Raw genomic sequence first — 243,793 nt, 5'->3', positions numbered from 1 at the left:
TTGAGGAGGTGGGATTTAAAAGTATGTTCATTGAAAAACATCAATATTAAACTCACAGTTGTGTCCAAAATGTTGCAAAAGGGCAATATTAACATGGTACTTATCTGATATCATATTATAGTAGTAATTATTATAGACATTTGGTAAGTTCTTTTTTAAAAAATATTTTATTTATTTATTCATGAGAGATACAGAGAGAGAGCCCAAGACATAGGCAGAAGGAGAAGCAGGCTCCCCATGGGGAGCCTGATGTGGGACTTGATCCAAGGACCCCAGGATCATGCCCTGAGCTAAAGGCAGATGTACCCAGGCATCCCCGGTACATTCTTTCTTAAAAAAAAAAAATAAAAAAAAGATATATTTATTTGAAAGAGAAAGAGAGAGACCGGGGGGGGGGGGGGAGAAGTAGAGGGAGAGGAAAAAATTTAATTATACTCTTGCTGAGTCTGCAAGTCTCTATCTCACAACCCTAAGATGACCACCCAAGCTGAAACCAAGAGTCGGTCACTTAACTGACTGTAACCCAGACCCCTAGACATTTGGTAAGTTCTATAGTAGGTAGTATAGGTTGCAAGCAAATTAGATAGAGTCATTGACTTTTAGAGCCTTAATTCATGTGGCAGATAAATAAAAAGACAAACTTTTAAAGCCAGGGTTTCCTAATCTTGAGGAATATGTGGAGTCATTGGAAGGAAAAGAAGACAGTCACTTTTGTCTTACATTATTTTTATTACAATATTTCTCTTTTTTTTTTTTAAAGATTTATTTATTTATTTGAGAGAGAGTGAGGGAGGGGCAAAGGAGAGGGAGAGAGAGAATCTTTAGCAGTCTCCCTGCCGAGCATGGAATACAATACAGGGCTCAATCCCATTACACTGAGATAGTGAGCTGAGCCTAAGTCACAAGTCTGATGCTCAACTGACCGAAACACCCAGCTGCCCCTATTATAATATTTCTTAAATTAACCAACATAAAGCTAGTAATAAAGTCCTCATGTTTTTAGCACTTATAAAAATTTAAAGCCAGAGGAGATTTATAAAATAAACACAGAAAGGCCAAGAAACCTAATAAAATTCAAGTTGGCATTTTGGATATGCTGCTGTTCTGCTGAGCTCACACTTCGACTTGCAGTGCGGATATGCTCTGACTGTCTCTACTGCAGGCTCTGTTACTGTATGTGACATGATGACTCCATTTTCCCGCCACTGGTCTTTATCAAACTACTGTGAAACCTCCTCTTATAGAGGTCGCTTTGACAGTCATTTGGTCTTGATGTGGAAGAAGGCATCATTTGATATTCATGGTAATCTCCCAGTTCTTGTCTAATTATTGGAGACACTTAATTTCTGGCACCAACACATCCATAAACACAAGTAGACACAGTCACTCAAATCCCATTGGCTAATAGGACATCATTCAAATAATCATGAATTAGTCAAGAATATAGCTATATGTTTTTAAAGAAGATTAATAATGGAAATGAAAGCATAAAATTAACACATTTTCACAGAGCATTCATGGACATCCAAATATAAATTTAAGGAATATAAGGCTGGGAGTCTAGTGTAAGAAACATTGGTTATTTTTTGATGCATTAGAAAAAATGTATTGGTCTCTTTTATATTTAGACACTAAGGGTTGGACATTCAAAGGGGAAGATATACTGGGCTGGGGGGGGCAGCACCACACCAGCCAGTTCAATGTGTGCATGCAGCACTAGAGGCACGGTGCTCTGGAGACTAGAGGGAGGGTTTACCCAGTAGATGACATCAGTGCTGAGCCTTAATGAATGAGAAAGAATTCTCTAGGTGGAGAATAAGAGAGGAAAATGCAGGGTAGAGGGATCAATATCCCTGGAATGAGTGTTTGCATGTGTTTGCAATTCTATGTTATTATAGTAAGTCCAGTAAGCAATAGTGAGTATCTACTTTGTGTTTATTTCAGAGGGAACACAATAAAGTTCATGTCCTTCCTTTGGGAAGCTGAGAATCTAATTGGAGATTCTAACTACACAGTGAACTTACAAGGCAATATAGGATTGCTAAGGATGTGATTCAGAGTCTAGATGCAATAGGAGTGCCAAGCAGCCTGAGTGGCCCAGGAGTGTAGTGGTGAGAGCCAATTTCATGGGAGGGACAGCTGAACAAGACCTAGGAGGAAGGAAGAGAACAGCAAACCCTGCAGTGACATGCCTCCCAAAGGGCAGTCAATGAAGTATGCGGGGAGCTGAGGACATCCCTAAACTGAAAGGGAAACCTCACACATGAGAAGAGCTGGTATGGCCAGTAGAGTAATGGTGCCAAGCCTCTGTTCAGTTTTGATCATGGATGTCAACATGCTTTTTTTTTTGAAGATTTTATTTATTTATTCATGAAAGATACAGAGAAAGAGAGAGAGAGAGAGAGAGAGAGAGAGAGAGAGAGAGAGAGAGAGAGAGATGCAGAGACACAGGCAGAGGGAGAAACAGGCTCCCTGCAGGGAGCCTGACATGGGACTTGATACTGGGTCTCCAGGATCAGGCCCTGGGCTGAAGGTGGCGCTAAACCGCTGAGCCACTGGGCTGCCCTCAACATGCTTTACCCAATTAAATCAATGACTTTCCTTCATCCCTTCTTCTCTTTACCCCCAGTGAATCAACAACTGTATAGCAATCAGAATTCCCTACAGGTTGTTTGGTCAACTGGAGCCCACAGACCACATTCGATTAATATTCCACCTACCATAATCAGGTTCCTGGAAAGAGTAACCATGACTGTACTTTAGGAATGTGCAGTTTCCTTAGGAATTCCATGTAGTGAGTTAGCTAGGAAAAGCTTTGACTGGATATGCTGGTTGAGGTCTTAGGTACCAAAGGCTTGCCAATGACATTAAGGTGAGGACTTGGTGAATGCCTGCTAAAGATGACTTTCAGGTGATCCTGATTGACTTTTTAATTTTAATTTAATTTAATTCAAATTATTTTTTAATTTAATTTAATTTAATTTAATTTTTTGAATAGGCTACACATTTTCTTGGTATATAAATCAAAAGACAGAAAACAATGTTCAGTGAAAAAATCCTTCTGCCTATGTTCCAAACCACTCATCTCCCCTCCCTGAGGGGCAACCAATATTACAATCTTGAGTCTCCTTCCAGAGGTAGGGCACAGACAAGAAATCATATATATATACATTCTTACAGAAAAGAATTGATTAGTGTTAGGTTTTCATATCGTAAATAACATTAAGGATGTATTTTCCTTCACTTAAGGGGCAATGGTTATTAGTTTCTCCAATTACAAAATAATGCACATTTATTATAAAAAACCTAAAAACTACAAAAAGAAAAGGAAGAAAGCTGCACAAATTACAAAATAATGCACATTTATTATAAAAAACCTAAAAACTACAAAAAGGAAAAGGAAGAAAACTGCATGTTATCATACCATTTGGAGGTAACCTCTGGGGACCTACAATTATTTATATTCCCTTTTAGTACAAGTACACTACACACAGAATACTACACTGGAGTCTTTTTGTTTTTACTTACTATAGTGTTTCAACCTTTGCAAGGTCTGCTATACATCGTTTTTAATGGCTTGTTTATATATACCATAATTTATTTAACCAAGGCCTCTTCTTTGAAACTCAAGTTGATTACAATTTTGTACCATTATAGACCTTTACTTGATATATATTTAGTCTTTATTTATTGATGACTTTGTAATTTAGGTGCAAATTTCCTAAGGGAAAAGACTGTGCTTGTCTTGATTACTTGTAGCCCTATAGCACCATGCCTGGCTATAAGGTTTAACTATTAGAAGACCATATGTGCAAAACAAACAAAAAAAAACAAATTTTAAGTGGAATTCAACCTCAACAATTTACTTCAATGAAATTAAATCTGAGAATGGGTTGTGTTTCTGATTTCTCATATAAGTTGCTTTTTGGTTTGGAAGATAGGACAGGATCCTTTCACCTATAGTTGCAAATCCCATGGAGGACACACAAAGGGTTTGTTTATATTCTGTCATAAAAAGAAGATCTGTGAGAAGGGGCCTTAAATACAAGAATGAGGTCACAAACGGGCCTTCATTTCTAGTAAGCAGCACCTCTACAGTTCCTAGTATAGTAGGACAAAAGAGTACTGGAATTAACAAGCTGTAGGGCACCCTTCCCAGCTGAAACACATCAGATAAAACTTTCCCTTCACAAATGACTGTCAGAGAATGCCACTTGACACTACAAAAAGCTACTTCCTCAAAACAATCCCTTGTTCCTTAGGGAAGGTCTATTTTAAAAGATGACGGTCACTAGACAATTGTAGTCTTATTATTCTTCTAAACGAGGCAACAGAATCCCTTCAGTTTATTCAGTCTGCAAAGAAATCTTTCCCTATCCCTAACTTCGAGTCTTCACAGTGGAAACAAAGATGCTTCCAGGGTAAAGGACAGACTAGCAAAGAAGGAGGGCAGATAGGGCAGGGCTTTTTAGAGTTCCACTCATAACACAGCTGAAGGTTAACATTTCAAGTCACAAAGAATGTCTATAGATGGCCCTGCATTGACAGAGTCCTGATGCCTGGCATAAAGGTGTCCAAGGAGATCAGAAACACTGAGTGCCCTGGTGGAGCAAGATGAATGGGGCGATTGTGCATTTGGGCACCCCATGGCATTGTTTCTGTCAAAAGAAACTTGCATAGCAGGCCCATGTTTGAGTTTAGGTGTGTGTAGGTGAAAAGAAATCTGCAAAGGTTTGACTTTGAAAACATTTGCAGAGAGAAGAGAAACAATCGAGGCTTTTTCTTCACAGGAAACTAGACTGTTGACTATTATGTGCCGAAGGAACCTCTTTCTTGGGTCTGCTCTTTTCCAAAGGTATAAAAAGCACTTCTACTTCTTGCTGATTTTTTTATAATGATCCTTAAGATGCTGATGGCAAAAGTTCCAACGCCTTCAGAATGGTACTTTTAACATTAACTTGGTCCACATTTACCTCCAATGCATTGGACTTTGCAATGGACCCAACACCTCAAAGAAATTTTAGCTCTGTCTCTGTCGAGAACAAGATATAACCAACAAAGTTCATAAAGTCAACTATATAAACTGAAACATATGCCCCCTTTAGGAAAAAAACTTTTATTTTAAACTAATTATAGACTCAGAGGTATTTGTAAAAATAGTACAGAGAGTTCCCTATTCTCTTCCTGAGCTTCCAATGGTAACATGTTGCATAACTGCAGCACATTATCAAAACCAGGCAATTGACACTGACATTGGTGTTATTGCCATTATTCATTTTGACATTTGACAGTCTAAAAATAAAAACCTAAAGTCCTAAAATCTAAGAAAAAGAATGAATTCTGTCTTCTGCTAAGATCTACTACTGCCTGGTTCAAGTTCTCCACACTCCAGCCCGCTCAAGCTATTTTGGTTTTGCAACATCCATGTCTTCTTTGAGCGAAGAAATGCTGTTTCCTGTAAGACTTGCTAACCCCCCAGGAATACACAGATCAGGACTCCTTATCCCCCCTCCCTGTGCCTAACAGACAACCTCCCTTCTACCAGAAGGGGAAGGTGGGATTTCTGGGGGTCTCTCCTGGTGTTGTTCTTAAATGTTTTTTTTTTTAACTTTTTATTTCGAAATAACTATATATTCACAGGAAGCTGCAAAAATAGTACAGAGAAGTCTTGTATACCCTTCACCCAGTTTCTCCAGTGGTTATTTAAGGCTCAGTTTACTACATTTGTAAAAGATAATGAAGTCCTGCTGTTTTGTTTTGTCTTTTTGTTAAAGTTGGAAACACCAAAATTTTTTTCTTTTTACTCTTTTTGTCCATTGAAAGAAAATATATTATACCTGAAACTGTCTTATTCAAGAGATTGGGACTAATTGCTAACCAGTTAATTGAAAATGTAAGAATGATAAAAAAAATGACAGATTCTACATACCTTACTTTAATTCAGCTCATGTAAAGGTGTTCGTTCTCCAATCTTTTGACATAGGGTTGTAGAAAAAAAAAATCTGTGCTTCAGTAGAAAACAATGCATCATCTGTAGTTTACCCTTCTGCCTTATCAGATCAATTTTATGGAAGCTATTTTGTAAATCTGCAATGTGGGTAACTGATACACATGCAAATTATGTCCTATCTGGTAGAAATGGACTTCCCTCCCCACTGTGGAAAAGCCAGTCTGTGTCCTTTTGCACATTTAATTCAACATTATTTTATCCATATAAAATTAAAAAAAAACTTTGCCTTTGAATTGGTTATAGTATCTTCCTGGTTTCTTCATTTGATGAGTTTAATAGAATTTTAACACATGTTCATTGTTATATCTGAACAAGAGTCATGATTTTATCTTTTTCTGAAACATCAGCATTCTTTTTTAAAAATTTAAATTCAATTTGCCAACATATATTATAATACCCAGTGCTCATCTCATCGTGTGCCCTCCTTAAGATCCATCACCCAGTTACCCTATTTCCCCACCCACCTCTCCTTCTGCAACCCTTTGTTTGTTTCCCAGAGTTAGAAGTCTCTTGTGTTTTCCTCTCTCATTTTAGCCAATGGAATTTAAGTGAAAGGGAGGAAAGCCTCTTCTAGGTCTGGCCCACAGAAACCTCCCCACCGCCACTCCCTAGTTCTCTTTCCCCTTCTGCTGGTTTGCGATAGACCACACCTTGTAGGTCAGTGATAAAGACAGTGGAATCAGAAGACATCAGGAAACTGGGTCCTTGGATCACTGCTTGGAGGAGTTGCTGATCAGGAACATCACATTTGGTCTTTTTTTAATTTTTTTTTTTATTTATTTATGACAGTCACAGAGAGAGAGAGAGAGAGAGAGAGAGAGAGGCAGAGACACAAGCAGGCTCCATGCACCGGGAGCCCGACGTGGGATTCGATCCCGGGTCTCCAGGATTGCGCCCTGGGCCAAAGGCAGGCGCCAAACCGCTGCGCCACCCAGGGATCCCACATTTGGTCTTTAAGTGAGAAAGATCTCGACTTCTGTAGGGTTTGAGCCAGTGTGTATTTTTGGCTTTGCTTGTTACAGCAGCTTAGCATCATTGTAACTGATCTAGAGTTTCTACCTGATGGCCACAGAGGAATATTAAGTCTTTCAGTGTGGATTGCCTAGTTAAGGTAATCAATTAGCTTCATTATTCTGATGAAGTCGTTACCCTACAGAAATACCCTTAAAAAAAAAAGTAGCAGGACTTAAGTTCCTCGTATCTTTATTCATTCTACAAAGCTGCATGGAGGACTTATTGCTTGTCAGGCACCACTCTGGTCTCTACAAATATGCAGAAAACTAAACAGATAAAAATCTCTATTCTCTAAGAGCTCAGGGGAGAGACATATATGCAAAATTAATGTCAGAGAAGTTGGACAGTGACCTATGCTATGAAGGAAAGTCAAGGAAGGCAGAGAGTATGGGAAAAAGAGAGTGTTGCCTGTGGTTTTCAGCGCCCCAGTCAAGGAAGACCTTGGTGAGAAGGTGACATTTGAGCAAAGACTTGAGGGTAGTGAGAGTAAATCACATGGTATCTGGAGGAAGAATACAGATTAAAGTTCTACTTCCATTACCCAGTTTCAAAAGTCAAGTCTATGTTGGGATGGGGGAGCATCCCCTCAGTGTGCCTGCCTGTGATGCTTGCTTCTTCTCTTGCTCTTTGGACCAGCATCTTGGGTAGGTCCAAGGGCGCAAAAGACCTGGCCCCTGCACAAGGGGATTCTGAGCTGCTGGGAGTGTGCCACCCAGGGCATCCGTGCACAGGTGTCTTGTTCAGCCCTCACTGCTGGCACCCATCAATGTGGCTTCCTGTGGCCATCGACCCTTTCGTGTGTTTGCATTCTACCCTTCTGGTCCAAAGCCAGGCTCCTTCCTTCTCTGTTCCATGTCTGTCCTGGCAGCTTGATCAGAGAGTGTAAATAACTTGACTAAGGTTGCAGAGTTAGTAAGAGTCTTTATTCAGTGCATAGGCCCATTGGCCCCTTGTCCCTGATTCCTACGCCCTTTATATCCTATCCCCTCTTTCTACACTTTGGATAGAATAGGTATGGCCCAGGGACAGAATTATTGCCTGTTGGTTTCATGAGGTTTGGCATATAAGCCCCCAAATTCTATTTAAAACAAAGGGCCACCTTATTACAATAATCAAGTGTGCAGTCACTGAGACACCCATGTATACCAAAACAGATAAGGGAATAAAGATGGATATGCCCTATGTACCTGACTCTTAATTTTATACAGCCAATTAATGGATACATCTCATTGGAAGGAGGTTACTTTTTGCTTCTCTTATTTAGATGAATTTATTCTTTTACAGAATGGCTCTATGGGATTTCTGTTTCACATTAGTCATAATCTACTCCTTGTCCTGTTCTTTCAGGAAATGCAGTTTGGATCTTAAAGACTGAGGCTTGCAGCTTTGCAAGGGATTTGAGCTTGGCATTCACCATGATGTTAGAAAAGTTCTCCACCAAGGGAAGAAGCCTACTAATTATGTATTCTCTTAAAATCATCCTTTAAGGAATAAAGGGGAAAGGAGAAAAAATGAGTGGGAAATATCAGGGAGGGAGACAGAACATGAGAGACTCCTAACTCTGGGAAACGAACTAGGGGTAGTGGAAGGGGAGGTGGGCGGGGGTGGGCGTGACTGGGTGACGGGCACCGAGAGGGGCACTTGATGGGATGAGCACTGGGTGTTATGCTATATGTTGGCAAATTGAACACCAATAGAAAATAAATTTATAAAAAAATCATCCTTTAAGTTAAAGAGGACTTCAAAAGACAAAAGGGGGCATTTATATAATGACTTTCTGGGAATTTTGCTTCAGCTTTTACTATAGCTAAAAATCAACAATCTCTCCATTATCTGTTAATGATTCCAGAACAGGGCTAATTCCTTGGTTAGGAAGAAGGACACGTGTGAAGCTGAGCTAAAAGGCTGGGTTTTGGGGTTTGGAGGGTGGAGACAAATTCCTGCCACCTTGAGACAGGAGGTGGCATTGGCGGCTCTAGGTGAGTGAGGCCTTGGGGGCTTTGCTTGCCCTTTGGAAGCTTTAGCCACGGAATGATCTTTGATCCTTCACCTTCCAGAAGGTGGAGAGCTGGGAGAGGAAGCCTTAAGTAAATAAGAGGGCAGAGCCCCTTTCACCCCAAGTTTCTGAGCCCTGAAATATGTGAGATCATTGGCCCATTGCCAGAGGTGGAGTGGTCTCTGTGTCCCCACCTTTTCCAGCAACTCCTCAAAACCACACCATCTTTGGAGGACACAAAGACACCTCCATTTCTGTTTGAGGTTTTATTTATGCCCTATTCTTTTCTTGAAAGGCACAGAGCTACACTTAATAGCCCGTCCCTTATGCACCCACAAAAAACTTAAGACCAGAGTAGAATAATTCTGATTGAGAGCTGAAAGAGATGGGGGAGGCCGAGGGTTTCAGAGAGATACTCTGGGTGAGTTCAAGGCATAATAAAAACCAAAACCAAAACCAAAAAAGCACCCACTCAACAAAGGTAACATTTCCATAGCCCTTAACTCCCAGAGAAACACAGGGCATTTGAAAGCTGATTTACAATAACATAATGGTATCTTCAATAGGTACTTGAGGAATATGTAGAGATAATCTTCACATGATCATTTCTTAATATTTTACAAAAGCCCTTGGCATATAATATTATAAACCCAATCTTTGTAACAACATTTCTTTTTTTGTGTGTATTTTTTATTGGAGTTTGATTTGCCAACATATAGTATAACACCCAGTGCTCATCCCATCAAGTGCCCTCCTCAGTGCCCATCACCCAGTCACCCCATCCCCCTGCCCAGCTCCTCTTCCAATACCCACCATTTGCTTCAACGTGGATGGAACTGGAAGGTAGTATGCTGAGTGAAGTAAGTCAATTGGAGAAGGATAAACATTATGTGGTTTCACTCATATGGGGAGTATAAAAAATAGTGAAAGGGATTATAGTGGAAAAGAGAGAAAATGAGTGGGAAAAATCAGAGAGGGTGATAAAACACGGGAGACTCCTAACTCCGTAACAACATTTCTATCTGAGCAAGAAAATGTCAGCATAGTTGGTCCTCGAAAGTAGGGTCAGGGATGCTGACACGAGCAGTCGATTAACACATATTTTGTATGCTATATATATTATATACTATGTTCTTTTTTAATACTATATACTTTCAATGAAATAAACTAGAAAAAGAAAGTTATTAAGAAAATCATAAGGAAAATACATTTATGCTACTGTACTATGTTTATCGAAAAAAATTCATGTAAAAGTGAGCTTGCACAGCGCAAGCCCGTGTTGTCAAGCATCAACTATATATAGTTTTAGATGAAGCTAGACTAACGTGCCTGTATGTATTTTTCTCCAGCTCTCTATATATTCTGCATGCCCTTGCTACCACATTCCTCCAGGCAGCTTGTTCTCTACCTCATTTCCTTAGGTGATGTATATAGCACAGTGGAAAGCAGAGTGCCTGCAACTCTTTCTGGCAGTTGTTTGCCAAAGGTTAAACCTTGGCTGATATGGCAAAGAGAAATTCCCAGTGCCCAGGGATTATGCTGTCCTACCCATATTTTCCATCCTCTAGCAATTAGGTGCGTCATGTGACTTGCTCTGGCCAATGGGTTATGAGTGGAAGCAAACATGAATGCATCAATACAATTGTGTGTGCGTATGTGTATGTTTTTAACACAAAATGCCCTATACCTCATGTATTTGTTTTGCAATTTGATTAAAAAAAATCTCAACAGTATACCTTGGAACTTTTCTATATTGTCACAAAAAAACTTATTTTTAACTGCCATCATATCACAATGAGAATATACCATAATTTCAACTACTCCCTTATTGATGGACATGGAGATGATTTCCATTATTTTGCTATTTTGCGTTATAAAAATACTTCTGTATGTTCTCAAGGAAACCTAGTAGGGGAATTGCTTGGCAGAAAGGTGTGTACTTTCACACTTTTAAACCAATGATTAAAAAAAGTCTATTACATTCAATTTACTACTATTTTACCTAGGATTTTTACAATTAAATTCATCAGTGAGAATGCTCTAACTCTTCTAATGTCATCTGTCTCCTCTCTTTCCTCTCTACCTTCATTTCTTAAGAAATAGGAGTATTGATCTAATCGGATCAGATTCCAGGTTGTTGATGGTGCCAAGTTTACGAATGTGAAGTTATCCACCGGGTGTGTTTCTCTCTCTGGCACTTTGCTCTTTCCCCAAGGGGAAGAAAGGGAAGCTATACCAGCTATATCTTCCTGTGGGCAGGTCCTCTTTTCTTTCTTCCTCCCACATAAGCAGTGCCACATATTTGCCTGCCAGGCATGGTAAGGAGCTGGTAGAAAGACCTGAGCTTAGAAGGGGAAAGGCTGAGCAGCCCCGGTGGCCCAGCAGTTTGGTGCCGCCTTTAGTCCTTTAGTCCGGGGTGTGATCCTGGAGACCCGGGATCGAGTCCCACGTTGGGCTCCCTGCATGGAGCCTCCTTCCTCTGCCTGTGTCTCTGCCTCTCTCTCTTTCTCTGTCATGAATAAATAAATAAAATTTAAAAATAGGATTTTTTTTCTTTTTTTTTAAAGAAGGGGAAAGGCCTTAGCTCTGAGTCCAAGTCCTGAACCCCCACAGGGCTGCCCGGTCAATTTGTCCTTGGGTTAGAGGGACCAAAAACAGGAAACACCTATTGCCCATTGCCATTGGCCTATGTGTGCACTTTTCTCCTCAGGAAGAGGATGACCCAGCTAAGGCAAGATTCAGGCCCATCCCTGAATAACATTTCCATATAATCAAAATCTTATCCAGCAGTATTGTCTTCACCAGGTTTTAGGATAAGTATCTATTTTGAAGAGTGATTTTAAATTTCCAAGTGTTTGGAAATTTTTTGTTTAGATAAGATATTGCTCAACTCTTAATTTACTAATCAGGATGGAGTAATAGACTAACAGGCATCCAGTTTATTTAAAACAATGGCACATTGCAAAGTTAACAGGAAGTGTGGGAGGGAGGGGTAATTAGAAAACAGACTTGCTTTATGCCATTCAATGTTGAGATGTGTGCTGTTAAAAACCCACTCAAATCCAGTGAGGTTTCCATTGTGGCATTAATATCCAGTTCTAAATGAATACTGTATAACTGGGATGATGGGAAATTTCTTTTGGAGGAAATGAGGGCCAATAATTGATCAACACAGCATATAATGAGGGCAGCGTACTGAGACAGGTTGCTTGGGTTCAAATTCTGGGTGCTCAATTCGCTAGTTGAGGGCCTTGGAGGAGTTGCTTTATCTTATGTCTTAGTTTACTTGTCAGTAAAATGGGGATAATTATGGTATTTTTCCTCCTGGAACTTTTGTAAGGATTTAAAGATGCAGTATATTTAAATTGCTTGGAACACTGTCTGGCATTCAATAAATACTAGCTATTGTTTTAAAAGTTGGCTAACCCTGAAGATAGTAATTATCAAGAGTAGAACAGTTATGCACAACAGCTCTATTCCTTACAAAAGATGTTAGATGGAGAGTCACAGGTCTGCAATCACTCCCCCAGTAGTGAACCATGAACTGCTGAACCTTCCCCTGCTCCCACACACTGATCTCCCTCAAGGCAGCCCCTGATAGCACCTTAGACCAACTGCCCAGCAAGGCAGTGGTGACTGAAATCTGACTTCGTTGCTCTATTTCCAACCCCCCTTCCCCTGCCTTCCTCTTCCAAGGGAGTGCTTTTGTGCTAAGTTTATCTCACACATATCTATTGTTCCCTTTATTCAATATTCTACTGTTCTTTCTGGTTCCAGTTCTCGCAGTGGGTTAGAAAAACTGGAGTCCCAGGATCGAGTCCCGCATCAGGCTCCCTGCATGGAACCTGCTTCTCCCTCTGCCTGTGTCTCTGCCTCTCTCTCTGTCTCTTTCTCTGTGTCTCTAATGAATAAATAAATAAAGTCTTAAAAAAAAAAAAAGAAAAACTGTTTCTCCTCCCTTAGTTTCATGGGACTCTGCCCTCCTCCAAAGATTCTAATTATGATCGTAAGCATATGGAGCGCCACTAATAGACTTGTTTAAAGGAAAAGAAAAACCATTCAACCTGAAAAAACAGCACAAAGGTCAAATAACAATCGAAGGGCTGTCACAAGCAGCACACCACTGCCAAGAGGGCTGACTGCCAACTGATGCTCGGTGTCTGGATAGGTGGGGAAAAATGATTGGCGCTGGAGTTCCACGGAAGGCTTTGTGAAGAGAGAAGAGCTTGAACTGACCCTGAATAGACCTGCGGCTCTGGGACTCCCAAGCTGGTGCAATCCAGGTGAAGGGGGTGGTTTGAGTAAAGATATCTGTGGTCAGAGGCAGGCACCAGACTAGTACCTCTGCTGGAGCATTTATGTTGTGGGCAGTGGCAAAGAGTCTGAGGTAAGGATGGGAGTGACACAATAAATACCACTTATTAAGGTTGAGAGTAGGATACAAATGATCTGTGAAATGCAAATTCAAAACAAATTTGTTAAAGTTCAGAACAATGGTATATCACAACCGTGCTAAAAGTATTCTTACTCTAGACCACTCAACACGCAAAAATGAAGTGAGCCAACCTGTGGCTAGCTGATCTGAAGTCAGGAACAATTATACAATACTTCAAAAGGACCTAAGCTTCCGCTTACTTATCTATCTACAATTTAAGTAATTAATGTTTAACACTTTCATATGAGCTAATGCATGAAGGCATATACACATAATTAACAAAAGCATAGAATCATTTACAATAACTTGCATATAAGTGGCAAGTGTCCCAGGGAAGGGAAAATGCAAGGGGTGAAGGTGGGGACAGGAGTGCCTGGTGTGACCTTGTAAGGCAATGGGTTTGGCTGTGTGAATGAGGCACTCTCTCTAACTCATGAGACCCAATAATATTAGGCTGGCAGGGTGTGGATGGCAGGGATTACTGTGGCATTGGCAAATGTGGGCGTGGCTGCTACTACTTCCCTTCTGAGCACAATCATTTAGTATTGTTGAGTTTTTGTTCTCTGGTGGTGTGATTGCAGGTGTCATTTGTAAGGCTAATGCTATACAATCTAACAATTTTATGGAATGATTTGTGACCTGAGATCAAACCTGTTAGTACCTTTAAAGTTATAAAGGCATTAAAAGAATGTAGGAAAAATAACCCCCATGTGGATAAAGTAGACTTTTTTTTTGGGGGGGGGGAAGTGGCGGACAGAATTGTTCAGTTCTACTATTAACCATGTTTTATTAGATCTTTGATTCAAAAACCTACAAATGACCTGGTTACTTTTTGAGTTTTAAAATCTAAAACATAGTTTAATATCCCAACGTTGTAAAACAGTACTTGCCTGTGGGATCTTAAATTAAGGCTTTAAAGACGCTTTTCATTAAGCACAAATTTATTTCCAAGGGCCTGAAAAATCAAAGGCTTATATTTTGAGCTCTTTGCCTGATATGGTCAAAACAAGGGTTAAAAATAAAGCTGAATGGAGAAAATAATGCCTTAGGAATACTCATATCTGATAGATAAGGGTATTTTTGGTAACTGCAGCCGCTCCTCCAAAATTGCAGCTCCATCTCACCTGTCTTTCCTTCACTCACAGCCGCCCCACCTCTTTAAGCTTCTTTCCCTCAATTGTAAAATGAAAAACAATAGCTCTTCACAGCGTTCTGGTGAAAAAAAAATTTTTTTTAAGATTTTATTTATTGATTGATGAGAGACACAGAGAGAGAGAAAGAGGCAGAGTCACAGGCAGAGGGAGAAGCAGGCTCCGTGCAGGGAGCCCGATGTGGGACTCGATCCTGGGTCTCCAGGATCACGCCCCTGGCGCTAAACCTCTGAGCCACCGGGGCTGCCCCGTTCTGGTGAAAATTAAGCAAAATGACGCAGGGGTAAGTGCTCTGCAGGCTGAAAAGTAGGCACAAAAGTTAGCTAACGTTTCCTGCGGTGCACTGGCCTCCCTCCCGTTCTTGGGCGCCTTCGCCCCTTACGCGGGCTCTGCGGTGTGTTATCTGCTTGTTAACTTAATTAATAAATATTCACCACCGTTGTTAATTTTCCTAGTAACAGTGTTCATGGGTCGGTCCGCCCTGTTCCCTGGCGTGGGGCTCTTGCTTTGCGTCCCAAAGGAGCCTTTGGGGGCGGGAGCCAGCCCGGGTGGCTCAGCGGTTTAGCGCCGCCTTCAGCCCAGGTGTGATCCTAGAGACCCGGGATCGAGTCCCGCGTCCGGCTCCCTGCACGGAGCCTGCTTCTCCCTTTGCCTGTGTCTCTGCATCTCTCTCTCTCTCTCTCTGTGTCTCTCATGAAAAAATAAAATCTTAAGAAAAAAAAAAAAAAGGAGCCTTGGGGACCCGGACACCTTTCCCTACCTCACCCTCAAACTCGCTTCGAAGCCCCGCCCCTTCGGGCCGCTGGCCCCGCCCCCGCCGGGCGCCCGCTCTGTGGGCGGGGCCAGCTCAGGGAGCCGCTCCGTGATTGGCCGCGTCCAAGCAACCGCGGCGACGCCGTGGTCAACACGCCTGCGCTTTGCGCTGGGGTCACAGAGAGATCGAACGTCTGGAATCCTTCGCGCCTAGCGGCGACCCTTCGCCGGCGGGAGTCGCCGCTTTATCAACCAGCAGGATGCGCACCTCGCCCGCCCTCTGGGGTCACGTGGCCCTCAGGGGAGGGGAGCGCGGCTGCTGAACAGGAACCTTCTTGGCTCTCCTCCGACGGATTGCCTAGTAAGTGGGATGCCATCCCTTCCATGCCAGAACCTTCGAGGTGCCGAGGTGCCCCGCAGGCTGTGGAGGGAAAGCTTGGAATTCGGCAGTTTCCGACCGCCCTCCACGAGAGTTCAGCCACTTTCTCAGGTTCCCCTTTGGCAGTAGGGCCGGCTGAGGCACAGGCACAGGTACGGGACCCTTCCTGCTGAGCAGCCGTCCCACCCACCCCGCTCCCCGCGGAGCTCAGTCGCGCTGCTGGAGGCCCAGCCCTCCTGGTTTCTGTCTCACCATGGGCCAACAGAAATAAGAAGTGAAGTGCACGTGGGCTTTGGAGTTAACACAAGAACCAAGACACATTTATTTTTAAGAAGTAGTGATAACCTGAGTAGTCTAAAACAAAGGGATCTGCTTGGAGTCCAGCTTTCTGCAACTTTCCGGGTCTGGATTATCCTCTGGCGCTCTTCCATTCTTCCACGCTTAACGTGGTTTTCACAGTCACGTCACTAGAACGAGCCCCATTTTCTTTTCCTCTTTTTATGTGGGCATAAACCTTCCTTAGGTTTAGTTTCCACTTGGGGGAGTTTTCCTTTGGTCTTTTTGGGAGCTCTTGGTTTCTTTCTTCTCAGAAGTGACCTTCCTAGAGCAGCCCAATTATTCTTAGATTTTCTTTTCTTGGCCCCCGTTTTCCCAACTGTGGGCCAATCCATTTCAGTCTCCTTGCCTCTACCCACATGATTGGAGCAGATGATCAAGAAGGCATGGCTAGCCTTGCTCCTCAAGGCAGGAGAATAGAGGGAGGAGTAGATTAAGGGTTTCTGGGGAAGAGTTGCAGCAGGATACCCACTGGGGCTTTATTCCAGCTTCCTTTCCCCCTGGAACAATTGTAATTCAACATCCACATTAATCACAAGATAGATCAACATAATCTAGACTTCATTTTCAGCAAGGACTAACAAGGATATAGGACATTTTGGGTGTTGATAATAGAACTATACCAGATGTTTGAGCTGAATAATGGACTTGAATTTGTGTACTGTGCCTCCATCTCTGACCTTATAGGACCTACTCTCTTAAGCCATGACAACTTCAAGGTGCTCACCTCAGGACAACCTTGGGGCATCTCTTGGCTGCCCCCTATGGTCAGACTTCAGCAGCACAGGCTGGCTGCACTTGGAGCCCCTGGTTCCTTTGATTGGGGCCTTTGGCTTGTGCCCACTTAACCTTTCTATTTTTCCCCCCCCAGGCTCTGCCAGTCTGCTCCTGCCTTCAGCTCAGACTTTCAGTGCTTCTTATTCTTTTATTTTTTTTTTTCTGTTTATACTTCTTCATTCTACTTTGGAAATCCCTTCCTATTTTCCCCAAACATTAGCTCTTGGGATAGATTTTAAAACTTAGGGCAGTGTTCAACTGGATTTGTTGTTTCTTACTTCTGGATTCCTCTGTTCCTCAATTTGCAATAACCTCGGGTAAAGAAATCTTGAAAAATCACACTAATAATAAAAGAACATAGTAATATCTGGAAAACAATATGTCTCCGTTAAAGAGACAGCTATTTCCTGATACTGGCCTTGTTCGACCTAAAAAAAAAAATCACTGCCTTGTTTGAAAATCAGTATTCTCAGTAATTCTGAGTGATCAATTTAATTCAACTCAACACCATTACAAAGTGCCAGCTGTATTTAAGGCATGGTGCTGAGGACATTCATATAGTTTGTCCCTGTAGTCACTGAACCTTCTTTTAGTCTAGAGAACACATATCTGAAGTGCCCAAACTCATACTGGGGAAGTGTCAATGTGAAAGTTGGAACTTTGCTGGAGAGACGCTACAGAAGGTTGGTGAGGGGTCTGGAGAGGCTTAATGGAGGAAATAGAGTCTGAAATGGGCCTTGAAGGTTAAGATTTCACATAGGACAACCACCTGAGACCAGCTTGGAGGTGTGAAAGCAGGTGGGTGATGTGTGGAGGGGTTGCTTTGTCAGGTCATTTGGCATCATTGCTCTGGTAGGCTTCCTTGCTCTGCCAGAGTATCTCTAACCTAGTCTGAGCAGAGTGATCTTTTCTTTTGGAAGATGCCCTTTCTTTCCTTTCCTGTTTTCTTGGAATATTTACATTTTCCGGTTGCTTTCATTTCCGACAATATGGGTATTCTCAGGCTAAAAATCCCTAAGAATCGAGATCTGAATAAGAGTGACTCATACAGGTTCTCAAATTCAGTAGAGCCAACCAGACCTTTAAAAAATATTTACTTAAGTCTTTTTTAAAGCCATGTGAGTGCAGGAGGCACTGGGGCATGCACCTTAGCTGGAGGATTCAGTTGCCTTTTGCTTAAAATCAAAACGGGTCCATTTGGCCTTAAAACATATGACTTTTCTGAAACCTTTAAGTTTCCAAAATCCAGTTTAGGAGTCTTTTAAGGACAATTTACATAGCTGTGCTACCTTTTGAACCTATGACATGTAGTTCCCTCTAGTATGAAGAACATAGGAGGTGGGTGAATGTGTGTCAGGGAGAAGAAAGATTAATTGGACATGATGAAATAATAAAAAATCTTTATTCTGAGCTTCCTTTTCTTGTTTCCATGGAAACTGCTAGCCAAATTTAAAAGTCCTTCCGCTGGCAGTGTTTTTGGACAGATCTCAAATAGAAAGTTGAAGTCTGTTCTTATTTTCATATTCTGTGAATCTAAAGGAGGAGGAGAAGCCCAAACTTAATAGCCCATATGACTGGGAACTTGGGTGTAAAAAGGTACTTGGAGTAAAAGTGGGTATAAAAACAAGGTACAATTACTAAAGGATAATGACTTTTAAATAATTTATTTGGACATAGCTCTTTCCAGTCCATCAAGTGCTTTTCCATGCATTACTCATTCATTGCTAATAATAATATTCCTAATATCTTTTTATGAAACCTCCCTAGCTTCTGTCCAGTTGGCTTCTTTATTTGACTGATTTTCTTTTTTAAAGATTTTATTTATTTATTCATGAGAGACACTGAGAGAGAGAGAGAGGCAGAGACATAGGCAGAGGGAGAAGCAGGCTCCCTGCAGGAGCCCAATGTGGGACTTGATCCCAGAGCCTGGGATCATGCCCTGAGTGGAAGGCAGACGCTCAACCCCTGAGCCACCCAAGCGTCCCTTGACTGATTTTTATATCATAACAGAGACCTTCAGGGAATGTGGTTGGAGTTTTAGAAATGGGAAAAAAGAGCATTTCTGTTGTTGCAAAGTTTGACAGTCCAGGGAACAAACTTAAATGTGTTTCATGCTCTGGGTACAGAGGTTAAACAGACCTTTCTTTTTCTCCCAAGTTAATCACGCCCTGCCTGAAGTTGTGGTGAGTGGGTTAAGATTGCATGACAGTCTGGGCCACTCCTTTCCTCTTGTGTACACTAGCTATATTTAGGCAGGTCTAGATAAGTTTAATATGTAGCATATTGCCTTGAGTCTAGTTGGTCCCAGAACAGCTGGCCACATGATTCAGGATGTTTAAGTCCAACTTTAATTTATTTTATTTTTTTTAAGTCCAACTTTAAAATAAGACATTTGGAGGGACGCCTGGGTGGCTCAGCGGTTGAGTGTCTGCCTTTTGCCCAGGGTGTGATCCTGGAGTCCTGAGATCAAGTCCCGCATCGGGCTCCCTGCATGGAGCTTGCTTCTCCCTCTGCCTGTGTCTCTCATGAATAAATAAATAAAATCTTAAAAAAAAAAAAAAGACATTTGGAAAGTGAATCCATGTATTCTAGCTGGGCTGAGCCGTGATCTTGTTCCCACTCTGTTATTAGTTCCCTGTTACACATTCCACCTGTAGAACAGGTGTGTTTTCTCTCAGAGTTTTACCCTGTGTATCCTTTTTGGAAGTAAAAGGTTAGATGCAATTATAATTGGAATATTGATGTGTAATGAAGGTTCAGGAGCAAATGTTTATTTTCCAAAATGGAAGAGCTTTGCATTTTTCTGGTTATAAAAGTAAATCCTCTTTCAGAAATGTTTTAATAATGTAAAAATTTAAACAATACAAGAAAGGCAAAAACTACACTTACATCCACCACACAGATAAAACTACTATAAACTGTTAACAGTTACCTTTCTCGATGTTTTTCTCCTTGTATATAGGGATATATGGATAGATATTGAATTTTGTGGATACATTTTAGCAATGTATGTGGATATCTTGTCAGCAAATATGCATCTATGTTAACATTTTTAACATGGTAGATGGAAATCCACTTAATGGTTGTACTGTAATTAATATGAAACCAATCCTCTGTTGATGTTAGATTGTTTCTAAGTCCTCAGGAATACTGATTTTTGACAATTGCCCTTATAGGAGGTCTCTGTGACTTACTTAGATCCCAATTCAGAGATGGCACTATCAGTCTTATCTTCTACCATCTCTGAGCAGCCGCTGCCGGGGCAGGAGGGACAAAGCAACACCAAAACAGACTTGGCTGGGCAGAGTCTCATCTCATCGGAGGAATGGCTTCAACTGCATGGGCTTAAGAACAACAAATTGACCTTGAAACAAATTCTGTCACAGATTGGATTCCCACACTGTGAAGGTAGAGTACTCAGAAAGCAACACTGGTTGGAAAACACAACCAGAATGCCGTCCTTTAGCCTTTGAGGTGGCTGCATCAACTCCAAACCTCCTCAAACCACAGACCTCTGAGCTTTTTTGATCTCCCATCCTTCTTGGCAAAAAACGTGCATGGACCCCCAATGCATGTGTGTTACATAGAAGTATGATTGTCAGTCCACTCATTAAATATTAGTGATGCTTAATTTCATTCCTAGTACTTTTCAAGATGAAATAAAAAATAAATAGAAGTTGTACATACTCTAATGGATGTCTTCTTCATCCCTTGGAATGTATAAACCCCTTTAGGAAGCTGTTGATTAAGACAATGGCTGTGTGTGGTTTCGGGGAGAATGTGCTGTTTTCCTGTTGTGGCCTCTCTTATGTGACAGGCTAGCTTTTCTAAACACGTTTAGAAATTTGGTTCTGAATTTTCAAGTAGTACTGCCCTCCAACAGGTAGTATGAAATGGATGAGGATGTGTTTTATTTTTGTTTTTATTTTCTGATGACATACTGATTTGGGTTGCTACTGAAATATAGGGCCTGAGGACCAGGAATACGGAATGTCTTACAGAGTGTGAGATAGCCCACCCAGTAGGTGTATCCTATCCAACATGTCAGTAACACCCCAGTTGAGGAGCACTCCTCCAGTCAGGCAATTTCCAGTACTTGGAGTTTACTCAGTAATTCTGGATTAGCCAATTAATAAATTAAACACATATTTATTGAGTGGCCAATAATAACTATGTTTTTGAGATTCTTTCACTTGTTCCCTTGGCAGCGTTGTTCCATATTGGTCATAAGGAAGGTCTAGGGGATGCGGCTTTGGACTGATCTGGAGGTCCATTCTAATGACAAGGCCTTGCTTTTCAGAGCTCAGGCTGTGTGTTCCCATTTATCCTTTCACAAGGGGTGGTACAGCCCCGCATCTTTGAAATACCTTTGGAATGGGGTTCTGCCAGAGTTGGGGTGTATGGGATTTTTTTCCCTTCTCTATAAGGAAACAAAGCAGGAAAAGTTTGACGAGAAATTCTGTTCTGTATGGGTGCATGGGTGTCTCAGTTAGTTAAACATCTGCCTTTGGCTGAGGTCATGAGCTCAGGGGCTTGATCCCAAGACCCCCTGTCAGTCTCCCTGCTCAATGGGGAGTCTGCTTTTCCCTTCCCCTCTGCATCTCCCCCTGCAGGTGCTTGCTCTCCCTCTCTCTCTGAAATAAATAAATAAATAAAATCTTAAAAAAAAGAAAATGAAATTCTGTTCTGTAACAGGCATAGAGATTTTCTGTTTCATCATGCCAGTGATGAAAGTTGGAAAGTTGTGTTTTTCAAGGTATTTGTCCTTTTCATCAATGTTTTCTAATATATTATATAATATTCCCTTATTATTTTTTTAGTGCCTGCAGAATCTATAGTGATGTTCCTTCTTTCAGATATAATCTGTGGGTTTTTTTTCTCACTTCTTTCTTGATAAGTCTTGTTCAGGGTATATCATAACTGTTTTCAAAAAACCAGATTTGGGGTTTGTTATTGTTGTTGTTGTTGTTTTCCCTGTTTGTTTTCTCTTTCATTGACATCTGCTTTGAACTTTATTATTTATTTTCTTTGACTTTGAGTTTAATTTGCATTTCTTTTTCTAGCTTAAGGTGGAAACTTAGATAATTGCTCTTAAGCCTTTCTTCTCTTATAGTCATTTAAAATTTCTCTAAGCATTCCTTTAACTGAATCCAAATCTTGATAGGTAATATCTTCATTGTTACTGAGTTCAGAATATTTTTTTTCTCTGGTAGCTTTTTTCTTTGATTCATTTTTAAAAGAAATGTTTAATTTGTAAATATTTCAGGATTTTAAAAGATACCTTGTTATCTAATTTACTACAATTTATGTCAGAAAACATAGCCTGTAACAGTTTCATCTTTTGAAATGTACTGAGATTTGTTTTATGGCCCAGCATGTATCTTGGTGCACATTTCATGCACACTTGAAAAGAATGTGTATTCTGCAGTTGTTAGGTGGTATTTGTAAATGTTCATTAGTTCAAGATGGTTGGTTTTATTCTGTTATAGAGATGTGCAATGTCTTCAGAGATTTTTTTGCCTAGCGGTTTTGTCCATTTCTCCCTTTAGTTCTCTCAGTTTTTTTTTCTTTCAGTTTTATTCATGTAGTTTGAAGCTCTAAATATATACACATTTAAGGTTGTCATATCTTTTTGATGAATCGACAGATTTTCAAATGTCTGTCTTTATCTCAGTTGGTAGGCCTCATTTTGATGTTTACTTTGTCAGATATTGATACGACTGTAGCTTTCATATGCTTCATTTGCATGTGGCATATATGTTTACAGTTTTTTTCCTTTTAAACTATCTGTAGTCTGTCTACTTAAGGAGTGCCTCTTTAATACATTCTCATAATCTCTTTTAATTATAGTGTTTGATTCTCTACATTTAATAATTGATGCAGTTAGATTTAGGTATGCCATTCTATTTGTTTTCTATTTGTCTTTTTCTTTCCTCTGTTTCCCATTTCCTGCCTTCTTTTGGGGAAATTGAATATTTTTTAATATTTCATTTAAATTTTTCCATTTAAATTTCAATGGGCTTTTTACATATGCCTTTTTACATTATATTTTCAGTGGTTGTTCTAGTGATTATATCCTTGTCACAGTCTGCTAAAAGTTAACTTTGTACTATATCATGTAAGGTGTAAGAATTTTGCAACAGTGTAACTCCACTTAGCCTCACTCTGGTCCTTAGTATTATTGTTTTAATATATTTTATTTTTATATACATCAAAAATCTCATAAGCCAATGTTATAATTACTGCTTTAAAAAGTCATTTGTCTTTTAAGGGAACTGAGAGGGAAAAAATAACATTTTACAATCTATATGTTTATTATTTATAGTATTCTTCCTTCCTGTAAGACTTGTAGTACCATCTGGTATTTGTTCCTGAAGAATTTCTTTTAACCATTGCTTATAGTGCAGGTCCTGCTACTGACAGATTTTCATAGTTTTTTTTTTATCTAATATTGTTTTTATTTCACCTCTTTTTTTGGGGGGGATGATTGGTTGGTTGATACTTTTTTTTTTTTTTGAGAGAAAGAGAACACGTGCACTCACACTTATGTGTGCTACAAGAGGGGGAGAGGGGCAAAGGAAGAGGGAAATAGAGAATCCTAAGCAGGCTGTACACCGAGCACAGAGCACAAGGTAGGGCTTGATCCCACAACCCTGAGATCATGACCTTAACCAAAATCAAGAGTTGAATACCTAACCTACTGAGCCACCCAGATGCCTCATTGGTTGATAGTTTTTATCCTGAAGTGATAGCTTTACAGGAAGTTGCAAAGATAATATAGAAAGATCCCAAATACCCTTCACTGTGTTTCTCCTAATGGTTACATCTTATAAAGTTATAGTATAATATCAAATTCCCGGATTTTGATATTGGTGCAGTGTATGTGAATAATTCTGTGTAAGTTTACCACTTGTGTAGATTTGTGTAGTCACTACCACAATCAAGATTCAGAATGTTTATCACCACAAAAATCTCCCATGTGTTACAGTCTCCCTTGTGTTACATCATTATGGTCGTACAGACACCCTACCCCCCAATATCCTTAGCTTCTGGCAACCATCAGTCTGTTTTCTATTTCTAATTTTCTCATGTAGAGAATGTTTATATAAATGGAATCTTGTAGTATGTGACCTTTTGAGATTGGCATTTTTTCATTTGGTATTATTTCTTTGAGGTTCATCCAAGTTGTTGCATGTAGCAATGGTTTCTTTCTTTTTATTGCAGTAGTTTTCCAGAATATGGATGTACCACTGTTTGTTTAGCCAGTCATCTTTAAAGACATCTGGATACTTTCTTTTTTTTAAGATTTTATTTATTTAATCATGAGAGACACATGGGGGTGGGGGTGGGCAGAGACACAGACAGAGGGAGAAGCAGACTCCATGCAGGGAGCCTGATGTGGGACTTGATCCCGGGACTCCAGGATCACGTCTTGGGCTGAAGGCAGGCACTAAACCACTGAGCCACCCAGGGATCCCTATCTGGGTACTTTCCAGTTTGGGCCCATTACAAATAAGTCTATTATGAGCAGTTGTTTATAGGTTTTTGTGTAACCATAAGTTTTCATTTCTCTAGGGTAAATGCCTAGGAATGGAATTGCTATGTAGTATGTTAAGTGTGTGTTTATTTATTTATTTTTTGTTTAGTTTTATTTTATTTTGTTAAGATACTGCCACACTTTTCCAGGGTGACTATACTATTCACTTCAGTAATATATGAGAGAAACAGTTTCTCCGCATCATAAGCAGCATTTGGTTTTGTCACCATTTAAAAGTTTTAGCTATTTTAATAGTTGTGTAGTGATATTTCATTGTGGTATTAAGCCTGTATTTCCCTAATGTCTAGTTTTGTTGAACATATTTTCATGTGCTATTGTCTTTGGCAAAATGAATGTTTCTTCATGTCTTCTGATCATTTTCTAATTAAATTTTTTAATGTTTAGTTTTGAGAGCTCATTATATATTCTAGATATGAACATGGCTTGCAGATATATTTTCCTAGTCTGTAGCTTATGTTTTCATCCTCTTAAGAGTTTCTCAGAGAAAAAGTTTTAAATTTTGGTGACTTTATTGATTTATTGATTTTTTTGCTTATATGGATCTTGCTAATTCTTAAAGACTTTCTCCTATTTTTTAAACAAAATTTTATAGTTTTACATCTCGTATTTAGCCCATGATCAATTTGAGTTACTTCCTGTATAAATTTCATTTTTGGACTATGGATATCCAGTTACTCCAGCCCCTTTATTTAAAATAAAAATATTTTAAAAGCTTTTGCACACTGAAGAAAGCCATCAACAAAAAGACAACCTACTGAATGGGAGAAGACATTTGCAAGTAATATATCCAGTAAGGGGTTAATATCCAAATTATATAAAGAACTTATACAACTCAACTAAAAAAACAACCTGATTTAAAAATGGGCCGAAGAGCTGAATAGACGTTTTTTCCAAAGAAGATATCCAGATGGCCAACAGATACATGAAAAGTTGCTCAACATCACTCATCATCAGGGAAATGCAAATCAAAACCAAATGAGATATTATCTCACACCTGTCAGGATGGCTAAAATAAAAAATACAAGAAATAGCAAGTGTTGATGAGGGTGTGGAGAAAAAGGAACCCGTATACACTGGTGGTGGGAATGTAAACTGGTGCAGCCACTGTGGAAAACACTGTGGACATTCCTCAAAAAATTAAAAATAGAAACACCATATGATCTAGTAATTCCACTACTGTGTATTTACTCAAAGAAAAGGAAAACACTCATTTAAAGGATTTGCACCCCTATGTTTATTGAAGCATTATTTACAATAGCCAAGATGTGGAAGCAACCTAAGTGTCCACTGATAGACTAATGGATAAGGAAGATGTGGTATATATCTACAATGGACCATTATGAATCCATAAAAAGGGATGAGATCTTACCACTTACAACAATAAGAATAGACCTAGAGGGTATTATGATAAGTAAAATAAGTCAGACTGAGGGGGATAAATATTATATGATTTTATTCATGTGGAATCTAAAAAACAAAATGAGTAAACAAATGAAAAGCAGAGTCAGACCTATGCAGGGGACCTTTGATTGGGTTGTCTGAGTTGGTGGCATGGAGAACACAGGATTCCAGGTATGGAATGAGTAAGTCACAAGAATAAAAGGCACAGCAAAGGGAATATAGCCAGTAATATTGTAATAGTGTTATATAGTGACATATTGTAGCTACACTTATAGTGAGCGTATAACATAGTAATTGGAGAAGTTGAATCACTGTGTAGTGCACCTGAAACCAATATAACATTGTATATCAATATAGGAAAATAAAAAATGAAATGACAAAAGACTGTCCTTTCTCTTTTGTTTTACTTTTGCATCTTTGTTAAAAATTAGGTGGTTGTACTTGTATAGGATTATTTTTGGGTTCTCTGTTTTATTTGTCCATGTGTCTGTGTCTCTACTAATAGATCTAGATTAATATAATTGTGTAATGTCTTGAAATGGGCATACGGATTCCTCCACTTTAATCTTTTTTTAAATAATTCTTCCTCCACTTTAATCTTTTTCAAAATTGTTTTAGCTACTCTAGTGTCTTTGCCTTTTCACATTTTAGAATAACCATGTCTGTGTTTACAAAAATATTGCTGGCATTTTGATAGAAATCGCATTAAACCTGTGTGGCAATTTAAGAATTGACATCTTTACTATGTTGAGTTTTCCAGTCCATGAATATGGAATATTTTTTCTATCTATTTATGTTTTTGATTCATTTCATCAGTTGTTGTAATTTTCAGTATACAAGTCTTGGACATGTTTTGTATTTTGTTTTTCTAATCAATTGTAAATGCTGTTGTGTTTTTAATTTTGGTTTCCACATGTTCATTGCTAATATATAGAAATATGACTAATTTTTTAAGGTTGACCTTCTATCCTGTGACCTCATGTACTGGTTCTAAGAATTTTTTTGTTACTCTTGATTCCTTGAGATTTCTAGGTAGACCATCATGTCCTCTCCAGATAAAGTTTTCACTCTTCCTTTGTGATCTATATACCTTGTATTTCCTTGTCTTACAATGTGCTGGCTAGAGCTTTCAGTACTGTGCTGCAGCAGTGAGAGTGGACATTCTTACCTCATATTAGATCTTTGAGGAAAGCTTTCAATCTTTTACCACTAAGTATAATGTTAGCTGTAAGTTTTTGTAGAATTAAAAAAATCAGGTTGAGGAAGGTCTCTTATGTGTCTTATGTGTCTCTAATGTGCTGAAAATTTTTATTATGAATGGGTATTGAATTTTGTCAAATGATTTCTCTATGTCAGTTGAAAAGATCATGTGATTTTTCTTTCTTCCCTAGCCTATTAATTTGGTTGATTATATTGATTGGTTTTTTAATATTGAGCCAATATAGCTAATGCATTTTTGATATGTAATCATGAAGGATATTAGTTTGTAGTTTTTTTCTTTTTTTTTATGCTTCCTTTGTCTGGTTTTGGTATGAAGGTAATATTGGCTTCATAGAATGAGTAGGGAAATGTTCCCTTGTATTCTATTTTCTGGAAAATATTGTGTAGAATTTTAATTATTTCTTACATGTTTAGTAGAGTTCTCCAGAGGCCTGGAGATTTCTGTTTGAAAAGTTTTTAATTATAAATTCATTTCCTTATTAGGTAGGATCTATTTCATATTAAGAAAGTTGTGGCAGTTTGTGGTTTTTGTGGAATTCATTCATTTCATCTGATATGTGTTTGTGTGGAGTTGGTTACAGTATTCCATTATTCTTTTGATTTCTGAAGGGTGTTTTTTTTCTGTGCCATTCCTGGTATCAGTAATTCATGTCTTTTTTCCTTTTACTTTTGTCAGTTTTATTAACCTTATTAAAATATCAGCTTTTTATTTAATTGATTTTCTCTATTGCTTTCCTGTGTTCAATTTTCTTGATTTCTGCTTTGGTCTTTATTAATATTTCCTTCTGTTTACTTTAGATTTGTTTTGCTATTCTTTTTTAGTTTCTTAAGATGAGAGCTTAGATTATTGATTTGAGGCTTTTCATCTCTTCTTATATAAGCATTTAGTGCTATAAATTTCCCTCCTGGCAGTTCTTACGCTGTGTTCCTCACATTTTTATATGTTGTATTATCATTTTCATTCAGTTTAAAGTATTTTTAAAAATTTCTGTTATATTTCCTCTTTGACGCATGGAATTTTTAGAAGCATGTTATTTAGTTTCCAAGAGTTTGGACATTTTCTTGTTATCTTTTTGTTACTGATTTCTAGTTTGTTTCCATTGTGGACAGAGAACATACTCTGTTGTTTTTAGTTCTTTTAAATTTTTTGAGGGTTTTTTTTTTATAGCCATGGATATGATTTGTCTTGGTATATATATTCTGCACTTGAAAAATAATGTGTATTCTTTTGTTGTTGTGTAGGTTTTTCTTTTCTTTCTTTTAAAAATATGTTGTTTATTTATTTGACAGAGGGAGTGAGAGACAAGCAGAGGGAGTCACTGGCAGGCAGAGGGAGAAGCAGGTCCCCCAAGGAGCAGGGAGCCTGATGTGGGGCTTGATCCCAGGACCTTCGGTAATGACCTGATTTGAGGGCAGATGCTTAACAGACTAAGCTACCCAAGCACCCCTGGATTTTTCTATAAATGCCAATTAGATCCTGTTTGTTGATGGTATTGTTGAGTATCCTTGATGGTTTTCTGTCTTGCTATTCTATCAACTATTGAAAGGAGCAGTATTGAAATTTTCAATTATAATTCTGCATTTGTCTTTTTTGCCTTTCAGTTCCATCAGTTTTTGCTTAAGATATTTGCAGTCTTTTGTTTGGTGCATACACATTTAGGATTGCTATGCTTCCTGGTGGGTGACACTTAAATTTATATAATGTTCTGCTCTATCCCTAGCAATATTCTTTGCTTTAGTTTACTTTTCTTATATTAATAAAGTCAGTTTGCTTTCTTTTTATTAATATTTAAATGATGCCTCTTTTCATTTTTATACTTTTAACTTATATATGTCTTTATGTTTGAGGTAAGTTTCTTGTAGATACCCTATGCTTGGGTCATTTTAAAAAATCTTCTTTGCCAATCACTAGCTTATTTTCTCTTTTTAAATTTACTTATTACATTTTGATTTTAATTCCAGTAAATATACAATATTATATTAGTTTCAGGTGTACAATATAGCAATTTGACAATTCTATCCATCACCTGGTATTCATTTTGACAAGTACATTCCTTAATCCCCATCAATCACCTATTTCACCCATTCCCCCACCCACCTACTCTCTGATAATCACCAGTTTGTTCGCTGTGGTTAAGAGTCTGTTTCTTGGTTTGTCTCTCTCTCTGCTTTTTTTTTCTTTGCTCATTTGTTTCTTAAATTCCACGAGTGAAATCATATGACATTCAGCTGTAAAAAACAAAAATGAAATCTTGCCATTTGCAATGACACGGATGGAGCTAGAAAATATAATGCTAAGTGAAATAAGTCAGAAAAAGCCAATCACTATCTTTTAATTGTTCTACTCAGGCCATTTACATCTAATATGATTATTAATTTGCTAGAGCTTAGACTGTGTATTGCCTTTTTGACCTCTGTCCTAATCATTCTGGACAAAAGAACTGGGCAACCAAGAAACAAACTTTGGTTTTCTTCTCCATTCATTCGTATTAAAGGATTATGCATGTCATAAATAGTTAACATATATCATAGCACCTAGAAACACTTCATTATTTATGACAGAATACCAAGCATCACAAATTTTTGGTGTCACTAGAGTTATAATTTGAGTGGTGTCAGGGAAAACATTTTGAAATAAAAATAAGAAACGTTTGATAATGCACCATTTTGACTGCTTTTCGTTATAAAAATGCAGATTATGTGACTTCTCTGGGGAGACTTGTGGCATCCCGGTATGCTGATGGCCTGTTCCCACAGTTCTGCAGACCTGAAGATGGCAGAGTATACAATGTAAGTCAGCATTCCCTTCTCTATGTCCTGCTTCTGAGGTCTGGGAGTGGCCTATGTGAAGAGGCTTACACTGCTTCCTATTGATGCAGTGGAGCCAAGGCCTTATCAGGACTGGAGGCTTTCTTGTGGCAGCGTGGAGCATGCTGAAAGTTATGGCTTAGTTAGGACCTGGGAAGGGAAACACTTGACCTCTTAGAGATGAATGCATAAAGCTGTTGACCAGAAAGTGAAAATGTTTGCATGCATATCAATACTTTGTTTTCCCTTGAAAATAAAGGCGAAAGAATAGTATGACCAAAGTTAGCTGACAGGCAAGAGCAGCTACTGACCTGACAAATGCCATGGAGATAGAGGGCCACTTTTACAGGTAGTAGTGGACAGAGCAAGCAGCACCTCTTACCGAGGTCCTTAATTCTCGCAGTTCAACACATGACTTGTGTATACCCGTAAGTGTCTGCCCCTATGCACACCCTGGCCCACCACAGGAAGTTCAGAAAGACACATGTCCTATCACATCACTTTATGGATATTTTTTTCATGTCACTGTACATCTGTGTACCACCTGGATGGTAATTTCTTAATATTTAAAAAATTTAGGGGTGCCTGGTTGGCTCAGTTGGTAGAGCATGCGACTCTTGATCTCAGGGTTGTCAGTTTCAGCCCCACATTGGGTGTAGAGATTACTTAAAAATAAAAATCTTAAAAAAAAGTTTAAATTACATTTTGAACTTAGCCTGGTCATAAGCAATAATATCCAAATATTTCTGAGTTCGGTGTGCTAAGTATATTTTTTTATCTGAACTACATGGAAATCAGTAGAACTATTGTAATATCCATCTTTGTCATCTCATCACCGCCATAGCCACTGTGACATGGTGTCATCCTTGCTTCTGTACTGTGGTAGGAAGTTTAAAAAGTGCTGTGAATATTGATGAGAGATTTAGGAATTTTGCCATAAGCAGCCAAGGAGAGCAACAGGAAGTGGTGCTGGAGCTTGAGGGATAAGCTGGAGAGACGTAGGAGATAGAGAAGGAAAGCAGTTTAAGGCAGAGGGAACGACATGAGCCAAGGCATGAGAATGTGGAATTATGTGGTGTGTTCAGAAAACACATTTTGCTTAACAATTTAGGTTATTTATACAGGGGTACTCTGAGTGTTGTTAAAGGTAAAAATAAGTGCCAGGTCCTTCAAAATTTGATTCTTCACAGAATAGGGCACATTTTTTTCTTATTCCTTTTTTGTGTTCTTCTGCCTCCTTACACCCTAAGAGGCTTGTGCAGTTGTGACTGATCTGTGTGGACTGATGGTTTGTGTATACAAGAAATTGCCTGCAAGCCTCTGTCTCCTTTCAGGAATCTCTAAGTCATCAAGTGATCCAGGTACTGGGAAGCTTGGCCTCAGAGACAGAGGATACAGGGCACAGGTTGTGAGCAGGAGGATGAGTCACTGGGCGGCATCCCTACAGGAAGCCAGGCAGATGTGCTGGCACGTCTAGAAGCATTTTCAGAAATATATTTTTGGCATGTTGTCCTTAGGAAAACTTTTTAGTGAGACTTATTTTTCCATCTGCCTTTGCTGATTTCTCTTTTCTTGATCTCCGATTCCTTGAAAGTTCTTTTCTTCTACCTAATTCCTGAAAATGTCCCCTGGACATCTTCTGGTAAAGATAATTCTATAATTATAAAGATGTAATTTAGAAACAGGTTTTTTCCTTTTAAGTGTTTTGCTTTGAATAGATCACATCATCATCATTTCTTCTGTGAGGAATCATCCAAAGGGTTTTTTCTAGTTAAAAGATTGGAATACTTCCCCCTGGATTATATGGGGTTTGGAGGATCATCTACAAAATTGTTATTAATGTCCTGTTCTTGCTGGCAGAGGCCATGACTCAGTGGGTCCTGTTGTTTTGACTGCATGATAGTTCAGATGACATATGCTGGTGTTTTTTTTCCTCTGTTTCTTCTCCCTTTTTTAATCTGTTTTGATTTTCTTTAAGTTGACAGCTAAATCAGAACTGATCTATCAGTTTGTGGAACATCTAACACGAGCTGTGGAGAGTTACAAGCAGCGGATGGACTGGCTCACCAGCAGAAGCCGGCAAATTTTTGGTGTCATCTTGGAACAGTGCATCACCATAGTGCTGGATTTTGGTGGCATGCTGGAGGAGGAGCTTAATCTGTGTCAAGATGCTCTAATAATGGTCCTCCGGGAACAGGTGGCTCACATAGCCAAGTTTAATATCATATGGTGAGTTCCCATTGGAAGGGGATATTTCAGTAAAACTTCATAAGTAGTTTTCTTTTATTTGGAGTTAGGTAACATAATTAACATAGTTCTTTGGGGAGGGAGGAGGTATCACCTTGTCATTTCCTAGAATATGTGATTCCAGGATAAGACCTACAGTAAAAACTTTTTATCTGCTTTGCATGTAGCATCTTCGTTTTTAAATTAGGAGAGATTTACAAACATACTTTTCTTCAATGCATGGTAAAGTCAAAATATGAGAATAAGAATTACATTGAATATATATTTAAGGCCATAAAAATCCTGTCATTTTAGATTTTAGCCTGAATAATGAACTCAGCCTTGTCACAGATATCACTGTTTTCAGACTGAGCTTGTGACTTCCCTTGTAAGTTGATCCCCTTAATACAACAGCAGGTGGCCGGTTTTATAGAATTTCCCGTATTTCAGAGTTTTCACAATCAATTATTTATGGATTCTTGAATTCAAGAGAATTTGGGCTGGAAGGCCAACTTTTCATGTGGAACAGTGGTTTTACCTCCCTGACAGGAAAAATCTGGATGAAGCGGGCATCTCTCTGAGTTTTTCTTCTGAAGAAAATATTTTCAGCTAAACAAATGATGTCTTTGGGGATGACACCTAATTGTGTTCTATCACAGATTCCTATTTCTGTCACAGATATATTACTGAAGGAATAACGTCTTAAGTCTGGAATGCCTTAGCTTTTTGGGAACCTATGCTATCGTATTTAGGCCACTCAGCCTGATTTCTACCCAGAGGGGCCACATAGAGGTGACCCCTCTATGTGTGAGGCAGCTTCTGTCTCAAGGTGGGTTATGATGAACAGCCCAGGCTGGCTCATTAGTCCATGATTCATGTAGTTCTTATAATTATGAATATATAAATGATTCATATAATTTGTTTGATTATAAACACAGAGATAAATAAATTCAAATGGCTTTTTTCTTTTTTTTTAATAAAAGATTTTATTTATTCATGAGAGACACAGAGAGAGAGAGGCAGAGACATAGGCAGAGGGAGAAGCAGGCTTCATGCAGGGAGCCCGACGTGGGACTCCATCCTGGGTATCCAGGATTACACCCTGGACTGAAGGCGGTGCTAAACCCCTGAGCCACCCGAGCTGCCCATGGCTTTTCTTTCTTGAGGGGAATTCCATTATTCCTTTCTATGTCCAAACTACATGATTTAAACATATATTCCCAGGATTTAAAAACTAGTGCTTTGCTGAACTCAATACTATTTTTGATCCAGAGGGGTAACTGATTGGAATTCAGAACAATGAAAACAGTGTTTTAAAAGAATTAGAAATGAAATTTTAGAGAAATAAAATTGCTGCTGATTTATAAATCTTAATGCTGTGAATCTTTATACATTTACTATTAATGGAAGATAGTTGTATATAAACTGGCTGTTTATGAAAATAACTCCCTCAATAATTTTAATGCAGCTGTTAATGTCTGCATTTTCGAGATTTTTAAATTCTCCTTTATGCATTGTCTTTCCTAGTCAGTACAGCTTATGGAAGATAATGGTGCTTTGGAAGGCAATCTTAAACAGCTCACCTGATATGTGGGTGACTTTTAGAGGGCCAAGAGCTGCATTTTCTTTCCTTCAGCTCTGGTGATGTTAAGTGGTTTGTTGTTCTCAGTTCTGAGACTGAGGGCTAACAGCTGTGTTGCCCACTGTCCCATGACGGCTATGTGATTGCTTTCAGGATTTCTCAGCAACCTGTGAAATGGCAGGAAAATGCTGCTCCTGTGACAGAACAGTCCATAGCTGCTGCCATCAGTTGGGTTGAGAAACTGCCTTTTGAGCTGGCTGTGAGCCAGGCTAGCCGCCTAGATGTTCTGTTGGAAGCTGGGAAAGACAAAACGGTAAGTGTGCATCCATGGTGAGCCCCAGGTCACATAGGTGGCATCAAGTTTGTCTCTTCACACCCAGTATCCTCATACTGTCTTTCAGCTGACCTGGGTCCTCCCAGCAGCATCCCACAGAGATCCTATAGCTGGCATTGAGGAGCCCTATAAGTCTTAATCCTGTTCACCTCTGAATTTTGAACCAGTTGAGAAATAGGTGATGGGCCCCAGGTGGGAATCAAAATAGCAGCTTTGGTGATGGCAGAGCCAGACCAACCAAAATGAGAATCTCTAACCCTGCCTTCTGAGCCTGGCAGGGCTCCCTCTGGGTGATTAGGGCATAGGGTAGACCCTCATTTAGCCAGTCCCAGCAGAGCCACATGCTGCTCACAGCCACTGAGCATTGAGAAAGGACAGGAAATTAGGCATAGTTGTTCATATCTCATAATTTATTTTATTTTTAATAAATTAATTTTTTATTGGTGTTCAATTTACCAACATACAGAATAACACCCAGTGCTCATCCTGTCAAGTGTCCCCCTCAGTGCCCATCACCCACTCACCCCCACCCCCCACCCTCCTCCCCTTCCACCACCCCTAGTTCATTTCCCAGAGTTAGGAGTCTTTATGTTCTGTCTCCCTTTCTGATCTTTCCCACACATTTCTTCTCCCTTCCCTTATATTCCCTTTCACTATTATTTATATTCCCCAATTGAATGAGAACATACACTGTCCTTCTCCGATTGACATATCTCATATTTTAATTCTGCTCTTTTTCTCCTGACAATTAGATAAATCAGTCTATCTCTTATGGGGGAGAGAGATTGGGAAGACTCTTCATAGAACCCTGAGTTTAAGGATATAGGGGTTCCCCACATCTATGTTCTGAATCTCTCCCAGTTCCTCTTCTTCACAAATGGGTCTGTCATGTGCTTTCCAAGGTAAAGTATATTTATGCAGATGAATCACCCATTTTTTTAATATTACTGCATTCACATGTGCTTTTTGATAGAACCTTTTGAATATGAAGCTTTACTTGGAAGAAGTGTTGAAATGACAATGGTTTATGTTCTTTTAGCCACAAGGGTGTTTGTTTTTGTGAGTGATTCTAAGGATGGGACTTGAAAGGAGTGGCAAGCTAGTGGGGAAGGACTCTGGGCAGTTGGGGTCTTTTGGCAGCCTCAGCTTCCCTGGGGAACAGATCTGCTTTCCTTTGGGATATAAATACTTAATTAGTGCTTATTGATTGATATTAATTAATACTTAATTGCTTCCTCTGCTCTGGACTCTTGGTGATTCTGTGGATTTCATGCTTTATTCTGCTACATTAAGAGGTCCTTTCTTGGGCAAGGAGGCCATGTGCTAGCACCTTGAAAGGATAGCCCCCAGTGGTCACCAGACTGTTTATTGATACTGAGGATGATAGTTTAAAATTGGAAATGCATTGTTTATCCTTTCGAAGCCAGAGGAACAAATGGTTCCCATTAAAGAACAAAATAGAAGCTACTTTGTTCTTTGGCCTTTCAAGTTTGTTTTAACATCTGTAAAATTTCAATTGTCTGGACACTATAATAAGCATTCACAAATGGAACATTATACAGGCTCTTAGATCCGTGTGCGTGCGTGTGTGTATGTCCGTGTGAGCATGCCTGTATGTACATACACGCACACACACGCACACACGCACGGGTGTTCTGTTTCTTTGTTCACCTGGCAACCTCCGTCATAGCTGACTCTGGTGACCTGCCATGACTTGAAGATTTCCTGGTAACCTTTGATTTTCTATTTTACTTCTCTCTGGTTTGTGCTTCTCCTTTTTTGGGTTCATCTCCAGCCCAGGAAATATGGAACAATTTAGTGAGTTCCAGGGAAGTTTTATAGAAGAGGAAGAACCCAGAGAGAGGTTAACAGGCACTGATTATCAAATGTCACTTAAAAACTCTTGAGAAGAGACTGTGGAGTATGGCAAATATACAACATGTTCAGACCACTGTATCCTTCTTCCTAGAGCTTATATCTGATGTGGTTCCCTAGGAAAATTCTAGTAACTGCAACTGCTTCCTATATAAAAATGCCATGCCCTATGTTGGTGAGGTGTGTAGAGTGGGAAGAAGAACTGGTTCCCCTGAGGGGCTGCTCCTCTGCCCTGTGCCCTCATGCCCACCCCACTGAGTTTCCAATTGATCCACATAGCTGGAGTTTTCTATAAATAGAAAAGATATAAGATTTAAGAAACTTTTGAATAGCAAATCTCAATACCCAGACTTTTGCTAACAAGGATAATCTGCTTGGGTTAGCATCTCCCATGAGTGAGTCCTGAGAAGAATCCAGAGAGTGAATATAATCTTGATTAGGTTAACATGGAAGTTGGGTTTTTGTACCTGATCCACATGAAGAGGAAGGGCCTACTGATGCACTGGGTAAGGGTGAAGGAGGATGCTCAGAGGCTGCTGGCCTCCTGTAGAAGTGGGCTTTGTACCCCTAGTTGGGTAAGAAGACTGATGAGGCAGGAATGACTGAGGGTGAGCCTTCAAATCCAGAGGCACCAGGCAGTGTGGGGTCTGCTTGAATCCCAGGTCTGATGGCAGCATGTAGAAAGCACTACTGATGGACGAAGTATCCTGTTGTGTCCTGTGTCAAAGGGCCTGGCTTATGGGGAAGGCAGCCTGTGGGGTACCGAGGAAACATCTGGCAGTTTAGAGGGGCTGCATTGTCCTCAGAGCCCAGGTATGCTGTCCAGTGCAGGGTGTCTGCTCTGCAGTGTCTCATGGTCCCAGGATGCATCTTTGAGAGGTTAGTAGCTTTCTTGGCCTTAATGAGGAGGGAGGGGTATTGTTCTGGGAGGCCCTGGAAGGCCTGCTAATTCAGGTTATGAGGAATTTTTGGGAAAGAAAGGGCTGGCTATCCAAAGCCCTGATTCCCAACTACCTAAGAAGGCTAACTGAGGGGGCTTTGCTCCTACTTTCAGCAGAAGGCTACCTGCCCAAAGGGTCCCTGTGTTTCTTGTGTGTTGTCTCAGCCTCTCTTCCATCCAGCTGATAGGCACACATTTGTTTATTTAAAACAAAAATCCTCTTCACTGGTAGGGTAATTGGGTGAATTAGAGACAGACCCATATGTTTCTATAAGGAACCTTCACCACTAGACAGTAAACTAAGGGCTGGCCTTACCAGTCACAAGCTTGACAGTCAGTCAGCCAGGCATCAGATCTTTTCACCTTGTCCCTAAAAATGACAGTGCCTGGCAACGGCTTGATAAATGTTTGTTGGACATTGAAGGAATGGAAAATAAACATTGTTGAGATTCTTGAGGTTGGGTCTAGATGTGAGTCCAAGAAATTCCCATTCCCCAAATAATACAGATTTGAGTTTTTGGAATTGAAGGGTGAGAGTCTGCATGTAGGACCAGCAGATGAATTTGCTGAGCTTTGGATGATTCTGCTGGGGATAGTGGGTGGAGACAGGGACCCTGAAGCCTGGCAGGCCAGAAAGTTTGTGGTAGTCAGGGGTGTTAGGAAGGATTAGAGAACTGAGCCAGATTGACATCAAGAGGACAGTCACCACTATGAGGGTATCAGAAAATCAAAATGGGCTGAATAAGGAAAGGGCTACCCCAGGTATAGGGAAAATCTGAAAGTCAGATCCAAGGTCTGGAGTTGGTCAAAACTGTTGAAACAGCCAAAGTTTGATGAAGAACAAGACAGAATTTTGCTAGGCTTTTCATTGCTGTTCTGGTTGACTTTCATTCTTGGAGAGTGGAGTTTTTTACAGCCAGAGGCTTCTGACAGGCTATAGCAGAGGACAGTCAGGTAGAAGCAGCTGCTGCCAGTCTGGTTCTCTTTTCCTACAAACCTATGTCTGAGAAGATGTCAAGGCCTCTTTAGCTGGGCTAAATGCAGGTTGCTGTGGACAGCTGCAGAGCAAATGACTGAGGCAGAGTAAGACATTTCAAGTGGAAACAGAAATGCTCTACCCTATTTTATGTTGTGTAAAATGACAAGAGTTTTTGACTCACAGTAAAATAACTGAATGGAACCCAAAATACTTCCTATATCTTGTGCTATCCAATTCAGTACAAATTAGCATTTAGGGAAATGCTGGTCAGTGAGAAAGCTGCTCCCGGTCCTGGCTGCTGCTGCTAATCCTCAAGACTGACCCTTGCCCTGAGATGCTCAGAAGCACTGGGTCAGGGGAGAGGATTCCACTGAGGACACTTCCCTTGAACCATATAACCTCACCCTGTTTTTGGTCAGTGATGTTGATATCAGGGGTGGGAGCCTTGGATGGTGTGGGAGCCAAGGAAGTGAAAACAGTGCCTGTCTCTGGCCACCTTCCTCTCTCATAATCTTGCTTGCACAGTTCTGGGATTCACGTCCGTCTCTAAGAGGTGACTAGCCTTGCCATGATGAGCCAACAGAATCAACTGCAAAGGCAGAAGCTCGTGGGGTTAGGCAGCTGAAAGACCAGGTCAATTAATCTGCCCAGACCTCAGTTTCTTCATCTGTAAACTGAGTGTGGTAATAAGAATTCATTTTTCCATGGGACTCTTGTGAGCGTTGAATAAAATAATTCATGTTGGCTTATCATCCCAAAGAGCAGATGACCCCAAAGCCAGGTCACTTTAAAAGGCATTTTGCCAGTTTGTGGGGGATGGGACTAGGTAAGCATATTTGCCTTCCTCTTCTTTTTTTCTCAGTGTCATTATGTGAGTGGAAACGAGAGGCAGGAAGGCAGTGTACAGGAGTGGATTGGGGGTGGGATAGGTGGTCTCATTAGAGAGCATGTCCCAGGAAATCCATAGCATGGATAACTGAAAACATAGGCAATTAAGAAGCTGAGAAGTGAACTTAATAGTGAATAACCCCATAGACTGAGTAAAGATTCACTCCTGACTCACTGCTGGCTACTGCAATTTTTAGCTTGATGAAATCTCAAGGGAAAAACATTTCTGCACAAGGATTTCAGACTTTTAGGTCATCGCCAGAGCAGAGCAGCTGAGTTTGCATGATGTGCGACAGAGATGTAGCATGTCAGAAGCCTTTGACGGACCACCTAGATATGTTTGTCCTCACTCACTCCCTTGTTGAACTAACAAATCTTAGAAAATACTCCCTGTGTCTGTTCTCCTCCCTTGGGCCACATGTGACTGTAGATCCTTCTGTGAGGTGGAACCTGTCGCCAGGGTAAGCTTGGGCCTGGACTCAGCCAGAGCACTAATAACAGTGTGGCGAAGGGGAGCCTGTTTAACACATCTCAGCGAGATAACGAGTGACACATGGGGAGAAGGGAAAGAAAATGCATTTGTTGGGAGAAGAATATTAGTTGCCTCACATGGAATGTGGAGAACTCCATTTCTTCCTTCTTTCTGTGTTTTTTCTGCCTCTCGGTAAATGGCTGAAAGAGAGAAACATCGTAGCTCAGTCTTTACTTCCCATTAGGTCCTTTTTTTTTTTTAAGACATAAATTTTTTTAAACAATTTTTTTATTTATTTAGAGAGAGTGAGAGACAGAGGCAGAGGAAGAAGCAGGCTCCACGCAGGGAGCCTGATGTGGGACTCGATCCCAGGTCTCTAGGGTCACGCCCTGGGCTGAAGGCGGCGCTAAACCATTGAGCCACCGGGGCTGCCCCCCATTAGGTCCTTTTTTAAAATCAGGGAGTGGGTTTGAAAGGCCCGAGAGAGAGTCATGGGGTGAGGTGGGCTTTTCTGGTTGTCGCTGGAGTAGGCTGCTCTCATCTCCACCCCTGGCCGTGGCCTCACTCCCAGGCAGGGCCCCTGGCCACCCTCCTCCCACTGCCTCTTGGGCACAGTCGGCCCCAGCTGCTACAGCCAGGGTGGCCCAACCAGCTGGGAGGCTGACCATGAGTCCTCTTATCTCTGGGCCATGTGTGTTTCAGCCCCAGGTTTGAAGTCAAACTAAGGTACCTGACTGTGTACCATCAGCTAACAGGGGCTTGTGGTTAGAATAGAGAAAGGCTCATGAGTCCCAAGAGAGTGGTGACATCTATTCCTTCAAAACCAGTGCATTTTCTGGAGTTTCTCCCCCAGGTATCTGTGGAAACAATCAATTGGGATGTTTTAAGGGACAGGTGTAGATGATATGTACTCTTAGATCTCTCTGGGTTTTAACTTTCTGAGATATATGCATACATATGTGGAGGTCTTCTTGTTTAAACTCAGTCACGAGGTACACTGCATTACCTCCCTTTTTATAAGTGAAAAACTGAAGCTATATCACTTCCCCAAGTTCACAAAACTCGTTGGTGGTAGGGATATGAAACACCATAGAAGGAAGAATCCTTGGGAAGAGCAAGAACAGCGGGTTGAGGCTGGGGTGGGACCCTGGTCACGGGCCCCCTTGGGTCGATTTTGTGTCTCTAAGTTAAGCAGAGAGTACTTTGGGATTGTCTCCTGCCTGGGTGAGGTGTGCATCTCCCAGGTCCCTGGTGGAAGGTTGGGGTGTGTGTATGGTGGGGCTCCTGACATGGATTTGTTCATTCTTCTGTTCTCCTCGTGGCCTGGCATGGTGGCAAGAGTCAAGGCCCAGTGTGTATAGACTTGGTTCCTGACATGGTCCATGAAGTCAGGACAGCCTCATCTTCCCAGGCATGTGTTTCCCTGTGACAGGAGAGCAGAGCATGAACCAAGTGGGAATATGACCTCTTAACCCCCTACTCTGCCTCAGACTGAGGATAGATGAGTTTGTATTATAGAATTCTGGCATCACCATGGGAAATGGTTAATAAGCTTCCTGCCCACAGTGGCTGTGCCGCTCCTGACCTGTCTTATGTATCAATGGACTTGGTGGAAGGTGTTTTCCATGTTGGCCAATCATATCCTTTCCATATAATACCTGAGACTGTGACCATTGGCAATAGACCATCTTGACATCAGGCCTTGAATATCTCATATCCTGACTTTGGCCCCCAAATGTCCTCACAAAACTTGGAGCAGTGCTGCTATCCTTGCTGTCCTCTACACCCAAAGGCCATTTTGTAGAAAGTATATTGCCAGTGAATCCAGTACAAGGCTAGGGCACGTCAGGCAGATAAACTGTCAGTATTACTCTCTTACAGATTGAATCCATTTACTACTTTGTGGTGGGAGATGTTCCTGAGCAAACCAAGGGGCTTCTGCTTCAGAGGGCTTTGGAGATCCCATGCCCTGTCTGCACGGTGTCCTTCAATGCCAGAGGAGAAGGCACTATAGCTTTCTTGAAGGATCTGAGTGCCAAGACCCACAGCAGGTAGGCAGAAAATGTGCTCTTGAGTGACAGTGGGTGAGCTGCCTGCTTCTGCAAATCAGCAGTAGTTTTCCTAACCAATTTGTTCCTGTGTTATCCTCTTTCCTGTTGCCTTTCATCTCCATGGCTTTTTCTTCTCTTCCTTGTATTAATCTTGCCTTATTCTTTTCTGTAAGTCTGATGCTTTGACTTTAGGGGTCCTTGCTGACCTGGAGGAGACTGCTCCCTCCAAAGCTAGCTACTTCCCAGAGAGCTTAGATGACTCACCCAGGAGTGCACCTGTCATATGTGAGCTAACTGATCCAGAGCCTGCTCTGGTGCCTGCAGGCATTCACACTCCGGACTGCTATTCCCCTGCACTAATCATGCTAGGGCCAGGTACCAGACAACTTGGGGCAGCTCCTACACCCCAGAACCCACTGAAATTCTTCAGTTAGCCAATTCTGAACCTGCCTGCTCTGCCTCACCCATTTTATCCTGCAGAATCCACAATAAAGGCTCTTGCTCCTGTTTTTGCCGTGTTCCCTCATGCCTGCTGACTGGCCCTGTGCTTCCCTGTGTGGTGTGGTGTGGTGTGCCCCCTTATCTTGGGAACTATATTAGTAGTCATTTTGGGTCACCATAATAAATACCACAGACTGGGTGGCTTAAACAAGAGAAATTTATTTCTCACACTTCTGGAGGCTGTAAAGTCCAGGATCAGAGTACTGGCTGATTCAGTTTCTGGTGAGAGCTCCCTTCCTGGCTTGTAGACAGCTGCCTTCTTAACTCTAACCTCTCATGGGAGGGAGGGAAGGACGGATGAATGGGGAAAGGAGAGAGAGCGAGGGAGCGCACAAGCATGCCTGTAAGCTCTCAGGTGTATCTTCTTAAAAAGATACTAATCTTGGGGCACCTGGGTGGCTCAGTCAGTTGAGCATCTGACTCTTGATTTCAGCTCAGGTCATGATCTCAGGGTCCTGAGATTGAGTCCCATGGGGCTCTATGCTCAATAGGGAGTCTGTTTGAGATTCTATCCCTCTCCTGCCCCAACCCCATTCCTGCTCCTTCTCTTACATATGTTGTCTTTCAAATAAATTAATAAATAAATCTTAAAAAAAAAAACCCAAAGGATACTAATTGCATTGAATCAGGGCCCTACCTTTATGACCTCATTTAACATTAATTACCTCCTAAAGGCTGTATCTCCAAATATGGTCAAATATAGTTGCATTGGGGCTTAAGTCTTCAACATATGAATTTGGGGGGTGGGAGATACACTATGGTCTACAGCAGCAGCTGTGAGTAGCAAACTGTATTTTCAGTGGCAGTTAAACTGATTCAGTGGCCTCATCATAGCTGAGTAATAACTGAATCTACATTTTTAAAACGTTCCCACCCTCGTCTGTGTGTATAGGTTTAGGTCTCTTGTGGAAAGAGATCAGCTACTTAAAGTAGTTGTAAGGAGAATCCTTACAACTTGCCTCAGGTATCCTGTCTGAAGTGGGTACAATTTCTGCCATTGAGCATTTGTTCCCAAATTTAATTGCTCATCATATTTGCCTGGGGAGCTTGTTAATAATTCAGAGGTCCAGGGCTTCACCTTACTTGCTGATTCTACATAATAGAGGGGATCCTGGGAATATGCATATAGTCATTCATTTTGCATAAGAGCTGCCTAGAGAGTTTGTTTAAAATGCAAACATGTTGGCCACAGCCCCAGAGATTGTGATTTTTGGGCTCTAGGGGAGGGCCAAGAATATTCATTCTTAACAGGACTCCTGGTGATTCTGAAGACCACTGCTCTGGCTCCCATGAAATATTTTGAAAAATTTTTAACATTAGATGTTTGGCTTTAATTCTGGGTTCCCAAATCCCAAATACAAGGGGTTTCCCTGTCCTACTTTTGCTAGTGGAGAGAGTAAAAGGCAACTGGCAGGACCACCTGTCTTGCCAGTCTCCTGCTTAATTCACATGGGGCACTTTCTCTGGGCTGGGGAGAGGTTGGGGGATAATTTAACATGGGAGAAGCTGCCATTCAGCTCCTGATTTCTAGGCTGCGTACAATTGAGTGTGAGTTTTGCAGAAATGACGACATGTATACTATGTGCTTTCCTGTCCCTGCTCTGGCCCTTGCAAGTGCGTCCAGCTCACAACCGGTGGTGCTCTGGCCTGCTGCACCCCCTGACAGACCCCATGTCTCTTGGTCGGCATCTGCACACCTTTGGCTGTTGAAGTGCAGTTACTATGGAACTATAAAGGGTGTGCCCTGAGCTCCTCAGCTTGCAGGGAGGCTGGACTCTTGCTTCCCCAATGCCTGGGTCCGTGTCTGAACAGAGCCACCAGCCTACAAAGCAGGTTTTGCTTTCTGCATAGATGAGGGTGTATTAGCCAGAGGAAATGCCTGCCCTGTTCTCTTTTCTAATCCAGAGAATAGATCAGAGAGTAGGAAGTCCTGGGCACCAAAGGCCTTGGCTCTCAGGGTGTGGGACCTGGTGGGACAAACCTCAGCCATCCCCCCTCTGCCTTGTAAGAGGGTCACAGGACAAAGTAAACTGGCCATTTCTGCTCTGGTGGAAGGACCTGTGGGAGGCAGGCACGGCCAGGTTAAGGGTCCATTGTTGGCATGAGGGGCTGTTGGAACAAGGCTGGCTTATTGATTTCCTTGAAGTCCTCATTCTAGTCCCACCTGAAACCCTTTAGAAATAGACCTGAGTCTTTCCATGGCCCAGATGAAGCCCCCACACCTCTCCTACCATTTGTGCATCCATCTCTCCATCCCAGCCCCTGCTTGAGGATTTTCTTCATGCTGAGGAACAGGCAGAGGAGGAACTCTTAAGGGGCTGGAGGAGCATTACCCAGAGATCTCCTATTAATCTGAAAGAAATTTCCTGCCATCACCATCTTTTTGGATTCCAGATAATTGGTGTCAAGGGTGTACTTAGCCCATCATTTTGTAGACTACTCTAGGGCTTTTTGAGCTTTAAGGTGCCCATGAACTCCCCAGGGGGATCTCGTTAAAATGCTTATTCAGCCTCAGCAGATCCAGGTAGGGCCCAGGAATGTGCATCCCTGACCAGCTCCCAGGTGCTGCTGCTGCTCATGGGACCACATTTTGAGGAATCAGGCCCTAAAAACTTGTCCACACAAGAATTCTTTTCATTAGTGCTTCCACTTAGGTTTTGGGGAGGTGCGTGTTTGCCGAGTTAAAGTTGACTGAAGCCTATCAACAATTGGCAGATGAGCTAATGGTGCCTGTTGTCGTCAGCTTTCAACACTGAACCCACAGGGCCAAGGGCACTGTTGGGGCCTCATTAGACTGTTGGCTTGTCAACATGGTATTGACATGATTGAAGCCTGGGAACAGAAGGATAAATATAAAGCAGAGGGTATCATTTTTCCAGGGTCAATAAATACCATTTGCTTGGGCTAATTACCCTCTAATGAAGAGAAGAGTCATCCGTTAAAATCCTAACACATTTACAGTTCTCTCTTCTCTTGCCTGCCTGCCTTTTGTTTGGGGGATTTGACCAGGTACAGAGAAAAGCCGTGAAACATCTAAGATGGTTGGCACCACAGCAGAGCAAGTTCACAGTCCTGGGAGAATGAATAGATGTGTGCACTAGTAGCCTAATGTTGCAAATCTCTTCATGTTTCAGATTCCATGCATTTGCAGAGAGAACAGAGTGTGTGGAGTTTCCCGCATTTGCCATAAAGGATGGTGACAATGTAATTCCTTGGAATTTAAGGAAACTGAAGGGAAAACCCACTCCAGGTATCTGGGATCAAAAACCCCCCACGCAACAACACAGTGTGGTTTGTATCTTAGTAACTTCAGATCTTCTGTATCTTTGGGAAATAAAGCACTAGGTAGGGACTCACAGTATCTTATTTTATTATTTATATGGTCCAGGGCAGTTCATGATATTAATGCTGAATTTGTCAACCTAGCAACCAGGCATAAGTTAATTACCACCAAGGAAAGTGGCCTAAGTAATAGGTGTTGAGCTACTGGAGAACCTTCTGGAGATGTGGTCCTGATGTGTCAGTACTGGACTTAGTGCCTGGGAAGGCAGGGCTGCTCTGCTGTCAAGGTGAGCTGGCTGCTGTAGTGAGGACACCCACAGTTCTTGTGGGTTCTCTGTAGCTCTGCCCAGTGACAGTAGTGCTTGTAGATTCATGTGTGGGATTTACCTGCCTCTTGCAAAGGCCAGGGCCCCACAGAAACCTGTGGAGGCAGAGTGAACCTCCCCCTTTCATTCAGAGAGGATGATCAGAGAGTTTAACAGGCATAGAGAGTGAGGTCACAAAATCAGAACTAGGTTCAGAAAAAAACAGTGCCAGAAGGTTACTCAGAAAACCAAGTGGTGAGAGTTTCTTTGGGGCTGATGAAATTGCAAAGTGACAAAGACACCAAGTGAACTCCACCAAGAAAAGCAGGGAAGGAAGCTTGTGTTTGAGTGTGAGATGATGTGGTATGATGGCAGGTAGTGGTCTGAGAGGACCCATCCCCACCTCCACCCTCCTGCTCATTTTAAGTCATTGACAGAAATCTTTAGCTTCAATATAAGGCAAGAACTACTCTTGGGAGGAGCGAAGAAGCTACAGGATCTGTGTGACCCTGTCATCTGCTTGACAGGGTCCTCTGTTTACAGGATGGTAGGGAGAGGCTCCCCAGAGAAGGGCACTGGGCCTGAGGAGGACACAGTTGCATTAAGGGGTGAGGTGGTCAGGTGGAGGCCAAGGCCAGGGGTTGAGTCACAAAGCCTGTCCCCTACACACACTTTGTGCCTCCAAGTAAGTAGGGGAGAGCCTCCTCTACAGCTCAGTGGTGCTTATTGGTGGTACTGTTTCAGGTACCTTATGCCTTTATTGTGATGGTGAAGTGGCTATCTCCAGAGAATTTGAAAAAATGTCAATTGTTAAGCAAGGTTACTGCTAAATTGAACAGAAAAAAATTAATTCAGGATATATACCATGCCTAGGGAAAGTAATTTGCCAGATTAAACCTCATGGGCAATGTTTCAATCAGGGTAAAGAGTGTGAGGTGGGACCCGTTCCCCAAGACATGCCAGTTTTTGTAAAGGGGTTCAGTTCTGGGTTATGTGTTCCTTGGCAACTTAGTTATAAAGGGAAACCTATCTGGCCATGTAGCTTTACATTTTCAGCATCTACCATCTTCCCAACCCTGTGACTCATACAAATTAAATTATAGATTAAAACATTTTCTGAGGCTGAAGTGCTCAGAGTGTGGCCTGCCATTCTAGTGCCTTTTCAGTGAACCCACGTTCTGAATTTGAGGAGAGAACCCAAATCCTAAATATACAGTCTTGTCTCCTCTATCCATCACAGTGTCCCAGAAATGCCAACATTGCATTTCTCCCACTCAGAAACCGCCCAGAAATCCCTGACAGGCTTTTCTGGTTTGGAAAATGTGTGGTTTCCAACCTGATCCACGGCCTCAGAGGTAGACGATCAATCCCTCTTGCTCAGTGCCCTTTCCCTATTTCTCACCCTTGGAAAGCAAGCATTTGCCAGTGTGAGTTCGCTTGGGCCCCTCTCTGGGCTGGGGAGGGAGGACACCCCCTCAGGAAAGCCTGCTCAGGGGTTCTTTGTGGCTCCTGTTGCATGGAAAGGAGAGACTGTCAAGTGAGGGGTTGGAGGAACACTGCTCAGACAGCTGACCTGGCAACAGGAAGAAATTCCCTGCTATTACTGACTTTCTGGACTCCAGATAATTGTCTTTCAGGGTACAATTTCCCATTACCCCATGCACTACCCCTGTGCAGAAAAGCTGTAGTCAAGATAAATAAACATTTAAAAAACTGTAGTGAAATATATGTAACGTAAAGTTTACCATCTTAACTGTTTTAGTGCACAGTGCAGTAGTGCTAAGAATGTTCGCATTGCTGTGCACCCCGTCTCCAGAATTCTTCTCGTATACAAACCTGAAACTCTGTACGGGTTAAAATGACAAATCCCCATTCTCCCCTCCCCCAGCTCTGGCATTTACTACTTTCTGTCTCTGAATTTGACTACTTAGGTACCCCTGTCTGGTGTATTGGTCATTTTGTGTCTGGCTCCTTTTACTCAGCTTGTGTCCTCCAGGTTCATCCATATTGTAACAGGTGTCAGAATCATCTCGTCTATGTATAGACCATATTTCTTTGTCCATTTATCCATCAGTGGACGCTTGAGTTGCTTCCACCTTTTGGCTACTGTGCGGAATGCTGCCGTAAACACACACATATATGAATATCTCCTGGAGACTGCTTTGAGTTCTTGGCATATATACCCTTAAGTGGAATATCTGGATCACGTATGGTTGTTCTGTTTTTAACTTTTGAGGAACGTCTGCATTGTTTTCCATAGCGGCTGCTCTGTTTTTCATTCTCACGGACAGTGGGTACTCCACATCTTCTCCAGCATTTTTTTTTGGTTTTTGGTTTGTTTTCTTTTTGGTTTTGGTCAGTAGCCATCCTCCTGGGTGGAAAGTGGTATCTCATTGTGGTTTTGATTTGCATTTTCCTAATGATTAGTGATTCTGGGCGTCTTTTCATGTGCTTGTTTAGATAATATTACAGTGCAGTGTTTTAAAAGTTCAAATTTGATGCTAAAAAAGCCATGGTGATCAGAATGTCACAATTTTAAATAAAGACAGGCTCCGCAATGATGTGTTAAGTCATACTGGAGCCTGGGGTAAAGGGAAAAATGTATGCCTCTGTATACATGTTTTAATTTATTATTATTTTTTAAAATACTTATTTATTTGAGACACACACACACACACACACACACACACACACACACAGACAGGCAGAGGGAGAAGCAGGCTCCATGCAGAGAGCCTGACACGGGACTTGATTCCGGGTCTCCAGGATCATGCCCTGGGCTGAAACCAGCGCTAAACCGCTGAGCCACCCGGGCTGCCCTAATTTATTATTTTTAATTATTGTGTCTGGGTTATTAAAATAGTTGAAAAGTATTGAAGAATTAAGATACAGGTGTATTGAAATGATCGTATTTTAAATTTAAATACTTTGGGAGTACACTTATAGCTCTTGCTGAAGTTTTTTTTTTTTATCAATCAAGCATGGTTACTGCTTGCTCAATCCTGTCCCACCATGTAACCTCACTTTTGCATTGGGCCCCTACTTTCTAGCCCTGTCTTGATGTTTGCTGCCTCTGTAGAGCAACACATATTCACTCTAAATTGAGCTCTCAAAGATGCCTCTCCCACTGCCTTTACTTGGGTTTTTTCATCCCCTCTGCACATATATTACCTTTCCGAGGACTCTTTCCTGACCCTCCTCTGCCCTCTCCCCTCTCAGGCTGCTTGTGAGGCATCTGCTTGTGGCTAATGAGTCACCACCAACAGGACAGCATCTCTTAGTGATGGTTTGGGAAGGGTCCAGAAACCAGGGCAGCCAAGAATCTCTTTATAAACTCTGGTATGCAAGATAGAGCTGTTAAAAATTTCATAGTCTTATTTTTGTCACTGCCTCATTCCCATTTTCTCACACATTAGGGAGAATTGTGCAGACTGTTTTTCCCCTGCTGTGGACATCCCCTGAATCCTGCAATCACAGAGTAACGTAATGACAGTAATGACAAAGGGAAAGGTGTGTGTGTGTGTGTGTGTGTGTGTGTGTGTGTGTGTGTGTGTGTAGGGTGCAGTAGTGATATTGGAGAGGTCATGGCATGGTCTCAGCCATCTACATTTCTGAAGCAAATCTCCACCTTTCAAAAAAGGAATGGTTTGCCACCTGCAAGAAGATAGGGCTAGGTCACTGAATGGCCCTGGGCTCTCTGCCATTGGCAGCGCTGGGATGGCCAGGTCATAATATGCGGGGCTCCCAGGAGTTGGATGTGGGAACCTGGGCGCTGGGTGGGCTCCTTACCTTTCACTTCTGGAGATGACTTCCTGCCTTAGAGAGTCTGCCTTCTCCCAGCGCAGGCTCCATCACCACCAGATGGGCCCTCCTCACTGTGGAGAACAGGAGTTTTGGTTTAGATATAGGAATTGTGGGAGATTAATTCTGGCAGATGACGCCTACTTGAAGCTGTGGTTCTGTGCTTTCCATCCTCACAGCCATCTTTCCCCTCAGCTTTCTGCCTGGAGCTGACTGGGTCCCTGCCTGCGTTCACACTCACGGGGCAGTGAGCAACAGCACTCTCCTCCCGTGCTTCTCTCCATGTAGGTGTCCTGCCTCTTTCTCTTTTTTCTCTGGGCTTGACTATCTGTTGGAGAGGAGGAGGGGTACCAACAGAGCCTAATTACTGTGGGACCAGTGTGGTGCTGCTTCCCGGAGCTCTTCTGAGCCATCCGGCCCCCCTGCGGCAGGACTGCCCTTCTAGTCAATGAGGATGGGTTCTCTTCATGGTCTTTATATATCATGAAATATTCATCTCATCCATAAGCAAAATAAAACAGAGCCATTTGAGCTTCCCTGAATTCTAAGCACTTTTTTTTTTTTTTTTTAAAGAAAAGATTCCTCTCCAGGACTGGGTAGTACTTTCACTGTTCTTGCCTGGGCCAGGCTTCCCCCTCCCCCGTAGTCTCCTGGCATGTGTCCCAGGTCACCTCTTTGATGGCAGGTTAAGATGTGAGTCAGATGGGCAGGTAGCAGGCTCTCCTTGTGTTGATAGCTGGCTCCTGAAGAATCTGTGGACTTTAGCTTCCTAATCCTCTACACAGATTCTATGATTCTGTGATTCTGGAGGTAATCCCATCAGTCAAGGGAATAGACAGAGGTGTGTACCTGTGGAAACCAGTCTATAATCACAGAATCACAGAATCCCCACTGAGCAGGGAGCCTGATGCGGGACTTGATCCCATGACCCCAATATCATGACCTAAGCCAAAGGCAGATGATCAACCACTGATCCACTCAGGTACCCCAAATTATATCTTTAAATATTTGTTCTGTTCCATTGGTTTTTATTATTTTAAAATATAAATTATTATTTTCAAATTTAAGAAAAACTTAGACATTGCTTGGTATGTGCCAAGTACTATTCCAGTCTCTTATCAAATTTTAAGTCATTGGGTTCCCTGGGTGGCTCAGTGGTTTGGCGCCTGCCTTTGGCCCAGGGCGTGGTCCTGGAGTCCCAGGATCGAGTCCCACATCAGGCTCCCTGCATGGAGCCTGCTTCTCCCTCTGCCTTTGTCTCTGCCTCTCTCTCTCTCTCTCTCTCTCTGTGTGTCTCTCATGAATAAATAAATAAATAAATAATTAAAAACCCAAATTTTAAGTCAATTAATCTTTATAATGACCCTGTGGAGTAGATACTATTATTATCTTCATTTTAGTGATGGAGAAACTAAGACAAAGTGGTTATGAAGCTTCTGCAAATTCATATGGCAGAAAGGACTAAGATTCAGACTCAGTTTATTCTCTTAACCTTTGCATCATGCTGGTTTTCTTCTTCAGGGACTCATTTTTTGTGTAAAGTATGATAGGTTTCCATGGACTATCATATCTATCATTTTCCCTCTAATATTTTATTTTATTTTTGAATTTTATGTATTTAATCTCTAATATTTTAAAAATACTTATGTTCATGTTCACCTTCTCTGATTTCTTACAGTGAGTTCCATAGTATATTTTCTTCACTGAATTTCTACCAATTTCATCTGTGATTTGGTTTCTTCTTTCCTGAATATTTCATCTCTTCCTGTTTATTGCCATCTTACTCTTGAGTTCTTGTATTTCTGTATTTCTGCTTCATTTTCTTCCTTCTTTGAGATGATGGCTTCATATATATTTTTTAACTTATGGTGAAATATTGATCATAATTTTCATGTGTTTCTTTTTTTTTTTTTAATTTTTTTTTATTTATTTATGCTAGTCACAGAGAGAGAGAGAGAGCGGCAGAGACATAGGCAGAGGGAGAAGCAGGCTCCGTGCACTGGGAGCCTGACGTGGGATTCGATCCCGGGTCTCCAGGATCACGCCCTGGGCCAAAGGCAGGCGCTAAACCGCTGCGCCACCCAGGGATCCCTCATGTGTTTCTTGATAACATTTTTAGTGAATATTACTCATCTCTTGATAGTTTTGCTGTTCTTTTTTTCATTATAGTAGCCTTGTTTGGATGCTGTGTGCATCCTTTTTATTATTCATAACTAAAGAGAGATAAGATAGATATCTGTATGGAGGTTGTATGGGAGGTAGTGAGGCAGGGGTCTGTGCTTCACTGCTCAAAGGCTTGCTTCTCTGCTGCTCAGAGAGGTTCCTACAAATAAATCTGTGCTGGGTGACACTTTGTGAAGCCTTACCTCTTCTGCTTTTCTCTAACAAATAGACTTTTGCTACTAGCCCTTATCATTGAGGTTCAAGTATCCAGTGTTGCCAACCAGGCTCACCCTTGACTTTGGGTGGGTCCTCCACTTTCTAATACCTGCCCTAGCTGTCTGGACCATTCCAGGTGCACTTTCTCTGTGCTTACTTCTGCACAGCTTCTGCCTATTTCAGCTGCTCTTGACAACCCTTAGCTGGATGTTTGGTGGAAGAAGGCAAATGTGTTTTCTTTTTTAATTCTCATACTCACCCCCCATAATCTTTAGGAAAAAGAAAAGATACTGAGTTGTGTTTATCCTGGAAGTAAAGACTAAGTCTGGAATGTTCAGAGATGTATTAAAGTGAGCTCTAAAACCAACGTGAAACCTGATGTCTTCATCTTTTGTATGGGGTGGACAGTATCTTTCACTTTTTCTTGTCACCCATTTATGTGTCATGTATTATGTTACCACTCACTTTATTTATGTAAAATTAATAAAGTATCATTTGAACACTTAGCACATCTTTTATCAACGTCTCAAATTCCAAAATATCTTCCAATAGGTTGGCATAAAATTCTGGTGTTTTAAAGAGTACAATTTGTAAATTTTAAAAAAGTAACACTTTAGGTCATTTTTTCCCCTTCCCACTATTTCTTAGAAACCATGATATATCACTTCTAATTATTGGATGAGAGTGATAAAGTGTACTGACCTGCTCAGTGTTTAACTCTTGTTACTTTAAAGGGTTTTTTCCCAAAATGATTAAAACTGGTGTGTGTGTGTGTGTGTGTGTGTGTGTGTGTTGTTAGGTGCATTATATACATTACCTCATTTAATCCTCAAAACAAGTATGTGAAGTGAGTGGTGGTATTATTCCAATTTTTCAAAAGAAAAACAGCCTTCGAATTCTTTTTTAAAGTTACATGACTGGTAAAGAGACAGAGCAGAAGGTCTGAGCCTAGGCTGTCATAAACATGCTTTCCTGCACTGTGTAGGACATTGTACTGCATAGTGTAGACAATTTAGAAAATACAGAGAAAAAGGAAGATAAATATTGTTGCCACCCAGAAATTTTTACTATTGAACAGACTGGTGTGTTTCCTTCCAGTGTTCTTTATTGTATACTTTTTAAAAGAAAATTAAAGCATCAGCATCATATTATGTGCCACTTTAGCATTTTCCTTAATATCATAGCAAGTATTTTTCCATGTTCTTATAAAACTTCTGTAAGTGATAATGAAAGATACACAATTTGACCTTTGACCAACACAAGGGTTAAGAGCATCAAACCCTAAGCAGTAAAAAATCCACATGTAACTTCTGACTCCCTGAAAACTTAACTACTAATAGCCTATTGTTGACCAGAAGCCTTATGATAACAAAAACAGTTGATTCACATATTTATTTTTATGTTATATGTGTTAAATATTGTGTTCTTATAATAAAGTAAGCTAGAATAAAGAAAATGTTTTAAGAAAATCATAAGAGAAAATGTTTATAGTACTGTGCTGTATTGAAAAAAAATCTATGTATAAGTGGTCCCACATAATTCAAACCCATGTTGTTTAAGGGTCATTTGTACTTCATTAAAGTGGTATACTATGATTTTATAAATCACTTCTTGTTGGGCATTTGGGTAAGTTTGAATTTTTTTTTGCTATTAGAGATAGTAAAGCACTTATCTTTTTTCTGTGGTGTATTTCTTCCTGTATTTTAGACTTTTGGGGGAATAGATTTCCTAGTAGTGAAGATACTGGATCAACATGTTTGAACATTTTGATTAGTCTCTTACATAGACTTGCTTTCCAAAAACTGTTTTAAGTTGGTATAACTCAAGTCAACAGTGTATGGGGAATCTCCATTTCATGGAAACTGAATTTGCATAAAAATAGTTATCTCATTTCTATCTGAATTTCTTCCATGAAGAAACTAATGTCATTAGTAGTAAATACTAGTGGAATTGGACATTTTTGTATTTAACTTCCTTTATGAAGTACCTGCTTGTCTTTTGCCCATTTATTTATTGAAGTCTTGTATTTCTTATCATATCACGTGAACTCTTTGTATATTAATGACATTAACTCACTAGTACTATTACTTATTGATAGTTTATTCTAGTTATTGTTTTCCTTTTCATTTTGGCCATCATTTATATGCACCCTTAAAATTTGCATGGCAAGTCCAGTCTGTCAATTCTGTAACTTCTTTGTGATTCCGTATCTTTTCCTTTTGGTCTTTTATGGCCTGAATTGAAAATGAAAACAAAGATCTTTTTGGTCCCTCTAGATTTGTTTTTGAGGTGTGGTGTAATGTAAGGATTGTAAACAGATTTTCCTTAAATAGCTAACAGTTGAATTCACATCATTCATACTCATGAACCTTTATTTTTCTTCACTGATGTCTGTGGCTTCCTTTGTAATATATTGCATCCCTGGGTGTAGGCTTGCTCCTGGGCCATCTGCCCTGCTCCATTGCCCTTTCCTGTTCTTGGCTTTCCTTTCTGGTGGTGACCTTTTGACATTAATTGGTCTTTCATCCTGCCCTGGATATTTATTGTAGATGTGAAAAACAAATCTGCTATTATCCAAATAAATCTTCATTTTGGGTGTTACCGGACTGAATCTTCTGAGGGGAGAGCACGTGTGCTTGGTTTCTGTGCTTCAGTAAACACTTACTTGTTTTCTCACAATATCAATGGACATTTTAAGGTTTTTATTTTTTGTACATGATACCTTTTTCTTTCCCTCCTTTCTCTTTTTTTCTTTTCTCCAGTCCTCTTCCCACACTATTTATTAGTATAGTTTTGGGGAGGTCCAGTGGTACAACTTGAAAGCAAAACAAAAGATTGAGCTGTGTCAGTGGTTTGCTTACTACAGCTTGTCAGTGTATGACATCCTTAAAAAACATTTGGGAGAATAACGTTGGCATTTTTACTTATCATCAAGTAGAGATGGCTGTAATTATTCTCTAAAGTTTCCAAAGTCATTTAGAATGCTCCACCATAAACTAACAGAGACTGGGTAAACTAGATACATTGCTACAAATTCTGATTTCATTTTATTTTGACATTTGATACTTATTGGCAAGTAGATATTTATAGGAGTCTGCCTTTCTCATAATGGGTTTAATAAAGAAATTGTAGTAGTATCTGCAAATAAATTAGTTATGCATGAATTATTACCAACTTTTAGGCTTTGTATTTTGGGGTAATTCCTTACATCAGCCTCTTCCTTTAAGAAAGTAAAAACTAGTTGTAGGCTGAGAGCAATTTTGTCTTGTTTCTTATTTCATTGCAAAGACAACAATTGATATATCATGTATAGTCTTTTATTACGTGCTTGCTTTGGGTTCTTGTATGTATATTAATTCCCTAGAAGAATTTCCCTCCACATTGAAGTTTTTCCTGTTTATTTTTCTAGGATGTTCTTTTCAGGTGATGGAAAGCTTTTCCATTGTTTTGACAGAGACTGCTTAGGATGGTACATTAAATAGCACATGACATTTTAAGTTGTTCTTACATTACCTCCCAAGTGTTTAAGGTCAATCTTCTTTGACTGTCAAGAATGTTTAGAGAGAGGATAGGAAGGGGACTAGGGTTTGTGGCACGTCCTGTGTTAGCCCTCTTGAGCAGTTGTGCAGATGGTGGTGGCTACCACCTCGGGGATCAAGAGGAGATTGCCTCTAACCCTGATTCTGTGGCCAGGTGCTGTCTAAAGACCTTCCTCCTGGACTTCTTTTATGGGAGAACTTTTATGGGACGAGGCATAGCCTTTTGTTCTCCTTGCCCTCTGGGATCCTCTGACTGCCAGCACTGTGTCTGGTTTTCCCCAATCAGCCTGGATGAAAATTCAGCTCTTCTGTTATTTCCTTCTACTGCCCTTCTCTCACACTTTTCATTAGGAGTGACTTTAAATGCTACTGACCCTCTGGAAGTTGAGAAAAATCTGACATACATCCTCCTTGGCTCTTCCCTTCTATTTTCTCCTTTTGGGTTTCTGAAGCCTCTCACCATTCCTTTTTAATCCTAATGATGTATATCTTGTAGTTGGGGTTTTTGAGCTTCTTGGACCTGCTGGTTTATAGTTTCCATCAAATTTAGAAAGATTCAGCCATTATTTCTTAATCACAGGTCTATAGGTCAACTGTAGTTTGGTAAATCTAGGATGGACTTATCCTTTCTTAACTGGTACTATCCAGGATATATTCTTATTGTCATGAATAGCATGAGCACAAGAGCCAGGCCAAACCATGCAGCCATACGTAAGGCCGCTGCTCATGTCATGTCCACTAACATTCCATTGGCCAAAGCCAATTACATAACTAAGTCCAACATCAGTGGAATGGGGAGGGAAGTAAATTTTTGATAACAGCAATGGAAGCTTTCACAATCTTTTGTTCTTGTGTGGTTCTTTTTTTTGGTTCTGGAAAACACTGCTGCTGGAAAGTGAATCAACTTTAGAATTAGACCTAGATTCAAACCCTAGTTTTGCCACTAACTATTTGTGTGACCTTAGCAAGTTACCTAACCTTTCTAAACTATGTTCCCTCAGTTGTAAAAATGGTAATAACAGCATTTACCTCATACGGTTTTTGGGAAAATTAAAACGTAACACACATGGAAATGTTTAGTGCAAAGTTGGCATTCAGTTAATGTTAGTTTCCTTTTGGGATTCCAAGTGGGCTTTTATTGCAGATACTGGTTCTAGAAAGTAAAACAATTTGACATGATACAGAAGTCTCTGTCATAAAGAATATTTTTAGAATAGTCATGATATTAACCAGTTTATTTTCATTCACAATGATGGATGAGAATTGGCATTTGGATCCAGGAAGTAATACAGTATTGTTCAACTATGTCCTGATAGGATGAAAGTCCATTTTTAAGGTTGATAATAGGGGTAGGCCTCCTTCAGGAGTACTCATTCTTCTGGTAGAAGTAGTAAGTAGGACTGGACTATGGGGCCTTTTCTCCATGACTTTGTCCTACTTTCCTGTTGTCAGACTGGGCTTAGGGAGAAGCTCGAATGGTGCAAGAATAGTTTTAAATTGGATGTGGTAGTTTTCAATTCTCAGAAGCTTTTGTGTAGATTGTTCTGGATGGGGTCTGAGTTATTGCTGTTTGGGGAAGTAGCTGAAACTTTCCAGTGACTATCTTAATTTTTAAGGGATATGGTCCTAATCCTATGGGGAGCTGGCCACTCCTTAGGTTGTGAAAGCCCTATGAGCCTCAAGTGAGGGGTCTATTTGGTGGCTTGGGATCTCCCTTTTAGGAGGGAAAAAGACTTCTGTTCTCTTGAGTTTGGAGCAGGCCTCATATTTTATATTGGTTCTCTTTTCTTGTTTTATCCTTGAAAAATTTAATTAAACTAAAATGGTAAATATGCAATCAGAAAATCATGTTAGGGCTGCCTGGGTGGCTCAGTGGTTGGGCAGCTGCCTTAGCCTCAGGTCGTGATCCCAAGATCTGGGATCCAGTCCCTCATCGGGTTCCTGTGAAGAGCCTGTTTCTCCCTCTGCTTATGTCTCTGCCTCTCTCTTTCTGCCTGGTCTCTCATGAATAAATAAATAAATCTTTAAAAAAAAAAAGAAAATCATGTTAGAGTAAAAATGTCCACTTAAGGGCATCAGGCTAAAAAAAGGAAAGAATTTTGGCATTGATGTAGCTCTCCTGGGATCTAGACTGATTGATGACACTGAAAGTGGACTTAATTTAGATGGTCTATGATGTCAGGCTCTTCAGAATTGGAAATTCAAGACACTCCTATGGTAGAATGAGCATCCAGGCTGACAGCCAGGGTCAGAGCTCAGAGCTCCTACTTCAACCCAGAGCATCACACTTTATCCCTGAGGAGCAGATGGAGGAGGAGTGGGGTGGGGGGGGGGGAGGAGGAGAAGAAGGAGGAGAAAAATGAAGAGGAAGAGGAGGCAAACTAGACAATTGGGGCAAAGTTGTAACTTCAACATGGTTTCATATATACAACCAAAAGAGCTATGAGCTCAGGACCCTCTCATGGTTCCAGGAGGTCAGAGTTGGGCAGCACAGCACCTTTCACTTATATCTGTACCCATGTCAAGCATTAGTAATGAATTCTTCATCGTGCTTGCCACTGAGCAGCACTGCCCTAGGCCTCTGTATTGCTCACTGGCCAGCCCCTAAGTGAGTGGAACTACAAACAGTTCACTGTACTCACCACCATATTGGCTCTTGTCTCCAAGAAAACACTTTTCAATGAATAAATAAAAAGGAGTATCAGGTAATAGGAAAAGGCACTGTTTTTTCTGAGAGTGTTTTTGTTTGTGTCTGGTATTCTTGGCAAAATGGAGTCAAAAAAGCTGCTCAGATCAGCTAGTTTTATTCTGAAGTCAAAAAATGGTATAGCTGTAAAAATTTGGCTGATTCTACCTTTGGAAACTGTACTTTTCTGTGTGTGTTGGTGGAGATAAATGCATGAACTAAAACTAAATATTATGAAACCAAACTTTATTTACTTTAAGATATGTTCAGGCTGTTAGGCTTGGAGAGAAAAAATAACCAAGTTGTGTTCTTGGAAGGCACTTCCGATCTTTAATTAGATATTTAAAGTTTACTGGCCCATCACTCAGGCTTGGCATTGCCTCTTTGTTTCTAATCTCTGATTTAATTTAGAAGCACTGATTGTAACTTACTGACAGCAGGAGGCTCTCTCAGAGGTCTTCTTTCTCCCTAGAACTCAGTTTAATTCAATGGATGATGCTGGAGCAGCTGCACTTCCAAAATTGTTGTCACATTACAGTTTTCAAGGCTGAGAGGCTTTAATTATCTCTGGAGTCCTGCTCCTTTCAATAACGGTTAGCCTTGAATTTCTGTGAGACAGTGCTCTGGTTAGTTAACAAGCATTTGTTCAACACCTTCTGTGTCTTTAGAGGCTCACAAAGGCTGAGGAGGAGATTCTGAAGGAATAAAAGACAAAGTTCCTATTCAGGGAACCCCAAACTCGTAGAATATTGGTTATACTTCTGCTTGTTGATTTAAAAGTTGTTCTTTCCCATCATAACTCCAGGAGCCCAGTTTAGGATTTAAGAATTTCCCACCTCCACCTCTACCTTCTTTTTCCCTACCTCTGGTAGGTGTAAAGGCCTAGTTTTCTTAACCAGAGAGTAAGACACTTTCAGGGCAGGGAACCCCTGTATCCCTCCCCCTATAGTGAGTTTGTATTTCAGGTTCCTTTATTATTCTCAGCTCCTGGCTGCGGTATAGCCTGTCAGCAGGATGCCTCCACTGTTCACTGTAGTCCTTTCTTGGCACCAGGCAGTGGTGGGCACAGCCCAGTTTTCTGGTCACCAACACAATCAACCTTTTAGAATCCCACTGAAATAATTGAGTGGATCCAGACATCTTGCATCACCTAACAAAATATATGGCATAGAGAAATCCCTCAAGAATCTCTTTTTTTTTTCCTCAAGAATCTCTTAAAAATTAAAATGAATTACTAGGTAAAAGAACTAGTGTCAATTTCTGATTACCTTTGAATAAACTTGCCCTGATTTGAGGGCACATTTGCTTTTGAAAGTCAAATACCAGGCTGAGCTCTGGGGATACAATGTTGAAAAAGAAAGTCCCTCTCCTTAGGAAGTTTATGTTCTGGAACAGCCTATTTGGAAGTGTCTACCAGCTGTCAGGGATGTATCAGGGAGAGTGGTTATAGAAGCAGATAAACATAGTTCTGTCTTCAAGGAAATCACAGTTGGACAAGGGAGACAAACATGCAGATAGCAGAAATCCAACACTTGAGAGCTCTCAGAGTTAATAACCCATGAGGCTGTCTTGTGGGTGACTGCTAATCCCAGTGCAGGCAGATACCAGCTAAACCAGCAGGTGTGTGTTGCTACTTGTCAGAATCTCACATTAGGTCCTGGGCTCAGAGACACAGCTCACCAACCATCATCACCTACATATCTGAATTATAGACCAGGTGCTTTTCATCCCAGAAAGAGATGAGTCTATAAGCCCCTTGAAGGAAACTAAGAACAACCAGCACATAACAAATAAGATTTGCTTACATAGATCTTGTATTGTGATCATTTATGAGGATACACAAGGACAGTGTTCAGTTGGAAAGAGAATGGGGAACTTTGGAGACAGACAGACCTGAGTTGAATCCTGACTGCACTACTTATTAGCTGTGTGGCCTTGGTTAAGTTTCTTAATTTCTCTGAACCACACTTTGCTCATCTGTAAAATGAGGGTGATGATTCTTACTTATGTGATCATTGTGAGAATAAATGAGGCAATATGTTTCAGTGTCCAGCACAGTGGTTGGGACATAGTAAGCACATAGTAAATTTTAGTTTTCCCCCTTTTCTCCTCTTTTATGCATTATAAAGGAGGCAATATAAAAGACATCTAATCTAAAATTAACAGCACTATTAGAAATTGTGGCATGTAATGAACCATATCGTGAGAATGGCTTGGAGTGAGTATCTAGAAGACAGTATGTCAGAGATTCTCCAGCACTCTGAAGGGAAAAAGAGCTCTAACTTCTTTGGAGAACACTTCTTTAGGGAAGGAATAGGGACATCAGGGTATTAGAATCTTGTTCCCAGAAATCACTTAACTTTTTTTCCCCAAGCCTATTTTGTATAGAAATAATTTGTTTGCATGCATCTTGCCTTTAAGACTAAGACTTTGCAAATTTCATCGCAAAAGAATCACTGGAATGCTTTTAAGAGTACAATTTCCTGGAGATCCCCCCCCTCCAACCTAGAATGTGTCTTGGGTATGGCCTAGGAGTTTACACTTTGATAAGCACATTGGGGGTTCTGACACAGGTACTGAGGATCACACTTTGGGAAGACCACACTGGAGTAAGAGCACCTCAAAAGCTTGGACTGTTTCCTATTCATTCTGTATTTCCAGTGCCCAGATATAATAGATATTGATTGAGTTTGGTTGAATAACTGAGTGAATGATGATTCTCTGAGAAGATGTCCTACTGAGAAGAGGATCTTTTACAATAATTGGCTCCTTGGGTCCTAGGTCAGTGTCTTGTGAGTTTGAAGAAAATAATTAGTCTGCTAAAACTTCTGAGTAAGACCCAGTCCCTGGTAGCCCACATGACCTATTTCACAAAAATGGGCTTTTGTTGAGGACAGGTGGCTGAGCAGATGCAAGCCTGGGGTTGCTCCCTCAAACAGTAGCTCTCACCTTACTATTTCTCTGTTGATTCAGGGTTAGAATTGAGGGTTAGAGATGAGGGAGCAGCTCTGTGACCGTAATGCATTCCTTTTATGTACTGTAGGTCCCTTAGGACCAAGAGAGGTTCAGACCTTTCTTTGATGGAAAAGATGAAGAACAAGAGTTTTAACAAATTTTCTTTAAAGGAAACTCATAAAGTTCTCCTGAATTTCACTGTTTCATTAAAACACCTCTTGATTTGGTGCCTTTGAAAGGGTATTGCCTATTCTAAATTGAATAGATTTATTCAGCTAAACCTTATCCATGGGCATTTGGGCATTGTTTCTTTAGATATTGCTTCTCTATCCCTGTGCCCATGTCTTTATCCCTGCTTGCCCAGTAGCACCCAGAGCCTGGGGTCAACCTTCCTCTTGAGTTTGGTGGAGAATAATGATGGCTTATATTCACGTTTTCTAGGTGAATATTGGATGTGAGACTGCATTACATTTGTACTTTACAATGTTCCACTTAGAAGAGAGAGGCCTCAGGAGATAGTATCACACCCACTTATTAAGAGTTGCCCATACTTGGTATTTGAAATTACTTTTAAGACATCGTGGCCCTTGTGAGACATATATATTCATTGTTCCAGGGAAATGCTAGATGTTTATCCAGATGGTGAAATGACTCTATTTTCTTTAAATAAATTAGTGGTTAATTTCCATAGAGTGACTGAGTGCAGCTGCCCACACATCTCAGTGGTTGGGCGGTGGGGCCAGATCAAGCCAGAAACTATTCAATGACCTCTCAACACCAAAACATCTTAATCTGGAATTTAACTCAAGTAACTGGGGATTTTCCATTGCAACAAAAACTACTGATTTCACCACTTGCATTACCTTCATAGATGTCACTTTCCCCTTTCACTGGGCCCTTATTATAATTTTAGATCTCTGGGGATTTTATTCACCTCCTAGTTTATTATGGTTAAAAAAAGACATTGCATTGCTTTCTGTAAATAGAAGCACGTGCTGCCTCTCCCTGAAAGTACTGCCTTTTGATAGTTCAGTTCTTTTAGAGTCTCACAGCTGAATAAGGAGAGAGCTGCAGCAGACAGCGGTCTCTACCCACGTAGGTCAGATCTTCACCGAGGAGTCCTGGGCAGTGGGGAGGGATCACAGACAGATGAGCTGCACTGGGACTAGGGAGTGGTCTGGGATTCAAGGTTGCTGATGGGGCTTTTAGTTTCTGGATTGCCCTCTCCCTGTGGTACATTAAATTGTCCTGGGAGCAGTGTCACATCTAGCTGCTTTTTGAATTGCCTTTCCCCTCCTGCCCTTGGAGTGCTAGTGTTTCAGATATGTGGGGAGGAGCCTTGTGTAGCTGTGGCAGGGAAGATCTAAAAAGGAAGGGACGTATTGTTTGAGGGCACAACATGTTAATATCTGGAATACCTAGGGCACAGTCATGCTTAAATGATGTGAGTCTGTTACATACTACTCAGAAGAATTTCTTGCAATATTGGGACCTAAGGCAGGTCAATCCTGAGGCAGGGCAATTCCCTGAGGAAAGAATGTATTAGGTACTCAGTCATTGATTGTTTCTTTGTAATAAGGACAATAAAAACAAGGAAGGATAAGAATTCTTGCTGAATCCTGGATCCTGTGCTAAGTGCTGTGGAAGATACAAAGAAAGAAAAGACATTGTCCCTATATTTAAGATGTTTACCATCCAGTGAGTGAAGTCAGCCCATGTGAACACAGGCAGTAATCCAAGCCAGTGTGCTCACACCATAGGAAAGCTTTAGACCATAGCTCTTGACAGCAGGATGACTGGGGACATACTGCTGAGTGGTGAGCTATGTTGTAAGCAGCTGCATACTAAAAATAAAGTGTCATGTTTATGAAGGATTGACTTAAATTAGACTGGATTCAAGGTCATGCAAATACTCTTTCACCATCACTGGCTGATACTTCTTTGTCTTCCTTGGAATTGAAGGTGGGGGTGACAGGCAGCCAGGAATTACATATACTATGAGCCTATTTAATGGTGGGGTGGGGGGCGGACCTAAGAGTGTCTCAGCAAAAATGGCAGCAAAAATGACTGAGAACAGTGGTCCTGACTAATTCCTTCCGCAGGACTGAGAAGGAGCTGGAGGCAGGTCACAGTCTGGGATGGCTGGGCCAAGCTTGATGGTGGAGACTGAACAGTGCCTGAATGAAGGGTAGGGTGAGTGCAGTGGAGGGCTCTGAGGTTCCTGGTGGTGAAGATAGTGGCGTACAGGAATCCTAGAGGGCTGGGAGGACAGCGCTATGTGGTAGAGCATTAGAGGGAATGTTGTAGGGCCTTGAACCCTGGACTCGATTGCAAACAGGGCCCTCAGCACTGGCAATGCCCATCCACCACATAGTAAGTGCTCGACAAATATTTGCCAAATGAATAATTAATGAATTGGACTCTGACAACTGGACTTTATCCTGTAGGTGAGACATGGAAGATTTGACAAGGAGGTGGTGTTCCCCTGACATATCAAAATATATTTGACCTGGGGCTCATTTCATTTGTTAAACCAGCCAGTCTGAGAAATCAATACCAGGTGCTAATGAAAAACAGCAGCTTAATGCGACCTCTCTCTCCCAGCTAGTGTCAGAATGCTGTCAGCCTTCAAATTGCTACCTCATGGCACATGGGAGATATCAGGGCTTGGGGTGGGAGGGGGATGTTTGGGTTGGAAGATTTTGTAGTTTGTCTGGATGTCTCTTTGAGGAACCATATCCTTCTTCTGTGCACAGCAGATCTTGACTGGCTTGTATCTTGATGATCAAAATCCGTATGGCTTTATTGTGGTTTTGTCCCCTCTCTGGTTTAGCCTGTGGCATCTCAAATTTATAGAGCTCTCTGAATACTGGGATTTCCTGTGCCTTGTCCTCCATCCTCTTGGTCTTCAGTAGGGCTATCTCCCTGGGATGCAACTGTCTGTCATCCCAGCTAAGTCCCTTAGAAGTGACCCTGATAAAAATGGCAGCCCTTGCTCACTGCCTGTGGAATAATGAAATAGAACTTCTATGTCCTAAGATTTGCTTCTTATTGCTCTGGTGTTTTTCTTGATTGATTTATTTATTTATTTATTTATTTATTTATTTATTTATTTATTAAATAAATAAATAAATAATAAATTTATTTTTTATTGGTGTTCAATTTGCCAACATACAGAATAACACCCCGTGCTCATCCTGTCAAGTGCCCCCCTCAGTGCCCACCACCCAGTCACCCCCACCCCCCGCCCTCCTCCCCTTCCAACCACCCCTAGTTCATTTCCCAGAGTTAGGAGTCTTCCATGTTCTGTCTCCCTTTCTGATATTTCCTACTCATTTTTTCTCCCCTCCCTTCTATTCCCTTTCACTATTATCTATATTCCCCAAATGAATGAGACCGTATAATGTTTGTCCTCCGATTGACTTATTTCACTTGTTTTATTGTTAAAGCAAGCCCAGTTAAATGGACAGTTTTGAGTTGCTTTGTTTTCTGATCACTAGTGTGAGAATTTGTAGGTGCATAATTATAATGACTAAACCAGTGTATCGATAATTTGATTACTACCACCTGCACAGGGAACATGCTGTCCATTGCTGACCCTTAAATACACTGTCCTGTATCATCAAGACCAGTTCTGTTTCTTTGAATTTTCCCTTCGTTGCTAACCTTTTAAGACATTATTGGCAAGTCTGGGGAAAATGGAAAGCCTTGACTCATTCGAAACTTTTAAAGAAAGGATTCTGCTACATAACACCTCTGTGCTACAATAAGTAGCTGGAAGTCAGTTTTGCTTTTACAGCAGTCAGAAAGTCCTGTGGGCTTATGATTTGCATTTGGCAGCAGTTTGTGATATTTTTGGAGTTCCAGCATGGAACTGGGTACATATCACGTTTCACCCCTTGGGCTGTCAATGGCCATAGAGCCACAGTGACCCTCCATCTCTGTCAGGGCTTGTCACTTGCTTCTTATGAATATAGCTTTTAATACTCTCACACGATCTGGCCAACTTTGGGAGAGCCAAATCCCTGGTATCCCTTTACTTTTGCCCTGCCCTTCTTGATTACTTTTGAAAGTTAGAAACATCGACCCTGGTCTGCCCTGGTCTGTCCTGGTTATTTAAAGTTAGTCCTTTCACCCTGGGTAGGTGAGTTTCCTGGGGGCAGCCCCTAGAGGTCTGGGGGTGGTAGTCTCTCATTCTCTGTGGGTATAGGATATCAGACATCTGTGGACTGTTATGTAGACAGATTTGGTAAGTGGGATCTTATTAGCAGCTGGGAGGAGGGGGCTTCAGGGACCTTCTATAACTATCCATCCCTTTTCTATGGCAACTATTCAGGGTGGCAGAGTTGGTATAGTCATGCCAACTTGGCTTTGACTCCTTACTCTGACATTCATTGACAGTGTGACCTTGAACAATGCATATTGCCTCAGTTTATATGCAGCTGTAGAATGAGGACAAGATTAGAATTGGCCTGCAGAGCTGTGGTAGAGACAGAGACAATGTTTAGAAAAGCCCAAGCACAAAGCAGGTACCCTCAAAGGTATTTATCATTAAAGGGTTTGGACTAGCTTACTTTAATAACATCGTCAGAGTTCTCTCAACTGACTGTATACAGTCAGTGAATTGAGTTAGTTGGTTTTTTAAGCTGTTTTTTAATTGGAATGAAGTTTTTAAAACTAGAGAATACATCTGCTAGATTCTTGTCTCTGCAACCATATTAGAACTCCCTGGTAGCCCCTGAGCTGCCTTGAGTAGTACCAGGCCAGTAGCTGGGCCCAGGGATGCCACTGAAAATAGATGATTCTCTTGTGGCCTCTTGGAGTCACCACTGGCCTCATGTGCACAGCAGGCTCTAGTCAAGAGGTATGTGGAGATGATGGTAGGTTCACACAGAGTTTTAAGAACTAATAGAGATACTCAGGTGCTCTTTACCCAGTTTCCCCTGTCATAACATCTTGCAAAACTATAGAACATTACCATAGCCAGCACATTGATATTGATGTTGTCAAGATACCACCACAGGATCCCTCATGTTGCACTTCTATGGTCATATCCCTTTCCCTCTTGCTCCTACACCCTCCGGAATCTCTGGAAACTACTCATCTGTTATAGCCTGGACCTCTTACTCATGGAATAAAATATTATTGATTGTGAGAATGAGATTAATATCTATATTAAGAAGCCATATAATTTTGAAAGAAATGTCACACAGCCAAGCCTAATCCTTAATTGAGACAGTAGAGATCCAGAAAAGGAGGCGAAGAATCATTTCTTACATTAGGGGAAAATAAAGACTGTGAGGTGGTTTTCAGAGAAGTGGAAAATCTCAGCTTAAGAAAGGTTAGGAATTATTACTTTCACATGCCATTGAATTTACCTTCCTCACCCTGGCTTTTATTAGGTGCTTTTGAATAATTTTATTCTTTATCTTACTTAGGTATTCTCAAGAATTCATCTTAAAATATGGCTGGTACACATATTTACAAAGCTTTATTGGATCCTAAAGTCAACATTTATGATTTCTTGAGATGACAGTACTTCCTTAGGGATTTTAGTTACGATTCTCAGATTAGTGGGGAAAGTGGAATTTGATGTTCAGAAATGTTCTAGAAACTTGGCTGGGGTGCGGCAGGCTTCTGGGACTGCTAGAGAGTTCTTGGGCCTGCCAGAGCCGCCCACTCATGTTGTGTTTCTCTTCTCAGGAGCTGGAGTCAGAGAGGACGTGTTTCTCATTTGGAGGGAGATGGAGGAAGCCTGCAACACTCTGACCCAGATCCAGAGGCTGGTCACTGAACTACCCAAGTCTAATGTGGCCACAATAGACTGCGGTGGGTGCTATTCATGTTTGTGAATAGAGGCCTAATTCTAGTTAGTGTAAGAGGCCTAATTGTTACTAGTTGGGGATGAAGGGCTGTTTCATGAGGAGTTCTTTCAGAGTTGTGCTGTGGTTTGTGTGCGTGTGTGTATGTGAGTGAGAGTGTATGTGTCTGTGTGATTGTCCAAAAAAACCCCAGCTGGACTGGAAAGTGGTGACTCTTGCTAGGGGAAAGAGGCCTCAGTGTCGAGCTGGGCTCAGTGATGACTGCAGCATGGACAAGTGGGGATTCGTAGCCAAGGAGCAGGGTGAGGTTGGTGGATAGGAAATTCCTAAGAGGAAACATCAGGAGTAAAGGGGGATTCTGGCTAAACCCACTTGACAGGATTCTTGCTGAAGGCAGGTTGGTGACCAGACATCACCTGGGGGTGGTAGGCTATGAGGAGTTTTATCAGATACAAAGGGTGGGGGATTCTGGCTAAACTGACTTAGGATTTTTGCTAATATTGGCTGATGAAAAGACAGACATGGAAGTCCAAAGGTAGAGACCTAGTTGAGAAGAGAATTCAGAGGAACCTGAGTTTTGAGTGAGAAAGTCCTGGTTACAAATCCCAACTTTATCATTAAGCAATAACCTGAATTAATCTCTTTAAGTTTTACTTTATTTTTCTGTTAAATAATTATATCTGCCTTGAGGGATTATTTTAAAGATTAAGTAAAATGATGTATCCTTTGCACCAAGCAGGTATTTGATAAACATTAGCTTACTTTTTTCCCTTTCACAGTTAGAGAGTTAATATATTGATTCTCCTTTCTGAATTCTTGAGTTAGTAAAGGATTTCCTCTGTAGGGCACTGATTTCCATTAGGGCACCTCTGGTAATAATGGTAGTTACACTTAAAGCACATCCCTTGCATGGCAAGCCCTGTGCTAGGCTCTTCACAGTATTAACTCATTTAACTCTTCCTATAATCTTATAAGATAGGTGTTACCATTAGCTCTATTTAGGTTGAGTAACGTACCCAAGGCCACAGAACTAGAAGTGATGAAACCAGGACTCAAACCTAGTTACTACTTTTACTTTTATTAGTAAAAGTACCAAAGTCTGGCTTTCCCCCGAGACATTCCAGTTGAATCCATAAAGTATGTGATCTGGACATTGAGGGTTTTGAAAGCTCCCAGGTGATTTTAATATTCAGCAAAGTTTGGGAACCTTTGCCAGTCTATATTGCCTTCTAGTACCCTGCCTATATTACAGAGGTGTTAATGTGAAAGGAGAGCAAGGAGCCAGATCAGCTGGGGCAGAGATGCAGTTGAAGAGAAGTGGGGAAGGGACATGTGTAGAGGAAGAGGTTAAAAGCATGGGCAGACTTGCCCTGTGCAACCTGATAAATTCCTGGGGACAGTGTGTTTTTAGTGTGGCTAGGTGTCCAGTTATGGGTCCGGGGCAGCCCAGCTGCAGTTTCTTTGCCAGTGCCAGCTCTCCGGAGTCCCCAAGGAGGGACCTAATCAGGCTTATCCAGAGGGGCTGCTCATTTGTAGTGACATCATACACAGGATGAACCCAAAAAGTCCTCTGTCATCCCTGAGAGAATGAAAATGGGCTAAAGTCAGCATCCATGCTATAAAAGGAGAATGATCCTGCTGCTCAGGTGTTTGGTAGAGTACAGTGGACTGAATTGTTCCCACAAAGTTCATGTATGAAAACTTTAACTGCCAATGTGATTGTATGAAGAGATAGGGCCTTTAAGAGAGGTAATTAAGGTTAAATGCGATCATAAGGCTGGGACCCTAATCCAGTATGCCTGATGTCCTTATATAAGAAGAGGAAGAGATGCCAGAGACTTCTCTCTTTCCACACGTGCACAGAGGAAAAGCTATGTGAGGATGACAGTCTACAAGCCAGAAAGAGATGCTTCACCAGAAACCAAACCTGAGGGCACTTTGATCTTGGACTTTCAGTCTCCAAAACTGTGAGAAAATGAATTTATGTTGCTTAAGCCCCAAGTCTATGGTATTTTGTTGTGGTAGCACAGGTGGGATAAAATAGGGAGTATTTAAACTTGGGGTAGTTAGGTTTGAGGATTAACAGAAGATTTTTAGATACTATTCCTAAAGGAAACAGAAAAGAAAAACTTTTGGCCTCAGTAACTGATAGAAGGATAAATCATTGTCCCTTTATTTCAGTCTAACACAGACACATAGCTAAACACTAAACATTTTCAAAAAAATGCTACAAGTATATCATTTCTATTTAAAAAGCAAAAGTTGTTCAGGACCTTTCCACTGTTGGGTACTCATTGAAACTTTTATAACCTTGCTTTGGCCCCAGAGGCCACATTTGGGGTATCTGACCTGTTCCTTTTGCCACCACAGCAGTGGTTTTGAGGCACAGGAGGGTCTGCTTAATGTGAAAGCATAGCCATTCCCTATGTTTGGCTGCCCAAGGCCTGCAAGGCCAAAGCAGATAGCATAGCCATCTGAAGGGGATGAGTTAGGAGTTAGGATGGAGGGCAGTTATATGGGCTTCCATTCATGTGAAACCTTCATGTGAATTAGACAAAGTCTACCTTCCTGGGCGTAACACCCCTTCGGCCAGGTGTACTGGTTCAGGGATCAGCTGGTGTATTGTTATACCAAAGGCCAGGAGGGTGATATATGGTAGGGATGACTCATCAGCTTGATGCCTAGGATAAGAAGATGGTGAGACTAGATACTTGTTACTAGTAATTTTGACCTCTTTAAATTGCCAAGAGTAGGACATGAGAACTCTCTGGAGGAAAAAACTGACAAAAATATAAGAAATTTTTTTTTAACAAACTGAGCCGCCCAGGTGCCCCTAAAATAATGGCTTTAAAGACACTAGACCCTAAGCAATAAAGGCCAGTGATCCCTGATATACCAAATATCCAAATTGAGCTCTGTGATTATCTCAACTTAATGTTTTAAGAGAGTTTCCAGGCCATGATGTAGGGAGAAGGATCCCAGGTGTAGCACAATAAACTTATGATTCTGGGAGACAGAGATAAGAGTCCAGGGAGACCAAGAAATCTAGATTTCTTAGGATGAATGACCAGAAAGGAGAGAGGTACACAGAGAGAGAATTCAGGAAATCTGCAGAGCCCCCCTTGAGAATTTCAGTTCAGTATGGATGAACTCTTTCATCTGGGGAGATTACCTGAGGCTGGGAAAGATCCATTGGGAAGAATTAGAAAGAAAAGGCTTAGAGCTCACACACAGCCAGGAACAGTACCTGTTCTTAACAGCCCGAAGTGGAATAATTCATAACTCATGGGGCACCAGGTGGACTACTTGGGAAAGTCTAGCCTCAGTAATAGGGAATGAGCATTCAGTGGAGCTCTGGGCCCTCCTAGGAAATCATCAAAGCAAGATATGTAAGGAAAGAACTCTTTATAGGTAATGAAACTTCATCTCAGAACAAGGTTCTGGAAGATTTAAAAGAACACAAAAACAAGCAGTAGCCAACAAGGTAAAGTTCACAATTGGCTTCCAATCAGAGATTACTAGGAGTGAAAAGAAGCAGGAAATGTTTCTCTTAATAATCTATCAATCCAAATTCACTGGGAACTGATACATTAGAATTGTCAGAAAAAGAAATTCAGTTATTATAACTGTATTCTATGTGTTTAAAATTTTAAGTAGGAATAGGGATGGATATTTTTTAAAAAGGCATATATTAAACTTTTAGAGATGAAAAACTTTTAGGGAAGAAAATATCTTTGATGAAAACATGCTGAATGAGATCAATGGCAGATTATTAGACATTGCAGGAAAAAAAGATTAGTGAACTTGAAGACATAGCAATAGAAACTATACAAAAAGACAATCAGAGAAAAAGAATAATAATAAGTAAAAACCAAACAAATAACAAACAAAAGAGCATCATTGAGCTTCAGTTGGCCAAAATATACATATAGATGGAATTTCCAAAGAGAGGAAGAAGGGGGAACTGAAAAATATTGGAAGAAATAAAGATTGAAAAATGTCCAAGTTTGATGAAAACTATACCTCAGAGAACTAAGAAGTTCAATGGATGTCAAGTACAAGAAAATGAGGGAAAGTCTACCAATGGACATCATAATCAGTTTGCTCAAAACCGGTAATACAGAGGAAATCTTAAAAGCAACTAGAGGAAAAAGAAGAAATGTTGTATACAAAGGAACAAAAATAACCATGACAGCAGAAATCTTGTTGCAAGTAAAAAGATAGGGAAGCAACATCTTTTTTTTTCCTTTCAGTACTTTAAAATTTCAGCCTAAAATTATATAGTCCATGAAAATATCTTTCAAAAAAAAAAAAGGCAAAATACAGATCTTCTTAGACACATGAAAGCTGAAAGAGAGTATTATCAGCACATCTGCCCTTCAGGAAATGTTAAAGGGCTTCCAACAGGAGGACAATGATACTTTTAAATGGAAAAATGAATGGAAATCATGGAGCTACAAAAAAGAAATAGAGAACACAGAAAATAACTACATGGACAAAGATACCATATTTTTCTCTGGTGTGCGTAAGTTCCGAAGATGTCCAAATGTCTACTGATAGATGACTGGATAAATAATGGTGTGTGCATACAATGGAACATTATTCAGTCTTTAAAAGGAAAGAAATTCTGACACAGGCTACAACATGGATAAGTCTTGAAGGTGTTACACTAAGTGAAATAAGACACAAAATAACAAGTATTATATGAGCCCACCTATATGAGATACCTGGAATAGTCAAATTTATAAAGACAGAAAGTAGAATAGTGGTTCCCAAGAATTGGAGGGAATGGAGAATGGAGAGTTATTATTTAATGGGTGAACAGTTTCTGTGATACTGAAAAAGTTGTGGAGATGGATAGTGGTCATGGTTGCACAACAATATGAATTCTTAATGCCACTTAATTGCAATCTTGAAGATGGCTGAAGTGATAAATTCTATGTTATATATATTTTACTTCAATTAAAACAATAACAACAACAACAAACCAGTGCATTACAAAAACAAACTCAGGAGAGGAGAAATGGAAGTATGCTATTATAAGGTTCTTATAGTGTGCATGAAGTCATATAATATCAATTGAAATTAGGGCATGATATATTGAGGTGTTTGCTATATCTAAAATAACTACTAAGTAACAAGCCAACAAAGGAGATAAAATGGAATTAAAAATACTTGATCCAAGATCTGTCAGGAGGAAAAAAAAGAGAGCCAAGGACAGATAGGGCCAATAGAAGACAAATGGCAAGATGATAGACATAAACTTCAAAATGTATCAATTTGTACATTTAAATGTGGTTTATTGTATGTCAGTTATACCTTAATACAGATGTTAATAAAGTAAAAGAGGAGGATGTGGATCACTCTTGAGATGCTGAGCTGTTCAGAGATATTGGTGCTAATGCATCTGAGCATTCTGTGTGTGTGTGTGTGTGTGTGTGTGTGTGTGTGTGTGTGTTTGAGTGTGCCAGGTATGACTCTCAAATAAGAAGATGGTTTTTCTCACAAAATGCTCAAGAAATTGTCCATGTTAGGGAGACTTGACTCTTCTTTGGATGATTCTGCAGCTTAAAACATTTCAGGAGCTCTTCATTTGTAGTAACCTTCACAACCATTTTATTACTCACTGGAGATAAGTCTAATCATGTTATATAGTTACGCCAAGATTGGACTCCCAATACTTGATTGGTTCAAAATATCAAACTCAATGTCAAATGACAAGAAAGAGGCTAGAGGCACACTGAAGCCCTACAGTCAGTTCCAACCAAAAGCTCTATAGGAGTTTTGAGCACTTTTTTTTTTAAACACACGGATGGGTGGGGGCAATGTTTGTTTTTATTATCACTGTATTAAACCACCAGTTAGATGTCTCTGTTGTTATAAGTTGTGATGAAGTACACAGATTTGGAATTAGAAAGATATTTCTAATCATGGCTCTGCCCACTCCTGTGTGACACTTGGCAAGACATTTAGTATCTGTGCTTCAGTTTCCTTATTTGCAAACTTGGTATGATAATGATAATACCTACTACACAGGGGGATCCCTGGGTGGCGCAGTGGTTTGGCGCCTGCCTTTGGCCCAGGGCGCGATCCTGGAGACCCGGGATTGAATCCCACGTCAGGCTCCCGGTGCATGGAGCCTGCTTCTCCCTCTGCCTATGTCTCTGCCTCTCTCTCTCTCTGTATGACTATCATAAATAAATAATAATAAAAAAAAACCTACTACACAGGGCTATTATGAGGATTAAATGAAAAAATACATGTAAAAGATTTATAACTATCTTATCACATAATTAAAAGTAATGAAGTCTAAGAAAAGGTTAATGCATTTTTTCTTTCATTTATTGAGTGCTTACTATATGTAGTTCTGTGCTAAATGATGAATATCATGATAAGTAAAACGGACATGGGATAGGTGCTAATAAAGCAGCACCTTGTACCATTTCTTGCTTGGTGAGAGCAAAAAATCAGATGCACATGCAAATATAATTACCAGCTGGAATAGTGTGACTAAGGAAAAGTGTGAGTTCTTGAGCTATTGATTTTCTGGGGTCAAGGAAAGCTTTACTGAGGAAATATTATTGGAACGGATATCTGGAGATTGAGGAGTCAAGATAATGAGGTAAGGAGGTGGGAGTTAGGGAAGAGTATATGCTAGGCAACAGAATGACTCATGCAAAGGTCCTGAGTCAGGAAGAAGTATGGCACTTTAGAAGAATTTGGGCAAGATAATTGTGGGTAGATCTCAGAGATCAAGTTAGCAGTTGGCCCTTGATGAGGCTAGAACTGTGGGCAAGGACCAGATCATGGTGGGGCTATAGACCATCATATGAGATATCAGTCCTTAATTTAAGACCAGTGGGAAACCACTCGAAGATTTTAAGCAAGGGAATGATGAAATCAGATTTGCATTTAGAAAACAAAATCACTTTGGCTACTAGGTGAGAAAAAGATTAGAAGAAGGAGGCCAAGTGAGGATGAGGAAGAGAGTTAAGGTGTATAAGTGAGAGGTGATAAGTAGGCAGATCTGAGGGAATATTCAGATATTGAACTTGGCTGGCAGGACTTGGGGGTGAGGAAGTTATAGGTGTCAAAGCCAAGTTCCTAGATGGATACCGTACTAGAGGATAACCGGGTTTGCAGGTAAACGTGATGAGGCTAGTTTGGATTTATTAAGACTGGAGCACTCTGGAGAGACCAAACAGAGAAACAGGAGAGGGAATTGACTCTAAAAGTCTGGAGTTCACATAGCTGTGAGTGATACACTGTTGGATGAATTGAGCATTCTTGATGTAAAGACATGGCCCCATCAAGTGGGAATGTCATGTTTCTGAATCTTTTACTCCAAGATCTTTGGATTCTGATACATATGTAGAAGAACATATGTAAGTTCTCTATCCTGTACCAGTGATGCCCAATTAATGTAATAGATAAAGACTATTTTACCAAGATGATGACTTAAGATCTGAAAGCAAAACAGACTGATTTACAGAGCCCTTGTACATATTTATTTTCTCAAGAATATATTTCCCTTTTGTTCAAATAGGACTTGCAGGATGAGATCTAGGGCAGGGCACAGCTGGTTTCTTATGTAACCAAAAGCAAATCTAACACTTGGCAAAGTGCTCACACTTCCGGCAAGGCAAAAGAGAAAATAATATTTCTTCCCAGAACTGAATTTTTTCCAACATTCTTTTACACCTTTAAAACTCTTTATAGTTAAATGAATGTTGACAGGGCTGATTAATAAGCAGCAAGGATACTGCTAAAAGGGCCAGGATTTTGTTGAACTCAAATGCATTTTCATACAGTAGCCTTGTATTTTCTAGATTAAAAAAAGAAACAGAAAAACATCTGTGTAAGAATATCATATAATGATTCTGCAAGTCAGAGTTTAAGCTGTCACTGTCATTCCTCCTAAATGTGGGAGAATAATTAGTTCATTAGAATCCTGTAGATGTGATGCATTACATTTAGGAAGAATATTGGAATGTAACACAAACTATGATGCAATGTCAGAGCTAGAATCATTTTATTACAAAGTGACTGTGGTAAATAAAAATGAAAGTTCAACTTATCAAGATTTGTAGGATGCAGTGAAAGCAATGCTTAGAGGGAAATTTATAACATTGAATGCATAAATTAGAAAAGAAGATAGCTCTAAAATCAGTAAGCTTCTACCTTAGGAAACTAGCGAAAGAAGAACAAATTGAACCTACTGTACCCAGAAGAAAAAAATAACAATAAAAATTAAAGCAGAAATCAATGAAGTTGAAAACAAGAAATTAGAAAAAAATCCAACAAAATCAAAAGCTGGTTCTTTGAAAGGATAATAAAATCAATATGCCTCTAGCCAGGCTAAAAAAAAAAAAAAGACAAATTACAAATACCAAAAATTAAAGAGGAGACACATCACTAGAGATCCCATGGGTATTAAAAGAATAATAAAGGAATATTATGAAAATTCTATACCCACAAATTTGAATGGGTCAATGGATAAAATGGATCAATTCTGTGAAAGACACAATTTGTCAAAACTTCCACAAGAAGAAACAGACTATCTGAATAGGCCTAAACCTACTAAAGAAATTGAATCAATAATTAATAACCTTTCATAACAGAAAGTACGTGACTCAAAAAAGGAATTGTGAAAGAAGCTAAGACAGAAGTGACTCGCCATATGCAAGAAATCTTCAGTAAAATGAACAGCTGATTTCTAATTAAACACCATGCAGGTCAGAAGCAATGGGATGAAATATACAAATTGGTAAAAGAGACTGTCAACCAAGAATGGCATATCTGGCAAAACTGCCCACCAAAAAGAAGGAGAAATTAAGACATTCAAGATGAACAAAAACAGATGTCATTGTTAGCAAACCTACCCTACCAGAAAAATATTAAAGGAAGTCCTTCAGGATGAAATGAAAGGATATTAGAGAGTAACTTGAATCCACATGAGTAGAGGGCACCAATAACTACATAGGTAAATTATAAAAAAAAAAAGCATAAATGTAGTTTTTGTTTACTATCACTTTTTTTTCTCTTATGTGATTTAAAAGACAACTGCATATATCAATAGAGGAACACCTTGGAGATATTATGGGTTTGGTTCCAGATCCCTGCAATAAAGCAAATATAACAGTAAATCAATTCAAGCTAATTGTTTGGTTTCCCAGTGCATAAAAAATTATATTTACACTATACTGTAGTCTATTAAGTGTGTAATAACATTGTCTAAAAAAACACAAAGTACATACCTTATTCAAAAATTATTTTATTGCTAAAAAATGCTAACCATCACCAGAGCTTTTGGCAAGTCGTACTGATCACAGATCATCATAACAAATGTAATAATAAAGAAAAATAAATATTATGAAAATTCCAAAATGTGACACAGAGACATGATGTGAGCAAATGCTGTTAAAGGAGTGGTTCTGATAAACTTGCTCAATGCGAAGTAGCCACATACCTTCAATTTGTAAAGCAACACAGTATTTGAGAAATATGATAAAACAGGGTATGCCTGTACTAGGGATGTAGTGTACAACATGATGATGATAGCTAATGCTGCTATATGATATATAGAAAAGCTGTTAAGACAGTAAATCCTGAGAGTTCTCCTCACAAGAAGAAAAATTTTTCCTTTTTTTTCTTTCTTTTTGTTGTGTTTGAATGAGAATCTATTAATTGTATTAGTTGAAACTATTATGATTATCACTTCACAATATATAAAAATCAAATCATCATGCTGTATGCCTTAAACTTAGTGATGTATTTAATTCTCAATAAAACTGGAAAATATGAAAAGACAACCCATAGTATAGGAGGAAATATTTGCAGATCACATGTTTGATAAGGATCTAGTGTCCAGAAGATATAAAGAACTTTTACAATTCAACAGAAAAAAGACCAACAGCCCAACTGAAAAATAGACAAAGAATTTGAACAGACATTTCCCCAAAAAAAGATAAATGGCCAAGAAGCACATGAAAAGATGTTGTGAGAGATATATAAGTGAAAACCACAGTGAGATAACACTTAACACCCACAGGATGGCTATAATAGAAGAGATAGACAATAGCAAGTGTTGGCAAGATATGGAGAAAATGGAACCCTTATACGTTGCTGGTGGGAATGTAAAATGGTGCACCCACTTTGAAAAGTCTGGCAAGTCTTCAAATGTTAAGATAGAGTTAGCTTATGTCCCAGCAATTCCACTCCTAGGTAAATACTCAAGGGAACTGAGAATATATGTTCATAGCATTTTCCAGAATAGATCACATGTTAGGCCACAAAATAATTGATAAATTCAAGAAGACTGAAATCATATCATGCATATTTTCCAACTACAGTGGTTTGAAAATAGAAATGAATCTCAAAAAAATAAAAGCTGCAAAGAACACAAATACATGTAGGCTAAATAACATGCTACTAAACAATAAATGGGGCAACCAAGAAATCAAAGGGGAAAGAAGATACATGGAGACAAATGAAAACACAATGGCTCAAAATTGTTGGGATACAGCAAAAGCTATTCTAAGAGGGAAGATTATAGCAATAGAGGCCTACCTCAAGAAGAGGAAACATCTCAAACAAGCTAACCTGACACCTAAAGGTATTGGGAAAAGAAGAACAAAGCCCAATGCCAAGAGAAATAAGGACATGATAAGATTAGAGCAGAAATAAATGAATTAGAGTCTTAAAAAACAATAAAACAGAGAAACCAACTGGTTCTTTGAAAAGATCAACAAATTGATTAACCTTTAGCTAAACTCATCAAAAAGAGAGAATTCAAATAAAATCAGGAATGAAAGGGGAGAGATTATAACCAACACCACAAAAATACAAAGGGTTACCATAGAATATTATGAAAAATCATATGCCAACAAATTGGGCAACATAGAAGAAATGAATAAATTCCTAGGAACATATATCTTCCCAGAACTGAACCAGGAAAAATAGAAAATTTGAACAGATCAATTACCAGCAGCAAAATTGAATCAGTAATCAAGAAACTCCCAACAAACGAAAACCTGGGACCAGGTGGCTTCACAGGTGAATACTACCAAACATTTAAAGAAAAGTTGATATCTTTTCTTCTCAAACTATCTAAAAAATAGGAGAGGAAGGCAAGTTTCCAAATTGATTATCCAAGGCCAGCATTACTCTGATACCAAAACCAGATAAAGACACCACAAGAAAAGAAAACCACAGGCCAATATTTCTGATGAACATAGATTCAGAAATCCTCAGCCAGATATTAATAAACTAGATCCAGCAATCCATTAAAAAATAATTCACCATGTTCAAGTGGGATTCATTCCAGGGATGCAACAGTGGTTCAATATTCACAAATTGATCAATGTAATACATCACATTGACAAGAGAAAGGATAAACACCATATAATTATCTCCATAGATGAAGGAAAAACATTTGACATAGTACAACATCCATTTATAATAAAAACTCTCAACAGAGGATCGTACCTCAACATAATAAAGGCTATATATGAAAAACCCATAGATAATGTTGTCAATGGTGAAAAATTGAGAGCTTTTCCTCTAAGATCAGGAACAAGACAAAGATGTCCACTCTCACCACTTTTATTCAACATAGTACTGGAAGTCCCAGCCACAGCAGTCAGACAAGGAAAAAAAAGTATCCAAATTGGTGAAGAAGAAGTAAAACTTTCACTGTTTGCAAATGACATGACACTATATAGAGAAAATCCTAAAGACTCCATCAAAAGACTGCTACAACTGATAAATGAATTTAGTGAAGTTGCAGCATGCAAAATTAACATACAGAAATCTGTTGCATTTATATACACTAATAATGAAGTAGCAGAAGAGAAATTGATAAAAGAAATTGAAGACAACACAGAATGATAGTGTGCTCATGGATTACAAAAACCAATATTGTTAAAATGTCCATCCTAAAAGCAATCTAGAGATTTAATTCAATCCCTATGAAAATACATGTTTCACAGAACAAATAATCCTAAAATTTGTGTGGAATCACAAAGACCTCAAATAGCCAAAGTGGTCTTGAAAAAGAATAAACGTAGAGCTACTACAATCCCAGATTTCAAGACATACTACAAAGCTATTCTGATCAAAACAATATGGTACTGGTCCAAAAACAGACATAATGATCAATGGAACAGAATAGAAAGTCTAAAAATAAACCCAAGCTTTTATGGTCAGTTAATTTATAACAAAGGAAGCAAGAATATACAGTGAGAAAAAGACAACCTCTTCAACAAATGGTGTTGGGAAAGCTGGACAGCTACGTGCAAAAGAATGAAAATGCATCAGTGTCTTACACTACATAAATAAAATAGATTAAGAACCAAATATGATTAGCCACTCTGCACTGAGCAAAATGACTAGAAAGAACTCACCACAAAAGAAAGAATCAGAAACAGTACTCTCTGCCACAGAGTTACAGAATTTGTATTATAATTTGATGTCAGAAAGCCCATTCAGAAGCACAATTATAAAGCTCCTGGTGGCTCTGGAAAAAAGCATAAAGGATTCAAGAGACTTCATGACTGCATAATTTAGATCTAATCAGGTTGAAATTAAAAATCAATTAAATGAGATGCAATCCAAACTGGAGGTCCTAACGATGAGGGTTAATGAGGTAGAAGAAAGAGTGAGACAGAGAAGATAAATTGATGGCAAGGAAGGAAGCTGAGGAAAAAAGAGAAAAACAATTAAAAGACTATGAGGAAAGGTTAAGGGAAATAGCCTCAGAAGGAAAAGTCTTTGTTTAATTGGGGTTCCAGAGAGCGCTGAAAGGGACAGAGGACCAGAAAGCATATTTGAACAAATGATAGCTGAGAACTTCCCTAATTTGGGAGGGAAACAGGCATTCAGATCCAAGAGATAGAGAGGTCCCCCCCCCCAAAATCAATAAAAACCATTCAACACCTCGACATTTAATAGTAAAACTTGCAAATTCCAAAGATAAAGAGAAAATCCTTAAAGCAGCAAGAGACAAGAGATCCCTAACTTAAATGGGAAGAAATATTAGATTAACAGCAGACCTCTCCACAGAGACCTGGCAGGCCGGAAAGGGCTGGCAGGATATATTCAGGGTCCTAAATGAGAAGAACATACAGCCAAGAATAATTTATCCAGCAAGGCTCTCATTCCAAATAGAAGGAGAGATAAAGAGCTTCCAAGATAGGCAGAAACTGAAAGAATATGTGATCACCAAACCAGCTCTGCAAGAAATATTAAGGGGGACTCTGTAAAAGAAAGAGGATGCCCAAAGAAATAATCCACAAAAACAGGGACTGAATAGGTATTATGATGACACTAAATTCGTATCTTTCAATAGTAACCCTGAACATAAATGGGCTTAATGATCCCATCAAAAGACACAGGGTTTCAGACTGGATAAAAAAGCAAGACCCATCTATTTGCTGTCTACAAGAGACTCATTTTAGACCTAAGGACACCTACAGCCTGAAAATGAAAGGTTGGAGAACCATTTATCATTCAAATGGTCCCCCAAAGAAAGCAGGGGTAACAATCCTCATATCAGATAAATTAAAGTTTATCCCAAAGACTGTAGTAAGAGATGAAGAGGGACACTATATCCAACAAGAGGACCTAACAATCATGAATATTTATGCCCCTAATGTGGGAGCTGACAAGTATATCAATCAATTAATAACCAAAGTAAAGACATACTTAGATAATAATACACTAATACTGGGAGACTTCGACACTTTCTACAAAATGATGCTTTCTACAAATGACAGATCTTCTAAGCACACATCTCCAAAGAAACAAGATCTTTAAATGATACACTGGACCAGATGGATTTCACAGATATTATAGAACCTTACATCCAAACGCAACTGAATACACATTCTTCTCAAGTGCACATGGAACTTTCTCCAGAATAGACCACATACTGGGTCACAAATCAGATCTTAACCGATACCCAAAGATTGGGATTGTCCCCTGCATATTTTCAGACCATAATGCTTTGAAACGACAACTAACTCACAAGAATAAATTTGGAAGAAATTCAAACAATGTGGAGGTTAAAGACCATCCTGCTAAAAGTTGAAAGGATCAACCAGGAAATTAGAGAAGAATTGAAAAGATTCATGGAAACTAGTGAGAATGAAGATACAACTGCTCAAAATCTTTGGGATACAACAAAAGCAGTCCTAAGAGGGAAATACATCGCAATACAAGCATCCTTCAAAAAACTGGAAAAAACTCAAATACAAAAGTTAACCTTGCACCTAAAGGAACCGGAGAAAGAACAGCAAATAAAACCTACACCCAGCAGAAGAAGAGAGTTACTAAAGATTTGAGCAGAACTCAACGAAATAAAGACCAGAAGAACTGTGGAACAGATCAACAAAACCAAGAGTTGGTTCTTTGAAAGAATTAATAAGATAGGTAAACCATTAGCCAGACTTATTAAAAACAAAAGAGAAAAGACTCAATAAAATCATGAATGAAAAAGGAGAGATCGTCACCAATACCAAGGAAATACAATTTTAAAAACATATTATGAGCAGCTATATGCCTATAAATTAGGCAATCTAGAAGAAATGGATGCATTTCTGGAAAACCACAAACTACCAAAACTGGAACAGGAAGAAATAGAAAACCCAAGCAGGCCAATAACCAGGGAAGAAATTGAAGCAGTCATCAAAAACCTTCCAAGACACAAAAGTCCAGGGCCAGATGGCTTCCCAGGGGAATTCTATCAAACGTTTAAAGAAGAAACAATACCTATTCTATGAAAGCTGTTCCAAAAGATATAAAGGGATGGAATACTTCCAAACTCGTTCTATGAGGCCAGCATCACCTTAATTCCAAAACCAGACAAAGACCCCACCAAAAAGGAGAATTATAGACCAATATCCCTGATGAGCATAGATGGCAAAAATTCTCAACAAGATACTAGCCAATGGGATCCAACACTACATTAAGATTCTTCACGATGACCAAGTGGGATTTATCCCTGGGATGCAAGGCTGGTTCAACACTCATAAAGCAATCAACGTGATAGATCATATCAACAAGAGAAAAAGCAAGAACCATATGATCCTCTCAATAGATGCAGAGAAAGTATTTGACAAAATACAGCATCCATTCCTGATCAAAACTCTTCACAGTGTAGGGATAGAGGGAACATTCCTCACTATCTTAAAAGCCATCTATGAAAAGCCCACAGCAAATATCATTCTCAATGGGGAAATACTGGGAGCCTTTCCCCTAACATCAGGAACATGACAGGGATGTCCACTCTCACTACTGCTATTCAACATAGTACTAGAAGTCCTAGCCTCAGCAATCAGGCAACAAAAAGAAATAAAAGGCATTTAAATTGGCAAAGAAGAAGTCAAACTCTCCCTCTTCACTGATACTGTACATAGAAAACCCAAAAGACTCCACCTCAAGATTGCTAGAACTCATACAGCAATTTGGCAGTGTGACAGGATACAAAATCAATGCCCAGAAATCAGTGGCATTTCTATACATTAATCATGAAACTGAGGAAAGAGAAATTGAGGAGTCAATCCCATTTACAATTGCACCCCAAAGCATAAGATACCTAGGAATAAACCTAACCAAAGAAGTAAAAGATCTATACCCTAAAAACTACAGAACACTTCTGAAAGAAATCAAGGAAGACACAAAGAGATGGAAAAATATTTCATGCTCATGGATTGGAAGAAGTAATATTGTGAAAATGTCAATGTTACCCAGGGCAATGTATATATTTAATGCAATCTCTATCAAAATACCATGGACTTTCTTCAGAGAGTTGGAACAAATCATCTTAAGATTTGTGTGGAATCAGAAAAGACCCCAAATAGCCAGGGGAATATTGAGAAAGAAAACCAGAGCCGGGGGCATCACAATGCCGGATTTCAGGTTGTACTACAAAACTGTGATCATTAAGACAGTGTGGTACTGGCACAAAAACAGACACATAGATCAATGGAACAGAATAGAGAGCCCAGAAATGGGCCCTCAACTCTATGGTCAACTAGTAATTGACAAAGATGGAAAGGCTCTCCAGTGGAAAAGGATAGTCTATTCAATAAATGATGCTGGGAAAATTGGACAGCCACATGCAGAAGAATGAAACTAGACCATTCTCTTACACCAGACACAAAGATTAACTCAAAATGGATGAAAGATCTAAATGTAAGACAAGATTCCATCAAAATCCTAGAGGAGAACACAGGCAACACCCTTTGTGAACTTGGCCACAGCAACTTCTTGCAAGATACATCCATGAAGGCAAGGGAAACAAAAGCAAAAATGAATTATTGGGACTTCATCAAGATAAAAAGCTTCTGCACAGCAAAAGAAACAGTCAACAAAACTAAAAGACAACATACAGAATGGGAGAAGATATTTGCAAATGACATATCAGATAATGGGCTATATCCAAGATCTATAAAGAACTTATTAAACTCAACAGCAAAGAAACAAACAATCCAATCATGAAATGGGCAAAAGACATGAACAGAAATCTCACAGAGGAAGACATAGACATGGGCAAAAAGCACATGAGAAAATGCTCCACAGCACTTGGCATCAGGGAAATACAAATCAAAACCACAATGAGATACCACCTTACACCAGTGAGAAAGGTGGAAATTAACAAGACAGGAAACAAAATTTGGAGAGGATGTGGAGAAAGGGGAACCCTCTTGCACTGTTGGTAGGAATGTGAACTGGTGTAGCCACTCTGGAAAACTGTGTGGAGGTTCCTCAAAGAGTTAAAAATAGATCTGCCCTATGACCTAGCAATTGCACTGCTGGGGATTTACCCCAAACATACAGATGCAGTGAAACGGCAGGACACCTGCACCCCAATGTTTATAGCAGCAATGTCCACAATAGCCAAACTGTGGAAGGAGCCTCAGTGTCCATTGAAAGATGAATGGATAAAGAAGATGTGGTCTATATATACAATGGAATATTACTCAGCCATTAGAAACTACAAATACCCACCATTTGCTTCAATGTGGATGGAACTGGAGGGTATTATGCTGAGTGAAACAAGTCATTCGGAGAAGGACAAACATTATATGGTCTCATTCATTTGGGGAATATAAAAATTAGTTAAAGGGAAGAAAGGAGAGAGAAAATGAGTGGGAAATATCAGAGAGGATGACGGAACATGAGAGACACCTAACTCTTGGAAACGAACAAGGGCTGGTGGAAAGGGAGGTGGGTGGGGGGATGGGGTGACTGGGTGATGGGCACTGAGGGGGGGCACTTGATGGGATGAGCACTGGGTGTTATGCTATATGTTGGTATATAGAACTCAATAAAAAAATATATATATAAAAAGAAAAAAATTATATATATAAAAAGAACCAAATATGAGCCCTTACTCCGTAAAACTCCTGGAAGGAAACATAGGCAGTAATTCTTTCACTTCAACTATAGAAACATTTTTCTAGATATGTCTTTTTCTGGCAAGGGAAGGGAAGCAAAAGCAGAATTAAACTATTAAACTGTACTAAAATAAAAAGCTTTTGCGTAGTGAAGGAAACCATCAACAAAACAACAAGGTAACCTACTGAGTGATTTCAAATGATATATCTGATAAGGAGCTAATGTCAAAAATATATAAAGAACTTATAGAACTCAACACACAAAAAAGCAAATAATCCAATTTTAAAATACGCAGAGGACCTGAACATTTTTCTAAAGAAGATGTATAAAGGGCCCACAGACATGTGAAAAGATGCTCAACACTACTAATAAGGGAAATGTAGAATAAAACCACAGTGAAATATTACTTTGCACTTGTCAGAATGGCCAGAATAAAAAAGACAAGAAATAATAAGTATTGGTGAGGATGTGGAGAAAAATGAACTTTTGTGCACTGTTGGTGGGAATGCAGATTGGTGCAGCCGCTGTGGAAAACAGTATGGAATTTCCTCAAAAAATTAAAAATAGAATTAACAAATAACCCAGTAATTCCACTACTGTGCATTTACCCAAGAAAGTGAAAATACTAATTCAAAAAGATATATGCACCCCTATGTTTATGTATTTTTAATAGTCAGGATATGGAAGTGACCCAAATGTCCATCAGTAGATGAAAGGATAAAGAAGATGTGGTGTATATACACAATGGAATGTTACTTAGCCATAAAAAATAGTGAAATATTGCTATTTGTAACAACATGAGTCAACCTAGAGAGTTTAATGATGAGTGAAATGTCAGAGAAAGACAAATATCATATGATTTTACTTATATGTGAGACTTAAATAAAACAAAGAGAAAAAGAGACAAATGGAAAGCTGACTCTTGTATACAGGAAGCAAACTGGTAATTGCCAGAAAGGAGGTCAGGGGTGGGAGTTGGGAGGGGTGAAACAGATTAAGGGGGACTGAGAGTACAGTTATCTTGATGGAGCACTGAGAAATATATAAAGCTGTTGAATCCTATTGTACACCTGAAACTCACATAATACCATATATGTTATATACACTTCAATTTTAAAAAGTCCTTAAAAAGACATGTTCACAAAAAAACTTGTACATGAATGTTCCTAGCATCATAATAGCCAAAAACCCAAAAAATGAAAACAACTTATATGTCTAGTAACTGATTAATAGAAAAGCAAATGTGGCATATCCCTACAGTGGAATATTATGCAGCCATAATAAGTTATGTGGTACTGATACATGCTGCAGCACAGATTAACTTTGAAAGCATTATGTTCATTGAAACGAGCCAGACTTTATAAAAGGCCACAGTTTGTATGATCCCATTTACACGAAGTGTCCAGAATAGACAAATCCATAGAGGGAGAGGAGAAGGGAAATGAGACGTGATTTGTAATGAGTATAGGGTTTTTTTGTGGGGTGACGAAGATGTGCTTGAATTAAGTAGTGATGATGGTTGCACAACCATGTAAATAAACTAGAACCCAATGAACTGTATACTTTAAAAAGGTTAGTTTCATAGTATATGAATTATATCTCAACAAACAAGTTTTGAGAGAATTCATGAAATAAATAGGCTGGCTAACAATAAAAAACAAAACCAAAACCAAACCCTGGCAGTGCTAATGCAGGATCAAAAAAGTGGCACTATTTTAATTTCCCAAGGGAAGCAGATTCTAATTTCCCTGTTGGTTTCATCCCAGTATCCCCACTCTGCTTTATGGTTTCCATTCTCACTACCACATGACTCTCATGTTCTCAATCTAAAGTTCCCAAACTCCATCAATCCTCTTCTCATTTCTTAATCTTGATTATTTCCACTTTATAGCAAGCATCGTGAATTGGTTTGTCTTGCCACATCACTCTATTTTCAAAGAAATCATTGCCAGAGGTATAATTTGTTGCCTATGCCACTGATCCTCAAGTATTTTGAGTGTATTTTAAATGTTATTGCAGACATAGAGACATTCAAATGTGGCTTTTGCAGTTCTTCCCTTGGAGTGTATGCTCTGCAAGAGGTTTCTTCTCAGCCTCCATGCAGGTCTGTCACTGACTGCTGCTCCTTATTTCTCAATAGCCAGTTGTAGGCCTTGAGTTTAATTAAACTTTTGTCCTGCAGCTGCATCATTCATAGCCCACTTGGAAAGCAAATTTTTTTTTCAGTTTCCTTCTTTCAGAATTGGGCAGAAGAGAAAGGAAGTGGCATTAGCTCCTCTCCCACCTCCTGTCCACTGTTAGTACTTTTTGGTCTTTATCTTTATGTCTGCTTCTTTCTTGCCTGTTTGTTCAGTTGCCTTTCCCTCCGACTTTCCCCTGCTGAGGAGGATAGGAATTAGAGACACTTGGGGCTGCAATCAGTTTTCCACTGGTTTACAAACAAGTTGACTAAGCCATGGAACCCTTTTCCACAGAGGTTTTGCTTTGACTTTTACAAGTATTAAAGGAAGAAGTAAAGATCATTTCATGGTAATCCAGGGGAGAAAGGGCCTAGATTTCATCTGAATTTTTTCCCATTGTATGCTAGTCCACACAGGACTATCTCTACAACTGCCCATTTGACTCAGTGCCATATTAGAGCTGAGACTTCTGGCACATCTCTGCATCTCCTTATTCCTCAGCCCTCGTGTATATAACCCTGGGGCATTCCAGAGAACAGTTACCCAAATCTGCCTAGCAAGTCAGTTCTGCAGAATATTGGCAGGTTACCATTCTCTTCCCCTGCCTCCCCTCCTCCCCTTTCTTGGCTCCTGTGCAGTGCCAGGCAAATATGCTCAACACATGGTACTTTCACAACTGTAGATAAAAAGAAAATATCAGTCAGCAAGTATGGTGAACAAAGTGTATGACTACCCAGAGATAGGCTGCTCTCTTGAGCCATGCTGTCAACACGTTTCCTGGGTCCCCACCCCGGCAGTATTCATTGTTTTACCTGCAGACAACCCTTGGCCCCACAGCTGGTGTCTGCTGGGCTTACTCACATGTCTGACAGGCAAGCGGCTGGATTTCTTGTCCTAACAGTTGCCACCTTTCTCTCTCCCTCTCAGCTGTCCTTAATTCATTCCTACCTTCCCTCCTTCCCCCCTTACCTCCCTCTCCCCCATCCTTTCTTCCTTCTCTGTCCCCCACCTTTTCCTTCTTTCCATTGGACGTCTCTTTCAGCTTCTTCTGAACCTTTCCTTTTCAACTAATTCACAGCATCCTATGACATGCCACTTCCCACCAAGTGTTGGCTTAGTGTCTCATGCTACTCATGAGAACAGAGATGTTGGAAAGTGTGTACCAAACTGTGTTCTAGTTTATTCATTAGCTGATGGTTCCCTTGAAAGGCATGTGACTCTAACATGGCAGGAATACGGTGCTGGACAAGGAATCTTTAGTGGAAGAGGATGAGCATATGAATCAAAGTTCTTCAGAGAAACAGAACCAAGAAGATGGGTGTGTGCGTGTGTGTGTGCACGCATGCGCACGGGTATACAAAGAGGTTGAGACAGAGATTGAGATATTTTAGGACTTGGCTCACATGAGTGTGAAAGCTACCAAATCCCAACTCAACCTTCATGAGCTGGTGTTGCATTTCAGGTCCCAAGGCAGTCTGCTGTCAGAATTCCCTATTCCTCAGAGGACTTCAGGCTTTTTCCCTGTTAAAGGTCTTCAGCTGAATAGAGGATGCCCTCTCATGATATAGAGGGTAATCTGTTTTACCCAAAGTCTGCCCATTTAAGTGTTAATCTCAACTAAAAATACCTTCACAGAAATATCTAGAATAATCTTTGACCAAATATCTGGGTGCTGCAGCCCAGCCAGTCTCACAGATTAACTATTGCCACAGCGAGGGCAGTTATGGTGATAAATCCTTGGTGGCCATGAGCCACTAGGGAACTGTATCTTGAGGGGAGGAGTGGGCACAGATAAACAGTGCCCAAATTACCTTTTTGCTGTGGCCCTGGCTGTAGCAGTGATATTTAAAAAGCTTTGGCCAGTAGATGTTGCTCATTAAAACGTGTTTTGAGATCGACAAGTAGGATAGAGATAACCAGGCACATTAATTCTGTGGCATCGATGTGATCTGCTATGTGCTTCTCCTGCAGTAACTCCTTAATAATCTCACACATGGTATAGGATGCACTGTGAGCTCTCACCTCTGTCTAAATGAAAGTATTAACGCAAGGCTCTGTGGGTGAAGATTTATGTAACACTTTTAATTAAGATAACTGTAGGGGATTGGAAAGAACTCCTTCGTAAGGAACTCTAATGAGTGGAGCACTCCCTTCCCCTCCCAACCTGGGAAAGATGAGGCTCAGCCGCTAATTGGTGTAATTAGCACTGAAAGTGGGGAGACTTCCCCCCTTCCTCTCTTCCCTTCAGCTTTGAGCACCTAGGCCTTTGTTTTTACATGCTTGGCTGCCCCTTCTTTCCTTTATGAAGTTCAAGTTGCTTTGAGGTTATCCTTGAGTCTCCTTTTCAGAGAGTAATTGGGAGCCTCAATCATGCCCTCAGGATGACTGTACTGCCTGGTCCAGGGTGAAGCCAGGAATCAAAAGTTAGTCTCTGGTTTTTCAGAATCCCTTGTTAGAATTGGTTTGATGTGTTTTTAGGAAGTCCTTTTGTGGTAAGCTTGAAGTTATCATTGAGAAAAGACTCTTTTTAAAAGAAGGCAACCCCCAGACAGAGTAGAAACATCCTAATTTGTGTGTTGCTATGGACATAAGTGAGTGAAAATTTTATTTCCCACTATACCTGTTAATCAGAAAGAAGGGAGGAGAATAAAGTAGGAAGAAAGCGGAGACAAAGCCTCAGAATGTAATTACCAATAATGGAGGAAAAATAGTCACTCAAAGGATTTCTCCAAGGAGGCTGGTCCCACTGACAAAAATGACTCTATTCTCTTTGCTGTTTCCCTGTGATGCAGGAGAACATGCAGGAGAATCTCAGGGATCAGAAGCTTTGGGGGAGCCTCTGATTTGAGCTACCTGTACAGGGTAAGAAGATGCTTTGTGAATCATATAGAAACCGACTGCTGGTAACTGAGGACCGTGTGCAAAGGGGCTTTTGATGCCAGACTGGTTTAAAGTTCAAAAGCCAAAACCAGGCTTCTTTGAGAAGTCCTAGCTCTAGTAGGTGTGAGTGCATTATTTGAAAGGTGTTCTATTAAAATCTGAGGACATAGCTCACATGTAGCATTACTTGGCAGATCCTTTACATACTATTGAGAAACGGTTAACTCTGAAGTGTTTTATTTCTTCAAATCCTATTCTGATTTTATATCCCTTTAAGCATAATAATGGGCAAGTATAGGTGATGTTTTTGTTTCACTAATATTGAGTACTTCTTTTTCATTAAAAGTATAATTGAAGTTGAATCTGTCTGTGGTAGAAGCATAACTGATGGGATCACTAAACCATAACATAGAAGTCACTTTCCATATGACCTTAGTTGCAAAGCTTAGTTGCACAGTATAATCACCCAGGGAGCTTTGAAAAATCTCAATATCTAGACCAATTAAAGCAGAATCTAATGGATAGGGCCTATGCATCAGTATTTTTAAAAACTCAGAGAATTTCCAGTATGCAGGGCAGAGAACTGCTTGTCTAAGTGGAAATAAACTTTATAGGGCTGGTAGACCTAATTTGCAGTAGTACATGTTATAAAAAAAAACAAAAACAAAACACACCTCATTTCCAGCCTACCCTGCTGGTCCTCCTAGAGCTCTGCTGGTTTCAGTAGGGCAAAAACGCTCAGAGTCCTTTCTGCCTTCCTTCCAGTGGATTGAGATAAATGTTTGCCAGTCCACTCACTGGAATAAAAAAGTTCTGATTTCCAGATTCTGTAAATACTCCCAGCATGGTCAATTTTACCCTACCAGTGTGCTACCACACACTGTGCCACCAGGGAACATGGAGTTGGGAGGAAAATTATACTGTTAGCTCCCATGGGCCAGTGCCAGCCCACTTCACGTACCAGTGCCTCCTTCTCAGCTTCAGATTTGCTCACCCCAGTTGTCTATGCTCCCCCGCCCGCCCCTGATACTTCTGTCTTCTCTAGGTAGCACTAGTGGTTTGAGCACCTAGGGGAATACTTTTCTGTGTATGGTGATCTGCTCAGCTAACATAGCACCTCCTCCCACTTAAAGAGAGTATAGATTACCTTTGGAACATGCCAAGGGAGTGTGCTGAGGGCTGGGAAGATTTGGGCAATTAGGTTTCTGGGTTGTACTTTAACCTGCGAGCCAGACTAAGGTGAGTTATAGATGCAGCTCTAGGTTCTTAAGCTGACTATAGGAGGTTTCTGAGCCTGCTGAGTTGAGTGAGGGTCAGGCTCTGAATCAGAATAAATTCACCAAAGCTAACAGAGTTCTGGGGAGGCAGCCTGCCAGCCTTCTCTGGTTCACTGACTTCTACCTCAACACAGATTCCATGCCTGTAATTCTCGTCCCCACTCCCCACAAAGCACTTTCACATGACTTCTCTCGTTGAATCACTTCAACACACTTAGGAAGGCCAAGCAGATGCTATCTTCGATCTGCAGGTAAAGAGTTCTGCTGAAGCTCAGAGGTTAAGTGCTGTGACTCACCCAAGTTTGAGCAACTTAGCCAAGCCATAAGTGGTAAAGCCATGACTTGAACCCAAAGCTCCTGACCATAAATTTAATGCTCTCCTGGCACATGGCCTTGGTCTGTCAGCCATCTCAATAGACACATGGGGTAGGCAACTTAGATAGAAGAGGAAGTGAGATGAAAAGCAGTAGATTCCTGCCTTCCAGTCCTTGTGAACTAAGTCTTTGCCAGTCCTGGTTTGGAAAGCATGCTTCCTGAAATGAATGTGATCTGGCAAAGAACATGTTCCAGCTCAGTAAATATTGAGGGTGCAGTACAAATGGCTTATAGAATATGAATGGTACTGATGAACTGTAATTCCAAAAATAGAATCAGGAGCAACCTCTGTCAAGAATGAGTCAAACCCAGAGGATGCCTGGGACTCCAAGAAGTGGCTTCAGAAATATGGCTTGAAGGCCCAGAAGCTATCTTTTTTTGACATCCTTGCTGACTGCTCCTTTCGCCATGCTGATGGGGTCATTGATGTAAGAGCCAAACCAGAGAATGAATCCGTGCAGACCAGTGCGGTAAGTGAAGTGAACACCTGGGTAGGGCAGTGGCTTCCCTTGATGCCATGGGAGGCCTCCCTCAGATCAGAACCCAGATCAGGACTAAGTTTGAAAGGCAGTGGGGAGGAAAACCAGCTTGGGTTTCCCTGAAGGAAGATACCCTTGTGTTTCCCATCCTGCACTTCTCTGAATGGTACTTGTGGGAGTAGATTCTGAGTATAAGTGGATTATACAATAATCATACATAAGCCAGGAGCTGAGTTTGTAGAAATGCAGGCATTATGAGTCTCAGAATTACTCAGTCTTGTCAAAAGAGAAACTCTTTGTTTCCCAATATTGAATGGAAGAGAGAAACTGCTGGTGAAGATGCCCCAAGCAGACATTTCTATAGTCCTCTTGTATTGTCACTCTCTTAAAGATGCGTTAATCTAGCGACTACCAGCTAGCATCTAGTGGATCCCCAATAAATATGAAATCAAATTCTCTAAAGGATTATAGCACTGGAAGGGTGTATATTGAAAAATTTCCAAAGGTTGAGTTCCATTGTGTCAGTGGGGTCTGGAAGGAATACAGCTTGCCAAAGTGCCTGACTCTGGGTCATGACTGAAGGATAATGAATGAGTGGCTCCTAAACTTTAGCATCTGTGAGGCAGTGGTTTTGAGGTGGGCCCAGGTGATGCTGAAGCTGCTGGCCCAGAGGCCATACTCTAAGAAACACTGATGTGTAGATGGTACTCCAAAGGTTATCAAGAGTTTAGAATTATGGAAAGACTAAAAAGTATCACAATATGAAACAAAACCAGGATAAAATGAATGTTCTAAATTTATAAAACCAAAGGAAAGCTCTTTTTTCTTTTTTCTTTTTTTTTTTAGGAAAGCTCTTTTAGAAAGTACTAAAGGCCCAGGTATATACTGTGAAGTGAAAACCAAAATGTGATCAGCAGAGTACATGTGCCAGTCAGGGCAGCCCAGCAGAGACTACTGGAGAGGCAATCAGGATTCTCTGATATACTGTCACTGTGTTCTCTAAGTCTCCAATTCAATGTCTCTATCACCACTGAGATTTCAGTCCATCCTGCAGAGGTGAAACTCCAGTCTCTTTGCCATTCCTTAGGCTGGCTGGCCACTGGACTCAGCAGGTCCTCCTGAGAAAGGGCTCCTTCCTTGGGGGCTACGTTAGCCACACGATGTGGTGTTTTAGTCCTCTTATTGCCATGTGTTTGCAATGAACTACAAGGAGGAAGACTTAAAAATTGGATGGAAAAAATGCAGAATTGAGGCACCTGGGTGGCTCAGTTGGTTAAATATCTGACTCGATTTCAGCTCAGGGGTCATGATCTCTGGGTTGTAAGATCGAGCCCTGCATTGGGCTCCATGTCGAGTATGGAGCCTGCTTGAGATTCTTTCTCTCCCTCTCTGCTCATATTCTTTTTCTCTCTCAAAAAAATAGTAATAATAAAAAAGAAGAAGAAGAAAAGTGCAGAATTAACAAAGACTTGTTTCCTGGCTTATGTACTAGGATGCAGAGTAATTGCCACGTTGCAGGGAAATCTCATTTGTGGGTTTCCTCCCCCAGCACAGTTTTCTGATTTTGTAGTCATTATTCAGTAATGTTATTAGTTCAGGAAATCACAGGTAAATAGATTTTCATTTTTAAAATACATCAGGCCCTGAATATTTAAAAACATCGATCCCTGTCAATTTAAACATAGCTTACTGTGAGCTGGTGACAATGTGGTAGATTCAAGTCCATCTCTAAAACTGATTTCTCCTTACTCTTTCTTGACAGTTTTGAGTGAAATCTTACAGGGACAGTTTGAAGAGTCTGGCTCATACATGGGGAATTTTACCTCAAATTTCTGTTGCTAAAAAATAGCATAGTAGAAGTTGAAAAGTGTACAATACAACTGTCTTTGTTCACAAATATTGATGAAAAAGGGACAATTTTATTTTCAGCATTTGGGACTACATAGCTGAAGTTGGATTTACACCTAAAATTGTGATGTGTGTGTGTGAGAGAGAGTAACTGAAGCTGTGATATAAGTTGATTATTTAGGGCTCCCCTCAGACTCCCACTGGGCAGGACCCCCTAAATGTTTACCTATAAAAACTGATTTGTAGGGATGGATCCAGGAAACTTGTTTACACTGAGAAATAAGTAACTAAAAAGGCTTTCCTGTGTGGTACTTCTAAGATAGATAAGCAGGTATGAGGAGGACACAAAAATGTATTTCAGGCAAAGTCTAGTAACTTGATATTTGGGGGCATCCATTAAATCACATTGCATTCATAAGTGCTTATGCTGCTTGTGCACAAAGCTAGCCTTGATGTTTACAAACCCACTCTAGTCTCACCATTTATTCCCCTAACCAATATTAATTGAGCTTAGGTGCCAGGCCATGTGGTCTGGAGTTGGAGTAAGAAGACCTGGCTATAAATGCTACTTCTCCAGTTACTAATTATGAGATGTTGAGCAAATAATTTAACTTTTGAGTCTTTCTTTCTACATCTGTAAAATGAGTGGTATAACATGCAAATTTAAAAATGCATGTCTGAGCACAGTGTCTGGCACTTGGGAGATACCCAGTAGATGTTATCTTCCTTCTTTTTTTAATTGCAAACATTGTGAATCCGAAATGAGATTCATGGAATGCCTTTGTACTTTATACATAAGGTGAATATATGTGCTTTCCTAGCACGCACAAGAAGACAAAGTCGCCGGGCCTCCGAGAAGTTAGGCTATGAGATTGAAGCGTTTGAACTCCTATCTGCTGGGCCCTCATGCTGTGCTTTTCCCATTCTGACACTCTGCTGTCTGACACCTGTATTCACGTAACACGTGGTCTGGTGTGTTTCCATTTGAGAGTGCATAAAGCACAGTTGACAAAGGCCATGTGACAGGATTGAGAATAGGGAAAACTCTCATGTGACAAGAACATGGTGAGAACAAAAGAGAGGACATCTTCCTCCTTCCATCCTTGTGTTGTGCTTGAAATGTGGTTCTCCTGGAGCCTGTCTTGGGAACATCAGGACTGATCTCATCATGCCCTTCAACCCTGTTCACATCAGTCACCACCAGACTTCTCAATTCTTATCTCTGTGTGGCTCTGACATCCCTTCTCTGAGCCTTCTCTATTCTTCCTTGCTTCCTAAATTCCCTTCATTGTGCCCTCTGGCACTAGAAGTTGTCACTACACTCATTATAGCATCACGTGCCAGCAGAGTTCCCTTTGCCTGCTTGTCTGGGTTTTCTCTTGAGGACCTGGTTTCTCTCCCATTCGTTTAGACCTGTGGGTGGGAAAGGCAGATGGCAGCCTCCTTATTCCTCATTGCTGTTTCTTGATCATTCTCCCTCCCTCTTCCCATGTCATCAGGATGTACCACCCACAACACCTCCTGTGACTGATGTCTTTTGAGCCCCAGGTTGAAGATTATAGCTTCTGGCTGGCAGCCATTTTTAATGTCAATCTCATGAAAATGGCCCTTCCCACACCCTGACCTTTCATTTTTCTAACCTCTTCTTCTCCAGTGACTTCCTCCTACACCTCATCTCTAACACTCCTGCCATGGGCATCCCCTTGACCTTGTCATTACAAATAACACTGCCATTATAATCCACATAATCAATTACAAAGGTCCCACTTTTCAACTTCTTTTAAGGTCATTTCCTCTACTACCCTAATGCCAGTCTTTCAGCCCCACTGGAATTAAACATTTTGTTCTTTCTACTCCTTGTACTCTGCTCTCTCTATCCTTTTGTTCCTCTCATACATGCTCAACTACTTTTCCTCTCTTACATTATCGTGCTCATCTGGTAAAACCCCAATCCTAGTTAAATTCAACTCTCAGCCTTTTCTACCTTCTAGCCATGCAGATGACTGCATCAGAAGAAACTGGAGAAAAGCACACAGCCACAGTGCCTGGCTTCCCTTTAAATTCCTGACCTCTGACTTCACATCGATCTCTTGTGCTGCCCACTGGTCCTCCTGTGCTTTTCCAATCCACTCAGATGCTCATTCTCCAAGATACCTGCTCTTTTCTCTTCAAACTTCAAATATCTTCTCCTCTTTGCTCACTCTCAGCAAGTGACCCTTGTTTCCATTTCATTGAACATTGGAGTGAACAGCTATGAATATCCACTTCATATCTACAAATTCCCTAGCATTTGTGCCTATATGTTCTACCCTCATTTGTTCTAGAATGACTGAATTGTCCCCACTTCTGCCTAAGGCCAATCCCTCAATATGTGCACTGATTCCTATTCCCCATTTATTCATTCTCCCCCTTTCTATTCTGTATCATCAATATTGTCCCCATTTCTGGTTCTTTCCCATCAGCATCAAACATGGCATTCTTCCTCACATCTTGAAAGTACAGTTTTTGCGGACACCTGGGTGGCTCAGTTGGTTAAATGTCCAACTCTTGTTTTTAGCTGAAGTCATGACCTCAGGGTCATGAGATGGAGCCCTGCATTAGGCTCCATGCTCAGAACTAGAGATTCTCTCTTTCTCCCTCTGCCCCTACCCACTTCCTGCTTGCTCTCTCTCTCCCAAAAAACACCCCCCCAAAAAAGTTTTTTGATCCCCATATTTACCTCTGCTTCTGCTTCATTTGCCTCATTCCTCTGCTCCTTTTTAAAATTCAGCTTCTCAATAGTTTTATATATTCCCTTTCTCCAGTCTTGCAGTTCACCCATGCCATCATGAGTGCATCGAATTAGGCAAGGCCCCCTCTCCACCAAAGCCTGCTCTTTCCAGGGATACCTGAATTGCTAATTCTGGGGGTCAGTTCTCAGTCTTGCTCTTACTTGACCTACTGTCAACAGTTGGTTACTTCCTTGAACTTCTTTTGCTTACAGAGAACACACTGCCCTGTTTTTCTCCCATTTGCTCTTGTCAGTGTTCTTTGTTTCTTCTTTCCCATATCCCTGGTCTCTAAATGCCTCTCTGTACCCGTTCTCTACGTGATCTCATTCAGTCCTGTGGCTTTTACTACTGTGTACATGCTGATGACTTTGACATTTGAATCTCTAGCCCTGAGTCCTTCCCTCATTTCCACCTGACTACTCCATGTCACTGGGATGTCTGATAGGTACCTTGAACCTAGCACATCAGACACAGATCAGATCTTCCCCTTCTGGGCTACTCTTCCATAATCTTATTCCTGTCAATTCATTGCAACTCCATTTTTATAGCTCTCTGGGCTGAAAACTGCAGTCATTCCTAAGTCCTCTCTTTTGTCTTTTCTCAGCTGACCTTTGAGTAAAGGCTGTCAGTCCTGTCTTCATAACATGACCTTAATTTGAAATAACATGTCTAGAATCCAGCCACTTCTCACTATTGTCAGTACTACGCCTGGTCCATGCCACCTAACTGATCTCCTGACTCCCTGCTTCTGTCCTTGACTCTCTACAGTCTACTCGGAACAGATTAACCACAGTATTCTTTGTTTGTTTTTTAAAGTCAGCCCCATACCTAACATGCGGGGCTTGAACTCACAACCCTGAGATCAAGACCTGAGCTAAAATTGAGAATTAGACACTTAGTCAGCTGAGCCACCTAAGCGCCCTACCACAGTATCCCTTAAAGTGACATTTTTATAAATTTTAAGATTTTAAGTAAAACTTAAAACTATAAATTGTGTCACTTGTCTAAGAGGGTAGATCTTAGATCATCACAAGAAAATAATTTGTAACTGTGTGGTAATAAGTGTTACCTAAATTTATTGTGGTAATCATTTTGTACTATGTGCATATATCAAATTATATTGTTTTGTTTTTAAAGATTTTATTTACTTATTTGTTCATGAGAGACACACACAGAGAGAGGCAGAGACAGGCAGAGGGAGAAGCAGGCTCCATGCAGGGAGCCTGATGCGGAACTGGATCCCAGGTCTCCAGGATCAGGCCCTGGACTGAAGGTGGCGCTAAACCACCGAGCCACCTGGGCTGCCCATATATCGAATCATATTGTATGTGTAATGCAATTTTATTTGTCAGTTATATCTTTTTTTTTTTAATGTGTCACTTCTCATGGTAAAGCCCTTACGTAGTTCCTTTTTCACTTGGAGGAAAAGCCAGAGTCACTTCCATTGGCTAGCAGACTATGGAGTCTGCTTCTGACTCCCCTCCTTATACTGCCCTGGCTTCATCTTATTCCTTCCCCTTGCATACTCTGTTTTGACTACGTCAGCCTTCCTAAAATTCTACAGACATGCTAGGCAGACTCTTACTCTTACCTCAGGGCTTCTATACTTACTGGGCCCTTAGACCCCTCACCAGACCTCTATATAGCCACACTATTTGTTCCTGCTGATTTCTGCTCATATTTCACGTTCTCTTTATGGCTTTTTTCAGGTTTTAACTTCATCCTTCCATCTCCTGTTCTCTGTTCTCCTCCATAGCTCTTGTCATAATCTGACCTGTTGTGTGTTTATTATCTGACTCTTCCTCTGTAATCTCAGCTCCAGAAAGGCAGGAATTTTGGTCTTTGTTTATGGATTATATTGCTGGTACCTAGAAGATTGTATTGCTGATGTCATGGAGTTGTGCTTGATAAAATCATAAATCGGCTGGGTGAGCTCTCCATGTGGGAAGCCAGTGTCCTCAGATGAGTTTTGGAGGCACCAGTATGGGGTGCTAGGTGTGGAATGGGTGTTCTTGGCTACTTTTCTTCATTTGAGGCTGGGAGTAACAATGGAAAGATGTTCTTTGTGACTTGCAAGGCCCACTTCCTCTATATAGTCCTCCTGAATCTCTAGTCCACGAGGGCTCTTTCTTCTTTGCCAGATTGCCCAGTTATTATTGTCTCAAACCAGCACTGCATGCTGGGTGTCTAGTACTCTGCCTTGCTAACTTTCTGTGTGTGTGCGTGTGTGCGCATGCACACACACACACATGCAGTGTCTCCCTTTGGGAAACATTATCTTCTCTGGAGCACAGATGGGATTGCACATATCTTTCTGACCATCATTCATGACATCTGGCACAGGGCTCCATATAGAGCAGACCCAGTACATGTTTTGTTGAAACAAGAGTTGAATGATTTTACCATGGGAGTGAGTGCCAAGAGCTGTATAATAAGGCAGAGATGGGGTACTATCCAGAGACTTCTTTGAATGGTCTAAGTGACTTCTGTCCTTTGCCTTTTCCTTAGGAGACCAACAAGAAGACAATCCATGCAAAATACTGCAGTAGATTTGTCCATGCTCCCTGGAAGGATGGGAGCTTGGTCCATGTCTGCATTACCAAGGAGAAATGTACATGGTACAGTGAGAGAATCCACACAGTCCTTGCCCAGATTCAGAAGAGGTTGGTATATTTGCAGGACAGTACAAGTTGTTTAGTATCTCTTGGAATTCAAATCTGCTTGACCTCCTCATAAAAGCTTCACCACGAGAAATAGCCAATTAACATTGTTAAATGAGGGTTGCCATCTGATGGCTTGCTGGTGGCCTTGTTAATCATAAAGGGAAGTGTTTGGATCTGATTCCAAGCTGCCTTGATGCCAGTGCAGACTCTTAAAAACAGCAAACAAAAGTGTAGTTATGTTGTTTGCACATTAGTATCAAAAGCTAAGAAATGCTTTTGCTCATGTCTTGCATTTTTTGTGGGCCACAAGTATACTGAAGATTGTATTACACCTGTCCTCTGTACTCTTGGATATTACATTTCAACGCAACTGTTAACAATGTTGTGAAGTATTTGAATACAATGCAATAATATATATGTAGCTAAAAATAACTTCACAGGATCCCTCTCAACCCTGCTGGTTCTTAAAATCTTCCAATGCTAATGCATTTGGTGTGCTAATGCTGTGACCTCAGCATCAGCCCCATGAGGATGATCTACCTTAATGCTTTTCACTTCCCTGATGCCAGGGGACAGCTTTAGACCACAAAGACCAAATCCATTTAGGTGCATGGTCTGTGAGGTCAGATAGAGTACCAGCTCTGCCACTTGCTGTGTGACCCTGGACAAGTTAATGTCTTTGTGCATCAGTTTTTCCTTTATAAAATGAGAATAATAATGCCATTTATAAATGTGTATGGATTGATTAGATACTAAATCTAATAAGTATAGGCTAGTACCCAACATGGGGTAGCCACTTGAAAATGAGAGTTCCCTCCATCCTTCCATGTTTTCTGTTATAAAATCACAAACCGCAGATCCCTGTCTGCCCTTATATTAACTCTTCAGAGCCCCGGTTTCTCAAAACCCTACTGGTGATGGGTAACTCAGAACAAGTAATCCTGGTGTCTGGAGTTTTTTCTGCTAATGGTTTTGGGGCTGACTTTTGGGGAGAGTAGTTTGTATTTCCAGTGTGGGAAAAAGAATACTGTTTAAAAGACATTCCACTTGGTACCTGTCAGGTCTATTTGTCCCTCTCCACCCCTACCCCAAGTGATAGGAGTTGTTGGGAATTCTCTCCCTTCTTCTGTTTTCCAGAAGTCTTTATCTTTATGGAGAGTTTTACCATCTCTTTATTAAATGTTTATAGAATTCATCACTGAAGCTATCTAGGTCTGATTTTTTTTTTTTTGTGGGGAGGTTTTTGTATTTAAAAGATTTTATTTATTCATGAGAGAGACAGACTGAGAGAGAGAGACAGAGACACAGGCAGAGTGAGAAGCAGGCTCCATGCAGGGAGCCCGACACGGGACTCAATCCTGGGACTCTAGGATCATGCCCTGGGCTGAAGGCAGGCGCTAAACCGCTGAGCCACCCAGGCTGCCCAAGGTTTTTAACTATGAATTCAATTTCTTCACATGTACATAGAACTGATGTTAGTAACTGATGTCATCTTTATTTTCAGTGTGCTGGAGGTTATCCATTTTATTGATCTTTTCAAAGAACTAGCTTTTGGTTTCAGTGGGTATGGTTTTCTCCTTTGTGTGCCATTGATTTCTACTTTTTATTATTTCCTTCTTTTTCATTACTTTGGGTTTAAGTTTCTTAAGATGGATACTTAGATCACTGATTTGAGACATTTATTTCTAATACAAGTATTTACATTTTCTTCTGATATTGCTATAGTTGCTTCTCTCAAATTATGTTGTATTTCATCCCATTCACTTAAAAATATGCCACTGATTTCTGGGCATTGATTGTGTATCCTGTCACACTGCCAAATTGCTGTATGAGTTCTAGCAATCTTGGGGTGGAGTCTTGGGTTTTCTGTGTACAGTATCATGTCATCTGCTAAGAGGGAGAGTTTAACTTCTTCTTTGCCAATTTGAATGCCTTTTATTTCTTTTTGTTGTCTGATTGCTGAGGCTAGGACTTCTAGTACTATGTTGAATAGCAGTGGTAAGAGTGGACATCCCTGTCATGTTCCTGATGTTAGGGGAAAGGCTCCCAGTGTTTCCCCATTGAGAATGATATTTACTGTGGGCTTTTCATAGATGGCTTTTAAGATGCTGAGGAATGCCCCCTCTATCCCTACACTCTTCAGAGTTTCAATCAGGAATGGATACGGAGAGGGGCATTTGACAGTATGAGCACTGGGTGATACACTATATGTTGGCAAATTGAATTCCAATTAAAAAAATCAAAAAATATTTTTGAATTTCCCTTATAATTTCTTCTTTGAGCAAAGGTTATTGGGAAATATGTTGTTTATTTCTCAAATATTTGTGGATTTTCCTGATAGCTTTTAATTTCACTTTGGACAGAGAGATACTATATGATTTCAGTTCTTATAGAGACATGTTTTGTGGCCCAGAATATGAAGAAAAGCTACACATTTTGCTTTTGTTGGGTAGAGTGTATTATAAATATCTCAATTCAGGTTGGTCTGATAGTATTGTTTTGGTCTTGTATATTATTACTGATTTTTTGTTGCATTGTTCTATAAATTGTTGAGAGATAGAAGATCCTAAAAGCTACCATTTATCCCCTTCCCAATGCCTGGTTGGGTTTTTTTTTGGGGGGGGGGGTTTGTTTCTTCTTATCTTTTGGTCCCCTTCACCCATTTTCCCCACCTTGCCTCTTGCAACCACCCATCTGTTTGTTCTTTGTATCTATGAATTTATTTTTTATTTTTATTTGTTTTAGATTCCACATATAAGAGAAGTGACAATCATATTTCTCTTCCTCTGACTCACCTCCTTTAGTATATTGCCTTCAAGATCCATCCATGATGTTGAAGATAGCAAGATTTCACTCTTTTTTATGGCTGAATGATATTCCCCTGCATATATATATGCATATATGTGTGTGTGTGTGTGTGTGTATACACACACACACACATGCATGTATACCACATCTTCTTTAACCATTCATCTGTCAATGGACACTTAGATTGTTTCTGTATCTTGGCTATTGTAAATAATGCTGAAATGAACATAAGAGTGACTTTATCTTTTCACGTTAGTGTTTTCTTTTTTGGATAAATACCCAGAAGCAGAATTGTTGAATTGTGGGGTATTTCAATTTTTTAAAGAGTTATTTATGTATTTGTTTTAGAGAGAGAGTGTGTGCAAAAGCATAAGGGACAGAGGGAGAAGGAGAGAGAATCTAAAGCAGACTCCATGCTGAGCATGGAGCCTGAGATAGGGCTTGATCTCATGATCCTGAGATCAGAACCTGAGCCAAAATCAAGTGTTGAATGCTTAACCAGCTGTGCCACCCAATCACCCCTGGTATTTTTATTTTAAGATTCTATTTATTTATTTGACAGGGCAAGTGAGCACAAGGGGGGTGAGAGACAGAGGGAGAGGGTGAAGTAGTCTCTCTGCTGAGCAGGAAGCCTGATGTGGGGGCCTGATCCCAGGACCCTGGGATAATGATCTAAGACAAAGGTAGATACTTAACCAACTGAGCCACCCAGGTGCCCCTATTTTTTATTTTTGAGGAACCTCCATATACTGTTTTCCAGTGGCTGCACCAATTTACATTCCCACCAATAGTGCATGAGGGCTCCCTTTTCTCCACATCCTGGCCCACACTCGTTATCTCTTGTCATTTGATAATAGCCATTTCTAATCTCTGTCTTTTAATTGGAGTATTAAGATCATTTCCATTTAATGTGATTATTTGGTTGGATTTAAATCTAAGATCTTGTTTTTGTTTTCTTGTCTCTCCTGTTCTTTGTTCCCTTTTTACTCTTCTACCTTCTTTTTTTGGAGTATTTTTTTATTCCATTTTATCTCTACTATTGGCTTATAAACTTTCTCTCTTTATTTTGTTTTGTTGTATATATGACAGTTTTAGCATTTATAGTTTATATCTTTACCACAGTCTACCTTCAAATAATATTTCACTGCATTAATATCATAAAAATTTTACAGCTTTCATTCCTCCTCCTGTCTTTTGTTGTACTACACTTTATTTCCATATGCTTTAAGCCCACAATACATGATAATCAATTGTCATATAAATAGTATTAAAATGAGAATTAATGTATTTTGCATTTATCCACCTATTTGATATTTCTGTGGCTCTTTATTCTTTTGTATAGATCCTAATGCAGGTCTGTTGGTACGAATTACCTCAGCTATTTTAGTCTGAAAGACTAATTTCCTTTTAGTTTGGAAGATTTTTTTGTTTTGCTTTATATAGAATTGTAGGCTTACAACTTTATATTTCAGCACTTTAAAAATATTTCTCCATTGTACTTTGGCTTGCTTGATTTATGATGAAAAGTCTTCTATTATTTTTATGTTGTCTCTGGGTGCTTTTTTCTCTTTGTCATTGGATTTCAAATTATATTATGATGTGTGTTGGTGGGTTTTTTTTTCACACTTCTGTTTAGGTTCTTTGAGCTGCCTGTATATATGGATATATTGTTTTATCAAAATTGGAATCATTTGGCCATCCTTCTCCAAATATTTTTTTCTGTTTCCAAATATATTTCCAGATATCTCCAAATCTTTTTCTTTTCTTAGTCTTTTTCTTGGATCTTTTTCTTAGTCTCTGCACAAGTGTTAGACTCCTTGATGTTGCTCCAGGGGTTGTTTATTCTCTATTAGTTTTTTTTTTCTCCCTGTGTTTCATTTTTTTCCCTCTGTGTTTCATTTTAAAAAGGATTTTATTTATTTATTCATGAGAGGATGCAGAGGGAGAAACAGGCTCCATGCAGGAAGCCCAACATGGAACTCAATCTTGGAACTCCAGGATCACACCCTGAGCCAAATGCAGACGCTCAATCGCTGAGCCACCCAGGCATCCCTGGTTTCATTTTAAATTGCTTTCTATTGCAGTGTCTTTCTTGAGGTTCCCTGATCTTTTTTCTGCTAGTGTCTAATGTCTGTTAATATCATGTAGTATATTTTTCATTTGATTATCATACATCTCTGTAAGTTTCTTCTTTTCCATTTCTGTCTTTGTTCTGCTTATACTTTACCTTGTTGGACATATGGATTATGTTTATAATAGTTATGTAACATCCTTTTCTACTAATTCCACCATTTGTGTTTTTTTAGGGTCTGTTTCTGTTGATCTGTTTTTCTTCTGGTTTTGGGTCATATTCTGCTTCTTTGCATGGCTAGTAATTTTTTTACTGGAATGTAGACATTTGAATTTTACATTCTTGGGTACTGGATTTTACTGTATTTTTTTTTTGGATTTTACTGTATTTTTAAGATACATGTTCTGTGATGCAGTTATGTTCCTTGTAATCACTTTGATCATCTGTGGCTTGCTTTTAAGTTATGTTAACATAGGTCTAAGGCAGCCTTTAGTCCAGAGCTAATTTGGTCCCACTGCTAAGGCAATACCCTTATGAGGACTCTCCTTGATGTCCCATGTATTAAGGAGGCTTTCCCATTCTGATTGTTTGGAAGATGAAGTAGCCTGGGTAAGCTCAGATGTTGATCTATTTACTCCTTAATGGTAATTCATTCCTTAGCTTTAATAGTTTCTTTACATGCATGCCCAGCCCATTACTTAGCTAAAATCTTTAGGATATTCTCTGCAGATGGCCAAAGCACATTCTCTCTCCTCCCCACCCCCCATCCCTCCCTACCCTTTCAGCTTCTGTGCAGCAATTTCTTCTTTAGTATTTTGCCATACAAATTCTAGTTGTCTAGCCTTGGTGAACTCTCAACTCAGTTTCAAGTATTTTTTTCCATTTGCCCAGCCCCTCTCCAGGTCTCAGCTGTGGCTATGAACTTAATTTATATCCTGTTATGGGAGCCTGAGTCCCAGTCACAGAAGCAGTGCTGCTCATACAACTGTCTGATGCTTAGTTATTATAGGGATCTGGGGTTGCTTGATACTGTCCATAAGCTTCACTGATGCTTCAGGAATGTGCTGGCATTACTAACTTGACTGTAGTCAGCAGAGTTAAAAGAACAAATGGTCTGAAGTCATAGCTGAGGGATTCAGACTATCAGATAACAGGAAGTAATTTACTTTTGGCTTTGGAACCCAGTATTGGATTTATTTTTCTGTCCTATTGATTTTCCTAGTTCTGTTGTACTTGGACTGATGATGGAGAAGTGGAGAGGGTAGTGACAAGGGAGTCAGCCTCAATGTAGGATTTTCCACAGAAAACCCACCAAGTGAGTAATCCACTCACAGAAGATTGTACATAACCAATACAGCACAGCTTGGCCTCTGTAAATGTATTATTAAGTGCTTAGGAAGATGCTGACGTTGCCCACAGGCTCTAAAAATTCACTTTCAACCTATTTCCTGCCTAGGATTAAGTGGCTACAGGATAGAAGTCAAATCCTCTTTGGAAAAGTACATGATGATTGCATCTACATCCTCATTGATACATCTCACTCAATGAAGAGCAAACTGGACTTGGTGAAGGATAAGATCATCCAGTTTATACAGGTTAGACGGAACTGTCAGATGCATGGATTTAGGGGCCTTTGTATCATGAATGCATCTGTGGCAGCCTTCACCTGCACTGGTTATGAGAGGTGCACAGGCAGGGTTCGCACTCAGGTAAAAGCTCCCTTTTGCCAGTTAGAAGAATCATCAGTTCTCCTTTGCAAGCAGACCCTTCCTTTCTGTGACACATGGATTGCTAAGGGAGTTTCAGTGTCCACTGCTTCAGGTTTTCTCTGTCCTGAAATCTGTGGAGATGTGTGCACACATCTCCATTGTTTTCCAGATGCTTTTCAGCTCAGCATTTTAATTTCCAGTATTTATTAACAGTGTTGCATGCACTGGCAACAGAACTGATGTGTGGGAGGGGTGTAGGCTGATGGTTAGAAGCTTCCAGTTCCTACTCCACCTGTGCTGCCTCTGAGTTGTGTGACCTGAAGCAGATTGCTTCCTAATTCCTAGTCCCCACACCTACAGATGGGTGTCCTGGTACTGTCACTAATTAGTGTATTGATGTGTGTGTTACCACAGAAGATAGTGGTAGGGAGTGTTCGCAAATACAAAATACAGGTTTTAATTTTATAAACCTCTGTTGGAGAAATATAGGCTGGTAGAAGGCAAGTGAATAGATGTGTAACCAAATAATAGCCTTCACAAAAACATGATTACTGAAATCATGATGCCATTTTGGATTTCTCTTCCTTAAGCAGATTGCATTTACTGTGCATATGTACTATACCATCAATGCTAGTATTAAAGACATTTACTATCATATTATATATAAAAATTTATGCAAACATGTGGTATATATTCACACATAAATACATTTATAAAAGTGTGATCTCCGAACTGTAAATTTTATTTAAATATTTTTTGTACTAGAAAAGATTTTCTCTTTTGAAGGTAATTTTTAGCTTCCAACACTGAAAATAGATATTAGTGATTAAATAGTGATTAAAATTTATCAAACTATGACCTTTACATTTTCTTCCATCTGAGTGGTATTATGGTTAGATAATAATTCTCTTACAGGAACAGCTGAAATATAAAAGGAAATTCAATTTTGTGCAGTTTGACGCTCAAGCAGTTGCTTGGCAAGAAAAACTTGTTGAAATCAATGAAGATAATTTGAGAGGCGCTCAGTCCTGGATTAGAGACATTCAGGTAAGAAAGATGGAGGCTGGATCTGGGGGAAGAAGCCTGACTTGATCATGTGCTGAGTTAATTCATGCCATGGAAAGTCTTGAGAAAGGATTCTGAGCCCCAAGATGGCAGGGGTTTCACACACTTATTTTGTTTACAATGGTCACATTAATCTAAGCAGTTTAGTCACTACCTTAACATTTAGTTGAGCCTTTGTTCACACACACCATTTCCAGATCTGCCCTTGGCTCAGATCTCAGCCCCTCTATGAAGATAAATTTCAAAATTTGATTTTTTGTATTCAAACCTTCATATTTGATTTTTTTGGAAACCTCATTTTTTCAGATAATATATTGCTGCTATTTGTAAAGTAGTACACTGGTGGAAACACACAGTACAGTGTGAATGGCAAGGCCAAAAGCAAGGAGAGAGGGCAGCGGCAGGATGCAGTGAGAAAGTGAAATTATTTCTTCAGGCCTGCCTTGTACTTGGAGAAATTTAAAGCTGCCCCTTTTGGCATTTACACAGACTACTAGGAAGGAATTTCCTTTCCTTAAATTTTCTCTTGTCTTGAACTTATCTTAATTTTTTTAAAAGATTTTATTTATTCATGAGAGACACACAGAGAGAGAGAGGCAGAGACACAGGCAGAGGGAGAAGCAGGCTCCATGCAGGGAGCCCGATGTGGGACTGGATCCGATCAGGGTCTCCAGGATCAGGCCCTCGGCTGAAGGGGGTGCTAAACCCCTGAGCCACCTGGGCTGCCCTTATCTTAATTTTTTAAAGAGTCCAGAGCCACATAGCATTCCAGATATTTGAGAAATGCTCAAACTCAAATTAAGGGCTCTTCTTAATAAGTCAGATACAGATCACAAACCTCTTCAAAATAGTTTGGTGCTTGGGTTTTGAGTCCCAGATTTGCCAAAAAGCCACAAATGGATGCTAGAGAAGCTCCTTGAATATTTCTTGTGCTATCATTAGGATATAGTTCCCTTGGGATTGAATTTTTTTTTAATGGGGAAAGGAAGAAATATGTTCTATAGAAAATAATGATGCCTCTAAGTAATCTTGATCTAACTGGCCACCTTATCCTGGGAAAGAATATTCAATTCATACCCAACTTGATAAATTTCTAGGATTAACCAGTGAAATTACTTGAGATATGTGCTCCTTCTTTATATAGACCATAGGTAATTGTTCATTCAGAACCCACTAATTTAGAGTTTGTCATGACAAGATATTATAAATGTAATATCATTAGATAAAAACATTAATGGATACTGCTTTATACAAAAAATCACTAATGGAATAGAACCAGCCATTTAAATGGCTAAAAATATAACTCAAATCATTCTTTGTAAAGTATGATTCTGTTCTCTTCAAAAATCTTCATTGAAGCTCTCTTGCTTGCTTGAATGTGCAAAATGTATTTTCAAGATGACCAGATTTCTCTATATTCTTCTGACTGGTTTGGCTCAGGAATCAATACAGTGAATTCAGGACTACCACTCAGGCGTTCAGAAACTGCCACGTGCTGGTGTTGGAGCAGTAGTTCCCCAAGGAGGCATAGCCAGTCCTGAGGTCAGAGGAGCACAAGCTGGGGCAGAGTCTCCCCACTGGTTGAGGGTAGGGTCTGGCCCAAGGCTTCTGGGGAGCAGGGAGGGAGCAGGTGCAAAAGAGGCACCAACTCCTGACCATCTTTCCTGTGATTCTCTCAGTTTGGCTTTCTCCTAGCTTTTCAGCATTCCCTGAACAGTGAGCTTATCAACAAGACTATTGAGATGGGGCTCAGAGAGGAGAGTTATGCTGTTTACCATCTGAGCTACATTTCTGGTGCCCAAATGCTGAAGGAGTTTATCTGTGTGTGTGTTTTTTAACTTTTTTTTTTAAGATTTTATTTATTTATTCATGAGAGACACAGAAAGAGAGAGAGGCAGAGACACAGGCAGAGGGAGAAGCAGGCTCCACACAGGGTGCCCAACATGGGACTAGATCCTGGGTCTCCAGGATCACGCCCTGGGCTGAAGTCGGCGCTAAACCACTGAGCCATCTGGGCTGCCCCTTTTTTTAACTTTTTAATTTGAAATCATTTTAATCTTACAAAAGAGTTGCAGAGATAACACAGAGGGTGCCTGTATTGCCCTTCAGCCAGCTTCCCTAAAGTTAACATTTGACATAACCATAATTCATTTGTCAAAGCTAAGAAAATCACAGGGGGCACCTTGCTGGCTCAGTTGATAGAGCACGTGATTCTTGATCCTGGGATCCTGAATTCGAGCCCCATGCTTAGAGCCTACTTAAAAATTTTTTTTTTAAATGAAGTTTGTTTAAAACAAAACAAAAACAAACTAAGAAAATCACATTGCTTCATTCACAGACTTTAGAGTTCATTAGTTTTTCTACTAATGTTCCTGTTCTGTTCCAAGATTAAATCCAGGGTCCCACACTGCATTTATTTTTTTTAATTTTATTTATTTATAGTTAAAATATTTTATATTAGTTTCAGGTATACAACATAGTGTTTGACAATCCTATACATTACTCAGTGCTCCCCACAGTAAGTTCAGTCACTGTCTGTCACCATATGATGACATTACAATGTTATTGACTGTATTCCATCTGCTGTACTTCTCATCCCCATGACTTATTATTTGGTAACTGTAAGTTTCTACCTCTTAATCCCCTTCACCTCTTTTCATCATCCCCCCACATTACATTTAGTGGCAGAGTCTCCTCAGTCTCTTCCAGTCTGTAACATGTCCTCAAGTGATTCCTCGTCTTTCATGACCTTGACACTCTTTTGAAGAGTATTGATCAAGTGTTTTGTAGAATGTCCTTCAATTTGATTTTTTTCTGATGTTTTCCCATGGCTAGTTTGGGGTTACCACAGAAGTGATGCGTCCTTCTCAGTGCATCATGTCAAATAGTACATGATGTTGATATGCCTTAATACTGGTGATATTAACTTTGATCTCTTGGGTAAGGTGGCATCTGCCAGGTTACTCCCCTGTAAAGTTACTATTTTATCTTCTTATAGATAATATATATTTTGGATAAGATTCTTTGAGGCTATGCACATATCCTTTGCTTTTGTTTTGTTTTTAAAGATCTTATTTATTATTCATGAGAGACACAGAGAGAGGCAGAGACATAGGCAGAGGGAGAAGCAGGCTCCCTGCGGGGACCCTGATGCAGAACTTGATCCCAGGACCTCAGGATCATGATCTGAGCCAAAGGCAGATGCTCAATTGCTGAGTCACCCAGGTGCTCCATATCCTTTGTTTCTTAAACATTTACCCACCAATTTTAGCATTCAGTGGTGGATCTTCTCAACAGTTACTGTGCTGTTCTAATGGTGACTTTCTAGTTCCTCTATTCCTTTCATATTTATGTGTTAGAATTCTTCTGTAATGAAGAGTTTTCCCTTTCCCCCTCTTTTTTTTTAATTTTTATTTTATTTATGATAGTCACAGAGAGAGAGAGAGAGAGAGAGAGGCAGAGACACAGGCAGAGGGAGAAGCAGGCTCCATGCACTGGGAGCCCGACGTGGGATTCGATCCCGGGTCTCCAGGATCGCGCCCTGGGCCAAAGGCAGGCGCCAAACCGCTGCGCCACCCAGGGATCCCTCCCCCTCTTTTTTTATTCATCAATCATATATTTATTTCATTATGGATTCATGAATATTGATTTATTCTTTCAATAATAATTCAATACTATTGTTATTTATTTTGTTACTAAGCTTGTTCCCACTTTGGCCTTTGAGAACTCTTTCAGGTTGCCTTGTGTGTCCTTCACATTTGCATATATCTTTTTTTTTTTCTTTGAATACTTCCTTATTTTCTGGCACTGTGAGGTTTCATGATCATCTTCTATTTTCCCAGCCTCAACCCTCGAGTTTACCACTTTTCCAAGGAACCTTTATTTCTTTTATTAGAGAATGGTGTTTATAAGCCAAAATCTGGGCACTTGGATATGCTTATTGCTGCTACTGGACTCACTGGTTCTAGGTCCTGTCAGTGGAGAGAGATGGGAAATATATGTATAATAGCCCATCTATATTCCTATAACTATTTATTTGTATTTTCATTAAAAGAGAAAAATAAAACCATGAGTTCCTACTGATACCTTTTACACCAATCCAGAGCCACAGGATTTAATTTTTTTCTTTTCTTTTTTTTAAAAGATTTTATTTATTTATTCATGAGAATGCACAGAGAGGAGAGAGAGAGAGGCAGAGACACAGGCAGAGGGAGAAGCAGGCTCCATGCAGGGAGCCTGATGTGGGACTCGATCCTGGGTCTCCAGGATCACGCCCTGAGCTGTAGGCGGCGCTAAACCGCTAAGCCACCAGGGCTGCCCCTGTTTTTTTTTTTTTTTTTCAACTAGAGAGTCCTTTTATTTTTTCAACTCTAATCTTTATATATATATATATATATTTTTTTATTGGAGTTTTATTTGCCAACATATAGCATTACACCCAGTGCTCATCCTGTCAAGTGCCCCCCCAGTGCCCATCACCCAGTCACCCATCCCCCCACCTCCCCTTCCACTACTTCTTGTTCGTTTCCCAGAGTTAAGAGTCTCTCATGTTCTGTCACCCTCACTAATATTTCCTACTTATTTTCTCTCCTTTCTCCTTTATTCCCTTTCACTATTTTTTGTATTCCCCGAATGAATGAGACCATATAATGTTTGTCCTCCGATTGACTTACTTCACTCAGCATAATACCCTCCAGTTCTATCCACGTTGAAGCAAATGGTGGGTATTTATCATTTCTAATGGCTGAGTAATATTCCATTGTATACATAGACCACATCTTCTTTATCCATTCATCTTTCGATGGACACTGAAGCTCCTTCCACAGTGTGGCTATTGTGGACATTGCTGCTAGAAACATTGGGGTGCAGGTGTCCTGCCATTTCACTGCATCTGTATGTTTGGGGTAAATCCCAGCAGGCAATTGCTGGGTCGTAGGATAGTTCTATTTTTAACTCTTTGAGGAACCTCCACACAGTTTTCCAGAGTGGCTGTACCAGTTCAAGTCACAGGATTTATTTGTAATGGAAGTATTTGCTTATTTGTAACTTCTTTGCCTGCGAAAAACCTGATTCTCATTACATGTATTTACTCATTTTTAAACTCTAGTTTCAGAATTTCTAACCCATTCTCTGAGAAACAAATTTATGAGCTGGAGTGCACTGTTTACACATTGTTCCTTCTCTATTTAACCTTACAGTATCTAGCCAAAAAATTATTTTCTAAAGATAGTAAGTCAGATACTCTTTTACCCAACTACTTCAGTGTGGTTATGTCATTCATTAGTATGTTGGTTTCCCCCACCCCCATATCCTAGCTGAATTGTATTTTAATTTGTACACGGCACTTTTTTGTGTACAGACCTGTGGATTTTTAACAAATGAATAGAGTCATGTATATACACCTCTCTGACCAAAGATCCTGGGAAAAGGTAGACCCCACAGAAATCTAGTGAGAATCCTCAAACTCCATTCCACAATGCAGGCCCTGGCACATAGTCCAGTTCATTGGAAGCAGTAACAGTAGGAAAGTCATGGCTATCCTAGTCCCTGTTCTTCACCTCAGATCCTATAAAGTGGTCTGTCTGCTGGTAGCTACAAAATTCCAGCTGCCCAGTTGCCATTTCACAACCCAAGTCTTGTGGGCAGTCTGATCCACTAGAAACAATGGCACCAGTAAGGTCCTTGGCCAACCATGCCCCCATGCCACAGCACTGTATGAGTGATCTGATGTGTTGGCAGCAGCAACAGTAGCAACATCCCAGGCTGTCTCAGACTGCACTCCATGCCTGGGGTATGGACAGGTGGTCCCATACAACTATAGCAGTGGCAGCAGCAGAGCCCGCGGCACTTCTAAAACCAGGTCACCTGTAGATAAAGTGACCTGCCAGCAACAGCAAAGTCCCTGACTGTCCCAGCTTCACAACTGGGGCACCAATGGGAAGTCCAGTACTGCAACAACAACAAAGGCAAAGCTTTGTGTCTTCTTGCTCTCAACTCAGTGGTATAAATAGAGTCAGGCTCAGCAGCTTCTGCTCATATACCCCAGGAGGTCACCTAGCACCATTAGACAGCCTAGAGATGTGCTTTTCCTGGGCTTCCTACAGACAGCACCAAATAGGAACTGAGTAGGAGCCCCAGCAGCACAAGAAGAACAAAGCAGACCAGAATAGGATTGCATGGGGTAGAAAATTTAATCGTCATTGGAACTAAAGCCCACAAACATAGGCTAAAATAAACATGCTAAACCTGAACAGGGTGAGTGCCCGCTAAATGACATTTAAATGGAAATAGTCTCCTAACATAGTAACCAAATTGTCTAGGACATAAAAACATCACTCAGCATACCAAGATCCAAGAAATCTATGTTTGAATGAGAAGAACAATCAATTGATACCAATACCAACAGAGCCTTAGAGGTCTATGGGACAGTAAAAAGGATGTAATATTCATACCATCAGAATTCTAGAAAAGAGTGTGGGGCTTAAAAAATATTCAAAGAAGTAATGGCTAATGCTCCCCAGATTTGGTGAAAAGGCAAAAACTATAATTCAAGAACCTAAGGAAACTCCAAACAAGGTAAAATCAAAGAAATCCATACCATGACACATTATATTTAATCTTCTGAAAACTAAAGACAAAGAAAAATCCTAAAAATAGCCAAAGAGAAATAACACATAAACTATAAAGGAATACCAATTCAAATGTCAACAGTTTCTCATCTGAAACCATGAGAACAGAAGAAAGTATACAACATTTTTCAAGTGCTCAAAGAAAAGAACTGTAAGCCATGAATCATCTTTCTGGTGAAAATATCCTCAGGGTTGAAGGAAAAGGAAAATGAAGAAAATTTGATGCTGGGAGATATATCCTTAGAGAATAGTTAATGGAAGCTCTCCAAATAGGAAGAAAACTTGGATCTTCAGAAATAAAAGAAGAGCAGGTGGAACAGGTGGATATAGAAGTAAACATGGTAGAGAATCTGTCCTCATGAATTGCTTTATTCATGTTTTATGGTTCAAGCAAAAGTTTAACACCATCTAATACAGTGTATAATAAATATAGAGGAAGTGTTTCAGACAAGGAACTAAATGGAAAGGATAGTTTTTACACTTAACTCGAAGTGTTAAACCATCAGTATCAGTATGCTGTGATAAGCTACACATATGCATAAGAAAATACCTAGAGCAACCATGAAGAGCACTACATAAGGTAACACACTCAAAACATTACAAATAAATCAGGATAGAACACTAAAAAATGTTCAAATAATCCTTATGAAGGCAAGGAAAAATAAGATATAGGAGAAACAGAGGAGATACACAAAAAACAAAAATAGGAAACTTAATTAAATGTCTATAATTATATGCAAATGGCCTAAATATGCCAATTACACAACGGAGGTTGGAGAGTAGACAAAAACATGACCCAACTGTATGTGGTCTGTAAGAAACTCCCTTCAAAAATAATACAGGTTGAAAGTAAAAGGATGGCAAAGATATATAAACACTAACTTTTAAAAATCTGGAGTAACCATGTTAATATCACATAAAGTAGAGGTTAAAGCAAAGAGAACTACAAGAGACATAACAATAATAAAAAGATCAGTCCAACAAGAGGATAACAATCCTAGCTACACTCTTGGTGAACACAGCATAACATATAAACTTGTACAATCATGGTGTTGTACATCTAAAACTAATGTACCATTATGTGTCAGCTATACTTTAATTTAGAAAAAAGAAGACAATAACCCTAAATATGTATGCACCAAATAAGAAAGCTTCAAAATACATGGGACAAAACCTGATGGAGTCAAAAGAAATGATAAATATAGCAATTCTAGTTGGGGCCTTCAGTACCCTACTCTTAGCAGTTGATAGCCCTACTAAAGAGTCGGGAAGGATTTGGAAGAACTGAACACCACTATCAACTAACTGTATCTAATTAACATTTATGGAATGCTCCATCCACCAATAGTATACATATTCCTTTCTAACAACATTGAACAGTCTCGTTAATAAACCATATCTTGAGTCATAAAACAACCCTTAACAAAATTTTAAAAATTGAAATCATATAATATTGAGTCACACAGATGTTTTCTGACTGTAGTGAGATCAAACTAGAAATCAATAACAGATACCACGAAAATCTCAGAACACTTGAAAATTAAAGAACAGGCTTTGAATAGTTCACTGATCAGAAAGGAAATCACCAAGTTTAAAATTTCATAGAATTTAATGAAAATTAAGCAAAACATGAAAATTTGTGGAATGCAGATAATACTGTACTGAGAAGGAATTTAATGCACTAAAAGCCTACATTAAGAAAGAGGAAATGATTTCAAATCAATAATCTGTGTCCTTATGTCAAGAATTTCTGGTCTTTCTTTTCATGGATGTCTATATAGCAAACAGCCTTGGAAAGTAGCAAAAGGTGGCATGCTTAATATCCAGTATAAAGATAATATCTTATTCCAGAGCAAAGAACAAGCATGCTTACAGTCCATTATAGAATATTCAAGGTCCCTCCACTTTAACATAACCTACTGTGTGTACAAGTGTCACTTAACCCTCTTCCCATAACCCTTTGGGAATCGAGGCTCAGGAAACTGGTGCAAAAAAAAAAAAAAAACCCAAAAAACAAAAACAACAAAACCCTGATGTTCTGGCCACTGCTATTGCTGTGAGTGGTAAAGTCCTTTCTCAGTGCCCCAGGAGGCTTGGATCATCTGCCAGCACCCACGTTAATTTGCAAGTAGGGTAAAATCTCAGGCCCTTCACAGCTTTTGATGTATATTCATGCAAAAACTTGTAACCAAATGTTTGTAACAGCTTTATTATAAATGCTCAAAATGGGAAATGACACAGATATCCTTCAGTAGGGAATGGATAAACAATTTTACGTCTATACAATGATGGGTGCTACCCATCAATAGAAAGGAACAAACTTTCAATTCATGAAATAACTTAGGTAAACCTTAAATGCATTTGAAAGAGTCTTGACCCAAAAGGCTGCATACTGTGAGGAAGACGTGGAGGTTAAGTCCAGTTTCCTTATTTGGACTCTGAGGGGTAGAGTACCTCATTACTGCTGGGTAGGAGTGGATACTGTTGGGCAGGGGGGACTTGTTACTTCTGGTGAAGATGAGAGTCTTGGCTCACTACTTCACCTTCTCTGCCACCACCCTGGTAGGAGTGTCAGGGCATTTTATTTTATTGATCCTACTTGACCTTCTGGGGTCCATGGGTTTATATCTGTTACTGTTTTTGGAAAATTCTCAGCCATTCCTTTTTTTTAGTTATTTCTTCTATCCTGTTTTCTTTGTTGTGTTCCCAATTATGCACATGTCAGACCATCTGATATCATCCCACAGCCCTTTGATGCTTGTTTCTATTTTGATTTACTCTTTGTATTTATCTGCATTACTGTGTTTTTTATTTTTACTGTTTCCATTCAATTATTTCTTAAGGTTTCCATCCCTCTGAAATTTCCCATCTGGCCTTCAGTGTTGTTCAACTTTGCCATTAGAATTTTTCGTGTATTAATCACATTTTTTTAAAAAGCCATTAGAAACGACAAATACCCACCATTTGCTTTGACATGGACGGAACTGGAGGGTATTAGGCTGAGTGAAATAAGTCAGTTGGAGAAGGACTAACATTATATGGTCTCATTCATTTGGGGAATATAAAAAATAGTGAAAGGGGGATCCCTGGGTGGCGCAGCGGTTTGGCGCCTGCCTTTGGCCCAGGGCGCGATCCTGGAGACCCGGGGTCGAATCCCACGTCGGGCTCCCGGTGCATGGAGCCTGCTTCTCCCTCTGCCTGTGTCTCTGCCTCTCTCTCCTTCTCTCTCTGTGACTGTCATAAATAAAAAAATAAAAAAAAAATTAAAAAAAATAGTGAAAGGGAATAAAGGGGAAAGGAGAAGAAATGAGTGGGAAATATCAGAAAGGGAGACAGAACATGAGAGACTCCTAACTCTGGGAAATGAACAAGGGGTGGTGGAAAGGGAGGTGGGCGGGGGGTGGGGGTGACTGGGTGATGGGCACTGAGGGGGGCCCTTGATGGGTTGAGCACTGGGTGTTATTCTGTATGTTGGCAAATTGAAGTCCAATAAAAAATAAATAAAAAATAAAAAATCTTTCAAAAATGTTCAGCCTCCGTTTCCTATCTGAATTTGTTTCTGATGAGTGCTTTTGTATCATAGGAATATGTTGGGTTTTTGTCTTTTTAGTATGCTTTGTTGTTGTTGTTGTTGTTAGAAGTTGGACATCATGTATAGTATATAGAGACTGAGGTAAATATTATTTATGTCTGGAAATGAGCATACCTTTCTTTTGGAGGGTAGAGGGGTATAGTTAATCTAATCCAGAGTTGGGCTAGATTTGAGGTTGGTCTGTTACCATTACCTTTTGCGCACTGTGCCGATCATATTCCTGTGGTGGTACTTGGGGTTACGGTGGGAGATGATGTGCTAGAGACCCATTCTTCAGTGTCTGCTCCACCCTCAGATTGTCATTTTCAACTCACATTGGGCTGCCAGGAGAGTCTGTCTCTTATAAGTTTCCTGCCACTCAGTGTTCATAGGGGAGTGCAGGAGTGGGTGTTCTCTGAATGAGCCTTCATCTTAGATGGCCTGGTCTCCCAGAGGCTTCAGAGTGTGTCCCTCCCAGGAGTTCGGACCCTGATACCTAGGCCGGCTTCTTCTCCAGGAGTGGATGGTTTAGTTTTTTCCCCTTCCCTTCCCTCTGCTGTCCTGGATTTTCACCATTCCCCTAAGGGTGACTGTGTTACCCTCCTCTCCCCCCACTACACACATTCACACATAAGGGCTTTTGTTCTGAGGGTGAGGTAGAGGATGAGGTTCCCTTGTGTCCTTGTTCCTCTCCCCCAGTTCTGCACCATGAAGACTTTTTTGGGCCAGTCTTTTCTGTGAGCACCCTGTGGCCTTTGTGGCAATAAGCCTTCAAGAGGGTGCAGATTTTCTTAGATCTGTGGCCCATGGACCTTTACCTTCTCACCAGTATATACCTGGCTAGCCTCTACCACTTCCTCAACCACCCCAGCCCAACTCTTCTTACTAGTATCTATCTGCTGCATCTCATCCCAGAAGCCAGGGCTTGCATCTCACTGGTCTCTGCAGGTGTCTGTCTCTCACAATTTGGGGCAGGTGAATTGCCCTGTGATCTGAGCATTCTGATGAGCGAAACAAAAGGCATTTACTTGTTGATCGTCTGGCTTCTTCTTGTTACAAGTTTGGCAGTAACACTCTTGACAGTGCTCCATATCCTTGGGCAGAAACTGCAGGAGTTTGAAAAACTTAGAGTTTCTTTGCTCTACCCCAGATTGCTGATGTTACCATGCTTATGTTTGAATAAATCCTGGTGTGCCCTGCCAGGCTTGTAATCAGACTCTATGTTTAAGCCGTGTTGACAGCCGAATGAACAGTAACTGAGTTAGTGCCTCACACATAAACACACAAAGATAAAGTTGCATTAAGAGCTGTGTCGTCATGACAGGAAATCCATAGTCCTGGCTTCTAGCAATCCTGGAATTGTCTGGATAGAGGTTTTTATGGCACACCCAGGGATTTGGCTCCTGGGAATTACTGAGTTTAGATTATTACCCCAATATTATTTTATCTTTTATTTCACAAGTATTTTTCTTTCTTTCATTGGAAGCAGAAAATAAATAGCACTTATTTGTGAGATCTTTTTTGAGATTCAGGATGTGCTTAGTATCTCTCTCTCTCTCCTTTGTAGATCGGAAGTTCCACAAACACCCTGCATGCCTTGCAAATTGCTTTTGCTGATAAAGAAACACAAGTAATCTACCTTTTGACAGATGGGAGACCTGATCAGGTACTTACCAAAGTTGGGAAGAAAGAGGGATTCACCAATATCCTGAAAGTAAATGCCGAGAATGGGTTTGAGAGACCTTTTTCAGCTGCTTGAAACAGCTTGAAAAGCTTTTGAGGGATGTTTCCTTGGCTTAGGGACCCAGAACTAAGGTGACAAAATACAATGAGGAGTTCCTTTGTCTGCCAAAATGCAGAGAAAAATTTATGTGACAGCCAAGTGTTGTCTGGTTCATATGCCACACACCCACAGGCCTGGAGACCAACCCCATGAAAGGAGATATCCACTTTCCATTGAGGTCTGGTTTATATTTTATTACAAACTAAGAGTGAGGAGATTCTTTTTGATTTTTTTCCTTTGGGGACTCCAAATCTAAACATGTCACTGCACAATGTCCTTGGTTTTACCCCTAATTTTAACTTAGTAATCATTTAAACAAAAGCATGCCTTTCTAGTGAAATGTTCTTTGTTTTGCTTAGCCTGACTGGAAAATATTTGAAAAGTTTTAGCGGAGTCTGTTCATCTTCTTTTGAGCTTTGTGAATGAAAGACTAATGCTCTGGGCATTAAATAAACATACGGATTTGCAGGCCAGTACAATGTAAATTAACCGCTAAAGTGAATTAGTATCAACTTGCATCCTTCATTGTGAAGTGTTTGCACGTGAAGAGTGCTAGGCAAATATTGTAAAATATCCTGCGTCAAATGGGCCAGGGCTTAAATAGTAAAGCAACTGGATTTTATTATGGCATTATATCTATGACAAAGAAATTATATGTAAAGTGAAATTTTATTTGGATTTTTTTTTATCAACTTCACTGTGCTTTCTATTCAAAAACAGTTTATTGTGTCTTGCTTATGTTCCATGTGTGGTGCCAAGGTTTGAGGCTACAAACGTGAATAGTATTTTACCCCTGCCTTAGGGACACTTACACTTTGGAAGATATGCTTAGACATATGTGGTTAATTCTGATCTGACACAGGGTGCGGGGTTGTTATGCTGTGAGATGTCTGGGAGCAGAAAGATGAATTCTGCTGTACAAGATGGAGAGAAGGCTGGGGAAGGTTCCACTGAGGAGGAGAAATTTGAGCTGGAAAGAGGAGAAGGAATTTTCTAGACAGAGGAGATTACTGATATTCTGGGCAGAAGGAACAGAGGTGTGGAACTCTGTGGACTGCCCAGAGAAACAATCTGAGAGCAAGGGCAGTGTTGGAAGAGTGTCAGGGCTGAGGCTGGAAAGTTTGGTTGGGGGAGATTGTCCTTGACGGCCACCTGGAAAAAGTGGGTGGGCTTTACCACAGAGGGTGGGTGGGGGGGCTCAGCAGGTCAGGTGGTCCCATTCACTTATATTTTAGGAATGTGCCTCAGCAGTGCAAGGGAAAGACTAAATCTTGATGGGAGCTGGTGAGGGCCCACCTCAGGTAGGAAACAGAAATGTAGGAGAGGATTCTACTCAGAGATGAGATAATAGAGTAGCATCAAAGGACTTGGTGACCAGTTTGAGAGCAGAGGAGGACAGAATGAGGAAAAGATGGGAGCAAGAGAGAAAGGAATCATGGTGACTCATTTTCTGGTTTATAATAATTATGTTAGTAACTGACTTAAATTTAAATTTAAAGAAGGAACAAGCTTGGGAATTGCTGGTGGAGGAAGTCAAGTTTGAGCACCTGTGATCTAGGAATGACCGGAAGGCCCTAGAAATGTGGGGCCAGTGTTTGGGGAAGATGGGAGCTAGAGATTCCAATCTGAAAGCCATCTGGACAAGCAGTCTTTTCCTTTTTAATAAACTTACAGATTTTACTGTTTGCACTATAGGCAATTTAGAAAATATAGATAAGCATATAAGCATAAAAAAAGAAGAAAGTTTAACTTAGTCATAATTCAATTTTGTGTTATGCCTTGTTTCATCTAATATATGTATTTTTTTGCAAGTCATGAGAAATTCTTCCAAAACATCATTCTCAATGACTGCATCATATTCCATTACATAGATTTAATATAATGTCTAATATAATGTCTTGGAAATTAATTTTGTTTATTTTATTTTTGAAGAGTAATATATTCACATGATTTAAATTAGGGAAGTACAAAAGGGTATGCAGAGAAAATTCTCCCTCCAACCTCCTGTTTACTAGCTAAGAGGCAATGTATGCTACCAGTTTCTTGTATCTTCTTTCAGAGATTGTTATGCAAGCAGAAATGTATTTACATATACTCCCTTTTATAAATATATCAATGGTAGTGTATTATACACATGATTCTGCACCTTTATTAATAAAACAATATGCCTTGGAAATTGCTTAATATATAAAGAGCTTCCTCATTTTTTTTTTTTACAACTGTCTAGTATTCCTGGAGATGGATGTTGAGGTTGTTTTCAGTCTTTCTGTTTTACACTGTGTTGCAAAAGTAACTGTGCACACATGTTTTGCATATGTATATCTGTAGTATAAATTCTGAGAAGTAGATAGTCCAAAGGTATACATTTTGATAGATACTGCCAAATAGTCCCCAGAAGGGATGGACCAAGTAACACTCCTGTTAGGGGTGTATTGGGAAGGATTCTTGATCCACTTCCACCATGTACTTCTAAGGGTCTAGAATTTCCCCAGAGTGTGTACAAAATGTACTTGTACATTTCTCTGGGGGAGCCCTCCCTAGCTTTCACTGGAAGGTCTGTCCACTTAAAGATCAAGAACTATGGATACAGATGATAATTGGAATCGGAACTATGCAGGCCACCTGAACAGTAATTTCTAAATCCTACATAGGCATTTTGTGTTCATAGCTGCCTTTTCTCACATGCAGTCCATTGCTTCTGCATTGTCTCTCAGATTCTCTCCAAAAAGCAAAAGAATATTTGATGTTCATGTTCTGTGTGGAGGACATTAAGATGTATCACTAGATCTACATTTCTTTTTGAATTTTCACTGACTTTGTAGGACCTGAATATGTTAAGGCCAGTGCTATTGTTCCCAGTACTCAGCAGAATTTTCTGCTTGATAGGACACACAGAGATGATTGTTCCGGATTTAATTCCATAGATAGCAGCTTACTGCTTGTTTATTAAATGTCCAGGGAAGAATAATATAGCAAGACAAGTCTTAAATTAATCAAGTTAAAAGAATTCTAATAAAGAATAATAATTCTTTATTAAAGTAGAATTGCTATGTGTCCTTTGGTGGGCATCTCCAGGTATGAATGGACAAAACCCAGTGCAGTCTTTGGCTGCAGTCATTTTGAGGCTTCTTTGAAGTTAGGAACTTACCCTGGCAGATATCAAGAACATGGGAGTGAGAAAAGTTTCTTGCACCATTCTAAACAAAAATGAATGGGTAAAACCTGATAATGAGGTGTGCAAGGGGTGGGTACTGGGTGAGCCACCTGCAGAAACAGGCCTTCATCAGGCAGTTAGGGGGACCATCCTTGCCTTTCTTGCCACCCCAAGTTGACATTATTGGTGAAAGGGTCCTCTGGCTGCACATCTGTTTAGATTCCGAGAAGCGGGACTGACAAGAGTCTCTCTGGTATGCTGCTTGGCCTCATTTCGGTATTGAAGGGACTTTTATGGGGGAACATATGAAGGAGTCCAGAGCTGAGAAATGTTTCCTCTATGTGATACAGGACTCACACAAGAAGGCCCACTACACTCTATAGCGGAGCTAATAGAGTAAGTGGCTGGGAGGAGTCAGGGTCCATGAGACTGCTGTGGTAAAAGGTTTGCTTCCATATTCTGAGTCTCATCTTAAAGCAGTGACGGGATAAACCAGGGAGAGGAATCCTTGGGTGGGGTCCAGGCAGGAGGTCAATGGCTATTTTCCACTGCAGGGATAGAGCTCTTTCTGGAGTCAAGGTGCACCCCAACCCTCTGCCTAGCTCTCTAACACCACACCTGGTACTAGAACATCATACCAGATTAGCAAATATTACCTGAGGCTGAGTGCAGGTGGGGAGCTCACCACATTATACTAACAGACTTTCTCCTGCCTGTACCCTCTTTAGCTCTATGCAATGATGGAAATGGCTTTGGAGCCAGAGACCTGGGTTGGAAGCTCACCCCCAGCACTGCCCATCAGAACGACCTTGGGCAAGTCCTCTACTGTGAATTTCCTCATCTGTGGCTTAAAGCTAATACTCCCTACTCACAGGGTTGCTTTGAGTAAATGAGATGATGCTCCCATGAATGCATTCTGCAGTTACTGAGCATCTTTTATAGGCCAGGCACTATCAGTCTGGAATACAGTGGTAAGCAAGATGAACAAGGTACCTGTCTTTAGCAAAGCCTATGTTTTATAGGGAGATAGGCATGTTCAAATGAATAAATGAAATAATGTCAGGTAGCATTTGAAAAGATGAAAATGCTGCCCACAGTACCTGGCACCCACAGTCATTACTAAATCAGTGTTAATTTCTTTCCCTTCCCAAATATCTTAGCTGTAAGTCAGTATAGGAATAGTTCCTAGCTAAAACACTATAAAATTAACAGAATTTAGAGCTAGCATCTCCAGTCTGGTATCAGGGGCAGTGGCCACGATTCCCTGGTAAGAAATGAGGACAACAACAGTACCCACCACAGAGGGTCATAGGGAGGGTGCAGGCAGAGAGCAGAGGCAGAGCTCTTAGTGCTTGATACATAATAGGTACTCAGAAACGGAAGCCAGGCTGAAGGAAGGGGAGGCAGCAGAGAGGGCTTTGCTCTGTGTTTGCTTTTGTCAAGAGGGATGTGGTCAGCTTGGTTAGGTTACTGTTTGATTAGAAACCAGCTGATGGCCAGAGGGGAGAGGAGAGAAAAAAAATGAGAGGTGGAGGTGGACTTAATGGGCAAGGGGCAGGCTCAGTGCTGGAGCCAGACACAGAGACTGAGGCTGTATGTAAGCAGTGGCTAGAATGAGATCAGACCACTTAACCAACCACCTTACTGGGCAATGTATGAGCTGCCCAAGGCCAGCCAGTGGTGTGTCCAGAGTCCTCTCTCCCTTTTCACTCTGCCTTCCCAGAGCGCATAAGACAAATACAGGGAAGGGTTAAAGGCCAAATGTAGAAACTGGAGGTGGAGAATGCAAATTGGCTGAAGGAGCCAGCAAGTTGGGTCAATCAAAGAGGGACTCCTAGCACTGAGAAATGCAGAGGAAGTGGGGGCAGGACCATCGGAGGCCGTTTCTGAAGGTTCTCAGCAGGGCTGTGCTGTAGTACTGTGGTGGAGAGATGGCAGGAGAATTCATCAGTTCATCTTTCCTGAGGGTCTGATAATGGAACATAACCTGAGAGTCAGTCCTTACCAAGAGACCAAATGGGAGGAATGAACAGTCTGGCATTGCTTCTAATACTAAAAGTTGGCTTTGAATTCCAGTGTTACCACTTAAGAGCTTGATGGCCCTAGGACACTGAATTCTTCTGAATCTCAATTTCTCCTTCTGTCTGTGGGGCCACGTTGGATTTGCATATTACTGGGAAGAAAAGCAGAAGAGCAAATGATGGCTGAAACATGGAAAGATTTATATTTCTATGGATAAGAATCCCAGCAGTGGTTAGTCTAGCTTCTAGAGCTATTCAAGGATGTCTCCAAAAAACAGCTTTTTTTGTGTGTGTTCATTCTCCACCATCTTTATTTATAATTTCTGCCCTCCTGGCTGCAAGGTGGCTGTTCCACATCTAGGCAGTGTCCATTTTCTAAGGGTGAGTGGGAATGGAAAGGGGAAGGACATTAGGTTTTGTTGTTGTTGTTAAATATTTGTCTTTTTAGTAGAGAAAAGGAATATCTGACCTGGGACTTCTGCCTGTATCTCAACAGACAGAACTGGGTCACATGGCTAACTCTAGCTGCAAGAGAGTGTCAGAAGATGAGTTTTTATGTCTATGTTTGTTGTTTTAAACTGGGCACATTGCTGTCATGAAAAGAAAACCAGGTTGCTGCCAGTAAAAAAGGATGAAAGGAATTTATATTAGTAGGCAATAACCTAACACTACCTCACAGGGTGGTTGTGAGGATTAACTGCCATGTTAAACTCCCAACAGAGCGTCTAGCACATGGAGCCCTCATAACTATCTCTTCTTTCACTCTGTGGGAGACACATTGATCGTGGCCTGTATGAAGCTGGAAAATCCTCTTTTCAAGTAGATGCTTTGGAAGCCACATTGAGATCCAGTAGCCTCACCCTGTAGAATTCCAATAGCCAGGATGTTCTACCCTGATACTTTCAGTGCTCTAAAGTATATCCCAGCACTTTAAAAGCATGAACTCTAGGTTTGGGTGCACCTAAAATTGAATGATTTTGTTAGTCATATCTCTCTTCCAGATTCTTTTCTACATCAAATTGTGAGCCCTCAGAGGCAAGGGCTGAGTCATTGATCTTTATCATACTCTCACCATCTGGCAGTGTTTGCTTTGTTTATTGAATTGAATTGACACCTTACCAAGAAGCCACTCATCAATGTATAAGGAATTACTAGTTGAGAATCTCACTATTTCTAGCAAATACTAAGGATTTTCACATCTTATTTTTTCTTTCTCTTCCTCTCTCTCTTTCCATCTGCCTTTTACCCCCCTCAAAATGTATCATTTCAGCCACCTGAAATGGTTATAGAGCAAGTCAAAGTTTTTCAGAAAATTCCTATTTACACCATCTCCTTCAATTACAATGATGAGATTGCAAATGGCTTTTTGAAAGAGCTTGCTTCTTTGACTGGGGGAGAGTTCCACTTTTATAATTTTGGCTGCAAGGATCTGTGTCCTCCAGAGACTGTTCAGGTAAGAGCTTAATGAATTGAGAAGAGAGTGTTCATTTATTTGAGCATTACAGACTGGAGGCTATTGGAAGCCTTATTTGAGAAAATTGCAACCATAAAGACAATTAAGTTGACCAAATGAAATCACTTCACCATGTACTGCAAAATATGGTCCAAGGACCATCTGAAGTAAAGGATTTGTGAAAATGCAGATTCCTGGGTCACACTTCAGAGCTGCTAAATTAGGCTCTAGGCATAGAAGCCCAGGAATCTTAATATACTTTGCTTTTCTTCTAGGCTTTTTATTATAGAGAGTTTCAAATACACAAAAGTAGAAGAATATATGGACCCTTGCCCCACATACCCATCAGTCAGATTCTATAATTATCAAATTTTGCCAAACTTTAGGAATCTGTATCTTTAACAAGCATCCCAGAGGGTCCCTACCTGAAGTTTGTTAACCACTGCTATTTGCAGACATTTATGGGAAACTTAAGAAAAATTCAGATCCTAGGTAATTGTCTCCTTACTTCTCAGACTATATATCCATGGGACCATCTGATAAAGAATTCATTCTAATGAGCTGATAGGAGAAAGTAAATAAAATTCTATTCTCCAGTCCTCTAGTGTTGGCCTGAAGATATGCATTTTAAGAATGTCTTTCTAGAGAATATTTTTTGTCTTACTCTCTGTCCTCTGGAGTCACTTTAAATCCAGGACAAGCCAGAGTACCAATCAGTGTGTACATTTGAAGAAACTACCAGAGTCTGGGGGATTAATCATCTGAAAGGATTGGAGGGAAGAATGACCTTTCTGAGCTTACACAGAACAGGGAATAGTGACTACCCCCCTCAGCTAGACTGGAAAACATCATAATACTGTGGGTATTGGGTAGAGTATAAAGAAGGATCTTGCCTCAGGAGTATGAGCAACCAAATGCTGCTCCAGTTCTGCCTTGAAACTCTTAAATTCAAGACCCAAAAGGATAAATCTATTTCTAAGGAACTTAACTACATCTCTGAACAAACCCCAAGAATAATTATAAAAAAGCAAAAATATCTATCACCTAAAAAAATAAAATTGACAATTTCTACATCCAATCAAATAGGACCAGGTACATAAATAAAGAAGCAGGAAAATACAGGTCCATAACAAGAAAAAGTGAACAGAAAAATTAAAACATATGCATAGCTGACTCAATATTAAAGCATTAAAATAGTTATTGTAGCTGTGTTTGATATGTTCAAAAAGGGAGAGACATGCAAGATTCAAGTAAGACACAAAATTTTTAGAGATGAAAACTACAATGCATGAGATGAAAAATACATGGAATAGGAACAACAGCAGGTAAAACACTCCAGAACAAAAGACTAGTAAACTGTAAAGCAGCAATAGAAACTATCCAAAATGTAGCACAGAGAAGAAAGAGAATTAAAACAACAAACAAGCCCCCAGAAAATAAGGCATAAGTGAGCTGTGGACAAATTCAGGTAGCCTAATAAATGTGAAATTGAAACAATAATGTCATAAATTCTCCGAATTGGTTGAAAACTGTAAACCCACAAATCCAAACACAATGAGGGCCAACCACAAGAAACATGAAGAAAATCATACCAAGTCATATCAGAATTAAATTTCTTGGAAGTATTGACAAAGAGAAAATCTTTAAAGAATAGGGTGAAAAAAGACAAATTATGTATGGAATGCAGATAAGGATGACAGCATATTTCTCATCAGAAACAAGGCTTGTGAAGAAACAGTAGAATGATATTTTTAAAGTACTGAAAGGGAAAAAAAAGCTCAGTGTAGAATCTATACACTGAAAATATCTTTCAAAAAGGGAAGTGGAATGAAGACTTCAAAGATATACAAAAACTAAATTCATCACCAATAAATCTGCTGTACAAGAAATGTTGAAGGAAGTACATCAGGCAGAAAAAAAATCATACCAGATGGAAATACATATCTACACTAAGGAATGACAAGCAAGGAATAACGGCACATGGATAGCTGCATGGTAATTGCATGGGTAGATATGTAAGGCTTTTCCCCCCTATTTAAATCTAATTATAAGATAAATTACTTTTTAAATCTAATTATAAGATAAATTACTGGAGGGACTTCCAGTTCCTGCAATAATGGTGTAGTCTCATTTCTCCTAGGTTCTATATCTTAATCTAAAAAAATCCTGGATTTAACACAACAAATAAGCATAGGAATGCTCTGAAAGGTGAAAAGAAGGTAGAATTCCTAGGGACCTCCAAACTTACGAAGAGCTATGGCAATAAGTCTTGTGGGATGTGTTAATGCCTTCCACATATTCCAGATAGGGCACTGCTGAACTCTGCAACTTGAAATCTCTAACAGACAAAGACCACCCACAACCCCTGCCAAAAAAAAAAAAAAAAAAAAGCCCATGAAAAGTTTATTCTCCAAAGGACTGAGAAGAAGGTGCCCTAACAACAGAAACTTTTTTTGCAGTACTTGCATAATTCAGCCATACAATAATGGAAAAACTGCCCTCCTTTCCCTGCGATTTGAGTGGAGCTGAACAAAGAGCTGGTCTTCCACACTTCCATGGAAGCAAGCAATGGTGCTCTGATCCCTCTGCCAGGTGGTATCAGTAGAGCTGACCAGACAACTAATCTTCCATCCCTCACTGCTGGAGTAGTGTGAGGAGGGATGAATGGAAAGCTGATCCTCCAAACCCCACTAGACAGAGTAGGTGGTACTCTAAATTCTGTGCTAGGATAGTATCAGAGAATGAGAGGGAAGTTTATTGTCCATTCCCTCTCCAATAGATGGTAGAAGTGCTCTGATTTTCCCATCATGGAGTCCAGTGGCAAACTGGGCCTTTATCCCACCGGAAAGCTCTAAGACTTAGCAAGGCAATATGAAGACAGTCTAGACAGTGCTGTGCTTCACCACATCCCTTATTTCAACAGGATTCAGCGAGGAGATGAACTTCTACAAACACTCAGCATCAGTGAAAATGATAAAGGAGGTGTGAGCTGCAGATAGGCAACACTCCACAGTACCCCCATCCCTGATGGCAGTGAGGGTTGATGGGGAGCTGAGCCTCCATTAACACCCCATATAATAAAAATAAATCAAGTGTGAAAGGGAAGTAACCCCCACTGTAGTCCTCTCTGAGTGGAGAGCTAATCTTCCACCCCTGTCCAGCATCTATAAGACCAAAGGGGCAGTGCTTTCTGGGGCTACTCAGTACTCTTACTCCCTACCCTTAAGAACTCCCTCTGTGAACAAAGTAGACATTACTGTCCCACAAAAAGAGAGCTGAACTCCTAATTCTTGAACTCTTGACACTGTAGCAGCTTGCCTTGATGAAAATAACTGGAAAAAAAGCACTACACACACAGTTGTGCCCAAATGAAAGTGAAATTTAACTATGAGAGTCTCCAAACATATAAAAAGTATACTAGAAAAATAGGTTCACCGGGGTAGGTGGGTAGGACAGGCCAAAGAGACACAGCCACAAGTGGCCCAGCCTGGGAAGCCTCTTTTCCCCCCACAGACCTGAGACTTTTCTCTGCACAGAGACACCAAAGAATAGGCAAGAGGGACCCAGTCAAAGCTAATTGTCCATTCCAGGAAAACTCTATTCCAATGTAGGACAGAGATCATCCTACACCACCTAGTGACATAGGACACCCAGAAGACAGCAGTAGAGGCACCAAGAAACATCTGGCAGTCTGACTAGGGAAACTCCTTCTGCCTGCTCAGACAACACCAGCAGGGGCCAGTGGGAGCTCCAGTAACACCAGATTAATAAAGAAGACCAAAATAATATCAAAAGGGCTCTGAAAATTAAACTGCCTATTGGAGTAACAGCCCACAAAAGTAGGACAAAGTCCCACATGCTAAATTTAAACAGGGTTACTGCAAGCTAAAATAAAAGTTTTAAAATAGGACCCAAGTCTTATAACACAATATAGCCAGAATATTCAGTATACAGTGAAAAATTACTCACCATACCAAGAACCAAGAAAATCACAACTTGAATAAGAAAAGACCATCACATGACTCAAATACTGAGATAGATGCATCAGATGCTGGAATTACCTGACAAAGATTTTAACCTATAATAAAAATGCTTCAGCAATCAATTATAAGTTACCTGGAGATAAAGGAGCAAATCGAAAATCTCAGCAAAGGTCATAAAAATTTCCAAGTCATAAAAATTCATAAAGTCATAAAAATTTCCAAGTAGATATTAAAGAACTCAAAGCTATAATAGCAAGTAAACTCAGTGGGTGGGCTCAGTAGTGATAGTGGAGATGACTGGATTTTTATCATTGAACTTGAGGCCAGATGATAGAATTCAGCGAAACTGAACAACAGAGAGAAAAATTGATTAAAAAAAAAAAAAGGTAGAACCATGGGAACCTATAGGACAATAATGAAAGATCCAACATCAGTATCATCGAAGTTCCCCAAAGAGAGAAGAAAGAGAGGGGAGCTGAAAGACTACATGGAAAAATAGTAACTGAAAACTCCTCATATTTGGTGAAAGATACAAACATACAAATTGAAGAAGCTGAGTAAACTCCAAAGAAAATAAACCCAAAGAAATCCATGCCAAGACACACCATGTTAAACATTTGAAAATCAAAGAGAAAAAAGTCTTAACAGCCTGTAAGAAATGACACCAAATTGATAATGGATTTGACTGAGGAGCCCAGGAAAGAAATGGCACAATATTTTTCAAGTGTGGGAAGAAAAAGAATCATCGACCACAAATTTTATATTGGACAAAACTATCCTTCAGAAATAAATAAAAATATCCTCAGACAAATAAAAATTAAAAGAATTTGTTGCTAGAAGCCCTACTCTTATATTGGCTATAGGAAGTCCTTCAGGCAAAAGGAAATGATAAAATAAGAAATCTTGGAGCATTATGAAGGAAGGTTGAGAAAGAGTGAAAATATAAGTAGATGTAATAGAGCATCCTTTTCCTTGTGAGACTTAAAAATCATATTCAATTATTAAAATAAAAACTATACCACTATCTATACTCAAGACAGTGATATTTAAAAGTAAGGAAGGTAAAGCAACCTAAGTGAAAGTGAGGTTTCCATATTTTTCTTGAAGTAGTAAAATGTTAATGCCAGTAGACTGTTATAAGACACATACATATGCTGTGTATACCCAGAGAAGCCATTATGAAAATAATAAAAAGAGATATCCTCAAAAACAGTACAAATAAACCAAGATAGAATTATTTTTTAAAAATTCAAGTAAGCTGAAGGAAGACAAACAGAGGAACAAAACCATTTAAACAAGTAGAAAACAAAGTAACAGTAGTGTTAACATACCAAATACTACTTTAGATGTAAATGGTCTAATTACATCAGTCAAAAGATAGATATTGGCAGAGTGGATAAAAGAACATGACTGAAAAAAAATGACTGAGTTATATGCTAAATACAAGAACTCATATCAAGTACAGTGACATAGGTAAGTTTAAAAGAAAAAGACACACCATATAAATATTAATAAAAATCTGGATTGGCTGTATTAATAACTAATGAAGTAAATTTCACAGCAAATAAAATTTACATATTAATAAGAGAATCAATCCACCAGGAATATATAAGGGTCCTAAATGTGTATGTACAAACCAATACAGTTTTAAAATATTTGAAGCAAAAATTGATAGAGCTGAAAGGAGAAATAAACAAATACAAAATTATAGTTGGAGACGACCTCAGCACTTTCCTCCCAGCAACTGATAGAAACTACTAGATTCAAAATCAAGAAGGACTAAGCACTGTAGTCAACTAACAAGATCTAATTGTCACAGGTAGAACACTCCCCACCACAACAGCTGAATATAAATTTTTTTCTAGTTCTCAGAGTATATTAAGATGGGCTGTACAATGGGCTACAAAACAGACCACAGCTAATTTAAAAGCACTGACTACAATAGCTGAATTATGGAAACAACTCAAGTGTCCAACTGATGAATGGATAAGGAAGATGTGATATGTATACACAAATATTACTCAGCCATTGAAAAGAATGAAATCTTTCCATTTGCAATGACATGGATGGAGCTAGAGAGTGTTGTTATGCTAAGTGAAATAAGTCAGAGAAAAATAAGATTTCACTCATATGTAGAATTTAAGAAACAAAACAAATGAACAAAGGAGGATAAAAGAGAGGGAGGCAAACCAAGAAACAGACTCTTAACTATAGAGAACAAACCAATGGTGACCCAAGGCGGGGGTGGGTGGTGGTGGTGAAATAAGAGATGGGGATTAAGGAATGCACATATTGTGATGAGCACCAGGTGATGTATGGAAGTATTGAATTCACTATATTGTACACCTGAAGCTAACATGGCACTGTATGTTAACTAACTGGAATTTAAATAAAAACTTAAAAGGGAGACAGAACATGGAAGACTCCTAACTCTGGGAAATGAACTAGGAGTGGTGGAAGGGGAGGAGGGCGGGGGGTGGGGGTGACTGGGTGGAGGGCACTGTGGGGGACACTTAACAGGATGAGCACTGGGTGTTATTCTGTATGTTGGTAAATTGAACACCAATAAAAAATAAATTTATTATTTAAAAAAAAGTTTTCCTAGTTAACAAAAAGAAAAATAATCTTACAGAGAAAAATAAAATAAAATAAAAGCATTTAAATCATGGAGTCTGTTTTCTGACCGTAGTCGAATCAAATGAGAAATTAATAATAGAAGGACAGTATGAAAATGTCTAAACACATGGAATTTAAACAACAGTCCTAAACAATCTATAGGTCAAAGAGAAAGTCTCAAAGGAAATTAAAAATACTTAGAACCAAATGAAAACAAAAACACCGTGTATCAAACTATGTGGAATACAGCTAACACAGTGTTGGGGGTGAAATTTATAGCAAATGTTTGTTGGGAACAAGGAAAGTTATTGAATCAACAATCTGAGTTCTTAACTCGAGAAACTAGAACAAGAGAGGCAAAATAAACCCAAAGCAAGAAGGAAGGAAACAATACAGATTGCAGTACGAATCAATAAAATTGAAAATCGGAAAATAGAGAAAATCAATGAGATGAAAAGCTGTTTCTTTGAAAAAAAAACCTCAACTGATAACACATCTTGGAAGGCTGACAAAGACAAAAAGAGCAGACACAAAGAACTAATATTAGAAATAGGGGATATCATATTAGATCTTATAGCCATCGAAAGAATTATAAAAGGAATATAACAAACAACTTTGCATTCATAAATCTGACAGCTTGGGAAAAAATGGGCCACTTCCACACAAAACAAAAACTACCAGAAATCAACCAAGATAAAATGGACAATGTGAATCACACTAAAATAAATATTTTTTCAATAGAAATGAAAGCAAATGTCCATACAAAGACCTATACCCAAGTGTTTATAGCTTTGTTCATAAGCAGCCCAAGTATGTCCCTCAACAGGTGACTGAATTTTGGTATTCACTATACAATCTAATACTACTTAGCAATAAGGATGAATGAACTCGTGATTCATGCTGGAACATGGGTGAATCTCAAAACAATTATACAAGTGAAGGAAGCTGGACAAAGAATATATACTGGATTATTATTCCATTTATATAAAATTCTAGAAAATTGAAACTATAATGACAGAAGGAAGATGAGAGTTGCTTAGGAATGGGAGAGGGGCTTGGGGGTATGGAGGATAGCAAATTTACAAGGGGGTCTGAGGAAACTTTTGGGGTTGATGGATATGTCTGTTATCTTGATTGCAATGAAGATTTTACAGGTATGAATGTCGAAACTATTCAAATGGTACGCTTTATATGCATTCAGTTTATTTTATATGAGTTATACTTCAATAAAGCTGTTTATTAAAATGCAATAATATGAGAAATACATGAAATTCTTCAGATTCTTCTTTTCCCGATACAGTTGGTTTTCTATTAGAAATGTTTGAAATTTGAACTCTTTTATACAATATCACAATATATTTACTTCTCATTCTGGCAGAATGAAGATCTGACTCTTTTAATTAAGGAAATGGAGCAGGGACAAAGTGACCTGGAGAAGGTGAAAGACCTTTATTCGGAGTCCTTGATCATGGATTGGTGGTACAATGGAGAAAAGGAAGGGAACAATAAGTGAGCATGCCAAAGTCCCTGTTTTCCCCATCACTGGAGTCCTCTCAGATACTCTGTTCATTCTCCTTGACATTTAATCTTTCTACAGTACTTTTGGGATTTCTCTTAGTGAAAAGAATCACATAGCTTGATTATGTTAGAATTTTTTTTAAGGAAAAAGAATTCATAATCTAATAATTTAACAATCTAATATATGACTTAGGGAGGCCACATATTTGACCTTTATGTGTAAGTTCTGAAATCGTTTAGTGGCACCTAAGAGCAGTGTTAAGGGTTCATCTCTATCCAGCGTGGGTTGGTCCCCCAACTCCAGCAGTGACAGAGCACAGCAGGAGTGCTGTGTAGTGCAGGAGATTTGACTCAGGGAACAGGAGGCCCAAGGGTCTGGACTCCACTCTGTGTTGATCTTAGAGAATCCCTGACTTCTTTCCAGACCTGTCCATTGCTGTTTGAGTCTTGGTTTCCTCATTAAAATGGTGGCTGTGGTGGTAGGATTTGGGATAGATAATGCTTCAGGTCTTTTTCTACCCTATATTCTAATATGTCTCTAATTAGTAATTTGTAAACAAAAATCAAAACCACCCCAACACTCAGGGAAGGTGTCAAATCTTATGAAAACAATTTAACACTGCACAGATTTTCAAATATCCCAGCTTCATATACATACTCATTTAGGAGGATGTCTTTTTATTTTAAAAAAGTGATAGCAAGTAGAAAGAAGTTGAAAAGAAATTTATCAATCAGGATTCCATCTTCATCAAAATTCACTGTCTTCCTGTTAGCAAATTAAGCATTAATATGGGTAGGCGACAGGGCATGAGTATGGGATCAGTAAAAAGAATAAATGAATACTGGGCCATCTTATAATGAAATTTTACATTATTTTTGGAGTATTTACTTGGAAAAGCTTAGATACATCTTCTAAATTCAGAGAATTTGAACAAAAAACTTAGAGTCAAATAAATGGACAGCACCTCAGTGTAAATTACTCTCTATACTTTAACTGTCTTCTTTCCCTTGTTTAATCAAACTAAAAATCTCAGGACAAAATCACCAGCAATTACTTGGAAGTTGGCTTAGTCACTTTTTATATCTGCTATTGCTTGAGTAGTGGATACACTCTTGTTTTTTATATTTCTTTTTTAGAGGCTGGATAGGGCAGGTTCTGGAGTCATGCAGAAATGTGTTTTAATCCAGGCTTCCCACCATTACTTGTTGGGTAAATTTGGGCAAGTTACTTAACCTTGCCAAGCCTCAGTTTCCTTATCTACAACATGGGAATAATGGTAGTTATAGGGTTGTTGGGAGATTAAATGAGGATATGCCTGTCATGTAATAAGAGCTCTAAATTAATATACGGGAAAGACTAAAACTCAGTGCCTCATTCCTCAGGTAGCATGCTTCTATTCTACCGTATAACAGCACATTAGGAAAAGTTAACTCACTGACCTGGCTATAGTCAAAACCAAATTGCCTTTTCTAGCTTTCTACCAGGTGAAAAAATGTTTCGGCCCCCAAATCTCCTCTCACCTTCCTTTTTTTTTCAAACATTTGTGGAGTACACATCATGTGCCAGGTAATCTGGGATGCACAGATGAATATAAACCCAGTCCCTTCCATCACAAGATGCACAGTGTAGTAAGGGATACAAACACACACAAGATTGTGAAACGCTGTGGGGGTCATCTATGAAGCAGGCATTCAGGTGGGGGATAAAAGGGAGAGGCTGTGCTTTACAGTATTGGAACTAGAGATTGCTCTGGAAACTTTTCTTTCTGTGGCTACTATGTTCAGAACTTCAGAAAAGATGCATCTGGGAATATTCTCAGGTATTTCTCGGGTCCCTCCTGGCCCCAGATCTTCACTAGCATGATTTGCTATTGTCTGGTACTTGCACAGGGGTCTAAGGCAAGGATTTCCCTTCTCTGGCTTTTTTAAGGGCTAGGTGTTCAACCCTTTGGTTGGAGAAATGGTTTTCTGTTAGGCTTTCTGGTTTACAGCTGGCTCTCCCTCGTGTTAATTCTCATATCAGTCCCATAGAGTCAGTGCACACCTGAATTTCCTGTAGTTTATAGAGGAGGAAAATTATGATGTTCAGGGAAGATTGAGGGACTTCACAGAGTCACACAGCCAGGAAGGAACAAAGCTGTGATATGAGCCATATATAATGACACCACATCTGGGCCCCTGTCCACTCTTCTGCTTTGGGTGGGTGGGCATAAGGATTGTCCTTAAATTAACCTGTTTTGTTCCAAACAAGAGGAGACTCACTTCTTTGTTTGTAATATCGTATTGATCTAACTCTGCCTTATTGTTGGAAATCTTGTGTCTTCCCCCTCCTCTTTTTCTTCTTTCTTTCTTTGTTTTTCATCTAAATCAATACAGGCATCAAAAAGAAATCTCTTCTATGGTTTCAACCCCAGATAAGTGTGCGAAACCTCACTCTGACATCGAGTCAACACAAATATCATCCCTAAATCTGTTCCAAGTACCAGAGAATCTTTCAAATCAAAAGATTCAGAAAAAGAAAGTCCTCCATGCAGGTACCAGTGAACAAAATGGTTTGATTCTTATTACTGGTTTTTCCTCAATGCAAGAAGGTAGAATAAAACAAAAATCCATATATTTTTTTAAAGATTTTATTTATTTGAGAGAGAGAGCTCACACATGTTCAAGTATGTGCATGTGCACAGGGGAGGGGGGGGGCAGAGGGACAGTCCTGGTAGAGCCGATCTGGTGCTCCATCTCACCACCCCGCAATCACCATCTGAGCCAAAATTAAGAGTCAGATGCTTAACCGACTGAGCCACCCAGCTAACCCACATAATATTTTATAAGAAGCCTAACCCTGTGGGGATTATGGTTTTGTTTTTGCTTTATTGACATATAATTGACAGAACATGAGAGACTTCTGATTCTGGGAAACAAACAAGGGGTATTGGAAGGGGAGGTGAGTGGGGGGATGGGGTGAGTAGGTGACGGGCACTGAGGAGGGCACTTGACAGGATGAGCACTACTATATGTTGGCAAATCAAACTCTGATAAAAATATACAAAAAATAATATTATATTGGTTTTAGGAGTACGACATAATGACTTGATATTTGTATATATTGAAAGATGATCACCACAGTAAATCTAGTTACCATCCATCACCACACATAGTTACAAAAACTTTTTTTTTTTTTTTTGATGAGGACTTTTAAGATCTATGCTCTTAGATTTTGTTTTTGTGTTTGGTTTTGTTTTTAGATTCCATGTATAAATGAAATCATATAATATTTGTCTTTTTCTGTCTGATTCACTTCACTTAGCATAATGCCCTCAAGGTTTATCTATAAATGATGTGACAAATGACAAGATTTCTTTTTATGGCTGAATCATAATCATGTGTGTGTGCATGTGTATATATAATGTTTATATATTACCTCTTATTTATCCATTCATCCATCAATGAAAACAGGTTGCTTCCGTATCTTCACTATTATAAATAATGCTGCAATGAACATGGAGGTGCATATATCTTTTTGATTAGTGTTTTTTTCTTTTCTTTTCCTGAATACCCAGACCCAGATGTGGAATTGCTGAATCATATTGTAGTTCCAGTTTTTTGAGGAACCTCTATACTGTTTTCCATCATGGCTGCATCAATTTGCATTCATTCCTACCAACAGTGCACAAGGGTTCCCTTTCTCCACATCCTCACCAATACTCATTGTCCTTTTGATTTTAGCCATTATAACAGGTGTGAGGTGATGTCTGCTTCTGATTTTGATTTGCATTTCCCTGATGATTAGGGATGTTGAGCATCTTTTCATGTATCTGTTGGAGATCTGTATGTCTTCTTTGGCAAAAACTTTATTCAGGTTCTTTGCCCATTTATTAATTGAATTATTTAGGTTTTCTGGTGTTAAGTTATAAAAATTCTTAATATTTTTTGTTATTAACCCCTATTGGACATATCATTTGCAAATATCTTCTCCCATTCAGATTGCCTTTTCGTTTGTTCGTCGTTTCCTTCATTGTGCAGAAGCTTTTTATTTTGATGCAGTTCCAATAGTTTAATTTTGCTTTTGTTTCCCTTGCCAGAGGAAATATACCTTAAAAAATATCTCTGTGGACAATGTCAAAAAATTACTGCTTATGTTTTCTTCCAGGAATTTTATGGTTTCAGGTCTCACATTTAGGTCTGTAAACCATTTTGAGTTTATTTCAGTGTATAATGTAAGAAAGTCGACCAGTTTCATTCTCTTGCATGTAGCTAGCTATCCAGTTTTCCCAGCACCATTTGTCAAAGAGACTTTCCCCACTGTATATTCTTGCCTCCTGTGTCATGTATTAATTGACCATGAAAGTACAGGGTTTTTTCTAGATGCTCTATTCTGTTCCATTGATTTGTGTCTGTTTTTGTGCCAGTAGCTTACTTTTTTGGGATCTGTATAGATTTGTAGTATGTCTAGAAATCTGGGATTGTGATACCTCCAGCTTTGTTCTTTTTCAAGATTGCTTTGGTTATTCAGTGCCTTTTGTGGTTACATACAAACATCAATATTCTTTGTCCTAGTTCTGAGAAAAAATGTTGTTGGTATTTTTAATAGGGATTACATTAAATCTGTAAATTGCTTTGGGTAGTATGGACATTTTAACAATGTTTGTTCTTCCAGGAGAAAGGAATGTTTTCTTATTTGTGTCATCTTCAGTTGCTTTCATCATTGTTTTATAGTTTTCAGAGTACAGGTCTTTCACCTCCTTGGTGATAAGATTATTCCTAGGGATTTCATTCTTTCTGGTGTAGTTGTAAATGGGATTGTTTTCTTAATTTCTCTTTTAGCTACTTCATTATTAGTGTAGAGAAATGCAATAGATTTCCGTATATTAATTTTGTATCCTATAACTTTACTGAATTCATTGATCAGTTCTAGTAGTTTTTTGGTGGAGTCTTTTGCGTTTTCTATATATATCATGTCATCTGCAAATACTGAAAGTTTCATGTCTTACCAATTTGGATGCCTTTTATTTCTTTTTCTTGTCTGATTGCTGTGTCTAGGACTTCTACTCTGTTGAATATTTTTTTAATTTATTTATTTATGATAGTCACAGAGAGAGAGAGAGAGAGAGAGAGAGAGAGAGAGAGGCAGAGACATAGGCAGAGGGAGAAGCAGGCTCCATGCACCAGGAGCCCGATATGGGATTCGATCCCGGGTCTCCAGGATCACGCCCTGAGCCAAAGGCAGGCGCCAAACCGCTGCGCCACCCAGGGATCCCTACTCTGTTGAATAAAAGTGGTGAGAGTGGACACCTTTGTTTTGTTCCTGATGTTAAAGGAAAAGTTCTCAATTTTTCACCATTGAGTATGATATTAGCTGTGGGCTTTTCATATTATGGCCTTTATTATGTTGAGGTGGGTTCCCTCTATCCATATTTTGTTGAGAGTTTTGATTATGAGTGGAGTTTTTATCATTTGCACTTTGTCAGATGCTTTTTCTGCATCTATTGAGATGATCCATATGGTTTTGATCCTTTCTTTTGATATATTACATTGATTTGTGAATATTGAACCATCCTTGCATCCTTGGAATAAATCCCTTGATTGTGGTGAATGATTTTTTAAATGTATTGTTGGATTATCTTTGCTAATATTTTGTTGAAGACTTTTGCATCTATGTTCATCAGAGATATTGACCTGTAGTTCGTCCGTCCGTCCTTCCTTCCTTCCTTCCTTCCTTCTCTCTCTTTTTCTTTTCTTTTCTTTTCTTTTCTCTTTTCTTTCTTTCTTTCTTTCTTTCTTTCTTTCTTTCTTTCTTTCGTGTGTGTCTTTATCTGGTTTTGGTATGAGTATAATGCTGGCCTTAAAGAGTGAATTTGGAAGCTTTCCTTCCTCTTCTATGTTTTGGAATGGCTTAAAAAGAATAGGTATAACTTCTCTTTAAATGTTTGGTAGAATTCACTTATAAGCCACCTGGTCCTGAACTTTTGTTTGTTGGGAGTTTTTGGTTACTGATTCAATATGATTGCTAGTAATTGATCTGTTCAAATCCTATTTCTTCCTGATTCAGTTTTGGAAGGTTATATGTTTCTAGGAAGGTATCCATTTCTTCTAGGTTGTCCAATTAGTTGGCATGTACTTTTTCATAATATTATAAACCTTTGTGTTTTTTGGCATTGGTTATTATTTCTCCTCCTTCAATTTCTGCTTTTATTTAATGAGTTCTCTTCCCTTTTTTGTGGGTTTAGCTAAAGGTTTATCAATTTTGTTGATCTTTTCAAATAGCCAGCTCCTGGTTTCATTGATCTGTTCTGTTTTTGGTCTGTATCATTTATTTTTGCTGTAATTTTTATTATTTCCTTCTACTGGCTTTGGGCTTTGTTCTCCTCTTTCTAGCTCCTTTAGTCATACAGTTAGGTTGGTTTTTTGTTTTTTGTTTTTGTATAAAGTATGAACTTTACATTTTTTCCTATAGATGTTGCTTCAGCACCATTTGTTGAAAAGGCTACACTTATACTTACTCCAATGAATTAATTTTGTATCTTTGCCAAAAATCAGCTGGCTCTATCTGTGTAGGTTAAATCTAGGTTTTATACTTCTGTTCCACCGTTCTTTGTATCTCTCTCCTCCAATACCACAATGTCTTTTTTTTTTTAAGATTTTATCTATTTATTCATGAGAGACACACAGAGGCAGAGACAGAGGCAGAGGGAAAGGCAGGCTTCCTGCTGAGAGCCTGATGCAGGACCCTGGGATCATGACCTGACCCAAAGGCAGACACTCAATCACTGAGCCACCCAGCTGCCCCACAATGTCTTGATTAATGTTGCTAGATGCCTTACTATCAGGTGCCATGATTCCTCCAACTTTATTTTTCTCTTGTTATTTTAGTTATTCAGGGGGGCCTGAAAGTTTGTTTCAATTTTAGAGTATGATTATTTAAAGAAAACCTTTTTGGGATTTTGATAGGAATTACATTGAATTACATTACAACACATCTTTATAATGTTGATTCATCCAATCTGTGAACATGACTCATGAATATGACCATATATTTAGATCTTCTTTAATGTCTTACAGTAGCATTCTGTAACTTTCAGCTTAGAGATCTTATACATTTTATATTAAGTATATACCTAATTATTTCATTGTATTTAGAGTGATTGTAAATAGTATTTGTTTTTGAATATAGGTTTCCATATTTTTTTTTATGATAGTCACACAGAGAGAGAGAGAGAGAGAAGCAGAGACATAGGCAGAGGGAGAAGCAGGCTCCATGCACCGGGAGCCCGACGTGGGACTCGATCCCGGGTCTCCAGGATCGCGCCCTAGGCCAAAGGCAGGCGCCAAACCGCTGCGCCACCCAGGGATCCCAGGTTTCCATATGTTTTTAGTTAATTATGATCATTGTCTATCAAAATGCAATTCATTTTGTGTATTGATCTTGTAACTGGCAACTCTACTGAACTCAGTAGTTCTAGGATTTTTTTTTTTTTTTGGTGTTTGTGTATGCTTGTGGATTTCTTGCCATTTTTCATATAGACAATATGTCATCTACAAATAGGGACAGTTTTATCTTCCTTTCCAGTCTCTCTGGCTTTATTTCTTTTTCTTGCCTTGTTGCAGAAGTTAGAACTTTCAGGACTATGTTGAATAAGAGTGATGAGTGTTCATTCTGGCCTTTTTCCCAGTCTTAAGGGAAAAGATATTCAGTCTTTCACCATTGTGAAGGATACTAACTGTAGACTTCCTGTATATATTCTTTATCAATTTAAGGATGGTTCCCCTCATTTTAATTTTCTGAGAGTTTTTATCACAAGTGGGTGCCAAATTTTGTCAAGTGCTTTTGCTGCATCAATTGATATAGACTGTTGCATCAATAGTCTGTTGCATCAATAGACTTCTTTACTCTATTGGTGTGTGGATTACTGATTGATTTTCAAATGTTAAGCAACCTTGTATATCTGAATATTTTCCACTTCTGTTTTCTCAGCATATAATTCTTTAAGGACCTTGCTGGATTTGGTTTGCTAATACTCTATTGTGAATTTTTATATCTAAGTATATGAAGGATATTGGTCTATAGTTTTTCTTTTATCTTCTGTTTTTTTTCACATTTTTTAATTGATATGCAGTTGATTTATAATACCACATTAGCCTTAGGTGTACACCATACTGGTTTAACATTTATAGAAATCATAAAATCGCCATCACGAAGTGACCACAATAAATCTAGCTACTATCTCACTATACAAAGTTGTTACATGTTACATATTCTCTATGTTGCTTAAAGCTTTCTCTTTAACCCATGGATTATTTATAAATGTGTTGTTTAATTCCACATGTTTAGAGTTTTTCCTGTTGACTTTCTGTAATCACTTTCTAGTTTGATTCCTCTATGGTCAGATAACACACTCTGTATGATTTAAATTCTTTTAAATTAGTTGGGATCTGTTTTAGTGACTAATAGTCTATCTTGGTAAATGTTTTGTGGGCACTAGAAAAACACATGTATTCTGCTGTTACTGGGTGGAGTGTTCTATGTCAGACCCTATTGGTTTATTGTGTTGTTCTCTGTCCCTGCTGATTTTGTGACTAGTAGTTCTTTAAGTTTCTGAGGGGAAGTTATTAAGTTTTTAACTATATTTGTTGCTTTGTCTATTTTTTCTTTTGAACTCTATCAATTTTATTTAGCTTCATATATTTTAAGACTGTTTGGTTTACATGTACCCATTTAGGATCTGTATGTTTTCCTGGTGGATTGATCCTTTTATTATGTAAATTTTCTTTGCTGTAAATTCTATTTTAGCAGATATTAATATTAGTCCCTCCAGGTTTTTATTAATATTTTCATGGTCTGTCTTATTCCATCGTTTTACTTTCAATCTACCAGTGTTGTACTTAAGGTAGGTAAGCCACCTGGGTGGCACAGTCAGTAGAGCCTCCAGCTCTTGGTTTTGGTTCAGGTTGTGATCTCAGGGTCATGAGATCGAGCCCTGTTAGGCTTTGTGCTCAATGTGGAGTCTGCTTAAGACTTTCTCTCCCTCTTTCTCTGCCCTGCCTCCTATGCTTGTGCATACACATACACAGTCTGCCTCTAAAATAAATAAATCTGAAAAAAAATCAAATAAATAAATCTGGGCAGCCGGGGTGGCTCAGCGGTTTAGCGCCACCTTCGGTCTGGGGCATGATCCTGGGGACCCGGGATCCAGTCCCACGTTGGGCTCCCTGCGTGGAGCCTGCTTCTCCCTCTGCCTGTGTCTCTGCTTCTCTCTCTTTCTCTGTGCGTGTCTCTCATTAATAAATAAATAAAAATCTTAAAAATAAATAAAATAAATCTTTTTTTAACAAAAAGTAAATTTCTTGTAAGTAGCATATAGTTTAATAGTGTTCTCTTATCTACTCTGCCATTATATACTTTTTGATTAATAGTGTTAGACTATTTCTATTTAAAGTAATAGTTGATATGTTAGTACTTCTGTTATTTTATTATTTTTTACTTATTTTCATTGGTCTTGTTCCTCTGTTTCTTTTTTCTTGCCTTCCTTCAGTTTACTTGAACATTTTTTAAATTATGTGTTCTTTTACTTGGAGTTTTAAAAAACTTACCTCTTTGTATGATTTTTGTAATTGTTTCTTTGAGTATGACACATATAAGGGCTTATAAAAGTCTACTAGTGTCAACATTTAGCCACTTTGTATAAGTGTGGAAATCTTACTTCAATTTAGGAAATTTCGAATTTCTTTATATTTCCCATGTTTAAATAGCATTGTCTTAAGTATCGGGTAGTGTTATAATTTCTGTTTCAGTCATTTAAGGGTTGGTCTGCTAGCTACAGTGTTTTTTATTTTTATCTTTCAACTTCGTAGGAATGGTTTTATCTTCTCTTAATTCCTGAAGGACAACAGGACAATTTTACCACATTTAGAATTTGCAGTTGTTTGTTCTTTCCTTTTTGTAGTTGAAAAATCGTGAGTCTTCTCTCTGGGACCCCCTACATTTTAAATGTGAAATTATCAGTCATTCAAACTGGTGTTCCCTTAGGTAATGTGTCCTTTCTCTCTGGCTACTTTCAAGATTTTTTTTCTTTGTCTCTAATATTCAGATGTTTAACTGTAATGCATCGTGGCATGGATTTCTTTGGGTTTATTCTGCTTGGTGTTTGTTCAGCTTATTGAATCTGTACATTGTGTCTTTCACCAAATTTGGACAGTTTTCATCTACTATTTCTTCAAAAAGTCTCTCTGTTCTACTTTCTGTCTCCCTGTCCTTTTGAGACTCTGATGATATAAATGTTGGATATTTTGTTATTATCCTACAGGTGTCTGAGTCTCTGCTTATCTTTTGTCACTGTTTTTTTTTTTTCTTGTTGTTTAAATTGACTGAATTCTATTGTTCTGTCTGTCTGCAAGTTCTCTGATACTATCCTCTGTCATCTCTGCTCCACTACTAAGCCCATCCAACAACTTTTTTTATTTATTTTATTTTTTAGTTCTACAATTTCCACTTGGAAATTTTTATAACTTCTGTTTCTTAGTTGAGATTTTCTATTTGTTCATTTGTTTCAAGAGAATGTATAATTAATTGTTGAAACATTTTTATGACAGCTCCATTGAAATCCTTATCAGATAATTCCAACTTCTGATTCATCATTCATTCTGCTGGCATCACTTGATTATCTTTCTCATTTAAGGTGTGATTTTCATGGTTCTTGCTATGATGGGTAATTTTTATATTGTCCTGAACATTTTGTCTATTATGTAAGGGACTCTGGATCCTATTTAAATCTTTTATTTTAGGAAGTAGTTTCCCTATTTAAAGTTAGCACATAGACCTTAGCCTGCTTCTGTGATCTGTGGTTCCAAAAGTAATATAATTTTCACAGCCTCTGTGGTATTATTTTGGTGCTTGGTTTGCTGGTCTCAAGCTACTGCTGGTCCCCGCTGGTACTACCGAAGGGAGCATCAGGAGTTTCTTCAGGGCAGGAGGCTTGATGTCTCTCAGTGGGGAAAAACTGTAGTAGCTTCCCCACGACTATCTTTTTTCTTTTTTTTAAGATTTTATTTATTTATTCATGACAGACAGAGAGAGAAAGAGAGGAAGAGACACAGGCAGAGGGAGAAGTAGGCTCCATGCAGGGAGCCCGACATACCCCGGCTAAAGGCAGCGCCAAACCACTGGGCCATCGGGGCTGCCCCCCACGACTATCTTTTGAGTGCATTCTTGTCTCTGGGCAGGAAAGGAAAGCCTTCAACATATACAGGCCAAGGGACTTCCTGGTATGGGCCACCTGCCATAGATGGATCAGTCTTACATGATCTGTCCACTTGTTGTGGTATCTCTGTACAAGGGAGGAATATCTTAGGCTCATGTGAACATAAAGGCTTCCTATATCAGGCCACTTGTGTAGCCTCTCTGCCTATTCCAGTAAACCTGAGTTTTGCTAGAAATGCTACTTGCTACTTGTCCTAAACATTTTTAAAATAAATTTATTTTTTATTGGTGTTCAATTTACCAACATACAGAATAACACCCAGTGCTCATCCCGTCATGTGCCCCCCTCAGTGCCTGTCACCCATTCACCCTCACCCCTCACCCTCCTCCCCGTCCACCACCCCTAGTTCATTTCCCAGAGTTAGGAGTCTTTATGTTCTGTCTCCCTTTCTGATATTTCCCACACATTTCTTCTCCCTTCCCTTATATTCCCTTTCACTATTATTTATTATCCCCAAATGAATGAGAACATATAATGTTTGTCCTTCTCCAATTGACTTACTTCACTCAGCATAATACCCTCCAGTTCCATCCATGTTGAAGCAAATGGTGGGTATTTGTCATTTCTAAAGGCTGAGTAATATTCCATTGTATACATAAACCACATCTTCTTTATCCATTCATCTTTCGATGGACACCGAGGCTCCTTCCACACTTTAGCTATTGTGGACATTGCTGCTATAAACATTGGGGTGCAGGTGTCCCAGCGTTTCATTGCATCTGTATCTTTGGGGTAAATCCCCAGCAGTGCAATTGCTGGGTCGTAGGGCAGATCTATTTTTAACTCTTTGAGGAACCTCCACACAGTTTTCCAGAGTGGTTGCACCAGTTCACATTCCCACCAACAGTGTAAGAGGGTTCCCTTTTCTCCGCATCCTCTCCAACATTTGTGGTTTCCTGCCTTGTTAATTTTCCCCATTCTCACTGGTGTGAGGTGGTTTTTTTTATAATTTAATGATATTTAATATTTTTATTTTTACTTTTATTTTTTTATTTATAAATTAATTTTTATTGGTGTTCAATTTACCAACATACAGGGTAATACCCAGTGCTCATCCCATCAAGTGTCCCCCTCAGTGCCCGTCACCCATTCACCCCCACCCCCCACCCTCCTCCCCTTCCACCACCCCTAGTTCGTTTCCCAGAGTTAGGAGTCTTTATGTTCTGTCTCCCTTTCTGATATTTCCCACACATTTCTTCTCCCTTCCCTTATATTCCCTTTCACTATTATTCATATTCCCCAAATGAATGAGAACATACACTGTTTGTCCTTCTCCGATTGACTTGTTTCACTCATCATAATACCCTCCAGTTCCATCCACGTTGAAGCAAATGGTGGGTATTTGTCGTTTCTAATGGCTGAGTAATATTCCATTGTACACATAAACCACATCTTCTTTATCCATTCATCTTTCGATGGACACCGAGGCTCCTTCCACAGTTTGGCTACTGTGGACATTGCTGCTAGAAACATCAGGGTGCAGGTGTCCCGGCGTTTCATTGCATCTGAATCTTTGGGGTAAATCCCTAACAGTGCAATTGCTGGGTCGAAGGGCAGGTCTATTTTTAACTCTTTGAGGAACCTGCACACAGTTTTCCAGAGTGGCTGCACCAGTTCACATTCCCACCAACAGTGTAAGAGTGTTCCCTTTTCTCCGCATCCTCTCCAACATTTGTTGTTTCCTGCCTTGTTAATTTTCCCCATTCTCACTGGGGTGAGGTGGTATCTCATTGTGGTTTTGATTTGTATTTCTCTGATGGCAAGTGATGCTGAGCATTTTCTCCTGTGCATGTTGGCCATGTCTATGTCTTCCTCTGTGAGATTTCTCTTCATGTCTTTTGCCCATTTCATGATTGGATTGTTTGTTTCTTTGCTGTAGAGTTTAAGAAGTTCTTTATAGATTTTGGAAACTAGCCCTTTATCTGATATGTTATTTGCAAATATCTTCTCCCATTCTGTAGGTTGTTTTTTAGTTCTGTTGACTGTATCCTTTGCTGTGCAAAAGCTTCTTATCTTGATGAAGTCCCAATAGTTCATTTTTGCTTTTGTTTCTTTTGCCTTCGTGGATGTATCTTGCAAGAAGTTACTGTGGCCAAGTTCAAAAAGGGTGTTGCCTGTGTTCTCCTCTAGGATTTTGATGGAATCTTGTCTCACATTTAGATCTTTCATCCATTTTGAGTTTATCTTTGTGTATGGTGCAAGAGAGTGGTCTAGTTTCATTCTTCTGCATGTGGATGTCCAATTTTCCCAGCACCATTTATTGAAGAGACTGTCTTTCTTCCAGTGGATCGTCTTTCCTCCTTTATCGAATATTAGTTGACCATAAAGTTCAGGGTCCACTTCTGGGTTCTCTATTCTGTTCCATTGATCTATGTATCTGTTTTTGTGCCAGTACCACACTGTCTTGATGACCACAGCTTTGTAGTACAACCTGAAATCTGGCATTGTGATGCCCCCAGATATGGTTTTCTTTTTTAAAATTCCCCTGGCTCTTCGGGGTCTTTTCTGATTCCACACAAATCTTAAAATAATTTGTTCTAACTCTCTGAAGAAAGTCCATGGTATTTTGATAGGGATTGCATTAAATGTGTGAATTGCCCTGGGTAACATTGACATTTTCACAATATTAATTCTGCCAATCCATGAGCATGGAATATTTTTCCATCTCTGTGTCTTCCTCAGTTTCTTTCAGAAGTGTTCTATAGTTTTTAGGGTATAGATCCTTTACCTCTTTGGTTAGGTTTATTCCTAGGTATCTTATGCTTTTGGGTGCAATTGTAAATGGGATTGACTCTTTAATTTCTCTTTCCTCAGTCTCATTGTTAGTGTATAGAAATGCCACTGATTTCTGGGTATTGATTTTGTATCCTGTCACACTGCCAAATTGCTGTATGAGTCCTAGCAATCTTGGGGTGGAGGCTTTTGGGTTTTCTATGTAGAGTATCATGTCATAGGCGAAGAGGGAGAGTTTGACTTCTTCTTTGCCAATTTGAATGCCTTTAATGTCTTTTTGTTGTCTGATTGCTGAGGCTAGGACTTCCAGTACTATGTTGAATAGCAGTGGTGAGAGTGGACATCCCTGTCTTGTTCCTGATCTTAGGGGAAAGGCTCCCAGTGCTTCCCCATTGAGAATGATATTTGCTGTGGGCTTTTCGTAGATGGCTTTTAAGATACTGAGGAATGTTCCCTCTATCCCTACACTCTGAAGAGTTTTGATCAGGAATGGATGCTGTATTTTGTCAAATGCTTTCTCTGCATCTAATGAGAGGATCATATGGTTCTTGGCTTTTCTCTTGCTGATATGATGGATCACATTGATTGTTTTACGAGTGTTGAACCAGACTTGTGTCCCGGGGATAAATCCTACTTGGTCATGGTGAATAATTTTCTTAATGTGTTGTTGGATCCGATTGACTAGTATCTTGTTGAGAATTTTTGCATCCATGTTCATCAGGGATATTGGTCTGTAATTCTCCTTTTTGGTGGGGTCTTTGTCTGGTTTTGGAATTAAGGTGATGCTGGCCTCATAGAACGAATTTGGAAGTACTCCATCTCTTTCTATCTTTCCAAACAGCTTCAGTAGAATAGGTATGGTTTCTTCTTTAAACGTTTGATAGAATTCCCCTGGGAAGCCATCTGGCCCTGGACTCTTGTGTCTTGGGAGGTTTTTGATGACTTCTTCAATTTCCTCCCTGGTTATTGGCCTGTTCAGGTTTTCTATTTCTTTCTGCTCCAGTTTTGGTAGTTTGTGGCTTTCCAGGAATGCGTCCATTTCTTCTAGATTGCCTAATTTATTGGCGTAGAGCTGTTCATAATATGTTTTTAAAATCATTTGTATTTCCTTGGTGTTGGTAGTGATCTCTCCTTTCTCATTCATGATTTTATTAATTTGAGTCTTCTCTCTCTTCTTTTTAATAAGGCTGGCTAATGGTTTATCTATCTTATTAATTCTTTCAAAGAACCAACTCCTGGTTCTGTTGATCTGTTCCACAGTTCTTCTGGTCTCAATTTCGTTGAGTTCTGCTCGAATCTTTATTAACTCTCTTCTTCTGTAGGGTGTAGGATCTATTTGCTGTTTTTTCTCTAGCTCCTTTAGGTGTAAGGTTAGCTTCTGTATTTGAGTTCTTTCCAGTTTTTGAATGGATGCTTGTATTGCGATGTATTTCCCGCTGAGGACTGCTTTTGCTGCATCCCAAAGATTTTGAACGGTTGTATCTTCATTCTCATTAGTTTCCATGAATCTTTTTAATTCTTCCTTAATTTCCTGGTTGACCTTTTCATCTTTTAGCAGGATGGTCCTTAACCTCCACGTGTTTGAAGTCCTTCCAAACTTCTTGTTGTGATTTAGTTCTAATTTCAAGGCATTATGGTCTGAGAATACGCAGGGGACGATCCCAATCTTTTGGTATCGGTTCAGACCTGATTTGTGACCCAGTATGTGGTCTATTCTGGAGAAAGTTCCATGTGCATTTGAGAAGAATGTGTATTCAGTTGAGTTTGGATGTAAAGTTCTGTAGATATCTGTGAAATCCATCTGGTCGAGTGTATCATTTAAAGCTCTCATTTCTTTAGAGATGTTGTGCTTAGAAGATCTATCGAGTATAGAAAGAGCTAGATTGAAGTCACCAAGTATAAGTGTATTATTATCTAAGTATTTCTTCACTTTGGTTATTAATTGGTTTAAATATTTGGCAGCTCCCACATTCGGGGCATATATATTGAGGATTGTTAAGTCCTCTTGTTGGATAGATCCTTTAAGTATCATATCCTTAAGTATGATCCTTTAAGTCCCTCTTCATCTCTTACTACAGTCTTCGGGGTAAATTTTAGTTTATCTGATATAAGGATGGCTACCCCTGCTTTCTTTTGAGGACCATTTGAATGGTAAATGGTTCTCCAACCTTTTATTTTCAGGCTGTAGGTGTCCTTCTGTCTAAAATGAGTCTCTTGTAGACAGCAAATAGATGGGTCCTGCTTTTTTATCCAGTCTGAAACCCTGCGCCTTTTGATGGGGTCATTAAGCCCGTTCACGTTCAGAGTTACTATTGACAGATATGAGTTTAGTGTCACCATGATATCTATTCAGTCCTTGTTTTTGTGGATTGTTCCACTGAACTTCTTAAAGGGGAATTTTAAGAGTCCCCCTTAAAATTTCTTGCAGAGCTAGTTTGGAGATCACATATTCTTTCAGTTCCTGCCTGTCTTGGAAGCTCTTTATCTCTCCTTCCATTTTGGATGAGAGCCTTGCTGGATAAAGTATTCTTGGTTGCATGTTCTTCTCATTTAGGACCCTGAATATATCCTGCCAGCCCTTTCTGGCCTGCCAGGTCTCTGCGGAGAGGTCTGCTGTTACCCTAATACTCTTCCCCATAAAAGTCAGGGATTTCTTGTCTCTTGCTGTTTTAAGGATCTTCTCTTTATCTTTGGAATTTGTAAGCTTAACTATTAAATGTCGAGGTGTTGAATGGTTTTTATTGATTTTAGGGGGGGGAATCTCTCTATTTCCTGGATCTGAATGCCTGTTTCCCTTCCCAGATTAGGAAAGTTTTCAGCTAGGATTTGTTCAAATACATATTCTGGCCCTCTGTCCCTTTCGGCGCCCTCGGGAACCCCAATTAAACGTAGGTTTTTCTTCCTCAGGCTGTCGTTTATTTCCCTTAATCTATTTTCATTGTCTTTTAATTGTTTGTCTCTTTTTTCCTGTTTCCCTCTTTGCCGTCAACTTGTATTCTATGTCACTCACTCGTTCTTCCACCTCGTTAACCCTCGTCGTTAGGACTTCTAGTTTGGATTGCATCTCATTCAATTGATTTTTAATTTCTGCCTGATTGGATCTAAATTCTGCAGTCATGAAGTCTCTTGAGTCCTTTATGCTTTTTTCTAGAGCCACCAGTAGCTGTAGAATAGTGCTTCTGAATTGGCTTTGTGACATTGAATTGTAATCCAGATTTTGTAACTCTGTGGGAGAGAAGACTGTTTCTGATTCTTTCTTTTGAGGTGAGGTTTTCCTTCTAGTCATTTTGCTCAGTGCAGAGTGGCCAAAACCAAGTTGTATTGGGAAAAGGAGAAAAAGAGAGGAAAAAAAGGAAAGAAAAGAGAAAAAGAAAAAAGAAAAAAGAAAGAAAAAAAGGAAAAAAGAAAAAAAAGGGGGTGGGGGAAGCAAACAAATCAAAAAGCAAAACAAAACAAAACAAAACAAAACAAAAAACAACAACAAAAAAACAAACAAAAAACCACAGGGGGTATCTTCTGATTCTGTATACTTTAAGTCCCTTGACTTCCCCTGGAACTTGTGTGTCCAGCTGGTCTTCTGGGGGAGGGGCCTGTTGTGCTGATTTTCGGGTGTTAGCACTTGGGGGAGCTGCTCTGCCCCTGCCTGCTGCAGGGCTCAGTGGGGGTTGTTTACCCCGTGAGGCCCCTGGAGGAACAACCTCGAGGCCAGCTCTGGAGCCCTGGCTTCAGCTCCCGCAGTCTGCAGGGCCTGGAGGCTCCTGGGCGGGGCCGCTGGCAGGAGCGTCCTTGCTGTCCTGGGCCCTCCCGGCCTCTGCCTGTCCCGGAGGGAGGCCGGATCCTGCGCTATGTCGCGGCGCCCTGTGCTCTGGGGCCTGCACTGCTGGATTCGCACTCCGGCCACGCAGCCCCCTCCGCGGAGCCGCCGCCCGAGCCCCTCGGAGCTGCTCCCGTGTCCAGCCGTGTGCCCTGCAGCCCTTCAGGGAGCTCGGGCACTCTCCCCGGGGGCGCAATTGCTCTGTTAGTGTCCCAGGGAGCCCGAGGGCATCCCCGCCCTCCTGGGTCCTGCTCTAACTCCCTGCGAGCCCCTTTCCCCCGGGAAGGATGGTGCAGCTCCTGCTCCTCCGGGACGGGGCTCTCTTGTCCTGGGGACACTCGCCCCGGCCTCAGCCCGGCTCCTCGCGGGGCCCCTCCCCCTCGGAGGCCTTTTGTTTCTTTATTTCTTTTTCCCCGTCTTCCTACCTTGATAGAAGCGCGAACTCTTCTCACTGTAGCGTTCCAGCTGGTCTCTCTTACATCTCAGGCCGAATTCGTAGATTTTCAGGATGGTTTGAAGGTTATCTAGGTAATTTGGTGGGGACAGGTGATTTGGGGACCCTACTCTTCCGCCATCTTGCCCCTCCTCTGGCCTAAACATTTTAATGGCCTTGGTCACTTCCACCATTTCACTTAGATTTGGGATTGTTGCTATTGATAGATGTCCCTGTCCTGAATTTTTGTTCTTTTTCCATTCTTAACATAGAAGAGTAATGAAATATAGTGACTGACTGCAGAGCTTGGGGAGTAGTTAAGTGCTTGAATCCACTGCCACATAAATATTTTTTATTTGTTTTTTTCAGGGTTTGGGAATAGTACAGTTGTTTGTTTATTTTTTATGTTTGGAGACTTTGGGAGCTAAATTTGTTTTCATTTTGTCATACCTATTATTTTGCCTAACAATTTTGGTCAACGTGGCCTTGCCAGAGTTCAGCTTCCTATGTGGATCGTAAAATTTATGCCTTTTATTCACAGACATAGCTCCCAATGAAATTTACCCATCTTAATTCCTGGTTACAGAGCAACCAAGACAGGCATCACCCTGTTGTTGCCTAGAAAAATAATGAATAATAAATAGCACAGTCCTGTCTCTATGTACAGAGACCACTGATGTTAACTTTCTGTGCAAAAGGGAGACAATTTATAGATTACTAGCTCATCTTCCACCTAATTATCTAGTTTCTTATAGGAGAGGTTAAGTGCCTTTTGTTGAAAACAAGGACACATTCCATTGATGAGTACTACATAAACCCTTGGTACTTGTGCCTCCAAATTGTGAAATACAGAACACACAATTAATGTGGCTTCTGTAATCACATATGAAAAATAATCAAGATGTCTTGGTACAAGCTCATTACCTTCTGTATAACACTCAGATTATATGTTAATATTTGATGAGTATCTATTTGCTAGTTAAAGGGCTGTAGTCTATGAACATGGTGATTTCTATCACTCCTAGGGTTATGTTATGTTGCCCTTAAGCCACACATATCTAGGAGAGCCCAGTACACTTACATGAGCTCTTAAAAGGAGGGGCTTTTTCCAGCCCATGACAGAAAAGAAAGTCAAAGAAACTTGAAGCATGAGGGGAATCCAGTGTGCCATTGCTGGCTTGAAGGTGAAGGGGCTACCTGAGTAGTAACATAGGTGCTTAGGGAGCTGAGAGCCTCCCCACCCCCCACCCCAGCAGCCAGCAAGGACTCACAGCAGTCTCACAACTGCAAGGAAAAAAGTTCTGCCAACGACTTGAATGAGCTAGGAAGTATATCTGTCCCAAAGAGGGCAGAGCTTGAGCTCAGATAAGTGGAACAAGCCTTTACTGCAGTGTTTGGTTGGTAGCAGAACTGTCCTCTGAGGTTTGGAAACTATACTCTTTTTTTAAGGATCCAAGGAAATAGGTACATCTAATAAAGTCTCTCCTTTGTCCCAAATTCCTTTAACCCCTTTCCTTTTGATACCAACAGAATCCACAAAAACTAGCCTGCTCAGAAGCCAGATGTCCACCCTCAAGAGCTCAGCTTGCAGTGAGAGGACAGATGGCCTTTCTGCTTCCAGCAACTGGAACACTTCAAGTGACAGAGGCAAGCCAGAGAGGGTCTCTATGTCAGGAAGCCCAGGATGGCCTCCCTTTGCCCAGTGTGTCTGCTCCTAAAAGAACTGGGTGTAGAAACACTTGGGGGGGAGACAAATCTTTTTTTTTTTTTTTGGAAACAAATAATTTTTAAGTGGGTTGGGATTGCTTCCTGTTCAGGAACTCCTTGTAAATCAGGTCTGCTTACTATAGTGAACTGTATTTTCTTAGACTGAAATTTGCAATTACTGTGCCTGGATGCTTAATATACAAGTGGTTCACATAACTCTGGTGCTAGTATAGTGCTTGCTGCCACTCCAGGGTTTGAACTTGAAAATCTAATATTTCGCAGCTGGTTTATTTTCTTCCCTTCATTCCCAGGTGGCACATCTGAAGAGCCCCTCTCTGGTCCATATAGTCAGCATTTGGGGGGCTAAATGTGAGGAAAATAAGACTTTTCCACTCAGATTTTATTACTATTGATAAAATCCTTATTCTTAAAGTAGTAAATTTCTAGAGTTTAAGTCCTGTAGTACTTTTTGCTATATTTCAAATAGTTGATAACTAATAAATCCCAGCTAACCACACAGATACATACAATCTATCCTCGAGGTAGGAGGAAGTAACTGAGTGACAAGTATACACTCCATCATAGCTGAATCTAACCTTGTGTTCTCTAGTGCTGATCATTGTGATGTCTTTTCCTCTGTTTCAATTAACCTGTCATAGTTCCTAGGTCTGCTACATGCATGATTCTTAAAGGGCTTATATGATAAAGAGAGTATGATTTCTTAGACATTTAATTAGCTCATTCCCAAACACCCTTCCTTCTAGATGCCACCAATTCAACTAATATTTCTTTTCATTTAGAAGTCCAAGTTTATATAAGGATTATATTAAAAATTCCAAATATTAATTTGAAAATGTGTACCTACAACTAAACAGGATTTAATAGGGATTTTGGTTTTCCATACAGAATGGAGGAACCACAAATCAAACTATCAGAAACTAAAATATTGATCAAGATTCTTTTGTATAATTTGGAGGAAGTCTACTGAGAGCAATATTGAACAATCATTGGTTAATGACATTCTCATTTAACATTTTAAAAATGTGTTTTCTGAGGAATGAGAGAATGAGTGTTTCATTCTTCTATGGAGAGGGATCTCAAATGGATATAGGATGAAGTTGATAAGCAAAACAATGATAGGTTCATATTTACCTATGCATTGGTTTTTAGTGTAATTGCAAATGAATCTTGGCCTGAGAACCCACCAGGACAAATCAGTATTCTCTGAAATATGATCCATTTGTTAGCCCTCAGCCATGACCGAACTGAGAGAGAAGTGTGACCCTTTTGCATTTTGATTTAAAAAACCCATATATTAGGAAATTATACAACTGTCATTTCTCCTTCCACAGAAATAAGCATCCTACTGACAAATGAGTATCTAGATGGCAAATCATTAGAAATATTGAGTCAAGAAGGAAGTCAACTTCACGACCAAGAGTGAGTACTTTCATTTTACCAGGGCAGTTTAGTTATGTTTTTGTTTATTACAAGTTTTAAAGCATCACAGTTTGTGTTCTTATTTCTTCAAGTATGTCTTCAGAAAACTGGCTCAAGACCCATGGCTTGGTTGCCAAGAAACTCACCATCATGGATGCCTTATCAGTGACAGCAGTCCCTCACATCCCCACCTATGTTCCCATTCTGGACAAGCTTGTTGTTTCCAAGGTTTTTGATGAGGTAAGACTGATTTTCTATATATCCTGCTTGATGTATTTTTCATTACTGGTTCAAAAAAATGTATTCCACTTTGGTCTTGTACAGTTGTAACAGAAATATATTTCAGCCATTGAAAATAAAATTATTTGTAAAGATATTTAAAAAGGAGAGAGGAAAGCTCTTAGGCAGTTTTGTTTTTAAGCTGAGAAGAAATTGGCCTTTTTTGGGTTGGCAGTTCATGGCTGGTTGCTGGCGGAAGGTAGCGTGGAGCTGCAAAAATGTTTGAAAAGCCTCTCATAGTCATGAGTCATGAGTCATGAGTAAATATCATCCAGTATCAAAGGACCAGGGGAGAATTTGTAAGAGATTATGTCCTTCCTTTGCTTACCGTCTCTTCTTAAATATAGTGGCATTTTTTCTTTTTCTTTTTTTTTAAAGATTTCTTTATTGAAAGAGAGAGAATGTGCACTCCTGCACAACTAGGGAGAGGGGCAGAGGGAGAGAATCTTAAGCAGACTCCCTGCTGAGCATGGACCCCCCCAAAACAGGGCTCCATTTCAGAACCCATGAGATTAGGACCTGAGATGAAATCAAGAGTTGGCCCCTTAACCAACTGAGCCACCTAGGTGCCTCCAGTGGCATCTTTTCCATCATAAAAGTCTCTAAAGGAAAAAAGTCAGAAAGAGAAAGAGAGAGGGGAGGGAAAGAGAGGCAGAGAGAGAGAGAATGAGAGAGAGAGAGAGAGAGAGAGAGAGAAAGAGAGAGAGAGAGAGAGAGACTGAGAATGAACCAGAGCAAAAGAAGCGTAAGAGACCGACAGTCATGTCCTGGAAGGGGAAAAAGCAGTGGGAGGGTATGGTAGGGTTAAATGTGGAGGAAAGCCAAATAAATACTGAACTGAAGAGTTTCTCTTGAACTAGGAGACTAGAAGGTCCTTACCCTTAGCAAGAATAGATTCAGTGGAGCAGCCAGACTGTTCAAGGATGAGGAACACACAAAAAACAAGGATCTGAGGATCAAACCCCAGTGCTTCTGGACAAATATGGTGGCAGCTAGTGATTTAAATAGAAACATATCAGGCTTTATAGGTGCTAAATGGAAATAGTATCCTTAAAAGCACTTATCTCATAATAAAATAGTTACAGGAGAAATGTAGGGTGTTTGGGACTTGCTTCCAAATCATTGGGGTAATAGGAGTTGTTGGGGGAGGAGAGGAATAGATAAAACAAGATTAGCCATGAGTTGATAACTGTTAAGTTTACATAATAAGAATATTGAGTCAGAGGAAGCTCATTCTACTATTCTGTCTGCCTCTTCCCATAGTTTCCATTTTCCATAATAAAAAATTGAAAAAATCAAAGGCAAGAAATCTTTTTTTAAAAAAAGGCTTTAACTAACTGGTCTTGATGTATTTGGAAGAAGCAAAGGAATTGGTGAATTTTTTCTATTAGTCACATTGAAGACATTACATGAATGGAGTTCAACATGCATCCGGGTTTGGCATAACCAGTGATTTTTGCTCTGGAGGTTGCGTGATTGATGCTATATTCCTGATGACTGTGCCTCATGATGAGTGGTTCTGTCTCTAACGGAGACCTTGGGAGTGGCAAGTTCTATTTGTATCTCCAATGAACTCTAGCCTGATTAATTGGATGGCAGTGTATCATTTGAACTTGACTTCTTCCAGAAGGACCAGAGAGAAGCTGAACACTGATTGATTTCTTCCTGGATGTTTGGTGGCAACTTCTATTCTTTACATTTATTTTATTAGTATTCCTCAGTTTTATTCAGAATAAGATATATTTAGTGAATTCTACTGAGAAGTAGAATTTTCTTGTGCTTATCATGTCTCCTTCTAAGCCTTCCAATAACCTAAAATGTGGAAAAGTAAATTTCTCATAAAATAAATATGATAGGGTAGGGATGTACAAACATAAAAATCAAAGTAAGAAAAATTTATAGATTGAATACGGAAAAATGTTGAATTGTGTAAAAACAAATAAAATGAAGGCAAAGCTCAGAAAAATATTTGTAATATATACAACAAAGAATTACAGGAGCAGTGTCTTAAATATGTTTTTGTGTGTGCATCTGTATAAGTCAATGTGTGTATGTGAGTATATGTGTATAAATCAGCGTTCTGTTGTTCTGTTTACACATACACACACACACATATCCATACCATGAAAGAATTTTAAAGATGGTGAATACTTCAGTGGAAAATCTAGGGGAAAAAATGAAAAAAAAATCAAAACCCTATACAAAAATGTCTTACCTGGTAACCAAATATGTGCATTTATAAAAAATTCATATTGAAAAATCAATTAGATAACTCCCCCAACCATTAAATTTGTAAAGTTAAAAAATACTAATAAACAAATAAAATAAAATAAACAAAGATACTAATGAACACTGATGGCAAAGATAGGTCATATCCTGCTGGTGGGAGTATAAATTGGTATAGCCTTGGCAGTACACTCAGAGCTGTTAAGAGCATACAGCCTTTCCTCCAGTGAATCCATATGTAAATATTTTATAATCAGAAATACTGATACAGGGCAGCCTGGGTGGCTCAGCGGCTTAGTGCCGCCTTCAGCCCAGGGCCTGATCTTGGAGACCCAAGATGAAGTCCCATGTCGGGCTCCCTGCATGGAGCCTGCTTCTCCCTCTGCCTGTGTCTCTGCCCCCCCCCTCTCTCTGTGTGTCTCTATGAATAAATAAATTAAATCTTTAAAAAAAAGAAATATTGATACATAAATTCAAAGAATAGTTAGTACTGCCTTATATCTAACAATGAAAATGCTGAAAACATTGAAATGAAATGTCTAGTGGGTATATCCATATCATGGAATGTCATATTTCCGTTAAATGTCATGTTTCTGAAGGATAAGGAATGACATAGGGAAAAGTTCTCAATATAATTAATGCTAAATAGGGGCACCTGGTGTCTCACTGGCTGAGCGTCTGCCTTCGGCTCAGGTCATGATCCCAGGGTCCTGGAATTGAGTCCTGTCAGGCTCCCCGGAGGGAGCCTGCTTCTCCCTAGGCCTGTATCTCTGCCTCTCTCTCTGTGTCTCTCATGGATAAATAAGTAAAATCTTTAAGAAAAAAAAATTAATGCTAAATGAAAAAAATCAGGTACAAAGTTCCACATATAGTACATAAATTTGGTTACATGTATGTATGATGTAGACATAGCACTCTTTCTCCCTCCTTTTCTCTTTTACCAAAATATTAATAGTGTTTATCAGAGTCATGAGATTATTGGAGATTTTGGGGTTTTATCTATGTACTTGCTAGTTTTTGTTGTAGTACTTTTAGCTCTAAATATATATTATACACAACTTTTATATACATTATAAGTGTTGAGTAAAACAGACCTATAACAAATGATAAAACTGTGAAATATAAAGGGACCTTAATTTTTAATTAATTTATTGGTTTATTTTTATTTGCTAAGTAATGTATGAATATACTCTCAGTATGGAATGACCATTTAGAAGTCTTTAAAGGAAAACATGGAAGCTTCTCTCTCAGCCATTCTCATCTACAAAGGAAACTCTGAGTAGTTTGGTGACTATCTTTCCAGTTGTTTTTCTATACACACACATTCTTATGTATATATATACACACACACATATATATACACATAACAGGGATCCCTGGGTGGCGCAGCGGTTTAGCACCTGCCTTTGGCCCAGGGCACGATCCTGGAGACCCGGGATCGAATCCCACGTCAGGCTCCCGGTGCATGGAGCCTGCTTCTCCCTCTGCCTATGTCTCTGCCTCTCTCTCTCTCTCTGTTTCTGTCACTATCATAAAAAAAAATTATATACACATAACATGTATTTATACACATATGCATAATGATTTTAAACAAATAAGGCAATATGGATTTGCTATTTTATCTTTTATAAATTATTTTTTATTTTATAAAAATTATCTTAAAAATTAAGGTCTTAGGGGGCCCCTGGGTGGCTCAGTTGGTTAAGTTGGCCCAGATCTGACTTTTGATCTCAGCTCAGGTCTCAATCTTGGAGTCATGAGTCCAGGCCCCACATTTCTCCGTGCTGGGCATGGAGCCTACTTAAAACAAAAATTAAGGTGTTAGAAACCTTTACATATGTGTAGATATGTGACTTAATCTTATAAGTTTCAAGGTTCTTCCTCATTATTTTATCTAATTGAAGTATGGTTGATACAGAATGTTACATTAGCTTCATGTGTACAGCACAGTGATTCAATAACTCTATAAAATATGCTGTGCTAACCGCAAGTGTAATACCCTCTGTCACCATCAAATGCTATTTAATAGTGCTGTTCACTATATTTCCTGTGCTGTACCTTTCATCCCCAGTACATTTCTTTCCCAGTACATTTACATTGTGTCCTTATTTTCCATATCACAAACAATTCTGTAACAGATTTCCTTGCACACAAATTTTGGGGCATGTGTACGAGTCCGTTTTGGGGATAGATTCTGCAAAGTGGTATTGCTAGATCCAAAGGATGTATACATTTAAAATTTTGACAGAGGAAATAAAATCAACTTTCAAATAAATTTTACATTTCTACTAGTGATAGTCTCACAGATAGCCTATTTCCTAAGAGGAACTCTATATAATATTTGTAGATAAGCGTTTGTTCTTATGAGTATAGAAATGCTTTGGAACCCTGAAAATAGTATGCAGACATAAAATCTTATTCAACCTGTCCTCTCTTCACTGGTTCATATTCTGAAGAAGTAAACATAGTAATTCATGTAAAAATAATATACCTACTCAGATTGTTATGGGATTAAAAGAAGTAATGCATATAACAGACTGTACTCAGCAGGCACTAAATAAATTTTGGCTTTTATTATAAAAATATTCAACAAATATTACATGCCTACTGTATGCAGGCCCTGAGCTGGTCTCTAGGGTACTGCCAAACAAAACAGCCAGTGTTTGTTCCTACCCAAACACAGTTTGCCATCTCATGGAGGAAATAGCAAGTAAAATAAGTCCTAGTTAAATGTAACAAATGGGAGGTGTGTAGTGAAGATGCTGGAGAGGCCCCTAACCCAGTTTCAGTTATCAAAGAAGGCTTCACACTTGGTTGTGAGAGTTCAAACTCAGGGGCAGAAAAGGAGTTATGAGGTGAGGAGGTAGGGAAGGATGTCCTAAGCAGTGGGGGAGCTAGTCTAAGGATCAAAGAAAGTTTGGTGTGACTGGAGGAAGGTGTTAGCACTAGTAAAGAAAGGGCCTTGATTACTTAAAAAAAATTCAGTGTCATCCTGAGGACAATCTTCTTTTAGAAGAAGATCAAGTTTGGGCTTCAGCTACAAGGTACAAGAATAGTTGGAGAAGTTTGAGGCTAGGAAGGTGAGGGTCAATCAGGAGGCGAGGCCTGGGCGACTGTGGCCCAGGTGGTAACAGTGCGGGTGGAACCCAAGGCTAAGATAGAACTTTAGATAGGACTAAAACATGTGGGGGTGTGAGAGAGAAAAATATGGAGTGATTCCCAAGAAGGAAAAACTGGAAGAGTGGTGAGGGTCCTGTTCTTTAGAACATTCTTGTCTTAGCCAAGGGATGAGGATCAACATTTTTCAACTGCATTTCACCATTGGCATTGTACTTGGTACCTTTTGTGGCAATGTAAATTCTCATCACAGACCTTGGATGGTAGCACACCATCCAGCTTGCTTACCTTCCTCTGTTATTGAGAGTAAGAACAACAATCATGATGGTGATGGAAATATACTGCAGCAAATACCAATTTCACTCTCAAAGCACACTTAACATCTCTTATTCCTTAACGTTTACTCTGACTGGAAGAGACCTTCACTTGGAAATAGAAAGACTAGGAAGACAATAACCTAAAAATATATACTCCTTAGTGAGATGTATAGCTTTTTGGACTATAATGGAGATTTGGACCTAATGTTTTATGAAAAAAGTAGACAAAAAAGTAGAATGGAGCTGAAAAGGAAAACTGAATCTTAACCCACTTCACTGAGAATTTTAATTGACTCTAACTCCTGTGTTCTGTGTACGGCCACATCTGTGGGGGCCAAATTATAAAGCAGTGTTTGGCTTTGTCCCCGGGTCTTTGTTTCATTCATGACTTATGTATGGGTTCTTTCTTCTTCTGGAACACAGTGATGTTTTGGTTTTTCAATGTTTCCCAGACCAGCATCAAATCTGTCACCTTGGAAATGAAATATTGAGCAGAGAGGTTGCCCTAGCAACTCTTCATTACAAGATGCGAACTGGCACTTTTGGTTTCTAGTGGACCAGATAATTTTACCTTAGCTTATTCAAAAAGATTAATTCATCACCAAGTCATATACAGAATAAAATTGTTTTAGTTATTTGATGAATCTGGAATTCAGAGCTCTTTATTGCCAGTTGCTTCAAAAAGATAAAATAATTTGGGAATATTAATCTGTATCATTGGAAAGTTTACATCATCATCAACATCATGATGTTCTTTAACAGTATGCCTTCAAGGCCTCCCGCTTTGCCATAATCAGAGTTCATTAGGATATAACTGTGGTCAGATACCCTGGGCCTGCACTCTAGCTCTGTCATTTTCTCCTGAGAGGCCATGGCACAATCCCATTAATATAGTACATGATGAGCCCTCATATTAGGTTCAGAGCAAACCATTTGATATCATCAAAGTATTGTATCTGAAAGTTAGAGCAACTTAGGTAAGTTGCTATTCATCTCATCATTTAGCTGATAAAGAAGTTAGGTACAAAAAGGTTAGGGATGCTGTCAAGGACATTTTGTTGCTGTCATATATAGTAGCATTGAACATAACAAAATTATGTATTGATAGACATCTTAATTAAAAATTTAAAAAGACAATTATTACAAAAGCTATATATGTTCACTGGGTGAACATCTCATATAGATTAGAAAATACAGGTAAGTGAAAAAGAGTAAGTCATAATTCCACCACTGATGAATCATTTGATGGTTGTTTGACCAGACCTTTTTTGCCCTATATGTATCCTTTATTCTTTGTTTTGTTTTACCAAAACTGAAGTAAAACTGAATATATAGTTTTTTTTAAAATTTTTATTTATTTATGATAGTCACACAGAGAGAGAGAGGCAGAGACACAGGCAGAGGGAGAAGCAGGCTCCATGCACTGGGAGCCCGACGTGGGATTCGATCCCGGGTCTCCAGGATCGCGCCCTGGGCCAAAGGCAGGCGCCAAACTGCTGCGCCACCCAGGGATCCCCCTGAATATATAGTTTTGTGCCTTCATTTTTACTCAGCAGTCTACAGTGGACACTGTTCCAGGTCAACACATGCTTATCTACTATGCCAATTAAAATGCTCACTAAGTTGAAAAGAACAACCTTTTATTTTCTAAAAGCTTGTATGAAAAATGTGGGACATAATCTACCCTGTAGTAAGTAACATATTTTCATGGGTTTATGAATGATCTTGTCAACACACTCCTCCTTCACCAGGTAATTCTGTGGCCCTGCTTTCATTTGTTCTTTGGAGACTGGAGATGTTCCAGTTTGAAAGCAGATATTTAAGCTTACGCACTCCGAAGCCTGTGCAACTGTACCGTCTATAAAGCCACCGCATCTGTGTTCAGAATTATCCATGCAGGATTTGCTCAGCTTTTGTATTTTTTTTTTTTACACGTATCCCATCAGACTTCTCCTTGGGCAATCTGGCAACAAGCTCTGGGATATTTGTTGGAAGAGCTTATTTAGTTTAAAAAAGTGAAGCTGGTGAATTCAGCCAGGGTTAAACAATAAAAATATAAACACCAGTTTCATACTGCTTTCCCATTTTCCAAATCTAGAGTTGCTGATAAACACAGGAGGAACTCTATCTGTAGTATGACCTTAACTACTAATACCTGTGCATACAGTTCTCTATTCTGCTTCCTTCATTTCGCATACATTATGAACATAGTCCCTTGTAATGACCATATTTGGATGGATTTTTAATTTTGCACTAATAATAATATGAATTACTGCGACTTATTTAATTATTCCCCCATTATTGTACAATTTACTTGGAATTTTAACAATGTCAATCTTTGTTATCACTTAAGAGCAGTACATTAAAAGAAACTGCCAATTGCTATGTTAAAGTGTACTTCATTTTAATTTTCTATTCTTTCATTATTTCAGTATAATTTTACTTACATAAGCTAAATTTCTGAAAACCTTATCACTTTATCCATATTTCTAGCAAATACCTCTTTAAAAATAGCAAAGTTATATTCATCCCATGCTTTAATGACCAAGAATTCAAATTTGGTGGAATCCAGATTTCATTATGTTTTACAATATAGATAAACAGGGATCCCTGGGTGGCTTGGCGGTTTGGCGCCTGCCTTTGGCCCAGGGCATGATCCTGGAGTCATGGGATGGAGTCCCACATCAGTCTCCCTGCAGGGAGCCTGCTTCTCCCTTTGCCTGTGTCTCTGCCTCTCTCTCTCTGTGTGTTTCTCACGAATAAATAAATAAAATCTTTTTAAAAAAAAGATAAACATTATTTTGAGCCTTGAGCATTACTTTAATTTACATATAGTTTTAGTCTTTCAAGTATTCAATAAATGGTTACTTTGTACCTGTATCAGGCTAGAAAACTAGTAGTTTTTTTTAAAGGAATAAAGAACAGCAGAGTTTAATAGAGTAAAAAGCCATATAACAAAATCTGCAGTTCAGTGTATATATCTATATAGGGACCGAATGAGAAAATATGTAGAGAGTGCTTAGTGATTGGCAGAGAGTAAAGGAAAAACACTGTTACCATTATTGACAAAACTATTCTTGAGTCTGGCTCCTTAGACCACTTGGCCATTCTGACACCGCCAAAACTATTCTTAAATATAGTGGTTGCTTATGGGCCTAACATTAGGAAAAATTCTAACAGAATCAACCCAAATTAGCTATTAACTTATTACCTCTTATAATGAAAATCAAGAGACCTCTTGGGCAATATTTGGCAACAAAAGAGAGCCTCAAGATATTACCTACTTTAATTCTCTTGAGATTAACTTAAGAGAGGCCTTACCAAATGGTTAACCATTTTCAGAGGAGAGGTGATCAGGTTTTATTTCCTTCCAAACAGAGCTGTCAGCTTCTTCATAACTGCACTCTCCTCCCCAAGTGCTTCCTTGCAAAAGCTGGGCAGACCTGCTTCTGACCTCTCAAGTCCTATGAGAATGCCCCTTATGACCTCATAGTCACACTGCATCTGACATCATAAAGAGAATATCCCATGGGACCTCCATATGACCACCATGTTGTAAAAGCTAAGACCGCAGACTGAAGGTGTGGAGTATGACTTTGTCTTTCCCTAAATCTGCATGCAGAAAGGAATGAGAGTGGATGCACAAAACCAAATTTGAACTACTACCACACTGAAGTACATGATGGCCATGCAAGGCATGAAATCCAAAACCACAAAAGAGGGAAGTAGAACATTAATTTAAATGTTATGGTGTTGACTTCCATCTGGGCCATATGCTGGCAAACCTGGAGAGCTATTTATAGACTTCTAAGGGGGTATTTTTTCCAGGGGTGATAAAACTGTAAAGGTCTTTCGTTTTGTGAAGATTGATTTCTTTTTCCTCTGAAAGTTTTTGTGATATGTAGCTCTATTTTGAGAGTTGTGGATTTTTTTTTTCCCATTACTGCAAGCTTCAATCAGTGTTCAAAGCCCAGTCGACTCACCTTTTAACCTACTGTTCTGGCCTCTTCCCTTTGACAAAAGTTGTTCTAGAAGCCACATGCTGAATTTCTGTATCTGACAAGTAGTGAGGTTTGATTTCACAGCCTCCTCATTTCTTTCACTTAAGTTTTCTGAATCTTTGCCTATTTTCTTGTTTTGGTCTTGATGTTTAAATTACAAAATTAATAATGTAGTCTTCTACTTCAATGTCCTTTTATTCCAAGATAGGTTTTATTTTATTACTTAAAATACTCTTTTTCCTGCCTATTTCTTATGGCACTTCTGTATGTTTTTGTACTTTTACATAACTGTTACTTCTTTGAACAACCTAATCATAATTAATTTTAATTGTAACTACCGGAAAGTCGTTGTTAGATGGCTCATAAGATTAATTTCTTCTCAAGTGAAGTGACATTCTCATTGTTGATTTTCTCAGCCATTATTTTTGCCCTTTTTCATCATATATTTTGGAATTTTAGGATAGTGGATCATTTTAACAAGATTTTTAAAATGTATTTTTCTTTCTCCTTCTGTTTTGCAGTTGTCTAAATCCATCCCCCTAAACCTCCCTCACTGGCATTTAGAGCTCTTGTTCCACGGTGGTATTGGAATGTGATAGATATAGAGGGCTGTTCTTGGTGGTGAGGCTACATCAATGTCCTCTCTCACTTGGCAGAGTTTTCTTCAAGGAATGAGAGATCCTCATACCACACGGGCTTCAGGCCCTGAGCCTGACTTGGGCCCTCTCTTACAAAACACTCAGTCCTACTTGCTCTCCAGGGGTTGTGCTCTCACTCCCCTGCTCTCTTTAGACACAGAGCCAGAATGTCCACAGTTTTAGCCCTGCTCACTTGTTCACAGTTCCATTCAGCTTTGTATCTAGAAATTTAGCAACCATGCATCTGACATTTTTTTTCTTTCCTTTCTCCTTTCCATTCTCTTGCATTTTTTCTTAAGCAATAACAATACAATTTTTGTATAATTTTTAATGTAAGGGAACACAAAAGCATGAACCGTATCATCTTGATTGAAAGTAAAAATTGACTTCTCAACAGCTATTCTCCACATTTTCAAAATGCCTACATGCTGCTTACAGTTGGAATCATATTTAATTTTGAAATAATATTATAGCTTGGTATTCTGTTAGACTTTTCTTTTTTGTTTAAATATTAAGATATGGAATATGCCTTTATGAATATGTATTTATTCATTTACCAACAAATATTTGTTGAGGGCACGCTATGTGCCAGCCAGTGTTCTAGGTAATGGGAATACAGTAGTAAGTAAAATGAAGTTTCTGCTCTGATGGAGCTTACATTCTACTAGGGAGAGAGAAGTAATAGACAAAGAGGTAAATAAATAACATTATAGGTATTATTAAGATGGCTTGGAATCATAGGCATCCCCAAACCTGAAAGTAGGCACCAAATGCAGACAGAAAGAATAAAAAAGGAGCTTTCTCTGGCTCCTCTGCTATGCTTATAAAATGTGATCATTAAGGCTTCTCTATATGTCATTTATAAGAATCTCTTATAAATTGACAAGAAGATAGTCTAAAGATGTCAAATATAATCGGATATTTTCAAGAGAAAACAAAATGTAAAATATATGAAAAAGATGTTTAACTCAAGTAGCAATTTACAAGGTAGGCAATCCGTTTTCTTAGAAATTGCTCACTTTCGGGATCCCTGGGTGGCGCAGCGGTTTGGCGCCTGCCTTTGGCCCAGGACGCGATCCTGGAGACCCGGGATCGAGTCCCACGTCGGGCTCCCGGTGCATGGAGCCTGCTTCTCTCTCTCTCTCTCTTTGTGACTATCATAAATAAATTTAAAAAAAAAAAGAAATTGCTCACTCTCATCAATTTGACAAGGGCTTATGAAGATGATATTTGAGTCAGATGAGAGTTCCTGAAGCTATTGTTTTGTGTGTGTGGTGGTGGTGGTGATTTTAAAAATATATAGTTTTAAAACTGGAAGAAAAGGATTAGTGAAGATACCTCGGATTCTTTTTTTCTTTGTGATATTCTGTATTCTCTAATTTTTCTGTAATTATATTGATTTTGTAGTTAGAAAAACATGCTGTATGGCCATGTATATCTATTTTTGAAGGCACATGTTAACCTATCAAATGACACCTTCCTTTGGTATCGATGTGTAGGTGTTCCCTCTGGCACATGTGTCCAACGACACCAATAAGATGACATTAATTAACCCCCAAGGAGTCAAGCTCAATATCTACAAGCAAAAAGTGGAACAGGCAATTAAGAGCTATGAAAAGTGAGTATTATTCCTGGCAACTCTGTAATGGCTGTGGAATTTATTTGTTTGGGCTTGTTTTCTTTTGTTTTAGCTTAGATTTTTCTCCTTTACCTGGAGCAGCTATTTAGTGATTTCCCAGAAGGCATATTAGCAGTAGCAGCCACAAACAGAGGTGCTTCCTCTGTGCCAGGTACTACATGAAGTATATGACCTGAAAAAGTCCAACAAGAGTTTTAAAGGAACCACCTTCCCTCTCCAAAATCTAGAAATCTCATGTTTTCCCTGAAATCCTTAAAGTTTTCCTATTAGCAGTGTGAATTTGATCATTTCAGCACCTCAGATGTTGTAAAGTGATTAATGAAACTCCACAATAAGGAGATAATGGAGATAATGTGAATGTCTCCTACTACGTAAACCATTTTTTTCCCCAAGATCAGGAAGACAAGTTGACTACAGTGAAAGTTATAGTCTTAGTCCCCATGTTAATGCTGAGAAGCGGTCTCTTCTCACAAGGGTAGATGCCCAGTCTCACACTTGGCCTAGCTCTGTGGTCACTGCCCCATCCCACTCCCAGCACTTTATTAATCCCTTGTGCCCAGCACCTAAACTTTGAGCATGCCCTCTGTCTCCAGGCAGGCCTTTCCTTGGTTCTGGAAGCTGTGCAACTGGATTTTCACCTCCCACCACATAGGGGGGAGAAATGAAATAAAGTACACAAAAGTTAATGACATATCCTAGCCAGCATATGCTATTCTGTTGTCATTTTGCAATGTGTGTCATGTGTGTTCCCCTCCTGCCACATGAGGTGCACAATCTGGTCCAGACACTGGCCTTTCCCCACCAGGCCCATCACAGGCTTCTGCAAGTCTCCTTCCACGGGAGCCTTCTCCTGCCCTCACAGAAGAATGGAGACTCTTACATGAGCTCCTTCAGCTGCCTCCAGGCTCCTTAGGACTCCTCTGAGTCTTTGTCTGCCCTTCATGTCTCTTGCAGACACAATGAACTATGCCAAGGCTTACTCTTCTCCATGGGCCCGACCTTCTGCTCTGTTGGTTTCTCCTGCATCCCCGGCACACAGGCCCCTCTGCTCTGCCTCTCCTCCTGCACCAGGCAGGCCTTCTCTGGCCTCCCAGCAATGACAACCCTCTTCCTGTACTGCAGTTGGTCTGTTTTCACTCCCACCTTGCCTCAGCTCCAGTGGGCTTCCTCAGAGAGGCCCATCCCTAGTGATCCACCACCCACCCTGCATGTGGCCCTCAGAGGGCTCACAGCTTCTGCATAGGCTCCTCCCTCCCTTGCAAGGAGATCAACTTCCAAGGGCCAGTGCTCGGCATCCTTGCTTTCCCCCTTATTGCCTCTCCCTCACAGGTGTTGCTACGTATGTATTTGACTACTGGAATTTAATTTGATCTAGTTAATGTTAATTACTTTCCCCTTTCATTCCTTGAATCTGCTGATCATAAAATAACCATAAATACATTGAATATAGTTGTCATGCAGCTCTTCCCCCTGTGTTCTTTCTCTGAAAGACAAGGATTCTTCCTTCCCAAATAGCAAAACCAAAATACAGACATAGTGAGTTGTCCCACTTCCTACTTCCAGTGAGTGAATCTGGAAAAGCCTTTTAGGATTCTTAGATAAATGATATACTAAATTGTTATTAATAGTAACATTAATTTTAATATTAATATTATTTAAAATTCAATATCATTGAATTAATATGTGGTAATGTGATGTTTGTATTAAATGTTATTTAATATTGTTTAATAATATTAACATTAATATTATACAGAACAAAACTTCCTGATCTTTTGCATTCAGTAGTATTTAAGAATTTTGTTGGCATGTCACTTCCCTTTCCCATCTTGCTCTCTAGCTTTCTAAAGATTACACATACCATGAAAAGTAATTAATGAAACTTGGTTTACTCCCACTCTGTCCGCAATATGGCATCTCTAAGGAGTTTACCATCACAAACCAGATACAACTTTGAATTTGTATGGTTAGCGATGACCACACAATTGGGAAGCTCACAGCCCTTTAGCCAAAATAGTGATGTAACTAGCTATGTTAGTCAACTTAGTGGCTGTGTGTTGGGAGTTCTTTTATTTCAATATTTTAAGAATTGAGATAGCAATTTTGGCTTTCTGTGTCTGGGTATAAACTTTGAGTGAGGATTGCCAGGGCTGGCTGGCTTCTGGGGTCACTTTTCAGCAGTGTATTTCGATTTTAAGTGTAAGGTCAAGGCTGCAGCCCTCAGTTCCACAGGAGAAGCATCAGATCTAATCTGGCTGTGGGGCCATGCCTAGTAACCTCTGCCTATGACCTCCTATATGCTCTGCTTGCTGGTTAGATTTCTGAAAGGTCATTAGTTACAAGTTGCTTTGCAAAGTCTGGCAATTCTTGGCACAAGTAGATTTGTCAGTTAGAGATATAGAGAGCTAGTAAATGCAACCCCCCAACCAAATTTCACTCTCCTAAAACAAAAAAAGAGGAAAACTGTGGTTAGTAAAATCTGTGAATCAAGGGATGGACCAGCCTCAGAGAAGCCCTCATGTCCCGTGCCCTCTCAGCATCCCGCAGGGATGACCTCATCCCACACCTCTTGTGGCTTTCCCACCATCACCTGGCCAATTAGGAGCCAGGATCAACGCTCTCAGCTGCCCTCACTTCACATGCACCCACTTTTTCTGCTCTTTGTGCTCTGAAGTATTTCAGTGTAGATGGAAAATAGGGGGATTACAGGGTTATGTAAGTGTGCTTTTAGAAGAGTATTTTCTAAAGGATTGAATTAAAATTAGTGGTATGTGCTAGCTAATTGGACCCACATTCACTCAGCTCAGTTTCCAAGCCTCGCCCATCCTCAGAACCTGGAGGGAATAAACACTGAGTTATTCCTGGTCACTTTGTATGTACATCTCAATCCTCCCAGCACCAAGGTAGGTGGTGTTATCCTTGTTTCAGATAAGAAAACAGAGTTTCAAAAAGTTATGTAACACAGGATCATACAACAGCAATGTAGAAGCACTGGGATTTGAACCCAGAGCCATGTAGCTCTAAATCCTGTGTCCTCACTCCCAGCCTCCCTACTATACTGCATCCACTTTCAAGGTTTAGATTTTAGGGGATTTTTTTTAATTTTTATTTATTTATGATAGTCAGACACACACACACACAGAGAGAGAGAGAGAGAGAGAGAGAGAGGCAGAGACACAGGCAGAGGGAGAAGCAGGCTCCATGCTCCGGGAGCCCGACGTGGGATTCGATCCCGGGTCTCCAGGATCGCGCCCTGGGCCAAAGGCAGGCGCTAAACCGCTGCGCCACCCAGGGATCCCATTAGGGGATTTTTAAATGAAGTTGTATTTTTCGTTTTGTTTTCAGAGAAGCATGCACACACAAGCCAAAAATGCGTCCCATGAATCATTTAAACAAGTCTTAGAAGCCCTGCTTATTGATACATGAACTCATAATTTAAAAAACCTAATTTCCAAATAGGCCCCAAGGAACCCAAAACATCCAGGTAAGACAGAAACACTGAGATGGCTTCTTTCCTGCTTCCTGACAGCTGATATCACAGAGCATTTACCCGTGTCAGACAGGTTCTGTGTGCTGTGCCCACACTGGCTCACTGAGCCCTCATGGCAACTCTAGGAGGGAGATGCCATTATTATCCACATTCTACAGAGTTGACTGCTGGCCTAAAGTCTCACAGCTCATAAGAGGAGAAGCCAGCTGAGCTTGGACCCAGGCCGTCTGGCTCTTCACCAGAGCCTGTGCTCTTCACCACATGCCAGACCCCCTTCCTGTGGTCTCACCAGGCTCACAAAGGGAGGGCAGGCAGGGTAGTACCACTCGAAGTGTTCTCAGCACTGTGTGCTGCTGCTGCTGGGTCCAGGGGTTAGAGACCTGGGTCCAGGTCTGCCTCCTGGAGACAGACAGTATTCTCCTACCAAATTTTATGGAAGCTTGGTGGTTTTTGTTTTTGTTTTTATGGAACACCAGCTCACAGCACCCCCCGGGGCCAGTGTTCTGTGCTCTGTACTCTAGGAAACCTGCTTTGGATAGTGATATAGTGGTACAGGAAGGGGGAACAGACTGGGGTTGGCACCCCTGAAAGAAGCATCACTGATTTGTAACAAGGAAAGGAGCTGTGTTTGCCCCATAGAAATCACTGGCTCCAGCCTCCTCCTCTCCTCACTCCACAAACATGTTCAGTGATAAGCTTCAGAACGTCTCAGCACTGCCACTAGCAACAAGCAGTGACGAAGGAGCAGGGCACTTCATGTGCTTGCCCCTCTCAATGACCTTGCTTAGACAACAAGGAGGTCAGCCTGATTGATCTCTAAAATGTGTCCCGATCCTATTATTTATGACCCCCCCCAACCGCTTTTGCTCTGAAAATCCAGGTAGAAGAATGTCTATAGAAGGTAAACTAAGGGCACAGTTGTACTTTTCCATAGGAAGAAAAACAGGGGGTGTTTAGCAACTTCATGCAGAGAAAATGACAACAATTTTGCTTACTGCCATTTCTTTACTCGGGTTTTTCCTGACTGAGCTGAGAGCCATGCCCTCCTTTAATATTGAACACGATTGCCACAAAGCTAGGAGGTTTCTGCGGTGATGCCAAGGGAGGCAGATAGATACTCCTATTCAATATCTGTAAGCACCCAGCAGTGACATGGTCCAGTGCATGTGTCCCTTGGCTTGGGCTCTGCCTGCAATGTCCTTCAGAGCCTGGGACCAGCCTTTTGCCATGAAATGAAGTACTACTACCAAATAATTATTGTTTTTTCTTTTTAAACAGACGTTTGAATAAAATTGTTTGGAGAGCATTATCTCAAGAAGAAAAAGAAAAGTAAGCCAGCATCTCTCCACTTTCTTTTTTATTTTGGTGAAATTCACATAACCTCCAATTAACTGTTTTAAAGCTTACAGTTCTATGGTTTTTATTCAAAATGTCGTGTAAACCACTACCTCCCTTGAGTTTCAAAACTTTATCTACCTCAGAAGAAACACCATGTACCGGTTAAGTAATCCTCCATACCTCTCTCCCTGTCTGGTAACCACTAGTCTGTTTTCTAATTTCTATTTGCCTCTTCTGGATCTATCATAGGAAAGGAATCCCACAACATGTGACATTTTTGTGTCTGTCTTCTTTTCCTTACTTTTGTAAAAACTTTATGTTTCTAAGTTGTAGCATACGTAGTATCCTTTATATGCCTTAGTATGGATTCATTGTATGTATATACCAGTTTGTTTCTCCATTCTTTCATTGGTGGATATTTGAGTTGTTTCCATCTTGGGGCTGTTAAGAACAATGCTGCCATATACATTCATGTAAAAGTTTCTGTGTGGACATATGTTTTCATTTTTCTTGAGAACATTTCTAGGAGTGATTTGCTGAACCACGGGGTAATTCTATGTTTAACTTTTTGAGGAACCATCAGACATTTTCATAGCAACTGTACCATTTTACATTCCTACCAGCAAAATATGAAGGTCCTTGTTTCTTGACGTCCTTGCCGACACTTCTTATTTCACTTTTTTTTTTTAAAAATAACTAAAGCCATCCTGGTGGCCTGGTGGTTGTGAAATGGTATCTCCTTGTGGTTTTCATTTGCATTTTTCTTAATGATCAATAATGTTAAGTATCCTTTTCTATGCTTGTTGACCATGAGTATATTTTCTTTGGAGAAATGTTTATTCACGTTCTTTACTCACTTTTTAACTCGGTTATTTTGTTGTTGTTGTTGTTGTTGTTGTTGAGGTAGAGGAGTTCTTTATGTATTTTGGATTTTAACCGCTTATCAGATAGATGATTTTCAAATACTTTCTCTAACTCTGAAGGTTGCCTTGACACCATCTTGATGGTTTCCTTTGTTGCGTAGTTGTTAAGTTTGATGTCATTCCATTTGTCTGTTTGCATTTGTGTCTGTGCTTCTGCTGTCATATCCAAGAAAGCATTGCCAAATCCAATGAAGCTTTCCTCCTCTAGTTTCTTTTAGGAGTTTTATTGTTTTTGGTCTTCTGTTTAGGTCTTTAATCCATTGTTTTGACTTAATTTTTATATATAGTATTAGTTAAGGGTTCAACTTCATTCTTTTGCCTGTGGATATCCAGTTTTCCCAGAACCATTTGTTGAAGAGACTGTCCTTTCCTCTAGAATGAGGTTTTGTCACCTTTGATGAAGATCATTTGACCATATACATACAAAAGAATTTATTTCTGGGCTCTTTATTCTGTTCCACTGATCATGTTTGTCTTTATATCAATACCACAGCCTTTTGATTATTGTAGCTTTGTGTAAGATGTTCTGGAATCAGGAAATGTGAGGCCTCCAACTTCGTTCTTTATCAAGATTGTTTTGGCTATCTGGAATCCCCTGAGGTTTCATGAATTAGGATGTTTTTTTTCTATTTCTGCAAAAAATGCCATTGAGATTTTTACAGGTTGAATTGAATCTGTAGGTTACTTTGGATAGTATGGATATTTTAACAATATTAAGCCTTCTAATCCAGGAACACAGGATGTCTTTCCCATTTATTTATATCTTTTAAAATTATTTTCAGCAACATTTTATAGTTTACAGTATACAAGTCTTTTACACCCTTGGTTAATTTTATTCCTTAGTACTTTATTCTTTTTGTTGCTATTGTAAATGGGATTGTTGTCTTAATTTCCTTTTTGGAGTGTGCATTATTAGTGTATAGAAATGCAACTGATTTTTCTGTGTTGATATTTTATCCTGCTACTTTGTTGAATTTATTTATTAGTTCTAACAGTATTTTTTATGGAATCCTTAGGATTTTCTACATATAAAATCATGCCATCTGTGAACAGATGTAATTTTACTTCTTTCCAGTTTAGATGTATTTTATTTTTCTTGCCCAATCTCTCTGGATAGTACTTTCAGTACTTTGTTGAATAAAAGTGATGAGAATGGACATTGCCTTGTTCCTAACCTGGGAAGAAACCAGTTTTTCACTGTTGAGGATGATGCCAGCTATGGGCTCCTCATATGAGGCCTTTCTTTCATTTTGTTTTTAAATATTTTATTTATTTATTCATGAGAGACAGAGAGAGAGAGAGAGAGAGAGGCAGAGAAAGAGGCAGAGGGAGGCTCCCTGCATGGAGCCTGCTGTGGAACTCGATCCCAGGGCTCCAGGGCCAAAGGCAGGTGCTAAACCACTGAGCCACCCAGGTGTCCCATATGAGGCCTTTCTTATGTTGAGGTAGTTTCCTTCTCTTTCCGGCTTGTTGAGTGTGTGTGTGTGTGTGTGTGTGTGTGTGTGTGTGTGTATTTATTTATTTATTTTTCATGAAAGGGTGTTGAATTTTTTGAAATGATTTTTCTGCATCACTTGAGGTAACCAAGAGGGTTTCCCCCCCTTTCATTCTGTTAATGTGATGTATCTCATCAATTTTTATATGTTGAACCATCCTTGAATTCCAGGAATAAATCTCACTTTTAATCGTGTGTAATCCTTTTAATGTGCTGTTGAATTTGGTTTGCTAGTATGTTGTTGAAGATTTTTGTATCAATGTTCATAAAGGATATTGGTCTGTAGTTTTCTTTTCTTGTAGTATTTTTGTCTGGCTTTGGTATGGGGAAATGCTGGCTTCATAGAATGAGCCTGGAAATGTACCCTCCTCTGCACATTTTGGAAGTATTTGAGGAGGATTGGTTCTTTGAATGCTTGCTAGAATTCTCCCTTGAAGCCATTTGGTTCTGGGCTTATCTTTGTTGTATTTGCTTACTGATTCCATGTCCTTTCTAGCTATAGGTCTGTTCAGAATTTTTTTATTTCCTTGTGATTCCGTCTTAGCAGATTGTATGTTTCTAGAAATGTATCCATTCCTTCTAGGTTAACCAATTTGTTGGTGTATAACTCATCATAGTAGTCTCTCATAATCCATTTTACTTCTGTAACATGAGTTATAATGTCCCTTTTTTCCTTTCTGATTCTGATTGTGTGAGTCTTCTCTTTTTCAGTTAATCTAGCTGAGCATTTATCAGTTTTGTTGTTCTTTCCAAAAGTCAATTCTTAGTTTCACTGATTTTTTTCTATTGTTTTTCTATACAGCATTTTATTTATTTATGCTTTAAACTTTATTATTTCCTTCCTTTACTAACTTTGGATTTAGTTCTTTTTTCCAGTTCCTTTAGGTATGAAGTTAGGTTATTTATTTGAGATCTTTCTTCTTTTTTTTTTTAAAGAGAATTTTTTTTTAATTTTTATTTATTTATGAGAGAGAGAGACATAGGCAGAGGAGAAGCAGGCTCCATGCACGGGGAGCCTGACGTGGGATTCAATCCCGGGTCTCCAGGATTGTGCCCTGGGCCAAAGGCAGGCGCCAAACCGCTGCACCACCCAGGGATCCCTCTTTCTTCTTTTTTGATGTAAGCATTTAGCACAATAAATTTTTCTCTTAGTACTGCTTTTACAGTATTTCATACATTTTGTTATTTTGTGTTTTCATTTTTAGGTATCCCAAGATATTTTCTAATCTCCCTTGTAATTTCTTCTTTGACCCACTGGCTATGTAAGAGTGTGGTATTTAATTTCCACATGTTCCTGGATTTTCCAGTTTTCCATAGTCTATTTATTTCTAATTTTGTCCCATTGTGATGAGAAGATTTTTTTTTAACTTTTTTTTTTTTTAAATTTACGATAGTCATAGAGAGAGAGAGAGAGGCAGAGACACAGGCGGAGGGAGAAGCAGGCTCCATGCACCGGGAGCCCGATGTGGGATTTGATCCCGGGTCTCCAGGATCGTGCCCTGGGCCAAAGGCAGGCGCCAAACCGCTGCGCCACCCAGGGATCCGAGAAGATTTTTTTAAATGATTGCGATTTTGAAAACTTTTAGCACTTGTTTTGTGGCCTAACATGTGGCCTGTCCCAGGGAATGTCTCATGCCTAAATATAAGACTATGTATCCTGCTGTTGGCTGGTGACATGTTCTGCATATATCTGTTAGGTCCAATTAGCTTATGGTATTGTTCAAGTACTCTTTCCTTATTGACCATCTGTTTGGTTGTTACATCAGTAGTTAAAAATGTGGATTGAAATCTCCTACTTTTATTATTTCTCCTCCCTTCAATTCTGTCAATGTGGCATATTTTTAGGAGTTCTGGGTTCATTGGGTGCCTATATATTTATAATTATATCTTCCCGGTGGACTGACCCTTTTATCATTATATAATGTCCTTCTTTGTCTCTTGTAACAGTTTATGACTTAAAGTAGCAATAATTTGCTGATTTTTTTCTTCTGCTTGATCAAGACTTTTAAAACTCTCTGATGAATTTTTCATTTCATAGTTATTCTTCAGATCCAGAATTTTCTTGGTTCTTTTTTATAGTTTCTGTCTGTATTTTTGTTGATATTCTTTTTGTTCATGCATCATTTTCCTGATTTTATGTAGTTGTCTGTGTTCTCTTTGAGCTCATTGAACATCCTTAGGACAGTTATTTTGAGTTCTTTGTCGGGTCGTTCAGAGAGCTCCCATTTCTTTAGGAGAGATTTCTGGAGACTTATTTTGTTGCTTTGACTGAGCCACCTTTCCCTGTTTCTTTGTATGCCTCAGAATCTTCAGTGGAGATTTGAGTATTTGAAAAAACCAGATACCTCTCCCAGTCTAGTCTATACAGAATAGCTTCTTACAAGGAAGAAGGATTCTTCACCAATCCTCTGGGCTAGAGATTCTGGGAATCTTTCAAACCTTTTCTGAAGTGTGCCTTATCCAGGCTTGTGTGTTTACTCATTTTTTTTTTTTTTTTAAAGAGGTTTGCCCCCTTTCCTCTCAGGAGCCCATAATCTCTTGCTCCCCCTGGTGCCTATTTTTGGCATTGCAGTGTCTGGTGCTGTAACAAGCCATGGAACACCCCTTTTTATTAGCTACCCCTAACAAGGTATCCAGAGGATACTGTGTGCTCTGAGTCACATGAAATGGAAACCAGTCTCTTGGGAAGTCCCCCAGAAAGCCAGAATGTTGGATGTATGTTTCCTCTCTTCTGTCTCTTCCAAGGGGGAAGCCACAACTTATGAGTTTTCTCCTAATTACACTGCACTGTGCCAGGGAAGCAGGGGGACTAGCCTAGGCAAAATGCAACAATCTTTTCTATCCACTTTAATATACTATTCTTCTTGGCTTTGTGTTCATCTTGAGTGCTGCGACCTCCTACCTGGTTTCTGGAATTCTCATAGAGGGAATTTGGTCCATATATTGATGAGTCCATATCTCTTAGGGGAGAATGGGGGCCTTGGGTTTCTTAGTCCACCATCTTGCTGACATCACTCCAATTTAGATTTTTTAATAAGAATTTTTGCTGTTATCTGACAGGTTTACTTGTGGATTGAGTCCTTTGTTTGTACTGGGTTTGCAATGTACTCTTCCAACACCCCAAATCTAAAGAAAGTCACCCTTTAAGCAGTAAGAAAATAATTAAGAAATGCCCTCCCTTTCCCTCCCTCTATATCTCTCTTCCTCCTGGGTTCCTGCTTCCTCCTCCTTCCTTTTCTTTCTCTCCCTCCATGGGAGTGTCAAATGTAGCAGTAGCTGGACTGGAAGTAGTATGCAGGACCTGGGCCATCACACCACACTGGCTTCCCCTGGAGTCACGCTTTGGTTCATCAGCTCATAGAAAGTTTGCCTTCTGTTCTTTGTATACCAAAACAACGAAGCCAGAAAGTTTAGCCCTATGTAGGCCTATAAAAGGAGAAGAGGAGATCCAAATAGCTAGAATGAGCTGCTAAAGAATTACTGCACTGAGGCAAATATTTGGCTTTTGTTTTATTTCCCTTCCCTTTGCTTTGCTCTGTTTCCCAGAGTTATTCCTGGGCACAGTGTGTGAAATCTCTTCAAAGCTCGATTTTGGTCCTGCCGAATGGTAGGCCTAGGCAGAAAGGAATGGGCTCCAAATATGCCCAAAAAATTTGGAGAAAAAAAAAAAGCTATATATATCAAACTTCTTCAAGATCAGATCATCAGATTAGGTAGTAGGGAAGAATGCCTACCATAATTCACAGAAATGGTTATTTTTAACTCATGTAAGCTACCACAGTCTTGATGGACTGTCGGGTGTGCCTGTGGTTCTGTCAGCTGATAACCTGACATCTGTCTGAGAGATGGTTCTCAGGGGAGGTTTTGCTGGAAAATCATCTTTCCATGTGTTTTCTATTATGATCACTTTCTTTGTCTTTTTTCCTCCCCCTTTTTTTTTTGATTTTTAGATTAGATGCATATAAGCCCATGCGGTACTTAGAGAACAAGGCAGCTTTAAACAGAGCATTAGAACGGTTGAATTGGCCCATTTCATTGAAGGAGCTGTCGATGCTGGAAAATGAAATCCTCGCTGGGAAAATGTACATCCAACAGGCTATGGAACTCCAGGAGGCTGCCAAGAAGGAGAATCATGCAAACAAGTCACAAGGAGAGGTAGGTGCCCTGGAGGCGTCTATATGTCCTCCCTCCTTCCTGTGCCAAATCATTGCCATCCCTGTGTTGGCCTTCCTTTCCCTCTCACCTTCCTCCACACTGATTTCTATGAGTTAAAGCCAACTCAGTTAAAGTGTGTGAGGACTTCTTTTCAACAGAAAGGAAATGCCATTTGATTTTACTATGACCTTCTTTTTTAAACAACACTCCTCTTAATTAAAAAACAAAACTAAGGGGGATCCCTGGGTGGCTCAGCAGTTTAGCACCTGCCTTCAGCCCAGGGTGTGATCCTAGAGTCCTGGGATTGAGTCCCACGTTGGGCTCCCTGCGTGGAGGCTACCCTCCCTCTGCCTGTGTCTCTGCCTCTCTCTCTCTCTCTCTCTCTCTCTCTCCCTCTCTCTCTTTCTCTGTGTGTCTAATGAGTAAATAAATAAAATCTTTAAAAAAAAAAAACTAAGCAGAAGTATAATATGGAGACCAAAGGCCTGAACCTTGCTATGAGCCAGACCAGGGTCCAGCCTCAGATCTGCACCTAATCCTTATGTTATCTTAGCTAGTTACTCCAGCTCTCTAGATTTAAGATTTTTTTTTGTTTTGTTTAGATTTTAAGTTTTTTATCTGTAAAATAATAATATTACTAGTATCTGCCTCATAGGGCTATTATGAGAGTAAAATGACTTTTTAAAATACTTCATGTTGAAAGCCATCCCCCATAAATGTTAGTAATTATTATTAATAAAACATACCTTTCAAAAAGAAAAAATATCTGACTGCCTTGTTATTACCACTGTGGATCACTTACTGTTAGCTTTCTTGTCCTCAAGTTTTTTCACATAGAAACAGGGTTTTCATAATCATTTCATATTCGGCTCTTTTCCTTAATTGCAGTATAGGTGATACGTGATGTTAATTAGTCTCAAGTGTACCAACATAGTACTCTAACAATTTAATATGTTCTGCCGTGCACCACAGTGTAGCTACCCTCTGTCAGCACACAATGCTATTATAGTGCCATTACAGTGTGTTACAGTGCCATGTATTCCCTGTCTGTATGAAGCTGTATGTTTCATCCCCAGGACTCACTCATTCCATAACTAGAAGCCTGTAGCTCCCACTTCCCTTCACCTATTCTGCTCATCCCCCCACTCCGTCCTCTCTTGCAACCATCAGTTCTCTGTATTTATGGATCTGATTCTGCTTCTTTTTATTTGTTTATTTGTTTTGTTTTTTAGATTCCACATACAAGTAAAACCATATGGTTTTTATTCTTTCTCTGTCTGACTTATTTCACTTAGCACAGTACCCTCTGGGTCCATCCTTTTTGTCACAGACGGCAAGATCTCATTCTTTTTTATGGTTTAGTGATGTTTCACTGGGTATATGTATGTATACACACACACACACATGCACACACACACACCTTCTTTATCCATTCATCTATCAGTGGATACTTGGGTTGCTTCCATATCTTGGCTATTGTAAATGATGCTGCAGTAAACAATGGGGTGTCTGTTTCTTTTTGAATGAGTGTTTTCATTTTCTTTGGGTAAATCCCCAGTAGTGACATTAATGGATCATATGGTAATTCTTTTTTTTTTAATTTTTTAAATTTATTTATTTATGATAGTCAGAGAGAGAGAGAGAGAGAGAGAGAGAGAGGCAGAGACATAGGCAGAGGGAGAAGCAGGCTCCATGCACCGGGAACCCGATATGGGATTCGATCCTGGGTCTCCAGGATCGCGCCCTGAGCCAAAGGCAGGCGCCAAACCGCTGCGCCACCCAGGGATCCCTCATATGGTAATTCTATTTTTAATTTTTTTGAGGAATTTCCATGCTGTTTTTCCACAGTACCTTGTCAATTTACATTTCCACTAACAGTTCATAAGAGATCCTTTTTCTCCAGATCCTTGCCAACACTTGTTTTTTTTTCTTCTTGATACTAGCTATTTTCACTGGTGTGAGATGGTATCTCCTTGTGGTTTTGGTTTGCATTTCCCTCATGATTAGTGATACTGAACGTCTTTCTATGTGTCTGTTGGCCATCTGTATGTCTTCTTTAGAAAAATGTCATATTCTGCTTTTTTATTTGGCATTGTCTCATATGCTTTCTCAGATTTTTTCTGAATATTCAGATTAATTTTTTGGTGGTTATATAATACTTCATGGCATGTATTTTACCCTGATTTACTTAATTCTTCACTGAGTATTAGACATTTGGAATATTTTCAGTTTTCTTTCACTTGTATTAATGACTTCTGTGGTGCATTTGGTTTATTCTGTTAGGTCAGATTCTCAGGAGTGGAATCCTTGGTTCAAAGACATGAATATTTTGGGGCTTTAAATACTTGTTGCCAATATAATACTCCCTTTCTGACTGTGTGTGGGTGTGTGTAGACCTGGAATAAATCATTTGAAATCTTACTGAATTCTGTGTAATTTTGGTATATTCACTATATATTCCCAAAAAAAAATATACCCAAAGAACTGACCTTTGAGTTTCATCATTTCGGTTTCAGTCATTGCTAAGTGATACTGGCTTTGCTTGATTTTAAATTCTGTATTTGCTGCTCTGGATTCTGTGATTCTCTTTGTTTTTTTTTTTTTTTTTTTGTGATTCTGTTTTGACTGTGTTTTTCTTTAGTTTTTTTCTCCAACAAATCTCACTTTTCCCCCCTCCATTGTAGAAAACTATGTCTTTTGTGCAGAATGCAAATATTTTATCACAAAACATCTCATGGCTATTAATGTTATTCAAACAAAATGACTTCCCCAAAGAATTGTTTAGTATTCCCTTAGGAGGCACCATCTGATGCCTCCAAATATCTGGCTATCTGTTGGCCCTCACTGGATGCCCTGTGGGCACCCAAAAGTCAAGAAGACAAGTGAATTAACTCCCTGTCCCTGAAAATCTGCTCGTCTTTTCATCATGCCTCTTCTCTCTTCTTTTATTTTTTCACTGACATACTTATGAGTTCCTGCAAGCACTATTCTAGGTACTAGAAGTACCTAAACAGACAACCATATCCCTCCTATATTCTAGTCAGGGAGAAAGACCAATACAAGTCCCAAATGAGGGACTTGCCCAAACTGAACTATAGAGACAGTGCCTAACAGCAGATTTTGCTAGCATTATTTTTTTTCTATACTTTATATTAAATTTAAAAATGGGAAGTGTTGCTGATGGAGTAAAAAAAAAACGGCTCTTGTAATTCAGAATAACAATAGTGTGTTCTACTTGATTTGTCTGGAATCCTGGGAATCAAAAGCTCATTGTTCATGAGATATGAATTAATTGTTCTATTTTTTTATTATCTTAACCACAAAGTGGGAATAAAAATACTTTATATCATTTCTTTATCCAAAAATACTTGTTCATTTCTTATCACAGGTCAGATTCTATGCTTGGCACAGGTGACCTCAGGCAGTGAAGAGCCTGTCTCAATCTTTTCTCTCTACTTGGGGGCCCCCCAAGGTGATAATATACATTGGACACAATATGGGGTTTATTAACTGCATTGAAGACATGGGTCCAGCTTGGTGAAGATGTATTGGAACAGAATGTAACATCCATGAGAGCTGAGACCTTGTTTGGCCTTTTTTTTTTTTTAAGATTTTATTTATTTATTCATGAGAGACACAGAGAAAGGCAAAGACATAGGCAGAGGGAGAAGCAGGCTCCATGCAGGGAGCCCAATATGGGACTTGACCCCAGGACTCCAGGATCACACCCTGAGCTGAAGGCAGACACTCAACTGCTGAGCCACCCAGGCATCCCTTGTTTGGCATTTTTTATAGCCAACTGAGAATGGCACCTGGCACATGGTGGACACTTGACAACCATTTATTGAATAAATGAAACCCAGATCCTTATAGCAGAGGATTATAAATGTGAAAACAGAGGCATACACATAGACCAATTGGAAGGTGGGGAAAAGTGAACTGGGTAGTTGGAGGAGGCTCCACAGAAGGGATAGTTAAGTTTGATCTGGAATGATGTATAGGGTTTAAGGGTTTGGGTGTGCAAAATGTTCTGAGTGAAAGAAATGGCCTATGCAAAGGCAGGGAGGTGGGATGAGCATGGCATGTTCATCAGGGATATAGCAGAACATAAGATAGGAAAGGGAAGATGGCACCAGAATACAAGGGATGTGGAATTCTCTTAGGAAATGGAAACCCAGGGAAGAGTTTTCAGCAAGTGGAAGACATTAACAGATTTGTATTTTGACAGCAGGATGAGGCCCAGTGTAGGAGGGAAAGACCCAGACTGGGTGTAAAACTCTGTTGAGCAGTGTTGAGTCCTTGAGCCAAGCCAGAACAGTGAGGAGGAAATAGAGAAAAGAGACATGAGCTCGTAGAAAGTGAATATGCGGGCTGAACCACAAAGCAAAGCTGAGGATGCCCAAAAACTTTCTGTCTTGGACATGGGAGAAACAAGCACTATTAACTCTTCACCTCTGCTCCTCAGAGACAGATGTTCCCTGGCCAGCCCAATCTAATCACCTTGTCATTCTCTAACTCCTGGCCACATTTTTGTTGTTTTCACAGCACAATTCACTTGACATTATGTACTTGTTTGTTTATGATCTATCTTCTCTACTAGAATGAAGGTGGCCTTGGTCCATTGTATTCTAGGCATTCCCAGTGCCTAGAAAGTGTTTGGTACCTTGTAGACACGCATAAGTATTCAAATGACTGAATGAAAGAATGAATAAGAGGAAGAATATATTTTCTAGGAAAGGTAATTCACTTTGAGTCCTCTTGATTCTTAGGTGTCCCAGGGGTATCCAGGTGAGAAAGGCCACATGTTTGGAGCTTAGAAGAGAAGTCTGAGTTGAGATAGTTTGAAGGTCATCTGAGGTAGTGAGAGAAAAATAGACAGTGGAAAGGATGGAGACAAGAAAGTTTGAGGAGCCGGAGGGTTCAGGGTAGAGTGCATGATGTGAGAGCCCAAGCAGAGATGAAGAAAACCCTGGATTTGGAGTCACAGGCCTGGGTGCAGTTTCAGCGCTGCAAGTTTCTAGCTCTGTGGCCTTACTTAGGCCCCTAAGCCTAGTTTCCTCATCTTTAAAATAGAAAAAGCACCTACCTTAAGGTGGTTGCTAGATAATGCACATAGTATGCTTAGGGCAGCATGCAGCCCCAAGAGCTCAACAGTAAATGCACTCAACATGTATGACCCACTACTGCTACATCCATTGTTCAAGTTTTTATGGAGGAGTTTTGAAAAGTCATACAGAAGGATGTCTCCAAGCCATTTGATTTGGCAAGAAGATCATTAGTGATCTTAGAATAATTTCATAGAATTCTGAGAGCAGAAGCCAGTTTGCAGTGGGTGAAGGAGTGGATAGAACTGAAGAAAGCAGGTATAAGAAGTGAAGCTTTTGTTTCAAGATCTTCAGAGAGGAGAGAAGGAGAAGTAGATAAGGAACTATTGGCATGAACTTGAAACATGAGCTTGAGGAACTTGAGGATGAGCCAGAGTGAGACAAGACATTTAGTGTGTGTAATGGTATTGATGGATCCCACTGCTGCCCCCTTCTTGGTCAGGGGTTAAGGTTTCCCCTTCACTGCCCTTTGCACAGGGTGTGCAAAGCTCCCAAAGTCTGTTCTGGGAAGCGTCCATATGCCCAGCACAGTTATCCACAGGTAATGAATTGAGGTGGGGGGATGGCTTTCATACTTGGCATCTTATCTTCAGAGTCCTTTCCACTCTTAACATAACCCTTAGCAGTGAGATATCTTGTATATTATTTTCTTAAAATGATACTTCTCACCATGTGTGATCATTATGAGATATTTTAATTCTATATCTGCCATACCCCACTGGCTTGACTTCATGACCCACTAACAGGTCTTGCTCTCCTGTTGTGAAAAAATATTGGTTGGGACCAAAGCTCAAGATTGCAAGGGCTTGTATGACCTAGGGTGAAAATTCATCACAGATAAAAGTCATTTTTATATTTATATTTTTGATTCATATATAAATATAGTCTGATTATAAATTCTTTTAGCAAAGGCCAAAGATTCTGATGAATGATTGTAAATTGGAGAGCAAGAAACCGTCAGTTATTTATTAAGGTCCTCTGGAATTTATTGATAACATGTGACAAAAGGTGATCAAAGTTTGTTAGGAATGGAGATCCAATTGGAAATGCCCACACAGAGAAGTGGCCAGTGGTCACTTTGCTCTACTTAATCCACACCAGGGCATGTCATGCAGTCTGGATGTCTTTGGTTCTCTGATATGTAGTCATTCCACTGGTTCCTGAGTTTGGGACAGCTTTGTGATTTTTCTGTTGGTGAGGATCAGATGTGGTGAGAAGTGGCTGCATATGATGATGTTAGGGTCACCTGTACCTTGCTTTTTCCACTCAGGCTTTGACTGACAGTCCTATGTTGCCCCCAGGATCAAACCTGAGGGGAGAACTATCATCCCACCTGCTCTGCCCACCATGGTCACAGTTGTGCATGACTGAAGAATTGCTTACCCTACTTCCATAACCCACTAGTTTCGTGGTGTCCCTAGAGACAGGTGCTTGGTTCAATGACCACGTAATGAAAGGAAAATTCTGAAGTCTGAAATTTTAAATTCCCCTTGAAAACTCCCTCCGTTCACACCCTTCTTATTGTCATGATTGCAAATTTCACCATCATTTGCCAGTCAGAATTGTACTAAGGTGGAAATCACCTCTGGGCATCTGAATTATAATTAACCTTCCATAGTTTTCCCCGGGAATCTGGTATAGGCAGCCCAGCCATTCTATCCTACAACATATCCTTACTAAATAAGGTTTATTCTCCAGAGCAAATCCCATAGAACTCAGGCCCAGAAAGACCCGGCAAGCTCTTCACACTTATAACCCTGACTTCCTTGGAAAATTTGGAGGCAGAAAATCCTGTGAAGCATCTGTAAACAACCCTAAAAGAGTTCTTGGGAATGGATCTACACAGGTGGCCACACATGTTTATTTCTCCAAGTTGTGACCAGCAAAGAGTCTGGAATGCATGGTCTTTAGGGATGGTGCATTGAGTGCTCCACTCCATGAAAAACTAATCCAGGAGAGTACTGGTGAGGATACAAGTGAGGCTAGGTGAGGTGGGACTAGAAGAATGAGAGAAGGAGAGAGACCTTTGGGGCTGGAAAACATCGTCAGGAAAACAGTGACTTTGTATAAGAGAAAGTTGGTTGGCAAGATTTAGAGAGAGATTTAAATTTTGAGTTGTATAAAATGGAGTCAGAATGAGTAGAACTGTTATCTTTGCTCCTAAATAATGGTTGGACCGATTGTCATTCTTGCATTTTACAATTCTTAATATTTCCTCTTTAAGGTCAGCAAATGCTCCAGGCTGGCCTTGTCCTTTAGAGGGAGAAGGGAGACCTCCCACCATTACCCTTTACAACTAGGCAGCCTTCCTCATTTACTGGGAAAACTTGAGTCTGTTCTCCTGATCCCCGAGTCTGGTAGGAAGCTGACTCTCTGGTGACTGTGAATTGTTCTTAGCAGCACATAAGATCACCTGGTGGGAGGGCAGAGAATTAACAAGTCTGGGTTGTGCATCTGTGATGTTGCCATCACAGAAGGAATGACACATGCACATTCAGACGAGCACCTTGGAGGTGAGTTAACACCTGGAGACCTCAAATAGGCTCTTGAGGGGTGATGGTGGGAGGTGTAGCCGGGTGGAGCTGAAGTCTCAGAGACAACAAGGTGCACTGATTGGACAGGACAGAGTGCTAAAGGGAGAGTGCCACCAGCCTCGTGACTGTGCCAGTTAGCTGGAGTCTTAGAATCTTACCCTAGAGTACCAATCACTGGAGGAAATTGAAAGAAGGGGGAAAAAAACTCACACAAAATTTAAATATTATCTCAAAAATTTTATGTCTAGGATCCTGATGTTCAGGCATGGGAAGAAGGGTGTCAGCTCTAGGGAATCCCCGAGGTGACGAAAATAACAGCCAGATTGTCTCTTCATTCTTCTAAAGCTAAAGCCTCTTTGCTGGAGGCTTTAGCTGAGCAGACCTCAACATTGTCCTGCCACTAGGTTTTTTCTCTACCCTTAAGGTTTAGGGGTGGTTATTGACTTCCCCATCTGGAGGAGAACAGAGTGTGGAGAGCTTATCAGTAGGGTCCAGGCAGGAAACAGAATCCCATTCAGTCAGTTCAAGTGAAGAAAACATTAATGAAGTGGGCTGCTCATAAAGGTGGATATAGGTCTAAGGCAGCCAATGGGATTTGGGGCCCCCAGTCACAGCAATAGCAGGAAGTTGTCATCACCCCTAGACTGAAAGGGTAGAAGGAAATGGTGCTCCTGGAGCCCTCTGAGAGCTAAGTTCACTAGCAGGAGTAGGAGGTCATTCTAGAGAGACAAAGGTCAGAGAAGGAGCATGGAACCAACACCCCAGTCTTTCCTCCTCCTGCTGCCATCTGACCACCTGCTGCCATTGGCTCACCATGTCCAGAAGCCAGCCAGCAAGGGAAATAAATCAGATAATCCATGGAGGTCAGCTTCCTGGGGCATGGAGCAGGGCAGGGCAGAATGGATTTAGGAGCAGGTGGGTGGACCAGAGCAGCCAGCCACAAAGATGTCTTGAGAAGTTTTCTTAAAGGCCCAGCATTTATTTTTATATTATAGCCTTGTGTGAGATACATACTTGTATATAGAAGATAGCTGGTTATGGTCCACACTTCAGGCAGGGATACAAAAGTAACTCCAGTATATGTCTTTTGTTTCTCTCTGGAGCAGCAACATATGGATAATTGAATCAGCAGCATCCGAATTACAGATGACAAGGCTGTGGTGATTTTCAGATTTAAATATTTAAAACATTTCACATTTTTGTCTTTGATTTTTCCCAGAAAGAGCAATGAAGAAATATTCCTTGAGATGATGTTACAGGTTTGCTCTTCACTAGGGAAATAATTTTATGCAGCGTCTGACACATATATATTAGGTTCCTTGCCACTACCAAAGAAAGAAGTAGGGGGAGAGGGAGGAGAAGGAGGAGGAGAAGAAGAAGAAAATAAAATTCTTTTTTTTTTCCACAAAAGCCCTTTGAGTTGCAATTGATCAAGGTTTGTTGGAGATTTTACTTTCAGAGTGGTTAGCTCCATAGCCCAGCACTGCATGGTGTTAGGGAGCAGAAGATGGTTTTGTGGTTCAGAGCTCCATCCTGTGATTGGTTTCCTGTGCTTCCTGAGGAGCCACACACAGCAAAGAACCACAAACTAGAGGGAGTGCTAAAGCCAGGCAATCCGTGATCTGCTCAGGAAGCAGGCCTCAGGAGAAGAAAGTGAAAATTGCATCTAATTTCTGGAGATGTGTGTTTCTTGTGTTGTGTTTTCTAAAGTTATACTATTCCCCAAGGAAGATAGAGGAAAACAACTCCAGGAAAGCACTCCCCAACCCCCTGTTTGGATTTTAAAGCAAGGCTAGGTGTCCAAGACTCCTTCCAGGGGGTGATAATCCTCTCTGCATGTCTGCCTGGCCACAGCGTTCACCTTAAGCTGTGGATTCATATGCAGTATCCTTAGTGTCCCTGTGGGCCCCAGTGCTGACCTGCTATGCTCCTGAGAGGTCTTACAAGAAGACTTAACTTCCTTTTCAGAAGGGCAGGGCCAAGGCAGAGCTTCACTCCTTTGGCATGATGGTTTGCCTCCTGTTAAAATGCAAATGCCCTGGGAAGGGAAGCACATGAAGCTCTCAGACTCATTTACTTGGGTGATCACTCCATGACCAAGAGGGGCTGGGCAGGAGTTGGCCACTTGTGATGCACATTTTCCTATAAGGCCTCCTCATTCTCTTTCCAGAACCTGTTTTGAAAAGGGATGCAGATCCCAGATAATCCCAGGGTCAAGGAAACTTCTAAATCTGAATGAGAACAGAGACAGTGAAGGTCAGCAAATGCCCAGGCTGGCCTTGTCCTTTTCACCAAGATTTTTATTTATTTATTTATTTTCTAAAATTTATTTATTTATTTATTTATTTATTTATTTATTTATTTATTTATGATAGTCACAGAGAGAGAGAGAGAGAGAGAGAGGCAGAGACACAGGCAGAGGGAGAAGCAGGCTACATGCACCGGGAGCCCGACGTGGGATTCGATCCCGGGTCTCCAGGATCGCGCCCTGGGCCAAAGGCAGGCGCCAAACCGCTGTGCCACCCAGGGATCCCTTCACCAAGATTTTAAAGGGAGTTTAATTATTTACAGAGACGGTTTGCAAATGTTCTGGTCTTATATTTAGGTATCCTAGAGAGAGGAAAGGTCAAAACCTTTGATGATACTCATAATAATGAGTATTATTTTGATTACAGCAGTTACAGACTTTAATTGGTCTTAAAGAGAAAACATGGAGAGAGAAGCATGCTGGAGCTGCTGGGTGTCAGCAGTTCCTTGATTTGGGGCAAAAAAAAATCTAGTAGTGGTTTCAAAACAAGATTTGGAACCAAAGACTAATTCTAGTTAAGTTGTAGAAATGCTCTCTATACCTAATGTGGAAGCACATTGTCAAGTGGAAAATTTTAAAGCATCAAACATTTAGTAACTTCACTGTCCCACTAATGCAAACCTGAGAGCATGACCTCGAAATTAAATAATAAATGAAAGGAGGGTGGCTCCATTTTTGATCCTGCTCTACATCACCTGGTAATTGAATCTGACAAAGAAATGAATTGGATTCTCTAAATTTTGGAAACAAGGCAAAATCAAATTATTCAGTGGCCAGCATCATTGCCCATCTGACCTCCACACTGAGACTAGCATGCAACTGTTGTCATGCACCTAAGCCTAGATATATGTTGCCTTATTTGTTGGTAGCATTTTTGTTTTCACTCTCTACCCCCTTCTGACTTGTCTTCCGTAGATTTCTTTGTGAAATAAGTCAGTCAAGAAGGACAAATATCATGTGATTTCAGTCATATGTGGAATTTAAGTAACAAAACATATGAACATAGGGGAAGGGAAAGAAAAATAAGAGGAAAATTGAGAGGGAGGCAAACCATAAGAAATGGTGAAGTCTAGGAAATATACTGAGGGTTGCTGGAGGGGGAGTGGGAGGGGGAATTAGGTAAGTAGGCATTAAAGAGGGCACTTGATGTAATGAGCACTGGATGTTATATGCAACTGATGAATCACTAAATTCTGTCTCTGAAACTAATTTTTTAAAAAAGGAATAAAAACCCAAAAAACTCAATGACATGTTTGTATTTTATGTGTGCATAGATGAAGCATGCCAGGAAAAGACACGGCTGTATAGTGTCTCTAAAATCTTTGGCAAGATTCAAAAATTGTGGCACATCATCTTTCTGGAAAGGTGCTTTCAACATCATGGCTGAAGAGATGATGGTGTGTCTAGCTGCCCTTATTGTTGTCTTTCCATCTTGGCAAACCAATGTCATGTTTCTGTGGAATGAACCATTGTACTTATGTTGGCCATATAAGTTTGCTTTCCCATGGCTATTCTACTTAACCTGTGGTGTAGCTGAATTGATTTTGTAAGGATATGAATGAATCATTGAGGGTACAGTGAATAGTTCCTTCCATAAAGCTACATGTTGTAGAAACAACCAGAAATGAATTATCGCCAATAGTAGTAACAGTTGGACTCAAAAGCATAGTAAATGTGTTGCGTGTACAAAGCTCTTTAGTTCTATAATGGTCCTTTCAGGTGAACCCATAGGTATATGAGTAATTTGAAGTAGTTGATATTTTTCAGCCAGGCATTTTCTCAGGTGGCTGTTTTTAAGGTGTGAAAAATGAACATGATAGCACTCTGTGTTGCTGTTAATTTTGTTGCCCATCCAGGGAAGGTCTTCACAGAGTAAATGATGATTCTATATTAGTTGAATTGGGAAGTGAGTGACAACTATAGAGAGAAAAAAAAAGCTCTCTGATGATTTCAGGCCATTGACTTCACAGGTTTGTACCTATGAAAATATAGAAAGCATTTTTATCAGTACTCCAAAATCAGTATTTGGAATCTAGAGATAAAGGGGGCTAGTTACATGATATGATTATACTCATTTAGAACTTTTAAATATATTTAGGCATAGATTCTAGTAAGTGGCTTGTCTCTTATGTTGATGAAATCTGAAGGGGGGAAGTTGCCTCTCTGGGATCAACATGGACATCTTTTTGGAGATCAGGATGTTATCCATCTGGAGGTGGAGAGGCTGTCTGGTGACCTCCATGGTTGCTTGGTCTGTGATGTGGACAGTGTGATATGAAGCAAGATGGGTTTATAAGTAAACTGTATGTAGAGGTGGTGTTTTTAAACAACAGCTGATTTAACTTGGCATGTTTCAGATTCCCAAGATTCTAACTTCCATCAGTAATGAGAATATTTTACCTGGAGATTTCCACTGAGGAAATGATTATAGGAAACTGGTATGGGCATCTCTTTGGAGTATTATGATGGAATATCGTGCTACTCATGTTCATGGTTCTGGTTATTGCATTGCCCTTAGGTTAAAAAAACTGCAAAAAAAGATATCATGCTAGTGTCCTAGTCTTTGTATATACATGGTCTCACAGTTTCTCCAGTAGTGCAGAAAAAGGTCTAGTAAGGCCTAGATTATTCTGGACAGAAATATGAATTAGGAGATATTAGAAGTCATTTAGTTTGTACCATCTCTTATGCAGAAATTAAAGCCCAAAAAATGTTAAAAGATTGCAAAGTCACACAGCCAACTAGCCAGCAGTTGGTCCTATTTCTCCTGTCTCTTGGTCCAGCTTCTGCCCTTTAAGGGCATCTCCGACTGCAGTAGGTCATTCTGAAGCTCCCGTGGGAAGGATTACTTAGGTTTCTCATCTGAGTGAAAGCCCAGAAACAAATAGGTAATATTCATTATATGCCCCAGTGATGTTGGGGCATTCTCTTTGACATAATAACTGTATCAGTAAAAATAGACATTCCATGAGGATGGAGGAACTCCAGCAAAATCAGGTGAAAATGGAGCATCATAAATACAAGAGTGGTATTCAGCTTACATTTGTATCCATGGCTGCATAGGCCACAACCTGCACAGGTGTGAAGTCTTGTTAATATCCCACAGTTCCTTCAAGAGCCCTTAACTCCTTTGGTTCATTATTTCATTACTTCTGAGGCCCTGGCTCTATGTTTTCATCTCCCCAGATAAACCATACTCCCACTTCTTTTGATGAACCTAAAAAGCAAACAGATCCAAACGTTAGATGGCTGCAACAAAATCGGTAACATCAGGGCACCAGGGAAATGAGCCTACTTATTTCCAGAGCCCAAATTGTACTGAACATGAATAGTGACCCAAGAGCAAATTGTGTTCAGAGTTTCTGAAGTTATTTAAATGTTTATAGTCAATTGTTTTCATAAATTAGAGTCTTCCTTAACTGAAGACCAGTATATGGATGCATAAAATATGCATTGAAGGCTTTATTTGAAATATAGCTACACCATTGCAAAAAAGTGACATCAAAAAGCATGTAGAAGCACTTTATATCGTGGAGGAGAGGGACATTTGATGATCTGTGAAAAGAAGAAACTAGAGAATGATGTCATGGGGGCACTCCGATTAGGATGGAGGACTCATTTCATTGAGAAAACCAAGTATTAGTAAGTTAATGGTCAGGAAATTTCTTTTTAATGAAACAAATCTAAGGAAAAATCCCCCATTTCACACTGTAGTAATCTGAAGAAAATAGACCTTTTGGTTTATCTTTTAAGAGTAAGTTCAGAAGGTTGTGTGCTCATTCATTCATTCAGCCCACTGTATGCAAAACTCCATGAACAGCTCATAGAACAAACCAGAAATAAATGATTGTCTATTTTTACCTTTTTTAAAAAACACAGATTTATGGAAATTTGATTTTCATATTGTAAAATTTACCTACTTCAGGTAGGCAAATTTCAGTAAAACTGACAAAGCTGTCAACACCCACCAAATCCAGTTTCAGAATATTTCCATCATCCCAGAAAGATCCCTCATGCCCATTTGCAGTCATCTCTGCACGCCCAATCCCAGATAACAATTAATTTCTATTTCTATAAATTTGCCTTTTCTATGCATTCTTCATATAAGTGGTTGAATAATATTTCATTGTATGGATATATGACATTTTGCTTATCCTTTTTCCCCAGTTAATGGACATTTGGATTATTTCTACTTTTTCATTATTGTGAATAATACTGATATGAATACATACAAGTCTCTGTGTGGTATAAGTTTTCATTTTTCTTGACTAGATATCTAATAATGGTATTTCTGGGGCATATAGTAAGTTCATGTTTAATTTTAAAAGAAATTACAAAAAAATTCCCAAAAGTATTGAAAATCAATTGACCATAAATGTAGAGATTTGTTTCTGGACTCTGACTACTATTCCAGTGACGATAAGACTATCCTAATGTCAGTACTGCACTTTCTTGATAACAAGTTTTGAAATCAAGAAATATAAATCCCATAAATATATGTTCTTTTTCCACATTGTTTTGGCACTTTTATTTATTTTTAAAAAGATTTTATTTGACAGAGACCATGCATAAGTGGAGGGAACAGCAGGTGGAGGGAACGTCAGGCAGAGAGAGAGGGAGAAGCAGGCTCCCCACTGAGCAAGGAGCCCAATGTGTGGCTTGATCCCAGAACCCTGGGATCATGACCTGGGCCAAAGGCAGACACTTAATCAACAGAGCCACCCAGGTGCCCCCTTTTTGGCACTTATAATTTTAGTATCTCAATTTCTACAAAAAACTTACTGAGATCTTGATATGAATTATATTGGATCTATAGGTCTGTTTGGGAAAAAAGACTATTAACAATATCAAGGTTTCCAATCCATTAACATGATATGTCACTCATTAGACCTTTAGTTTCTCTTAGCAATGTTTTTTTTTTAATTGAAGTTCAATTTGCCAACATATAGCATAACACTGAGTGCATCCCGCCAAGTGCCCCCCCTCAGTGCCCATCACCCAGTCACCCCAACCCCCCGCCCACTTCCCTTTCCACTACCCATTGTTCGTTTCCCAGAGTTAGGTGTCTCTCATGTTTTGTCACCGTCACTGATATTTTTACTCATTTTCTCTTCTTTCCCTTTATTCATTTTCACTAATTTTTATATTCCCCAAATGAATGAGACCATATAATGTTTGTCCTTCTCTGATTGACTTATTTCACTCAGCCTTATACCCTCCAGTTCTATCCACATTGAAGCAAATGGTGGGTATTTGTCATTTCTAATGGCTGAGTAATATTCCTTTGTATACATAGACCAAATATTCTTTATCCATTCATCTTTCGATGGACACCAAGGCTCCTTCCACAGTTTGGCTATTGTGGACTTTGCTGCTATAAACATTGAGGTGCAGGTGTTCTGGCATTTCACTGCATCTGTGTCTTTGGGGTAAATCCCCAGCAGTGCAATTGCTGGGATGGATTGGAAGAATTAATATTGTGAAAATGTCAATGTTACCCAGGGCAATTTACACATTTAATGCAATCCCTATCAAAACACCATGGACTTTCTTCAGAGAGTTGGAACAAATCATCTTAAGATTTGTGTGGAATCAGAAAAGACCCTGAATAGCCAGGGGAATATTAAAAAAGAAAACCATAGCTGGGGGCATCACAATGCCAGATTTCAGGTTGTACTACAAAGCTGTGGTCCTCAAGACAGTGTGGTACTGGCACAAAAACAGACACAGATCAATGGAACAGAATAGAGAATCCAGAAGTGGACCCTCAACTTTATGGTCAACTAATATTTGACAAAGCAGGAAAGACTATCCACTGGAAAAAAGACAGTCTCTTAGCAATGTTTCATAGTTTTCAGTGTATAGGTCTTTCACTTAAATTTAATCCTAAGTATTCTACTCTTTTTGATGCTGTTATAAATGGAATTATTTTCTTTATTTTCAGATTGTTCAGAGCTGGTACATAGAAATACAATTGATTTTTTTTGCATATTTGTCTCATAACATGACATCCTACTGAACTTGTTAATTAATTCTAGTAGTTGTTGGGTGGATTCCTTAGAGTTTTCTACATAGAAGATCATATCATTCCTAGATAAAGACAGTTTATTTATTTTTTCCAGTCTGGATGCCTTTATTTTTTTCTTGCCTGATTGCACTGGCTGGAACCTCAAAAACAATGTATAGGAGTGGCTGAGTTCTTTGCCTCCTTTCTGGTCTTAAGGGGAAATCATTCATTCTTTCACCATTAAGGATCATGTTTACTGTCGGCTTTTCATAGATGCTTTTCACCAAGGTGAGGAAGTTCCCTCCTATTCCCACCTTATTGAAAGTCTTTTCATGAAAAGGTGTTGGATTTTGTCAAATGCTCTTTCTCCATACATTAAAATAATACAGCTTTTGTCCTTTATTCTAGTAATGTAGTGTATCACTTTGATTTGTGGATGTTAAATCAGCTTTGTATTCTTGGGATACTTGGTTGTTGTGTACCATCCTTCTTGTATGTCACTAGAGTTACTTGCAAATAGATTTTTGCATCTATATTCATGAGGGATATAGGTCTATACTTTCCTTTTCTTGTATCTTTGTCTGGTTTGGTATTGGGATAATACTTGGCCTTTCCTTATCCTCTGTGTTTCCTGGAGTGCCTCTCTCCAATCCTCCAGCAATGGTCCTCACATTTATTGGGAATTAAAAATATTGACTGTTCTAGATGATGTAATGGAGGCTTTGGAGTTTTAGGGGGAGTGGAGGGTGGCAGGAATTGGGTCTTTCTATTAATGATCAGTTTAACAAGCATAGAAAATAGGATTTTAGGGGATCTCTGGGTGGCTCAGCGGTTTAGTGCCTGCCTTTGGCCCAGGGCGTGGTCCTGGAGTCCTGAGATTGGGTCCTGCGTTGGGCTCCCGGCATGGAGCCTGCTTCTCCCTCCTCCTGTCTCTCTCTCTCTCTCTCTCTCTCTCTCTCTCTCTCTGTGTGTGTGTGTGTGTGTGTGTATCGTAAATAAATAAATAAATTTTTTAAAAAATATTTAAAAAAGAAAATAGTAAAAAAAAAATAGTGGGTATTTGTCATTTCTAATGGCTAATATTCCATTGTATACATACCCACGATTTGCTTCAACGTGGATGGAACTGGAGGGTATTATGCTGAGTGAAATGAGTCAATTGGAGAAGGACAAACATTATATGTTCTCATTCATTTGGGGAATATAAATAATAGTAAAAGGGAATAGAAGGGAAGGGAGAAGAAATGGGTAGGAAATATCAGAAAGGGAGACAGAACATAAAGACTCCTAACTATGGGAAACGAGCTGGGGGTGGTGGAAAGGGAGGAGGGCGGGGGATGGGGGTGGATGGGTGACGGGCACTGAGGGGGGCACTTGATGGGATGAGCACTGGGTGTTATTCTGTATGTTGGCAAATTGAACACCAATAAAAAATAAATTTATTATTATAAAAAAAAGAAAATAGGATTTTAGAGTTAGACTCTACAAATCGAAATAATGCTACCGATTTCTTCATGTAGTGAACACAGCATGACATTCACTTCAAGCCTTGACTCATACAGTACTGTTTGGAAATTAGAGAGTGGTCCTTTCATTTGCTTTTACTGAAATTGCCTGTGGGTAAAATCTTCTGGAGAGATTATAACTGAGCTGGGCTTTGGACAGATTATTTGAACAGGAAGGACCTCACTCATTTTTAAACATATTTTTCCTCTGTATTTTTCAGTGGATCATTTCTGTTGATTTGTTTTCGGCTTTTTTCTTCTGTCATATCAGTTCTGCTACTGAGCCCTTCCAGACATTGTGTTTCTTACTTCTAAGACTTTCATTTTTTTTTTATACTTTATATTTCTCTGCTGAAAACAACTACCTTACCATTCATCTCAAGAGTATTCAACCACATGACCATGGTTATAAATGCTGATTTAAAGTCTTTATCTGATCTCAGTGTTATGATCTACTGATCACTTTTTTTAATTAATTTTATTGGTGTTCAATTTACCAACATACAGAATAACACCCAGTGCTCATCCCGTCAAGTGTACCCCTCAGTGCCCGTCACCCATTCACCCCCACCCCCCGCCCTCCTCCCCCTCCACCACCCCTAGTTCATTTCCCAGAGTTAGAAGTCTTTATGTTCTGACTCCCTTTCTGATATTTCTCACACATTTCTTCTCCCTTCCCTTATATTCCCTTTCACTATTATTCATATTCCCCAAATGAATGAGAACATACACTGTTTGTCCTTCTCCGGTTACTGTGGCCAAGTTCAAAAAGGGTGTTGCCTGAGTTCTCCTCTGGGATTTTGATGGGATCTTGTCTCACATTTAGATCTTTCATCTGTTTTGAGTTTATCTTTGTGTATGGTGCAAGAGAGTGGTCCAGTTTCATTCTTCTGCATGTGGATGTCCAATTTTCCCAGCACCATTTATTGAAGAGGCTGCTGTCTTTCTTCCAGTGGATCGTCTTTCCTCCTTTATCGTATATTAGTTGACCATAAAGTTCAGGGTCCACTTCTGGGTTCTCTGTTCTGTTCCATTGATCTATATGTCTGTTTTTGTGCCAGTACCACACTGTCTTGATGAACACAGCTTTGTAGTACAACCTGAAATCTGGCATTGTGATGCCCCCAGATATGGTTTTCTTTTTTAAAATTCCCCTGGCTGTTCGGGGTCTTTTCTGATTCCACACAAATCTTAAAATAATTTGTTCTAACTCTCTGAAGAAAGTCCATGGTATTTTGATAGGGATTGCATTATACGTGTAAATTGCCCTGGGTAACATTGACATTTTCACAATATTAATGCTGCCAATCCATGAGCATGGAATATTTTTCCATCTCTTTGTGTCTTCCTCAATTTCTTTCAGAAGTGTTCTATAGTTTTTAGGGTATATTTTGAGAACCATTTGAATGGTAAATGGTTCTCCAACCTTTTATTTTCAGGTTGTAGGTGTCCTTCTGTCTAAAATGAGTCTCTTGTAGACAGCAAATAGATGGGTCCTGCTTTTTTATCCAGTCTGAAACCCTGCGCCTTTTGATGGGGTCATTAAGCCCATTCACGTTCAGAGTTACTATTGACAGATATGAGTTTAGTGTCATCATGATATCTATTTAGTCCTTGTTTTTGTGGATTGTTCCACTGAACTTCTTCTTAAAGGGGAGTTTTAAGAGTCCCCCTTAAAATTTCTTGCAGAGCTGGTTTGGAGGTCACATATTCTTTCAGTTCCTGCCTGTCTTGGAAGCTCTTTATCTCTCCTTCCATTTTGAATGAGAGCCTTGCTGGATAAAGTATTCTTGGTTGCATGTTCTTCTCATTTAGGACCCTGAATATATCCTGCCAGCCCTTTCTGGCCTGCCAGGTCTCTGTGGAGAGGTCTGCTGTTACCCTAATATTCCTCCCCATGAAAGTCAGGGACTTCTTGTCTCTTGCTGCTTTAAGGATCTTCTCTTTATCTTTGGAATTTGCAAGCTTCACTATTAAATGTCGAGGTGTTGGACGGTTTTTATTGATTTTAGGGGGGGATCTCTCTATTTCCTGGATCTGAATGCCTGTTTCCCTTCCCAGATTGGGAAAGTTTTCAGCTAGGATTTGTTCAAATACATATTCTGGCCCTCTGTCCCTTTCGGCGCCCTCGGGAACCCCAATTAAACATAGGTTTTTCTTCCTTAGGTTGTCATTAATTTCCCTTAATCTGTCTTCATGGTCCCTTTATTGATTGTCTCTTTTTTCCTCAGTTTCCCTCTTTGCCATTAACTTGTCTTCTATGTCACTCACTCGTTCTTCCACCTCGTTAACCCTCGTCGTTAGGACTTCTAGTTTGGATTGCATCTCATTCAATTGATTTTTAATTTCTGCCTGATTGGATCTAAATTCTGCAGTCATGAAGTCTCGTGAGTCCTTAATGCTTTTTTCTAGAGCCACCAGTAGCTGTAGAATAGTGCTTCTGAATTGGCTTTCTGACATTGAAGTGTAATCCAGATTTTGTAACTCTGTGGGAGAGAGGGCTGTTTCTGATTCTTTCTTTTGAGGTGAGGTTTTCCTTCTAGTCATTTTGCTCAGTGCAGAGTGGCCAAAAACAAGTTGTATTGGAACACGGGGGAGTATCACTGGTCTGTCTAGCTGGTCTTCTGGGGGAGGGGCCTGCTGTGCTGATTCTCAGGTGTTAGCACTTGGGGGAGCTGCTCTGCCCCTGCCTGCTGCAGGGCTCAGCGGGGGTTGTTTACCCCGTGGGGCCCCAGGAGGATCAGCCGCAGTTGCTATGGCAACTCTGGAAGCCTGGATTCAGCCTCCGCAGGAACTACGGGGCTCGGGGCTCTCGGTTCTCCGTCTGCAGGGCCTGGAGGCTCCGGGGTGGGGCCGCTGATCTGCTCAGCTCGGGGCAGGAGCGTCCTTGCTGTCCTGGGCCCTCCCGGCCTCTGCCTGTCCCGGGGGAGGCCGGATCCTGGGCTGTGTCCCGGCGCCCTGTGCTCCGGGGTCTGCGCTGGTGGATTCGCGCTCCCGCCCTGCAGCTCCCTCCCTGGAGCCGCTCCCGAGCCCCTCCGAGCTGCTCCGGTCCCGCCGTGGCGCTGTAGCCCTTAGGGAGCTCGGAGCACTCTCCTGGCTCGCAGGTGTCTGTTAGTGTCCCAGGAAGCCTGGGGCATCCCCGCTCTCCTGGGTCCTGCTCTAACTCCCTGCGAGCCCCTTTCTGCCCGGGAAGGTTGGTGCAGCTCCTGCTTCTCCGGGACGGGGCTCTCCTGTCCTGGGGACACTCGCCCCGGCCCTAGCCCGGCTCCTCGTGGGGCCCCTCCCCCTCGGAGGCCTTTTGTTTCTTTATTTCTTTTTCCCCGTCTTCCTACCTTATAGAAGCGCGAACTTTTCTCACTGTAGCATTCCAGCTGGTCTCTCTTTATATCTCAGGCCGAATTCGTAAATTTTCAGGATGGTTTGAAGGTTATCTAGGTAATTTGGTGGGGACAGGTGACTTGGGGACCCTGCTCTTCCGCCATCTTGCCCCTCCCCCCTGATCACCTTTTTAAAAAAAAAACTTTCAAACTCTTTTTTTCTTTAAGATTTTATTTATTTATTCATGAGAGACACACAGAGAGAGGCAGAGACATAGATGGAGAGAGAAGCAGGCTCCCTACAGGAAGCCTGATGTGGGACTTGATCCCAGGACTCCAGGATTATGACCTGAGCCAAAGGCAGATGCTCAAACACTGAGCAACCCAGATGTCCCTACTAATCACCTTTTAACTTTAGAATTGGTCATATTTGCTTGCTTTTTAAAAGTATGTTGTATTTTGGATTGTTTGCTGGATATATTGAATATTATGTATAAAGACCCTGGATCCTATTTAAATTCTCTGGAAAAGGTTCACTTTTTTGTGTTTTAACAAAATTTGAGTAAGTTTAGATTGCATATATGTCTCACTTTTTATGGGCATTGGTTCCCATATATCAGTTCATAAATCCATGGTTTTTAAAAAATATTTATTTATTTGATAGAGAGCATGCACAGGGGGTAGGGGCAGAGGGACAGGCAGAATCCCTGCTGAATGGGGAGCCCCACATGAGGCTCAACACAGGGCTCAATCTCAGGACCCTAAGATCATGACCTGACCCAAAATCAGATGCTTAACTGACAGAGCCACTCAGGTTTTATATATCTGTTTTAAAAGCCTATTCCCAATAACATAGAAAGTATTCCAGAGTGGTCATACTTCTGTATATTTTGATAGAGCAGTTCTCAATAGAGAATCCCAAGCTACCTTGTATCTGTGATTTTTATGGTCTGTGTTGATCTCTTTAAATCAATTATTAATTAATGTTTTATATTTTTTTAGCAACAAAAAATTCAAGGAAATCCAACAAAGAAAACGAAATCAAAAAAATTGGATCCTCTCAAAGGTCAGAAAGTTATTGCAAGATGTGATGAAAATGGCTTTTATTTTCCAGGTAATATTTTCTTTTGTAATATTTCTTTGTTAAATAATATGATTATCAGGGACCCAAAGTTCTCAAACTGTGTTTTCCCCAGAACACTGACATTTCATGGGCTGTACTAAGATATTCCACTTCTAAAATGAAATGATGATAGGGTTTCTACCTATATTTGTGGGGGAAAAAAGAGTCAGAAAATGTATATATTTTAATCTTTCATTTGTTTAATTAAAAAATTGTACTATACATCTAGTTCTATGTATGTAGTATGCCTAAAGTGCTGGTTTGGTGTAGTGAGCAAACAAATGAAAATTCTTGTCTTCACGGAGCTTACATTCTAGTAAGGGAGACAGACAAACAAGCAAACAAATATATAGTGTGTCAGATACAATGCTATAAAGAAAAATCAAGCTACAAAGTGAATTGAGAATGTCAAGGTAAAGGCTGCAATTTTATTTATTTATTTATTTATTTATTTATTTATTATTTATTTATTTATGTATTTATTTCTTACTTAAAGATTTTATTTATTTACTTATGGGAGACACAGAAAGAGAGGCAGACACATAGGCAGAGGGAGAAGCAGGCTCTCTGTGGGGCACCCGATGCGAGACATAATCCCAGAACTCTGGGATCACATCCTGAGCCACCCAGGCGTCCCAAAGGGTGCAATTTTAAATATGGTGGTCAATGAAGAACTTCTGGGGAAGGAAGGCAATGTGTGAATAAGATTATCTGGGGGAAAAGAGTCTTTTTTTTTAAGATTTATTTATTTGAGAGTGAGGGAGCACGAGCAGGGGTGGGGCACAGGGAGAGGGAGAGAGAGAATCCTCAAACAGACTCCATGCTGAACAGTCCTCCGTATGTGAGGCTCTATCCTAGGACCCTGAGATCATGACCTGAGCTGAAGTCAAGAGTCAGATGCTTAACCTACTGAGCCACCCAGATGCCCCTGGGGGAAGAGTCCTAAGTAGAGGGAACAGTAGTACAGAGTCCTGAGGCTGGGGTGCATATGGCATGTTGGTGGAAAGGTCCAGTGTGGCTAGACCTGAGAGCTTTTCTTTTTTTTTTTTTATTTTTTTTTATTTTGTTTATTTATGATAGTTACACACACAGAGAGAGAGAGAGAGGCAGAGACATAGGCAGAGGGAGAAGCAGGCTCCATGCACCGGGAGCCTGACGTGGGATTCGATCCCGGGTCTCCAGGATCGTGCCCTGGGCCAAAGGCAGGCGCCAAACCGCTGCGCCACCCAGGGATCCCCTTGAGAGCTTTTCCCAAGAGTTTCTGGGACATGTGATCCTGAAGGAATCAGCCAGGTGAAGTTCAAGTGAGAGCCTTGTGGACAGTAAAAGTGATATGTAGCTAGAGATGGAAAAAAAACATTTTATATCTAGAGAAATAAAACAGATTATGACTAGAACCCAGAAAGCAAAGAAAGGGGAGAAAATAATAAAGGTCTTCAGAGAGGGAAGTACAGGGCCATTCATAAAAGTTCATGTTAAGAAGTTTGGACTTCACTGGGAGCCACATGGAAAGCAGGGAAGAACATCATCACACTTGAAGCTCACAGAAACTCTCTCTCATTGTGTGAAGAGTGGATAAGGAGTGGGTTGGAATGTCCCTCAGGTCCCTGGTTTGGGCCATATGATAGATAGTGGTACCAACAGGACATGTTGGTATGCATGGGAAGATAATGATGTGTCTGTGACATGATGAATTGTAGGTGCACTACTTATGTGTTGATATCTCAAAAATCTGTCTTCAGACAGGTTTCCTTTCGAATTGCTTCCAATTGCTGAAGTTGTCAGAAAAGCAGTTAAAGTTAACGATCTAGAGTCTCAAGAGGAAATCTGTCTGGAGATAGAGATTTTTGAGACATCAGCACATAAGTGTCATTGATATCATGGGACAGGCCTGTGGGGAAAAGAGAGCTTAGGGATAGCCCTGAGGAAGATCCATGGAGCAGAAAAATGAAACGGCAGAAACTTAGCCGGTCTTGCATAGGCACTGTCAATCATCAGTTAAAAGAAGCATTCTTTATTGATTAAATTTCATTACATCTTCTTTTTAAGTGTGAAAAAAATACTTCGCAGGAGTTTTGGTTTCCAGCAGGCATATGTAGAGAACTGACAACTAGGACATTTTCTTTGAAATTCACTAGATATGCATTGGAGCTGGCTGGATGAAAGTAATTAAATACGGATCAGAGCATTTGAGATGAGCTCATAGGCCAAGGCACAAAACACATTTTTGCAAGAGCAGGGTCCCCAAACCTTCCCTTTCTCTAGGACTCAGATTTGCTGGGTGGTGATTATGGGGGGCCACCCCTGCTTGATTTTCTGAACCCTGGAGAGAGGTGGGAAGCTAATTTGGCAATTGAACAGAAGTACAGGAAAGGACTGGCTTCCAAATGGCTGCATTAGGGTTTGGGATTAGTTTGCAGGCCAGGGTCCTGGAGAAAAGTAGAACAGCTCAAACTTTTCCTCCTTACCATTCTTGTGTGATAAGAAATGCTAAAGACCTGCTACTAACAGTCTGAGGAAGTAGAGGAAGCAGGTAACACCACATGGTCATGTGCAATTCCTGAGATCACAGCAGCAATGATTATTGCCCTGTTCTGTTTTTTTCTTTAAATATGCAAATAGAGGGACACCTGGGTGGCTCAGTGGTTGAGCGTCTGCATTTGGCTCAGGGCGTGTTCCCAGGGGTCCTGGGATTGAGTCCCACATCAGGCTCCCCACAGGGAACCTGCTTCTCCCTCTGCCTATGTCTCTGCCTCTCTCTGTGTATCTCTCATGAATAAAAAGATAATCTAAATATGCAATTAGAGCCAGAGAGTACACACCCCTAACAGTTGCATGGGATCTGGCTATTCGAAAATTGTTAATTTGTGGCTGTGATTAAGCTCAGATAAGTCTGTGTGGAGGAAATACACATTTGAATTTAGTCATATAATCAGTAAGTTGGATTAGTGGCTGGTTAGTCAATACTGACTCAGACAAATCAAATGATCATGCCTGTGTTCCTAGATGGTGCTTGATTTTTGTTCCTTCTCCCCTCTAAAGTCAATAAATCTTTCATTGGGAATTTCAACCCAACCCATAGAGTTATTTTTTTATAAAAAAATAATTTCAAATTTACAGAAAAGTTTTAAGAATAATAGAGAACTTGGGGATCCCTGGGTGGCTCAGCAGTTTGGCGCCTGTCTTTGGCCCGGGACACGGTCCTGGAGTCCCAGGTTCGAGTTCCACGTCGGGCTCCCTGCATAGAGCTGGCTTCTCCCTCTGCCTGTGTCTCTGCCTCTCTCTCTCTCTCTCTCTCCTCTCTCTCTCTCTCACTCTCTCTCTCTCTCTCTGTGTGTGTGTGTCTATCATGAATAAATAAATAAAATTTTTAAAAAAAGAATAATAGAGCTTTTATATACTCTTTATCCAGATTTGCCAATTTTTAACTTTTGTCATGTTGATTTTACCACATTTATTATTTTATTCTCTTTCTCTCTACTCATCTCCACACATACACATAATTTTTTCTGAACTATTTAAGATCAGGTAACATCATCATGCCTCTTTACTCCTTAATGTGTCAGTCTATGTTTCTCAAGAACTAGGGTATTGGGGCACCTGGGTGGCTCAGTGGTTGAGCATCTGCCTTAGGCTCATGATCTTGAGGTCCTGGGATCAAGTTCTACATCAGGCTCCCCGCAGGGAGCTTGCTTCTCCCTCTGCCTGTGTGTTTGCCCCTCTCTCTGTGCCTCTCATGAATAAATAAATAAAATCTTTTTTTAAAAGAGTATTATAGTCTTTTAAAAAACAAGGCTATTAACATAATCATAGTAAAGTTATAAGATTCAGGAAATTTAACATTATGCTACTTTTTTTCTGTATATTTCAATTTTGTTAATTGTCTCAATAATGGCTTTATATTTTTTGTCTCTAGAATAAGCCTAGTCCGGAATTATGTCAACATTGATTTAACATATCCCCTTGTCTTCTTTAGTCTAGAGTTATTCTCTAGACTTTCCTGTCATTTTTCATAATACTGATGTTATTTAAGAATAAGATCAATTACTCTATAGAATGTTCTTCAGTTTACCTTAGAGTCAGAGTGTGCATTCCTGGACAGTTTGCTACCTAAGTGATGGCATGATGTCGTGTCCCTCTCAGGGCATCCCATCCAGAGGCACATGATGTTCATTGGCCTCATTAGTGGCACTCCTTGAGCTCACCTGATCACTGTGTGTTATTATTTTCTCCCTTGCAAAAAAGGTCAATAGAGATTTGTGGAATATAGCATGATAATCATCAGTAATTCCTTTTTCTGATAACTGTTGTTCAAACACTGCTAAACATTTCTAATGAAAGATATCTGGCTTTGAAATGTACCTCAGTGGTAGGTTGGCTTTGGAATAACTGGATCAGAGTGTCTGTTGCTTCAGGCCAGGTCCACACTGGAGCAGAGCCAGCCTGGTTGTTGCTGCCATCCTTGGCAATCAGGGCAGGGATTTCTGTATGGCTGACTCTCTTCCAGGGTCCGTGTGAAATATCTATCTAGTTAAGGAATGATAGCATTGTTCAGAATGGAAGTGACAAGCCAATAGTCTGGCTCATCAGGATGCTGAAAGGCAGGGAGGAATGTAAATTTCAGAACCTTATTTTAAGCCATTTGCAAAAATCAGGTCCTCCTTCCTGTTCTTCAGTGAAAAGAAGCATTTACCTCAGAAAATTCAAGATGATGAAAAGTCTGAGTTGCAAAATTTCTGCACTATGCCAGAGAAACAAGTTACTATGGAAGAAAAAGGCAGGTGGCAGAGGCGGGGAGACGGTGCTGAATACCTTCTGGGGTGTAATGTGTTAGGGTCAGAAAATCCCAAATTTTTATTTATTTGAAGTCTGCCTTTTTCCTCTACTAGCCATGTGACTAGAATCCCTGCAGTTCTCTGAGCCTCAGTTCCTTTATCTTTCCAAATGAGATTAAAACAATTAGAACCTCCATAAGATTGTTGTGTAGATTAAATATGGTAATGTACAATATTTTCTAAATTGGAAATGTGAATTGCATAGAGTTTTTTATCTCATGTGAGCGCTTCTCTTAAAAGATAGAAACAACTCCTGTCCTCTCTTGGGGGTCACAGTTGCTGCTTGCAATTAAAAAACTTTGACAGCAGTTTAAAAACCCTAACAGCAATTCAAAGAGGCAAAAATTAGCCCAGGGGAAGAAAGGAAACCTCTGAGGCTGAAGGAAGGAGAAAATATGATGAGTAGATGCACAAGAATGACTTTCAGTGGAATGGGGCAGGTGGAGATACTGCTTTTGGTGAAGCAAAGCTAAAGCCTTTTTTGGGAGATGGAATTGAAGTTGGGCTGTGCATATCAGAAAGCTCTTACAGTCAGAAGTAAAAGATCCAGTCTCCAGCCTGAGAAATTCCTGTTTGGAGTAAAGATTAAGAACTATTCCCACATCTCTCACTGAATGAACTGACCTACCTACTTGGAATATTTCTGCAGTCTTCTGACCACTGAGAATGGACCACATTTTTGCTGAGGGTCTCCACAGGGGCAGATTCCCTCTTCTCCAGCCTGAGTACAGGAGAGCCCTCTGGCTGAGGTAGGGAGTCCAACCAGTACCCAACGAAGGTGTCTGCAATCACCAAGCCTCCACTAGGAGGAATCCCAGACCCCTGAAATGGTTCCCGGAGACATTTCAGAGTGAGGAGACATAGTCTCACCTCTCTGGGGTGAGGACAAAGAGAAGCTGCAGCACAAGAACAAAATTAGATACCGATATTGAATCAGGACTTAGAAATGATAGCAACTCCTTAATCAGTTGGAGAAGGAGCAAATGCAGAGGCTGAGCCATAACTCAACAGGCCAGCTCTTAGTCCTACAGCTCCCAGAGCACAGCCAGCCAGGCTGTCCACAGGGTGAGGCTGGTTCTAACATTAGGCTGGGAAACACTGCACTAACTTCTGCAGGTAAACAAGGTCCCCCTTCTGCAGAGATTGTACAAAGAAGAAAACAATGGAAGGAGCTAAAAAGGTTGTTGCAACATACCAAAAAGTCTAGATCTAATCAGGTAGAGCAGGGATTGGCAGACTTTTTCTGTGAAAGTCACATAATAAATGGTTAGACTTTGTGGCCTCCAGTCTCTATCACAGTGACTCCATTTAGGCAAACAGCTGAAACCCCACATAGCAGGTTTATGACTGGACACACCTGATTCTAAAAGGCCAGGAATTTGAGGAAGATCACACTGGTCAGTGTGCCAGCCCAGACCTTTGCCGTGAACCGCAGGAGGGGGTGTGGGGCTTGCCAGGGTGAGGTTTGTGAGCATTCTCCTCAATTAGGAGTGGGTCTTCATTGCTTTCCTAGTAGGAATTCTTTCTAAAAAGTAGTATTTGTTTTTCTAACTAAAAGGATAAATTCAGTTTATGGCAGCAAACATGTGAATAATGTATAAAGAATATTTCAAAATTCAAATTGAACATTTTGATCCAATGAGAAAACACACACCAATGGAACTGGTTTTCATGTGTGTGTATTTGTGCATGTTAAAAAAAAAAAAGTAAAAGGCTGTCATTTCTTTGGCCATTTAAAACAAGAGACATGAACTCAAGATGAAAAACACCAGCCATTTCTTTGCCACATAAAAGGCCATGGGACTTTGCCAAGGCAAGCGTGCGAGCTGAGGCAGCATTGCCAGGCCTGGTGGAGACATGCACATTTCTCTCTTGGAGCAGGAATCTGACTGCAGCTTTACTGCTGCTTGGGGAAGTATCCCTGTCAAAACTTCCCTTAATATTTATAATCCCTTTATGATAGGAAAATAAATCTCAACTAGGGTAAGTGACAAAACATGTGAACCTTAAAAGAGGTATTTTTTTTTCCTAATCATCCCTTTGAGTACAACTAAAAGACAAGGAAACTTCTTGCGTCTTTTTCCATTGTTCATTTTTTGGTAGTGCCTTTTAGGGAAGCCGTGGGATGCGTTCAGCCTACTTAGCATTTCATTTATCTAATATTAGATGAAAAGTTGATGATGGAGTTCCTATTTCCTTTTACTTTCACAATTTTAACAACACTGATTTTCTATATGTAAGGAGTATAGAAGGAAATATGGGTAAAATAAGTAAATAAGGAAATCAGATGGTGAGAAGCACCCAGGGAGAGGATATTTGTTTCTAGGAATGATGTTGTTAGGATTGCTGCTGGTGATGCTGGACAAACAAGCTACTGCATCTTCTTTAGGCTTCTCAGCTCAGCAGGTGCTCCAGACCAGAGCTGTGCACTTCACCACTGAGTTGGTCAACCCAGTATGCATCATATAGATCTCATGGAGAGATCAAAGGGGCATACTGATTTAAACAGGCAACCAACAGGATGGTGCAAGCCTAAGGGAATGGGCATTATCTGTCTTTATTTTTTATTTTAAATTTGATTCCTTTCAGGGGTTGTGAAGAAGTGTGTGAGCCCCACCCATGCACTGGTGGGTTTCAGGTATGGAGACACCAAGGTTGTGCCTACCTCGTTCATCACGCCTGTGGGGGGTGCCATGCCCTGCCCACTGCTCCAGGTACCTGCTACAGTGATCTTTTCTGGGTGCCCTTCCCACCATCCCCACAGTTATGGATAACAGAATGGTGAGGCCACTGTCAGGCCTTTGCTGAACATCTGGTTAGGCTCCTTCAGGGAGCTTATGTTTGGGCAGGAAAAAGCAGTGACCCCTGTTATGGCCCCTTGCCTGGCAACTATTTTGCTTCACCTTGATCTCTTAATACCCTGTTAAGTAACCTCATGACTGCATAGACTTGCTTGCATTAGGACCTGTGGTCCTTGTCATTTTACAGACAGTAGATGATTGGGGAAGAACTGCTGTAACTGCTAGCACCCTTGAAACTTTAACTGTAAAAGAATATATTAAAAGCAATTTAAATAATGAGGGCAGAAGTAGAGCTTCCCTTGACATCATAGACATTGCCAGACCTTGATATCATAACATGGTTACACCTGAACATGCTTTCCACAGGTGAGCCAGGCTAATGTGTTCTGATCTGCATATAAAGTCATAAAAGCAGTGCTGCATCTTCATCCCAGCACCCAGGCTAGAGAAGAGACAGAAAGCCCCCCAGAGCTCCACCACTGCTGTTTCTTGACAGCAAGAGCCAGGAGGAAAAGTACCCAATGAGCACTCAGGATTCCACATTGGTTGTCTGTTGCCACTTCCTCTGGCCAGACCCAGAGCATCCATTAGTGTACTTGCCCCCTGACAGTTGGGCCTGTCCATTTCACAAGTGTCCACCAGCCTCTGTATGCCCCTTCATAATATTTTCTTTCTGCTAGAGGCTGTCTCTTTGTAACTTTTGTCTGTGGATTCCAGGTGTGTGCTTTGTAACAACATGGAGCAAACCTGCTCCATTCCATTGTCTGAGTGACAGCCCTTCAGATACATGAGGATGCTGTTCATATCTCTCCCTGGTCTTTATATGAAATAGATTCCTTCAACCAGTCTTTGTGGGATATGGTTTCCAGACCCCTTGCCATTTTGCTAGCCGTCCCCACCCCACTCTGGGATCCTTGTCAGGTGAAGAAGTCCTGCTAAAACTGGTGCTCACAAAATTCCAGCTGTGGCCCGGTGAGCCTGGAGAAATTTGAAATGGTTGACTCTTTCTTAGCTGAGATAAAATATATATTTGAATGGTAACATCGGTACTTACTAATTATCTTGGGGCATTTTAAATCAAGCATATATTAACATTGCGTATAAGATCTATAAGCAAAATATTTGCTAGGACATACGTTCTCATCTACAGGTTGGAGATTATGTCTTTGCCAAAATTGTGATACCCAACGGATTTGATTTCTATGTCCCTGCCATTGTCATAGCACTTCCAAATCAGGATATGGCTGAAGATAAATTCTACACAGTTTTGAAGTGTAACAACCGGAGAGTAAGTAGACTTTCATGGAGGAAAGGGCTTTCTCACTAGGCAGAAAGTGGCTTCTTTAACCACCTTCCTTGCCACCCTCCTTCTGGGCAATACCTTGCTACTTCTGGGCACCCTCCTTGCCACCCTCCCACCCTCTTTCTGGGCAATACCTTGCTACACTACAACTAGGCAGGCTCACTCTCGTTCTCTACTGTCCTCCACAGGTTCTTCTAGTACCTTTCTCTCTCTCTTCCTTGCCTGCTGCTACTCAACCCGCTCTGGCCTTCTGTTCCCCTCCCTGTGTTCCCTGTGAATTTCCCTAACTGCTTTAGAAAGGCTCCGTATAAGTTTTTAGATCTGACGATGTCATGTGTCTGCCTGATGTACCCCACCACTCCCCACACACTCATCCTTCTCATCAAGCTTGAGGAAAAGCCCAGCCTGACCCTAGCAGGGCCCCAGCCCTATGGAAGGCTCACTGCCTCCTGAATGCAATGGGCTTCTCCAAGGCCCTAGTCTTTCCCTCTTCCTGGACAACCCTCCCATCTCCTTTCCACAGAACCTTCTGTCACTGGAAAGATACTGCTCAACTATAACTTCCTCCTGAGGCCCTGGGGTTCCCCTGCACACTGTGCTTTCCCCTCCCCACACCAGCTTCCTCGCTAACCTCCCAGTTCCTTAAAGGCAGGGACTGTGACCTCTTCATCTTTGTAGCCCCAGCACAGCCTCTGATGAAGAGAAGATTCTCAAAATTGCTTTTTAAATTACTTAAATGAATGACATTTTTAATAGAAATAAGTCTTGGTGGACCATTTAATATGTCTGGAAAATAGACTAGCAAGACAAAAGTAAGAAGCAGAATACCAGTGGCTAACTTTATTAAGCACTTACTATGTGCCACAGGTACCAATCAGGTACTTTATAGGTAATGAACAATTGAATGCTCAAAACACTGTGAGCAGGTACTTTATTCCCATTTTAAGATAAAGAAACGGAAGCAAAGGTTAAGTCACACATAGGGTAAGCAGGACAATGGACATTTGAACCCAGGCAGTCTGGCTCCATGGCCTGTACTCCGAATCTCTGTGCCCAACTGCCTACTATACATAATTAAAATATCCAGTGAGTTCTTGGCTATAGCATGAAATATATCCATCAGAAGAGAGGTCGTGGTAAATGAATTTTAGAATTAAGGGCAAAGAGTGAAGACCATTACAGCCAGTGGTCCCAAAAGCAGTTTCCAATCTGATAGAACAAAAAGAAGAAAGGGACACCTTCTCATCAACCCAGAAAAACAATTTTTTTAAAGATAAAATAGACTTTCCTGGAGCTTTCTGAATGACAGTAAAGAAAGCGGTCTAGAAGGCAGCAGTGTAGAAGGTTGAGTAGCAGCAGGCAAGGAAGAGAGAGAGGCAGTGTGGATCAGAAGCTTTTCTGACATGAGGCACCACTTTGGGGATATGTCCTAGGCAAGGGAGGAGAAAGCAAATCAAGGGACATTTAGAGAGATGTCCCTCGGCATGCCCCAGGTGTGAAGAGATGAAGCAGTTGTCCTAGGATCCCTGAGAATGAGCCTCAAAGCCCAGGGGGGGACCTTGGAATTTACCCATAAGGCAGCGAGGCCTTGGAGACTAGAACAACAGTGTCATGGTGAAGGATGAGACACTGGAGATAGTTCTGTAGAGATGTATGGGGCTGAAGTGGCACATTTGGCAAGGGGTGGTGGTTCTAGTTTCTGAGTCTAGGAATGAGGTGGGCAAGGCTGACCTGAAGGTAGATAGGAAGGTGCTTCTGTAGAGGGATGTGTGGGTGTGTGCGTGCACGTGCTTGGGCAAGCGTGTACAACTTACCTGAATGGCCTCGGCACCTGATCCAGGATGTGGAGAAATAACCGAGAGGAGTCACTGATGACTTTTATTCTGCATGTAATTACCAAACCAGGCTCTGCCATTTGACTGCCCTCGTAAGTGTCACCCTGTATAGGATAATGGCTAGCAGCTATTATAACAGATCAAGCTAAATTAAACTTCCACGTAACTTGTGGACATTCTGATTTAAGTCGCGTGAACCCTTTTGATATCATTACAGGAATTTTGCCCTCGGAGTGCGCTTATTAAGATCAGCCAGAACAAGTATGCTCTCTCTTGCTCTCACATAAAATCACCCCTGATTCAGGAGGATCCAAAAGTGTGAGTAGACCCTGAACTTTATTTATATCTTTGCACCTTTAATCTGTTTCAGAGTTGGGATTCATGATCCCTAAATACTTGGGGAGAAAAGCAGAGGTAGAGGAGGACCTTCTGCTTAAAATGTAGTTCTCTATTTTTTTAAGGTTTTATTTATTTATTTGACAGAGAGAGAGAGAGAGAGAGAGAATGCACAGCCCAAAGGGGGGAGCAGCAGAGGGAGAGAGAGAGGGAGAAGCAGAGGGAGAGGGAGAAGCAGGCTCTCCCCTCTTAAGCAGGGACCCTGACGTGGGCTCAATCCCAGGACCCTGGGATCCTGAGCTGCTGAAGGCAGAGACATACAGGACTGAGCTACCCAGGCGCCCCTTAAAATGTAGTTCTATCATTATTATTCTTTCAACATCACACCTCTTACTTGCTGGTTATTTTTCCATCTGGTTCTAATCTCAAATGCAACATTATTTTACTGACTCTTCAGAAAGCATTCAATCCTGTCATGAATTTGAAGGAATTACTCCCCTTTTATTTGTAAGGATTCAAGGACTTTTTTTAAGATTTTATTTATTTGACAGGGTGCACAAGCAGGGGGAGTGATAGGCAGAGGAAGAGGGAGAAGCAGGCTCTCTTTTGAGCAGGGAGCTCATCGTGGGGCTCAATGGGATCTGGGCCGAAGGCAGATGCTTAACTGACTGAGCCACCCAGGTCCCCAGGTTGAAGGCCTTCTTTTCTTTTCTTTTCTTTTCTTTTCTTTTCTTTTCTTTTCTTTTCTTTTCTTTTCTTTTCTTTTCTTTTTTCTTTTCTTTCTTTTCTTTCTTTTCTTTCTTTTTTTTTTTAATTCCATTCATTCATTCATTCGAGACACACAGAGAGGCAGAAACATAGGCAGAGGGAGAACCAAGCTCCCCACAGTGAGCCCATGCAGGACTCGATCCCAGGACCCAGGATCACACCCTGAGCCAAAGGTAGATGTTCAACCACTGAGCCACCCAAGTGCACCCCGGGTTCAAGGCCTTCTAATGAAGTCTCACTGTAAAGCAAAAGTTAGATTAAATTGCAGTTGGGACCAATCAACTGTCTGCTTCTCCTCTTGCCAGGGAGTGAGAATGAGATGCTGGCCGGGCTTGCCTGTGCCCAGGTGAGCATGGGTGGGTGGCGGTTTTCAGGGGCTACAGTGGGGTGAATACATTTTCATCTGAGGAAGTAGGATTACTAAAAGCTGGAAAAGTAGATTAGGGCAGCCCAGGTGTCTCAGTGGTTTAGCGCCGTCTCCAGCCCAGGGTGTGATCCTAGAGACCTGGGATCGAGTCCCACATCAGGCTCCCTGCATGGAGCCTGCTTCTCCCTCTGCCTGTGTCTCTGCCTCTCTCTCTCTCTGGGTGTCTCATGAATAAATAAATAAAATCTTAAAAAAAAAAACTAGATTAAAACAAAGTCAATAAAAGAAGCTGAGGTCCAGAAAGCAGGCAAAAACCCAAGTCTATTGGGCCAATCAGTGAGGGGCAGCATCACAGCTGGAGTCATAGCCATGACTTGGAGGTGAAGGTGGATTTGGGGCAAGGGTTAGGGAAAGGGATCCTGGAAACTCCCTCCAGCTTCACTTGGAGTTTCTGGGTTGTCTTGGGTGCCAACCTTCATTCGCCTGAAGTGCAAGCACTTCATAAACAGAAACCATCAGACATTCTCTCTTCCACTTCTTCCCTACCCCCTAACCCCCTGCGTCTGGGCTTGTAGAATCCTCTGCCTTTCCCCCTGATGTCAAAGTGCCCTCTTTTATCCAAGGCTGACCTGCCCACCAGGCTCCAGAGCCTGTCCCCATGGTCCGGCTCTTGCTCCATCAGTTACCCTGGATTCTTTCCTATCTCCCCACCTCCTCTCCTGATTCTTTCCCCTCAGCAAAAACCCGAGTCTGCCTCCCCTGTTTACATACATGCACAAGTGCATGCTCGCACACCCCCAGTCCTAAATCCGTAGAACTCCCTTGGTTCTGCACTGTGATCTGGCTCCTCCTTCCCTTCACAGCTACGCTGCTGTGTATGCACAGTCTCATGGGCTGATGTCTCCCCTCTCTTGCCTTCTCTTCCCTCCCCAAAGGAAGGAGCCTTGGGTGTTGGCTTCCTCCTTTATCCCTTCATGAAGCTGAGTCCACAGGAAACACTCAGAACCTCTCCCACGCTCACATTGACTGTGCATGCTGTTTCGGTCTATGATCTATTTGACTCTGTCAACTACCCTTCCTTCCCTTGAGACCTGTCATGGCTCCTCCCCCCTCTACATTTCCTCCCTGCTCGATTTCAACCATATCCCTTGCTCCCATGATTCCATTTACACTAAGGACCTCATATCTCCCTCTCCACCCCAGACCACCCCTGTGCTCTGGCATCAGAATCGTAGCCTCTGAGAGTGAGGCCTGGAACGAACTTTTCTAAAAGCTCTCCACTGGCTGTAACGTGCAGACCTGGCTGCTAACTACAGTGGAAAGAGCCTTAGAAGCTAAGACCTGAATTCCTATCCCAGCCCCAGCCTCATTTAGTTTGTGCACTTGGTGGGTTGCTTATCATCTAGGAGCTTGTTTGCTCACAGTGAGATTCGGATGGGGTTGAGGATTAGAGATGGTCATTGCATGCCTGGGATAAAGCTCAGCCTATGGCAGGAATCCTGTTATTTCTAGCCATCCACCTGAGTGTAGAATCTCAAATTCAACATATCTAGTCCTAAAATTATAGCTCTCCACAGACCCACTCCCATCTCTGCCTTCCTTGACTCATTTCTCTTTTCCACCTGCCAGTCACACAGTTTTCCAAGCAGAAATCTGGTAGTCATTTTAGGCTTCGTCTTGCCCTTCACCCACCACACCTCACTGGTCTCCAAGTTATATTGATCCTAACTTGCAAATATTTCTCAGCTCTGCTGGACCTGTACTGCCTTGGGTCAGGCCTCTCATTTCCTGAGGCCCTTGCCTTTGGCCTCTTCCTGCCACAGGACAGTCCCAGCCTTCTTCCAGAAGGGCTGAGCAGAGGAATCTTCCTTGTATGCAAATCTGTTCCTGCTCCACCTCTACTGAAAAAATCCTTCAGATTCTCCCTCCCATGCCCTTTCTTGTTCTAGCTTAGCCTCTTGTGGGTCTGACCCAGGCCTGCCGCCCTAGCCTCACTTCTCTCTAGTCATCCCCTAAGCAACCTCCCACAAGCCCTCTGCACTGTGATCTAGCATCCTCCCTCCTTTCACAGCCACACTATGTATGGGCAGTCTCATAGGCTGATGTCTCCCCTCTCTTGCCTTCTCTTCCCTCCCCAAGGAACCTTAACTGTTGGCTATGAGTGTAACTATACTAAACTACTTGTAGCTTTTTCCCCATGCCATGCTTTTTCAGGGCTCTGTGCTATGTATAAGCTAAGCATTCCCTCCCTGGAATGTTATTCTTTGCCCTTGGCCATCAGGGAACTCTAACATTGAACTCAAGCATCACCATCACTATGTCATGTTCCAAGACTCAGCCATCCTATGCAATAAAGTGATCCCACTGCATCCTAGAGAGGTTTTCATTACAGAAACTTTCCCTTTTGTTGGGCCATATACTTTCTCAGTTTCTCACTCCTGTTAGGCACGTGTCCTTGAAAGCAGGGGCCAGATTCTGTCCCCATCTAAATCATAGTTGCCAAGGTCCAGCTCTTAGGATGTGCCCAAAGACTATGTGAAGAATGAACCAGTGAACAAATACTAGTGGATGCCCAGCATTGTTCCTTGAGAGGTGCATGGTTTCATAGAAGATCTTTCAGTATTATTATTGAAAATCCACAATTCTTCATTCTCTTCTAGATGAGTATAATGTTTGTTTAAAATTATAGCACGTTTTTTGTGAATCTCAAAATCCTACTCAAACAAAATGATGTCCAAATTACAATACATTTGAAAGGAATATAAATAGATGTGTCTAGGTATTGACTATTTTCACTAAATTCAACATTATCCATCCTATTTTCAAATTAAAATTCAATTCTTTCTATGCTTTGAAAAGCCTTTAATTGTTTTTCTGTATTAGGCCTGCCCCCGGCCTTATTTAAAGCTCTTAGATGCTAATTATCTCCCCTAGTTTCTAGGGCTTTCCCCAGCGGAAGTAGACATTGACTCTCTAGTCTCCCCATGGTAACTTCCACTGTTGTTTTGCTCTAGCTGCCTCTGTGCTAGCAAGAGACTGCATTTAATTCTCTTAAGTAGAAGTCATGTCCAACCTGCTAAATTCAGAGTTTAATCTGTCTCTGTTTCCGTAATCAGGGCTGGCAAGTGTGAGCACACAGACTGACAATGTAGATCTTATTTTGTATCTCCACTGGCATTTCCTTCCGGTAGGTCCTTTCTCATCAGGAGCCCTTCCTATGTGCTTTATAAAGGTACCATCCCCCTTTGGTTTTTCTTTAGTAAGCCTTTATATCATTATAGTAAATGAGACCATTAAAAAAAAATACCAGTGCCTTCTTCAGGGGCTGCTAAAAGAACTGTGCAGTAGCTTGCAACTCCAACGGAACAGCTTTTGACCACATTTAACTTTAAAATATTGAATCCCCGGGGATCCCTGGGTGGCGCAGCGGTTTGGCGCCTGCCTTTGGCCCAGGGCGCGATCCTGGAGACCCGGGATCGAATCCCACATCGGGCTCCCGGTGCATGGAGCCTGCTTCTCCCTCTGCCTGTGTCTCTGCCTCTCTCTCTCTCTGTGACTATCATAAATAAATAAAAAATCAAAAAAAAATTAAAAAAAAAAAATAAAATAAAATAAAATATTGAATCCCCTATAACCATCCTTTTGGGGTTGGTCAGACAGGGGCACATGGCCCCAGGCATGCACCAGGATGCCAGACATTCAGCTCTCCCATCTTCTGCATCCTGCTTTTTCTTCTTTCTTGAGGCCTTCAGCTGTGGGTGACAGAGTATTTCCTGCAGGCCCCTCTTCTGGTTCCTAACTGAGGGCCACACACAGTGAGGGACAGGAAGGGAAGTATCTGGTGGGTAACAAGTTCAAAACTGAGTGAATATGGTCAAAGTCAATGCCTACTTTTATTTTCAGCTTAAAATTTGACACTTAAATGATTCTTGAGGACTTTTGTCCTCCATCATCCAATATGGTACCCATACTAAATTCCAAATAACTAGTTCTTAAAGAAGAGAATTGTAGTAACACCATATTTACAATGTGAAATCAACTGAGGGTCTTACTGCCTTGATCTTCTCTTTCCTCTGCCACACGATGAGTGCATTTTCTGGCAGCACAGCTGAGGGAGGTGTACATGCCTTCTGAGAGTGTGCCTGATGGAGGGATGTGATTACTCTTGCCTTACCTGCTTTTAGTGATGTCCCTGAGCTTTTTTATATACTTCATGGCATAGAGATGTCTGTTCTGAGTGAAAACATTCCCTAACCTAGCTATAACTTTCTGTTTAGAGGATACACATGTAATTTCTCCTAATTCCAAGATGCAAGCAGACCAGGAGGAATTTCCCCCCACTTGGCATCCTCCCTCCTTGCCACACAAAGAACTCCCAGCAGAATTGTTCCCTGATTCCTCCCCGGGGATCCTATTCCTATCAGAAGGCTGTGGCCTCCACTGGTGCTGTTGCTGGGGAAGCATGCCTGGTGGGTTGGATGCTCTGGCTTCTGGTTTTCTCCAGTGAAGGGGAGTGCCCTTACCAGGCATTATTCAACCATTCACTGAGAGGTTGGTGGAGGACAGGCTGGGGACTATGAGCTCATCCAGTCAAGGTGCCTCTGGCAGGCCTGAGCTAAATCCCTGTACTTGGTGCCAGGTAACTGGCTGGATATCCCTCCCAGCGATAGCTAGGATCCCTCCTTCATTCTTGACAGAGGAAGCCTTGGGGCAAACTTCTGAGTCTCCTCCTTAAAAAGATTCACTTTGAGGGAGTTGGATTTCTTGAAAAAATTAGCAACATTCTAAATGTGATCAGGAAAGCCAGAGAGAACTAATCATTTTCTCTGCTCGGAAAAAAAAAAATCAATGGGTGTCTGAAAGAAATTGCTGGGTACTGAGATCCTGAAGGCAAGGAATGTTCTCTTCTTGATGTGTGGTTATAATTGTGTGACCTTGGGGACATGGCTGTGTATGAGTCTGTGGGAGGGGAGACCACTCTCCTAGGGTTCAGATGTGTTTTATCCGAGTCTGGGGTCAGCTCCCAATTCCTGAATATTAGCCTTTTGAATCATTTTCCATCAAGCCATTTGGATTTAGGAATATGTCCCCAAAGAAATTATAATTCCATGTTGGTTAACATTCCTCCCTTTCTCTGTGTAGTGTGGGACCGTCACACCATCTTCCTGACAGCAGTGATATTAAGTGGTTGATTGAAACCTCAAGTTTCAGTGCTGGCTCTGACATTACATGAGATGAATCACTTCCCATAATCTTGCCCTGTCACTGTGACTGTGTTTCCCTTAGAAGGAGCTGTGCATCTGAAATCATTAAGCCTCAGTATGTTATTAGCCCCCTCGTTCCTTCTGGTCAGATTAGGAGCCCCATTTCCTAGGCTGGAACAAAACCCTGAAAAATCAGCAGTTCAGCAGCAAACCCTGTTTGTGAATGTACCATATTATCCGGAGAGACAAATGCCATTGCCTGTTTGTGGCAAGTGTGCTGTGGTGCTCTAATACGGGAACAAGAGAATGTTGAGAGTCATAGAGATTTGTTCACCCTGAGGGCCAGTGGTAACAATTTGGACTTTCATAATATTCTCTCCATTTTCTCCTCCTTCCATTGTTAAAACTCAGGGGCCTTGTGGTCTTTATCAGACACCTACTTGGCATCTACCCTGTAGGTCCTCCTGTTTGGAGACCAGCTTTCTGATAAACACATAGGGCAGAAAAGAAATGAGGCCTCAGAGAACCAGTGAGAATAGGACAAGATGAGCTGACACTAATCAAGCAAATGAGGTGGATTTTTACCCAAGGAGAGTGTGGAGTAGGTGTTCAGTGCTTTCTTACCCAAAGTGGGGTTGGCTGCTTCTGAAGAACCAGTGAAGACACAGTGCCTGGCTTCCCTCATCTTACCCCCACCCTCTGACACAATGCACATGTAATTTTGACCTGTTTATCATACTTAAACAAACCTATAGCCTAAACTAATTAATAGGACACTGAATTTTTCTTGGTTTTGGCATGAGATAAGACAAAAGAAAGCCATTTATCAGGGCCTTTCCAAGTATGCTGATGGATAATACCCACTGGCCAGAGTCAGGAGCATGGCCACCTTCCCCTTTCCTCAGAGGGGTTTGGATGGAGTAGTGTGAGGGTACATGGTTTTGGGGGGCAGGTGGATAAGAATTCACATCAGATTCACACCTACCCTGCCCCCCCTTCTACAAAGGGACATTTCCTTGTGGAATATCTTGAACTTGGTCGACAGTAGATTCTGGAGAGTAAATGGGGTAGCTGAGCAGCATCTGCTTACTTAATGTAAAGGCTTTTTCTTGGTTAAAATCCTGGTCTGCTTTTTATTCTGATCATGACAATTTGCCAATTTTTATTCTTATTCCAAAAGTATGCCTAGTTAATATAATTTAGAAATTAAAAGCAAAAAGAATATGAAAACCAGCTATAGTTCCATATTTCAAAAGTAATCACCATTTATATTTTGACATAGTCCTTCTAGAGTGTATTTTCTCTGCTATGTTGTTTTTCCTCAAAATCAAAATTTTTCCCCTTATTTATAACAGTTAAATTTTTTTTTAATGTGCAGTATGTGGAGTATCTGGGTGGCTCAGTCAGTTGAGCATCTACCTTCAGCTCAGATCATGATCCCAGTGTCCTGGGGTCAAGCCCGCTGCATTGGGCTCCCTGATCAGCAGGAAGTCTGCTTCTCCCTCTCCCTCTGCCTCTACCCCCCCCCCACACACACACACAGGTGCATTCTCACGCTCTCTCACTCTCTCTCAATCTTAAATAAATAAAATATTATTAAAAATAAAAAATAATTGTGGAGTTGACAATACTACTAGAATTCTTTTCCCTGAGGCAACTATTAACAGTTTGATGGAAAGATTTCTTTCTAGTCATCTTTATGTGTTCACAATTTTAATAACCACAGGAAAATGTAACATACATTGTGACTTTTTTCTGCACTTAATAATATATTACTTGCATTTTGGCATAACGTCAACACTTCTTATTTCATTATTGCCTACTTAGATTGTAATTATCCTGGTAGTGTGTGATTTCCTGGGTTCTTTCCATAGTCATCTTCCTGGTATTCTTCAGGTAGGCAGGTCAGCCTCTCTTCTATCTTAATCTTTGGGTGCCTTTCTCTGTACTTCCCATTCCTCCTTCCTGTTGCTCTTCTTTCTGAGAGGTTATAGGTGGTAGACTGGACTATGACCAGTCCTGATACATGGGAAATAGAAGACATCTCTGAAAAGGAAATAGAACATATTAACTTAGTCTGCTCAGGAGGGAGACAACAATGTGAGGGATAGTTGATTGTAATGTGGTAGGTAGGTTTTTATTTTATTTTTTCAAGATTTATTTATTTGAGAGAGAAAGGGTACAAGCAAAGGGAGGGGCAGCAGGAGAGGGGGAAGAGACAGTCTCAAACAGACGCCCCACTGAGTGCAGGGCCCAACTCAAGGCTTGATTTCATGACCCTGAGATCATCACCTGAACCGAAGTCAAGAGTCGAACACTTAACCAACTGAGCCGCAAGATTTTTTACGTTACAGAGCAGGGGTGGCGTTACAACCTTGTCTTGTGATTTCAAGATAAGTCTCTGAGAACATAGTCTCACAGAACTTACACATCCACATAGGTGCTGGCCTCCTATTTCAAGATAATTTTGTTTCTGGCCTCCTGGGACACTTTCTCCAATGTTACTGCTGTTGCTTGGGCTATTTTTTTTTATTGTTATAAAATACACATATTATAAAATTTATCATTTTAACCATTTTTAAGCATACAGTTCAGTGGCATTAAGTACATTCACATTGTTCTGCAACCATCACATCAGCCACTCCCAAAATTTCATCATCATCCCAAACTGAAACTCTGTACCCATTGAACACTAAGCCCTCCCCATTCCCTCTCCACACCTAGCCCTTGGCAACCACCATTTTACTTTCTGTCTCTCTGATTGTGACTAGTCTTTGTATATTATATAAGTGGAATCACTCAGTATCTGTCCTTTGTGACTGACTTATTTTACTTAGTATAATGTCTTCAAGGTTCATCCATGTTATATAGCCTGTGTCAGAATTTCCTCCCTTTTTAAGGCTGAATAATATCTTTTTGTGTGTATATATCACAGTTTGTTTATCCATTCATCTGTTGGTGGACAGTTGGGTTGCTTCCACCTTTTGGCTGTTGTGAGTAATGCTGCAGTGAACGTGAATGTACATATCTGTTTGAGTCCCTACTTTCCTTCTTGTGGATATATTCACAGAAGTGGAGTTGAGGGATCATATGGTATTTCTATTTTTAATATTTTAAGAATTGCCACACAGCAGCTTTACCATTTTATATTTCCACCAACAGTGTACCAGGGTTCTAGTTTCTCTATGTCCTTGCCAACCTCTGTTATTTTTTTATTTTGTTTTGTTTTCTTGATAACAGAAGTGGGATTCATGGATCATATTGTCGTTCCATTTTAATTTTTAATTTTTTGAGGAGCTTCCATACTGTTTTCCATAGTGACTACTAGTTTACACTCCCATTTACAGTGTACGAGGGCTCACTTTTTTCCACACCCTCAGCTCTTGTCTTTTTGACAATAGCTATCCTAACAGGTGTGAGGTGATGTCTCCTTGTGGTTTTGATTTACATTTCCCTTGTGATTAGTGATATTGAGCATATTTTCATGTATCTTTTGGCCATTTGTATGTCTTTTTTTAGAAAAAATGTCTGTTCAGGCTGTCTGCCCATTACTTAATTGGATTATTAGTTTTTTCCAGGAATAAATAAGAGTTTATTCTGCAGAATTTATTTATTCTTGATATTAAGTGGTATGAGTTCCTTATATATTTTGGACATTAATCCATTATCTGGTATATAGTTTGCTAATATTTTCTGTCATTCCTTAGGTTGCTTCTTGTTTTGTTGTTTGATTCTTTTGCTGTGCAGAAGCTTTTTAATTTGATGTAGTCTTGTTCACTTTTGCTTTTGTTGCTTGTGCTTTTGGTGTTGTATCTAAAAAACCATTGCCAAACCAGTATAGAGGAGTTTTTCCCCTGTGTTATCTTCTGGGAGTTTGATTATGTCCATTTCACGTTTATTTTTGTGAGCGTTGTAAGATAGGAACCATGGGGATTTCTAGTTTTCCCAATTTATTGAAAAGACTGTCCTTTCCCTATTGAGAATTCTTAGCTCCCCTGTCAAAATTAGTTGATCATGTACACTACATTTTTCTAAACAATAAGACTAGTTCTGTAACTTCATAGTCCTATCAAATGTCAATTAAATTAAAAATCACATTGCTTTTGAATTTAGGGGACATTTTTCTGATAGTATGCCATACAGGAATTAGGGAAAACTAAGAGAGCTAGAGCATCTCTACTGTGCAAGCTCCAGTCACTATGTCAGGAATGAACTGAACTATGATGTACCCAAGCTTATCATCCAGGGGTAGTAAATACAGGTCAATTCTGCGGAGGCATGCTAAGGGACTTCTTGGCCAGGAATTGTTGCTTCACTTACTGACTTGGTCAGGACACAGTTCAAATGACATTAGGTTCTCTGTGCCACAGAAGCTCAGATATCAAAGATTGGTGGAAATGACCTGCATGGAATAAAGCTCAGCCCAGACTGTCAGAGGCCACAGGACTTCTGTGACTTCATTCCATGGGAAGAAGGCCAAGGGACAGTGAGCTGAGAAACACCTCAGGGCTAGCTTGGACGTCTTTGTAAACACAGCAGCCAACAAGACCAGGGTTACACTGTTCTGTCTCTCTCTCTCTCTGTAGGGAGGATGTGAACACAAAGAACTCTACTTTCTTAATATGGCCACTCAAAGAAATTGATACTGGGGATTTACGAGAACTAAAACAGGAGAATGTTAGAAAGAAGAAAAAGAAACCTGCCAAGAGGCTGCCTCTCCAGGAGATGATGTCCTCAGACTCAGATGACTCTTCTCCTGGCATCAGGTCCCAAGAATCCTACCCCAAGAAACACCCCAACCCCAAGGTGGGAGGGGCACGACATCACCTATCGCTGGAACACCCTGAAACCTCTCTCAAGAATAGTATACATGAGGTTACTCCCCAGTTTCCAGGCCAGTTTAGTTCCCAGTATGGCAAAAACTCTAATACCCTTAAATAGTGCTGACATCCACCTCCCCAGAGAAGGTCCTCGGCCCAGGGTCTAGGAGTCAGCCAGCCACGCCATCGCTGCCATACCTCCACCTCAAGCAGCCCTGCCCTTCCCTCCTAGAGCCACCCACAGCAGCAAAGGGCTGAGGACCACTTCTGAGAAACCTTAAAGCAGTCTAGTGGCAACTTTAAGAGCCAACATTCCTCCAGGGCTGCCCAGACCTCAGCCACTCAACACTGTGGAACTAGCCCCTCTGCTGAGGTAAGGCTGCCTTTCATTCTACCCATTTCTACCCTATTTGTAGAACAGGCACACTTACCTGTTTTCCCCCACCTGGATCTCCTGTCTGTTTACACTTACGGGTTCTGGCTTTTTTCTAACCATTCTTTATCCTATTATTTTCTCTGTCCTCACAACACTACACTCAATCTTTTGGTAAACTCTACATACCCAAAAGTTTAATCTGACAGATTATTGCATAGGATTTTAAGATTTTGGGGGCAAGTTAATGTAATTATTATCCAGAAACTGCAGCTATAACCTGGAAGCTGCAGAATTGTTTTAAGTTGATTATCTCATCTGAATTAGGGATTTTTATAATTTAATTTTAAGACTGAAATGAAGACCTAGTAACTTGTGTGAGATCTGCAAAACAAAATTATTGATTTCTGGCAATTTTTATTAAGTCCTTCCTAATTATTTTTGTTTGTAGTCTGTTGTAGGTACCTCTAATTGAGTGTGGAACCAGAATAAAAACTCTTACATTGGAAACATTTCAAAACTATTGTATTGTTTATTTATTACTGTTTTCTTTGAACACATTTTAGCAATGACATAAAAGTGTTCACTTCTTTTCACTTTATTTCAAAAATGAAATAGCTTTCCCCAATTCTCTTTTTCTAGTCAATAATAGCCACAGGGCTGTATAATAATAGGGTACAGATTATTAATAAGAAAAATATTAGATGCTTTTTGCAAATAGAAAAGATAGATTTTAGAGTATCAGCAAATTTGCAACCTAATTAAAAGTGGGGTTTATATACCTGAAAACTTGAGTGTCACCAGGATTATGGCAAAGAAATTAAAGGAGAAATCTACCTCCAAAAATATGAAAGAAAAAGAGACATCAGTTCAGCATCAGGATAAAGGTAGTAATGTAGCAAGAAAGGAGTTTAAGAGTGAGGAAATGAAGCAGAATAAGATGTGAGACAGTGTGTGGGGAAGTTTGCTACCCTCCCAGAACCCAGAGATTTCTCATAGGCAGAAAGGCTCTGGAGTAGTTATTTAGTTTTGGTCTGTACAGTGGAGAACTGGTAAGGTAGGGAAGAAACCATTCATCAAGTCATATGCATGCATGCATGCATGCAAACAAGCATTCATGTAAGCCTGCCTGCATTCATTCAATTATTCAACAAGCAGTTGAGTGCTGACAATATGCCATGCTCCAAAGAAATACTGTATCAGACATTTGGAAGGTACTTACCTTCTCTATGCTACCTCTCTATATCTCCATTTTATTTTTGGACCAATCACTGTTTTCTGGTTTAGAGGCATGTAGAGAGAATGAAGAACTACAGGACAAATATACATAAGAAAATTTTGTTGATACTATATTACACAATGCATGATACTCTCAGTGATATTAAAGGTATGTATAGTGTGTTGTACTTTACTGATAATATGCAGTTCACTGGCTGGGGAAAATTGCAATAAGAACAATGTATTTCTACTTCTAGCTGGTGTGGAATAACAGGAACCTGATTTCATTCCCAAACCCCTGCTTGAAACAATTAAAACACTAGGTAAAATATATGTAGCCACAGTTTCCAAAACATTGGACACAGGCAATGAAGTACAATGATCTCTGAGAAACAAGTGAGGTAAGCCCCATGATTGCACAGCTTACTTCCTAGAGTCAGTTTCCAGGCTGCAGCAAAGGGAGCAGGAACCTAGGCAGAGCCTGATACCTTCTGTGAATGGAGGAACTGAAACTAGGATTCTGAGAAGACCAAAGCAACTGGAGTCTACAGAATAGAGAGCTGGAGAGGAGAAAGCTACACAGAGAACAATTCTGGATATATGTCAATAAGCCCCCTTGAGTTTTCATCTCTGTACTAGTCAGTACCTGCCTGTGAGGAAACTACTCAAGGCTGGAGAAAGAACTTTTAAAAAAAAGTTAGAGGGAACAATCCCTATAGATCACACAGGTCTGGGAATATCTCCTGTTTCTTCCAGTCAGGTTAGATAATAGATATCTTTACTCAGGAGGCATCAAGTAGAGTACTCAGAAGAGGTTTGCCTCAGTCCTGAAACAAAGTTGGTCTTAGGCTAAACACTTCTCTGGTCCTATACAATAAGGCTGAAGAGCAAGCCCTAAAGGGGCTGTTTCCAAGTAACCTATGTCTCAAAACAAAGCTCAAGAATATTTACAGGGATTAAAAAAAAAAAAAACACCCAATAAAGTAAAATTTACAATGTGTGACATTCAATCAAAAATTACCAGGCATACAAAGAAGCCAGGAAATAAGAACCATAATGAAGTGAAACTAACTCAGAAATGGCACAGATTATGAAGAGGACCAGAAAAAATTACCATGTTGGTATACATAAGACTTTATTTTTTATTATTTAAATCTCTTTTGAAGGATAGTTGGTTGTATAGAGTAATGGCAGTGGTGCATTAATGCATTTCCATCCCCATACACACATCTGTAGTCATTACCTTAGGTGACTTAGGTGATTTGTGTGCTTGATTTTCACTGCATAAATCTACGCTTTTAGTGTATGCCAGAAGAAGTAATATGTGGGGTTCAGTCTGCCAAAAAATAATAATAGTTATGTGTCTAGATTTTTTGGTCACCACATATAATCGGCCTGGGTCATAAGCCAAGAGTGGGTCCAGGATGGAGCGATTGACAACCATACAAGTACTATGTGGAATGGGTATAGGGTAACTCTCTGAAAGAGATATATACTCTTACCAGAAGAAATGGAACAGATGTTCAAGAGACTGGATGACCACTTGAATGATATAAAAAAAAAAATCCAGGGATCTCTGGGTGGCGCAGCGGTTTGGCGCCTGCCTTTGGCCCAGGGCGCGATCCTGGAGGCCCAGGATCGAATCCCACGTCGGGCTCCCGGTGCATGGAGCCTGCTTCTCCCTCTGCCTGTGTCTCTGCCTCTCTCTCTCTCTCTCTGTGACTATCATAAATAAATAAAAAATACCTTTAAAAAAATCCATCAAATAGCAGACATTACCTCTGAGTTCCTTTTCAACTCCAGGAGTCTCTGGATCAATGACCTAGTCTGTTACCAACTCAGAGCAGTTCCATATAGATAACTGCCCTAAAAGGTGGAGAAGATGTGGTAACCAAAACATTTAGACAAGAGAAATTAATTAGGGGAATAGAATTGAAAAAGTAAAAGTAAAATTATATTTGCACATGATAAAAGAGCATACCTGAAAAGCCAGCGAGAATCCGTGATAACAGTAATTCAAACAATGTAAGAGCTCAGCTAGGTGGCAGAAAAGAACTTTAACTACCGAAATCAGTAGCTTTTGTATATCCAAATAATGATCAACCAGAAAATATATTGATAAAGGAAATCTCACTTATAATTGCAAACAAGAAAACAAGATATAGTTGATTCTCATTATTCATGGTACTTCTGTATTGTAAAGTCATCTGTAACACTGAATTTAGCAAATACTGAATCATTGCCCCCAGTGAAATATGGGATTAAGTTCCTGCAAACCTTTGATCATATCATTTTCACTAATTGATCAATATATAACCTTCTTTTGTGTGACTGTTTAAAGACACCTTATTTAACAAATATTTATAGACATAGAACTCACAGCCAACAGTGCTATAACTCATGCCTTAAAGAAGATTGTTTTTTTCTTGCGCTTTGGAATACTAGATAATACTTCAACACTACACTTGGGGACCATTTTATTATTTTTTTTAGATCCATCCACCTTTTTTTTTTCTTTTTAATTCAATTTGCCAACCTTATAACACCCAGTGCTCATCTTGGGAATCATTTTAAACAGCAAGATCACCAACAGTAAGCATAACAATGTAGAAAATGTGCCATTAAAATACACTATTAAAAGGACACTTTTTTAGAGCAGGAGAGCTGAAACGAGGCAGGTGAGTGACTCATTTTTCACAGCTCGGAGCATATGCATATCCACAAAGTGTACTGACTATTGATTTTGGAATTACAAATAAATTCTAGTGAGTATATAAATTCACAAATATGGAATCCACAAATAATGAGGATTAACTATACCTAAAATTAACAAGAAATGTGGAAAAACAACATGAGAAAAACTTTAAAACACTACTGAAAGACACAAAAATAGATGTAGACATCTCTTCGTTTTAGATAGGATGGCTTAAAGCCATGAAGATGTTGACTCTCCTGGAGTAACACAATCCCAATAAAAATAACAGCAAAAATTTATAGAGTTTAAAAAGTTGATAGTAAACTTTGGAAAAATAAACATGTGAGAGAACTAGAAAAAACTGAAGAAGAAAAACCATGAGGAGAGGGGCTTGTGCTAATATATAAAACACTATAACATCTTTATGTGGTGCTTGCCCAAGAGAAGACAGACTGATGGAATCGAATAAAATCCAAAAACAGACAAGTATATATATGGAAATTTAGTGTATTATAAAGATAGCATCTCAAATCACTGAAACTTTTTGGTAACTGAACCTGAGATGCCTAATGGCCATTGGAAAACAATAAAATAGATCCATGTCTCATACTACATATAAGAATAAACTCCAAATGGATCCAAGTCCTAAATGTAAAAAAATGAAAACCTATAAGTAAAAGAAGAAAATGTGAGTGAATTCCTCTATAACATGGGTACAGAGAAAGGTTTTTTAACTATGATTCAAAATCCAGATGCAATAAAAGATTGCTCAACTCGGCTACATAAAAACTTATTTTAAAAAATGCATTACCAAAAAGGACCATAAACAAAATAAGACAAATGATAAATTGGGAGAAGGTATTTGCATGATACATCACACAAAGGGCTGAAGTCCTAATATATAAAGAACTTTTAAAAATTCAGGTAAAAGAAATGACCAAAAACTTGGCAGAAAATTAGGCAAAAGTTATGAACTATTTACAAAGATAAAAGAATAGACCTAAAAATATGAAAAGATGTTTAACTTCACTAATGATAAGAAAAATGCAGATTAAAATTACATTTAGAGAACTTCTGGAAATATGGCAACATGAACTGGTAATGCAAATCATTTCACAAATAATTTTAAGATCTGGATAAGATATTTTTAAAAAATCAAATATTTAAGGGCAAAATAAAATGCTCAAAAGCAGACAGAATGTAAAGAGTTTATTCTTCAAAAACTACAACTGGAAAAGTTAAGAATTGCATTTCTGACACTGTAGCCTAAGGACATCCCCAACTTTCAGGGCCAAGACAATAGAAGAATGCAGCCTGACTGGCTCATGGTGCCAGAGATGAGTTCAAGGCTAAAGAAGTGAAAATTTGAGGAGGTAACCCCAGCAGCAAGAAACTACAGTAAGAGAGAGCCATAAAATCTGAGCATAAACTCTCTTTTAATTCTTGGCTGATCACTAAGTTATGCATGTAAAAGGGAGAACCCAGGAAACTCTGTGTGTGTGTGTGTGTGTGTGTGTGTGTGTGTGTCTTAAGGAGAAAGCAGAGAAGAAGCTACTCTTGAGAAAACTAATGGAACAAGTCTGTGTGTTTGCTACTTTTTAACTGAAATGCATTTCCAAACCACCTGCCTCGTTTCAGCTCTCCTGCTCTAAAAAAGTGTCCTTTTAATAGTGTATTTTAATGCCACGTTTTCTACATTGTTATGCTTACTGTTGGTGATCTTGCTGTTTAAAATGATTCCCAAGATGAGCACTGGGTGTTATAAGAGGAGAGAGAGGATGGGAAAAAATGGAGAAACATTGGCTAAAAAATATCCCAGATTTCTTGAAAGACATAAATTTATAAATTCAAGTTCAGTGAACTCCAGACAAAATAAATAATAAAATCATAGTTAGAGTGTTGAAAACCAAACACTAAAAAAAATCTTGAAAGCTTCCAGGAAAAAAAATGACACATCATGTAAAAAGGAACTATAATTAGAAATCACTGACTTCTCATCAGAAACTGTAGAATCTAGAAGGCAGTGGAACAACATCATTAAAGTGTTGAAAAATAAAACTTCTCAAACCAGAATTCTATATCAAATGAAAATATTCTTCAAAAACAAAGGCAAACTAAAGACATTTTCAGATAAAAAGTAAATCAAGGGAAATTATTATCAGAAGACTTGCACTGCAAGAAATGCTAAAGAAAAATTTTCAGGCTGAAGGGAATATATACAATATAGAAAATTAGATCTTAAGGATGAGATGACCAGCATCTATGAAATATTTTTTAAACTTTTTTTCCTCTTAATTCTCTTGATATACAGAGATGTATTACATCTATATATATATAGATGTATACATGTGGCAACTATGGCATAAAAGGCAACTAATTGGTGGAGTGGTAAATGGGTCTATATGGTTGCAAGATTTTCTTTTTTTTTTCTTTTTTAAGGGTTTCTAGATTTTAAAGAGTTGTGAATTTTAACTTCTTTCTTTCAGCACCTAAGTAGGTCAGAAAAAAAAGTTAAAATATACATTATTTTAACCTTGACTTATACTTTAAATCCTGGAGAACTTCTTTTCCAGTGTGCTTGGTACTTTAATTAATATACCACATGCCTTGGCCATTAAACAAGTTTCAATAAATTTAAACTTAATTAAATTTAAATTTAATTGAAATCATACAGAGTATGTTCTTGAAGTACAATGAAATTAAGTGAGAAATCAATGGCAATAAGATATTTATTAAAATGTCAAAATATTTGGAAATTAAACCCATTCCTGAATAATCCATAGCACAGAGAATAAATTACTAGGTAAAATGACAAATCCAAAAGTTAGTTCTTTGAAAAAAATCAATAAACCTTTAATTAGTAAGAAAAAAAGAGAACATAAATTAACAGAAAGAGTGGTTATCACTAGAGATCCTACAGACATTTTAATATTAAAATTAGCAACAAATTTTATCATGAGAATATTAGCAACAAATTTTATCCTGAAAATTTCAAAAACTAAGAAGATATGGACCTTGAAAAAGAAAATTAATTAAAACTGACATAAAATGAAGCAGAAAATCCGAATCACCTTATCTATCAAAGAAATTTAATGGGGCATCTAAACCCTTTCCACAAAAGAAGTTCCAGGCCTAGATGGTTTCACTGGAGAATTTTATCACAAAGAGTGAAAGAAAAAATAATACCAATCTTACACAAAATCTTTCAGAAAATAGAGGAAGAAGTAGTACTTCCCAACTTTTATGAGCCTAGCAAAACTCTAATATCAAAACAAGGGTAACAATAAAAGCAAAATACTATGTAAGTTAATCAAATCCAACCATACATAAAAAGATGCTACCTCATGACCAAGTCAGATTCATCCCAAGAATGAAAGATTGTCTTAACAATCAATAATACTCCATTCATGTAATTCAATTTATTGCCACATAAAGGATTATCTCACTAGGGTTCAGAAAAAAAATGATCTGACATAATTCAGGGTCCCTTCATGATACAGACTTTCAAGAACATAGGAAAAGAGAACTTCCTCAAATTAATACAGGGCTTTGTATGTAAATGAGCCAAAGATGGCTCTTTGGTGGATTATTTCTTTACTGCTGAGACCCATTTGTGCAAGAGCCTGCTGGCGCCAAATTGAAATTTTTTGCACATCCAATTATTTTTAAAATAGTCCAAACAAGTATTTTTAGCTATTTAGACTGCCTGCTTTGCATAACTCATGAAACCTTACTGAAAGCTGTGCCTACTGATAATATTGGGCCTTGTAGCTATTAGACTCCAAGCAGCTGCTGCCCTTTGAAGGTTTCTCATCCAGAGACACTACCTGCCTTATTGCTGAATGGCATCACCTAAACACGTAAGCCCTCTCTCCAATCTTCCTCTCCCCCTGCAGTTTCCTGCCTGCCTTCTAGAAGTGGCCTCTTATTCTAAGCCTTTGAGAGGTCTCATGTGAGGGACTCTCTCATTCAACACTTTTCAAATGTCACCCAATAAAGCTTGTTGTGTATAACTGCCTCTTCTGATAGTATCTTTTTCCTTGATCAGTCTCTGAATCCCTCAAACTCCCTACAGGCATCTACCAGAAAAAAAAGGAAATCTACAGTTGCCATAAATGCTTTACCCTATGATTGGGAATAAGGCAAGGATACCCACTACAACCACATCTATTAAACATTGTACTGAAGTTCCTAGTCAGTGCAATAAGCAAGAAAAAGAAATAAAAGCCACTAAAATCAGAAAATAAATTTTTAAAAATCTTCGCCTAAGTCACAATTATTTACCTAGAGAATTCCAAAGAATATTCAGCACTACCATTAGAACTTATATGTGAGTTTAGCAAAGTCACAGAATACAAGATCAATATTACAAAACTCAATTATAATTCTGTATACTGGCAACAATTGAAAATGGAAAGTTTTAAACATTTAAAATAGTGCCCAAAACCACAAAGTATTTGGTAATAAATTTAACCAAAGAAATGACAGCCTCTACATTGTAAATTCCAAAACACTCCTTAGAGAAATTAAGGAAGACCAAAATAAGTGGATATATCATGTTTATAGATTGGAAAAATCAAAATTATTAAGATATCAGTTCTCCTTACATCTGTTTATAGAGTCAATGTAATTCCACACATCATTCCAGCAGATTTTTGATAAAAACTATGAATCTGATTCTAAAATACGTGTAGAAATGTAAAGGAACTAGAATTTCCAAAATGTTCTTGAAAAAGAAAAACAAAGTTGGGTGACTTAATTTACCTAATTTTGTAGCTTATTTCTAAAGCTAAAATAAACCGGAGTGGTATTGATGAGATAATGGCCACATCGATCAATGGAATGGAAAAGAGTCCAGAAATGGATTGACACACACATATATATATATACATATATATATGTTGATTTTCAACAAAAGTGGCAAAGCAATTCAATGAGAATTATGTTCAAAAACTGATACTGGAAATACTGGATCTGCATGTGGAAAAAAGTGAACATCAACCATCGCACCAAGCCACAGACTTGAATAAAATCTTTGCAAAGCATATAAATCTAATAAAGGACTGATATTTAAGATATCAAAGTAACTCTTACAACTCAATAATAAAAAGGCAGATAGCCCAATATTCTTTCACAGATTAAATTTTATTGTGTATTTCACAAAAGAAGACCTGTGATTAGCCGTGAATACACGAAAACTATTCAGTATCATTAGTCATGATGGCTTTTTTTTGTATGTCAGCTTGGTAAAGCTACAATCCCCAATTTTCAATCCAACATGAGTCTAGATGTTGCTGTGAAGGCATTTTGTAGATATGATTAAAGTCCATAACCAGTTGACTATGAGGGGGATTGTCATAGATAACCTGACGGGTCTGATTCAATTAGTTGAGGGATCTTAAGGACAGAACTGAGGCTTTCCTGATGAAGAAGAAATTCTGTCTGTGGACAGCAGCTTTGTTCAGTGTCCAGAGAGTTCCGACTTGCCCTTCCTGACAGCCTGCCCTAGGTGTGTAGTTTTAGCCAGACTGCAGAGCATGAAGGTGAGGGGTGGGAAGGATATTGTCTGGCAATCCTTCAGGAGACTCTAGAGGAGACAGCTGACCTCATCTGAAAGATGTTGTACTTTGATTTTTGGACCTATAAGAACTAGGGTAGAGGGACGCCTGGATGGCTCAGGGGTTGAGCATCTGCCTTCGGCTCAGGGTGTCATTCCCATCCGGAGATTGAGTGCCACATCAGGCTCCCTGCAAGGAGTCCGCTTCTCCATCTAAGTCTTTGCTTCTCTCTCTCTGTCTCTCATGAATAACAAATAAAATCTTTAAGAAAAAAAAGAACTACTAAGAAAATAGAGCAGAAATACCACATATTCTGCTAAATTCTGGACGTGCTGCTTTCACATGGGCTTCCTGGGACATTAGGTTCACCATCTTCTGAAAAAGGGGCTACGCAGAGGCATTCACTGTTCCAGAAATACTTGGGAGCTAGAGGGCCAACCTCAGACACTTGCTCCATTGTATTTCCAACCCCCAGCCTCCAAAGGAGGACTTGTGTCTTACTGAGAGCTCTTCTTTTACTTTCCTGAGGACAAGGATTTGGAGGACAGTGGTCCAGGGACTTTTAGTTCTAGGACTGCTCTGCGAGGTTAAGTGAATAATGTTCTTCCTCTCATTTCTTTTCCACATTTCCTCTCTTTGTTAATATATTTAACCTATACCTCATGCCCAGCAGAGAAACGTCTCATTTGCTGTTTTGCTGTGATTGAGATCAAGGAGAAAACATCAAGGTCTACCAACAGCTCAATTTTCAAAGCACATCTTGCATTTCTGCTCCCTGGGCAATGATCTAGTCTACTTTCTCTATAAATTATCTGTTTTCATGTTTGAGTTATTCTAGACGTCTGTGGAGAGACCTCTGGGGTTTCTGCTCACTCTCCATCAAAGTTTAAGGTATCCAGGCAAGGTGGTGGTCTTTAATCAGGAGTCTGCATCAGGTAGGCCTTCTATGAACCCTGCAAGAGCATGTTACTGCAAAAGCTTTGTTTAAAGCAAAGGCTGAGATGCTTCATGCTCCTTGAGGTGGCCTTTTCCACTTTTAAGTCACTCTGCCTTCATTTGGAGTTACAGCCTATCTGCTGGAGAGTGTCATAAGGTTTCAAACCTCTCTCTGGGAGTTTTTGGAGGTACAACCTAGCAATCCTGTCTACATTATCAGAAACCTTCATTTGTGTTTCTCTGCTTCCAGAGTAAATTTGAATATAAATGATTTGCCTTCTGCCGGGAACTCAAAATTTTATTCCTTATATGTGAGTCTTCCCAATATTCCATCCTTTCCTATAGAACAGAGTAGAAATGGTCCAAGGTAGGAGTTACACCCTCCAGTAGAAGTTTACAACTTTAATATGCCTATAAATTGCCTTATTGAAAAAGCACAAGACCTGGCCCTATTCCCAGAGATTCAGACTCACTGGGCCTTAGGTGGAGCCTGGCATTCTGTATTTTTAACAAGCTCCTGAGCAGGATCTCAGCAAATTATACCTGGGGAGCCAGCATCTAAGTAGGTTATCTAAGAGAAATGCTCCTCCCCACTATGCTTTTCGCCTCCCAGTTCTTTTTTTTTTTAAGATTTATTTATTTATTTATTCATGATAGAGAGAGAGAGAGAGAGAGAGAGAGAGGCAGAGACACAGGAGGTGGGAGAAGCAGGCTCCATGCTGGGAGCCCGATGCAGGACTTGATCCCAGGACTCCAGGATTGCACCCTGGGCCAAAGGCAGGCACTAAACTGCTGCGCCACCCAGGGATCCCCCTCACCTCCCAGTTCTGAGCCCTAAGCACCCTCCCTCTCATCAGGGCCAAGGAGAGCTCAAGAGCTTCTAAGACCCAGAGCCAGTTTACTTCTTGACTATCAGGCTTGTGGTCCCTACAGAAGGCCTTCTGGTTACCTGGAGTGAAAACTATGCCTGCCTCATAGGGCTGCCGTGGGCATAAAATAGATAGAGGGCTTGGAACAGGGGCTAGCACACAGAACTCAATAAATGTTAGCTCCTCTATAATTATTATCACTGCCTTTGCTACTACCATCACTCCCACTCCCACTGAGAGATGGCAGGGAGCCTCCTAAATGCCTCCACCCTCATGCTTTGTGAGGAAACCACTCAGAGCACTCCAGAGCCATGTGGTGCAAGGGATAATCATGAGCTTGGCATCAAAACCAAATTCCTTTTAACTATTTCCCTCCAGGCATTGGGAGACTTTCCCAGGGCTCTCAGCCTGTGGAGGATTAGCCCATGCACCCCTCCCAGCAGTGAATTGTCCCTCCACTGAAAAGTTAGTATCTCACCACCCCTCTCCATGACTGTTTCTTTCCTATGTGCCACTGCAATCCTGAAATCCCCTTTCTGTCATTCCAAATATGCATGGTAGTCTCATTCTGATCTAGCTCCCTCTTCCCAGGCATCAAGGGGCTGATGGAAGCCCTCACCAAGCCCCCCTTCGGAATCACAATGCTATAACTCTCCCCTCAAGATAGTGATGACTGAAAAAATAAAAAAGATAGTGATGACTGTGTGGAGGCTAGTGCCCTTCCTGGTGTTCCTCATGCAGTCCTTCAGAAGCTCATCAACCTTTGTACCAGGGAGTAGAATGGCTTTGGCTTGAGACTCTGCTGACCCATTCACAAGAGTAGGAAGTCTTTCTCAATGTACTAAGATGAGCCAAGCACATAGTGTAAGTGCTCAATACATGTAGAATGGCTGGACCTTGGTTTAGGTAACCTTGCTCCTGGGCTTCAAAATTCCCTGATAAGAGCATGTGTATTTCATAGAAATAACTCAATCTAGGCCACAGCAGGAGCTGGCATGGACCAGATGGTGCCTCTCCAGGCAATCCCTCTTGGATATGGGAAGTATATCACCTAGATCTTTCAGGAAGACCCTACTCTGTCCTTTCTATTTGGCCTCTGGCAAAGAGGCATGTAGTATGGCCTGGCCACACATGTTCTTTCACAGGACCTGTAGTCACCAGCTTTTTGGGCCCTACTTGATAATATTTTGCATTGTATACCCAATATCCTCTGGCTAATGTAACAGTTATGAGTGGGCCAGATGCTACAATCGGGATTAAAATAGGAGATCCCATTCTTGGAGGATTAGCTAGGTAACAATGTTTGCCAGTGCCCCCACCACTAGGCGTGATTATGTAAACTGAAAAGGAAGATGTCTACCACTCATGGTGGATTGCTGGTTAGGGGCAACCAATGAGAGAGGGTATCATTCATACTGGGGAGATGCTCATTTGTTGATTCCTCAGTAGTTAACCCAACTGAAAGCTGACTATTCAGGATAAAGTCAAAGTGACCATACCTTACTTCACCCAGGCTATTAACTAACCTTCCCTCTGATTCTGCAGATGGATTTGGACAGAGTGAGAGCTTCATGCACATATCAGCAACCATTTTTGTGACTTGAGAGTTCACACCCCTCTGTCTAGGTGCCTGGTGGGAGACCCTAAGTCCTGAAAAGGCCTAGGGGCTCAGCTTCGTGGTGTGACAGAGACCATAGGGAGACAGTTTAAATGCATGGTTAAGAATCCACCTCTGATGCCAGCCTAACTCCACAATGGTGAGTGTTGCTCTTTGCTTCAGCTTCCCCCTTTGTTGTTGTGGAAATTCAATGAATTAATTTACAAGTGCTTTGCACAGTGTGTGGCACAGAGTAAGTGCTATGAACGTGCTATTGTCACTAACTGGAGTTCATGTTTTCTCAGCATCTCTCTCTAAATAACAAGCAGGTTTCATCCTGGTGGGATTGCTATAAAGTATCTTCTAAAAGCAAGCCTTAGTTCTCCAAAAATTGCAAAGCTGTCAGTTTGATGGTTTTGCAAAATTCTGTGCTTTCTTTTTAATAGGCTGGAGGCACAACACAAACCTATTGGCTCACTGTCTCCCATCATAACCTTGGAGAAACTCAAGGGACATATGGGACAGGAGATCTGGTGTGAAAAATAGGACCTGATCACCAAAGGTGGTCACTGGTAAAGAGCAAAATATACTTGCCATATAACCTTGAGTTCATGGCAGTGCAGCCAATGATCCCTAAAGAACCTCCCAGGTCTCCCTCCTATGACCCCTCTCCCCCTTCTTCTTCCATAACCCAAGAAAGCATTAATAGTAACTCTGGGGCCCATGCAACATACAGACTGTGAGCTCATAAGGAGCAGGAGAGAATGATGGCAGTACCCTCATCTCCAAAGGGAAGGTAGAAGCCAGGGTAGGGAGTGGGTGGAACAGAGAAGAGAGATGAAAAGGAGAGAGAAAAAGAAGAAAGAGTAAAGATTGAGAGAGGGAGAAAAGGAAGAAGGAAAAGGGAGGGAGAGGCAAAAGAAAAAGAGCTAAGTCCTCTATATATCCATTTGTAAGAAATCAGAATTCAATAGAGAAGAAAAATTCAAAAGCCACACTTCACAAAGAGTGAAATGGAAATGTAAAATACCCTTGTCTCCTCTAAAATATATTATTCATTGCTCTGTGTCACTGCAGATGTGTGTCTGTGTCCACTCACAGATAAGCAGGATACATTTGCATGATTTAAATGTCATCCAGATCCTGTGAATAATAAACTGGTGTGAAGTCAGTCCAGAGGGTCTGAGTCACTTTCCCTGGAAACTCTTACTTCATCAGCTAAGTCTCCACTCAAGGGTTTGAAATTCTAAGTGCCTGAAACTTCTTGTTGTTTACTCATTACTCCCAGAGGAATTAGGTCAAAACAAACCATGTTCCCGTCATCAGCAGCTTTCAAACACCCCCCCTACGTAGGGCCACTTCGTCATATCAAATAAGTTAGACCTAGTCTCTGTCCTCCTGGGAATTTTAATGTCCAGCATTGAAAAGATGTAAGATAATATCTGCAGAATGAGAAACAAGTATGGTGGTTATTGATATGTAGGGGGAAACTATGACCTTCTTCCAGAATGGCATTAAAATTTGAGCATTATTTATGTCAAGCCATTTTGACATATATTATCCCCATTATCTATATGATAGATATAGATAGATATAGTACATTCCTGGAGTTTGGTACTCAAAGCTAGGGTTCACATATTCAGCAAGTATTTATTGAGTTGCTACTTGTGCCAGACTTTATTCTATGCACTGAAAAGTATAGTAATAAATAAAGGAGGGGCACCTGGGTCAGTTGGTTAAGCATCTGACTTCAGCTCAGCACATGATCCTGGGGTCCTGGGATCAAGGCCCACATCAGTCTCTCTGCTCGGTGGGGAGCCTGCTTCTCTCCTCTCCTACCCCTCCCTCGTGCTTTCTTTCACTACCTCTCTCTCTCTAATAAATAAAATCTTTTTAATAAAATAAAATAAGGAAGATAAAATCCCTGTCCTCATGGTGCTTATGGGAGTGATAGACTATGAGGGTGATAGAAAATAAATCATATATGTAGTATGTCAGATGGAGAAAAGTGCGATGGAGAAAAATAAAGCAGGAAATTGAGATTGAGAATGTGGGTGGGAAGAAGTAGGGGTCCTGAAGTTTTAAATAAGATATTCTGGAAATGCCTTCTTGAGAAAGTGATAGATGAGCAAGATATGAAGGAAGTGAGAGAAGGAACCACATGGATGACTGCCAGAGGGAAGAACAGGTGCAAAGGCCCTGTGCCTAGCTGTGTAAGGATTAACAAGGAAGCTAGTAATGCGGCAATGTTGGAAGCAGCAGGATCAGTTAGGAGGAGATTGCAGTAACCCAGGCCAGACATGATAAAAAGGGTAACAATGGAGGTGATCAGAAAACATCAAGTCTAGATTTATTTTGAAGGAGAACAGCTTGAGGTCATTATAGATAAAGCTGCTATAAACATTAGTGTAAAAACCATTTTGATGACTTATGTTTTAATTTTTCTTGAGAAAACATTTAAGACTAGAAATGTGAGAGCATGAGCTAAGTGTATGTTGAACTTCACAAGAAAGTGCCATATAGTTTTCCAGAGTGGAGGTATCATTTTACATTCTCACCGTCCATGTATGCATTGTTCCACATCCTCCCAAGTTTAATGCTGCCAATATTTCTAATGCTAATCATTCTAGTCGGTGTGTAGCAACAGTTCATTTGGTTTTACTTTGCGTTTCTAACTTGTTCATAATTTGATTAGTAATGACACAGTACTTTTCATGTGCATATTTGCCATCTATATAGCTTCTTCTGTGAAGTGTCTGTTCAAATCTTTCCCATTGGTTAATTGGGTTATATTTTTATTACTGATTTTGATAAATTGTTACATACTTTAGAAGTGAGTCATTTGTCAGATATATGTACTATGAACATTTCCTTTTAAATACTTATGAGATAATTTGACTTATGTAAAAGTTGCAAAAATAGTACAAAGCATTTACATTTAGTCTTCATCCAGAACCCATAAATGTTAACAATTTTACCATTTACCATTTTTACTATCTCTAACACACACACACACACACACAAACATACTAATTTTTTCTGAACCATTTGAGACTGAGTGACAGAAATGATGCTCCTTTATCTCTAATATTCCAATGAGGATTTTCTAAATACAAAGATGCCCTCTTAACCACGGTACAATTATCAAAAGCAGTAAATTAACAGAGACATGCAACAATTACCTAATCTACAAATCTTGTTCAAAACTTATCATTTTTCTCTTGATATCCATTATAGAAAAAGAATTGCTAGACTCAAGGATCCAAACCAAGATCACATTGCATTTGGTGACTGTCATTAATCTTTAGTCTTCTTTGATTTGGAACAGTCCCTCTGTCTGCTTATCTGTCTGTCTGTCTTATTTATGTATTGTCTTTTATGACCATGACAATTTTGAAGAATATACATCATTTATTTTGTAAATTTTGTATCTTCACTTTCTTGATGGTATCATTTGGTGGAGATAAATTTAAAAAAGAGAAATTTTTATTTTGATAGAGTATAATTTATTGGGGATTCCTTTATGGTTAGAACCTTTTGGTCCAAAAAAATAAAAAATAAAAAAAAATAAAAAATAAAAAAAAAAGAACCTTTTGGTCCTAAGAAAGTTTTGCCTACCCCCAAATCATGAAAATATTCTGCCTTTTTGTTCCTATGCTTTATGGTGGTAGTTTTGTATTTAGGTCTGTCTGAGGTTCATCTCAAATTAAATTTCCTGTGTGGACTGAGATAGGAGTTGAGATTTATACATATTCATAATACTCCAGTTGTTTCACCACTATTTCCTAAAAATGATTTTTTTCTTGATCAAATTGCCATGGCACCTTTATTAAAAATCAATTGACTGTATATACCCAGGAGTTTTTTTCTGAAATTTCTACTTTGTCCCATTAGCCTGTTCTTTATGCCAGTACCACACTGTTTTAATTGTTGTAGCTTTATCCTAAGTCTTGAGAAGTAGTATAAATCCTCCAACTTCATTCTTCTTTTTCAAGATTATTATGTCTAACATTCTTTGCATTTCCACAAAATTTTAGACTCCAGCTTCTTCAAAATAAAGCCTGTTGGGATTTTTATTTTGTCTATGATACTATTTTAAGTGGTATATTTAAAATTCCTTTTTCTGTTTTTTGTTGCTAGAATATAAATACAATTGAGTTTTTGTATTTTAATCTTGCATCCTGCAATCTTATTAAATTCACTTCTTCTAATATTTTTTGTAGATTAGAGAGGGTTTTCCACCATCACGTTGTCTTTGAATAATAACAATTATCTTTTTCTCATCTTTATGCCATTTGTTTCATTTCTTCTTTTCCTGTGTTGTACTGGCTAGGACTTGCAGTACAATGTTGAATAGGAGTGCTAAAACTGAAAATCTGTGCCTTGTTCCTGATCTCGGATTTCAAATTAAGCATTTTGTTAACTGTAAGCTTTTCTAGCATGACTTTTATCAACTTGAGGAAGTTCCCTTCTATTTCTAATTTACTGAATCCCTTCCTTCCTTCCTTCCTTCTCTTTCCCTTTCCTTTCCTTTCCTTTCCTTTCCTTTCCTTTCCTTTCCTTTCCTTTCCTTTCCTTTCCTTTCCTTTCCCTTCCCTTCCCTTCCCTTCCCTTTTCTTTCTTTCTTTCTTTCTTTCTTTCTTTCTTTCTTTCTTTCTTTCTTTCTTTCTTCTTTCTTTCTCTTTCTTCTTTCTTTCTTTCTTTCTTTCTTTCTTTCTTTCTTTCTTCCTCTTTCTCTTTCTTTTTCTCTTTCTTTCTCTCTTTCCCCTACCTTCCTGCCCTGCCTTGCTGCCTTCCTGCCTTCTTTCCTTATTCTCTCCTTCCCTCCATCCCTCCCACATGAATGAATGAATTTTGTGACATTAACTATATGTCCTGGAAATCTAAAATACTTACTATCGAGTCCTTTAAGAAAAAGTTTCTGACCTTTTCTCTAGACAAAAATATAAAAGATACCCTGGTTCATAGTATATATATTAGTGTGGATGTAATCAAGAGACAGAAGCCATGCTATAATTTAAACAAGAGATTAATATAAAGATTATTAAACATCAGATGTTTACATCAGATGTTAATATCTGAGGAGGGTTTACATGGTACTACAGGACTGAACCAAGGACGGACAAACTTTGCAAGGAGAGCCCCCTCCTCAAGGCTCGCATTTAGACTGTTGGAATTGGCATAATAGCAGCAAAATGGATGACAGGGAAGTTCACTGGTCTGCACAAGCCTGAGTTGACCTGCAGTTCTCGGGCCAACAGGAAGCAATTCCCAAAATGCAGGCAGGGTGAGCCACAACCAGTGACTGGCCACGTATGAGTGCAGAGGTGGGAGCACCAGTGTGAGTAGGAGCTGGAGCTATGGTGCTTATGAATCAGGAGGGTTGGGGGACCAGAGGGTCATACGAGACAAACCTGGGGGATATGGGACTAGGGAAGCAGAAGGAGTTGGAACTCAGTGCAGGCAGGGGTGCTGCAGCATTGGGTGTCCAAAGAGACAGTTGAAGGAGGGTTAGGTTGGGGCCGGGACATCGTCAAGGAGCTGTGTGTTCCAGACATGTGGTTAAAGCAGAGCGTCACTGGACATTCTCACATGTTTACTCAATAGTGCAGCCACCAGAAGTGAGAGTATAGTCCCCTCCTTTTTCAGTGTTGCTCCAGCATCCTCTACAGAGAAATCTTAACATTGTGCTCACTGCAAAGAAATGCTTAAAGTAATTCTGTGGAATAGGTACCGAAGGGTAGATATGCAGCTGAGAAGTGATGAATTGATAACTGACATAGTGTTGTTGAAGAATGGAGTATCCTAGATAGTCAAGTATTGGACCCACCCAATATTCTATTAGAGATTCCTGGAATAAAAGTGACAGATGAGGAACCTGAGTCCTACATTAAATTAATTGCTCAAAGTTAGAGATTTTAGGTAAAATTGTCTAGACCAATGGTATTAAAGAGTTAATATTAAGAATGAAAACGTATGAAACCATCAAAAAAGAGTAGACATCATATATATAAAATGGGATTATGCATTCTAGGCTTTTAATGAATTGAATGAATCTCGGTGGAAAATGTTTGCAAGTCTCTAGAATAAATATTATCATAACTCAAATAAAAAGGCAAGCAGACTGGGGGAAATATTTTTATCAAATAAGCCAGGGGAAAGTCTCTGTCATTATTGCACAAAAAGCTCATGAAAATTTAAAGGAAAAATATCAACTTTAATGTAAATTGGCCAAGGACATGAATAGCTGATTCACAAAGAAGAGACACAGTAGCAAACAGACATAAGAAAATGTTCAACTTTACTACCTCTTATTGAGATGCAAATTAAAACTATAATGGGGTACAATTTATTCATGAAATCTAAAAAATAAAATAGATTGTTGCTGGAAAAAACTAGCAGAACTGGTAAACGATTGATAGCAATAGAAATTGCTAAAACTTTTCTTGAATTTAGATGCTTACATCTCTGGAATATACTCTGGGAATATAACTAAGAAAATAGTTACAAAAATAGGAAGAGGTATTTCCTGGCAGTCAGTTAAAAGGTTGGAAAATGGGAAATAATTTAAATGTGCATGAGAAGGTCAATAACAGTGTATATCATTCTATTAATTATGTAACTCCTTTGGCCATGATCATGACTAGTGATAAATAACTTGGACATTGACCAAAACTCACTAGTAACTAACACAGCAAGATAAGCTATTTCTCAAGATATGAAACCTAATTAAAAATAGAATAACCAAATTGTACTTACACATTTGTATCACTGTGAAAAAGAATGACATATATGTGAAGAAAAACTAGAGCATAACGTAAAATGTAAAATGAATTTATTGAGTTGATTTTAAAGTTCTTTTATTAATATAATTTTGTTGGGCAACCCTTCTTTAAAATGTGACAACCAAAATGAAAATAATCTAGGTACGCTGAAAAGAAAATAGTCTCACCTCTTTTCTATATGATATACTTCTACCAAGTCAGCATTTTTTGTCTTGAGCTTTTTGCCAGGTTTTGTGGAGACAGGCCATCCTGACACTTCACATCATATTGAATGAGGTCTATTAAACAATGCCTCTTCTCTGTACTTGTGGCTGATTATTTTGGATCCTGGTGCAGAATCTTACATTTGTTCCTGTTACATTTTTTCTTGGTCTGTATATTAAATTCATCATTAAAAGCTCTGAAGATTGCTGCATCTTCTTACCAGACACATATCCAAAGGCAAGGGAAACAAAGGGAAAAATGAACTGGGACTTTGTCAAGATAAAAAGCTTTTGCACAGCAAAGGGAAAATCAACACAGCTGACAGAATAGGAGGAGACATTTGCAAATAGCATATTAGATAAAGGGTTAGTATCCAAAATCTATAAGGAACTTATCAAACTCAACACCAAGAAGAAGTAATCCAATCAAGAAATGGGCAGGAGACATGAACAGACAATTCTCCAAAGAAGACATACAAATGACCAACAGACACATGAAAAAAATGCTCCATGTCACTCCACATCAGGGAAGTACAAATCAAAACCACAATGAGATAGCACCTCACACCAGTCAGAATGGCTAAAATTAAGAAGTCAGGAAATGACAGATGTTGGTGAGATTGCAGAGAAAGGGGAACCCTCATATACTGTTGGTGGGAATGCAAGCTGGTGCAGCCACTCTGGAAAAAAGTATGGAGGTTCCTCAAAAAGTTGAAAATAGAGCTACCCTATGACCCAGCAATTGCACTACTGAATATTTACCCCAAAGATACAGATATAGTGATCTGAAGGGGCACCTGCATCCCAATGTTTTTTGCAACATTGTCCATAATAGCCAAACTATGGAAAGAGCCCAGATGTCCATTGACAAGTGAATGGATAAAGAAGAGGTGAGATATATTTTTTTCATGAATACATATATATGAATATATATATATGAAGATGTGATATATGTATGAATACTACTCAGCCCTTAAAAAAATGAAATCTTACCACTTGCAATCATGTGGATGGAACTAGAGGGTATTATGCTAAGCAAAACAAACCAATCAGAGAGACAGTTATACGATCTCACTCATATGTGGAATTTAAGAAACAAAACAGGATCATAGGGGAAGAGAAAAAAAAAGCAAGATGAAATCAGAAAAGGAGATAAACTATAAGAGACTCTTAATCATGGCAAACAAACTGAGGGTCGCTGGAGGGGAGGGGTAGGGTGCGGTGATGGGGTAACTGGATGATGGACATTGAGGAGGGCATGTAATATAATGAGCACTGGGTATTATATAAGATGGATGAGTCACTGACCTCTACCTCTGATAACAATAATATATGTTAATTAATTGGATTTAAATTAAAATTTTTTTAAAAAAGCTCTGAAGATTTTTTTTGGATTCTGATTTACATTCCTCATTTGCCATATTTCCTGAGTGCATGTTAGCTATACATCCTATCCATATTCAAATATACAGAAGACTCCATCTGTTTACCTAAGGCCTTGATGAAAATGTTGACCTAAGCAGTACTGAACTCCAGGGATGTCCCTTCTACTAATGAGCACCTCTGATGACATTCATGTTCTAATTCACTGAAATAACCTTGCATCCAGTACACATTTGCCAGCTCTAACAATTAGAAAAGGTGATTGTCCTTCTTTAGTATGTGGGAAATAAGGGCATTAGACTTA

At 39.9% G+C, this 243,793-nt stretch overlaps 1 protein-coding gene across 1 annotated transcript; it reads left to right on the top strand.

Annotated features, from left to right (window-relative positions):
• Positions 1-15,572: 15,572 nt before the first annotated feature.
• VWA3B (von Willebrand factor A domain containing 3B) lies at positions 15,573-222,789 on the top strand. The gene is made up of 27 exons (XM_055328114.1): positions 15,573-15,720; positions 20,028-20,259; positions 29,727-29,821; positions 31,818-32,068; positions 33,801-33,960; positions 41,017-41,186; positions 44,822-44,937; positions 66,338-66,463; positions 90,842-91,038; positions 98,175-98,329; positions 104,665-104,803; positions 105,833-105,964; positions 117,750-117,848; positions 124,411-124,593; positions 132,571-132,701; positions 135,087-135,244; positions 152,473-152,589; positions 154,002-154,089; positions 154,182-154,329; positions 166,167-166,285; positions 171,072-171,122; positions 177,500-177,704; positions 199,483-199,594; positions 207,028-207,152; positions 208,390-208,527; positions 210,595-210,695; positions 221,639-222,789. Exons 2-27 carry the CDS (start codon positions 20,064-20,066, stop codon positions 221,991-221,993), a joined length of 3,867 nt encoding a protein of 1,288 aa, XP_055184089.1. The 5' UTR covers positions 15,573-15,720; positions 20,028-20,063; the 3' UTR covers positions 221,994-222,789.
• The last annotated feature ends 21,004 nt before the right edge of the window (positions 222,790-243,793 follow it).

The sequence above is a fragment of the Nyctereutes procyonoides genome, unplaced genomic scaffold (genome assembly GCF_905146905.1).
Source record: "Nyctereutes procyonoides isolate TBG_1078 unplaced genomic scaffold, NYPRO_anot_genome, whole genome shotgun sequence".
Taxonomy (NCBI): Eukaryota; Metazoa; Chordata; class Mammalia; order Carnivora; family Canidae; genus Nyctereutes; species Nyctereutes procyonoides.
Note: the sequence above shows the minus strand (reverse complement) of the source record. Positions and strands in the feature narration are given on the sequence as shown.

Bases quoted from the DNA above. Each gene is read 5' to 3' on its own strand.
- VWA3B (XM_055328114.1), top strand. From the start codon at position 20,064: ATGGCACTATCAGTCTTATCTTCTACCATCTCTGAGCAGCCGCTGCCG. The intron at 98,330-104,664 runs GTTGGTATATTT...TTTCCTGCCTAG, and splicing joins CTTGCCCAGATTCAGAAGAG to GATTAAGTGGCTACAGGATA. The intron at 117,849-124,410 runs GTACTTACCAAA...GTATCATTTCAG, and splicing joins CAGATGGGAGACCTGATCAG to CCACCTGAAATGGTTATAGA.